Raw genomic sequence first — 288,358 nt, forward strand, 5'->3', positions numbered from 1 at the left:
CATGAAAAATCATAAAAGACAACCTCAGTTACGCTCTTACTATCTGTCAAATGCCATGACACAAAGAGGTATGTCAGTCACTACCCAGCAATATTCCCAGTAAGTGCTACTCTATTTCACTGCATGTAGAAGCTGTCTCCAAGAGGTATAGTTTCTTCCAGCCTGGCACAGTGGCCTCACACTTGTTATCCCAGCTACTTGGGAGATGAAAATAAGATCACAGTGCAAGACCAGCCTGGGCAAAAACAAAAACGTTAAGAAAGGGGCTGGGAGTTTGGCCTAGTGGTAGAGTGCTTGCCTAGCATGCACAAAGACCCCTGTTCGATTCCTCGGTACCCCACATACATAGCAAAAAGCCGGAAGTGGTTCTGAGGCTCAAGTGGTAGAGCTCTAGCCTTGAGAAAATCCAAGGACAGTGCTCAGGCACTGAGCTCAAGCCCAGGACTGGCAAAAAAAAAAAAAAAAAAAAAAAAACACAACAACAAAAACGTTAAGAAAGTCTTAAAGAACAAGCCAGGTATGGTAGTCACATATGTAACCCAAGCTACCCAAGAAGACAGAGGTAGAGGATCACAGTTCCAGGGCAAAAGTATGAGACTTCATCTTAAAATAAAAGGTGCTGGTGAGATGGATTCTCAAATGGCAAGTGTCTACCCAGCATGAGGTCTTGGAATTCTAGTACTGCCAAATAAAAAGGTGCTAAGGACAGCTAAGTACCCACACCAGGAATCCAACCCAGAGCTCACACTTTTGACCCTGAACCCCTACTGCACTGAGTCCAGAGCAGGATAAAGATTACAGCTCAAATCTTCCTCTGGGACTTGTCTTCCTCTGGGACTGGTCCTGCCTTCAAGGCACTGAGCCTTGGTGGGGACCATCCTGTCTCCACCCTAGGGCTGTGGTGTGTACCATGATCACACAGCAGGTTCATCAGGGACAGGGGAAGGGGAGCCGCGGAGAAAACCAAGACAGAAACAAGTCAGTGGGCCTCGGCTTCCTGTGGAAAAACACAAAGGTAGTGGGTGGCGGTCGGAGAGCTGGCTGTGAAAGTCACACTGCAGCCAAATGACTCAGTCAAGACAGAAACATTACTTTGTTTACACTGGCTTGGGCCAACACCTCTGAAAAAAAGGCTCTGCTCAGGACCTGCGTCCCCGCAGATGGAGAATTTCATTCTGCCCCACGGCCTCACCACACCTCCCTTGTTTCTAGCCATTGCCCTACACAGACTTAAGGGAGCTCATCCTTTTCCATCTTTCTATAGGTATACTCAGAAGCTGAGCCACCAGCTACATCCTCTGGGGTCTTGGTCCTTATCCTGCTGAGCAGCAGCTGCAGTCTGGAGAAGCCAGCATCGCAGCCTGCAGAGGAGCTGCACAGGAAAGCTCTTGGCAGGGACCCAGAGAGTCTGGGACGAGGGTCACCATGGCTGGGTTTTAGCAAGCTGGCTTTGATTACTTGGCATTCACTTCAGCAATCTTGGCCCTCCAACCGGAGACTAGCCAGGTCAGCTTGACCTAAGGTTGTCACCCCAGAGGACTGTGAAATAACACTAGCACTTGGCTTGCCAGAGCCTGGAAGCTGGAGTCTCGGTTGCTAAGGCTTTTCTTGGCTTGTTCTGGAGTCCATTCAAAACTTTGCAAATGGGCAGGCTCCCTCCCACCCACTCCCACCCCCCTCCCCCCCGCCAAGGGAGCCACGCTGGTATCCTGGCCCTCAGGTCTTTCAGTCATTCTGTTCTGTAGGATGCTGAAAGATGGGGTGTTGTCATTTATGGATTGGCTCACCCCAACATCAACTGTGGCAGTGATTGGCCAAGGGAAGACTAGGAGACTGGAGTTTAGAAAAAAGAAAGAAACCATGGGGCCAGGAGTTTGGCCTAGTGGTTAAAGTGCTTGCCTAGCATGCACGAAGGCCCAGGTTGGATTCCTCAGTACCACATACATAGAAAAAGCCGGAAGGTGTTGTGGCTCAAGTGGTAGAGCTCTAGCCTTGAGGAAGTCCAAGGACAGTGCTCAGGCCCTGAGCTCAAGCCCAGGACTGGCAAAAAAAAAAGAAAGAAAGAATGAAAGAAAGGAAGAAAGAAAGAAAGAAAGAACGAACCAGAGTATCTCTCATATGTCTCTTGTATCTACCTCTCCACCCCACTTTCTCTCTCTGAAGGATGACTTCATAGGATGGCTCCACATCCATCTTCCAGGTTGCAGGGAAAGCAAGATTTTGACAAATGCCCAAGATGCTCCTCTTCTGGGCAGTGTGTGTTTGTAAGAGGAGGAAGGCACTGGGTGTGGCTAGAGCCCATAAATGTAGCCACCTTTATCCATGTCCACTTCTGTACACAGGTTCAGGATTGGGTGTTGGGCCACCAGCAGCCTCATGGCTCCGTAGATTTTCAGTACTTACCGACGGTAAAGCAAACTAAGAAAGCAAAACCACCAAACACATTTGTAGTGTGATCCCCTCTGTGAAAAGTCCTCCTGTGCATCAACAAACACACAGAAAGCTCTAGAGGCAGCAGCTGCTCACCTGACATCCTAGCTACTCAAGAAGCTGAGATCAGAGGATCACAGTTCGAAGCCAACCGGGAAGGAAAATCTGTGACACTCTCATCTCCAATTAAGCACCAAAAATGCTAGAATTGGAGCTGTGGCTCAAATAATACAGTGCTAGCTTAGATCCACAAAGCTTAGGGACAGCGCCCAGACACTAAGTTCAAGCCCTAGGACTGGCACATACACATGTGTACGCATATGCACATCACACACACACACACACACACACACACACAAAGTTCTGGAAGGATCTGGCCCCTGTTGCTCATGTGATTCTTTCTAGGCAGCGGGGTTGGAAGGAAATGAGAAGGACCTCCTTCTTTAATGTACTGTTTGAAGAAGTTTCAAAATAATAATCATTGATGGCTTTGGTAATTTTAGACAAATCAGAAAAAAATAGAATAATAAACCAGATTGTTTGTCAAAGGGTCTACCAAAAAAACCCAAAAAACACTAAAGCAAAGCAGATTGTGTTGGGGTTTTCTTTTTGTGTGCAGATGCAAATGCGGAAAACTGAGATGTGCTGACTTTTTTTTTTCCTCAGGTTTCAAAGCACCCTCCCCACGCAGGGGACCACCCACCTCCCAGCCACGTGGCTCAGGAGCCCATGGAAGCCCGCATCCCCCAGGGACCATGCACCAGAGCAGAATGGGGGTCACATTTCTCCTGCTTCCCCTGGCTGGATTGAGAGTCCTGTGCGGGTGACAGAGCAGCCCCCGCTCCAAGGGAAGCACCTGGAGGCAGAAAAGAGCAGGGGAGGGAAGGCCACAGAGGCCAAACCATCTGCCCAGCAAACACAACCTGCAAGGGGCTCAGTCCCCCATCGATGGGCCTACAGATGAGACTTAGATGCTATACCACTAGTCAATCAAATCTAGGCACCTGTCTTAGCCAGGATCTTCTTGTTCATTTCTGTAATTTTATTTGTTCACTATTTTATTTGCTCACTATATAGCCCAAGCCTGGCCTCAAACTTTCAAACCTCCTGCCTCAGCCTCTTGGGAGATAGTATAAACAACTGTACCCAGTTGGTTAAAATGGAGTGTCTCCAGCTGTTTTTGTCGGGCTATAGCCACATTTACAGGTATGTACCAACATGACTGACTTATCTAGGACTGGCAACAACAACAAATCAGATATGCCTACAACACATCTTGATCCATTCACCCCATTCCAAGTGAATGATCTTCAAAATCCACATTCCTGCAAGCAGACTGTGGGCAGAAAAGTGAGGCTAACTAACTTCACTGCTTTCCGTCCCAGTCCCCTCCATGCAGGCCAGCTGGTGGCTGCTCCTGCTCTATAAAGGGGCGCTTAGTCTTCTGTGCCTTTTCCATGTCATGGAGACCAGTCAGGTAGAAATCATGCTGCCCCAGAGGTCACCTTAGAACAATGGTTTTCAGGAGCAATTTGACCCCCCAGGGCCTGTGGTAACATCTGGAGTTATTATAGATTACTACAGCTGAGGGAAAACTGTTGACACCAAGGGACCAGAGACCAGAGGGTGCCCTACAGGATTGTCCCACTACACAGAAACCCCATCTTCAAGCCTCACCCCTCCAAGGCCACTGGAGAACCAGCAGCAAAGATGTCCACCCAAGAAGCATGGCAGAAAAACCCAGTCAATGCCAGGAGCAGACAGCAGAGGATGGATGAGCCCATTTCCATCAGCACAGGCTATGGAAGGGCCAGTAAACTCTTTCTGTCCTGGGCCACACATTTAATATTTTAGGTACTGAAGATCAGACTGTCTCTGTTACAATTACTCAACAACCATGACCCAGCTTTGCTCTGTAACCTCAGAGCAATATGCAAATGCTGAATGTGACCAGGTGGATGGACTTGATGATCGTGGGAAAGACGTATTATGGAAGCAAACAGTTATCACAGTGGAGGTCATTTCCTGAGCACACTGCCATGTCTGTCATAGAGTGCCTGAGCGCCATGGAGACACCACATCAGTATCTCTCAGGGAGTCGCCTCTAGCATGATCCATCCCTGCTGGTCCTGGAGGAGAAGACACAGAGCAAGCAGAACACAGCAGCCCACAGGCCAAGCTGAGCATCCGCCTGGATCACCGTCTACTTCGCTCAGGTTTCACTGGTCAAAAGAACTCACATGCTTACTAACAAAGGGGAGAACACCTAGGAAAGAAACAAGTTCCTCAGGATCACCAAGACCCTCCTCCCTCCAAGTCCCAGCCCTAGCCTGTGCCTCATTTATCCCACCTACCACCCCATCAGATGCATGACCAAACAAGCCACATCTTAGGAATGCACCACTTGGTCGTGAATTTGCCTCTGCATCGTGCCTTGTGCAAGGAATAAAGGAACAAGTACACACCCAGCCATCCCATGTCTGCTCCAGTGTAGGCAGTGAGCAATCAATATACTGAGACCTTTCCAATCTCACTGTAGCCCTAGGACATCGCTGTCCTCTGCATCTTACAGAGAAGGATACTAAGGAAGAAAGGTAACATTGCTTGCACAAGACCATGATTTGACAGAGGACACAATTAGTACTGCATTCAGGTCAATCTGATCTCAAAGCTTACATAATTAACAACAATCATGATCCGATGTTTTCTTGTCAGTCATGGGGCTTGAACTCAGTATCTGGGCACTGTGCTTGTGCTCTTTCACTCAACACTAGCGCTATACCCCTGAACCACAGTGCCACTACTGGTTTTCCAGTGGTTAATTAATTAGACATAAGAGTATCATAGACTTTCTTGGGCTGGCTTCAAACCTCAATCCTCAGACCTCAGCCTCCTGAGTAGCTAGGATTACAGGCATTGAGCCACCAGCACCTGTCTGATCAGATGCTTGCTGAAGCATCTCAGCTCCAGGCATTGCACATACTTTAGCTTTTATCCTACAATAACCCTATGATACCCTATTTGACTGACAAGAAGAGCCCAAGAAGTAGAATGTCCAAAAATCCCTCATGCATTGGTAGAACCAAGTTTATTGATGGACCCCAAATACTGTGCTTCTAATAGCTTCAACATTAGGACATTTGCATGCTATCAGAAGTCCCGGGGCCTGTCACTGGAGTCTCTCACTTTAGTGGGCATCAGCTGATTCCCACTCCCAGAAACTCCATCCCTTCTCCTGAGATTTTCTTGGGAACCACTAGTAGCTCTTTCCATGCTCAGAGAAAACCAGAAGAGAACTTAGAAATCACCTACATGAAAACAGCCCTGAGCCCAGCTCTCAGCCAGACACCACTGAAGTGGTGTTTCCTCATCTCCTGGGCCCTTACCCCAGGATTATGTGCTTCCCATTGGTTCCCAGAGCTGTCAGTGAAACTTGACCTTCATTTAAACTTGACCTATAATTTTATATAGCATAGTATGTATAGGCAGTATCAATGGTACATACTAAACAATTAGTCCTAACTCATCTGAAAAGCATTATTTATATAGGAGAGAAAAAGTGTTTTCTGGAATTGTGAATTTTATCAGGCAACCTTATTGCCATCTGCGTACTGGATCACATCTCCACTCTCTTCCACCTCCATCTCCCATGGAAATTTCGGGTTATTTCCTACAAACTCCAAGCTAGAGAGACCTCAAAGATGGAAGGTGACAAAATAAGAAACCTCTCGGCAGAATGAAATGCAGAAAACCTGTCTGCACAGAGAAGAAATTTCACTAATATTGTAAGACCATCTGGATTCCTCAGGAGCCAGGACAATGAGGCCACCGGAAAACGTCCACAACCATTGTTTGCACATCATCCAGGGAGTAGAAAAGTCTTTCCTCTCAGACTGTCACTGTGGCTACAGCCCAAGGCTCACCGTGGGAGGCGTCCTCAGAACACTCAACCATGCAGACATTTGTAGATTTACACAATACCTTTTATCTGTGATCCTCACTACTTGTGTTCTACACCAATAGACCAGGCAAACATTTGGGATTTTCTAGTTCTTAAGTGGACCAGGTCTTAAGGCTACCAAATGGATACCCTGCCCTGCATGTCTCTTATGAATATAGCCTGATTTCTTGCCCTTGTTCAGAGCTGCTGCACCCCTGTGAGAAGCCCACGCTTCTCCCAGAGAGTGAGATCTCTTAGTCCAAACCATCATGGCAACTGCAATGCCTTTGCCATGAAGTGATTTAGAAACACAGCTGAATGCCATGCTAGCCACAGAGCATACTGACAGACATATGGGAACCACTACTTCGCTCACAAAGAAGACATCAGTGGGGAGTGCTGGTGTCCTATTCAGACCCGGTCAGGATGAGCAAAGACACTTGCTCCCCAGCTTGCCTGCCTGCCTGCCTGTGAGTGCCTGACCTGAGGGAATCTCTCAGTGAGTGTTCAATGCACAAACATACAGATCTGACCTCTTGTCTCCTTCCCATAGCTAATTGTCAATAAGAATCTCAGGGCCTGGCACGGTGGCTCATGCCTGTAATCCTAGCAACGCAGGAGGCTGAGATCTGAGGATCACAGTACAAAGCCATCCCTGGCACTAAAGTCCATGAGACTCAACTCCAATGAACCACTAAAAAAGAGGAAGTGAGGCTATAGCTCCAGAGGTAGGGTGTTAGCCTTGAGTTGAATTGCTCAGGGAGAATGCCCAGGCCCAGAGTTCAAAGCTCCATGACCAAAAAAAAAGAATCCCAGGGACTTTTCCTGCTTGACTGGCTTCCACATAATCTTCAAATCTCAGCTTCCTGAATAGCTAGGATTACTGGTGTGAGCCACCAGAATCCAGTGATAAAGTTTTGGATTTACACCTGCAGTTTCAATCACTTTCATGTATACAGCACAGATCAGCAAGAGGCAAAGGGAAGCACCCTAGAATAAGGGGAAGTTTCTTGTCAAATTAGTGTGGGCTCTCAGTGTCTAGCTTGTACAGGGCTACACAGTACATACCCCTAATCCTAGATGCTCCTTCTTTATTTCATTCCACATTGCCCATGAAAGCCAAGAAGCTAAGTGACCTGTGTTTCTTCCTGCAACTGAGAAAGGCGGCCTCTCAACATCACAATCTGATACCTGGTAATTCATAGAGCAGCCAGGCCTCTATTTTACCCGCTCCTCCTAGCCTCATTACTTAGAAAGTAGCAGAGAAACATGTCAGGCCAGGAAAGGCTAAATCATCCCAAAACGATGCCTACCTCATAAATATTATGAAATACTGGAGGATGCTCAAAAAAATATTTATACAGTTTTGCCCCTCTTGTGATGAAATAAGCCACTCGGCTGCATCCTCTGTCTGTGACTGTGACACACTGCAGCAGCTCTGGGGAAAGTGGGAGGGGCAGAGGGGGCGGGACTCAAGCTGTTGTCAGTGAGCATAAGATTAATCTGCCCTCTAAGTGCCAAGTGCTTGTCTTACCCACATCTTCTTTGTTTCCACCAATTATGTGGAAGATCAGAGGTTCTAATCAGGGACTCTGGGATCAAACAAGCCTAGGGCATCCTTGTTTCAGCATCTACAAAATGGGGAAATTAATAGGACCAGCTAGCTTCAGCCAACTTAAGCGACAGTAACAACATCAAAAATCTCACAGGTGGGCAACTACCAAAGTTTATTACTTGCTTACCCACACCTTCCAGCCCTAACCTAAGTCCTGGGATGCAACCTGTATGAACCTTCATACTTTCCTTCCCTCATCTGGAAGATGGCCTCCGAAGGGACACTGAGGCCTGGATTGCCTGGGTCCCAGAACCACTGCTAGGAGCAGATTGTCACTTCCCATTCACTGCGCTAAGTGGTCCTAGCCCAAGATCCAGGGTAAATAAATCGCTGTTATATTAAAGGTCATTGAGGTCATTGGGCCTGGCAGTGATGCTCCTAAGGGAAGGTCCAGTGGGAGCAATGGTGCCCTTGCTGGGAAGTTTGCTGAGAAGAGACTTATGGTAAGCCCAGGAAGAAAGGAAAGTGAGAAGTGCAGTTCACCTGCCCGCACAGGTCTCCAGAGCATGTGAAGCATGACATTTTTATTCCCTCTTTCTCTCTGCAGGGAACAGTGGGAAGATATGTAGTGCATCATATTCTGCCAGCTCCAGTGACAAGTGGATGAAACTCTATCACTCATCCAACAGGAGACCTTAGAAGTGACTAATTTAATCTTCCAAGATCTCTAAGAGGAACTCCTTTTCTCTCCCAGCTTCTCCTCCCTGGGGTCAACCAAGACAGTCAGGAGCTCTACCAACTCGGCAGGCAGCAGACAGGAATGGCTGATTGAAATGAACAGCCATTTACCAGAGTGCTGACCTGCTGCCTTCTGCATTTCGAGGATCTGGTACCATTCCCTGAAAATCTTGTCCAGAACACCACGAGGGAGCCACAAATGTGTGACCCAAGAGAGCAGCAGCGTAATCAAGCTAGAAGGGAATGAAGAGCTTTGGGGGGAAGGAACAAGAGGGGAGGGGAAACCCATCTCTGCCACTGTCCTCAGCTTTTGGATATCCTTGCCACTGTTCCTTAGAGACATTAATATACAGGTGAATACTCAAAAAGGAAACAGCCCAGGGGCCAGGAGTTTGGCCAAGTGGTAGCGTGCTTGCCTAGTATGCACGAAGACTCAGGTTCGATTCCTCGGTACCACATACTTAGAAAAAAGCCGGAAGTGGTGCTCAGGCTCAAGTGGTAGAGCTTTAGCCTTGAGAAAGTCCAAGGACAGTGCTCAGGCCCTGAGCTCAAGCACAGGACTGGCAAAAAAAAAAAAAAAGGAAACAGCCCAGACTTGAAGATCGTGCAGCCCTAAGCAGACTCCTAATCCACCCCTAGTCCAGCACACATTACCAGCTGTGTAACCTAGGGATGTGAAACAACCTCTCTGAGCTCCTGTTTCTGTACCTGGACTATGGGGCCTGACAACAGCTACCTCACAGAATGCTTCAGAAAGGTCCAGAAGTCACACATGAAATTCCTGGCATGCTTGTAGATCCTCAGAGTCTGTGCTCTTTTGAAATCTTTGCAGTGGACATGAGCTAAGCAAATCAGCTTTAGATTTCACAAGATTTGCTACTGTGGACCTTGACGTAGTTGCCACTCAGCGCCTCCCAGCAGACCTGAACTGAACAGAGCCCAAACTCCCCAGACACCAGGTTCATCCAGCCCCAGCACCAAGGAAGGGGAAAACATAAGAAGCAGTCTGGCAGGGTACATGCCTCTCAGACCTACCATGCCTCGTCAGATCACTTCGGATCACAGCTCAGACTGCAACTGGATAGCACGTACAGACTTGGTCTGTGGCAGACATCACTAATTAATCGTGGCTCTCCTTCCCACTGAATCAACACAAGGCAGCAGAAGCTTTTGCCCACATTAGCACTCTACCAGCCAGCACCAATCAAACCCAGATGCCATGCAAGTGCAAATCTACTCACCAATCCAAAGTCTTGCTCTCTGGAGTGGTGGAGCCACAGAGGATGAGTAAGGATGGATAGCTGAGCCTTGAAGCGCTTACAAGAACCTATCATGTAAGCACTAATGAAGTCTGCAATTGGCTTGTGGGATCCAGCTTTGAGGGCTATTTCCAGACCGTGATAGCTGCACTTTCTGTGAACTGCTTGGCAAGCAATTTCTTCCTACTAGCAAGGAGGTTTCCCCAGGAGAAGGAGCAAACACACAGAGGAGGGGTCATTCCACACCATCCCAGGCATCATTAGCCAATCTGCTAACTAAAGTGGGTGAGCAAGGCCAGTTAAGCAGAGCTCACCCCCCCCCCAGTCTGTAGAAGTGTTAACAAGACAGTGACAGAGAACACAGGCATTAAATCTTCTCAGGCAGGGACCCTTGTCTTCTGAGAACGGCCATGAATCAACTAAACAGGATATGCCAGGATGTTTAAGACAGCCATATATTTATTTATGAGTGAATGACCAGTTCCGTATTTCTGCCAGTTACCTTTACGATTTTTATGAGATTTGGATAACGTTTATTTATTGCCCATACAGCTTCCCATTCACAATGGAGCTCTGTTCAACATTTAAAGTCATTTCTAATGTTTTTCGCTGGCCTCTCTGACATGAATAAAAGGGTCTTTTTTCTTTCCCTGAGTTTCTGCACGGAACTCATGCCTCGCTAATTTGGATGATAGAATGATACCATTACAGACATCTTCATGCACCAATTATATTATTTGAACCTTCTCATAGGAAGAGATTAATCATGTGGTTTGCATTATCAACCTTACAATTTTAATAACAAGGTTGGTCAGATGAAGAGCCACAATATGTCTCTGACAGTAGAATATGCTATATCACCCAAGTACCTTGTCTGTGCTGGGCTCTGGTGCTTCTTACCTGCAATCCTACCTACTCAGGAAACTGAGATATGAGGATCATGGTTCAAAACTAGCCCCATCAGGAAGGTCCTTGAGACTCTTATCTCCAGCCAACTACTCAGATAAAGCCAAAAGTGGAACTGTGGCTCAAGTGGTAGAGTACTAGGCTTGAACAAAACCAGCTCAAGGACAGATCCCAAGTTCAAGCAGGGTGTGTGCTGCTTGAACACACACATTAATTATGCACCATGTTAACACTGTTGCAGACAGAGAAGGACCACATATTCCCTACACTTGTATCAGAGGTGTCTTTCAATATACTCTCTTTTATTTCCACCCCAAGATGTCTTTCTCAGAATGCTGTTTCTCACAACTGCCATGGCTAACTTTGGTATGAAGCACTCCCATGAACTGCAATTCCAACAATCCCAGTTGCATTTTCAATCTTTACACAAACCAGGGAAGGGAGTATCAGATGAGGAAACCAAGACTCAGTACTGGCTATCCACATCCACAAACCTTCAGCCAGCACCTAAGAGAGACAGGACTCACGGCTGTGTGTTCTAACCTCAACACGCGTCCCTCTCCTCTTCCGTGCTCCTTCCTCCAAGATTCTCTTCCCCAACTATTCCATCTGGCGAGATCCATATACAATGAGAGAGAGAAAAAGGATCAAGCTGGCTGCCAAGTACCATAGAGACATAACAAAGAGCTAATTGACTGAAACATAATTTCCAGCCTGCTCTGTGGTTTCAGTGGAAAATGATGTGAGCCACAGAAAGAGAGGCTGGCTGAGGGGGTCTGGGGGCCATGCTGTCACTCAAGAGGAGTCAGTACTAGGGCCCACCCACCCCTGCCCCTTCTTCCCAGTGTGTTGGTCTCCCCTTACGATGTTTTCTTGCCTGGCTTCCCACCAGACCCCAGAACCTCACCAGAAGAAACTCAGAAAACCCACATAGGCAGCCACAACCTGTCTCCTGGCACATCTATCTATGTGCCTGCCAGGCAATGCCACACTACACAGCAATCGTGCACCCTCCCTCTCCTTTTGTCTTCCAGCCTCTCTAGGAGTCAGCGGAAAATGTACTTTCTGTACCGGGATGGGTGGTGGGGTTTAAGCTGGATCTGTCCAAAGTCACACAGATGGAGTGGCTTGAAGCCAGGTTTCTGACTCAGCCCAGACTCTGACTTCTCACTGCCAGAGGCTGAGATCTTTTGCTGAAGAGGCATCGGCACACACTTTGACATAAGCCCAAGTTTTTTTTCTAGAGCTCTGTCCTCATATTAGAACTTTCTGAAGCCTGCCACCCAATCCATTCTCCATTCCCATTTGCATCCAGCAAGCAGGCACCATTTCCTCTATACTGATGGGAGAAAAAAATAAAAGATGTCATAGATAACAGAAAAGGAAGTTAGAAACCCATCCTGGTCTGTGTGTTCAGGAACTCCAACTGCACTATCCAAGTTTGACTTCTGGCTCCACTACCAAATATTCTCCACAAACTTATGTACACATCAGGTCCTCGGTTTCCTCATCTGCAAAGTGAGGTAACACTGCTACCACCTTTATAAAATAATTCTGAAGATTAAAAAATAACCTGTGATAAGATTTAATGGGTTTGAAGGCGCTGGAAGTTTAGCCTATTGGTAGAGGGCTTGCCTAGCATGCAGAGGACCTGGGTTCGATTCCTCGGTACCACATACAGAGAAAAAAAAGCCAGAAATGGTGCTGTGGCTCCAGTGGTAGAGCTCTAGCCTTGAGAAAGTCCAAGAGCCCAAGGATAGTGCCCAAGCCCTGAGTTCAAGGCTCGGGACTGGCAAAAAAAAAAGATTTAATGTGTTTGGATACGAAAAATGCCAAGCACCCTTCCTAGACATTTGTAAACTCTCAAAAAATAGATGGGGACAACTATTTTATTTCTCCAAAAAAAATACACGCCCAAGTTGGCAGCTGAGGTCAAATCTGACTTTACAGTCAGGAATTCTGAAAGGAAAGTGGGGAGTGATTTGGGAGGCTGGAGGAGTGAATGCGAATGGGTCTGGTTCTGAATGCTAGGTACATAAAATGCAAGGAATGATAAAACCTTATAACGTGGCACAGACACTTGACAGATAGATTATCTTCCCGACTACAACTCTGTTTTTATGTATCTGTGTTTAACAAACAGCGGTGAGGAAAGCATGTCTCACAGAGGTGAAACTGACTACTTGGCCCTAGCTCATCCAGCGAGGTCACTGAATCAATGATCAATCACAGCCCTCTGGTTCCCTGGCCTGCTCTTTGCTCCTCTGCCAAGGCTGTGGGGTTGCCACAGAGAGTGGCTGAAAGGCAGAGAAGTTCTTGCTGCTATGGGTGGTATTCACAGCAGGACTTTCTCTCGGCACCCACAGTCCATGGACAGACTTCAAAAATGCCTAAGAACTTGGCTGAGAATAAAAGGTCTATCTTCCTTTTCACTGACATTTATCTGAAAGTTAGCATCGCCTTGCATTTCGGAGCAACAAACCATAGCATTCTCAGCATTGCGCACAGGGCCTCCTCATCAATAGATCACTTGGGGGTCTCAATCTGTTTTCTATTGCTGTAGCAAAATGCCCAAGGCTAAGTAATTTATAAAGAAAAGAGGTCTCTTTGGGCTCATGATTCTGGAAGCCTGACACTATGTACAAGCACCTGCTCAGCTGTCGGTGAGGGTCTCATGGTAGAAAGGCGAGCAAGCGTGTGTTCAAAGAGATGGTCACATGACACTGGAAGCAGGAATGGAGCCAAGGAAGCCGAGTGGCTGTGCGACAGCTGCTACCGTGGGAAGTCATCCATTCCCATGATAACTCATAGAGCCCTCGGGGAACAAATCGTAAAAGACATTAATTCTATCCATGACAATGACCTCTTCTGTGCCCTACACCTGCTACACCGGAAGCCAAGCCTTAACATGAGTTTCATGGAGACATTTCCCTCAGATCACGGCCTGTGGCAATGTCTGCCTCCCCCCCGCCCCTCTCTCTCTCTCTTCCATTTGTCCTCCCAGTCAGGACCACTTGAGAAAGACCTACTGTGTAATCTTGGTTGGTGGCTCCTACTGGAATCAAGCTGATACCCTTCCCTAGCTGGTGTGGCCTTCTGAGCTTGAGGGTCTACCAACCCTGGCCCCCAGAAACCAGAATGGAAAAAAAAAAAGTGGGTACCATTTTTAAGTTGATAATTTAGGTATAGTGCAGTTTATAACAGTAATTAGCCAATACACTGCCCGCCCCCAAAATGAAAGAATGGAAAAGGGGAGAGGAAAAGGAAGTGCAGGGAGGGAGGGGGTCCCCCATGCCTCCCTCGAGGCACACTCCGAAACGCCACAAGACCATGCTCTAGTCCTTCCCCCACACCCCCCACTTGTCTTCCCAATGCAGTGACTGCAGCAGAGCTCACCCCAGCTGCTGAACACCTGTGATCTCCATCCTGAGATCTTTTGCGATCTCCATGAATGTCAAGAGAGAACCGAGAGGCAGCTGGCCTCCATCACTGTCAGATGACTGATCAGACACGCCTTTCATGGAGTCTCCACAGCCGTCAACTGCATGCAAACAGCCACATGGACACAGGCAAGCTACTGGGCCCAGCCATAGTGATATCAGTGGAGCCAGGTGGGCCAGGCCCGGTCCCCACCTGCTGGAAGGAATACAACTTGCATTAAGAGACACAGGATGCATGCTGTGTAAAGGGTCTCCCTCCCTCCCTCCTTCCCTCACCCTGCACACACAAAGCTAACAATGCATAGGGCAGTTTTGCATAACTCCATGAACATGCCCCAGTCATGAAAAGCTTAGGCCTTGCTGCGAGTTGAATATTGTTTCTGACCAAATTCACATCCACTCAGGACCTCAAATAGGACCTTATTTGGAAGCAAGGACTCTGCTCAAGCTGTCTTACATAGCATCTCGAATCCCGCTGGGCACCCACTATCATTTGGGGGTAGAGATAACACCGACGAAGTGAGCAGAGAGAAGATGCAGAGCACCTGCTATCTTGTAACAGATGCACAATAAATGCTGCTGTCACTGCTCATGAGAGAGGGAGGGAGAGGGAGAAAAAAAGGAAAGAAGGGAGGAAGGGGGAGGAGAGGAAGGGGAAAAGAAGGCAGGAAGATGCTATGGAGAGCTGACCAATACTGTCTGAAGAACAACAGTGGCCTGCAGGTGCAAAGGTGGGGTCTCACTTCAGCATCCTGTCACCTTGCTTCTCCAGAGCACTTTGGAGGCCTCTACACGAAACCTAGAGAAGAGCTGGAAATGCCTTGAGCACATACACATTTGCTAGGTTCTTTGCTTCCCTGGGCCCCATGGAGCTGGAGAAATCCCTGGGTCCCTCTCGGGTGATCACCTGACAGCATAGCCAGCCAGGAAGCTGAGGGGCTCTGGTCAACGCTCAGGTGAGAGCATGTACCTGAGCCCCTGCTCCCGACAGAGGTGAGGGTCAGGCACTAAAGAGACAAGAGTATATGCATTCTTTCCAATGCAGGACGAAAGCAGAATAGCACATGTGCTATTTTCAAAAAGAGCTCATTCCCTTTTTGGTTTTGGAAGAGAAAATGTTTCCTACACAAAAAAATTTCATTCAAGGTAACAGATCTTCCAGGAATGGCACATGCTTTTCTAAAGGGAAATGTCAAGCTTCCCAACACACAGGCAGTCTATATGTGGGTACAGTACATGGATGGAGTAGATACAAAGTAGAAAACCCTTAACATACTGAAAATCATGAACATAACTGGAAGGACATGTGCACCCCCAACAAAAGCTTAGATCAGTTAAAACCATTTTCTCACGCATAAAAAAGAAGCATGTAGGAACAGAGGCTCCAGTGATCCCATAGTGGGTCTGTCAGGACATCAGATATGCGGGTCCTCAACTTTCTGCTTGGCCAAACACCCAGAATGCTCTTCATCTTGAGACATCTTATGGCTTCTAGAGCCCAAGCCACCACATACGCATTCCCAGCCAGCAGAAGATGAAAGCAAAACAAAAGAGGGTACCTTCTGGATGCATCAACTTTTTCACACAACTCTAAGGAGAACTGGAGTGTTGTCTTTCCGTTGGTGCACTGAGACCTCAAATGAAACTGTGGAACCGATCACGGGTGAGCACTGGTAGCTACTGTCACAACACAGAAAAGCACATAAACTTGATGTCCTCAGTACTAAGGAGGCATTGACTCAGAAGCTGCCATGGGGGAGACATAACAAATTGTGTTTCCTCCTTCTCCTTGCAGTGCCATCAGATATGTACGGGAGTGGGGATGTGAATTTGGAAAGAATCACAGGGCTGGGAAAATGTCTGTCTTCCCAGACTCGACCCCACATGTTTCCTTCAACTTCTGAAACATGGTTCCAGTGATGCTGCTATTTAGTATTATTGCTCCGTGGGAGTGGGAGAAGAGCAGGGTCTGCCAGGAAGGCCCTGTCACAGTGCCACCCCTGTCCTCAGAGCAGCACACGTGAAGTCAGAGCCAACCAGATCTGCAGAGGAATGAATCTGGGACCAGCCTCTGGTCTTTCCTCACTGTGGCCTTGAAGATAGCAGCAGATTTCTGAAGTGCACAGAACAGAGACTGTGCATCCTTCTAAAACCAGAACCTCACAAAGCCTTCCGTAGAGAAAGACTCTCGGGCAAGTTCATTGGGAAAACTCTTCATTCGCACAAATAGCAAAGCCTCTTTCCATCTTTTTTCTTTCTCTCTCTCTTCCTTCCTTCCTTCCTTCCCTTCTTTTTTACAATACTGGGGACTGAACTCAGGGCCACTGAGTTGCTAGACAGGTGTAATATCATTTGAACCACACCCCCAAACCCTTTTGCTTTTGGTTTATTGATGGCACCTCAGGCTCTTGCAGGGCAGACCTTATCCTCAGCAGGGATTACCCCCTGCCTGCCTCAACCTGGACTCAAGCTGATCTCAAACCACATCGACCTATTAGTTCCACCCTGATCTTTCTTTACTATGGCCTGTCCCGTATGCTGCCAAATGCTGAGCTCCAATCTCCACCTCTCCTGGCAGTCTCTCCCCAACCTGGCTATGACAACCAAAAGCCGGTCCACAGGTGGGCCCAACATCAACCTCTAGGGAAAGTTCTGGATCAGGAAAATACAGTGTGGCAAGACAGTGCTGCTCTCAGGGAGGGGGCTGGGTCTGAACACTCATTCCAGATCAAGGTTATTTGATACAACAAGACAGTGTTACTACAGAGGCCTCATTTCAAAGTGGAGATGACCCTAAATGTTGTTTCCATGAGAACAAAATTGAAGTCTCAGTACATGTTCATTAAAGTCATTTTCACACTGTTGGGTGCAGGGCACAGATGGCTCATTCCTGTAAGCCCTGCTACTCAGCCGATACCCCCACCCCACCCCAACTCCCTGCCCCATGGCGCAATGGTCCAAGCATGGAAGACCTTCTGGGTCTCAAAGGACCAACCACATGCATCTGCATACTTCTACATGCACAATGTACTCATTTAGGAAGGCAAACAGAAGCAGCTATGAGCAAGCAACCCCCTGGGAGCTGCAGCTGCAATATTAGAGTTCTTTGCCTTTCTCTAGCAACTATTTGTTTTCTACCTGTGAAATGTATCACTATTAAAAGTTATAAGAAGAAACAGCTCTAGGATGCTCTCCTCTCTATCCCCACCCCCAGTGAACTCCCCTCTGCCCCTTCTGAAATTGTCCATGTCTCCCTGATTCAAGAGGCCTCCAGGCAGTCCCCCTCTGGTTTTGTCTGTTACAAAGCTTGCTTGGATCTGACCCCCAAAACTCAGCCTTGAGACAGATACTTGAACACTCTGAGTGGCTGGCCTGGGGGGAGCACTCTGAGTGGCTGGCCTGGGGGGAGCACTCTGAGTGGCTGGCCTGGGGGGGGAGCAATCTGAGTGGCTGGCCTGGAGGAACACTGTGGGCCTCCATATTTTTAGCTCCCCAGATGTTCGCCACAGAGACTGATGTATCTATGACTCAAAGGAGCTGACTTTAAAATGCCAATTCCCACTCACTGGTCAGGGGAGGGCCAGACTTCTACATGTCCAACTGTGGTCTCTGATGAACAGCCCTCACTCAAACCTAAGGTCCTAACCAAGCAGAGGCTGGGTGCGCTACCCACAGACCATCACCATCTCCAGCCCGGAAACTCCTGAAGGACAGATATGGACATATGCTCTGAGCTCTCAGAGCAGGTGGTCCTTGTGTGCCAGAAATAGTTGTTGGAGGCAAGCCTGGAGAAACCAATGAAAAGTGGCTAATACCGCACTAATCTCCACAAGCCCCTCCCAGCCTCTTGGGATTTTAAACTGGTCATATTTTTGCATTAAAATTGCCCCCATCTGACTGCCAGAAATCAATGGCTTTTGAAACTCAAAGCCACGAGGGTGAGAAGCGTTGGCAAGCTCTCACCCCCATTAACAAGGGCCCTGCAGGTGCCAGTGACGCCAGCGGCCCTGCGTCACCTGCCACCCCTTCTCCCACACTTCTCAAATCATTTTTGCATTAGCATATCTCTAAGTGCATATAATTTTCACATCAAAGAGTGTAATTTTTTTGCAGAAGTGGAGTAGAGAATCATTTCCCCCACTGAAGGAGCTCAAGCAGCCGTCTCGAGAGCATGACACAGAAATTACACAAGAGACAGACACATTGAGAAAAATTTGGTGGTGGAGTTTGTATTATTTCGGTGGATATGGAGAAAATTCACCCATTGAAACAGGAAAAAAAGGAAAAAGAAAAATCCTGCTATTTCTGGATCTAAAAGCAGCTTTCTCCATGGTAAGGAATGGGTTGCCTGAGCCGACTGCTCACTTCCCCACTGGTTGAGCAGGCAAGGGATGGGGAGGAGGGGCCCAGGGGAGCTTCTAGCCAGATGCCTTGGCCTCTCCCACCCTGCTACCCACAGCTCAGGCATTCAGGCTGAAGATCAGCCACCTCTACTCTGTCCCCAATAAAGACCTGCCATATAACCTCGAACTCACCAGAGTCAGCCCTCAGTGCAGAGAGAGGCCTGCCTCTGAACGCACAGCCTCCTCTTTGCTTTTCTAATGCAATTGCTAGGACCCTCACCTACCATTACTGGACCCCCAGCTTGCTCCTCTTCCTCTGCCTGAAACCTTCTCCTGGGAACTTCATTTGGTTCTTCAGTACACACACCTGAAATAGACTTCAACACACCCCTACACACACCTGGAATATACACATATCCACTAAATCCATATACACACTCCTAATTCTCTCACCCAAAACAGACATGCCTAATATATTACCTACCTAACACATCCTCTGCACACCCAATTCACCCACATTCACCCACACACATACACACATGACACATTAATACCTGATACATTCACATATTTAACACACCAGCACACCTATCAGATCCACTTGTACATACATCCTCTGTACTGAAGAGAAAGACAGAGCTTGCTCATAGTTCTGCCCTTAGACAACATATCTGCAGATGTCATGGATTTCTTGCTCATTTACATATATAAAACACTTTCATTGCAAAAGATTTTCAAAGCCCAATTCAGGACACTGTAAGGCAGCTGGGGAATCAGTTTGGCATAGCTTTCCCCAAGGGAAGACCTAGAAACAAAGGCCCTAGGCCCAAGCATGCAAGAGGCAGCGCAGGAAATTCTAGCCGGGAGCCCAGGGGAGGAGACAGAGGCAGATTAAAGCCAATACATTTTATATCCAAACAGTGGGTGTAATGACGCTGAGAATACATGCTCAGCTGGTCTCTGTGTCCATGGGGGTTCCCACATCTGCAACCCAACAAAACAGTGACACCTGCATCTTTCCTGAACCTGCTGTCTGCTTCCATGAGCCGCACAGTGTGGCAACTGTTCACACAACTCAGCCTTGGTGCTATACATCACCTAGGGCGGGTTTACAGTAGATGAGGATGTGTGCAAGTAACGGGAAAACAATATATCACTTGATACCAGGGACTTGTGTGCACTGGGTTTTACGCCCCATAGAAAGCATGCTGGATACTCTCCTACTCAAAAAGAATGGGGGGAGCTGGGAGGTTTCCCACTAAATTCCAACATGCAGTGATTAGGGGCACCATACCCCAGATTCAGAAATCCATAACAGTTGAGATCTGAGGGCCAGGCAGTCAGCCACACATGATAGCACACACCTGCAATCCCAGCTACTTGGAAAATAGAGGCAGGAGGATCAAAAGTTTGAGACCAGCCCAGACAGACAGTGAGACTGTGTTGTAAAATTAAAATGAAGAGGAGGTAGAGGAGGAGAAGGCTGACAGTGTGGTTCAAGTGGCAGAGCACTTTCCTGGATAGATAGATAGATAGATAGATAGATAGATAGATAGATAGATAGATAATTTTTTTTTGCCAGTCCTGGGCTTGAGCTCAGGGTCTGAGCACTGTCCTTGGATTTTCTCAAGGCTAGAGCTCTACCACTTGAGCTTCAGTACCACTTCCGGCTTTCTTCTATGTATGTGGTACTGAGGAATCGAACCTGGGTCTTTGTGCATGCTAGGCATGCACTCTACCACTAGGCCACTGGGTACCACTGGGGCTCCTGGCCCCAGAAGCCCTGGATTTTATCACGAGTAGTGAAACACAAAAAGAAGAGGGTGTTGATGGACTGTTTCTCTTTAGGCCACCAGCCTTGGCTCACCAGTGAGAGCCTTCTCCTCCCGTGTCCTCACATGGCCTTTTCCATGTGTGCACACCATCCATCTCCTTCTCTTCCTAGAGATTCCCAATCAGACTGCTGGCTCCACTCTAACGGCCTCGTTTCAACCTCTCTTCAAATCTACTCACATCTGGGAACCAGGGCTTCACAGACAAACCTGTAGAAGAAACTTCACCTAGCACACCCTGTCCTGGCCTGCAGGGAAGTGCATCCACTCACAGCCAACTCCAGGCTGTCACCCACCCCGGCAGGGGGAGGTGCTTTGGTACACACTGCTGGAGCAGAGGCAGAAGCACACAGATGTGCCTCATGGAGGCATTTCTCCACCTTCTGGCCACTCTGTCCTGTCTCTCCTGGAGTCAGTCAGTCAATCTATCTGTCTGTCTCGTTGTCTCTCTCTCTCTCCCCTGCTCCTTTCCCCTCTTCTCCCATTTTCCTCTTTTTTTTGTCTCCTTTCTCCTTCTCCCTCCCTCCCTTCCCACTTTCTTTCTCCTCCCTCTCTCCCTCTCTCTTTCACCCTCCTCATTCTGGCTCTATTTATTTTGGCTCTCCTCATGGCTCATAGTCTTTTTACACAGATAGAACCTGTAAACCCTCAAAAACTTCCCCTTCAGGTGCTCAATTCAGTGGACTGTGGGCTATTTGCAAGGCTGTGCGATCATCCCTACTAGTTCCAGCACATTCCCACCATCTCAGAAAGAAGTCCAGGCCCTGTCACAACCACTGGCACACAGTATTTCCCTCCTCCACATACTTAGTGACCACAGCCCTGCCACACAAACACAGGTGTGGTGAGAGCAGGCCAGTACGTGGCACGGACTTGAGCCTGCTTCTGTTCACCTACTGAGCCATAAGCATCTTCATGAAGCTCATCTTAGATTTGGACAGTTGGTGAAGGTCCTTGAAGGACAAGTGACTGGTCCTTCCCACCTCTTGTGGGTTCCAGATTGAGGGGTGCTACTCTGGCTCTAACCCAGAATGGAAGGGGGGCCTCTTCTGAGGGTCTGGCTCCCTGTCTATGGTAGACAGTCTTGAGATTTTTGAACCAGCCATTGGAAAGTTTTCTTCACTGTGGGTGATTTTGGCTGTGTCCTGGTGACTTTTAGCACTTCGAAACTTCAGAATGAGTTGGACAGGAGGTGGGGGTTAGCTGAGATAGGAGACAAATAGGACCCCACCCCTTAGCTTGGCCACAGAGGGAGATGTGACGATCCCTTCCTTCCGCTTCAGCGTCTTTGTAAAATGGACTAGGAAGTGGGGGGGAGGGGACAAGCCCTGCCTTGGGCACAGGTGGAGGGAACAGATGAACAAAGCCTCACAGGGCCCTCCCTCTGGCTGTGGGAGCTGGGGGAAGCATGGATACCACACAGGGAAGGCTCCGGCGACAGAGGGCTTGGATGAGTCCATCTCCACAGCCACTACATCCTGGGTATCTGGCCAAGAAAACTAAATGGCATCTGTCCAAAAGAAATATGCTATTGGTATCTGTGAGCCATGCATTCTGCATTAGCTCAGAACCTTTTGGGACTTCAGGGCCCTTCCTTGACACATGGGGACAAGGCACATCGACAAGCAGATTACACCTGTGAGGAACCCAGGATATGGCGAGGACTCCATGGCTGTTATTAGCACTGCGTGGACTCCAACTCCACCTCTCCGTCTACTGTTCTGTGAGTTGTCTAGGGAACGGTGGAAGAGTGCAACTGCGAAACCTCTCTGTTTTCAGATTTGTACAGAATGATTTCCTTGCACTAAAGCTTCTCTTTACCACTCTTCCCTAAGAAGGGAAAACAGAAACACCTTTATCTTCCAAAGTCTTCCATGCTTACATATTTTATTTCCACAAACCTTTTTTTTCTAGTGGAGGTGGGGATTGAACCCAGGACCTTGTGTGTACTAAGCAGAAGCTCTACCTCTGAGCTACATCCCCAGTCATGTTTATATTTTTTAAAAGAGATACGAGTAATCATGTTGTTTTTCAGTAAGGATGATATACTCGAAAGAGGAAAGGAAATGAAAAAGGCCAAATTTGACACTAATTTTAGTAACGACAATGGATTAAAAAAAAAAATCCTTGCTCACAAATTCAAAAACAAAAACTGTCACCCTGGCGTGTCTTTCCAAATTTGGTTGAAACATCTCTCCTGGTTTTGAAGAGGTCTTATCTTGAGCTCCTGCCAAGAACACATTCTTAGGGCCAAGTTGGAGACTTCAAAATGCAAACACAAGATGGGAAGAACCTTCCAGGAACAGCCTGAGTGGCTCTGGGGCCGCCCAGACACCTCTGAGCTCAGAAAACAGCCTATCGGCCAATCACCCTCCCTGGTGAAGCCAGAATCTGTCAGGCTCAGGAGACATTTCAATTGCCAAATGTGAGGAAATGCTACTCGTTTTGTTGCATTGTTCTGATCTCCTTGTCAGGATAATTAATGTGCATCAAAAATAGACACACGGTTTGTCCTCTCCTGGGAACTGAGCGCTCACAGGCTGGGTTCTATTTACAATAACAACTCCTGATCATTGTCAGCTCCGACACGTGAGGCTTGTGCTTAGTGCTTCGAGAACAAGCGAGGCTCACGTGGGACCGCGGCCCGGCAGACAGGCCACCTCTGCCGTTCTGCACTGGTAACAGGTGTCTCGGAAGATGCCGTACCACACGGTGCAGCTGAATGGTGCAATATAAATTATTAAGGAATGTGCAGAACATTACACAGTTCGTGTGCTTAATGATTATAGTTCACAGTCTAGGTCAGATATAATTAGATGTTACATTAAAATAGCAGCACAGAGCCATTTATTCTGATTTAATTACTTAAAATGATAGCATAATGAGCAATGCTTTCAAGGAAAAAAAAAGTACTGTTTTAAACGGACTCATTTTAAGTTAATACAAAGGAAATTAATCATTTCACTAACTAGAGGACCATCTGTCTTAAGTGACATGCCTTCCCTGTCAGAGGTCGCTTCCCTAAGACAACATAGCAAGTGATAGGGAAACAGGAAAAAAAAAATCTCCAGTGGGGATATAAATCTCATTCCAAATCTCACTCTTCCCTGTGAGCCAGGGCCCTGGCCTGGGTGACTTCTCGCAGCTGAACTGAGTCATTCATATCCAACTAAGACCATCTCCATGAACATCATAACATCAGAAACTCGTCATACACAGACTAGGCATGGTGGCATACCCCAGCAATTCAGGAAGCAGAGATCAAAAGAATTGCAAGATTGAGGCCATGATGGGGCTGGGAGTTTGGCCTAGTGGTAGAGTGCTTGCCTAGCATGCACGAAGACCCAGGTTCGATTCCTCGGTACCACATACGTAGCAAAAAGCCAGAAGTGGTGCTGTGGCTCAAGTGGTAGAGCCCCAGCCTTGAGAAAATCCAGGGACAGTGCTCAGGCCCTGAGCCCAAGCCCAGGACTGGGAAAAAAAAAAAAGATTGAGGCCATGAGGACTTTGGTGGGATCCCATCTCACCAAACAAGCTGGGTGTGCCAATGCGTGTCTGTATTCCCAGCTACATGAGAGGCTCAGGCCAGCCACAAGCAGAACAGGAGACCCTATGAGAAAGCAGCAAGATGGCACAGCACCTACCTAGCCTGTGGGACCCTGAGTTTACACTAAAAAAAAAAAAAAGAGAAGGAAGCAAGGAAGCGGGGAAGGGAACAGGAAGTAAAGCAAGGCATATACAGCATCTGCTGGTTAAGCAATTATCTGAATGAGCTCCAGAAACTGCATGGGACAAAGTCAAAGCCCAGCTCTGTCTCTCACACTTGGGAGATTCTGCTAGTTGATGTTCAGCCTGTCTGCCTCTATTTCCCCACCTTGAAGCTGTGGGTACCCACATAGATCTCATAGGTTGGTTTTGAAAAACTGAATGCTCTAACATAGTATGCACACATCAGATGAGGAAAACCAACCACTCCTGTTGCAGTATATGGGAAAAGGCAGTACAATTTCCTGGCTCTCTGTAGGCATCTTCTTTTGTTGGTTTTTACCAGTCCTGGGACTTCCTCAAGGCTAGTGCTCTACCACTTGAGCCACACACAGCACCACTTCTGGCTTTTTCTATGGATGTGGTACCAAGGAAATCAAATTCAGGTCTTCGTGCATGCTAAGGCAAGCACTGTACCACTAGGCCAAACTCCCAACCCTTGCAGGCACCTTTTGAGGTTTTTAGGCCCATCTACTTTTTTGTTCCTTCAGAAGAAATTATAAGTCTTGAAAGGACTGCCTAGGCCTGCCCCCAAGCCAATTGCTTTCTTCTGTTTCTAATAATTATTTATGATAAGAGATTCTCATAGGGTAATCTTTAGAGGCCTATCAATATTGCTCAAAAAAAAAAGAAAAAAGAAATCCTACAAGTCTTAAAAACATATGGCAATGTTTATCTACTATTTTTCTGTCCTGAGTTTGGCTTTGTAGTGAAAATATTCAATGCTGGGCTCAGGGGAAATGGAGGCAAATGTTCAGTGGGGAACCTTCCTGTGAATACTTCCTTAAGGCAGCTGTAATGCCACTCAGGTAAGCCTGTATTTATTTGGATCCTGGGACATTTAGCAAAGGTGATGACAGAGCACACTGGCGCATGGATGCAGGGGGCTGTGACAGCCAAAGCAATGTGTCAAACTTGGCCTCACATAAGTAAGCACTGTCCAAGAGAGAGCTGACCCCATCTCCAAATGTATAATGTTCTGGAGAAGAAAACCAAAAAATCCACAGGGGTTTCTGAGCATGCGCTCCTCTGGGAATTGCCTGTATTCTAAAAGAGATTTACTGACATGGGCTGGAGTCCTGCAAGCTGTGCTGAGTCCAAGGAGAGACAAAGCTGAGGAGATCATGGCCTAAGTTCTCCCCAAAGCTGACCCTAAAGCAAAAAGGCAGGCACAAGTACCGCATTTGAGTTGTGTGATGGTTAGGTGGTTTTATTTTTAATAGTATCAACTTCGGGCAGCAATGCATCAATGAATCCATCAAATATTAATCTAGCTGCAGCTGTGTAGTTGTCACTAAGATCTAAAGTGGTTGACTTTAAAGAGAGGGCACTCTTCATACGCTGGTCAGTTGAATAACAGTAAGGTGAATTGAGAACACACACACACCCAGGAAGAAGAAATCCCATCTGCAGACTCAGGCCACCTCTTGCAGGAGAGTTCTGGCCACCCTTCTTAACACCCCTCCTGCAGTAGGTGGGCCAATCTCCAGTCACATGAACCCATGCCTACCAATAAATCTCAACACATCCAAAAAAACATTTTCAGGAAGTAGAGGTATGGCTCAAGTGGCAGAGCGCTAGCCTTGAGCAAAAGAAGCTAAGGAACAGTACCCAGGCTTTGAGTTCAAGCCCAGGCCCAATACATGCACATATACAAAAACACCCCACAGTTTTATTTCTTTACCTTTTTTAACTATTTTTTAAAGTTATTTCCTTAGTGATTTCCCCTAGGGCTTATTATATATATCCTAACTTACCACAATCAAATGTAAATTCATATTAACTTCCTTCTAGTGAGATATAGAAATGTTACACAAATAATCTATATTCCCTTTGGGGGATTATTTCATAAGTGTTATATCCATAAATACCAACTGTGTGTTTATTACTTTGTATAATTTTATATCCTTTAAAGAAACTTGAAAAGAGAGAGAGAAAGCGCAAGTATATGCTGGTAGTTCTCAGTATTAGCCTTTCTTTTATTATGTCTGGATCCCCCTCTCTGTCTCTGTAGATTCAAGACACAATCTCCACCCTGAATCCTTCAACAGGGCTTTGCAGGGAAAAAAAAAAGCGCATGCTCACTCGCACGCACGCACGCACGCACGCACGCACGCACACACACACACACACACACACATGTATTATTCCATGTGATTGCTTTTTTTTCCTTTTTGCCAGCCCTAGGACTTGAATGCAAGGCCTGGGCACTGTCCTTGGACACTTTTTGCTCATCTAGTGCTATGTCACTTGAGCCACAGCACTACTTTTGGCTTTTTCTGAGTATGTGATTCTGAGGAATGGAACCCAGGGTTTTGTGCATGGTAGGCGAGCACTCTACCACAGCCCTAAGTTAATTGCTTTTCAATCAGTTAAGAAAGAAATAGCACACATACATCCATGTTGTATTTGCTTTTATTATATATACATACATATATATATATATATTCACCTAATTATGTGTCCTGGTACTTTTCTTTAATGGATTCTCAAGTTTTTACCTGGGGTAAAATATTAAAAACTTCCTTCAATATATTTTTTCTACCAGCTGAGTTTCTCAACAAGTTTTTACTTTTTTGTTTAACTGGGACTGTCTTGATTTTGTCTTCATTTTTGAAAGGTAGCTTTGATGGATAAATGAGTCTTGAATAGCCAGATTTTATTTATTTATTTATTTATTTTTGCATACTTTGAGTATCTGGTCCCATTGCCCAGGGCCTCCGTTACTTGTAGTGAAAAGTCAGTTGTTAATCTTACTAGAGTGCCTTTGCAAGCATTTTTCTCTTGCTGCTTTCAAGATTTTCTCTTTGAGTTTTCAGCATTTTTACAAGCATGGGTCTATTTCTGGATCTCTGTGTTTCTCATTTGATGTTTGTTGAGTTTCTTTAATGGATTAGGTTTTCTTTATATTTGGGAAGCTTCAGGCATTACTTTTCAAACTTTCTTTTGCTTAATTTCTCTTTTTCTTTTGGAACTCACATTATACATGTGTTAGTGTTCTTCATGATGTGTCCTACTGCTCTGAAGCTCTGGAGGTTTGGTTTTTTTCCATGCTTATTCTTTTTCTAGTAGTCTTCAATTGCTTCCTCTCTCCACCTAGATGACTCCATTCTTCTTCTGTCAAATTCAATCCATTATTGAACCCTCTTGTGGAGTTTTCATTTCAGTTATTACATTTTTTTCAAGTTTATCATGGTTTTCTGTTTGTAATTTTATCTTCATTTTTTTTCTCTTGGTACTGAGGTTTAAACTCAGGACTTTACAAACTTGCTAGGTAGGTACTTGACAGCTTGAGCCATGTCTTCAGCCCTTTCTGCTATGATTTTTTTTTTTTTTTGCCAGTCCTGGGGCTTAAACTCAGGACCTGAGCGCTGTCCTTAGGCTTTCTCAAGGCTAGAGCTCCACCACTTGAGCCACAGCACCATTTCTGGCTTTTTCTATATATGTGGTACCAAGGAATGGAAACCACATCTTCATGCATGCTAGGCAAGCATTCTACTACTAGGCCAAACTCCCGACCCCTGATTATTTTTTATTGTCTTGCTTTTTTTTTTTTTTTTAACCAGGCCAACCTGGACTACAATTTTCCTGTTTGCAATCCCTGCCAGGCATGCAGCTTTTTCTGTTGTGATGGGACCTGGTGCACTTTTTATTGTCTGGAATAGCCTCACATTACAGTCCTCCTGATTTCAGCTTCCTCAGCAGCAAGGACCACAGGCCTGAGCCACCCGCGCTCTGCTTTGTGAGTGTCGGCTTCATCAGCTTTCCATTTGATTCATTCGTCATGGTTTCCTTTGATTCTCTGACAATGTATACAATGACTAAAGGATTTGTTAAAGCTGGCATCTAGTCAGCTTTTCTTTTTGTCACCATTCCTACCCTCCCTCAAATGTATGAGTCACTGTTTCTATACATATAATTTGTTGGAAACAGCATGTTTTAGAAGCCGAACTCTGGGTACTGACCCACCCTCGCCTGGGGTTTGCAATTATTATCTGCGAGTTTATGTCTTTGGTGGCTGGCTGAGCTGTCTTCGTGAACTCTATTTTTTGCCATATAGGGTGTAGTCTGTGCAGTGGCTCCTGGGGGGGCCAACAGTCACTATTCCCAACAGTGGTCTTGGATTCTCCTTTTTCTCAACAACAGTTAGCTATTAAACCACACCAACTACTTCCCTGTTTTGTACAAAGGGTACACACAGCTTTACAGGTGACTTAATTCTATTTCCTCTGGAAATAATCAGTAACCAAGATCAGTGTTTGGGATCCTTTGTGCCCCCAGCATGGCAGGAGTTATCACCCTCTATCATTCTGGAAAACTTGTTACAGTTTAGCCTATATCTCCAGTGACAGTCTCATCCAACTTGTCTTTTAGCACCATCCTACTGGGTTTTATTTTTTGCAAGGATTCTCAGGTTTGAATTTCTCCCCTTTGGTTGTAATTAAAGTTAAGGTCTTTTCTGAGACTGAAGGAGTTTATTGCTCTGAGACATGCTTCTCTCCCAGGTAAAAGCCCTGAGCTGGGACAATGGTCCTGGGACAATGACAATGTCACACTTTCATCAGAGCTGTACTCTCATCTGAACTGTACTTTCTTTTCAGCAGTTGAGCATCTGATAGTGTGAGAGACAGGACCCCCAAGACACCTTGTCTTCTGTTTCTCAGCACAGAATCCCTTCCTCTGATCCAGAGAAGCAGTGTGGCCCCGCACACTCAGCGACACTGTACCAAGGCAGAGCTGTTAAAGGATGAGCAGGGCTACTCAGAAGGAACCCCCCTCCACTTCCCAGCCTCCCACGTATGGAATCCAGCCTCAGAGACTCCTAGAAAACAAGGGCAGGAAGGAAACACTGCCATGCACTTGTCCCCAGAAGATTCCCTCTCACTGGGAGCTGGAAGAGAGAAATGGTGAAGTTACTATTTCACTGATCTGTGAGAAGGGAAGGAGGGAGCTGTCTTGGTTCAAATATCACACACTCTTACTTTCCTTACTGAATAGATTTTTCTTCAATAAATGTTCCTTCATTTGCTAGATACCCTTGGGACGATTCCAGAGGTTTTTCTTTTAATAGTTCTCGCGAGTTTCACTAGGGACAGGTCGGCGGAGGCCTCAGCATGGTTATGCCAAAAGTGGAAGCCAGCTGAGTGTTTAAATATTAATTTGACTCATAATCCCCCTGGAAGAGCGGCAAGAAAAAGGGAATTTATTTTGAGCCTTCATTTGAAAGTACATTGCATATCCTGTTTCCATTGCATTGCTGGTGCTGTGACTTCAGGCGAATTCTTCTATGAAATCTTTTACTGCTCCCTCATCTATACAATACTGAGCCCGCCACACTGCAAAGAAGTTACAAGGCATGGAAGTTGCATCTCCAAAGTGTGTGGCACCTATTGACCTTGCAGGAAAATGAAGTGGTTGGTAGAATTGTTCATAAAAAGCTTGGTAGATCATTGGCCCACGAGGCAAATGGACAGTAGGAACAGAGTAACAGACAACAGCTGGAAGTCATAATTTCTTTCTGACCATAGAATTGCCCTGTCTGGATGTGCCATGGTTTGGACGTCGTTTGGGTGAGTCTTCATGTATTGAAATTCATAATCAGTTGTGAAGTGGGAAGACTTAATCCAGCTCTGGTATTCAAAGGATGAAGGTCATCCATGAGGAGACTTTGTGATTGGACCCTGGTGGCTTTGTAAAAAGGAGAGGGACAAGGACACTCTAGCCATGTGATTCTCCCTGCCATCGAAGGACTCCACCAGCAAGAAGCCATCTTGAACCTCTAAATCCATGACCAAAGTAAACTTCTATTCTCCATCAATCACCTCCTCTGTGGCCTCAGGTTACTGATAACAGAAAATAGACTAATACAGGATGTTACATCATGCTTCCATTCCCTTACACTTACACACACACACACACACACACACACACACACACACACACACACGAGAATACAATTCATTCAAGGGGAAAGGGAAAAACAGCAGCTGATTTTCCTGTTTTTAAGAAATCTATTTATCAATTTAACATACCCATGGGATATCTTCCCACACTGGAAGGAAACTGTTAAAAAAAAAAAACAAAAAACAGAATGGCAATGAGTCAGTTCTATCCACAGCTTACTAACAGAGAAAAAGAGAGGCCCCGCTACAGGAGAGAGGCTCTGAAACATGAGCAAGGCCTTTCAGCAGGGCTGCCCACCCACCCAGGGCAGAAGGTCTCAGGAGTTCTCTTGAAAGTTTCATCCCCCATCTCCTCCTCGACTTCCCTTGGAGTCCAGGGCTCCAGGTGGCACCTGACATTGACATGATTAACAGCCCCAGGGGGCTGAGGTAGGTCACCTACAACTCTAAGAACTGTCCAAGGCCTCTATGATGCCTTCCAAACATTTGATGAACAATGATTTATGCAAAGATCCATCCTCTGACCCAAGTGCCTGCTGTGGCTCACGCCTGTAATCCTTGGTACAGCCAGGGCAGGAAAGTCCTTAAGACTCCTATCTCCAATTAACCACCAAAAAGTCAGAAGTGGCACTGTGGTCCAAACAACAGAATCCTAGCCAGGAGAAGAAAAGCTCAAGGCCAGCATCAGAGCCCTGAATTCAAGCCCAAACACTGGCACTTGCACACTCACTGACACATGAGTGCACACACAAGACCCATCTTCTGAGTCCTCCCTAAGAAGCCTTGAGGGACCCTTAGCTAACATAACTTTTTGCTCAGCAAAGTCTGAGGGCATGCAGGATGTTTTCTGAGTACTCCTGGCCAAAGCAGTGAGTAGGCCAGTCTGGAACCTGCAGTCCTGACTGCAATGCCTCTTACCCTCCATGCCCCTGAGAGTTGCCATCCTCAATCAACCCTCCTGCTGCATCTGCCCAGCAAGATCAGAAGAGTCAGCTTAGATCAGGAACCAGTAGTTACTGCTGAATGTTCTAGAAAAGCCACCTCAAGGCCTGAGCATTCCGGGCTGTCTCCAGGAAGCATGGACCTTCTCCCATCAGTCTGGAGAAACCAGATGCAAGCTAAAGAGCAGCTAGCAGGACAAGAAGCACGGAGGGCCCTTTCCCGATGCCTAAGCGCCTGGCTAGTTGATAGGAGAATTTGTCCTTTCACAGCAGCTTCAGGTGTTTCAAGGACAATTCACTGCTTGAGGTTACAGAGTCTCATTAATCTACCTAGGTTCAAATCCCAGCTCTGCACTTTTACTCATGTGTACAACAGTATCCAAGCCACCTTCTCCTTTCCTTCTGAGCCTTGGTTTCCATGCCTGCACAATGGGACTAGCTCTGTTTTTGTGGACACTTTTAGGAATTAAGGGGGGAGGGGCAGTAAGCCTGGCACTCGGCTAGGTTAGAAAGTGACCAACGATAATGACCCATGGTCAAATCACATTCACCTAAGGTTGCCAGAGTTAGCAAACATAATATTTGACCTGGCAACCCTACCTGCCAGCCACCTGTTGTGTAAGAGCAGTTTACCTGCTCGTAGCTAGGCTGGCTTACAGATGAACGCCGCCCCCACCCCCACCGCAGCTGCAGAGAACTGTGGACAGTGTGGCTCTCAAGCCTCAGCCTGTTACTAGCTGGCCCTTTCCAGGGAATTTGTGGCCCTAGCACTACAGAGGAGAGTGTTTACAGCAGCAAGTTACAGAGGTGCCAGAGGCGCCTGAGTGTGCATAGCAGGAACTTGGCACCCAGTCTAATGTCCCTGGTTGAAAAACCCTGTCTACTCTGGTGCCTCAGTTTCCTCCTCTCTTAATGCAGGGGAAGGCAGGGGGGCACTCTGATGGTTGGCTGTTCTAGGGATATTCAGCAAACCTAAGGCTCCTCTCCTGGGGCCTTTGGCAAGATACTACAAGCCAACATGTGAAAAGGGAGTGAGTGGCACAGCTCGTGCTGGAACCAAGAGGAGTTCTTAAGAGAACCCCAGCACTGCTGGAAGGACTCACTGAGATGGATGGGGTGGCCATAGTAAATGTCCAATAAATGCTGCTTTTGCTTCCTTATAACAGCCATTTTCCTGGACCAATGCCCATCTGTCCTCAGCAGGATCTTGTACCCTTGCCAGCCGGGGCCCAGAACACAGCCCTAACTACTGGTACCTACCCGCTGGTTTGCTTTCTCCCCAGTGTTGATTGCTCCCTCCTGTACTTTGGTCCTGAACTGCTCTGCTCCATCCACTAGTCCTGTTGTCTTGTACTCTCTGATTGCATCTCTCAGTTCCTCAAAACTTACTGCACTTACAGCAGGGGAGCAGTTATTTCTTCCTGTAGCTTGGCTGCCTTCCTGAGACCTAGCTGAGAACCTGAGCATCTGAGGTCCTGGCAGAACTTTGTAGATTCGTATGCCAACGGTCCCATAAAATTGACACATTCGTGGGGAGGGCTTTATTTCACTTTCCCTCGGCTCCCATCCTGTTAATGAAGTTGGCTCCATTCTAGAAGTCTCAGAAAGAAGACATGCAAACCACAATTTCAAGTCCCAGGCCCTGGTCCCAGTGGGATAACTGCGGGATGAGAGGCAGACAGAGTGGAGGCCCCTGGTCAGAGGACCATGGGCTCTGCAGAAATGAGTCACTCATTCACCAAACACCCCAATCTCCTTCCTAGGGTTGAATGTGTCTGTTAAGAGAAGACATGAGCGCTAAAAGCCTGGCTCAGGGCTGACCCCACCCCTCACCAAGAATAGGTCTTCGGATCTACAGTGATTTGTGTTGGCCAGGTACCAACATGGTACCCCATGACCTTGAGACAAGGTAACAACTTAAGTCTCTGCCAACACAAAGCTCCTGGCAGAGCTCGTTGGTGCTCCCCACCCATCTCCACCCATCGCTTCCTCTATGTTTATCTCCTCCCTTGGACATGGATCCTAAGCTTGGGTATCTAGATGTAGATTTCGACTCTGCCTTCCAGTGGTGGAAACCCCATCTTTCTCTCTGGGCCTGAAATGGGGATGCTGGTGCCACAGAATACAAAGGTTGCTGGAGAATTGCATGTCCTCCCCACAGTATGCATTTAAACAGAGATGGTTCGATACCACAAACAGCATCAACATGGGGGAGCAGGGTGGAAGAAGCAGGATGAGGCTGTGATAAATAGCCATGCCCCCACTTTATGGCTCTTTTTCCCCCCTCTTCTCTATGCTTCAGAATGCTTAACACCCACAAACTGGGAGCTTGTGCTGGGAGCTAGAAGCTGCAGGTTCAGTCCGACAACTTCCGTCCTCATGCTTCCCCACTTCCCATCTGTGTTCTGAATTCTGGCTGGGGCTGGGGGTCCAGGAGACAGCCATATATAACCAGAAATGCCACCTTCCCAACTCGACAACCCAGCTCACACCACTGGCCCTCTACCTTAGGAGGCTCTGAGGAAGCCACGCTGATAAGGTCCAGCATTTTCCTGGCAGCAGGAAAATGGCAACCTAAAACAGACAGCGTCCTCAGTGGAGACCATGATAACCTGGTGGGCCTCGTGCTAGCATGTGCAAGAACACTCTTTACTCCATGGCCGGGCCTAGGTATCTTCAGGGTTGGCCACACTCCACACACACACACATATACACACATTTGCCCCTGGAGTTGGCTGTGGCTGACCTACCTGCCCAAGGCTTCTTTGTGCAGGGAGGACCTGGATGAGGTGGGAATGGGTAGGTGTGTCCTTCGGCTTCCCTGATGGAGGGGTCTGGGCAGGGCTTTCTTCCTCCAACCCAGGTCTGAGCCCAGTTCACACAGCAGTAACCTGTCCACCCATACATCCCACAATGCTGCCTCCTCTCTCACTTCTCCTGAGTCATTTTGCCAGGACCTGTGGGAATGAAATTACAGATATAAATGTCCGTATTAGAAGATCAGAGAGATCGCAAATGATGCACCAAAAGGTCGTCACAGCAACCCAATGCCCCAAATAGTAGAGGACATTAATCATCATCATCATCATCATCATCATCATCATCCTCCTCATCAGAGCTAAAACTAAAATAGAAACTCAAACAACAATATAAAGGATGAAGAGAACAAATAACTAGTTCAATGAAAAGGAAAACAAGGTTGGCAAACCTTTAGACTGTAACACAAGGAAAGAAGGAAAGAAGGAAGGAAGGAAGGAAGGAAGGAAGGAAGGAAGGAAGGAAGGAAATCAGAGGAAGAGATGACTATGATCCATGTATGCTACATGCACGGATTGAATAGTTACTATAGGTCAGTTTAAAAAAAAAAAGCAAGCAGTTTTATATGAATGAATGAATGCATCCAACAATGACAACCAAAGCCAGGGAGAGTAGTCTGTATGGATCAAAGCCCCACAGCCCATATCTGCAGGTGGAAAAGTACCCTAACAGACCCTACAGGCATTGCCTGTAGGGTTTTTACAGCCTGATGACTTCACATGAAGGAATTTTTAAAATCTTAACATGGGGCCCAGCAGGACAGATGGAGAATTCCAGAGCAATGGATAGATTCTTTCAATCCTAGGCTGCATTCTGTTTTCATAATTATTTCTGGCAGAATTGTAAGGAAAAGATGCAAACCAGATGTATGGAGAAATCTTTCCTTGGTCAAGAAAAAAAAAGAGAGAGAGAAATGTCCTGCTTCCATAATGCCATTCCTGACCACAGGCCACATGGCTAGCCTTTACCTGACAGCACGAAGGCCCAGACATACTTCCCCAGCCTCTGTGCTGGGGGGAGGGGGTGTCACTAGGGGCCTGGTGATGAGTGACTGCTGCCTCACTCCCCAGGGTTCTCCAAGCTGGAGATGTGAGTGGAAATGAGATTTCGACTGCTCCTGCGGCTGCATAATGAGCCCAGAGCTTAAGTGAAATAAATAGGAATGCCTGTGCAAGCAGTTTGGACAAGCTGTAGGGAATTCTGCCTCTTTCCCTTGGAGTGTCCCGGAGAGAAATTGTCTCCTTCTGAGATCTAACTGTTTCTCCTCTGGACCCTGGATACAAACTACTGATGGCCCTGACCCAAAAAAGCCAGCATCTGCCAAAAGCAAGCAAGCCTGGCTTACCTATAGCCGTGATGAATCCTGAAAACCACCCATTCCACTTTCTCCTGGCTGATTAGACTTCCCTCTCTGCACCCCATCAAAATGCCTCTACCACGTAGGCCGTGGCCAGGCGTTGGTGAAGCTGTCTGCACAGTTCTGACAAGGGTGCTAATAGGGAGGTTCTGTTTCCTGGGAGCTTCTCCAAGGACAATTCCTGGACCAGCAGCAGCAGCAGCACTGCTTGGGAGCTCGTTAAGGATTGCAGAGTCTCAGGATTTACCTGACCTTTCTCCCAACAAAGGCCTGAAGGTAGCCAAGCCTCTGTGCTGTTTTAACAATCCCTCGGAGGAATTCCCATGCACACCGAGTCTTAAGGACCACAGTTCTATCCATAATCATACCCAGATTCCCCCAATCTCACCCCCTCAGGATCCAGAATGAATGAGGGCTTTCCTCAGCTTCTCAGTTTCCATGAAAAGTCACAGGTCCTTGAGATCCATTCAGGGTGTCTCACAAAAAGGGGAGTTTCACAGGTATAAGTGTTAACAAGGACTTATTTAGCATGACAGCGTTATGGAAGAGAGAAAAAAAACCTCCTGGTCTCCATTCAGGAAATGAGAGTTAAAGATTCAAAAATGGCAGCTGTGACCAGCTGCCTTTATTTTTTCCTGAGCTGGGGAAGTACATATGGTCATATCAGTCTAGTGACTCCTAATCCTTACAAAATGGTTCCAAGTGGCCAGAAAAGGATAGTGCTCAGTATTCTAAAATATCAAGTTGTCTCTGGACCTACCTAAAGCATGAGAAAATAGGTGTATTTATCATTTTATTACATCTCTCTCTCTATATGTGTGTGTATATGTGTATAGATATATGTGTGTAGATATATGTGTGTATATGTGTGTGTGAATATATATACATATATATATATATATATATATTACCATTTCTCAGCCCTTGTAACCCAGCATCTAAATGGAGAAAGGCTTAATTGCTTTTTTTAGTTGCTCCCCAGTTTTATTCTCTGACCATTTTTATATTGATTTTAAAAATACAATTGCTGTCTCTTCATCTACCTTTCCCGCCTCATTTCCTCCTAACACCATGATAATAAGACTCAATTTCCATTCTTCTTCCCGTCTTCTGTCAGCCCTCTCATTCCAATTTCTGACCTCGTGGTGATACAGCACCGTCCTTACATCACCTCAAGATTTTTCTGAAGCTTTTTCAAAAGTGCTGAGTGTCACTCTGACACACACACACACACACACACACACACACACACACACACACACACACACACACACACACACACACACACTGTGGTCAGAGAGATAGGAACACTCTGTAATAGGCTTGGGCCAACTACATGACCCCTGGAGCAGGACTGAAAGCACAGAGACAACAAATGTGTAACAAGTGAACCCCTCCCACTGAATCAGGCCCCTCCCACTGAATCAGGCCCCTCCCACTGAATCAGGCCCCTCCCACTGAATCAGGCCCCTCCCACTGAATCAGGTCTTATTGCCAAACAAGGATGGATGCTGAGAAAGCCCAATTCAAATGAGCCCTGTATGACCTTCCCACTTAAACACAAACACTCATTTCCAAAGATACGCTTCAAGATCCACTAAATCAGATCTAAGCTTCGCTGTAAGGAAATCAGCATGACCACATAAATGCCTACAGAGACCGGAGAGGCTCTCCAGCCACACAAGAGGAAGCAGGAACGATGTAAGGTAGACAGGAGTAGGGTAGAGTGCTGAACAGACGACCCTGGACAAATTACTTAAGTTCTCTGTGCTTCCGTTTCCTTTTCTGTAACTTTTGAAATATTTCCCACTCATAGTAGAAAATACTAATGATGAAGAAAAATGTACAGAGACACTCGGGTGAGTTATGCCCCAGCTCTTTCATACCTGAGCCCCTTCCACCTTCTGCCTCTAGAAAACACTGTGCTCAAATCAGTCCCAAACAACAGGGTCAACTCTCTCCCCAGCCTCTCCAAGGACAATTGTTCCACTATCCCATCAGCAAGAAAGTGCTTCTTGTAGTCTAACCTACAATGCTAGCAGACACAAGTCAACTCCTGTGTCCTCAGCATGGATGCACCCTGCCCTAAGATGGACGATCAGAAACAATATTTGCTCTCAGTTGCCAGGCCTCCTATAAACTAGGCAAACTCCAGGGTATTTACAAAAGTAAATACCAGTATTCAGCCTTGTCTCATACAAAAGCCCTACGGACTTGAGAGTGGAAGGAGAAAGGCTTCCCAGATACTACAAATACACATCTCCAGATTGCATTAGCAGGCAGCCAATCACACTGAGAGGACAGCAGCCAGGACAGTTTTCCTTTGGGTGCACAGGGAAGGGAAATGGTAAGCAAAATGGGCAAGGCTTTTTGCCAGCCACAGGTTTGCTAAAGGTCCATGCTCTATGGGGATGATGAGAAGCACACGGCCAGACAGTAAGCAATGTTCATGCTATAATAGCTCGGGTTGAACTCAAAGCCTAACCTGCTTGCTAGGCAGGCCCTCTACCACTTGAGCCACTCCCCAGCCATGAAGCCTGTTTTTCTGAACCACCAACTTGTGCAGAGTCCTATTAGGACATCTATGAATATTTACGGAAATGCAGTTTGCTGAAGTTGTATGCATCAGGTAACAAACAGTACTCACAAAGGCTCCCCAGGAGTCTGTGGGACACATACCAGAGAACTCTGACTTGGAACATAACGAGATGTGCACTAGAGCTCAGATCATGTCTACATGAGGAGCAACAAAGCAGCAGGGGCAAAGCAGGGTAAAGCGCTGGCTTTCACAGAGCAGCCTTCTGCAGTCCCGTCTTCTCCCAGTGAGAGAGCCCATACAAGGACAGCCTCAAATGCAGCCACCCCCAACAAGGTCTAGGAACCCTCAGGAAGCCAGGAAAAAATACACACCTTATATGTTTTCCCCAGAAGCTTTAGCAATGCCACCATTTTACTCAGTGCCACAGCAGTTCTACAGGTCTGAAGCCTGAGGTGGGTCTTACCTGATTAAAAATCAAGGTGTCCTAGAGACTGCATCCATCCTTTGCTGAAAGCTCCAGGAAAGTGACCTTCCCCTTGTTGTCCTGCTTTCCTGGCTCCCTGAGTCCTTCCTGGGCAAGGCCAGAGAGGACCGCCTCGCTGTGACATCGTCTTCTACCTCCCCCTTCAACCTTGAAGGAGGTTTGCCATTCCACAGGGCCCCTCTGGCCAATCTAAAGGTACGGGAGGTGAGCCAGCTTATTTCCAAGCCTTAATTCTCCTCATCCTGTGAGCAGGTGTATTCAGAGGCTCCAGGGTTAGGACCAGGGGTCTTTGCGGGGCTATTTTCTAATGAGCCTCCAGGCCCCACCATGTACCACCCTCCCACAGGACAGGACTCATCTGGGTGTTGTGACAGCTAGGTGTTGTGGGGCAGGCCCACATTCATGTGGATACTCAGGGGCCACTCAGCTGGGACAAACATCTAGGGCCACACCCAAGGCAAAACCACACCCAGGACCCCCAGGTGAGCGCATTTAATTGAGCATGAGCCATCCGTCCTGCGCTCCAGGTTCCTCGATGTGGCTGCTACAGCTGCAAATGTTTCTCCTCAAGTGTGAGGCCCACGCTTCACAGAGAAGGGGGCACCTTGCATCCAGAAACTTGGAGGCAGTTCCTTAAAGATGGCCTGGGGATTCTGAAATGCTGCTTCTCCCCTGGATCCATGAAAACTTGCACTTCCTGGGGCGGAGCAGAATGGCCCCCTTCCACAGGTCTTAGGGTGAGGAAGGCTGATCCTGGGAAAAGGTCAGCAAAACCTGTGACACCTGGGACTCCCCACAGCTAATGAGAGTCATGGACAACCCTCCCTCCCCCCCAGATCTGGTGGGGAGGGAAGTTTTACAGGTGAGGCACCTGGGGCATGGACTGGCTCAGGATCACACAGCTTGTGTGTGGAAAGGGTCAAATAGGAAGTCGGGTGGGTCACACCACAGGCCACACTGGTGTGAGGGGGCCAGCTCTGTGTGAGGAGGTTGCGGAGTAAAGGCCACCCACAACAGAGCTGGGCCTGGGTGTTGTGAAGGAAAGATGATCTAACAACTGCCTGGATATATACGGTCGTCTCTGGCTAGTGTCCAGGAAGCCAGCCAAACCTGGAATTTCCCAAGCAGCAAGTTCTTCCCAGAAGCCCTGGAGGCATCACTGTCTGTGCCCCCAACTCCCAGACCCCTGAGTGGGGTAGCACACCCCCTCTGAGGCACTGCTGGCCCAGAGCACTCCCCTTTCCTGCAGTAGACCCACCATTTTCCACCATGCAGCCGGCTCGGAGTGCACTGTGCAACTCTGACAGGTACTAGCATGGAGACTGCTCCGAGCTGCCCACTTCTAGGCCCAGCCCTCCCTTTGCATGTCCCGGAACACACCCCCCCCCTCCAAGGAGCTGACATTTGGAAGCTTCCTCCAGACCCCAGTAATGCTCAGCTTCCCTTTTCTGCTGAAAAACATCTGGCTGGCTTGGCACCTAAGCTGGGTAAAAATAGCATGCCATCTTGTGAGTGGGCACCACGCCACCATGGCAGATGGAGCCTAGCTGGAGCCTAGCACTGGCAGCCAAGAGACTGCTGAACACTATCAAATGTACTTGCAAAGGGCAGTCCTCACAGCTGGAATGGGTCACGGGGCTGAAAAGCGGGACCTGGAGAGAAGGGCAGGGTGTACAATGAGATGGCCAGAGAGAGGCAGGGCGCCTTTGTCTTTCACAAGTGGGAAGGGGCAGAGGAGAAGAGAAACACACATAGCTGCCAGGAGGCTGCAGGGTACCGGGGAGAAGTCCTGATTTCCAAGCGGGATGGATCTGTGTTTAAATCCTACCTGTGCCTTTATTAGCTATGTGCCCTCAACAAGATTGCTTATCCTCTGACAAGGTGGATCTTGTAGGGTTCGGTTGAGGATAGACAAGCATAATCAAAACTCTTCCACTCATAAGCATTTTATTGAGTGTCTACTCTGAACCAGGTACTGTGTTAAGTGAAGGATATAATGATAAGCATATGTAAGTTTTCTTTTAGTATAGGATAGACATTAATGAGAAAGAGAAAGAAAAAGGATAAGAAAGAAAGAGAAAGAAGGAAGGAAGGAAGGAAGGAAGGAAGGAAGGAAGGAAGGAAGGAAGGAGGGAAGGAAGGAAGGAAGGAAGGAAGGAAGGGGAAAGGAAAGGAAAGGAAAGAGGGAGGGAGAGAGGGAGGGAGGGAGGGAAGGAAGGAAGGAAGGAAGGAAGGAAGGAAGGAAGGAAGGAAGGAAGGAAAGAAGGAAGGACGGAAGGAAGGAAGGAGAAGGGAAAGGAAAGGAAAGAGGGAGGGAGAGAGGGAGGGAGGGAGGGAGGGAAGGAAGGAAGGAAGGAAGGAAGGAAGGAAGGAAGGAAGGAGAAAGGAAAGGAAAGGAAAGAGGGAGGGAGGGAGGGAAGGAAGGAAGGAAGGAAGAAAGGAAGGAAGGAAGGGAAGGAAGGAAGGAAAGAAGGAAGGAAGGAAGGAAGGGAGGGAGGGAAGCACAAAAGTGTCAACTCAGATAAGTGCTTCAAAGGGAAGGTTTGTAGTACAATGAGAGCATAAAGTGGCATAGAGGTAGGGCTGGGAGTTTGGCCTAGAGTACTTGCCTAGCATGCACAGAGATCCAGGTTCGATTCCTCGGTACCACATATATAGAAAAAAGCCAGAAGTGGTGCTGAGGCTCAAGTGGTAGAGCTCTAGCCTTGAGAAAGTCCAACTGAGCTCAAGCCCAGGACTGGCAAAAAAAAAAAAAAGTGGCATAGGTGACCAGGAACATTTCCCCAAGGAAGGGACAAGGAAGACCTGCAGATTGAGGGGAATTAAATGAAGAGCCATGAGGGATGGCACACTAAGCCCTTAGCAGAGAGCCTGGGACCTGATAAATATTGTCAGATGACATTATTAATAAATAGCTGCTGGAAATAAAACTACACCAATAAAACCTCTTTCGTCAAGGGGTTGGGAATGGGGCCTGGGGACTGTGTACAATCATTCCACAGAATCTAACCTTGGGTGGCCACTCAGGAGAGCCAGAGGCAATGGAGGGTAAATGTAAAAACCAGCACCATCATTGTTGTCTCCAGCGAGACGGGCCTCAGATGGGGCAGAGTTCAAGGATCCCACGTGATGCTCTGTTCCAGAAAGCTTTGGGCAGCTTGCAAGCCACACCACGTTCACATGTGAGTGTAGTCTCCTCTCCAGAGACCTGAATGACAGTGAGAAGACTCCTGCTCACATCTCTCCTAGCTATCCAGAGCACCTGCAGGCCCTGAGTGCCAGCCTTGAACTTGCAGCAGAGCTGGAGTGGATCCAGCAGGATGCTGACACAACAAATGTTGCTTCTGACACTTGGAAAGATGTCGATAAAGACACTAAGAAAATGGCCTCTCCAATAAGCCAACAACCATCAAACTGTGTGGGCTTCTGGGCTCACACAGAGTCAAGACACCCCTCGCACCCATCTAAACCACACTGCCCAGACCTCGCCCATGAGTCCCTCAAAGACGGCAGAGGAGAGTGACAAGGGGGCTGCGACTCCACTGCCTCAGGTCACCAGTCCCCGCTCCTCCGCTAAGAGGATCACCCTCAGCCTCTCTAAGCTGCCATAATGGAGGGTAGCACAATCCTGCACCCTGCTTTGCTCTTCCTGCATTCCTGTCCTGTGTCCCCACAGGAAGCTACCTGCACACCAGCCTTTGTTATTTACCTGTTTCACCAGGGAAGCCAAGACAACACAGGTGTCTCCCTGTGCCCTTCCGGCCTGCCACCCACAGCAGTGGCTTCCCACTGGCACATGGGGTGGGTCTCCTGCCTGCTCCGGTGTGAATAGCTGAGCCAGTCATCCTGTGGGTGTCGTGCAGGACAGCCCTTATGCCAACATCTTCCAAACGTGTCAGCTGTGGAACTTGTCTGCAAACAAGATCACAGGCAGGGTACAAACTTGTTGTCTGAGTCCTCTGTTCTAGAAAACTGATCTGCTTCTTAGAAAATACCTTGTATCTCTTTCCCGAGGTCTTGGCTGGAAGGACTTGGCCACTTGATCAAAAAACCAAAGGCCAAGGGATGGGCTAGACGTGATCTCCACGCTGGCTTCCAATTCAGCCTTGCAGGTCTCTTGGTGTCTTCTCCTCACCTAGCCTGAGCCTTCAGCTTCTCCTTGACTCCTTGGATAACTGTCCCTGCTTCAAAGCATCAGTTGAACAAAGGCCCTTTCTCTTTGGCTAGGAAAGTCTGTTTCTGTGAACTTCAGATCAGTTTTGCGGAGACTCTGGAATCCCAGTATCTAAAACAGATACAAGAGGAGGTTGCCGTGCTGCCATTGGGAAGGCTGGAATGGCCCCTGACGATGGCTTCCTCCACACTTCACACCTCCCTTTACCTGTGAGGAGAACAAGGCAAGAGGAGGTCTCTAACAGGCCAGGTTCATAGTGCCGCTTCATGCAACCTGCAATACAGACCCCCGACTCCCTGGTCACAGCCCTTCTCCATAGCAGAGTGGCTGCTCCTGCCATCTTCAAGTCACATGACTCGAACACAGTAAAGGGCTCTGCCAGCCTTTGCCAAGGCTATATAAGAGAACACAGTCCATGATCAGATCTCCCATGTTCCAGATCCCAGGATGCACATCCTCACTTTGTCACTGAGTTGGTGATAAATGGGAGGCTGTGTTCAGAAGTAGTTAGGTGCACGTCTGTCTGGGTTGGATTATTACCTCTGTCCCTCAGCAGCTGTGTGACCCTGAGCAAGTCACTCCATCCTTCTGGGCCTCAGCTATCCCCCCCTCCAACACCAGGAGCTAAGCAAAAGCACCAAAGGTGTTAGCTCCAGTTCTGCAAGAAGCAGGTTGTTGAGATGAAATTAGTTTACAAGAGACTCACTGGGGGTCAAACTGAGACTATGGGAACTGCTGGAAAACCACTATGTAGACCTCATTCCCATGCAAAACAAAGGGAAGGAAGAAAGGCTGGGTAGAAAAGATCTGGCAGCTGTGAAACCTTAAGATGGCTTGGTCAAAGTGTTGAGGAGCTCTTGAATCAATGTCACCATCGCCATGATGCTTGTCTCCTCAGTAGCCCAGATTACCAGGTCAAAGGCTGGAGCAGCCTGAGGGTGGGAAGGGAGGGAGGGGGGAGGCCAAGGTGGAGGTAAACTCAGAGTGCAGCCACTGGGCCTATGGTCAAGGACACACCCACAGATTTAAGAAGAGCATTTGATTTGCATGAGAAGTCTAAACCTGGTACCTGGCACACAGCAAGCACTCTGCATACATGTTATGCTTAGAATATCACAGACAAGGCTATGAAATCAGGTTGCTTCTTCGAATCCCTGTGTCCAATCTGCTGGGGTCATGGTCCCTCTGTGGTTTGAATGATGAGATTCTGTTGGTAAACTACGTATAGTCTCACAGGGAGCTCATCTTGCAATAGAGGCCCTGAGAGTGGAACACACAGCAAACTGTCTAGGTCTTGAAGACTTACAGCAACAGTGTGGTAAATGTTCTGATAAGTCCTGCAAAAAAGTCCAGAATAACCTGTGCATAGGAGGATAGGAGAGGATGAGGAAGAAGGAATATTGCCTGCTCGGCCAGCCACGCCACCTGGCCCCACAACTGCCCTGGACACAAACAAGAAAACCCAGCCTAGACCCTTCACTGAGGTCAGCCAGCAAACCTTGCCTCAAAAGAACCTAACTTCTCTGTCCCATCTCCTAGTGAGGCAGAGGAGAAACATCTGGCCACCATGACCAGAGGCTGGATGCCAGGAACAAATTCAACAAGAAAATTTCCCCACATTCCACATTTACCACATGAGTTAACGTGTGCCTTGTGCCAGGCACCACGCTCAGAGTTGGATTCAGAGATGAAGTCATTCTGTGCACTTCCCTGGCTCTAACAAGCCCCCCTTTTGTCCTTTCCAAGACTAAAGCACCCAGAAAGTGGGGGAGGGCCTTCCCTTCAGGGCACATAATAGCTCCTGCTTTTTTTTTTTTTTCAAGGAATTTCTGCCAAAGAGAGCATAGCTCTGTCTCCAGCTTGGCCACTGGCTGCCAGCAGGCTCCCTTGCAGCAGCCTTGCTAATGTGTGATCAATATGCCCATTCCCGTGACCTGAGCAGAGCTTGCTCAGGAGTGTCCACACAGTTCCACAGAGGGGCCCGGGCCCAGCTGGACTCTCCAGCTTCTGGCTTGCCCTCTGCTGCCTCTGTAGCTCTTTCCCTTCCCTTCACATCCTTCCAAGAGTCTCCTCTTTAAACTAAAGTTACCCACACACCAGCCTTGGCCTCTGAAGCCAAAATAAGAACTCCATTTTTTTTTTTGTCAACAAGTTGTTTTGCATGTATAGCAATGAAGCTGCCATATGTGTCTTTATTTGTTTGGACATCAGAGTAGCTGGGATAAGTAAGTCAGACACTGACCTTAGCAAGGTCACACTGCTAGAGAAAATCAACAATCAGCCGTTCCACCTCTTGGCTGCAACTTCTGTCCCTGCACATGTTAGCTTGGGGCCTGAGAGTCTCTACACAACATCAGAGTACATGGGCTTCAACAGCATTTGGTGGATGTTTGTAAATGAGTCAAGTGAAGAATGGGGTGGAAAGAGCTCCAGTGGTATTAGTACCTGCCTAGGAGGCAGGAAGACCTGAGTGCAGTCATACTGAACTCAGTACGGGCAGGGGGTGTTGAGGGAAGAATTGCTGACAGAGGGATCTGAAGAGGAGTCAGCAGTGACGGAGCTCCAGGGGGGAAACTGTTGAACAGAACATCTGTAAAATGGGAGATGTAATACGGCAGAAACATAGGGCCTTACAAAACCCCCCACACAAGCATGTGGATGCAGCCCTGCAAACAACCTTACAGTACCAAGACACTGTGGATAGCACTGTCAGAAGACGGCCTCCGCCGCAGAAAAGAATTTGCCTAGTGACCCAAGCCAACAGGGCTGTCTTCAGAGACTTACCACCTGGTTCTCAGGGACAGTTGCTTTTCCTGGGGCTGTGAACACCATTCCTGAGCTGAGCCACCATGCTACCACTTTTTGATAGTTTTTCTTTAAAGCTCTTTTTCCTCCCCCTCTTGGGAAGACATGCATTTGAATTTCTAATGAGTTAGAAATGAAGGTCAAGGAAGAACTAGAAAGAAAGGTGACACACTTAGATGCCCTCCGAATCAGCCAGTAAAAAGATGCCCCCAACTCAGCAAAGGCCATGACTAAATGCCACCAGAGGACATGACTATTTTAGGCATACAGAAGGATATTTTAGTGCAAGGCGAGGTGATACCCACCTGTAATCTCAAGAGGATGGAGATATCAAGACCCGCCTGAGCTGCAACTGTACTTGCACACACTGGTACACAACAGAGAGACAGACACAAATATACAGACATGCACACAACTATACACACAGGCATACCCTAGCAGAAACCAGTCTCTCACCAGCAGGTTCCACTTGCTTGCAGAAACCACTGTGAGCTTGCTAAAGAGATTGGATATCATAGATCAAGAACCTTAGCAGATGCAGTTATAAAAAAAATGAAACCACACACATCTAAATACATGTGTGTGTGTGTGTGTGTGTGTGTGTGTGTGTGTGTGTGTGTGTGTAGCATATACACACACAAAGAGAAAATGATTCTATGGGACTATATAGGAGGATGACTAGAAGGAAGAGGAAAAAAGACAGTATGAATAATTTCAAAACACAATGTAACTATGCATGAAGACAGCATAGGGAGCCTCATAATAATAGCTGATAATCATAAGGGCTTGAAGGGTGATGGAAGAGAAAGCAAGAGAGAGTTATTCTAAAAAAAATTCAGTGTATGCACATCTGAAATGCAATAATGAAATCCTTTGTGGTAATTAATACACAGTAACAAAAGAAGGGAGAATAGTAGGAAAGCAAAACAGGCTCAGATACAGGGGTGGCACCAGCAGGAGAAGGGAGGGCTGATAACGAGGGTGAATGAGAATGAATATGGTCCATGCAGTTAATTTGCACACATGAAAACAGAACAGTGGAACTTGTTGAAGTTGTTTTAAGAAGGGGCGGGTGGAAGAAGGGGGAGGGGAGCAAATGAAGGTGAATATGGTGGAAAAATTAATTTGCATGTATGAAAACTGAACAATGCAACCTGTTGAAGTTGCTTTAAGAAGGGAGAGTTGGATGGGAGTAGAATGACAGGAATGAGGCTGATTGGGGTACAATGTACACATGTGTGGGAATGACACAATGAAAGCCTCCTTGTACAATTGAGGTATACTGTAGCAGCCTTATATCTTGTTGTTGTTTCCCATCTAGAAGCAGAGACCAAAGAAAGAGACACCCACACAGATTGCTGGCTCCAGCCTCATTCACGTTAAGAGGAAGAAGTGGACCCCAGGATTCAACAAGGAGGGCCGGAGTCCATGACAGTATGTCCACTCAGTGACAAACAACGCAGCCATTGCACAAATCCAAGTAGATGGACTGTCAAAGCAGCCCCCTCTTCTTATTCTCTGAAACCAGTTTCCAGCAACTCCTATCAGGGTACATGTCTAGAATCCTAGTAATCAGGAGGTGGAGACAGAAGGATTAGGAGCTCAAGGCCAATCCAGGCTATGTAGCAAGACACTGGCGTTTTGCATTCCTGGTCATGTGACATGCATTTGCCAATACATTATCAAAAGAGGAATGGAATGCTTGTTCTTAGCTGTTGTGCATACTTGTGTGCTCTCTTTTTACCTCTACCTCTGTCTCCTAGAATCTTGCAACTTATTGCTACAAGCTCCAGCCAAGGGTGACAGCAGAGGCAGAGTACCCCAGCTGTCTCAGCGGAGGCCATCCTACACTTTCTCTACCAGCTGACTTTAGTCACTGCCTAGTGCAGCCCAGGCACAACCACTACCTGCTGTGCGAACCCAGGGGAGGCCTGGAAGGCCAGCCAGCTGACCACTCATTTTATTTCAGTTAGCAGTCCTCCAAGTATGATTTGGGGGCAACTAAGACGGGGTGATCACTAGAACTCAGAGAGGTCTATGCTGGAAAGATGTTATCCTTCTTGTGCACTGTTGTTATTTCATGAATGTACAGGGGAGTTTCCCAGAAGTTGTGTGATGTATGAGGAACTTTGGTGCTTTGATAGCTAATAGAATATGTGCTTGTGTATGCGTCATTTAAAATTTTGCTTAGTTTTCATTTCAAACAGTTCAATAGCTAGCCAGATACACAGATAGATATGGTTGATAAAACAAATACTCTTTGAAATCCTTAATGATTTGCTAAACATAGAAGAATCCTGAAACCACAACTGTCATTTGAACTACTCAGGAGGCAGAGTGCTAAAGAGGATCAATGCTGGCCCTGGTCGAAATTCCATCTCAACCAATAAAAAGAAGGGCCTGGTGGCACTTGCCTGTCATCCTATCTGTGCAGGAAGTGTAAGCAGGTAGACTGCAGTCCAGACCAGCCAGGGAAAAAAGCAAGATCTTATTTTTAAAATAGCTGAAGCAAATTCGCTCACATAGTAGAACACTCCCCTAGCAAGTACAAGGCCCTGAATTCAACAACCCCTGGCACCACAAAAAAAAAAAAAAGAAAGAAAAAAAAAGCCTGAGACCAACACAGAGTACAGTTACATTAAACTGTGGGTTTGGGGATGACTTGTTACATAGCAATAAATATCTGATATATGAATTTATAGGAATGACATGAGAAAAAAGGTACACCAGAATATGTTACGAAGCTTTTTCAAGATACTTTACTTTTGTTTGATAATTTTTATACTAATATAGTCACATAACCAAAATATTAGTAGTAACCATCTCTGAGTAATAGATAAACCTGTGGGCAACAGTGGCTCGCACCTGTAATCCTAGCTACTCAAAAGGTTATGAGCTCAGGCAGAAAAGACTCAGCCCCAATTAATCACCAAACAAGCTAGAAGTGGAGCTGTGGCTCAAATGTCCCTTGAGCAGAAAAGCTCAGGGACAATGCCCAAACCCTGAGTTCAGGCTCCAGGACTAGTACAAAAATAAGATAAAATATTACAGCATGTCCCTTGGTTATCTCATATTGTTACAGTATCTCACTTTGTTACCGGATATATCGGATATATTTGTATTTGGTTATTTGAAATTGGATAGGGAAGGGGGGAAAACAAGATGAGGGGTGGGGGTGGGGGGAAGGAATTGAGGACCAAGATATGTGAAAGGGTATCAATGTATGTGAATTAATGCACCATCTATCTGGCAAATATCGTGTAACCCTTCTATTAATTACAATAAAAAATATATGAAAAAAATACTACCGCATATTAATTTTTTTTTCAGTTGTAGAGCTTAAACTCTAGGCCTGGACTCTGTCCCTGAGTTCTCCATATCAAGGCTACCCACCCTACCCCCGGAGCCCCAGCACCACTTCTATTTTTCTGGTTGTTAATTGGTAATAAGAGTCTCACGGACTTTCCTGCCCCGGCTGACTTTGAACCAAGATCCTCAGATCTCAGCCTCCTGAGTAGCTAGGATTACAGGCGTGAGCCACTGCACCTGGCTTGCATATTAATAATTTTGCAGGCTGTTTCTTGCTTATATAAGCAAAAATGGCCTTAAAACAAAAGCAAGTTATTTGCATATATAATTTTTAGAGACTAAAAAGGGAATGCCCTCTCTCTCTGCTCCCATGCCTTGCTGTGGGAAGGAGATAAGTGTGTATATATACCTTTCCTGCTCCCATCCAGAGAGATTCAGTCAGGGGACCCTGAGTCTTCACCAGTCTCTGGCTAGGGCACTCTAATCTCTCTGGATCTTTTCAAATAAAAGCTGAGAATTGAAGCCCTGTGTTAGTACCCCAGCAGAGAAGCCCCCAAGCAGAAGTAAGCAGAGCCATTTTCTATCTGGGCTGTTCAGACCTCTAGACTCAGGCCGAGGTTACCTAGGGAACACTGGGGACAGAAAGGAGCCATGAGGACACACTAAATAAGTTTCCCAATTACTTACATGTGGCAGATTTCACCAGGGGCAGGGCCCAGCCTGGCTCCCTGTGGAAAAAACACAGGACCCCAAAAGGAAGGGGAACCCACAAAGTACCAGGGGAGGAGGCCATCGAGCCAGAAGTGGGATCCTTGACTGTGCTGGATCTCCCTCTCTCCCTCTCTCTCTCTCTCTCTCTTCCCCCCCCCCCAACCCCAGGCCAGGGATCAGTAATGATGAATTCCAGAAGGGGTCTTCAGGGCCTTGTGGAAAACCCAGAGTCTGTTCCCAAATCTGGCCCCTCCCAGATTCCCTACAGCGAGGGCCCCCTCCACCCTGTCCCCTGTAAGGCAGGTAAGATGGGCTGTGAGGCCCCGGGCCTTGCTGAGGTGGCTAATTAGGATCCTGTTTACCTGGCAGGTGAAAAGCGAGGAGCAGTCAGCTCTGCCAGGCTGGCTCTCCTCTCATCTGTCTGCTCTCATTAGGACTGAGCCAGTCCCCGCCGAGCCCCAAGAGGAGGAGAGGCAAATGAGCCAAGCCGTCCCCTGCGGCCTGCCAGGCAGAGCTGCTGAGCTTGATTCTGTGCGGCTCCTTAGTGACTTCTCTATGAGTCTGGGCTTCCTGCTCTCTGGGTGGGATAGAAGGGGCCATGGCCCAGCCTGGCTTTACTCATTACCCCCTTCAAAACATTCTGGTCAGATCCAATTATACCTAAAGTGATTGGTTCCTTTAGCGCCCCCCCTCCTCTTTTGTTTCCAGCCCTCATCTCTTTCCACTTGGCCCACATCTGGAGATAGTGTTGGAACACAGCCAATGTAAACAAAAACAACCCAAACCGTGCCACGGTGAGATGCACCTCCTATCTGCCCGGCCAATGCAGACATCGGCACTGCCTTGCTGGTCCCCAAGTGTTGGTGTGTGGAAAGCTGCTCCATAACTATGTGCCAAGTGCACAGCCTCTGTGACCCTCCTAGGCAACAGGGTCATTTCCTCAGTGACACATGGTGGCTGCCATCACTCTTCTTCCAAATGATGCCCGGTCTAAATGGCTTCAACTTCTCCCTCATACCAGGCAGACTGTTTTTTGTTGTTGTTTTAGAAATCAGAACATGAAGAGCTGCCAGAAGCAAAAGAGAGAACAGGCATGCCAAAGATTGCTGGTGAGGATGGTGACTGGGCCGGGGCTCTAAGACCTCTTGTGCTGGCCCATGAAAGATCCCCAGGAAAGGATGCTGGGAAGTCTGCGGTTTGCAGCTCTTCTCTGCTGTTGCTGGCAAAGCTAGTCGATCTTTCCTTCAAATCTCTGCTGGCATCAGTTTCGGGTGGCCAACAGTGCCCATGTGACCTGAGAGAAATGGATGGCATGCTCTCTGGGTTAGAATCACTTAGGCAGCCGGGCGTGGTAGCTCACGCCTATAATCCTGGCTACTCAAAGGCTGAGATCTGAGGATTGCAATTAACCACTAGAAAACCAGGAAGTATGTGGAATGCTTTGGTGAAACTTCTTGGTACAATCAAATAATTGACAAAGATAGAAAAGTCACAACACAGGGATCTCAGAAGCTGCAGAGAGATACTCAAAAATGGAGTCTCCTCTAATTCTGCTCATCTGGCCTTTCACACGCTTATGCCTACCCAGCCAAGACATCATCCCACAGCCTGGAGAATGAGTGGGTTATATATATGAATACAACAATGATATATGTGTACCTTTGGTTTTAAACTGATTTTCTCTCCTTGGCATCTTACTTTGCACCACTTACTTTGTTTTCTTTCAAGTGATCTTTGAATTTATTACTCTGTGAGAGTATAAAAGTTTTTGTAAAAAAAAAAAATATTTAGGGCTGGAAATGTAGCTAAGTGGTAGACTGCTTGCTTAGCACACATGAAGCCCTGAGCTCCATTCCTCAGTACCACATAAACAGAAAATGCCAGAGTTGGGCCGGGAGTTTGGCCTAGTGGTAGAGTGCTTGCCTAGCATGCACGAATACCTGGCTTCGATTCCTCAGTACCACATACATAGAAAAAGCTGGAAGTGGTGCTGAGGCTCAAGTGGTAGAGTGCTAGCTTTGAGAAAGTCCAAAGACAGTGCTCAGGCCTTGAGCCCAAGTCCAAGACTGGCAAAAAAAAAAAAAAAGAAAAAAGAAAAAGAAAATGCCAGAGTAGTGCTGTGGCTCAAGTGGCAGAGCTCTAGCTTGGAGCACAGAGAGACTCAGGGACAGAACCAAGGCCCTGAATTCAAGCCCCAGGACTGGCAAAAAAAATTATTTAAAGTCAAATTTAGGCTGTGCACAGTGGCTCCCACCTGTGATCCCAGCTAATTGGGAGGCAAAGATAGGAGAATTGCAGTTCAAGGCCAACCAGTCAAAGTTAGCAAAATACTATCTCAAGAAATAAGACCAGAATTGTGGTCCACACCTGTAATCTGAGGTATGCAGGACACTGTAGAAAGAATGACAATGGTCTGAGGCCAGACACAAGCAAAAAAAGCTGAAAAAATAGCTAAAGCAAATAAGGGCTGGAGTCATGGCTTATATGGTAGAGCATCTGCCTACTAGTATAAGGTCCTGATTTCAAAAGCCTACAATCTCCAAAAGAAAAAAAAAATTCTACTCTGTTCCATTCCCTTTGCAATGTCAGGAGACAGGATCTGTTTTTCTACTCCATGATTCTTGGCTGGCATTGCACTTGTTCAGACCACTTGCACACAGCAAATTTGACAAGAGGACAGCTTCGAGGCAAGGCCCAAAAGGCCTTGGGCTTTTCTTTCTTAGACTCCAGAGAACTGCTGGGTTATAACAGACCATGTATAACAGAGGTAAACTGCCTCAGCCAGGCCCGTTGAGGCCAGCCATTCCCCAGGCTGTGTGAAACTTGGATTCAACTGAAGAACCATCCAGCTGAACCCAGCCCAAACCACTGCTTCTTGAGGACTGCAAGCTGACTAAATGATTTGCTGATTTCTTTTCCTGAGGATTCCATGAGCATCAGGCTTAGGGGCACAGATTTCTGGGGTGCCAAGTTTAGGAGTCAGAATGCATCAGCTCAAGGAAACCACCTCACAGACAGGTTGTAACAGACTCAGAACTTGGATGCAAGGGCTATGCCAGCTAGATTTCTTTTCTGCACTTCTTCCTGAATGGCAGGTTCTTGGGGAAACGTCTGTTTATCTGGAAATCCCTCCTTACAAAGCCTGCTGCATATTCTTGACATTTGCTGCCACCCAGCCATTCACCCCCTGCCTGCAGCCCTCAGTGGGCAGCAAACCCACATCCTGACAGCCCAGAAGCCTCTAACAACAAAGCACTTCTCGTCTGCAGGACTGTAGTAGCCTCCATATGGCCTCCTGCCTGCCCTGTGTGCCTCCCTGTGCACACAGCCAGAGCCATGGCCCCATAACATTTCTTTCAGCTCTGCAGAAAGCAATCAGTGGGTGGGCCTGTCCACTTGTTGGCATCAGTTGGAGATCAAAGAAAGCACAAGAAGAAACAGACCCAAAAGGAAAGAGCCCCCCTCCCCCCCGACTCGAAACACTCCAAACCTAGCCAGGGACGCTAGGGGGTAGATGTGGAAATCATCACACTGAAGAGTCAGGGGAGAAAAGATAGGGAGGAAATGGAAATGAAGATGGGGAGGGGACGCAGAAGAAGTCTCACAGGAAGGAGGGGGACAAGAGGAAGCAGGTCCCCCCATACACACTCTTGAAACCCCAGAAAGGGCCTTCCTAGGTCTCGGGGCCTACAGGGAAGGCGGGAGGGCAGAAGGACTAAGGGGGAGGCAGCTGTATGGAGACACGGGCTCCAGCCACCAGCTAGCGGGAGGTCAGGCAATCCTGGCTACAGAAGGGAGAGGACTGCTTGGTGCCTTTACCTTTTCTCTAAAGAACTGGAGAAGACAGAGCCCGGGCCCATAAACCTGGCCAGATCTGGTTTCCTCCCACAAAGCAGATTCTTGCCTATGATTGGGAAACACACTTGGGCTAGAATTCCCATACCACAGGCCTGGCCCACTGCATTCACTTTTTGCTCAGTGATGGTCCCTAAAGGAAATAAAGCAAGGGGCTTAAAGCAAAACACTCCAGTGTCAGCAACCATGGAAGGGAGACAGATAGCAAGCATCAAATAGCTGCTGAATTTGCCCTGACCCAGTAGTAGTCACAGCAATGGTGGCAATAATGGAGGTAATGATGGCCACAGTTTAGGTGCACAGTACTGTTTCCCTGCCCTTCGCAACAGGCCCATAGGAAGATAACAGAGACAGACATCATGCCCGCCTACCTCTCCATACGCCCCTGTGCAGTCTGGCCTGGCACCAACAACAGAGTCTGCATCTCTCTGTACACAAGGCTGTCTTGCTGGAGCTGGCTTTCCACCCTTACCTGGCAGGCCTGAAGAGCCTAGGAATGAAGCTATGAGAAGAGCCTTCAGCATGGAATGACCCAGCCCTTCGCAGGCCAGGAGTACTTTTCATTCCCCTCTGTCTGCTGTGTCCTGGAGTCTGCCCTCCATCATGGTAAGAATGGTGCGGTGGAGTAGCTCACAGCATGGAGGACAGGAAGCAGAACAGAGCAGTACCAGGAAGGGGCCAAGGCAAGAGATAGCCCCCAGGACACACCACCTCTTCCCTCCAACACACACACCATGACCCACTTCTTCCAACCAAGACCCTCCTTCCCAGGCCTACCACCAGCCAGTAGTCTATCCAAGTTTCCAATCAGTGGCTCAAAACTGGATTCATTCATTTGGTCAGGCCCCTCAGGATCTGACGTCTCTGGAAACGTCCTCAGAGACCCACCAGAGGCACACTTCACTAGGCTAGTAGGTGCCGCTTAGTCAAATCGAACTATCAGGCTAAAGCACCATAACACACTCGTATAAAAGGGATCATAAATGATCCCTTGATTGCACTCTCCTTAACTATTTTCAGATACCATGGGTCCCCTGCTGAGACACAACTTCACTCCCAAACTCGAGCAGAATGCAAAGTGTGTCACTGCTGCCACTCATCCTGGATGGAGTGGAGAGAGCATGCTGATCATGAAACCATCACCCTGAGAAGCTCACTATCTCCATGCCAAGCTGCACGGGTCATGAGGCACATCTGCCAAAAGGCCTTTAGTTACAGAGATCTGGATTCTCATCAGCTTAAACAGAGGAGGAGACACAGAGTGTGTGAGGCAGATTTTATCACATAACAGAAGGTCTGGAGGAGGTAGGAAGTCACTGACACTGATTTTAATGACTATTTAGGGTTGACCTCTGTTGTCTCTTATAGACACAAGGGCTGCTTCTACTCTTGACATCTCCTCCATGCTGAGGTCAGGAAGCAGTTGGCCTAGGAGAACATCACTCACTTCAGTGAAGGAAGAAGAAAGATTTCCAAGAGCCCTCCCCCAGCAGACTCTGACTTCCAAGCCAGACCTGTGCCATCCAGTCACCTTAGCTGCAAGGGAAATTTGGCTAGTGTTTTATAGCTTTCTATGCTCCATTCCAAAGGAGGCATCAGGTGAAAAGGAGTCTGGAATTTGTTTGATGCAAACTCTTCAACTGGGCTTTCCATGTTTGCCCTCAAATTAACATGAGTACAATTTTCAATGACCCCAAAATGGGCACAAATGAGGGTAAAGACAGCCTCCTCTGCCTCCCGTTTCCTGAGTTTATTGACAAGTGAGATGTCTGCTAGTCATGGCAATAAATAATTCTATTCAGCAACTTTGTCTCTTTATGCTGCCCCAAATGCCAATATTTTGAAGGTCTGATGGGCCCACAAACAAAGTTAAGCAGTTCATGAATCCTGCTGCTTATAGCCAAGCTCAGGCTCACCCCAGAGTTGTAAGACACAGAGGTTTGGAGCAAAGGGCAGAAAGCTTGGAACAACCACTGTGAGAGGTTCAAACAGGATACAAATCAGGAGATGATGCCTCCTCCCTCCTAGCTTATCGTCCCCACCTCAGACTATTCAAGTGTCTTCTCAGCCCCCAGTCTACCTTGCATTGTAAGCACAATGGTTCTTGTAAACAATTCCCCCCTGCTCTGTTCAAATACCTGGGCATTCAGTGGTCATTTGACTGTCCTATCACTGTAAAACAACACTAGACCAGTTGTTATTTTCTTCCCTTGCTCATCTGTCTCTTCTCATTTTCTTGACAATGAACATGGTATGGTACATAATCAAGTTTTTTTTTCCTTTACTATTTTTTTCTTAGTTAAATGACACCAGGCATCTGTCATAAGGGAAAGGAAAATACTAGCTAGCCTATTGCACCTTTGCATCTATTTTGCCCCTCCATGCAGAACAAAAACAAATCTACCCTCAAATGGGCATAAGCAGCTGCCAATCCATCAGCTGTCAGACTTAAGAAACTCTCAAATGACTGATTCCATATGGTGGCCTTCCCTTCACCTCTTGAGTCTTTTGCATGGTCTAGAGAGAAAAAGGTTAATGCCACACTGTGTTGGAGGTTTATCAAACATATCAAACTTTCCTTCAACAGTTTTGGGGAATGACCAAGCATTAGAATGAGCCCACAAAGCACTTTCCTACTTAATTCTAAGGCCCATGTGTATTTTGATGGAAATATAATCCAAAAGTTTGTTTTGTTTATACATATTCCTGCACAGAGTTCTAAGAACTCACTGACTGATGTTCAAAGGTCCCTCAGAGACTTTATGAAGAATTTTTTTTTCTCAACAAAAAAGGAAGTGGCCTTGGCTGGCACCAGTAAGAGCTTGCTTGCCAAATGTCAGGAGAGAGGTAAAACATAGAGACCGAGGGCCTGGATCTGTCATCCTTGGAAAGAAGGTGCAAGGATGCTTTGTATAGCCAGTCATAATTAAGCACTTACTATTTACAGGCTGCAGTGTGGTGGGTAGAGAGCAGGCAAGCTACAAAAATAACCTCACCTGAGGTCTGTCATCACAAACTTACCTGTGGCTTCTTTTGGAGCTAACAACTTTTCTATAAAAGTCCAATCAAGGACTTAGTTTTCTAGATCTGGCCTTGCTGGTATCCCCTGCATAAAGGCAGCCATAGATAACATAGTGACAGAAAGAGTGTCTGTGATTCAATCCAATTTGATTCACAAAATCGAAGGGCAAGGCAGACTCAGCCCTCAGGCCATAGAATGGAGTCATGCAACACAATTGACATTTGACAGTTCCTGACCTTCGTCAACAGCAGTTTGGTATGGGTCCCCCAAATATTTGGGGATAGTAAGTAAATACAGGCCTCTCTCATAATAAGAGTGTACACAAAGCATTCCTCAAGAAGATGGCTGTGTTTCACGGATGGTTCGGAAGTAGAACCGTGAACATTTCCAGCAGACCTTGCGCTCTTCTCTCCTCACTATCCTATCGTCTGCCCTGAGTCAACCACATTTACTTCATTTCCAAAGTGAACTAAACACACAGCTTGAGTGAGCTACTGCTAGGATGATGAGAAGCCAGAAGGTCAGAGTTGCCTCATGGAGGAGTGATGTGTTAATAATATCCATTATTAAGGGGAGCAAAGACTGGCATCATCTTGAATGCACTAAGAGCTCCCTGCCCCATTGAGGAAGGCCAACAATGGTAAAGTAGCCCAGCCTTCTTTGCCCTTCTAGGGAGGGGTGACCTTCCCCCCACCCCCCATGAGGCAGGCTATCCGCTTGGTTTGGGGGGTGGGGAGTCCTGCTTTGTGTGGAGATCACCCAAATTCGTATGCCACTTCCAACTAAGGTGATAGGTTAATTCAAACACTAGGCTGTAACCCTATTGGCTACCTGTGTGTGGCTGGAGCTGGCTATGGTCCCTCTGTGTGTGTAACAATCCCACACCTCTGTGCAGCCAAGTTCGACCGCATGGGTTTTTCCCTTAAAACCCCAGCGTGAGAGCCACTTGGGGTCACAGTGTCAGCTCTCAAGTCTGCACTGTGTCCCTAGCAGGTCAGTTCACCATCTACTTCCCCAGTAAATTCACCTTTTTATATGAGACTGTCTGTGTGGTGGACTCTGGTGGGACGTATTATCCCCACCCCCTGACCCCATAACACCATCAGGCTGGCTCTCCTGCTCTCAATAATGCCTCTGATAGGATAACAGGCTCCCTGGACCTCTCTAGATAGGGATAGAACAATCTAGACAATCAGCAAAACACATCCCTCTAAACCATGGTCCTGGCAGTACTCTATGGGAAATACCAAGCTGTGTGCCTCTCAACAGCCAGTCCCACTGAGAGCAGATTTCATTCTTAGGCTGCGTGACTCTCTTGGGACTCTAGTGACAAGACTGGAGTAGAAGGAAGTAGCTAGGGCCAAGATGCTGTCAGAAGCCTGACATCTGTTGTGGGCCCATGGAGGAAGTTTAGTTTCACTGGTTCCTGATTAGATAACTGTCACTTCCCATTTCCTGCTTTAAGGGATGTAATTTGACACCCAGACTTGAACCTTTCTGGGAGAATTCTTGTAATGACATTATGACATCTTGTGGTCACTTAGAAGAACCCACTCTCTCCCCATTAGGTTTCCATCATGAAGGGGAGAGGCCCCCACTGAAAGACCACCAGAAGAGCCCTGAGAGACCGCTGTCCTTCTCCCGCTCGTCTCTGGGTACACTTCTTTCAAGTCAGCCTCTTGCTATTCTACATGTGGTCTTTCAACCAGCAGCACCAGAAGCCTCAGGACCAAGGCAAAGTCTTCACTGCCTGCAGATGGGATTTGTCCAGGTGACTGGCATGCACAATACAGTCTGAAGCATTTTCCTCTCATCTACCTCTGTGGTTGGAGGAGAAGGTGAGTCTACACCACACACAGATCTCCAGTGGTTTCCAAGAGCCCTTAGATAATACGTCAAAGTAACCCAGCCGATCCCTTGTTCTGGTGCTTCTAGCCTCTAGAATTCTGAGAAATGAGTTCCGCTGTTTGGATCATCCAGTCTGTAGCTTTTTCTTATGACAAGTCTATGGGACAAATGGGGCTTGAACATTCCCCAAAGGACACACGTGATTGGAGGCTTGGTCCCTACGGAAGTGCCATTGTTAGCGGCTTCCAAACCTTGAAAAGATGGGAAGATGCTTAGGACATGACAATGTGGTCTCAGAAATACTAATCCACAGTGGCTTGAGCCTGGCCCCTCAGCTCTCTTGAGCTTAGCAGCAGAGAGAATGGCCTGATTGCTTCTGCTTGAGCTCCACACCAGCACCATCTAAGGTCAAGCAGCCAGGGGTGGCCCTAGTCATTGAGTCTGCCCTACACAGATGGCACTGGGGAGCCCCAAGACTGTGAACTAAACAGATCTCTTCTTAAGTAGCTGTGTCAGTTATTTCATCAGAGTGACACAAATTGGCAAGTGCATGGTCCCGGCAAACTAAAACAAAGGACTGTATTGTGCAAGGAAGAACTCATTTTCTTGTTCCAGGAGCCAAGAAAAAGCCAAACAGGAAACAGCCTTGAAATTGAAAGAGTAAATCTTCTTCCAGAGAACAAAACTCTCTAGGCATAAATAAGACAACCTTTCCTGTCTCCTCTGAGTCTCAGTTCCTGAGGACCAATAAGGTCCAAAGAGAGAAAAAACCCTTTTGCCAAAGAAGAGGAGGGGACTGTACAGCAACCCCACCGTGATACCATGGGACCCAGAAGCCTCAGGCAAGCCAAAGTTCTCCCTACCCAGCATGCTCATCCTTGCTAATCCTCAAGCCCTTTTCCATCTGGAAGCCTATTTTCTGGAAACTTCTGGAGCCAGAAACAGCTAACCTAAGCAGCTAAGAAGGTTCATACTTCATATATGTGTGTATATATATATATATGAATATATATATATATGCTTCCCAAATAAATAACAAGAAGCTAGAACATGTGTTGTTGGGAAGGAGGGTCCAAGGGAAGGGGAACAGACAAATGGAGAGAGGAAGGATAGACAAATACAGAGGTAGAACTTTCTAGACCTCACAACTATTGTCCACCAATGGAATAGAACAGGGCCTTTGGAGCAGGCAAGCTTGGTAGAAGGCAACTATGGCTTTCTTTGCATGTACAGAGAAGCCTGTGACTGTTTCCTAGGAGGACACACAGACTTCTCTGGGTTGGATCTTGAGGTAGCAATATGAACATGAAGTAGATGCATCAAACAAACTTCTCGATAGAGCATGGCGGTGCCTCCTTGTAATCCCCACTACTTGGGAGGATCATAAGACAGGAGGATTGGGCCAGGAGTTTGGCCTAGTGGTAGAGTGCTCACCTAGCATGTATGAAGACCCAGGTTCAATTCCTCAGTACCACATACATAGGAAAAAAGCTAGAAGTGGTGCTGTGGCTCAAGTAGTAGAGCTCTAGCCCTGAGAAAGTCCAAGGACAGTGCTCAGGCCCTGAGTTCAAGTCCCAGGACAGGAAAAAAAAAAGACAGAAGGACCATAAAAATCAAGATAGTTTTGGCAATTTATCAGCAAGATGATTCCATCTCAGCATAAAGAAAAATGGGCTACAAGTATAACTCAGAGGTTGAGTCCTTGCCTGCATGCAGAAGACTGAATTTAATCCCCAGCACTGAGAGGGAAAAAAAAAAAAAACTCTCAAATTAAACTTTCTTGAATTCTAGTTACCTTGATTCAAGAAGGCAAGCCTTTTAACTCTCCTCAGTTTGTTATAATGTAAATTCAGGATAGAAAGCCAGAAAGAGCTAGAGACTCTGGATCCCTGCTCACTCAGACAGCTCAGGTCACTGGAAAATACACACTCAGAGCTGGAAAGAAACAGCCGTGAACATCCTGGGTTCCTACCTAGACCTCTTGAATTTCCAACCCCGCCTGCTGAACACCTGGCTTGGCTTCTTGGATTCCTAACTCCTGGCATTAATGACAGTCTCCACTCAGTGCCATTTATATCAAACAACTGTGCTTTAGAAAACATAGAAGCAACACAGAAGAATAGTCACTGGATAGGTGAACTAGTGTTGATATTTTGATATGTGACACTTCAGATGTTTGTATGCACATATTTGATGTTTTGTTTGTGTTCTTCAAACGTGAAGTCATCCTCTGCCTAACATTTAGAACCAGCTTGTTTCATGTTCCTGTCTGTCCCCAACCACCTCACCCCATCCCCCCCACCACTGAATTCCCTGTAATCTTGGATTTACATAGATTAGATAGATAGACAGACAGATAGACAGATAGATAGATAGATAGATAGATAGATAGATAGATAGATAGATAGATAGATAATAGATGGATGGATGGATAAATAGATAGATAGAATCCTGGGTCCCTGTCTATTCTCCCCAAAAGTCCTGCTTAGAGACATGACAGGATAAGTGGCCAGTGCTACTTAGGTACATGCACTGTCTCTGTAGTTTTCTGCCCTAATGCAGAGCAACAGGTCCCAATTACATCAGAACTCAAGACTAGATAAGCTAGCTCACTTCTATAATCCCAGCTACTTACGAGGCAGAAATGGGAGGATTTTTTGCCCAATCTGAGCAAAATCTCAAGCAAGACTCCATCTCAAAGAGAACACTGGAGGTGCCAGGAGTTTAGCCTAGTGGTAGAGTGCTTGCCTAGCATGCATGAAGACCCAGGTTCGATTCCTCAGTACCACATACATAGAAAGAAGCCAGAAGTGGTGCTAAGGCTCAAGTGGTAGAGCTCTAGCCTTGAGAATACCCAAGGACAGTGCTCAGGCCCTGAGCTCAAACACCTGCCTAGCATAAACAAGGCCCTAAGTTCAAAATGAAGGAGGAGGAGGAGGAAGAGGAGGAGAAGATTGAATGCTCAGATATCAGGGTAAGTGGGTGAGCCTCTGCAGAAATGAATTGTTGAGGCTGGTGAGGAAAGGAGACAGTGCATTCATTCCCTGCAGAGAGGGAAGGAAAGAAAAAAGTTGCTGCAGGGCTGTGTCTGGCTCAGTTGGAAGGACCAGAGCCTGCTTCTTGGGGTTAGAAGAGGCCAGTATGCTTGTTCACCATCACTCAGCTCTCAGAGGCCAAGCCAAGAGAAACCCAAGCCTTCCTGACTCTGTGCCCACCTCACACACAGAGGAAACATGACTTCCTGCAAAGCATGGCAGATGAAACATGTTTTTCTCTGTTCCTTCCTAACAGGGGCTCAAAGAAATAAAACAACAAGTCATAAACAAGATTACAGGGAAAGGGGAGGGAAATGCAAAAGCAGGTGTGTGTGTGTGTGTGTGTGTGTGTGTGTGTGTGTGTGTGTGTGTGTTCCTGAGGCTAAGAAGCTCGTATGAGAGCTTTGTATGAACCATAGCTATTCCCAGCCCAAGAAACAGTAAGAAGCTAAGAGACATGCACCCCTACTGCCCCAGACATAGAGCCAGAGGCCCAGCAGACCCTGAAAGCAGGTGCTGAAAACAAGAGCGTGAGTTTAAAAAAAATCCTTAAAAGAGTGCAGATTCACAGATTTCCTCCCTTCTCCTGGTAGGGAGGTAATGAACCTTCCTCCAGTTCTCTAGAACTGGACAGCTATCTCCATGCAACGAGGCTCTGGACTTGGGCCCAAGAAGAAAGGAAGGAGAAGATTTAATCAGAGAATTCTAAAACATATGATTAGGCAAAATACAGCATAACACATAACAAAATACCTCTCAACTCCAAAAACAGGCCATGACCAGGCTGCCAGGCCATTCCAGAAGCCAGGAGGGTAGGTACCAAGGCTGAAAGCAGGAAGGTCACAGGAAATTCAGTCCTTTCCATCCCGCTGAGATCAGGGACTCCTTTCTGGGGTAGAGATCACCCAGGTTAAAAAAAAAAACAAGACCTGTAAGGCCAGGCAGCAGTTAACTCATGCCTATAACCCTAGTTACTCAGGATCATGGTTCAAAGCCAACCCAGGCAGACAAGTCCATAAGATTCTTATCTTCAAAAAACCAGAAGTGTAGCTATAGCTCAAGTGAGAGAATGATAGTCTGTAGCCAGAAAGCTCAGGGACAGCACTCGGGCACTGACTTCAAGTCCTAGGACTAGCATGCACAAATACATGAATGGACAGCTTATGGCTTTATCCATACAATGGAATATTTTTCAGGGAGAAAAAGAATGAAATACTACTTCTCCAACAAAAGTAAAACTTGAAAGCATTACACTAAAGGAAAGAAGCCTGATAGGAAAGGTCATATATTGTGTGATTTTTTTTTTCATGTAATCTCCACAATTGGTAAATGGAATCAGTGGTACCCAGAGTCTCAGGGTACGGGTGGAGGGTGAAGACTGATAGCTTAGTGGTGTTGACTTTAGAGGTGACAGAAATGTTCTGGAACCAAAGGTGATGGGGTTACAATATTATAAACACACTATGTGCTGTTGAATTATACATTTTTTAAAGATGGTTAATTAGAGTCAAGCACTATGACTCACACCTGTAATTACTCAGGAGGCTGAGATCTGAGGATCGTGGTTTGAAGCCAGCTCAGTCAGGAAAGTCTGTGAGACTCTTATCACCAATTAACTACCAAAAAAAGCCGAAAGTAGAACTGTAGCTCAGTGGTTGTTCACTAATCTTGGGCACAAAAGCTAAGGGACAACACCAGGATCCTAAGATTGGTACCAAAAATAAAAAGTTAAATAGAGACAGACATGGTAGCCTATGCCTGTAATGTTACTGGGGAGGCTAAGCAGAGGATCACAAGTCTCTGGAGGATAAAAGGCAATTATCTACTACATGAATTGAACATATCTTAATTTTTAAAATCACTCAGATAACCATGATCCAATCCAACAGGATCATCATCTAAGCCATGCAGCTCCCCCCCACCCATGTGTCTGAGCTGCTCACCTACCCTAAGGGGAAGGGGGAAAGATTCAGAAAGCTCAGAAGAGGACCCCAGGCACAAGACAGGCTTTGGTCCAGAGAGGCAGAGGGGCTGAGCAGAGCCCTGATTCTCTCCCCAATCCAGAACTGCAAGGGGAGGGGCTCAACTATTCTCATCCCAGCAAAACAAAATTTAAAACAAGTAAGGACGTCCAGAAATAAATAAAGAAACCATACCCAGAGCTCGGAGCAGTTTCTTCTCTCTACCTCTGTTCCCAGCAGCCCCCAGGGTTCTACACACTACCCTCCCAACACACAAAGACCTACTAGCTTCCAGAATATTCTTGGGGAGAAATTAGAGGCCACAGACCACACCAATGTACCACTGCGTGGAGGTGTGTTTAAGCAATACAATCAAGAAGGGAAAACACTCCGGCTCCCTTGTTAAGAGCTCTGGGAATAACTGGCATTCAGGTTAGGTCTCTAGAGGCCACTTGTCCCTCCGAAGGGACATAAATATACTGCATTCCAGCCAGCCACACACAGACCAGGGGCCTGTCACCACCCACCGCAGGAATGCACAGCCCCTAACAGCCCCAGTGCCAGCAGCCAGGCCCCTCCACTTTCTTTCTTTCTTTTCTAGGAATTTTACATCCAGAGACACAAAATGTTAAGGCAGGAAGGTTTATCATTGAAGCGTCTCTGGTTGAAAAGGCACGAAGAAGAGACCCTGTCTTATTTCCTGAGGGACTCCAAGAGCTGTTCATTAATTCCTCGTCACCTCGCGTGTCTTTGCCTCACACATCAAGGAAGACTCACCCACACTGAGAACACGTGCATGTGTCACACAGATTTCTTTGCTCCCCAATGGCCAGGAGGGACAGCCAGCCCTGAGTGCTAAGACAAAGCCAAGGAGTCAGAGGACTGAAGCAAGGCTACAGGGATTCTGCGAAGTCAGACACGAAGATGACCAATGTCCTCAGGTCAACAAGGTCGTATTTTTCGAGGTATCTTTTATACGTGACAAAAAAAAATCATTTTCATGACTACTGGACCAAAAACAATTTGCACCTTATCAATCTTCCAAAAATTAGCATCTCATGTTCCAGAGTCTGGGTGTAACCCACCGTAAGCAGTAAATCAAGTAGTAATGTGTCACCCGGAGTTGGGTCACCAACGTGCTCCAAGAACAGGCAGACAGTAAATAATCAGCAACATGAAGGGCTGCACGGTCTCCGTGATACCCCTCAACTCAGTCGTGGCTGTCGCTGAAAGCCAGAAATAGGGCACAAATAGGCGTGCCTATGATCCCACCAAACTTTATTTAGAAAACAGGCAGTGGCTACACGTGTCCTGTGCCCCAGAGATGTGGACACCACCGGACAGTCCTGCCAGGAAGGATATCAAGAGCTACACAGTCAATCTTCTGTCCACATGCAGATGTGGGAAACCAACATGGCTGAGGGGACACAGCCAAGCCAAGGCTTCAACCCACACACATTCTATCTCCTGGCTCTGTGGCTGCTCTAAGGCAGAGGTTGTCACAGAAATAGCTCCTCTCACTTCCTCCCTGGGACATCACAGAACCTCCAAAGGAGGCCTGAGACTTCATGCAGAATCTCTGCTCTCATTACTCACAGCTAATGTTCCCAGCAGACCAACACAGGCCATTCTCAGGTCAGTCAGGACCATAACGCCACCCTTGTAGTCTCAGCCACACTGACAGCCATTTCCACCAGAGCAAGCTAGGGTTTCACATGTGACATCTGAGTCTGGGAAGTAGTTTTTTCAGTCATTGGTTCCCTTTTCTTTTCACAGAGCTGTTCCCAAACCTACTGATTCCTCTCCCAGAATATAGCCAATCAGAGCTGGTTAATGGGGTGCTGTCACTGTAAGTGGCAGGGCTCCTTAAGCAAGCTGCTTGGGAAAGGTGCTTAGCAAAGGAGATACAAGGAGGAAGATCCTTAGCTCCGTTTCACATCCAAGACATACTATGTGCTGGCATGGTTTGCACAATGCTCTATCTCTTGTTGCTGTCTGTGACATCAGACACTTGGGTACAGGGACAAAGCAATGTTACTGTTCAGGGCTCCATGCTTTCTGTGAATCAGGTGTTATTCTGAGCACCTAACATTCATCACCTCCTGCTACCCTTGCAGTTGCCTGGGGAGACGCCTAATTTACAGAAAAGAAGATGAAAGCAGAGGAGGTTAGGTAGACTGTGAATAGCCCACAACTAGCAAGTAGCAGCACAAGGGGTCAAACCCCAGGCTACAGTGCTCTAGAGGTTTCTCATTTAACCATTAGATCCTCCTACCTCTGAAAGTTTCGAGGCCAACACATGCTGGGCAGGAAAACAAAAGTGGCAGGTTGGACATCTGTGATGCACAAGAAGTCCCAAGCAAGGCCAATCAGAGCCTTCCCTGAGACTTTCGGTGAACTTTTTATGTCATAGTATAGTCTTTTGGCTAAGGCAATGCCCCTCCTTTACAGAAACCTGGTGTTCAAGTCTCTATCGTCTTCTCAGAGACAGAACTAGAGCTCCAAGATGAGAGAATCTGTCAAATTTGTCTACAGTCCTCCCACTGTCACCATATCCTCACCTGGGATCAATCTATGCCACAGGGAAGTCTGCTGATCAACAACAACAGGTTATCAGAATGAAAGGCACAGGAAGAGCCTCGTCTTTCCTTCTACCAGCTGTTATCACATCTTCCTACACTTCCTGTAGCTAAGGCAATGGTTAGGTGACCAAGAAGAGAAAAAAGCCAAGATGCTGATAACCTATACAGAACACTAGGCATTCACACACAAACAGGATATCCTTAAGGGAGGAATCCAAAGGTATAAGTCCTTGACCATTCAAAATACTATTTATCAAAACAAACTGCAGGAAATGGAAACCTGAGCTTTTGTTGTCATCACTGGTGGTGGTGGTGACCCTTGTTTATACTTTGGATTTTTTTTTTCTTGGAGGGGGTAAAGGGAGGGACACAAAAGGAGAGGAAAGATGAGTGAACAAAAGCAATCATGCTATTCAGTATACATTTACGTGGAAATGACCTGTATAACTGAGCAGGGACTGGAAGGGGAAACTGGGGGAAAGCAAAGAAAGGGGTAACATTGTTCAAAGAAAGAAAGAAGGGAGGGAAGGAAGGAGGCAGGAAGGAAGGAAGGAAGGAAGGAATTATCTGACTTTGAGCTGGTAACTCTTTTGCACAACACCTTAACAATAAAACTATTAGGAAGGAGGGAAAGAAAGAGGGAAGGGAGGTAGGGGGAGGGAAAAAGTATGGGTGAATGAATGGATATGTGGATGATTGAATGGGTGTGTAGAAAGGGCAGTTAGGTGGGTGGGTGTGTGGATGAATGTTGTAGAGACATTGAGTGGGAGGAAGACAGGGGGACATGCCTTGGCTGGGATCACCAATAAAGGTAACAGTGTAGGCAGGGAGCAATGATTACCTGACCAAGGTTAAAGCCAAGCTCTGCAATTTCCTTGACTCTGACTTAAGCACCCTGTGCCTCAGCTTCCTCATGTGTAAAGTGGGCATACAAATACCACCTACTTCACAGGGCTCTGAATCAGCTTACAAATAATGGATTCAGGGCATTCAGCACAATGCATGTTACATGTTTATCAGAGTTTTGTTATTTTTACAATGAAAGGGAAGAAAGCAAACTGAAAGGTAAGCTAGCTGATCTGAAACCAAGTAAGTAGAGAAAGGAAAGGAGGCAAAGGAGAGAGGAGGGGAGGCAAGGGGAGGGAGGGAAAAAAGAGGGCAGAGGACGGGAGGAAGGAAGGAAAGAAAGCTAGCTGGGGTGGAAATCAAGGTCAGCACAGACCTTGTCTATAAAAATCAGATAATAAATAAAAAACTTGGGCTGGAGATGCTACATTGTGAGGGGAAGAGAACGGAGGGGAGGGAAGGGGAGGATTAGATCCCCCGCACAGAAAAATAGAAGCAAGAGAAGGAAAGAGGGTAGGAAGGGGAGGGGGGAGAGAGTATGAGAGGCAGAGATTAGAAGACAGAATGGTCTCACTGCCGCAGGCTCACCCCTGTGGAGGTGCTGGAAGCAAAGACACAGCCATAACCTACTCAGTCACCCCATGTGAACGGTGGGACCAGGTCACAGCCGCTCCTGCCGACTGTTCTGCATGGCGCACACACACATACACTCATACACACATGCTCTTCTCCAGCATCCTGCTCTTTTCACCCCCCAATTCCTCCCAGGCCCACCTCTACAGGGAGAGAAGAAAAATGGGGGTGGAGGTAGAATGCAGAGAAAAAAAGCTGGGGGAAAGGAGGCAGGGAAGATTAGAAAAAGATGCCCAAAGAAAGGCCAGCAGAGCCTGAGGCTGCGCCACACATGGCATGCTGGAGGCTGGGATGGGGGCAGAGAACATCCCAGCATCTTTTCTACCCTTCAGCCCTTCTGTGAGCTGCATCTCCAGATGGTAAATTGGAGTTTTCCCATAGTGAAGCATCCTTCATACACAGAGACCACTGGCAGAGGTGACACCAGGACAAAGAGTGGCTCTGAACTCTGAGGGAGCCTGAGAGTCTCTTCCCCCACCCCCACCCACTTAATTCCCACCAGCCTGATGCCTGCCAGGACACCCTGGCCTGCCAGAAGAGGCTGAGGCAGACAGCCAGGCTGCACTCAAGAAAGTGGACCTCTGCCCCCCACACACAGTGCAATCCTGCCCTCGGTCCTCCCCCTCCCCACCCCCGCTGGGGCTCCCTGCATGTGATCAGCTCCTCTAGGTACTCAGCCCAGTACCTCGTCCAGCTGGATGAGACTTAAGAGTGCCACTAGATTTTCCATAGCCACTGGGCCTGAAGGGCCAGGCTGGGCTTGTGCTCAGCTAGTAAAGCCCACTGGGGAAAAGGCAGCCTGCCTGCTTCCCTTTCTGCCCTTGCAGAACCACAGATACTGTCCACACCCACAGCTTCTCAGGCAGCTGCATATGGCCACAGGCTGTGTGGCCTGGGGGTACAGAGGGAAGCGAAAGGTGCCACTCAGGCCTGGCCTCACAAAGAAGCAGCTCCCTTCCCCTCCCTTCCTGCCAACCCAGGAGGGTGGTGATAAACCAGCTGGGCAGGAGTAACTGTGGGGGAGGAGGCAGGGTAGTGCAGCCGAGTTGTGGGGCGGGGCTAACTCTGGGGGAGGAGCTGTAGGAAAGGAATGAACCAGGTTGGCAGGGCCAGCTATGGTGGAGGGACTGGTACAGGGCAAGAGGGGAGGTAGGGGCGCTCTTGTATAGCAATATAAGGAGATGTTTTCTCAGGGTCTCAGAGTAGGAGAGGAACGTACCTCACTCAACCTGTCCTAGACACGACAGCACCCCAGGAACGGGGGATCACCTGAGGGCGTCTGTGAACACAACCCCAACGAAATCACCTCCAGCTCAGCCATGGCAGGAGGTTAGGGGCAAGGCTCAGCACTGTGGGGAGAGCAGAGAGGGCAGTGCCTGACCATTAGATAAACTTGGTCTCCACAGGGCTGACCCTGTTCCCTCCAAATACATCTCCAATACGGCCGGACCAATCCTCCTTCCCAAAGCAAGATTTGGTCCCCTGTTCTCAGGATGACTTCCAGAGGGACACAAAATCCCTCCCCAGCCCCAGGCCCTATCTCAGGACCCAGTCTGGTCCTTCCTCTAAGCCTTCCCTCACTCCACAGGGTCTTGGAAACCTTCATTGTGGCCTGGAAAACACCCACCTACTCTCAAATCCCAGCTCCTGTCCCTTTCTCAGGCATCAACTGACCTGACCTTGTGACAGGTCAGCTCCAATCTTCAGCCTGCCCCGGGGCTGCTGTGGACTCATCATAACTGCTCCAGGCTGTAGCTTGTCCTGGGGCCATCAAGTCCTGTGAGTCTCCCCTGTAGACTGTGGGGACACCATGGTCATCTTTGTTGCAATCACCTCCAGGCCTGGCACCACACTGGGCATGTGGTGAGAACAAGAAGTAATTGAAGCCGTCAATCAAAAAGGTTCTGGGATTGTGCAGAAACCTGGGCACAGTGATTTGTTCAGTGCAACAAAGGCAAATGGTCAAGGCTGAACTACCAAGAAAGGGATCCTCTGACCTCTGGCTCAGCTCTTACACACTTGCTCCCAAGGGAATCCAAGGAGTGCCCAGTCTGTGGCTTGTTACCCACCTGTCTGTTATGGGCAAATCATATCAGTGCTCTGAGCCTCCATTTTACCATCTGCAATGTGGGAAAATTCATGGAATCTGCCAGAATGACATTTTTAAGGATTGTCGTGATTCTGGAAATCTGAAATGGCCAATGTCATACATTACAATTCTTCGTCATTTCCCCCCACTGGGAGGAAAAAAAAGGCTCTATGTTCTTCATCTCTGAATCTGAGCTGGGCCTGTGACTGCTTTAATCAATGAAACTCAAAAAGAAGTGACTGCTTACAGGTTATGCAAATTCCAGGCCTAGCTTTTTAAAAAGCAGCAGGGTCCATTCCCTGCAGCAGCTATGTGGAGGGCCCCAGAGCGCTGTGGCCTTCAAGAAAGACTTCAGCCTGCAGCTGTCAGCCAGCCCCAATTTGCCTGTGCTGGGAGCCAGCTGTCATGGAAATCAGGCCAGCAGAGACTACATAGTAAGATTCCTAAGACAAAAATTTGAGTGGGAATGTAGCTCAGTGGTAGACTTGCATAGTATATGCAAGTCTCTGGATTCAATCTCTAGTACCATGATAAGAAAGAAAGAAATGGGGGAAGGGGGAAGGAGAGAGGGAGGGAGGGCAGGGAAGAAGAGGAAAAGAAGGGAGGGAAGGAAAGAGGGAAGGAGGGACAGGAGAAGGAAGGGGCAACCATTAATTAACTTGACTGTAATAAATGACCAAATTTCAGGGAGGAGAAAGGGGGAGAAAAGGAGATAGCAACAGATAACCAAACCACATTCACTAGACTCATATTTATAATTGTTTTGTTTTATTCGGGAAGTCAGGTCATGTTATTTAGCTCAGTGTGGCCTCAAACTGGTAATCCTCGTGCCTTAGCCTCCTGAGTGCTGGATTATAGGTGTGTACCATGCCTATCTTAGAAGAGTTGTTCATATTTGCATGTCTTTCTAACTCAGGACAGCATGACGATGGTTGGAATACAAAGGTGCATGTTTTTGTGTGTCACAACGCCTGGGTTTGGGAGCATAATCTTATACTACTAGTGTTCAACATCCATGGAGACAGGAAGACTCACTGCCTTCCAGTGTTTGGGACAGCCACCCACAGTGACCCACGGTATACAACACGATTCCTGCACATTGGTGCTTTACACACAGTGATTCCTCCCATAGAAAATGAGATCAAATGTCCCCATGTTAAGCCTGAGTGAAGAAAACTATTTAAAGATAGCCATGAAATACAAATAAGAGGATTTGATTTTAGAATAAGGATTTCCTTATTCTGAGGAAAGAAAATTAGGGGTTATTTCAAAGCCAATTTTAATCTCATGGAGCGTGATTTTCAGCCATCTGGAGGGAGCAGTGAAAGGTTGTATTGAGACTGCACGGAGGGGAAAGGGACTGAGACATGTAGAATCAGCCTGGAAAGGGTGCTGTGATCAACCAGTGATGTCTGTCACTGGCAAAATATGGGAGCCCAGTGGTCTTGAAATAGGATGATCAGTTCAACACCCACACTAGAATGGTGTGAGGAGCAAAAGGGACACTACTGATGGACGTAGTGGAACAACTGGCATAAAGAACTGTCCCCGAAAAGCTAGAACACTAGGTCACCAATCTTCCACACCAAGAGTGGTGTACCTAATACAGTCCATTTTAGTGGAGCACAAAGATAGTCAAAAATAGGGACTGCCTAGACCTTCAAGCCCCCGAGATCCCACATGTTAATCTTTCTTTTAAGTACTGTTTCAGTATGTGGTTAGGTATGAAGAATTGTTCTAAGGAACACATTAAAAATTAATTAAAAGAGTTTCCTCTAATATTTAATCTTAGCAGCCATGTATTCTGAGTGATATATTCCCAGGCAGCATGTCAGATCCTGAATAATTAAAAGAGAAGCAGGGTGTGACTTGGCCCCTAGATGAGACTTGGGGGAGTTGTAGAATCAGCCCAGAACCTCTTACAGCATCAGGTAAGGAAAAGCTCTGCACTAGCTGGCAGGTATGTCTCCATCCTGCTTCCACTCCCAACACTGGTGTTGGCTGCTAAGGACTGGTGTGTCCCAAGCCAATGGCATAGCCCGTGGATCATAAGGCCATTATCTTATCCTTCTTCCTATCTCCCAGGAGGGATGGGAGCGGTGAATTATGGAGGCCTTCCCAGGACTCCTGAAAGGTTCAGAGCACCCATATTTCCTCACCACACGACACGCGCATCTTCACTGTGTAACATTCCGGAAATGAAGACGCGAGTTAAAATCAATGGGAGGTTTTAAAGAGGTGACACAGAATCATGGCTAAGAGGACACACAGTGACAGCCCACTCCCTGGCTCTGCCACATCCTAAGCCTGTGGCTCCTGACCATCTCTGCAAATTCAGGCTAAAATAGCACTCAATGGAGAGCAGTAATGAAGAGCCCAAGCCCCGTGCCTGGCAGGTAGTAGGCACGTGCGGTAGACCCACTGCATGATGTTTCTGAATGCAGCCACAGTGCTGTCAGCCTGGGGGGAGATCAGAATCACTCAGTGCAGGGGGAGCAGTGGTGGAGTTGTGGTCTGTGGAGGGTATACATTAGGGAAATTCTGATTTCATGGCCTATTTGGGGTATACTGTAGGGAGACTGCAATTTGACAATGTATTTAGGTTGAACTGTAGGGGGATTCCTATTTGACAGCCTATTTAGGGTGTACTATGGGGATATTGTGATTTGACAGCATATTTGGGGTGTACGCTAGGGAGATTCCAATTTGACAGACTATTTAGAGTGTGCTATGGGGAGATGACAATATGATAGTCAATTTAGGGTATCTTGTAGGGAGATTGTGATTTAACAGCCTATTTGGGGTATACTATGGGGTGATTCCAATTTGACAGCCTATTTAGAGTGTACTGTGGGGGGATTCCGACTTGACAGCCCATTGAGAATATACCATAGGGAGACTGACCTGATAGTCTATTTAAGGTGAATTATAGGGAGGATCCAGTCTGACAGCATGGATTCGTGTGGTATCAGTTCTATTCAGCTAAATGTAGGAAAGACGACAGTTCTCTTCCCAACTTCTAATATTCCTCCTTTCCATTATTCCATGTACTAAGCAAGGACATGGGCATTCTTTTCTTTTTCAGACTGTATTGAGGGTGTCAACTCTTGACCTCAAATTTGCCAGGCAAGCATTCTGCCACTTGAGTTATATCCCCCAAAGCCTTTTGCTTTTTAGTTTGCTTTTCAAATAGCATCTTATACTTCTGCCTCACCCTCTAGTCTCAAACCATGATTTTCTACCTCTGCCTCCCAAGAATCTGGACTACTGGCATACAAAACCAAGCCCAGCCCCTCTATTCTGTTAGCTCTAGATGTTTAATAGTAGGACAGAGGAAGGGGAAAGGAGGAGTATATGTTCCCTGGGACTCTTGAACATAAAATAAGACAGGCACTGCCAGCCACCACAGCCAACAGGAAGCTTTGTGCACCAAGGTTTCCAAGGGAAAGTGAGATACATAGCTTTGGGCCCCAAACCTCCTGAGGGGCCTCTTGGTTCCCTTGGGCTTCCACTGTATCTGGATGTTTGTGAGGATGAGCAGCTGCATGGTAAACACTCTGTAAATGCTGACTGCTGGTGAGAATCGAGAGACTTGAGCCCTTATCAGACAAGGTTGGCAGAGACAAGTACCAGAATCAGCACAGGCAGAGAAGAATCTGCTAGAGGAGATCTCATGGCTCCCAGGACTCCTAGGAAGGCTACAGATGGCAGTCAGAAATCTCTCTCACAGGGTACTAGGATTACTATAATCCTAGCTACTCAGGATACTAAGATCTGAGGGTCACAGTTCAAAGCCAGCTCAGGCAAGAAAGTCTGTGAGACTTTTTTTTTTTCTTTTGTCAGTTGTGGGGCTTATTGGACTCTGGGGCTAGGTGTTGTCCCTGAGCTCTTCAGCTCAAGGCTATCACTCTACCACTTGAGCCACAGCACCATTTCTGGTTTTCTAGTGGTTAATTGGAGATAAGAGTCGGAAGGTCTTTGGTGCCAGGGTTGGTTTTGAACCTCAATCCTTAGATCTCAGCTTCCTGAGTAGCCAGGATTACAGGCGTGAGCCACCATGCTCAGTCTCTGTGAGACTCTTTTTTTTTTTTTTGCCAGTCCTGGGCTTGAGCTCAGGGCCTGAGCACTGTCCTTGGACTTTCTCAAGGCTAGAGCTCTACCACTTGAGCCTCAGCACCACTTCTGGCTTTTTTCTATGTATGTGGTACCGAGGAATCGAACCCGGGTCTTCATGCATGCTAGGCAAGCACTTTAACCACTAGGCCAAACTCCCGGCCTCTGTGAGACTCTTTATCTCCAATTAACCACCAGAAAACTGGAACTGGAGCAGTAGCTCAGGACAGGACCCAGGCCCAGAGTTCAAGCTCCACGTCTGACAAAAAATAATCTCTCTGCAGCTAGCCATAGGACCAAGAAGGTAGGGATTTTCACACACACACACACACTGATCTCAGGAATCTCCTCAGATACACAGAGCCAATGGAAGGAACCCACCCCGCTGCCTCAGAGGACAGAATTCCTCCATCCACAGCTTGCCAGGGCATGCAGTACCTCTATGCAGTCACTTGTTTGTGGCACTCACATCTGAATCCTGGGCTCCCAGGTATATCAGATCCTCAGGCGAGAATGCCAGGGAGTACAGCCACATGTATCTCCCTTCAGCCTCAGTAAGACAGAACAGCTGCCCACATAACCCAGGTCTGCTCCATGTGACTCAGCTCTGAGGGATATGGATAACCTTGGCCTGGATCCTTCACTCCACCTAAGTGACACCAGGCTTCTTCTCACAGTCTTGCCCAGTTTCCTTCCTACTTCACCCCTGAGCCTGCCAGGCCAGCCCAGGGTGGACTGTGCATAGACCCACCCTGACCCTTTCACACATTTCTTCTTTCTTCTTTCCCTACAGCACCTGGGTTTGAATTCTGGGACTCACACTTCCCGGGTGAGGGCTCTGTTGCTTGAGCCACATCCCATAGTTCTTCTTGTTTTAGTTATGTTTCGGGTAAGGTTGCTTTTTGTCTGGCCAACTTCAGACCACAATCCTCAGTCCTCCTGTTTCTACCTCTTGAGTAGCTAGCATTACAGACATGTACTGCAGTTCCCAGTTTGTTGAGATATGGTTTCACTTGGTTTGAACTGCCCTCAAACCATAGTTTTTCTCCCAGTCTCCGTCTCTTGAATGGCTGGGATTATAGCATAAGCCACCATACGCAGCCACATCACTCATTTTGCAGAAGCATCTTGCCACCAATGTGAACTGCTTGGCTTAGCCCAAGCCTGGTGACTGAGGAAGGATCTCCCATCCTCAGCTCTGCCCCTACCATCTCTCCCCTACATGGACTGCCTTGTAAGAGCCCATGGTACCTGCAACAACGCCTGCCTCAAGCAGTCCATAAGGAGTATCAGTGTGCCCAGATGGGCAGTCTTCTCGGGGGTGGTTTTCAAGAATCCTGACAAATTGGGTGGAGGCAGTGGTTTACATCTATAACCCCAGCAACTTGATGAAGAGCTGAAGTTCGGGGCCCGTCTGAGCTACATAGTGAGACTCTGTCTCAAAGGGAAAAAGTCATCATCACTCATCCTCTCCCTGTCTTAATCTGCAATCTTGGGGTCATCAGAGATGCTGGCCCCGGCGATGAGAACTTTGAGTGTTCAAAGTTCAAGGATGCCAGCAGATGACCGGAGTCATGTACGGATAGAGCAGCAGGTGTGCTCCGGCTCAGTTATCACTCCTAGGTCTCTCTTTCTGCTAAGGGGCAGCAGGGATGGGAGATGGGGTGTGTTAATGAGTGCTCTGCCTAAGGGCTGCTGAGCAGAGTCCCACTAAATACCAGCTAAGAGACTTCAGATCACAGTTCAGGATGCCTGGCATCCAACCACCCCCCCTCCTCCCCTCACTGACCAAGGGACATTCATTCTTGGCTCTGCCACCTGCTGTCCCAGCTGATCTTGCCTGGCTCTTCTGTCAGGAGAAACTCCAGGCAGCAGCCAGGAACCTTGCTGTGCAAGTCAAGCCACAGGAGACATCCAGGAAGTCTGGGAAGAGGGTAAGAAATGCCAGCATCCATTACTACCAGGCACCATATTCAATTCCTAGGAGTGTTAAAATCCAGATGGCTTCAAGCAAAACAGTGATGTACAGTACAGATGTAGAGAGAGACCTGGGCTGTACTTGACAGCTCGTGCAGGCCCTGGGAAATAAGTCTGCAGGACTTCTCCCAGCTTTGAGCAGGTCTCAACAACATGGGTTCCTCGGCATATGCCAGCACATCCAGGTGTGTCTAAATCCTGCTACTTAGGACCCCAAGTCATACTTGATCAGGGCTCACCTACTCCAGAGACCACAACTAATTACAGACGCAAGACTCCATTTGGAGCCAAGCACTGGTAGCTCATGCCTATAATTCTAGCTACTCAAGAGGCTAAAAATTTAAGGATTACAGTTCAAAGCCAGTCCCAGGCAGGAAAGTCCATGAGATGTGTATCTTCACTAAACTATTAAACAAACAACAACAACAATAACAAAAAGTTGGAAATGGAGCCACTGTGACTCAAGTGGTAGAGCCCTACCCCTGAGCAAAAGTAGTTCAGGAATAGTGCCCAAGCCGTGAGTTCAAGCCCTAAGACCAGCACACACACACACACACACACACACACACACACACACACACACACACCAAAAACAAACAAACAAAAACACCGCTATTTGGAAATAAGATCTAAGGGACAGAGAGGAGTTCATGTGTTGATTTGGGGGGGAGCACAATTCAACCCCCAAGAGGCACATTATCCATAGTATGTTCCCTGTCCTGACAGCAACCATGAAAACAGGGGGTTTCCCAGAATTAAAATTTGTATGGGGGGGGCTCCGAAGTGGGGCTGGGCACTGGGACCTCCAGCTAAGAAGACACAGTTGTGTGCCCAGCACTGCTGCAGGCCAGGGACAGATCTCCAGCATTTTTCTAAACTGCCCTGTCTGCCATGGCCCACATTGGCTTAAGGAAGAACTGGCAAAAGCATGAGCTCTCAAATCAGAGACTCAAGTTCAAATCCTACCTCCACTGCTGGCTGCGGGGGAGGCATTGCTCCTCTTTGACCTCTGGCATGACTCAATGGAAAATGGGATGGAAGAATGCCTCTACCATACTTCCTTTGAAGATGACCAGGATGATATGTAAGGACTACTCAGCAAACCAGGGGGAGGTGGCCTGTAATCCTCCTAGCTACTCAGGACGCTGAAATCCAAGGACTGCAGCTTGAAGTCAGCCTAGGGAGGACTCTTGAGGCTTTTATGTCCAATGAACCTCCAAAAAGACAGAAGTGCAGCTGTGGATTCAAAGGAATAAAATACCAGCCTTAAAGGACAGTGTCCAGACCCTGAGTTCAAACCCAGTACCAGCACACGCACACACACAATACTGAACAAGTATACACTGAATGTTGTCAATGCTCTCTCAATAATACTTAGCAGTCCTACACTTTGAACACCAACCAAGAGCCATCACCAAGCTCCTGCCAATTTCCAAGACATAGCCAGGGCCACTTTGATCACTTTCTCCTTGTCATAGCTGCTCACAACTAAGTCCAGTTGGTACCTTGAGGCGCCACTAGGCTGGAGAGGGGGAGGGGCCAGACTTTCACCCCCAATCCTGCATCGCCTGCAGCCCCACCCCCGCAGCCCCCAGCTTGCTAAAGCCCTTGTTACAAGAGACTGAAAGCACTTACAAGAGCAGTGCCTAATCTCCAGACCACCACGCACAGGCACGTGGCTTTATCTCCTTCTCCCTGGACTCCAGAGGAGATGGACAGATACAAGCAAAGTTTCCGACCTACCCTCTCACCTCTGGAAAGCAGCGGCTGCCAGGAGATTTCCTCCAGGCCCAGCAGCTGCCCAAGGAATGTGCGGCCTCCCTGGCATGGCAGCCGTTCAAGTGAACCCACAAAAGCTCTGGCAGGAAACCCTCTGAAACCCGCGCTGGGAAGGCAGCCTTTCTTTCGCAGCTGGGATTGCACATTTCAAGATCAGGAGCTTGCAAGCAACCCTGTGCATGTGAACACACACTCAGAACGGATTCATCTCACCTATTTCAGCAGCCAAGTGGGGAGGTGGGGCGGAATCTCGGGTCTGAACAGGTTGTTATTTCTCTGCCTGGGGCTCAGCCTGGCAGAGAACCAACACATCAAAAGTGGAAGCTGAAGGGCAGAAAAGCATTGTTCAGGCTCTTGCTCCATCCAGCCAGGCACCCACCAACTCTGCATTCCTGGGTAACTCGGAGTAGCTTCTCCAACCTTCTCCACCTGCTTTTTGTGTGGACTTTTCATTCTTACTTTTAGCTGACAAAAGCTAAACATGGAGCTGAATAGTATCTTAGCTTGCATCCTTACTAGCCCTCAGCCTCAGGAAGGATTTGGTGAGTTGAGAACACCAGCCCCTAGGAAATGGTTGAAAAAGATGCTCCCTTCTCACCTGCTGCTGCAGGTGGGGGTGGGGGGCGCAGAGACAGGTAGAAGAGAATAGAGAAGTGCATACCTGGCTTAGTGCAAAGGACAGAGATAGAAACCTTAGTTCAGCCTGGCAGAGCCACAGAGGCTCTCTGGACATCCAGGAGGAAATGAGAACAATGAACAGGAGTTAGCAGGTGGAATAAAATGCAAAGACCCTATAGCCAAAACTAGCTTGATATGTTCTGGAATATTCTAGAACATGAGGGATTGATGGGAGCTGGGAGGTGGGGAGGGGAGGGGGGTTGGAAAGATCTGCATTAAAGAAGCAGGGCTGGGGCCGGTACCAGCAGCTCATGACTGCCATCCCAACTACCCAAGAGGCTGAGAACTGAGATCATGGTTCAAAGTCAGGCGAGGTAGAAAAGTCTGTGTGATTCTTATTTCAATTAATTACCAAAAAGCTGAAAGTGGAGCTTGGCTCAAGTGGCAGGTAACATGTTAGCCTTGAGCAAAAAAAAAGCTCAGGGACAGTGCCTAGCTCTTGAGTTCAAATCCCAGCATCTGCACACACACACACACACACACACACACACCAAAAAAAGGAAGGAGGAAGAGGAATGAAGTAGTAGTAAAAGGAAGATGAAGGAGGAGGGATAGGAGAAAAGAGAGATAAAGAGGGAGAAGGGGGGAAGAAGGAAGAAGGAAAAAAGTATGAAACAGCAGCACCACCATGGCTGAGAACGTCCCAACAGAGCACCTGGGAAGAAAGAAGAAGAAGAAGAAGAAGAAGAAGAAGAAGAAGAAGAAGAAGAAGAAGAAGAAGAAGAAGAAGAAGAAGAAGAGGAGGAGGAGGAGGAGGAGGAGGAGGAGGAGGAGGAGGAGGAGGAGGAGGAGGAGGAGGAGGAGGAGGAGGAGGTGGCAGGGGGGAAGAAGGGGGGAAAGGAGGGTGAGGAGGGGGAAGAGAAAAAACATTTAGGCAGTAACAAATTCACAGAATTAACTGAGGATTTTGGTATCTGAAGAGACAGTCACTAAAAACCACTGAAGGAAATTTAACCTGATAGAAAATGTGTAGGATCAAGTACAATGGCTCACACCTATAATCCCACCTGCTCAGGAGGCTGAGGTCAGAAGGATTGTGGTTTGAGGCCAGCCCGGAGGAAAGTATTGTGAGACCCTCTACCATCTCAACAAAAAAGCTGGGCAGAGTGGCACATTCCCATCATCCTATCTCCAGCTAAAGCAGCATCAGTAGGCAAACAAGGTCCAGACAAACCAGCAAAGAAAAGAAAAAGAGAGACCCTCCCTACCTGAAAAACAAAACTAAATATATGTGGGGTGTGACTCTAGTGACAGAGGAGCTGCAAGGTGCTTGCAAGGTCCTGAGTACTGCCAAAAAAATTGTCCGTCTTTCATTATTCATGAGGTAAGTATTCCTTCACTATCATCTATGCAAGCTATTGTGACTACAGGTTATCAAGAGGCATTCTTAGTGTCTGTGCAGAGCTCACCATCTACTGATGACAAGAACAGGACTTAAGGAGGATGGGTGCTCCTCCAGAAATCACAGGGCCACGAGCTGCACACTAGCCACCCCTCTGAGAGGTGAGAATGGACTTCTAGATCACTCAGTGTCCTGTGCCCAATGGGTGGGTGTGAGACTGAGTGGGGGAAAGGAAGAGGCAGAAACCAAGGCTCAGAGGAACAAAGATGGAGTCGGAAAAAGAGAGAGGAAGATGGAAGGCATTAGTCAGCACCAATAGGACAGAGGAAAGACATGCATGGATAGAGGGCAGAAGGAAGAGCAGGGGGTAGAAACAGGTAAATGCAGAGAGGGAGATAGCCAGAGAGACTGGGAGACAGAAATGGCAGCAATAGAAACAGGACAGAAGAGAAGGAACCAGGCCTTCGCTGATGGTGACAGAACAAAAGCTAGATCCCCACCTGAGTTCTTTCCAAAGAAAATGAAACCAAGCATGGCCAGTGTCCAGGTAGGTGTCCCAAAGGCTCACTGGAGTCCGAGCTGGCATGCTGGGAGAAGTCAGGGCGCCAGCAGGCCACAGGGAGCCAAACCCTAGTGGAAGGTGCAGTGAAATGGCTCCTCCTTCACCTGGCCAGCCCCCCGCCACGCCCCAAGACAGTTATAGAGTCTGTGAAGTGAAGTGTGACTGTCTAGAGCCCAAGGTCTCTGAGGCATCAGGCTAGAGGCATAGCGCATAAGGCAGTCTCCCATCCAGGCCCTCATGCAAGCCACCGCTGAGGGACTGCCACATCTGTGGTGCCTCACACCAAATCAGGCTTTCATGGAAAGTGAAACCCAGAAAAGTCAGGGATTCCACTAATTAGTCCACTGATAGGATGCTCCGTGTCTGTTATTCATTATTACAGAAACCCTTGACGTAAGGAAGAAAAGGAAAAAGAGGTCCTAAGAAGTTAGGCAACAGGGTCCCACCCCGATCCACAGAGTAGTCCACCAAGTCTCTAGACAAAACGCAGACGGGCAACTTCAGTGGAGAAAAGTAGCACCATGATTCTCATAAGCCTGTAACCAAAACCCAGCATATGAGCCAGGAACTGGGGGTGGCTCCCATCTATGAGCTATAGTGATCTCTAGAAGGCTGGAACCTGGAGGATTACAGTGTGAAGCTAGCCCTCACAGAAATGTCTGTGAAAGAAAGACTGGACCAGAGGCATGGCTCAACTGGTAGAGCGTCACCTGTGAGCAAGACGCTAACCAAGAGTTTAAGACTATTGAAACCCCAATACTGGCGTGTGTGTGTGTGTGTGTGTGTGTGTGTGTGTGTGTACATACACACATCCTGCATTCACCTTTACTGCAAATATAAGTTACATATTACAGTAAGATTAGCAGAAGTCATACGTACTGTTATTTGTGAAAGGGGTATAGATATCTCAGCATGCTAAGGACTCAAAGTTCTGGAACTATCAGGCTCATGTCTAGATAGTACTAGCCAATGTTTTAATAAAGTACATCTTAATAAATGCAGTTCAAAACTATTTCTCTCCTTAGTCTTCTTAGGTAAATAAAAACTTTATTGGCCGGGAGTTTGGCCTAGTGGTAGAATGCTTGCCTAGCATGCACGAAGACCTGGGTTTGATTCCTCGGTACCACATACTTAGAAAAAGCCAGAAGTGGTGATAAGGCTCAAGTGGTAGAGCTCTAGCCTTGAGAAAAATCCAAGGACAGTGCTCAGGCCCTGAGCTTAAGCCCAGGACCAGCAAAAACAAACAAAAAAACAAAAAAACCCTCTTTATTTAATGAAAAATACTCAAGACTGCCCTAGCGTCCAGGACTTATATGAGATTTCAAATTTCTTGCCTGCTTAGCATGTAAAAGGCCCTGGGTTCTAATCCTAAAATAAGAAAAAAAATCTTATCCATTTCCTTCTTACTCAGTGCCATATGTGAAGTACAGAGTTATAAGGATCTCTGAGAGTTTATGCTTATGCCTTAATCCTAGCTAACAAGGGGACTGAGTTCTGAGGACTCAGGTTCAAAGCTAACCTGTGCAGAAAAGTCTAAGAGAGTCTAGCTCCAATTAACCAGCAAAAAACAGCTGGACTAGAGCTGTGGCTCAAATAGTAGAACACCAGCCATGAGAAAAAAGTCAATGGAGAATGCAACCAGTAAGGGCGCAGAAAAGAAAGACAAGAAAAAGAAAGGAAGGGAGGGAGGGAGGATTGTGGAAATTGTCACTGCCCACTCCCCGCCACACACACACACTGCCCCGAAATCAATGCCTTGAGTCCACACCAAGGGGTCCCTGGCTCAAAAGCTGAAGCTCAGCCACCTGGTGAAGCTTATCAGCACACTTTCCTCTCCCACGCAAAGTGGCATCACAACATGTGCTTGGGAAGATGAGAGACCTCGCCCTACAAGAGCCTATAGCAGACACTCCAACACAGAGCCTGTTCTAGCTGAATGAATTCAAAAGGCCGCAAAGGTGGTGTGGCCTTTGTTCTTACCTGGAACACTCCTGAGAAGCTTTACAAAGTACTGATCCTTGGTCTCCTCTGAGCTGTTCAGATGGAGAATCCAATGAAGACATCAAGATGCCTTCAGCTTCCTGGGGAATTTGAACTTGCAGTCAGAGCTGAGCACAGAAAAGGCCACCCCCAGGCACTAAGTTCCATTTCTATGTCTTTGGCAGATGGAATCTTTCCTGGGTCAGCTTCTCCATTCAGAAGGGAGCTGTGCCTATCAAGTACCCTCATATGCCAGGTAGTCCATAAACATATTTCTAGCTCACGTTTGTGACAGTGGTGGCATTGCCTCGGGCTCAATGTCACCCAGCTAGTAAGGAATGGAACCAGAGCTGAAACCCATATGTCTGCCCATACTATGAGCCCAATGCCAACATGGCTTTGCTGACTCAACCCCGTACTGTTAACCCAATGCCATTGGACTTCTCTGTTCCTCAATTTTGGTACCTATCAATCAGAAGCAGGAGTGCCTATTCTAGCAGCCATGAATATCAAAAGTTTACATATATGCAGTAAGTAGTAGTAAGCGGGGAGGAAGGAAGCCTGGGGACTGTCCTATAGCTTTTGCACTCGAAGCTGGCACTCTACTATGTGAGCTATATCTCTACTTTTAGTTTTGGAGTGGTTAATTGGAAATAAGAGTCTCACAGACTTTCCTTCCCAACTGGCTTTGAACCATGATCCTCACATCTCAGCCTTATGAGTAGACTGAATTACAGGAGTCATTGTTATTATCAAAACTAATTAGTAGTCTCTGTTTGGCATCACCTTATTCTAGCTATTGGGGGAAAAAAAGAGAGAAGAAATTTTTTTTCTTTTTTTTTTAATATTCTGATTTTTATTTTATTTATTTATTTTTTTGCCAGTCCTGGGCTTGAGCTCAGGGCCTGAGCACTGTCCTTGGACTTTCTCAAGACTAGAGCTCTACCACTTGAGCCTCAGCACCACTTCCAGCTTTTTTCTATGTATGTGGTACCAAGGAATCGAACCTGGGTCTTTGTGCATGCTAGGCAAGCACTCTACCACTAGGCCAAACTCCCAGCCCGAGAGAGAAAAAATTAAAAAAAAAAAAAAGTGAGTGGAGGCAAATGAATCTAATGAGGAAGGGGCACCTCCAACATTATGAAAAACACTGAAAAGGGAGGGAATGACCTCTCAGTAGACAAACCTGATGACAAACCTGTCTTGTCTGGGAGAGCACAGCCTGCAAGGGACAGAATCAATTTGGTCATAACACACTCAGACCTTGGCTCTGTCGAATGGAAGCCACGTTCTGCCTCTCTGGATATGTGATGGTCCGATTGGCTCAGCCTTCCTAATTGTGTTGTATTGACAAATACATTTGTTTGGAACAAGCAAATATATTGCAGGCAGGAAACAGACCAACTCCAAGAGTTTATTTTTGCTTTTTTGGCACCGCAGCAGCAAGCTTAGCATTCATTATGCACCCATGTAAAACAGCCTCCGAGAACGCTGGCCTGAGTTATCTTTTTAATTATATTTATTTTTTCAGCTGCATTTCAGATCATGAACAGACTTGCTGGGACTCCACAGACCTTGTTGGGTAAAACCTCCTGTCTCCCTCCCTTGAAATCATGTCAACTGGATTAAATGTTCAGCAACATCAGACAGACATGGTGCGGAGAAGGGCCTTTATCCCTAATGGTTGAGAGATGGGGGTTAAGTCACTCAAATCCCTGCTCAGAGGCCAGAAAAGTCCACACAAACTAAATCCCAGCCACCAGATTGAAACTGAAATTAGATTTAAGCGGAGAGCGATGGAGAGGTGAATGGACGGAATTTGGAATAGACTTTTGGGGATCATTCAGACCCACTTGAATAGAAACCCCTACCATCCCTCAGAGGAACAGCGCCTGGCAGCCATATTGAATGTGGCCCTGATCTCTCTCATTGGATGAGGAGTGAGCACATGACCCCAGAAGGGTCAACCAGAGTCCCCACTGGGGCTATGAGAGACCTAACAGACAGACAGAGCCACCAACATCATGGCAGATTTGTGCAGGAAAATTGGAAGTGGGGACAGCCATGTTGAATGTCACGTGGACAGAGGAACAGTGAAAATCAGGGAAAGAAAACAAAGCATTCTCCGGGAGATGAGGATGGAGATAACGGGAAAAGATCCCTCTGTAGTTTCTCAGCTTCCCAGGATCCCTGGCTCCCAGCTGTGGGGGCACTTGGTGCACTTAGACCAAACCCCTGCCTTGATTCCTGAGAACTCAAGCTGCTCTCTGCCTTATAGCCATACAAGGGAAAACTATGCGGCCAGCCAAGCAATGTTGTAGAAGAATATTTATTAACACGAAAAATGTACACAAGGACATTGTCCAGTATGAAAGGCACATTTCTTTCCTTTCTTATACAGATACTGACCGGGCACTTACGATGCCCCCAGGCAGGAAGTCATGGCCCCTAATCCTGTCCATTTTACAAATGGCAAAATGACAAGTATGATCCCATTTTAGTACAAAGAGCCATATAACCAGCATGGAGTGGGTTTCACATATTTTTGTTGGTAGTGAAGTGTTTTTGTTGTTGTTTATTTATCTACTTTTGGTCGGTTGTAGGACTTGAACTCTGGGCCTGGCCATTGTCCCTGAGCTCTTCAGCTCAAGGCTACCACCCTACCCCTGGAGGCACAGTACCACTTCCTGTTGGTTCATTTTTGAGACAGGGGCTAGTTGTTTAGCCCAGGCTGGCTTTGAATTCACAGTGCCTCAGTCTCCAGAGGCAGTAGGTCTGCAGGCATGCACTACCAAGCCTAGATGAGTTAATGAAATGCCCTTACAACATTCAAAACCAATGTTGCTCAAATATGCTCTACCGACTGGGAGCTTGTGAGCAGATGGCCCTGAAATCTGTGTTTTTAACAAGCCTACCAGGCTAGTCAAATGTGAGGCTCAAAGCTCTACCTTCTAGATGAGCAAAAATTGCCTCTTCACTCCAAGGTTCCCACTCGTAAATGCTACTTTTTCAAGATCACCTAGGGATGGGTGTGTATGTTCACCAATAATAATACAGACTGTTTTACAATATTCACTTAATCCTTACAACTCTCTAAAGTAAGTGTCATTTCTCTCACTTTACAGATGAGAAAACCAAGGTACAGAGAGGTAAAATCATTTGCTCAGTCACACAGGTAATAAACAAAGCCATGGTTGTGCATGCCTGCAACCCCAGTGATTGCAGTCTGGATCCCAATTTTGTGTTGGTTTGTGCATGTGCTTCCTTGGGGGGCAGGGGTGGGACTCAGGGTCTTGCTCAGGATAGGAAAGTGCTTCCTCACTGAGCTACACCTCCATCCCATAAAATCTGGGCTTTGGACCACCAGAGGTAACAGCCTGTCAAAAAGTCCTAAGCAATATCTGGACTGAGAAAGGGAGAGTTCTTCCATCCTGGGGCTGAAGGTTTTACTCACACTCTGCCCTAATTATGATGTGTAATGTCTGCAAGCCTTACCCAGACTCTACTTCTAGGGAACCTCTGTCCTTCAGGTCATAGGGCCCAGCTCCTGCCCAGCCCTAAAGGGTTCACGCCTTTCTATGCTGCAGCACACCCTTTCCCACAGGACTGCACTCAGCCAGGAAGATTCTCAATGGCTCAGCCTCCCCTCCTGCGCTGTGGCCTGGATCCCAAGTCCCTGATAGCGTAAGCTCTCCCTCTCCTGAGAACAAGCTTGACTGTCTTGGACTGTCTTGGACTGAAGCCAGCCCAGCTCCAAGGTCAGGTCACTTTTACCCTTCCCTCATTCCAGACTCTTTTCTCGCAGGAAGCACCCCCAACAAGCCCTGTGCCAGTTTTCAGAGAGGATGAAGGAACCTTCCAGGGGCAATAGTGCCCCAAATGCAAACAGGAATGTCCCAGAAAAGGCCAGCACTGCTGAGCCAGGACTATGTCCAGCCAATATGGCTGTGGACTCCCGCTATATCCTCACCAGAATGGAGATACCACTAACTGACAACCAGCCTGAAAGCACCAATCCAACTGCTTAAAAACAACTATTCTCAGCCTAGTGCCTGAGGCTCACACCTATAATCTTAGCTACTCAGAAGATTGAGATCTAAGGATCACAGTTCAAAGCCAGCCTAGACAGGAATGTCCATGCGACTCTTACCTCCAATTAACCACCAAAAAGGCAGAAGTGGTGCTCATGTGGTGCCAGCTTTGAGAACAGGAGCTCAGGGAGAATGCCCAGGCTCTCAGTTCAAGTCCCAGGGCCAGCACAAAAACAAGCACACAAGCAAAAGATGATTCCCAACCTGATTGGTAAATATCACCACCTACGATCTGTTTCTGCTAGCCTTGTGGGGGCTCCACCCACCCCATAGTTGTCATTTCTGTCCACTAAGGGGAACAATGCAAGCTGCTGAAGCCTGGAGAGTAGCCAAACTTGCTGAGACTGCCTTTCTCCTTATTTTCTTCTTTTGTTGACCAGGGTTTCCACTGCTGCCCAATAAGATTACTTTCTCAAGATGGCCACCATAATGGCAGGTTTATCATTTCTTTTCTCGCCTCTGCCTTCATGCTGGCAGATCCCATGGAAATACAGCCAGCAGGCCCAAGGATGCTGCACACAGCCCCCTATCCTGCACATGGCCACAGATGTCCTTAGAAATGAACTCCACACCCTAGGGTCTCAGCAAAGAAGCATTGTGTTCCCCTGGCCATGAGCCCACCTGCTGCCCCTGGTCTGCATGACTAACCCTCCAATTCTGGAGAAATGGGAACTCATTGAATGATCTGGCTTCCTCCAGGGAGCAGCCCATTCATTTCCTGAAGTGACTGGTCCACTGGGAAATGGGCCAGGATGGACCTTTGAAGTACTCGACAATAAAAAGAGGAGAAAAAAGAGAAAGCACACCACAGAGGCTGGCAGCTATGAAGGAGATGGAATTCATGTCCTTGTTAACAGCATAGATGAGATCAAAGTTACCAGATACATAACTGGTACACTACCACTACTGATCTGCAGACCAGGGCAGACATTGCCAATGGATTCCAGCCCTTTCATCTTGGCTAGTGGGACCTAGCTGTAGAGTCCTTTTCAGTATAGCCCCAGCAAATCTGCCACCATTTCCAAGCATAATCAGAACCAAATATCCTTTGTCCTCTTGGAGGATGTGGAGTAAGCCCAGAACTTCTGGGTTTTCCCTAGATCTTGAGCCTGCACCAAACATGGAGGATCTGTACCTACGGATTCCCTCTGACTCATGGCGACACCACCCTTCCTAGCTTCAAAAAAACTCTCAGCGAGGTGTCCCTCCCTCTTGCCAGATGTCGCATGGGAGGTCATTCTCTCAGCAGACTCTTCCCAGCCATGGAACCCGTTCTTCCAAAGCCATTCAAAGACCAGATTCCAAAATAAATCACATGAAATAAACTTGATGAAGGAGTTGACAGTACTGAGTTGTAGCCACTCAACAGCATGCCCCAGCCACTGCCTCTGAAAGACTTCCTTGAGAATCCCAGGAACTCTGGGGAGCAGAGGGAGTTTGCTGTTAAATACTAGGTGGGAAAATGAAGATGCAAATGTCAAAACTCACACAGCCTGCAGAGGGCAGAGACAGGGACTAGGCAAGAACTGACTGGTGAGGCAAACACACCCACCTCAGGGTCAAATGTTCAGTCTTTACTGCCTCCTAGAGTGTAGCCTCCTCCCTAAGCAACTGCCTCCACTCCTGTCCTCTGCCACTTCCATATCTAGTTCAGGTCTTCTAGACCTTGCCACTGTGAGATTCCACTACGATCTCCAATCATTATTTAGCCTGAACATCCACCTTTCTTCCTTTCAAATGTTCTATGACAGCCCATCAGCCTGTGTAGTTGCTCAAAGCAAGAAGCTAGGGTCCAGCTGGGTGCTGGTATACCTGTAATTCTAGCTAATCAGGGGGCTGAGATCTGAGAACTGACATTTCAAAGCCAGCCCGAGCAAGAAAGTCCATGAGATTTATCTCCAATTAACCACCAGAAAACCAGAAGTGGTGTTGTGGCTCAAAGTGGTAGAGTGCTAGCCTTGAGCCCAAAAGCTCAGAACAGTGACTGGTCCCTGAGATCAAGCCCCATGACTGACAGAAGAGAAAGAGAAGAGGAGAAAGGAGGAAGAGGAGGAGGAAGAGGCAAAGGAAGTAGACGAGGAAGAAGAGGGGGAGGAGGAGGAAGAAGAAGAGGAGGAGGAAGAAGAGAAGGATGAGGAAGAAGAGGAGGAAGAGGAGGAAGAAGGGGCCGGGAGTTTGGCCTAGTGGTTAAAGTGCTTGCCTAGCATGCATGGAGACCCGGGTTCGATTCCTCGGTACCACTTACACAGAAAAAAGCCGGAAGTGGTGCTGAGGCTCAAGTGGTAGAGCTCTAGCCTTGAGAAAGAGTCCAAGGACAGCGCTCAGGCCCTGAGATCAAGCCCAGGACTGGCAAAAAAAAAAGAGGAGGAAGAAGAAGAGGAGGAGGAAGAAGAAGAGGAGGAGGAGGAAGAAGAGGAGGAGGAGGAAGAGGAGGAGGAAGAACAGGAAGAAGAGAAAGAGGAGGAGGAGGAGGCAGAAGCAACAGCACAATAGCTGGTGTCTATCCTCTCTCAGTAACTACACTCTATAACCTTTCACCTTGCTCTTGACCTGGACCTCCATCCATTTCTCTTTCATACCATCATTTCCTTACTTCAGGAAACTACCAATTTCCCCTAGATTATAACAACAGCCTCACGCCCTGGCCTATAGCCCTGACTGATAGCCGCTCCCACCCAGGCCAGTGGGCAGGTAGTATGCCCTAGACAAAGCTGTGGGGCTGTCACACCATACAGAAAAGGAGCCTCTATGCCTTTAACCTACAACAACATCCCCCAGCTACCTTGTCTCTGCCTCCTTCCTCCTCCCAGCACCCAGCACCACCACCTATGTTCACTTGAGGTACCAGGTGGTGATGTGAGGGCTCAGCAGACAGCCTGGATTCAGATCTCTCTGCTGCCTCAGCCTAGCTGGAATGACTTTGGGCAAGCTTTTTTACTTTCTCTGTGCTCCCATGATAGACAAGGGCGTCTATTCCCCATCCCCCCTGCCCCCTGGGAAGATACTTACTGTTAAAAGGCATTGGCTAGTCAGGCACCAGTGTCTCACGCCAGTAATACTAGCTACTCAAGAGGCTGGGATCTGAGAATGTTTGAAGCCAGCCTGGTCAAGAAAGTTCATGAGACTCTTACCTCCAATTAACTACCCATAAAACCAGAAGTAGATCTGTGACTCAAGTGGTAGAGTGCTAGCCTTGAACACAAAAGGATGGTGTCCAGGCCAGAGGATCAGGACAGAGAAACAAAACAAAACCAAACAACCCTGACTCTTATTTCTTTTTTGTTTTGATTGTATTGTTGGGGTGATGCATAGAGGGATTACAGGTAGTAGGGACATTACTTCTTGAACACTGATACCCCCTTCTCATACTTTCCTTCCCCGCCCAATCATCTTGTTTTCCCCTTCCCTTCCCTATTTCAAATAAACATATATACAATATAGCAGGTAACAAATTCAGATACAGTAACAATATGAGATTAACCAAATGGCAAAAAAAGAGAAGAGAAATAACTTCACATAGTACATTAAGAACAATCACAAAGATAAACAAACCTCTTGTTTCTGTATCATAGAGTTCATTTTGCTTAGCCTCATCCTCTATGGCCATATGTACATAGCTTTCGAGCTATTGAGATCCTCTGCTAGGAGAATCCTAGTTGTGTACTAATTATTACAAATGAGGGAAATCATGGGGCCTATATTCTTTTGAGTCTGGCTTACTTCATTTAATATGATTTTTTCATGTCTTTCCATTTCCTTACAAATGGGGCGATGTCATTCTTTCTGATGGCAGCATAGAATTCCATTGTGTATAAGTACCACATTTTCTCAATCCATTCATCTGCTGAGGGGCATCTGGGTTGGTTCCATATCTTAGCTATGGTAAATAATGCTGCAATGAACAGTGTTGTGCTAGTAGCTTTAGTAGCGCTTTGTTTCTGGACATTTGGGTAAAAGCCCAAGAGTGGGATTGCTGGGTCGTAGGGGAGCTCTTTTGAGGAATCGCCATACTGCTTTCCAGAGTGGTCCTGATGCTTATTTCTGTCACTAGAATTATTATGTGATTCTAGAACAACCCATAGGGAAACTTACTTTTCCAACTAGACGAACTTGATGAAATCTAAGTGCAAATCAAGGGTCCCATGGAAAGTTCATATTCAAGTTGAAATCTCTGGTAAAAGCGTAAAACACACACCCAATTAGGAAGGCTTGATATGCACTAAAGAATGCAAGCTGTCTTGCTAAGCTTATTCTATGTTGAAAAGGATCTTATTTGGGATGTTAAATCAAGTGCGCTATTACCCAGCTCGCTCATTCACTGCTGTGACCCCATCCGACAGCGCTGGGCCTGGCTGGCCAGGATGGGGGTGGAGACCGACAGGTCCCTCTCAGCTCTCAGCGGCGAGGGGCAGGGGAAGTGGAGCTACTTGGGAGGCCCAACCTGCTCCCAGTCCTGCCCTGCCCTCTGACACCTCCTGAGGCCGGCGGGAAGCAGCTCAGGGATTAGTGCTAATTCTCTCCCCGGAGGCAGACGGAGAAGGTTAAGTGCCTGCGGAGTGAAGGCAGCTGCCCAATTAAGCCCTGGGAGAGGGACTAGGGCAGAGAATGTTCTTAGGGATTCCTGGGGAGACCGGAAGGAGGAGGGCCTGACCTCCTTATCTCATTTCCCCCTTCACAGCAGGTTCCCCCACAGGCTCAGCGGGGTGCGCCCACCCTCCCAGGACCACACAATGGGCTCAACCGGGCCCCAGCCCCCATTCTTCCAGTCCCTATTCTGTCTCTCTCTGGGCAGCTGACCCAGGCCCCAGAAGCAAAAGCACTTACCAAAGCTTTGCACTGGCTCTGGGGAGACGTTGGAGCCAGGAAAATCGAAGGCCTGAGGGGGGCCAGCCCTGAGGCTGAGACCCCCAGAGTCCCCAATCAGGGCTCTCTACTTGTACTGTTATCATCACCCCACGTACAGATGAGGTCTAGCACAACAGAGTCCAGGGATCATGAAGGCAGGAAACCAACCAGAGGATTTGAATACCTAGATACCTTGTTCAAAATGAACTCCACACGTAACCACCGTCCTTCACCTGCCCAGGACCGAATGGCCCGGCCAGGAGGGAGGCCATTCTGCCTGAGGCTTGCTCTGGCACACTGAAGCTAGAAATGGCAGAGAGAACCCCCCTCCCCCACGGGTGCTGCCGCCTATTGCTTCCAGCCTAGATGTCACTTCCTCTGAAAAGCCTTCCCTGATCCTTCCCACTTTCCCTTCCAGACTACTTACCAGCCCCTTTTCATTCCTCTGTTCTCTGAGGGCTAGTATCTTCCAAAACAGCCAACAGGGTATGCATGCTGTTTCCCTCTGCCCTGCAACATCCAGTAAAGAAGGTATTACTCCACTCATCATTTGAGAACATGAAGGCAAAGAAAATAAAACTGGCAGCCAGTGATCACAGAGCCCACAGGTATGGCTGTCAGTCTAGATCTTTCCTAGCAAATAGGCACCCTGAAAGAGACACACCACCATCATGGATTCCTAGCGCAGCCTAATGGATCACTGTTCCCCTCACCTGACTCTCAGGCCAGGGAATGAGAGGACCGCCGAGGTGGAGATGCTGCGTGCGATGCCACGTGAGGAGTGCAGGGTTGCACTTAGAAGCGCCTACTGCAGGTCAGCAGGGCCCTGTCTCATTCACTGACTCACTCACCACCTGCTGACAGAGCCACTGAGGGTCTGGCTGTGAATCCGGCCAAGGCAGTCTTGACCCCCAACAGAGACTCCATGTGGAAAGAAAAAAGAGGAAAGAGAAACCCAGGGCTCAAATAAATAGATCAAGTAATTTCCTGTAAAGAAAAGGTCAAGATAGGAAACTAAGGTAGAATGGGCGAATGACTAGCCAAGGAGTCAGGAGGTTTGGTGGACAGAGATGGGAAGGGTAGGGCCAGATGGTGGAAGACCTGGAGGAAAGTCTCACCAGGAGAGGGAAAAGAAGGGCAAAGGCTCTGAGAGGGGAGCAAGGTCAGTGTCAGGAAAACAAGGGCTGGGATGAATAAGGATGAATAAGGTCCAGTAGTTTATTTGCATATATGAAAGTAGAACAATGAAAACTATTAAAATCATTTCCTTCTGGGGGCTGAAGTTTAGGGAGAGTGATCCTAATTCATTGTACGTACGTATGGAAATGCCATCGTGAAACCTGCCTCGTGCGATTAATGTATGTGATTTAGTTTTGTTTCCATTGGTTTTTATTTTGTCTGTGGAAGCCTTAAATCTGGTGGTTTAGGGGACCATGGGTATGTGGGGTAACCTATGATCATAAGCCTCCATTCAACACCAGGTGAGCTGTTCTGGTGATGAAATCACAGCAAGTGAGAGAATCTCACGGGCCCTCAGCTTCCTGGTGCTAGAATAACATCTCTCTCACATGAAGGGAGGCCTAAATAGGTGAATATTCATGGGTGCTTACAACAGTGGCACACAAGTGTGCTATCTTCCATAAATAAGGTGAGCTGGGCAGGCCACGGGCTGCTTGCTGTTCTGCTCAGCGCTGTCCCTGCCCAGCTCAGTCCAATAAGTAATTGCTCAGAGACCTCACTCCAAATGGGCAGTAAATCAGAGACCAGAGGCTCCTATTACTGGAGGCTGGTGGGGAAGCTCTCTCAAAGGTAATGGGAAGCAGATGTTCCAGGCCCCATCAGGTCTCCAGAGAACTGTGTACCTGGGCTGCTTGAGGCATAGCAGTTGGGGCAAGAATTCCATAAGCTTTTAAATCAAAGGTTACCCAAGGAACAGCCTGCTAGGGCTGCCAGATGTCTGGCAGCTTGTTTGAAACCAGAGGTGGGCAGCTAAGGGGGTCTTTAGAGGCCTGAGAGAGAAAGGGACAGGTCATAGATAGCATGGGGTTTCTTGTGAGGGGCCATCCAGGCATGCAAGCTAGGAAGAAGCCAGCATGGGCTCTGTGATCTGTTTCTCCCTTTCTCAGAGCAGATGCTCAAGGTCATGTGCATTTTTAAAGCCCTCAGTCTTCTTGTGTGTGAGATGGGTATGACACTGCCCACTTCAGTGGATGGTGGAAAGTTATTTAAGTTCAGGGAGGCCTCTATGTGTAGTTGACTGTAGGTACAGTCCATTCAGGACTCATACAGTGTCACCATTCCCCCTAGCTTCCTCTACTACGCTGCCTGATACAGCAATAACAGCACAGGATGTCAATTACATTTGAATTTCTGATAAACACATACTTTTAGAATAACCCACTAAATACTTGGGACATGCTTATGTTACAGAAAGTATTCCTGTGGGCTTCCTGTGTTTTATCTGGCAGTCCCTTGGGCATCTCCCTGAGGCCAAGTCTTCTGGGAGTAGCCACAGATCTCAGGTTGGGTCACGTAACTGCCCCAAGTCAATCACGATGACCAGGAAATTGGCACACATTTCCCCATTTGTCCACAAAGTAAAACTCAAGTGCTGCAGACGGAGTAGGTTCAGGACAAGAAAATCCGGACCCTCTGCAAAGAGAGAGTAGCTTAAGCTAGAAGAAGGAATGTGGGTACCCTTCAATTGGCAGAGTGCCAAGAGATGAAAGTAGAATCCCTGAGGAGGCAGGACTTGGATCCCTCAAGTCCTGGCTTGTATCTCCTCTCCACACCTGGCTCCCTCATCCTCCTCAGCCTCTCAGGCTTGTGAATTGTGCTTGTCACAAACTGAGGCCTGTCCATTAGGTATCCAGTTACTGTGCATGTCATGGTCACAGGCTCAGTAGGTAACTTTACTTCCTAAGGGTAGGTAGTTTTACAAACCAGGGTTCTAGTCTAGTAATTCATTTCATTCCTTGCACATATCCAAATAAATGATAAGACTGGGGCTGGGAAAGTGGTTCAATGGTAGAGTGCTTGCCTAGCATGCCCTGGGTTCGATTCCTCAGTACCACATACACAGAAAAAGCCGGAAATGACACTGTGGCTCAAGTGGTAGAACTAGCTTTGAGCAAAAGAAGCTCAGGGCAATGCCCAGGCCCTGAGTTCAAGCACCAGGACTGAGGGGAAAAAATGAATGATAATGGCTTGCCAGGGCACTCTCCTGATGGGGTAGGATGGGGTGGCTGGAGAATTACTTCTCGATGACGGCACCTACCCCACCAGCATCCCCAGACCCCAGTCACAAAAACAGCAGTCTTCCTCTAGTCATGACACCAAAAAATGACTTTTAGTCCTTACCAAATATCCTCGGGAGGGAGGGGAGTAAGGTCACTGCCTCCACTGAGAATCACCATCAGAACAGAGGACAGCACAAATATATATGACCCAATATACATATCAAGGTCTTGTACCATGTGTATTGGAGCCCAGACTGTACATGTGCCTTTGGGGAAGTTTATATCTGTGGACTCAGCAACCGAGGTCCCTTAAAATAAAGTCCATGTATGTTGAAAATGTAGGCACACACCCCTTCAGGAAGGAAGGGAGCTCAAATAGCTTCCTGACCCTTGTGGATTTCAAGCTGCACTGAGAATGAGAATCATGTCTTCAAAGACATTTGGCAGACAAGCTCACAGGCTGGAGAAGGCGGGATGGGCGGTGCCCAGTTGGCTCTGTTGCCAATGAGCATTCGTGTTATCTCCTTGTCTTAAAGTCCTGTTTTGCTTTTTACTGTTCAAGTCATAAAAGTAAGGCTCTCAACCAGACTATGGTGGGAGGAAAGGAGGAGAAGGGGAGACAGCACATTCACAATTGAGGCCTTGAATTGGAACCTGTGTTTGCCTCTCTCAGCTTCTTGGCTCTGCACTCTGGGAAGTCAAGAGGGAGTGAAGCTCATTCATGGAGCTTAAAGTCCTGCTGTTACCTTCTTCGAATGCTTTTTCTTTCATTCATTCATCATTCATTCATTCATTCAGGCAGGCAGGCAGGCAGTAGTGGTCCTTGCACATAATAGGGTGTTACCATATCCTGGCCCTTCTGTTTTGGTTAGGTTTTTGCTTTTAAGACAGGGACTCACTGTGAGCTTTCCCTGAGCTAGCTTTGAACTCCCAATCCTTCTGCTTCCACCGCCAAGAAGCTACAGTACCAAGCATGAGCTACCACACCCATCCTAAACACATTTTTTTTTTTTTAAATTATGGAACTGGCTCTATAAACCACGGGGCCAATGCTCGATTTTCCCACGACCAGGCTACTATGAGAGTGCAAACAAATTCTTACACTCAAACAACTCCAACTGCATGAGCTGGGCACAGTGGCTCACACCTGTAATCCTAGCTACTCAGGAGGCTGAGATCTGAGGATTGAGGTTCAAAGCCAGCCCAGGCACTAAATAAAGTCCATGAGACTCTTATCTCCAATTAACCACCAGAAAACTAAAAGTGGCACTGTGGCTCAAGAAGTGGGGCAGTAGCCTTGAGCTAAAGAGCTCAGGGACAACGGTAGGCCCAGAGTTAAGTCACATGACCACCACCCACAACAAAAAACCAACCGCAGAGGCTGCAGAGACAGAAGGAAGTCCTGAACAACAGGCCTAAGAGCAGGACCCCAAAGCTTCCAGAACTTTTGAAACCTCCCTGTTCATTGTTTGTGCCTCTCCTATCTGTCTCCTGGAGCAATGAATCCTTTCAAAGCCTTGGGCTTGGCTACACAATAGATACACACTCTCGCTGGTTCCAGGGTTCCAGAACCTCTGGACTGACTGATATCTGGACAGGTGTCCTTAGGCACTCATGTGGGATAAGGAGAAGGTCCCAAGACCTTGGCACCTCAGCCATCACAGGAAGCACAAATTCCAAAGAGTTCCTGGATGAGGACTTGCAGCACAGACAGCTCCTAGGGCACCACTGAGGGAGGAAACCTAGAACCTCCCTCCCATTCCTGCCCCCTTCTCCCATCTGGGAAAGATTCTTCCCATATCCAGGCCAGAAGCTGTCCTCCTCCATCTATTATTTACACTGTCCATTTTCCCCACGCCTCCCTGCCCCTTACCCCCACCCTACCACACACAGCCAAGACATTTGAACCCTCAAAACCAAGAATGGACTCTGGGCCGTCATAGCGGCTCCTGCATCATCATCTCCCAGAGGCAGTGAGTACAGAATGCACAGCTGGCAGAAGGGAGGAGGGGACAAGGGTTGGAACAAAACACATTCGTTGTACTTTTACAAGTCACGCCCCGCCACATGTCCCCAAAGAGTTATGTCAACACTTAGGAGAAGGATGGCCTCACAGAAGTCTGACGCATGTCTGTGGGAATGGGTCACCACGGGAAAATGATCTCAAGTGACAAAGACGCCAGAGAAGAAAGTACTCCCTGACTTGTGCCATGATCTCCTTAAGGCTCCCATGCTGAAGGTTTCTCCAGCCTGGTACAATTGGAAGTGGTGGAATCTTTTAAGAGTTGGGGCCTAAGCCAGATGCAGTGGTTCACACCTGTTTTCCTAGCTACTCAAATGGCTGAGGATTGTAGTTCAATGCCAGCCCTGGCCAGGAAAGTCCAAGAGACTCTTATCTCCAATTAACTACAAAAGGCTGAAAACGGAGCTGTGGCTCAAGTGGTAGAGTGCTAGCCTTGAGTACAAAACAGCTTAGAGACGGTGCCCACACCCAGAGTTCAAACCACAGGATCAAAAAAATAAAATTATACCCACGCACACACAACACACACACACACACACACACACACACACACACATATTTATCTGTGGCTCCAAATATCCACAACATTGATTGCCTCAAGTATTTTGTGACAGTAACACAAAACTGACTTACACAGGCCCCAGGACACCAAAGGAAGTGTTGGTGCCAGTTTCTTCTTTTTGAGGAGGTTGGGGGAGTAAAATTACTCCAAGTTTCAACTCAGGACCTCAAACTTAGTGGGCTGGTATTCTACCACTTGAGGCACACCTCCAGGCCTGCTTTTTGCTGATAATTTTGGAGATAAAAGTCTAGAAAACATTCCTACCCAGGTTTACTTTATGCTCAGATCCTCTGATCTCAGCCTCTTGAAGAACTAGGATTTCAAGTATAAGCCATCTGGTGGTACTAGTTTCTGGACAAACAGTTCTGGCCTCTACCCTATTTCCTTCTGAAGTGACTTTTTTTTGGGAGTGGGGGGATGGTCAGTTGTGAGGCTTGAACTCTGGGCCTGGGTGCTGTCCCTGAGCGCTTCAGCTCAAGGCTAGTGCTCTACCACTTTGAACCACAGTGCCACATTCAGTTTTCTGGTGGTTAATTGGAGATAGGAGTCTCACAGACATTCCTGCCTGGGATGGCTTTGAACTGCGATCCTCAGATCTCAGCCTTCTGAGTATCTAGGGTTAGAGGCATGAGCCACCAGCGCCTGGTCTCGACATGACTCTCTAGGGCCCTTCACTACTTGGAAAGGAACTTTGTGGGCCCTGGGTAGCCAGGGTGTGAAAGGAAGTAGGGAGAGTGTAGCTGTGCTCAGACTCTGCTTGTAAGGAAATGAAATGTGCTTTGGGTCTGAGCTGCTTTGAACGGGAGCATTCAGTGCTTCCAAATGTAGTGGCAGAGCCAATACAATTTCAATACCTCTACCGACGTGAAAATATTCTGGAAACCTCTTCTCCCATAGTGGGAAGGCTGAGGCCAGACTCTGAGGTGAGCTCATTTCTTCCTCTCTGGACATGCATAGGCACAGGCAGAGCTGCTGTATTACCAATCTCCAGCTCTGAAGGGTAACCCCCGCCAAGTTCTGATGAGGAAGTTGCTTGCTCATGGACTGGCTTGGAAACACAATGCCTCATCCTAACCAAGACAATCCCAGGCTGCAGCATTTCTGGACTGTGCCCTCGGTACCTCTATTAGCCACGTCAGACTTCTTCAACAGGGGCCTGAAGGACAGGGGATGCTGGCTGAACAAGGGGAGGTCAAGTTTGGAACCCTTGCCTCAGAGCCTGAGCCTCCTGCCAAAGCTTGATCCCGAGTATAAGACTGCTTCTTAGATTTTCCCCGCTGAATTTACCTCCAAGTAAGTAATAATTCTAAGTCACACACACACACACACACACACACACACACACACACACACACACACTCCCGCCTGGGGCTGCTGGGAGAGATCCAGTCACAAACCAGTCAGCTGACATCTCACCGTCAGGGACATTTCACAGGCCCTGGAATCCCTATCTCTAGCCACAAAATAGAAACCTCAGTATCCCCCCTCTCTTTAACATGAGCCCCTCCTATCACATGCATGAACCATCTATAGACCAGGATTTAATCCTTACAACAACTTGGCTCTCCCATTTATACCAAGGTACACCTTCTCAATCTTTAATACTGGATTCTGCTCATTTGCTCTTTCTTTTCTCCCCTTTCCCAGCCCTTCTTCCTGAGACAGAGAAGAAGGGGGGAGGGGAAGAGGAGGAGGAGGAAGAGAAGAAAGAGGAGGAGGAGGAAGAGAAGAAAGAGGAGGAGGAGGAAGAGAAGAAAGAGGAGGAGGAGGAAGAGAAGAAAGAGGAGGAGGAGGAGGAAGAGGAGGAGGAGGAGGAAGGCTACAACCACAACTGCCTGATACAGAAAGTCACTTCACAAATGCAAATTGTATCAAGAGCATCTACAGCTCCCTATCCACCTCCAGGATTGTTGCCATTTATTCACTAGACAAAGATTTCAAGTCTCCTCTGCACAACATTGGTCTAAATATAGAGACCTAGCAAAACCCGTGCTATTGAGCAGGGACCCAGGCCACGCTGTGAGAGGCCCTGTCAGTACAGGATGCTCACCACACAGCCTAGATTTTACTCACGCTCAACCATTTTTCTGCTGTTGTTGTTGTTTGGGTGGTACTAAGTCTTCAGCATTTTTGATGCAGTGAACAAAGACTGGGTTACCCTGCAAATAACAGGAAATTCAAATATCAATGGCTGCCTTTGACTATTGAGAGAGAAGGGGGAATTTTTCTCATACGACACATGCCCAGAAGTAACTTGTTCAAGCCCTCCAGGTCTGAACAGAGGGCCCTGGTGGGTCTCTCGTCCTTTGTCTTGGGAACATAAGAATCTAGGTGGCCACAACACCTGCTATGAGATGTGTTCTAGGGAGCGGAAGCTGAGAAGGTCACCAGCAGAGATTGCATCCTTCACACTTCCATTCCCACAGGAGAGGCGCTGGCTCCTGCCTCGCCAACATCTCCTTTACCCTCTACCTTCAGACACCCCAGCATCTTCCTTTTACAAACACCTTTCTCTGGCTTCATGGTTTGCACAGAACAGGACATATAGAAAAGGCCAGAAGTATGGAGGAAGCCCTTGGGAAAGCAGCAGGATGAATGTAGAACCATCCACCCCCAGCTCTCTAGCCTCCACGTGGGAAACTAAGGGCCCTTCCAGGGAACCCCTTCAGGGGTTTCAGGGGGAGCAAGACGGTCACTGACACTCACCTCCCACTGAGCGTTTTCAGCTCACTTCCCCCTCCCCCCCCCTTGGAATGAGCTCCAGAGGGCTCCCTCCTCAGCTTGGCATTCCCCAGTCAATCACTGGGGAAGCAAATATACTTAAGGGGCGGGGGAGGAGAGGCGTGACCTAAGTACTGAATACATATGGATTCATTGCCTTTGTTGTTATCCCCTAAACTTTCATACAGTAAGACGATCTATACATGGTCTTTCCAGAGTACTGAGTCTTTATGTAATCTGGAGATGATGAAGTACACAGGAAGAGAGAGAGGGACAGAGGATGAACAAATGTGGCAGTGGTACTCACTCACTCGATACTATGTTGAAAATGAACCATACAGGTTGCAGGTGGGGATGGGAGGGGAAAACTGGGAGAGAGCCAGGGAAGGGGTGACATTGTTCAAAAGAAGTGTACTCTTTACCTGACTTATGTAACTGCAACCCCTCTGTAAGTCACCTTTATAATAATAAGTAGTTTTTAAGTACTCTGGATGATGGAGGAGGTTCTATGTAGACATTTGCTCACTTTATCTACGTCACAATCTAACTTGCGGCAGTCTTGAATCCACAGTGCCCCAAGGGTATTTCTGATAACTGCTTATCCTTGTTATTCGATCTTTGGACTTCTGAAACTCAACCTAGGACCACCTGGTTGGTGAGAAGCAGCCCTGGCTGCCAGACAGGAGACAGTTGGGCAAGTGTCCAGCCATGGCTGCATGCCTGACAATACCAGGCACTGGTCTAAAGTGGCCTTGAAGGCATATAGCTTGGAGGGCAAGCAGACAGCCAACCAGCACATTTCAAGGCAGGTGGGTGGGGTAGGGAGGAAGCTGGCTGTGCATTCCATACCAGGCTCTGTCCTGAGACCCCCCAACCCTATGTTTAGAGTCCTCCCCCTGGCTCCCATGGCCACCTCTGTTTTTTCTGTTTCCATTCTATCCATGCAGACACTGAGAGTTAGGACAGGGAGAGAAGCTGTGCAAGAATACCAGGCTACTCCATTCCTGACTGGCTGACCCCAAAAGGAAGCGATACCTATGATTAGGAAGGTGAAGAAGTTAAGAGATTCAGGCAGAGGGCACAGAAGGCTCAAAGCCCAGAGGTGCTGTGAAAGGAAGTTGCCCAGCCCGCTCCCTCTTTCTCCTTTGGTCAAAGGAGCTGCTGTGCCTGCTGTGCGAGTCTTAGCATTCATCTGAGGGCTCTCTTATGTACCCTTACCCACTCTCCCCTCTGCACTGTAATGGAGCCCTCTCCCTCACAGGGTCCCTACTCCAAGGCACCACTTGCTTGAGCCCCACTCACACTGGCTCTGCTCCTCAAGATCAAGCCTCCAACTTCCCACATTTGTATAAAGGCCTCCCCAAGCATCACGTCCTGAAGTTGATAGTCATGGGTTCAAATCCCAACTTGAGGTTAGCCACAAACAGGTCACAGTGGCAGTCTCTGTTTTTCCACCTATAAATGGGGACTCAAATATCTACTGCATGTCAGGTACTGGCTAGCTCAGGCCCCATAATCCTACCTGCACAAGTGGCTAAGATCTGAGGATCATGGTTCAAAGCCATTCCAGGCAGGAAATCCACCACCAAATGCATGTAAGTGGAATTATGACAAGTAGTAGAGCGCTAGCCTTGAACAAAAAGAAAGTGCAGAGACAGTACACAGACCCTGAGATCAAGCCCCAGGACCAGGACACACACACACACACACACACACACACACACACACACACACACACACTCTTGTAGGAAGGATAGAATGAACAAAGTAGCAGAAGAGCATAGTGCTTGGCAAGCATTCATCATTGTTCCTATTACTAGAACTGATCTCAGAATCTACATCCTTACCAGATTTGATGATGCATGTCTGTAATCATTCAGGAGGCCAAGGATTATGAGTTCGAGACCAGCCTAGGCTACATAACAAGACATTATCTCAAAAAAGAGAGAGAGAGAGAGAGAGAGAGAGAGAGAGAGAGAGAGAGAGAGAGAGAGAGAGAGAGAGAGAAAGAAAGAAAGAAAGAAAGAAAGAAAGAAAGAAAGAAAGAAAGAAAGAAAGAAAGAAAGAGAAAGAAAGAAAGGCAGGCAAACAGGGAGGCAGACAGGGAGGCAGAGAGGGAGGCAGGGAGGCAGGGAAGGAAGGATTGCTGGGAATGTCACTAGTGGTGCCATGGCAGGCCAGCGGCAGGCCAGCTGCAGCCCAGGCCTCAGCCAGGGCCAGCACAACTGCAGTCTTGCAAACAATTCCAGCACAACACCATTTGCCAAGACCCAGCTTCACTGACCTAACCAGCTCCAGAACAGAGAGGAGGGGGACAGGAAAAGGTGGCATATTATACAATGGAGAACAGGAGCTGAAAGCCGACAGAGGCCTTGAGTCAGGGCATTCCAGGGTTCTGGAATCCAGCAAATCTCCCGCCTGTGGGGAGATGGCCAAGATGGAGGAGGCGGAAGGGGCTGGCAGCAGGCTCTGGCTGCCTGGAGCTGGAGGCACACGTGTGAGCAGGCCTCGGTTTTGGCCTTGGCAGAGGAAAGAGAGCAGCTAACTCTCTGGGTTGAGTACAGAGAGCCATGCAGTCCCCAAGCATGCGTTGCATATGGCTCCTTGGGTGGTTTTTTGTTGCTGTTGTTTTTAGAAAAAGAATGTGCTGCCAACATTTAGAAAGTGGAAGACTTCAAATAAAAACCTGTAGATCGTAGAGTGCCAGGTGCCAGAGACTCATGTCTATAATCCTAGCTACTCAGAAGGCTAAGATCTGAGGATGACGGTTCAAAGCCAGTCTGGGAGACTCTTATCTCCAATTAGCCACCAGAAAATCAGGAGTGGCGCTGTGATGTAAATGGTAGAGTGCTAGCCTTGAGCTGAAGAGCTCAGGCCCCAGAGTTCAAGTCCCATGACTAAACCAAACCAAACAACAACAAAAGCATGATGGAGAGAAACAGAATACAAATGCATGAGGAGAGGTAATATCCTAGCAGAGTATAAATGCAAGAAATGATTGTGATTATTATGAGATTTGTTGGCTTGATTTTCTTTTCTCTATTCAAGGCCACAGGCCCCTTGTTTTGTTTGCCATGCCACCTCCTGAGCTCTCACTCAGCCCACACAAGCTGTGCCCCCACACTCCACTCCTCCACAGCCTCCCTGTGCCCAGGAGAGCCACAGGCCTGGAAGCAGCAGCGAGAGCTGCAGCCTTGCCTTTAAATGTAAATATTAGTGTTGGCCCAGCCTCTAGCACTGGATACAGAAGAGCCAGAGGGCTGCAGCCTCAAGCAACTCAGCGGCCAGGAGCTGCCAGGCAGGGGGACGCCAGCTTGGCCACCACTACCCCCCCCTCAGGCCCCACCTGAACCCCCCAGGGCCTGGGGGGCTGGGATTGCAGCAAAGCCAGAACCCAGACCCCGAAGTTCACGTTGTGGCCTTGACAACCACCAGCATAGCCGGTGGTTCTGCCGAGCCACAAGTGCGGGAGGGAGGTGGTGGCTTTTCCAGCTCCAGCCGGCTATAATTATCTGGTTATTTCAAGCACAAGCAAAACCCCCAAAAGCCAAAGGCTCTGGATGGAGCTTCAGGAGTTCAGCCCTCTGTCAGGAACAGCACGCAGATCACAACAGCAGCCGGGTGTGGACAGGGACCAGTTATTATCCCTGTTGGGACTCTTAAGAAGCTGAGGCAGGCCTGGGTGCTGGGTTCCTCTCTTTTCTATCAACAGTCTGACTTCAGCAGGACTGGCCCTAGAGAGCCAGCAGCTCTCCCCACCCTCCTCCAGGGAGGCATGAGCCACCGGGGTCAGTCAGGCCTGACTTTGCATCCAGCTTTGCCCCTTACCAGCCGTGTATCTCAGGAAATTATGTTCACCTCTTGGGACCTAGCCTTGTCACCCCTTGTCACCCGTGGTTGTTTTGGGAGGAAAACACTGACAACACCCCTCTCCCTGCTCCCTGAGGCAGGGTGAGGTGGTCTCGAGGTGAGGAGCCTTGTAAACTGCTGTGTGATCTACAGATGATGTGATATGCCATGATGGCTCCTGCAGTGGCCACTGCTCCATCGTCATGGAAGGCATACCATATGAATGCGAGGAAATACTATGCAGTGGTTAAAAAGGAACAAGTTACAGCCTGATGCAGAAGGGTTCCTCAGAGGCTGGGATGGAGCAGCAGCTCATGACTGGCTGGCGAACACTCCAGCGTGGCAGATACAGTTTCTCAGCTCCCTGTAGGTGATGCACAGATGCCTTGAATCTTAGCCAGGCATGAAGACACCCCCCAACACACACACACACACACACACACACACACACACACACACACACAGTGAGTCTAACCTCTATGCACAATCCCAACCCCAACCCTAACAGCAACATCCATGGCAGCTGTCTGTGTTGTCTATGGGCATAGTAAATTTCCACCGGGGGGGAAAGCATTCTCAGCTCAATTCTCTGCCAAAGCTGGCAAGTACTTGGATCCTACAGAAGCATCGAGGCTGAGCTAACAGTGACAGATGACTCGGGAGGCGAGCAGGGACAGAAGCAAACAGATCTATTCCCCACGCCTAGATTCTATCTAGGCTTCCCCAACACAAAAGACAGATTTCTCCACAGAGGTGTCACAGGAGCATGCATCACAGCCCAGCCCTATGAGCATGGCTGAAGAGAGGGCCTAGAAATCCAGGCCACATGGTGTCATCCATGTGAGTCCATGTAAGTGGCTGCTAGAGAACCAAGCACAAGAAAGAAGGATCTGCGAAATGTGTTTCTTTGGTGGAGAAGGATTGGCTGTAAGTGGAAAATTGCCACCTTCAAAGCAATAGGCACATCTTTTATCTGACTAGTTTCTTCACTAGGCTAAGGCCCTTGGCAACCTTCTGGGGAGAATGCAACTGTTCCCATGAGAGAACACGGAGAAGCTAGGAAAAGCTCCCCAAACTAGGAGACCAGAAGAAATCTCCCTATCTCCTGAGGCACAGAATCCAATGGAGAGAGGAAGACAGGAAAGATAAGGAAGGAAAAATTAAGTATGTTAGAGAATTGTTGTGGAGGGAAATGTGAAGGGAAAGGGGACAGAGAACAGGGAAGAAAGAGTCCTTTCAAATAGGCTATTAGAGGTAGGGGATAAGTGATAGAGCACCTGCCTAGCTTGAGTTCACACTGAAGTATCACCACAAAAGCGGGGAAGTGATCTGAGCCATGGCCTGAAAGAGGTGAAGAACTAAAGCATGCAAAGATCAACAGAAGAAACAACTCAGGCTGAGGAACTGCAGGTGAAAAGCCCAGAGGCAGAGTTTAGTGGCCTGTATATTCTGGGACTATCAGGAATAAATGGAGCCAGGGGATGAAGGGATGGGGGGAAAGGCTGACATTCAGCTGTTGTATTGAGAAGGGAGTGGGAAGACTGAAGGTGAGAAACCCATGAGAATATGACAGAGTTGCAAACAGATACTGGTCAGCCCTGACCAGGAAAGAGGAAGAGAGATGGGGAAGGTCCGACTTGCTGGAATCACAAGGAAATAGTGGCAAACAGACCTGTGGCACATTAGCTGTGGGACGGGAGGAAGGGAGAAATTCTAAGGCACATGCTAAGGTTTACAGATGAAGTTGCCAGTTAAGTAAGATGTCTTGGCCAGGACTTTGGCCTAGTGGTAGAGTGCTTGCCTAGCATGCACGAAGACCCGGGTTCAATTCCTCGGTACCACATACATAGAAAAAAAGCCAGGAGTGGTGCTGAGGCTCAAGTGGTAGAGCTCTAGCCTTGAGAAAGTCCAAGGACAGTGCTCAGGCCCTGAGCTCAAGCCCAGGACTGGCAAAATCAACAAAAAACAAACAAACAAACAAAAAACCCAGGATGTCTTGATCCATTCTCCACTGGTCTAACTGGGGTTGAGCAATTAATAAAGAAACTGACTTCTTACCATTGAGGAAAAAAGAAATCCAAGCTCAAGGCCTCTCCATGGTAGGAGCAGAAGGGCAAGAGAAGAGCTGCAGAGACTCTGCTGTCTTGGGAACTGAGTTTCATGAACAGGGGAGCACAGCAAACCAGAGGCAGGCAGAGCTCTCTGTGTCCTAGGCACTGAACTCAAATTCTGCCCTTGGCTTAAAGGACTCTCCTCCAGATCCACAGAGCTGGGTCAAGTGTGGGTGCTTGTCCCCACAATGCAATGTACGTATGAGATCTGCAAGGGGGCAAAGGCAGGGCTGCCCACCTCCCTGGCTCAGCTCAGGGCTCAGTGAATCTTGGTGGTGTGATCAAGGCAGCTGACTGAACCATTGTTCCAATGATGGATGCAAAACAAAGCACCCCACACTTAGTGAGATCCAGTAAGTATTATTATCGCTGGTGCTTCTGGGGCAGCCTGGGTTTAGCTGGGTCCTTCTTGCTCAGTCATGCAGTGTCTGGAGCTCAGGCTCTTGCTCTGTGCTAGAGGTCTGCCCGCATGATGCTCAAGACAGCCCAACCTATTTCTTAGAGGTGTGGGGTCATGCCTCAAATGAGAAAGAGCTAGTGTAACCTGCATCATCTCTACCTGCTCTAATAACTTGGAATGGAACTGGCAGGCAAGTTTATAGTCTCTCCCATAATTTGACTTTTTTTTTGGGGGGGTGGGTAGCAGGGTAGGTCCTGTGACTTGAACTCTGGACCTAGTCACTGTCCCTGAACTTTTTCATTTAAGGCTAGCTACTCTACCACTTGAAGCCATCACTTTACTTCTGGTTTTCTGGTGGCTCATAGTATCCGGAACTTTTCTTCTCTGGCTGACTTCAAACTGCCATCCTCAGCTCTCAGCACCCTGAGTAGCTAGGATTACAGGTGTGAGGCACCAGGGCCTGGCTTCTCTTGTACCTTCTGTCCCTTGGTGTCCTCCTCTGTAGGATGGGAGGTGATGACACAAGCGGTCACCTCAAAAGCCCATTGTGAGAATGACAAATAGCTCCCATGAAGCATCACTATAATGTCCCAGGCAGAACCAGTCCTTAAAACACTGGCTAAGCAATCCGTGTAGATGAAAATCAAATAACCTCTAAGCCAGCAACCTGCCTTTACCCCCAGTATTCTGACATCCTCCTGAGGGTTGGCTTAATTGTTCTGCAATCTTTGCAGGTGCCAACCAGCCCTGGCGGAGCTCCCAGTGAGCAGCACCTGGCTGGGCCTGGGATTTGGGCCTGCAGGTTTCACTGCACACCTGGCAGGCCAGGGTTAATTCATTTCTTGCTTGTTAGTGAATTCAGTTGCAAAACACAGGGCTCAGGCTTCCAGCCAAGCCTCCCTATTCCCCTCCACGGAGCCATGTCAGGAGAGGGAAGATAATTAATCATTAAAATTGGTGCTTCTGGGGCATGACAAACGTCAAGCCCTAGTCTCACAGCTGGGCGAAGTCCTGACATTTAAAGCAGGGCCCCACCCCTCCTGATGCGCATGAGAGGGCATCCATATGGTTTGCCAGGTCAGAGCTGGTAGCCTGGAGCCCTCAGGCTGTCCTCTGGCTGCAGACTCCACATGCTCTGGAGTCTGGAAAAATTAATCTGGTAGAAGTGACATCACAGAGACTGCCACGTGCTAATAGTGACAAAGTCATGAGTTTAATTTCCAGCTACCCAACCACCAACCCACTTTATCTATTTATCTATCTATCTATCTATCTATCTATCTATCTATCTATCTTGTAGCCCATTCATTGCCTCTGTACCATCCATCTATATAGCAGCCACCCACCAAACCACCCATCTATCTCTCCATCTATTCACTCATCCAGCAATAATTACAACTCCTTCTTCTGCCTGTTCACCCATCCATCTATGCAGGCACCTATCCATATACACTCCACTCTGCCACCCTTCCCTCCATCTACTCCCACACCCACTCATCCATACACCAACCTAGCCTTCTGCCTACCCCATCTATTATCTTTTCACCCATCATCTATCAACCTGCACATCTATCTACCAGCCTGGCAATCAACACCTAATAAGCACCCACTATTCATTAATTAATATTTGCCCAGAAAACACTTATTAGTGGCTACAATTTCTTCACTCCCTCAAGCAGCCAGCATGGAGAATTTATTCATCTACTCGACAATGAGCACCTTCTGTTTATATACACACTTAATAGTGATCAGGTAACATCTATTTAATCATTCAACAAATATTGGAGCAGTCTGTATTTAGTCAGGCAGAAAGCTAGGGTTTCCTGAGCACCTACTACTACAAAAAGTTGCACTGGACACTCAAGATGTTGTGATGACTGTGACAAAGTTCATACCTCTAAGCAAGACAACATGCCTGTCCACAGGCAGCTATTATGTAAGAGCATTGGTGCATGGAGAAAGGCACATACACACAGGGTATGAGAGGTGTATGAAATCCACAGGTTGGAGGTATGGTTCAGTTGGTAACTCAAAACCAGTGAGCAAAGTGTCAAGTACTGATTTTGAGTCCCAGTCTCACAACAACCACCAAAAGAAAAAGAAAAGAGAAGAAAAGGAATATGAAATCCATTTTGGAAGCTTTGCAAGAAGGCTTCCTGAATGAGGCAACAGGTAAGCTGTGAATTTGAAATTCAGTTCCAACTCTTGTTTTGTGGCTCTGCTTGAGACTTGGGTTGTGATTTCCCGTCTAAGAGTCAGTTTTGTCAATGAGGCATGCAGGGAGTAACTGGGTGTACCACAGAGAACTGAAAATGTGGGGTACCTACATAAGAGATCAACAAATGTAGCAGTAAGCAAGCAGGAAGTAGGATGGAGAATGCTCTAGGCAACAAGAGCCCGATCAAGCCCAGAGGCCAGGAACTCTCAAGCAAGTGTCAGTACTCTCCAGAAGTTATTGAGAGTGGCTACAGCAAATGCTAAATGAGATAGGGCAAAGGAGAAGCTGGCAGGCCGCAAGGACAGCAGGTCTCTAAGTTTCTTCTCGAGGGCATGGCAGCAGCAACTCTCAAGGGTAAGCTGGAAGTGTGTGTGTGTGTATGTGTACTTGTGCTCATCTTGGGGCTTGAACTCAGGTCCTGGACACTGTCTCTGAACTCTTCTGCTCAAGGCTAGCACTCTACCACTTGGAGCCACAGCACCACTTCCGGTGGTTAATTGGAGATAAGAGTCTCATGGGGGACCGGGAGTTTGGCCTCGTGGTAGAATACTTGCCCAGCACACACGAAGATCCGGATTCGATTCTTCAGTACCACATACATAGAAAATGGTGCTGTGGCTCAAGTGGTAGAGCTCTATCCTTGAGAAAGTCCAAGGACAGTGTTCACACCTGGGTTCAAACCCCAGGACTGGAAAAAACAACAACAACAACAAAAAAACCCTCTCAGGGCTTGGTGCTTGCTAGATCAGGGCACTGTCTCCTGAGCCACATCTCTAAGCCTAGTTTTTACTGTCTACTTTGAAAATGGAGTCTAAGCTGGGCATGGTGGCTCATACCTGTAATCCTAGCTACTCAGGAGACCAAGATCTGAGGATCATTGTTCAAAGCCAGCCCAGGCACTAAAATCCATGAAACTCTGATCTCCAATTACCCACCAGAAAACCAGAAGTGGTACTGTGGCCCAAGGAGTAGGGTGATAGCCTTGAACTGAAGAGCTTAGGGACAGTGCCCAGGTCCAAACTTCAAGTTCCACGACTGAAAAAAAGAAAGAAGGAAGGAAGGAAGGAGGAGTCTGGCAAATTTTTCTGCCTAGGCTGACCTCAGTCTACAATGCTTGCATCTCAGCCTCTTGAGTAGCTAGAATTACAAGTGTGAGCCACCAGTGTCAGGAGGGTTCTCAGTGTCACCTAATGCAGCAGGGACCGGGGCAAGGGGAGTTCAGGAAGGTTCCAACAGAATGGATTTGCCAGCTGATTTACCTTCATCCTCAACTCACAAAAACGTCTCTGGTTGCAAGGAGCCTGAGAGGAGAAGGGCTGGGGACAGAAGATCCAGGTACAGTGATGTAGCTGTCCCATGTGGGTCTCCTTACTCCTGAAGATCTGGGGCAGTACCTGGCCCACACCCCCAAGGCACTAGACCATGGATCTCCCCGTTCTGGGCATGTGGCTGCCCCCCTCCACCCTCCCTGGTGGCACACAGGGATGTGGCGGGAAACAATGTTCCTGTGCAAGCACCAAGGCTGCGTTGGCGGCAGCCTGGCGGCAGGCATCACAATGACTCTCATTTCCTAGGAAACAGGGAGTCGCACTTGTACCTTTGCTGGGAGCCTCCGCATTTGGAGCTGTCACGTGACTCGGGAGCTATTTTTAGCCTTCCCCTGCCCTGTGTTGTAGGAAGAATGATTTGATGAAAACACTAAACTCATTAAAAGCCTGGGGGAGGGGACGGGAAGAGGTGACTCTGTGGAGCCAGGAGGCTATAGCCTCAGAAATACCCCACTCAGGCTGAAGAGTACAGAGATGCCCTGGCTGGGACCTAGCCTTTGGGGGGGGGGGGGTCTACACAAGGAATTGGTGTGCATGAAGCTAATGACTGTCCTAGCTACTGTTGCTGGACTGTGAGTCATGGTCACTACATTGAACACTCTCCTGAATATGTCCACTCCACTGTGCACAGGGGGAAACTAAGGCTCTCTCGTGGGACTAAGGAAGTCACACAAGGGCATTGCTAGCAAGCTGGATGAATTCAGGGTCCACCCCTGGGCTGCCAGATCTGAGAAACTGGCCCTTGCCCCTACAATTACAGGGATTCCTGCGTGTCAATTGGCTGTTCAAAACCAGGAACTGTGTGCCATCAGAAAGTAGGCACCATGCGGTGGTGACCTAGAAGACAAGAGAGGCTGCCCAGACCCCATGTGTGGAAAGCTCTGGCCATCCAGAAACCCCATCGTTTATTAGGCAGGATCCCCACACTGTCGCCTCACATGGCATCCTGTCCCTCACCTGTCCTGGCAAGATACTTCTGACCTTTGGCCAGCCCCTCTGGTCCACACACTCTCTGCTAACTCCATCTAGTATTCCAGCTTTCCCCCCACCCACACACACACACCACCTGGGTCAAGGAAGATCTTCTCTTTACCATGTTCACCATGAGATCTACATTCTAGAATTGTCCAGACTCCTGATCCCGGCTCCTCTGCCTGTGAGCTGTGAGTTCCCAGGAGTTGTCTTCTCCCTAAGCTTTGGTTTTCTCATCTGTAAAGTGAAGCGAGGTCCTGCCTCCCTTCCCACCAACCAGTCTGAAATATGACTGTAACAAGCAAACACTTAACAGGGGCCAAGCACAAAGCAGACACTCAATCTACGCTAACCGGCAAAGATAAAGACAGACGGAGAATACTTTGGAACTCCACCCCACTGCAAGCACCACTTAGTATCTTTCATTCTCTGGACATGCTGGGAACATCTGGAAGGTCCCTCCCACCAGCTTTTGAACCTGTGTGTCCCTCACATGGCTTCCTCTCCTCTAAAGCCCTCCCATCAACCTGTGCTCCACCTCCCAAGGCTAAGATGAAGACTAGTAACATTGCAAACTCCCCAAATTCTCCAAGGACACACCTAAGTTGGACCCAGGAACCACTTTCTGCCTCAACTCTGTCATGTATCCAACACAGCCACAGCTATATCACGTCAGCCCTAAAAGGTGGCTGTTAAGAATTGCGTCCATTTTATACAGGCAGAAGAATGAACTCAGACACTCATCCAAGATCATAGTCAGAAAGGACTCAACCAAAATTAGAATGTGAACCCAAGTGCAAGGTCAGTTGTAAATGTCAGGTTCTAACCCAGGCTGGGCAGGCAGTTTGCCCCTCATCCTAGGAGGCCCAGGAATTAGCATTAGAATCTTCCAGCAATTCCACACTGGGAGTAATGTCTGGCTACCAGCCGGCAGGAACCTGGGAGCCAGAAGGAACACTCCTCACATATGGTCTATCTCCATATGTCCACTGCCTGCCTTTCACTCCATCCTTACTGTATTTGTGATGCTGCCTATAGATAGGGCAGAGACAGAATTCTTTTGCCAGTTATGATCAAAACTGTAAATCTATTCACCATTCCATTTCTGTATATACAACATCATTTTTTTTTTCTTTTATCGGTCCAAGTCCAGAATTCAAACTCAATACCTGCTACTCTGGCTCATTGGCTAGTGCTCTTCCAACTAAGCCATGCCTCCAACCTCCATCTTTCTCTTAATCCAGATAAGTGTCTGGACTCAGAGTTAGGCTCCATGGCCAGGCACTCCTGTAACAATCCTACAGAAAAAGATGGCTTTTGTCTCATCTGCGCCTCTTCCTCCAAACTATGGTCCCAGCTCTCTAGCCGCTACACAGCCCTGTGTAGCAGCCTTTCCCCACCCTTGCCAACAAACCAGCTCTTCCTGCTTGCTTGCTGTGAAGACCAGAGCCCAGAGGGAAAGACAAGGCCCTGCAGGGTACAGCAGGCTGAGAGGCACAGCTCACTGTCAGAATCACCATCTTCCCTGGAAGATCAGGAATCAGGAAGCCCTTGGGCCCCACATGGAGTCACTAGATACCTTACCTGTATCTCCCCAACCTTGGCTGCTCTGACGCTCTGAGTCAAACTTGGTATAACCTTCACCCAACTGAAGATGTTCTCTGGCACTGGAGCAAGTCTGGACTTCATGGGCACAGTGGAGGAAATGGTCCCCAGAGGCAGCCTCCAGCAAAGATACCTGGGAGACAGAGGTTTAAAAGGTAAAGCCAAGCTGAGTGTTGATAACCCACGGCTGTAATCTTAGCTACTCTCAAGGCTGAGATCTGAGGATCACAGTTCAAACCCAGGCTGGACATAAAAGTCTGTGAGATGCTTATCTCTAATTAACCACCAGAAATCTGGAAGTAGTGCTGTGGCTCAAAGTAGTAGAGCACTGGCTGGGAGTTTGACCTAGTGTTAGAGTGTTTGCCTACCATGCATAAAAACCCAGGTCCGACTCCTCAGTACCACATGCGTGGGGGTGGGGAGGAACGGGACTGTAAGTGATGTTGTGACTCAAGTGGCAGACCACTGGCCTTCTCAGGCCCTGAGTTCAAGCTCCAGGACTAGCAAAAAAAAAAAAAGTGGTAGAACTCTAGCTTAGAGCTGAAGAGCTCAGGGACAGTGCCTAGCCCCATGGCAACAAAAAAAGAAGGGTAAATGCCAGCTAGATTCTGGTTCCCCCACACCCCCATACAGTCACCTGACTTTCCCCACACCCTACCTGTGCTTCCTAGAGCTTCCACAGGAATAAATGTTCTCAAATCTCTGCCTAGAATGTGCTTCAGGGGGATTCCAGCCTTACTTGGCCGAGATTGATGGCTCTGTGGGTTCATTCATGCTGAGGGGCCTCCCTGCATGCCTGCCCTCATAGGAGCAAAGGTGTCAGGTCCCAAGCCCAGCAAAGAGAACTGTCCTCTGTAAACAAACAGGTATGGAGCTATACCATAGGACACCATACCTCAGACACAAGCTCCATCTCTGTGTGTGACATGCAGCCGAGGTGACTGACAACACATCTGTACCCTGGGGATCGCACAAATCAGACCCTGTGCCAAGCTGATCACACACACACTCCCCTCCCAGACACTCCAGGAGCCGGTGGTGTCATTAAACACGCAAGAAGTGGTGTGTCTTCTTAAAGATAACAACAACAACAAACCATAACTAGTAATCAGCAAAGCCAAAAATCCCAAGTAAGGTCTCTGGGCACCCTGAATGTCCTCAATCCTGACCTATCAGCAAGCACATGCACATTTCCTCCCTATATTTCTACCCTAGCAAAGTTATTGGTAAAGACGGATTCTGGGCCAGGAGGGTGGGCTAGCAGTAGAGTGTTTACCTAGCATGCACAAAGCCCTGGGTTTGATTCCTTGGTACCACATATTACAACAAAAGCATGCAGTGGTACTGTAGATCAAGTGGTAGAGCTCTAGCCTTGAGAAAGCTCAAGGACAGTGCCAGGCCCTGAGTTCAAGTACCAGGACTGGCAAAGAGGAAGAGGAGGAAGGAGGAGGAAGGAAGAAGAAGGAGGAGGAGGAAAAGGAGGAGGGGGGAGGAGAGGAGGAGGAAGAATCATCATCATCATCTAATTACATTTGCATAAGTTCCCAAGCTAGAAACGTATGTACATGCCTACGAGCCCAGCACTGAGGAGCTCCAAAGTGCAAAAGGAGATCACGAGTGCAAGAGACCTTGTCTCATAGTAGACCCAAAAGCAAAACATCCCCAGAAGTTTCAAGATGGATCTTGGGTGCTTTTTCCTATGGAAACACAGTCTGTGTCCACAAAGTTCTCTCATCCTCACCTTGTTTTAAAAATGAAGAGACTGATTCAGAGAGGCTAAAGGACTGTCTGAGGCCACACGGGCTGGCCAGTGAAACCCAGCCTTGAAGAAAGTCCACAGTTAGGGCAATTTTTCTCCCTCTCATAATCTTCCCATAACACATGAGGAAAGCAGGGTTCAGAGAAGCTAATAAAGGCATTTAAGGGTCACAGGGCAAGTGAAGGGACTAAACTGTCTCCTCCCCCAAAAGGTATGAAGAAGACCTAACCCCCAGCACCTTAGAATAGCTCCTCATGCAGAGATCAAAGTCTTTACAGAGACAATCAAGTTTACTTTAGGCACCAACCCACTATGGCAGATGAACTTGTTAAAAGTGGACATTTGGACAGAGACACACACACAGAGGCAAGACGAGGGAAAACCCTCGGAGAACATTTAACAGCCAAAGAGGCCTGAGGCTACCCAGGCAGAGAAAACAATCCCTCAGCCTCAGAAAGAAGCAAACTTTCCTTCAGACATCTTAAGGTGTGGGTCCAGCCTCCAGGACTGTGAGATGTTTGTGATAGTTTGTTGTGGAAGTCCTCGGGAAGGAAGCCAGCTACCAGTGGAATTCTAGCCCAAGTGTGTCTCAGGCATTCTGGGAAAACTTGCTGGAGTCCTAAAGGATGCAAGGCAGTTAGCTCAGAAGAGACGGATGAGGCGTGCTCTCCACAGAGGGGTGGCTTGGGGTGCCAGATCTCCTCAAGAACTGAAGAACTGAATCAGAATGGCTTCAGGGGTGAGGGCAGGGCCTGGGGCAGTGCCCAGAGGCGGGGTGAGAGGAGGGTAGCTTCCGGCAGGCAGAACTCTGGGTGTCATCCTGGAGCAGTGGGGAGGGGGGTGGTCATCTGCCTTTTTCTAGTCACCCCAGCAGGAGTGCCTTCCTTCTTGGAATAGAAAGGGAGGAAATGGTGGGTTTGTGCTCAGCAGGGAAGAAACCATCTTTGCAAAGCCTCCCCTCCACCCAGGACCTGGGAACTGAGGAGCTTCAGCTGCAGCCCCTCCAAAAAGTGCTATCACTGCCAAGTGAATCTGCAAAAAAGATAAGCCTCTGGGAGCTGCCCAGGGCTGGGGCTGCAGGGCCCCTCCACCAGTTTATAGCTGGGTTCTCTCCCTGACCACAGGGCTCAAGGCTACAAGAGTTGCCCTAAGGACCTGGGTTGTCTAGCAAGGCTGCCTGGACTGGGGAGGGGAGAGCAGGGGTTGGGGGCTTTCGGCTTGCCTCCTCTGCTTCCTCCTCCCTACAGGGCTTGTTGGTGCCTTGTCTTTCCTACATTCCTTTCTGATCCCAATTCTGCAACCACTCTGGTTTCTCATTGGTGCCCGGGGCTTCTCCAGGCCCAAGCATCTACTGTCAGCCGATGGTACCCGCCCAAATCAACAAATGTCAACAGACTTCTGTAGGAGGAGAAGGAGGAGGAGGAGAAATCCTTCCCCTTCCTTGTCCATTCCCTCCCCTCTCCTGCTCTGCCATTTCTTCCTCTCTCCTGCCCAACCCTAGGCTAGCTTTTCCAAGCCTTAAGCTGTCTTTACAACCCTAAGAGCAGGGCCCCAGAAACCTGACTGAAGCAGCCCTGGCCTGCTTGGGACCCTGTGTGGCTTGCTGGTTCCACCCAGGACATGATACACAAAGTTTCCAAGAGATCAAGGATAAGAAAAGTATGGAACGCAGGAGAGACAACCTCCCCGCTGAGATTCTTTCATACATGTTTGTTTTGCTCAGGCTGCTGGAGAGAAAGGACAGGGAGAATAAGCTATTTGTGGCTTGCTCAAGGTAGACTCCAGGGGGTAGCCAGGCCCTCTAGGGTTCCTGCAGGCCTTCCAGATTGACTCTCTAGGGCTATGGTGCCCCCATGAGAAAAGTCGGGTAAAACCTGAAGAGGCCTGGGGCACCCCAGGGAGACGGCCTGGCCTTGGGTGGGGAAAGCAACAGCCAGGCCATGCCATGCTAGGGAGGATGGGTCCCAAAAAGCAGTGCTTGCTAGGCTTGGCTTGGCAGCCCTGGTAGACTTGGAAGGATGGGTGGCTGTCCTCTGAGGCTTCCATCTAAGAAACAGCTTGCGGGCCTAATCTACCTTGGAAGCCGACAGGCAAGATGCCAGGGATAGAAGACTCACCAGTACCATAGCTAGAGCAGAGTTAGCACACGGGATGATTGTACACATGCATGCACACACAGCAGCTCTGGAAAACCTGAGTTTAGGGCAGCAGCAGTGACGGGGACTGGAAAGAAGGTAACAAGAGAAACAGAGCCGGGTTGTAGGAGGGGGAAGAGCTGGAGGGAGAGAAAAGGCAGGCCAAACTGCAGAGGACGAAGGAAGGGAAGGTGGGGAGAGGTACCAGGAGAGGGTAATGTGGTTGTGCTGGGGGAAAGAAAGGAAGGGGGGCTGCAGGGGAAGGGGACAGAACTGGGAGGAGGGGAGAGCAGAGCAGAAAAGGCAGAGAGGCATGGAAGGAGGAAGGAGAAAGGGAACCAGGGAGAGGAAGAAAGCTGACCACGAACATTCTCAGGCTCCAGGACAACTCAGGCCACACAGCGTGCCTGGCAAATGTCCCAGATAGTCCTGCCTTCAACTGCTCAAGGCCACAGATCAGCACAGTCAGCAAAGCCTAAGAGCTGAGACCCCGTCCCCTTGAGTGCTAAGACCCTATCACCCAGTACCCTGAGAGCCTAGACCCTGTATAGCCCAGCACAAGGATTGGCTTTGTACAGGGAAAGGGGCTTAAGTGTAGACAAAGGCCCCCTTCCAAGCAGCAGTCCTGAGCCTCTGGGGCCAAATCTCTGCACCAGGCTTCATTCTCCAATTGACCCCAACCTGCCTTCTACTGGTCCACCAAACCAAGCCCCCAATGGCAGAGATGTTCAGGGGAGATGGTTTCTTTTAACACCAACAGCAGCTATAATTCCACATCCTACTCAAGGAATGCCAAGTCCTCTCTGCCCCAGGAATCACATATCTCTTCATAATGGGAAAGTGCCATTTCTAAAGAAGGAAGAAGAAATGGTAAAAGCTGGACAGATATGGAGCAGAGTCCCAAAGAGCCAAGAAGAGCATGTGATGGGAGTGAGGCAGAGAGAGAAGCTAGGGGGTTGGAGACGCCCCCCTCCACTCCCTATCCTGAGAGGTAAAGCATGGACTACACACCACACAAGGCTTTCAGTACAGGCAGGCACGACGTGTCACCTTCTGGCCTTAAGAAGCATCCCATCCTGGTTCTGCCCTCACTTCCTGCAACTTTGGCAAATGCCCGGAGTTCCTGGAGCACCTCTCTTCCCGGAAGAGCTTGCTTCCATGGGGGTTCTGGAGAGAGTGTGTCATCAGCACCCAGTAGGGTGTGTGGCACTCAGGAACCCTGGAAACTGGAACCAAGCAAGGAGTCACAGAATCAGACTGAGGGAAGGAGTATGGGAAGAGTTTCTAGGGGCCCCCCAGGTCACTAAGTACCCAGATGTCATAAAACAGCCCCATTCGCAGAAGCCATCAGCCACTGTCAAAGCCCTTTCTGTGTGTCCTCTATCATGTGTCCATGAGCAGCTCGGGCTCAGGCCTGTTTAATGTGGCCAGGTGGTCTCCAGGCCATCTGCAGTACCCCAGAGCCAGAAAGGGGTGCAGAGAGTCCCCTGGAAGGCCTGTGCCCTAATTCAGCAAAGTGCATTCTGGGGCTCAGAGATGAACAGCCCTTCCCCCAGGCTGAGAAACCCTGGCTTTTTCTCAGGCTGGACTCCAGCCAGCACTCTGGGGACGTGAGCTGTGGGGAGCCTCGGGGCCCTGGTGCGGGAAGCAAAGTGAGCCTTCACCAGCATCCTCTGCTCATGAGGAGCTCAAGGAGGATGGATAATAGGACCAACCAGTGCATGTGCAGGGCAGAGAGCACGCCAGGCATGAGAGGGCCAGTGCGCAGGCAGAAGCACTGGAGCAGTGGGAGGACCCGTGGCTTCTCCCAGGCCATAAGGAACAGGATGTTCTGGAATGAGGCAGTCAAGAAGCAGAGCAGCCTGCACGTCCCGTGTGTTTGGAGTGTGTGTGTGTGTGTGTGTGTGTGTGTGTGTGCGTGCGTGTGTGTATGTGTAGAATTCAGTAGGGGAAGTCAGAATGGAAGCTAGGCAAAGGGGTTGAGCTTCCATCTAGATAGGAAACAGGAATGGAAGAAGAGGAAGAAAGGGGTCAGATGAGGGGAAAAAACAGAGGCCAGGGATTAAAGAGGCACCTCACACCCACTGTTGTCACTTTTGGCAGGCCTCAGGAGCACGCAGGTGGTGTGGTACAAAACTAGCCCCAAACAGCCCATTACCTGTGCCATCCCTGTGGCCACCTGTCCATGTTCTCCCAGGCGGACAAGCGGCTCCTGAACACAGGTGTGCACAAATCCGCCTCACCTGCCCAGCTTGTCAGATGAATCAGGAGCAGGTGGTCCAGCGGGGCTCTGGATAGGTTGAAGACAAGTTTCCAGCTTGATTCCAAGTTTCTGTCAGTGGCTTACTGACACCTCATTTCATACTGTAAGGAGTCAGGCTGTCCTGGCAGTGACAGGTGAGAGGACTGACCGGCTGATGGTCACAGCCTGGCCAGCTGTAATTGGGACTGGCCAGATCGCTGGTGGAGGTGGGGAAAGCCTGTTGAAACGATGAGAGACTAGGTGTAGCAGCCCATGACTGCAACCCAGCATTCTAAGGAGGTGGAGGCAGGAGCTACCCTGAGTTCAAGACCAGCATGGGCTACACAGCAAGCCCATAGGTCATTTTTAAAAAAGAAACAGAGGGAGAGAGGGGAAGATGGAGGCAGGGAAGGGAATGTGAGCAGCCTCTTTTGCTTCTTTTTACTTACTTGCTGTCACCAAGTGCTACCACCCTTTGGCTTTTTGGTAGAGAATGCCCTGACGTGCCTCAGTTGTTCTTCTGGAACCTGGAAGTGGCTCCAGCCAGGGGAAACCACCCCATCCTTCATCCAGAAATGCCAGAGTCTGGCCGCACCTTGCATGTATCAGAATCCGGGAATGCGACTGTGCATGCGCAGACCACCGCCTATGTCCCTCCTCTCACCTTCCGGTCTCAGCCCACCTTTTCCTTTTTTTTTCTTCCATTTCTTCCTTTTCTTTCTTTCCTTCTTTCTTTTCCCTTCTGCCATCTCCTCCCTTCTTTCCTTTCCCTTTGCTTTCTTTCCTTTTCCTTCCTTCTTTCCTAGGGTGATGCTAGTGTGTGAACTTAGGGCCTCGTACTCACTGCCCAGGTGCTGCACTGCTTTAGCCACACCTCCAGCTCTCCAGCACTCTTGGCTTCAGTTATGTTTTGCAGAGTCTCCCATTTATGCACTTACCTGGGTGATGATACACCTAGTTATGCTTCTTTGTAGCCAAGATGTCAAAGGTGTGTTGCCATGCCTGGATTTTTTGACATGAGAATCTTGTGGATTTTTTTTTTTCCTGTGCTGGCCTCAAACCAATGATCCTCTCTTCATCCTCCTATCTCTACCCCCAGTGTGGCTAGGATTACAGGTGAGAGCCACTTAGTCCAGGGACCAACCCCCATCTCCCCCCCTGGGCCCCATCCCATGCTGCTTTATCCTATAACATTCCCTAACCCAGTCTTAAAGAAGCAGGTGTTTCTCTTGTCCTCCTCATACCAGGCCACCAGGTAGATAAATGTTCTTCTTCTGTATAACTTGCCCTGTCCATGCTTGGTACATACTCTGAGGGAAAACAGGCTGGGTGCAGCACCTCTGTGACTGACCACGAGTGCCTGGGTGACCGCAGCAGAGCTGGTACTTGGATAGCTGGAGCACAGGTGGACCAGGAGACTGGCGATGGCGTGGGCCTGATGGATGGTTATTTGGTTGCTTAACAAATTCAAACTGTGTAACTGGATCACTGGCCGTGACTATTTTGGCTGTCTGATGGCTGTCACTGACTCTGAGTTGGGGTGACTGGCTGGCTGTTGCAGATTGGATGATTAGGTGGCTGGCCTCCTGGGAACTGAAGATCTGTTGGGTGATCCAGCTGACTGGCAGCTGGTGGAGGGATGGCTGCCTCTTCAGACTAGAAGGCTGCGTGAGTGCATACTTGACGATGAGAAATTTATGGGTTGGGTTTTGTTTTTTTGTTTTTGTGGCTGTGGCTGCCTGTGACTAACCATGACTGACTCTTCAACTGACAAACTGACTGACCACTCGCCTTTATTGCTGAGAATTCGCTGCTGTCCTTCCTGCCTCAGAACTGGCTGGCTAGAAGGCTGCCAGGTGCCTCACGGTGTGAGCAACTGTGACTGGATGGCTGCGACAATGAACTTGAGTCTGGCTGTGACACTGTAGCCCACGGACCCATGAATTTGTCGACTGCCTAGCTGTTGGAAATGATTGACTGACTCTGCCTTTATTGACATTGACTGGTGGACAGATGGAGCTTGATCAGGCAGAGGAGACCTATTGGCAACCCAAGCTAACCATAAGAGAGTGACTAACAAACTAAGCCACTTTGACTGACCAGCCATGACTGTGACAGTCAAAGGCAACAGCTATGACGGGAGGCCCTGACTAGGGTAGTAGCACCTGCCTGCAGGATGCCAGCTATCTATCTGCCTGACTGGCTGGGTGTGTTAACCAGCTAACTGGTTGAGGTTAGCCAAGTGATTTGTGGACCATGACCATGACTTGTGGTGTTTAGTTGCCTGTCTTGTGGGGATCTGGCTGTGTCTTGGAGTCTGTCAGTCAGTGGCAGACTGACTGACTTTCCTGGCTGACTGCCTACAGGTCAGTCTGGAAACACAGTCCCTACCCTTTCCAGACCCCTCAGAGAACAGAGTGGGGGACCAGTCCCGCCTAAGGGGACAGAGCAACTTCTGTGGAGCAGTGGGGCAGGAAGAGGGAGGTGGGACCTTCCAGAGAAAGGCAGGAACAGGCCCTGCCCAGGGATGGACCCACGTGGAAAGTTCTCACAGGGGCTGGGTCCTTGGCACACCTTCTCAGAGCTGTTTTTTTGGTTCCAGTCTTATGGAGCCTTGGTTTGGGGGCCAAGTTGAGAGGGCAATGGGGAAAACATACAAAAAAAACTCTTTAGGCCCATTCTTCACTGACAGGACTCCAGGCCGGGCAAGGGGAGGGAGGGAAGCTGGGTGAGGGTGGGGCACGTGGCTGATGGCTGTTTATGGGGCTTGGAGTGGGGCCAAACTCTGCCCTAGAAAATCCAGGCCTTGTCATGCAGAGCAGGGGAAACAGGAAGGCACAGTGTGCCTGACTGTTATACCTCTGTCCCCGCTGCCATTTTATAGCAGAAGAAACAGGAGCCTGGCCCTTCAGGGCCAGAATGCTTCCCCCACCAGGACTCCTGGCACCACACCAGAGCCCAGATAGTCAGTGGGCTCCAGCCCTGTCTCACTCCCCCACGGCACTGGCCATGGGCTTCAGGAGCAGCCAGCGACCTGCGGTAGTCACTCAGTTTCTCTAAGCCTGCTTCCTCACCCACACAGCGGAGGAGATGTCGAAGCATTTCTTCCCTGTGCTTCTGAGAAAGAAATAAAACCCAACGCAGCCTTCAGCTCAATCCTATCTTCCCAGGAGACTGAAGATGGAGGTTGGAAGCCAACGTCAGCAGACACAGCTGAGAGACTCCTGTCTTCAATTAGTCAGCAAAAAGTTGGACATAGAGGTATGGCTCAAGTTGTCGCACAGGAGCAGAGAGGGAAAATCCAACCGAGGGCAAGAAGCGCTGCATTCAAGCCCCAGGATCATTCAGTGACACAGAAAAAGATTTCAGCTTAGTGCCTGGCACCGCAAACGAGCAGCAGGCATTTCCATGATAGTTAACACTCAGGCCTTGGCAGTGCCATTTGACTTCATCCAGATCTTTGATGCGAACATCCAAGGAAGCCCTGATGCTCAGTCCCGCAGGGATGGCATCAGCTATGCAGCCTGGCAACAGTCCACCAGCCATGCCAGCTGGGCCCTCGCCAGCCACCCCAAAATGCCACCTGCTGTCCTCCACCCTCAAAGAACCCTATGGACGCTCTGGGGACACCAGCTGCTCCTGACACCAGAGCCATCAGCCTGGTCCCCAGGGACGGGAAGGGCAAACAGGAAGACTGCCCAGAACACATGCTCAGGAGAGGACCTCAGTCTCTTCCAGCAAGATCCTCAGTCACCCATCCCGTGGGAGGAGAAGGAAAGTCCAGGGGGCAGGATTCTAGCTGCAAGCCTAGAATCTGGGCTTGGGGTAGTACAGTCCCCAGCCAGCTCTGTTCAACACTATGTCAGTGAACTGCCAGGGAGGGGAGACCACGTGACCCTCCTGGCCACTGCCAGCAAACTGCAGGTCACAACAAACCAGCTCACCTCCAAGCCCCTCCCTCTCTCTACCAGAAATTTCTCCCAGTGAAGGGGCTGGGCTGCGGGCTGGGGCTGTGTGGTCTGCAGACCAGCAAGGAAGAATTAGCTCTGCAGAACTGGGCAGTCACAAGTGTGCCCCTCGGCTGATGACCCTCTAAAGAGTCCCTCATCGGGACTGCCATCTGGCCCAGCTCTGTGGCCCCTTATTCACACAGCCACCAGCAAAGCATTGCCAGGACCTGGCACACAGTAGGCCTCTGGGAATAAAAGATACTTGTCTTATTCTTCAAGAGAAAGCAAATCCCAAGGTAGGAACCCAGAAACAGGGGTACACAGGGAAAGACAAGATCAGAGGTCCCAGGGCCTGGACAGGCACAGACCAAGCCAGGTGGAGGCTCACGGTGGAAAATCTGACAAGAGATGGGGGCATGCAGGGGTGCATCAAGTCTGCTGGAGGGGTGGGAGCCAGCAGGAAGATGAGACCAGCAAAGATGCCGGGGCCTGTAGCTAGTATAAAGATGGCAAAGCTAAGGCCCTCTTGTCCCCGACTCCCAGGTACACACACACACACACCCCAGAAATGCGCTTCTCAGCCTTGATGAGATCCTTTGCTAAGCCAGCTCTTAAACCATTTGCCATTTTTATACAGCCTGCGTTCTTATTTCCTGCCTCCCCACTCAGAAGGATCCTTGGTTACTTGGCTCCCCCTGGATAATCTTTGCATCTCTAGACCCCTTAGCACAGCTGCATCAGGACCTTTGCACTTGCTGTGGGTCTGTCTACAAGGTTTTCCTCCCACAAATCCTCTCTTCATCTCCATCATGATGTTGCTCAAACTAAATTCCTCCATCCCTTCCTGGTGCTCTTCATTCCCCTGGTACTGCTTTCTCTTCGGTGCTACTCACCACTCACGGCTGTATTTGAGGGTCATGTTTACTTGTTTATTTCTTCAAGTAGTAAAAGTGTCTATTTTCTTCACCTTCAGCATTTAGAATAATATGTTGTACTTAACAGGAGCACAAAATTCATAACAAATAAATCAAGGGTTCTGGGTGCTGGTGGCTCACGCCTGTAATCCTAGCTACTCAAGAGGCTGAGATCTAAGGATTGCAGTTCAAAGCCAGCCCCGGCACAAAAGTCTGTGAGTATCATCTCCAATTAATCATCAGAAAACCAGAAGTGGTGCTGTGGCTCAAGTGGTAGAATGCTAGCCTTGAGCTGAAGAGCTCAGGAACAGCGTCCAGGCACAGAGTTCAAGCCCCAAGACCAACAAAAATAAATAAATAAATAAATGTAAATCAAGGGTGACAACTGAAGCTCAGAGTGGCAAAATGACTTGCCCAAGGCCACACAATAAGGGTCAGAACTCAGGATTTGAATTCAGATATACCCACTTCTGATTTGACTCAATGGAGCCTGTCAGTCTCTTTAAAATCCCTTATATAGACACAGGCCTTCATGCTGCCTCTACTTTCTGGCAGATGATGAGCTGACTGGGAATCAGATAAGTTTCTGTTGGCCCAGGGCGTGAGATTTCACAACAGGCTTGCATGCACTGGAGCACAGGTGATGAACTCTGCTCTCTGTGCACTATAAGTATTCAGGGCTGGACAAATGGTGCCTAGTTGTTGCCTATAAAATCTTCGTTGAGGGCCAGGAGTTTGGCCTAATGGTTGAGTGCTTGCCTAGCATGCATGAAGACCTGGGTATGATTCCTCAGTACCACATACATAGAAAAAGACAGAAGTGGTGCTGTGGCTCAAGTGGTAGAGCTCTAGCCTTGAAAAAAAGCCCAAAGATAGTGCTCAGACCCTGGGCTCAAACCTGGGACTGGCCAAAAAAATCTTCTTTTATAAATGAAACTTCTCAGCCAAGTGCTGGTGACTCATGCATATCATCCTAGCTACTCAAGAGGCTGAGATCTGAGGATCATGGTTCAAAGTCCTTGTGAGACTTATTTCCAATAAACTACTCAGAAAAAGCCAGACATAACCCTGCGGATCAAGTGGTTGAGCACACAAAAGCAGCTTAGGAACAGAACACAGGCCCTGAATTAAAGTCCCAGGGAGGGAGGGAGGGAGGGAGGGAGGGAGGGAGGGAGGAAGAAAGGAAATTCTCATTTACTTACATAAGGAAGACTGTTCTCTGTCTCTCTTTCTCCTCTCTCCATACACACATGCATCCATATACGCCTCTATCATCTATCCAACAACATACTCACTTACGTCTGTATTTCTCTTAGTGTGCTTGTTTTCAAGCAGCTCCAGGATGGATAATAATATTAGCCAGATCTTGGGACATTCAGCTGGAGGAAGAGAGAATTCTGGGTGCTCCCCTCACCCCACCCCTCTTCTCACGATGTCCCATGGGGTTTGGACTCCAGGAGAGGAGGCTTAGGAGAAGTAAGTTCTGAGGGGCCCCTAGGCCCTGACTAGGTTGTCGGCTGCCTCGTGCTCCAGCTTAGTGAGGAGCACATCCTATCTGACGCTCCCGCCTTCAGAGGTCAGGCCCACGAGCATGACCCCGTCTGTGGGAGAGGCGGAACAGCCCGGGTGGCCTCCTCATACCTCTCTGCCCAAAATGGGCCTTGAAGGTGGGCCAGAGGCATAGACTCTCGAGACTACCAAATACCTCTTTCTAAAGTTTCTCTTCTGTTTTCTTCCCTGTTTTCCCTTCTATTCCTCTTCCTTCTTCTTTCTTGCCATACTCGGGTTTGAACTCAGGACCTTGAGTTGACTAGGCAGGTGTTCTACTGTCAAGCCACTGTCCGTGAGTTTGTTCACGCAAGGCCAGCACCCTATCACTTGAACCACAGCTCCACTTCTGACTGTTTGGAAATAAGAGTCTCATGGACTTCTCAGCCTGGCTTGGCTTTAAACTGTGATCCTCAGATCTCCGCCTCCTGAGTAACTAGGGTTATAAGCGCGAGCCACTGGTGCCAGCTCTCCCCATCTCCCCATGAAACTCAGCCTGGCTTCCAGAGACAATGAAGCTAACATAAGGTCACTAAGGGTAACTCCAATTCCAGTTTGACTGATGTCATTTGGACAGGAGGAAGACAATGTGAAGACACAGAGACACAAGACAAGGACAGAGTCCTCAGGTTGAACCAGCTCTACCCCCCCACCCCCATGATCGCAAGCTAGCACCCCAGAAACAAGCCGTTCCCACTGCCCAAGCCACCTGTCTCCATGGTAGCCTGGACAGAGAAATGTAGCATCTGCAGGCATTCCTGTGCTGAATCCCTTTTGCACCCTTACAAGGGCCAAGTGAGCTTCCCTGGAGCTACTTTTCTTTTCACCAGAATGGGGATGAGAGGCAACTCCAGTGGCCCTGTAAGCTCTGAGCTCACTTTGTCCACCAGGCTGTGGCTCCGCAGGAAGCAGAGGTCACCAGGGTCAACTGCAAACTCAATTATGACATGGTGACCAGCGTGTGAGGTCAGAGATGAAGTGAGGGCAGGGACTGCAGCCAGGACCTCGTTGTGATATGCAGGCCCAGCTGGCAGGTCACATCAGGGAGAAGAGGGGAAATGACAGAGAGAGAGGGAGGCACATGGGCTCTGTTAGCCACGGCTCCCACAAAAGCTCAGTCCCCGCCTCCTCTCCATCCTGAGACTCACGTGTCCCAACAGCCCTCATTTATAGAGCCAAACCTCTGAACTTACTGTGCCCTCCAGCCAAAGCCTGTGAATGTTTGTGGTTAGACTGGTGATAAGTAAGCAAAGAGAAGTAATGATTAACTGCAGGAAAATGAAAAAGTTGTACAAGGAAAGAACAGTAATTGTACCATAAAACTCCACTGAGATGTTCACATGGAAAGCAATAGAAACACCCAGGATTTATCTAAGCAAATACGGTATCTTGATAATGGAAAGTTGGGAGGGATAAAAGGAGTGTGTCTGTTCACATGGCAGAGGAGAGTCAGTGTGTCCCTTACATAATAAAAGTGAGGGAGCCAGGTGCGGGCCTCATATCTGTACTCCTGGTTACTCAGGTACCTGAGAGCTGAGGACTGCAGTTTGAAGCCAACACAGGCAGAAACATCCATGAGACTCTCATCCCTGAGACCTTCAAATAACCACCAGAAAACCAGAAGTGAAGCTGTGGCTCAAAGTGGTAGAGCACTAGACTTGAGTGGAAAAAGTTCAGGGACAGTGTTCAGGCCCAAAGTTCAAGCCCCACAACTGACCAAAATTAAAAAAAAAAAAAAAAAAAAAAGGTGAGAGAACACAAGGGATGGAGCACCAGACTGGATTCTTCAGAGATAAAGGAAAATGTAAGGGAACAACGATACAGAATGAAGGTTTCTCTGAGGAAAGGGAAAGAATAAGAGGGCTACTTTGCTCCTGATGTATTGGCTTTCTAGGGTTGCTGAAAAAAAAAAAATGGCACCCTTTGGGTGGGGTAAGCTACATAAATTTGTCCTGGAATCTGAAGTAGGTCTGGCTTCAGGCCGGTAGGTTCCTACTGGGGCCTGTCTCTGGCTGGAAGGTAGCTGCCTCTAGCTGTCTCTTCACACTGCCAGATCTGTAAGTTAAGGCCCCTTGGGCCCTGAGACCTCAATCACCTCTCCTAATCCTATCTCCAAGTTCAGTCCTAATACAGGTTAGAGATTTAACATATATGAATTCCGTGACAAGAGAAGGATGGGGGAGGGAGGAGGAAGCAAGCTCTGATCAATTTCTATTGGTGCCTTACTTACAGAGTGAGCTTGTGTGTGTGTGTGTGTGTGTGTGTGTCTGTGTGTGTGTGTGTGTGTGTGTGTGTGTGTGTGTGTATGATGGGTGTGCATGTATGCCAATTCTGAGGCTTGAACTCAGGGCCCAGATGCCATCTCTGAACTCTTTTTCTCAAGGCTAGGGCTTTACCACTACCAAAGTCCCACTTTCAGAATTTCCTGCCGAGCTGGCTCAGATCTCAGCCGCATGGGTGGCTAGGATTATAGGCTTGAGCCACTGGAGCCCTGCTGAGTATTTTTGCATGCTGAGCGGGGCGGTTCTGGTAGCAGCAGAGGGTGAGACTCAAGTCTTCATGGACTATGCTTCTAGAGCAGAGATTAAACGTCTACTTAACAATTAAATGTCTTCCATAACATGGATCCTGAGCTGTCCTTTTGAGCCTCCAGAGTTCTGTGGTCAAGACCTGGAGCAGGGGGTCAGGTCAGACTCTGCTCTCCAGGAGGGAACCTTTTGGGCAAAGACTCAGGGGTGACAGAAATGAGGTATCACATGACTTAGGAGGAGACAAGCAAAGGGAGATGTACACACAGCCAGAGGAAGAAAAAATATTCAGCCTTTCAAAACACAGCCGCCTCCACCTTGGCTCCTCCCCAGGGCCCTGGCTGCCTCTTGGTTGCAAAGGCCCAGAGGGAGGGGTAGCGAAGTTCTCTGAGAAAATTATTAGGTAGGGCGGGCTTCTTGCTTGGGAGGAGCAGGAGAGCAGGTGGGGGGACTGGGGGTGGTTCCTGCTTGGGAACTGTGTTCTCTGAATATCAAACAGCAGCAGACTCAAGGTGGGTATTCCTGAGGGGGGCGGGGAGGACTAGCTTTTTGGGGGAGGCAAGCTAGGGAAAGAAGAGTTGATCTGCCCACTTTCTGAGGGTTCATGTCAGGCTCTAGGAAGGCCCTCAGGAGTGGGTGTCAGAGGGCTTCGTGCTCTATCTGCCAACTGCCAGAAACGAATAAATGCACAGGGTGTGGCCTGGAAGCTCAGTGCTGGCGCCCAGAAGCCAACACCCACTGTCTGGGGCTTTAACTGCTGAGTTCTGAGCTACAGAACTGGGGTCTTTCTGTGCCCTCTTCCCCTACCCACGGGTCCAGACTGCTTAGGATGCCTTGTTGGCTGAGAGCCTCCCCCAAGGTCTCAAGAAGGGCTTTCCCTGAAATTCCCTTATCTGCTGAAGACTGGTGGGGAAGAGCCTCAAAGTCCACCCCACAGACTATAGAACAGCTTCCATCCCCCAGAGAGACTGCATCAGCATAACAAGGCCCTCGTTGTCACCTCCCCTCTCCCCTCACAGCAGCATCCCAGCTCCCCCAGGCCCTTGGTCCTGATCACCCCAGGGCTGGTCCAGTTGATTTGAATCAGCCCTCGGCCTGGGACCCTCCCATGCACACGCATGCGCATGGTTTCAAACTGTGGATCCTTCCACTGAATCCAGCTACCCAGTCGATTTCTCCTCTCCAGGATGAAGAAGGGGAGGAGAGGAAGTTTGGAGAGGAAGTGTTCCACACCCCCCCTTCCTCCAGTCTTGGCGAAAGTGTATTTCCTTCCTCCCCTCCCCCATTTCCCAAGCCAGGTGCCAGGCGGACAGGACCGGGAGGAAAGCTGCAGGCTTCTTAAGCCTTCTGAGTCAGGCACCACGAGGCAGAAGCTACTGTGAGGCAGAGGCCTTGGGATGTGGACTGTCTTCTGTGGCTCTATGGTACATACCACATGGCCTGCCACTTTGGTGGGGAGGAGGGGCAGAGCTGGGCTCATGAAAGTCTGGCAGCTGAGTCTATGAAGTAGTTTTCAGACATCAACGCAACCATGGATTTTTGCAGATAAAGAAGTGGACAGTCCTGGCTGGCCAGCCTCTCGCCTGTTGTCAGGAAGAAAGGCCTCGGATGTCTAGGGAGTCCGGCAGGACTCGCTTAAGCAGGAGCGGGACTGGAGGGAGAATGTCTGCAATGACAGCCAGCTGTTATGCTGTTAGATTTCCGCAGGAAAATGACAGACAGAGCCCACAGGATCGGGGGTGGGTGGGTACATGCCTGGTTTGCCTTCCTTTCCCAACCTGCACTCACGAGGCATGGCCTCCCCTTCCATAGAGGAGCCTTGGAGTGTCTTACTGCAAAGCACTTGAACATGAAATGAGCATTCTGCAGGCGAGTGGATCTCAATGTGATCCCGATAGTGGGAAATGGCCGGTTGCAAGACACCTGTTACTCAGAGAACCAACATAGGAATTCAACAACTCAAGAAGATTTACATTGTCAGGTGCCTGTGGCTCACACCTATATTCCCAGCTACTCAGGAGATTAAGATCTGAGGATGGAGGTTCAAAGCTACCCCTGGCAGGAAAGTCTATGAGACTATCTCCAAATAACTACCAAGCTAAGGAACAGTGGTCCAGGTCCTGAGTTCAAGCCCTATGACCCATCAAAAAAAAAACAAAAAAAAAAACAAACAAAAAAAAAACATACTTTTAATGAAGAAAAGCAAAGTCAAACTCATTTTTAACACTGTAGACAGAGAGACATCAAGCAACTGTCAAAAGAATCACTGAGCTTTTTTTTACATACAACTGCTCCTGACTATGGGCCAAGAAAAATTAGTATGAGATTACTGGGTGTTGGTGGCTCATACCTGTCATTTTAGCTATTCTAGAGGCTGAAAGTGAAAGAATCAACCAAGGTTCTAGGCTAGCAACGACAAAAAGAACACAGGCTAGAGGCATAACTCAAGTGGTAGAGTGCCAGCCTAGGACGTCACAGGGCCTGGGCACTATCCTTGAGCTGTTTCTGCTCAAGGCTAGAGCTCTACCATTTGAGCCACAACTCCACTTCCTGAAAGGGACTTACCCAAAAACCCATCCCTATAGGCATCTCCCATCTTCATGACAAAGGAGGACTTGACCCAAGGCAGGGGCTGTAAAATCCCTGGTAACAGCTCAGATTACAAGAGCAGTTAAACCAGCTGGAGTTATCAGAATTCCTCCCCCCCCCCCTTGGCCTGCCAGGAAACTCCCTCCCTTTCCTTTGTTGTCAGAGCAGTGCGCCAGAAGCCCTCCAAAATGATAGGTCCATTCAAACAGCAAAGGTGTCAGTGGTTGCCCCAGCCATCAATCAACTATGTTGAATTCCATTGGCCACCTGGTCAAGCCCAGCCACATGGCTGGGGCCTATAAAAGTAGCCTGTAAGATTAGGCGGGGTCGCTCTCTCACTCCCATCTTAGAGACTACCCTGACGGGCCAGTATGATTCTCAATGCTAGGGGCGGGATAACTGTTTAACTTCCGCTTTTGTGTCAGACTCGTTCCTTTGATCACGGACCCTAATATTGGGGGACTGGACCCTAACACTTCCAACTTTGAGGGGTTTACTAAAGACAAGCATCTCATGGACTTTCCTGCCTGTGCTGGTTTCAACTGCAATCCTCAGATCTCAGCTTCCTGAATAGCTAAGATTACAGGCAGAGACATTGATACCAGCCCCCCCACCAAAAAAAAATTTAAAGCATGCTTTTAAATCATGGTGGTGACTAGGCAATCATGAAACAATTGTTCCCATTTTTTTTTTTTTTTTTTACTAATGAATTAATTTATTAGTGCTATTATTGGGGCTTGAACTCAGGGCCTCACTCTCACTCTCCCCTCCTTCCCCCCTCCCCCCCAGCTCTTCTGCTTGAGCCATACTTTTGCCTTTTTGTTGGTTCATTGGAGATTGTCTTCTGGGCTGGCATCAGAACCCAAATCCTCAGATGTCAAAGCCTTGTGAGAGTTTGCTCCTGTAATTAAAAACACATCCACTTTCTAGGGCATCGTTCCACTCTTGGAGGGGAGTCTAAAAGGGCTCCTGGTCTATCCAGGGGATAAGAGCCTAGGTGGCTGACCTGACCAACATGACCAGGCCAGTGAAGACAAAGGTGTCACCCAACTCAATTCCCAAGTTCTAAGTTGTTGCTTCCAGATCCCATAGTTGTACGGTGTTCTGTTACTTGCAACTGGTCCACTCCACAGGCGGTCAGGTCACCCTTTCTAGGAGGTAACTGGAAGTCTGGGGATGTAATAATCCTCTTTTCTACAGGAAGCTGAGCTCTTTGGAGGGAGGGCTTAGATATTTCTTCCCGTCTGACTTCTCCAAGTTGGCTGGCCTTCTCCGATCCCAAGGTGCCCTGGGAGTTCATGAAGCATTGCTTTGGGTAGATTCTGTCCTGGGCAGGAATGGCAAGTTTGACAAGGAAGCATGGGCTAATCATGGCTGTGCACGGGATAGGTCAAAAGCTTCTGAGAGGAATGGGCCAGGCAAGTCTGTTCTTCCCTCCACATTCGTGGCTTGTTTTTAGGAGAGCCCCGGACGCATAATTGGGGAGAACTGCACACTTATGGCCTGCATGTCTTACAGAGTCCTCATCCAGCCTGTGATTAAGCCCCAAGTGAGGATTAATGCCAGGCCAACAGAATACCCCCATGTCTACTTCCATGCCAGGGTCTGTCCAGACTAGAGGCTCTTCCCATGTCCATATTGTGATAGGTTCTCTCTGGAACACTTGTGTCATTGCAGCATTCAGGAATCAATTTCCATCGAGTCTGGCTCTGGCTTCTTGCAGGGATTAGCAAATCGGACCTCAGGATGTCTTGGAACTTGATTTTCAGGGTCAGGGATCTAGAGCTGCTGAGGTCAAGGAAGAATGACCCAGAGGGTGGGGGAATTGCTTCTGTTCTCTGCCTTGTCCCCGGGAAGAGCTGCTAGGTTTCCATACTCAGGCCATTTGCCTGTACCTCTTAGCATGCTCTTCAGCAAACCGTCTGCACGCTTGGCATGCAGGACAGAATTCAGCAGATTAAGCAACAGCCTTCACCTCCCTTCCAGCCTGTACAACTGGAAGTTGTGGCCCTTTCTAAGACATCCTTGCACACCCACACCTTGTGAGAGCTTAAATACCAGACTCATCACTAGCCACGGGCACCCCACAATGATCCTCCGGTGGCCAAACCGGCAGGGATGGAGTTACAGGCAGTCTGCAGGAAACACCAGCAAAACTGCTGAAACCCTGCTCTTCTACTCTAGCGCTAGGCTAGCAACGCTGTACTGAAAACATCCTTTCAGCAGGACAGAGTCACAGGTTAAGTGCACAATCTCCTCCCTTCAGAGCTGAGAAAAGGATGGGGGCTGAATCAGAGTGGGGTGGCAAGTGCCAGGTGTTAGAACCCTCGCAGGGGGCACTGTCCTTTGGCACCTCCTAGTCCTGGCTAGAAACCAAGAATTCCTCCGAACACCACCAAAAGGCACATATCGCCATTTCCTTTCCTCTCATCGCTGCACACCAGGGACTGTCACACTTCAGGGACTGTCACATAGTCTGCTATGACTCTGAGGCCCATCCTAAGACATCCAGAGCAAACTGCAGCTTCCGATAAGCAACTCAAGCTGTCAAAAAGAAAATGGGCTTCTTATCCACATTGGAAATACTCCATAAATGAAAAAGCCAGGTTCAGAAAAGAACTTTTCCTGAAGACTAGGATCTACACAACACGAAAATACAGATTTCCAATGTAAATTTTACTATTTTATTTGTGAAAAAACTACAAGCAGAATTCATAAATAGACATTTCTATTTAAAGCAGGAAAATGATAAAGTGGCTTCTAATAACATAGTCGTGCACATGCCAGTAACAGGAATATATTAACATCTTTTATTTGCTAGACAAAGAGCAGTGTCCAATATAAATTTCCCCCAAACATTTAAGACCTGTGAATTTCTGACCAGTTCACAAAACCACCAACTGACACTTTAGCATGAAGAGAAAACAAACCTAACAGACTGTCAGCTCTAAAGACATTACGGAGCAGAAACTTCCAAAAGCGTTATACAAGCTGTCTTTCTGGGCAAATGGAAAATAGAGCTCGTATAATACATGAACGAAAATTCACAAGATAAGATTATGTTTTGACATACTTAACAAGCATTCTCTATTTGTCTCCAACAAACAAAGCTAAGGAAATAATGTAACCATCTTTACACAGTAAATTAAGGTTACGAGTCTTACACAAGAACAGAACTGCTTGCGCATTAAAACTGTTCAGCTCCATTGTCATACTCTAAATGTTGGCTCTTAAACCATTTCCGGTTACATACAAGCAAAGGTTATTATATATTCAGCAATTAATAAATTTTCAATAATTTAAGATACGGTAGCTTAAAAAAGTAGACTGAGTATGGTCTTGATAAGGCAGGTGAAACGTCTTAGAGGAACTAAACTCACAGAAGCTTCTGCCAATGTTTTTAAATATCCAGATTGAAACGGAAAGGTTTGGATTAAAATATTTTGTGGGTGTTAAGATGTCTTTATTTTCCCCAACTGCATGACTTAAGCAGAGCAAGCTAGGTAAGCTCTGTGTGTGCGCACACAAGTGTGAAAGATCACATGTGTACAAATTAAAACATGGAAAATTGAGCGTAACACTGTGCTTTTTTTTAAAAAATTGTGTTATTTCTTTTAAAACCTGCTTTCTGTGCCACTGAATACCAAGTAATTCTGGTCCTCTTTTCGTATTTATCATAATCTACACTAGTGTTTTTAACGCACTGCCTAATAGTAGAGCTAACTGCAAATGTAGGAAGTTAAAATTCCATTTCCAGAATACATGCCTGAGGGATGTCCTCAATTGCAGAAATTAAAAAGCCTGAAGTTCCTATCACCTTTCCACCCAACACACGAGGCCAGCTGAAGGGCCGACCCTGTAACCACCTGATACTCAGATTCCCCCAAGTCAGCTACAACTTCTACCCAAACGGCGAATTCACCCACACGTCTGAAGAAGAGACCCTCCCTTGCTCTCCCCTCTCCCCATTCTTTTAATTTTTTCACGGAGGCAAACTGAAAACCCAAGACACTGGCAATGAATTAATTAGCAGCCTATGAGTAGCTGGTTAATCAGCTTTTTCCACTAGTCTAGGGGGTCCAATCACTTTACATGAAACTAAATTTTGAAAAAGTACACAGTGTTTCTGAACAAAGTGCATTACCAACACTTATTGGTTCAAATAGCAGTGCAACCCACGAGTTTGGTGGCATTTAAAAAATTTTTTAAAAGTTAAATTTAAAAACTTAGCAATTCCTTACACCTCTGGAAAATAAATATGGCTGACTAATTTACCCTCCCTGAGACCCTTAATAAAAGGAATATTAAAACTTTAGAAGGAATGTCTTTGCAATATCACACTAATATTAAAATGTGGATTTAAAATTCATAGTCAAATCACTATGTATTATATATTCGGATGCTTACAGAAAGCACCTGATTTCCTTTGGTTCATTAAATACTTTAAAAAGGTATTTAAAAAGATAAGCACAGCTTGCATCCCAGATACAAGCATTATTTTAAAAAGAAGGGAACATTGTCCATGCATTTGGGAATAGGATCACAGCAACAAATGGCACTGCTTTATAATCTATACCTTTGAGCACAGAATTTAAGTTATGGTACATTAGTGACTACAGAATAGTTTTAATGTAAATGTGAAAGGAACCTTTCCTTGTTGGCTACTCAATTCAAGCTGTTAATTTTTACATGTTGCCTCCACAGTCAAGAAATCAGTTATTAATAAGCAATTCAGGTTCTTAACACCAAATGTGGTGTTCTGTTACATTATCTGCCCTCCCGTGAGTCCTTAAAAGTATGATAAAGGACAGTTAACATCAAGTTCTCATGCTGGAAATGACCATGATACACTTACTACAAATTCAGTGGAAGTGAAGAGTCAAATACAAGAAAGACCCCCCAAATACAAATAAAAGCAAAGCAAAAGAAAACAGGTTTTTTGTTTTTTAAGGAAGAAGGGTGGAATTGTGTAAGTGGTGTGATTTTTTTTTCCGGCAAGATAGTAGAAGATAAACTTCACAGAGCGTTTACTCAAGTGTGTCTGTCGAGGAAGACAAAGATCCCCTGTAAGCAAGCTTTTCCTGCAGTGCAGGCGTGTCATCACTCCTGCAGTCCTTTCCCACAGCAAGGACCGAAAAAGGGCTCCAAACACTGAAGAGCTCCTTGTCTGGACTGGATACGTGGTCCACAATCTCTGTTTAGAAAAGGGAGCCACAGCAGACATTAAGAAGGAAAAAGAATTGTCACAACTGCCTTGGTGGGGAAGGGTCTGAAGGATGCAAAGCCAACCCATGCCAACTTTTTATACAGACACCACCACCCCTATGGCATGTGGGTGGAAACCAGGGACTGCTTCCGTGGACAGCAGCACAGACCAAAATGCAGTTTCAGACTGTTTCAATCCTAAAACAATTACTAGATCTACCTCAGACATGAGTAGTGGTCTGGAAACTGGATTCAAGTTACAGAACACTGTATTTTCATGAGTACTTATGTAGGAACAGCAATGGTAACATGTAACCGTAATTTACATGAATACTTGGCATTCTGGAGCTGAGTTACTTCTCAATGATCAAAGCCCTCCCCAATTAAACCACTTGTGATTTGTCAGTTATCCATTGCAAATGCAGGCTATCTGGAGCAGTCTTTCAATTTGAGATCACATTGTTTTAAAAATATATATTTTATATCGTCCAGTACTCTTTAGACAGATGAGAGTCAAGTTCCCATGTGGGCTGGAACCTCCTCATGTAAGACTGACTTGGATTCAGCATCAGCACTTTCACAGAAGGCATCGGCCCAGTTCTAACTGTTCAATGTTGTATTCACTTCACAGTGTATCAAGCACCAGCGTTGCCATGGATTGGTTTCAAATAACCTTTTATATATATAATTTTATATTTATATATAGTTATATCAAAACTGATAGTACATAGTATAACTTGAAGAAAGAACTAAACTTAAGAGGATATGCTGAAAGGATGGAGTTTGTGAACACAATAAATAAAAGTTCCCTCCCCCCCGCAATGCCCCTCAACAAAACACAAACAAAAACCAGTTGTAATGTACATGGAAAATTGTGCACAGCAGATTTTTTTTTATATAAAAGTAGATTCAGGAGCACATCCAATTATAAATGATTGTTAGGAAAATCATATAAAACAATGGAATACATAAAAGTGTCAAGAGTAATCGTCAGGGTGTGAAATTCCTTGGTGGCCAGATGCCCAAGGCCAGCCGAAATCATCCTGGCAGCATCACCAAAGTCGATGTCCACAGAAGACTCCAGGGCAGCGAGCAGCATGGGCAGGTGGAGGATTCGAATTTCATACCCTGATTCATAGTTTTCACAATTCCATGTGCAATTTCAGAACGATTCATCATTCACTGCTGACATGTCGCCCTTTGGCGTGGAGGAACGAGAAGAGCCCTTGTCTGTGCTCTCTGACCCCGAGCTGCTCTGGTTCTGCTGTTCTGACCCTGCACTGGAGGTCACTGTGGATGAGGATGTGGAGGAGGAGCGAGTCTTTTCCTTAAAGTCTGTGATAATGACGGTGACGTTGCCCACCGTTACTGCCAACTGCTGTGCGGTGCTCCTGTCCACGTTTTTCAGCCGGGGCCTGAAACACCAAGGGGGACAAGTCAAGTTGATCATCAGTACAAGGAAGACTTCATGACACTGTGGCTGCCAGTGAAAACTCTTTAACTGCCTCCCACATGCAGAAAGGCTGCCTACATGACTATAAAAGTGTGCTGACTTCAGCAAACATAGAAATGACCATCAGCCAGCTAAAACTTTGGACTACTGCAGAATTAGTAATGTAGTCATGTTTTGTTTTAGTCACATAGTGAAAAGGCCAACTCACCCACTCACAGTTGAAAATCTCCCTCAGCCTCAGACCCACAGGTGTGAGGCCTCCCTGATTATAAATGAGAAAATTCAGAATAGCCTTTAGTATTTCATTCCCATTCCAAGGTACCTTGAGGTGTGATTCGTTTCACTGGTCTTTGTTGTAGCATTTGCAGACTGTATACTGTTAGCTTCACTGGGAGGATCTTTCAGAATATCAGACTTTGGCCTACAACAAGGGGAACCAGAAAAAAAGGCCACTTAATATTTGATTCACATGCAAAGTGACTGTACTATATTTAGTAACACAGGAACTTACTTTGTTTTTTTGTTGGTATTTTTCTTGGTAACACTAGGACTGATTTCCTTGTCTTTCTCAGGTTTCTCTCGATCTTGCTTTTCCACTTTCTCTTTCTTCTCCTTCTTTGGAGGTGGTGGTGTGGCATACTGTTGTGCCACTTGTTGTGCCACCAGCTGAGAATTGATCCGAGGTTTCCTACAGTATGGAAACACAAGATAGTTTTGTCAGTTATTATTTAATTTTTTAATTTTTTTTTTTTTGCCAGTCCTGGGCTTGAGCTCAGGGCCTGAGCACTGTCCTTGGACTTTCTCAAGCCAAGAGCTCTACCACTTGAGCCTCAGCACCACTTCCGGCTTTTTTTTCTATGTATGTGGTACCGAGGAATCGAACCCGGGTCTTCATGCATGCTAGGCAAGCACTTTAACCACTAGGCCAAACTCCCGGCCCTAATTTTTAAATTTTTTTACAGTTATATTTGCCAGACAGAGGATGCATTATTTCTTACACATTGATATCCCTTCTTATGTTTTTTTTTGTCCCCATTTCCCTATTATTATTTTTAAACTCAAACTTTTTTTGTGAGCACTGGTGGTTCATGCTTATAATCTCAGCTACTCAGGAGGCTGAGATCTGAGGATAGAAATTTGAAACTACTCATCTTCAAATAAACTCCAAGAACAAGAAGCAGAGCTGTATTTCAAGCAATACAGGACTAGCTTTTGGCCAAAAAGCCGATTAAGAGTGTGAGATCCTGAGTTCAAGCACGGATACTGACAACGGGGAAAAAATATTTTTGAACTTGTTTATGTGATCTCTAACTTCTTAGGCATTATTCTATAGTATCTGGCAACTCCTTTTTGGGGGGAAGGAGGAAGGACAAGGAGAAAATGGAGGTGGGGACAGAATTCAGAGTCTTGTACACACAAGGGGAGCACTCTACTTTGAGCTACAATTAGAGACTCTAAAAGCAAATTACACAGCATTATTTCACCATTATTTCAACAGTAAGGACCAGTTCACAGAAGCTTTCTTTTTTCACTAGTGCCAGCACAAACTCAACCTGCCCTGTATGGTCAGCCAACAAGACAGTTGGTGGGCGTGCTGAGAACACTTCTTTTGAACTGTTAAGATTATACTGTCTGACTGACAGCTTTCAAATACTTCTGCTGCAGAGGGTTAATCTCATTTTATTAAATGGACACCAGTAATCCCTTGAAAAGAAAATGAAATTAGAAGTGTGACATTCACTCCTCAATCTAATTATTCCAACTAGGTCTGCTCCCTGCAGCTCTGTGATTGGCACAGACAGCATACAGCAATAAAAGTTAACTGTGGTTCACACTAGTTCCCAAGGGGTGAAGACTTAAGAGTCACTATGGGAAGAAAAAAAAAAAAAAACTTAAGACAAATGGTACATTGAATATGCCACCAATAATTATGTCAGTACCAATCTCCAACTGATACTGGCTCTCAGCACTATTGTGTACAGATTCTAAGTGGTGCTGAACACTTGTACAAGGCAGGGACATTCACAGACCCAACTGAGAAGGAAGACAGAGACGCCTATGTGCCACTTGTATGTGGCAGCCCCTCCTCATCTGTGCTTCAAAGACCACCAGCCATTATCTGGAATCAAAGATTATGTGAAACTGAAGGACTGCCATACAGGGTCAGATTTGGCAACTGAGATGGCTCCTAAATGTTTACAGGTCCAATGGCTTACAGTACAGAGAAATGCTGGACAAAGGGTTAGTTTGTGTCTGGGTCAGGACACAGTGGGACCAGAAAACATCTTCATACTTCTCAGCCAGGTGCACAATTTGAAACTTGTAAACTGAAGTTTTCTACTTAATACATGTATAATGGGACATACTATTCCAAGTACAAAATGGGAAACTACCACTTTTCCAGCTGCAAAGGTGTCTACCACAGTTGCACAGACATTGAGAAGCAATGGGGAAATTTTACCTCACCCAAGAAACCAAGAAGTGGAGATACAAATCCTTTGCATATGCCACAGAAAAGGCTAATTTTGCTAATAGCAACAGTAGCATGAAGGAGTCTTATTCACACAGAGGGCACCTTTCCTGCATCATTTCTAGAAAGGATTTTTTTTTTTTTTTTTTAAAGAATACTGGACTAAGGTTGTGGTTCAAGTGTTAAGAGTTTCTGCTTCGGAAGCATGCGACTCCGAGTTCTTTCAAAAGCCTAGAACTGCAAAACAAATCCTTCTTGCAAGAAGAAGGTGCCTTCAGGGAGGGCCCAAAGCTATTATTATATAATAAAACACAGGACTTCAATCTCATCAGATTCAAGTGTGTCCAGCAGAACAAGCACCTCCAACTTTTATTCATGGCAGAATCACGATCAACTTTTGGGTTGAAACTGTTATTATGAACATTCAAAGATCTCTTACCTTCTGAAAACATGGATGTGTGAGCATCAGAAAATGAAAGCACTTAAAAATGTATATTCAAAAAATAAAAGGAGCTACAGGAGCTACAAGTGCTTTATAAATTTGGCAACCACAGCCAAGTTTATTAGTCCAAGGGTTCTTAAAATATTAGTTTGGAGACTCCTTCTCAGCAAGGTCTAAATGGTAAAATGTCCCATAATAATTCAGTGGAACTTTCCAGACATGCAACATCACTGCGAACAACTTGCATGTGTGCAAGGCTCATTTGTAAACTTTCCTTCCTTCCTCCTTTTCTTTACCAGTCCTAGGGCTTGAAGTCAGGGCCTGGGCACTGTTCCTTGAGCTTTTATTGCTCAAGGTTATTGCTCTACCACTTGAGGCACAGCACCACTTCCAGCCTTTTCTGTATATGTGGTACGAAGGAACTGAACCCTAAGGCTTCATGCACGCCAGGTAAGCATTCTACCACTGCCACACTCCTGGCCCCAATATTATTTCTGATATGGAAAATTTCAATAGATACAGCCAAAACAGACACATGATCCTTTGAGTTAATAATCTTTACGAGCCCAGGGGATACTTGAAAAAACACAAGAAAGAAAGGAAACAGGAAGAATGCAATGTGTATGCTGTCCCAGACATTGAATTTCGTCCGCAAAGCTTTAAAACAAAACAAAAAGAAGTGCAAAGTATCATTACTTCCAACTGCAGCAGGCTAAAGAAACACTTTGAAAACACTCTAACCCTAACCAAACACCAGCACTGCTTTCCAAAACTGAGCTTACCCTCTCTTTATCCTTTTTTTTTTCCTTGCCAGTCCCAGGCCTTGAACTCAGGGCCTGGACACTGTCATTGAGCTTTCTCAAGGCTAGAGCTCTACCACTTGAGCCACAGCATCATTTCTGGCTTTTTTCTATGTATGTGGTACCGAGGAATCGAACCCGGGTCTTTGTGCGTGCTAGGCAAGCACTCTACCACTAGGCTAAACTGCCAACCGTTTTCTCTTCCATTCTTAAGGACCAAAATGAATGATGTTTAAGAGCAATAGTTCTACATAAAAAGTTAATTGTGTTTCCCATTTGTAATTCTCTTGCTTAGCCAAGAAAATAAATGATATTAAATTTATGTTTTAGAATAGGTACTTTACTTTCTTATCTCCATGTAAGAAAAATGAAGACCTCAGATTAAGATTTAAATGTATCTATCCTGTCTTCATTGTTTTTCCATCCTAGTCCAGGATTTAAACATCTTCTTCAAGGGACTGAGCCCAGGGCATTGTGTAGGTTAGGTAGATGAAGGCTAGGAAATAAACTGTCCTAAAAGGAAAATGCAATTGACTGATTCTTTGCTTACTATCTTTGCCAAGAGCTGCTGCTTGCAGGATGAAATTCTAACTCCCTACCATGCATGACACATCAATCAGACTCTTCAGTTTTGTTCCAGTAACTCTTGGTGCTGGCAGCTTCAGGCTGCTTGTACATAGTAACTCAAGCACCAACTAACTTAGGGTTTTTCAGAAGGTACTTTCTGCCACCTGCTGTGTTTGCTAATGCATTATCCCTTAAGTTTCTGAAATGCCCCTTTACCTGCCAAATCTATACCTGGAAGACCCAGTTCAATGTCACTTCTTTCCTAATGTCTTTTGTTAAGTAACAATCTTTGGCCAGTGTTACCAGTTTCCAAACCAATCTCCCTACTAGATTATGAATACCCCTGAGGCAGCACTGACCTGTTCAATGTTATATTATACTCAGAAATTCAAAAATACTGTTTCCTGATGGTAGCTAGGTTAGTGCTGGCTCTAGGAATATACGGCCCCTGTATAATGAGGAGCACACAGCAGATGCTGCATCAGCATGCAGTACAACTATGATGCTATACTTAGCTATGTCTGGACCCGAGAAGAGAATTTTTTAGGGACTTTTATTGATACTGCCATTCAATAGCAAACAACAACAAACGGACATAGTAGATTCTCAGTAGACACAAAAGTCTATAGCAGAGATAAAGAAAATTAACAGGAAATTGAGTGCTTCTTGCTGAGCTACTGTGCATTGTTGAATACACACATCAGTCCTCACTGTTTTGAGGTCATTACAGGACCGAAAAGGCAAAGATCCCACTGATAAACACAGAACAAGACTAGTGTAAGTAGAGCTGAGTCCAAGTATATGCTCTTTCTACTAAACCACACTGCCTGCCCAATGAATCCTAAGAAGGGAAAGGAACAGAAACCAGTGGGGGAGAAGAAAGCAAATGAACACAGTATCATGGAGGTATCCTGAATTGTTCCTCACCCAAATCCTTCATTAGAAGACACACATAACCCTTGGCCCCTCTACTGTTCTCTCCTGCCTCAAATACTCCAGCCACTCGGAACACATTCCACCCACATCTACTCCAAACATAGGCTGCTGGGCACCTAAGCTTTCCCCCTGGAAATTATTCATCCTAGCTACTCTGGAGGCTGAGATCACAGTTCAAAGCCAGCTTGGACAGAAAAGTCTGTGAGATTATCTCCAATTAACCACTCAAAGACCACAAGTGACACTGTGACTCAAGTGGTGGAGCAGCAGCCTTGAGCACAAGAGGGTTCAGGGACAGCACCCAGGCCCTGATCTCAAGCCTCACGACTGACAAAAACAACAAGAAACCCATAGGCATGAACAATGCAGACAACTAGTTCCTACAAATGAAAACTGCAATGTGTTCAAGTATCTAGGACCAAAGAAGTACAACAAAATTCTTAGGAAGTCTAAGTCCTTCGAGAATGCTCTTGTTCATTTCTACTTATTGAAGTAAAGAAAGATCAACAAGCATAGCAAAAAAGGAATCTCCAAAGCATGGCAAAATTAATAAGCCTATTAACCTTGGAGAAACCACATTATCACAAAAATGGGATTCCTATACCACCAGCAAGAGCTTCTGTTTCACAGATTATCTAAACCTTTATCTTACAAAGGGGTATTTGAATAAACTGGGATGATCTTATATTGCATACATGAAAGTATCTTCACGTGTGTAATCATCCAGTCTCAAGAACTTCTCAATTCAATGTTCACTTCAAATTAGAAGCTGCCTTTGGAATCAAAATAACCTAATTACACTTGCTTGTAAAAGTGTCTAACAAGCCCAGGATTCCATATAAAAGATTTTTTTTCTTTCTACCTCTTAAACTGTTGCCAGTATACTTTCTGCAAAATTTTGCTGAAAATTTAATCCATAAATTTGCAGACAATATTTTTCATAAATGCTTTAAGTAGAAATTTTAATTTTAGAGAGCATCTTATATAACAACAACACATCCCTTAAAACCAGAACATTTTAATGGCTGTACAAATACTCACTGTGCTACAGATCCTATAGCTTACTGGTCTTAAAATACTATGTATAGATGCCTTATTATACATAAATTATATAGCGAGAGGGCCTATTATAATCTCATTGGTTTTCTTACTCCAGTCTGTTTCTAGGACCTGTTTTCATCTGCTCCTCTGATCTGTGATAGCTTCTCTTTCAAGACCGTGGCACTTTTATTTATCTATATTTTGGTTAGTCAAGGGGCTTGAACTCAGGGCCTGGGTGTTGTCCTTAAGCTCTTTTGCTGGTACTAGGCTAGTACTCAACCACTTTTGAGTCACAGCACCACTTCTGGTTTTCTGGTGGTTAATTGGAGGTAAGTGTCTCAAGACTTTCCTGCCCATAATGGCTTTGAGCTTTGATCCTCAACTCTTAGCTTCCCGAGTAGCTACAATTACATTACAGGCATGAGTAATTGGCGCTTCGCTTTTTTTTTTTTTTTCTGCCAGTCCTGGGGCTTGAACTCAGGGCCTAAGCACTGTCCGTGGGCTTTTTCCTCAAGGCTAGCACTCTGTCACTTGAGCCACATCAACCATTTCTGGCTTTTTCTATGTAAGTGGTACAGAGGAACTGAACCTGGGTTTTTATGCATGCTAGGCAAGCACTCTACCACTAGGTCAAACTCCTGGCCTGCATGTTTTCTTTTTTTGGCCTTGGTATTTTTTGACAAGTGTTGACCAGTTATAGTATAGAAATGCTCCCTCGTGTGGGCCTGGGGCTCCTCAGTCAGAATGAGGTCAGACTTGTGGTCAGTCCAATAGCAGTAACACTGTGCTCTAACTCAGAGACTGACTCAGAGGTCTGTCACGCTGTCGTGTCCTATATATTTAAAGTTTGCACCTTTCAAAATCTAAAATGATGTTGGACTTAAATATACTTTCTTCACAAAGTTCTAGACACTTAACGTCTGTCCAAAAGTGGATACTGCACAAAATCCTTGGTCAGGATGGAATTCAGAGCCTCAAACTTGCTAGCAGGCTTTTTACCATTTGAGCCATACCGTGAGCTTTTTTGGTTGGTTAGTTTGAAGTGTCCTACCTCCTCTTTCCAGGCTAGAAAGACTGTGATCCTCCTTTTTGTGCATTCCTACATCTCTCCCTACTGTTCTGCACCCAGCCACTGAACAAGAAATTACTGCCTTATTTATTTTGGCCAGGGCTGGCCTTGAACCACAGTATTACAGTACTCTGATCTCTACGTCCCAAGTAGCTACAATAACAGGCTTGAGGGCTAAGACTGACTGGTTTTCTTGTTCCCTTTTCTTTTCTCCCAGACAGGGCCTCATTATGAAGCCTAAGCTGTACTTGAACTCACAATTTGGAATTACTGGAGTTGTGCTGCTATGTGTAGCTTCTTTTACATCTATCATCTGAATTTCATTAAAAGGCATTTCCCCCCCATATAATCATTTATCCAATTCTGCCAATATGAACATGTGGATATTTATTCTAACACCTTAGTTAAAATCCCATGCAATCATTATCAATTTTTCTTCTTTTAATTGTGCCAACTTTAGCCACACGGAACTTTTCAGGCTGACCCTTACTGTTCTCTTGACAAAGCCTTAATCCTTCAAGTATTTGGAAGTCTACAATATTTTAGTGCCAAAATGATCTTAGGATTGCACTGTACTTTAAAGCACTGCATTCAAGTCCTGTGTAAATAATTGGTGGAATATAATAAACCATCACACATTGTGTCAATGAGCTTTACATACTGGACAGCAGAACTACCTGGTATCTACTTTATATGGGCTCAAGATTTTTGAGTTTTAAATACATTTATATTAAAGAAGTACTTGATCATAAAACATAGTTGAAAGTTTAAAAAAGAAAATTAAGGCTCAATTCCAACTGTTTAGATGAACCAACTGCTCTCTATAGTTTCTGAAATTTTAGTGACAGCACAAGACTTCAGGCTCAGGAAGAACTGGAGCTATTTCATCCAGGAATAAAGCTGTAAGAGCCAAGGCTGAATGCTTACTTCCAAGGAGAATGAACAGCCTGTTGGGAAGAACAGCAAGGATTCCCTGCTTGCTTACTATGAGCCTCTCCAGAGCTCTAGAAGGACTGAACACAAGTAGGAAGTCCTGAGATTAGTCTCTCCTGGCTCATAGGGGCATCTAAACACTTGCCACTTTTACCAACTAACTAAAAAGTGGAGTTTGGGAAGGTGTGCACAAGAGTGCATGCACACTAAGAAGAAAAGCAGTTTGCTCATTTGGTCAATTTCTGCCTGTGACAAATTTTAATGAGACAATTCTGTGCAATAAAAGAAATTTCATTTCTTTTTAAAGGGTGTGTGTGGGGATCTCCCTAGGTTGCTCATACCGACCTCAGCCTCAGTAGCTGGGACTACTGACATGTACTACCATGCTCAGCTTCCCCTCCTAAGTAAGGTACAAGATAACCACCATCTCCAATTGTTTTTGTATGTCTTTTTAAACAAAACCCACTTCCTACTCCAAGAGGTTACTAATCTTTCTATCAATAGATCTGACTTGTTTTTTCCTTTAGCTTCACATGTAGAATTACGTTCTACATATTGCATTTTTTCATGTATGGCTGTTCTCACTCTTTTAGCACTGCTGAGATGAATCTCATGGTGTTTATTTTCTTTATCCATTCTCCTGTTGATTGCCATTTAGGCTTTCCCCCAGTTTTCAAGCTAGCATGCTAATGTAGAGATGAACATTCAAGTATAAATGTTTGCATGGACATATGTTTTCTCTCGATCTATGGCAAGTCTATATTTAACTTTATAAGACATTGCCAAACTCTTTTTCAAGGGGATTATGCCATTTCACATTCCCTCTAGGGAAGGGATGAACATTCCAAAGGCTTTCCATCTTCAACAACAGTGGGTAGACCAGTGTTTTTAATGTGCACTACTCAAGTGGGTATGCACCAGCATTTCAATGTGTTTTTTCATTTCTGTCATGACAATGATGATGTCTTTTAGCCTAGGAATCACTTTTAGAATAGATGGCTTCAGTAACCTGGTATAGCGTTTATGAATATTGGGACTGTTATTTCTACTTTTGTGTCTCAATTAAGTCAAGCTTTAAAAGAGAAAAAACAACAAAAGCTTTATAAGTTATAAGCCAAGATTATTTTAGTGTCTTCGTTGTTGACTCAGTTGAAGTCCCAGGACTCAGAAAGAGAATGGGGTAAAAACACCAAAAACATTTAAGCAATCAATTCTTAAATATCCAGCTAGAAACTGGTATCTTATCCCTATAATCCTAGCTGCTCAGGAGGCTGAGATGTAAAGATTGCACTTAGAAGCCAACCTAACTAGGAACGTTCACGAGTCTCATCTCCAATAAACTACTCAGAAAAAGCCAGAAGTGCCACTACTGCTGTTTTGTTGTGGCTCCAGTAGCAGTGGCTAGCCTTGAGCAAAAGAAGCTCAGGGACAGTGTCCAGGCCTTGAAGGGGGTGGGGGGGGGGGCAGGGGGGAGAGAGAAAAACCAATCAGCTGACCCAGAAGAGTAAAGGTTGTATATAACCTATAGTGAATTGGATGTAGATATCATACACAAGTGACAAACACTAGGAAGGATGGCTGGAGGGAGCTATTAATTTGAATACAATTAAAATCTGCAAGGCTTCAGTATTTGGAATAGTAGATTTGAGATTGTCATGACAGGATGGCAATACTTATTTTGCAGACAAATGCCTGCTATATGCCAGTTCTTTCTCTTTTACAGACAGGATCTCACAGTGAAGCTCAGGGTGTTTTGAACTGACAGTCTTCCTGCCCCTAACCTGCTAAGTGCTCCAATTACAGCCATGGGTCCATAACCTCACAGCTAGCTTGTTTGTGACTTGTCTAATGGACTTAATTTATACAGGTTAAGAAACCATAGTTGCTCATACCTATAATCTTAACTACTCAGGAGATGGAGATGTGGGGACAAATTCAGTACAGGTGCCAAAAAATGAAAGACAAACAAAAACCCCAAACCCATACATTTCATGTAGTCCTAGTCTTTCATCAATCTCTAGATGAGTTATAATAAGGAAGCACATTTTGATTCCAGTTTGCTCCACTTTATTTTTTGGGAAACTAGGGTTGAACTTCTACTTTCCTTCTATCTCTTGTTGCTTCTGGCTTTTCAGACAGAGCCACAGACTTTTGCCTGGGACTTGCCTTAAGACTGCAATACTCCTGCTTATGCTGTGTAGAATTTTCCCAGAGCTGACCTCAAACCAGAGTCCTTTCAATCTGCTTTTCACGGAATTGGCACTAGAGCTGTGAGCCACCATGCTAGCTTCACTTTTATAGGGAGAAAACTGATCAGATCAGTCCCATATTAATCTAACAATATGATTAAAATGTTATGCTAATATAACAGGTGAGAAAACTTAATAGTTGTTTCTCAAATATTTTTGCACATAAATTAATAAATCAACACCAAAATTTACTTCATTTTATTCTGTGCTAATACTGGAGCTTGAATTGAGGGCCTAACTGTTGTTCTGCCTTTTTTTTGGGGGGGGGGGAGGTCATGGGGCTTGAACTCTGCCTGAATGCTGTCCCTGAACTCTTCAGCTCAAGGCTATTGGCCCTACCCTTGAGCCAAGCCCCACTTCTCGTTTTCTAGAGGTTAACTGGAGATAAGAGTTTCAGGTCCTTTTGTGCCTGGGCTGGCTTTGAAGCTTGATCCTCAGATCTCAGCCTCCTGAGTAGTTACGATTACAACGCCCGGCTCAACTTTATTTTTATTTTTGCCAGTCTTGGGGTTTGAACTCAGGGCCTGAGCACTGGCATTAGGCTTCTTCAAGGCTAGAGCTCTACCACTTGAGTCAGCACCACTTCTGGCTTTTTCTATGTATGTGGTACCGAGGAATTGAACTCGGGTCTTCATGTATGCTGGGCAGGAACTCTTAACACAAGGCCAAACTACCAGCCCTGCTGCTCAGCTTTTTGTTTGTGTGCCAATTGTGGGGCTTGAAGGCAATATGATACTATCTTTGAGCTTTTAATTCATGGCTTAGCTGTACCACTTGAACCACAGCTCCACCTTCAGCCTTTTTTTTCTTTATTGTATTTTTATTGTTGGGATAAAGTATAGAGGGGTTACAGTTACATTTGTCAGGTGGTGGATACATTTTTTCTCAAACCTTGATATCCCTTCTCATGGTACCACATACATAGAAAAACCTGGAAGTGGTACTGTGGCTTAAGTGGTAGAGCAACTAGCCCTGAGAAAGCCCAAGGAGAGTACTCAGGTTCTGAGTTCAAGCCCCAGGACTGCCCCCCACCCACAAAAAATGTTTTTAAACCTTTGGTTTTAGTAAAACCAAGTGACTCCCCCAGGTTTTAGACCAATGTCTCTGGGTTGATGCTACATAAGAAATATTCTAATAGGAGAAAAGACAAGTGTTAGCTGCCATACTACCTTTTCTAACCACCTGTAAGTCTACTAAAATGGAATTCAGTATTTCTTATATTACTAAACACTACATAGAAAATTGTCTCAGCCAGGCACCGGTGCTTCACGCTTGTAATCCTAGCTACTCAGGAGGCTGAGATCTGAGTTTCCTGGTTCAAACCCAGCCCTGGCACTAAAGACTGTGAGACTCTTATCTCCAATGAACCACTAGAAAATGGGGAAGTGTTGCTATGGCTCAAGGGGTAAGGCAGCAGCTGACCTGAAGAGCTCAGGGAAAGCACCCATGCCCAGAGTTCACGCCCTCCCACGACAAAAAAAAAAGTCCCTCTTTCTGACTACTTTGGGCTACCATTACAGCAAGGTTTCTGGAGAAGTGGAGAGTATTCTTAATACAATCTATACCACCACTGCTTCCCATGGGACACAGCAAAAACTATACCCATTTGTATGCCACACCTTTGTTACACCAATGACTATCCAAAAGAAGATTTTAAAAGCAGACCACAATTATGAGCTCCATTTTGATCACTAATTTAGCATCTCCAGTCTTTTTAAAAAGCCCTCTCCTCTCAAATAAGTCACATCTTTGGCTGATGACACACCCTCTGCAGAAATAAACTTGGCTTATTCCTACTCAAGCCCCTCACAAACTGAGCCATTTCTAACAACAAATTAAAAATTCAACCTTTTGGTTTGAATAACAGAATAAACTTTATTCAGTACTCTCAGTATTAAAGAACACGACAAATCCTTGCTGACAAGGTTCTAGCAAAGTTAAACATACTATCCAGTAGACTCAGAATAAACACAAATATAGTTAGTAACAGAAATGAGAATAAAATGGGAATACAGTAATTCTGCCCCTCGTTACCATTTTCCTCATTGCAATAACTATACTATGTATGTGGGTCGTGATAATGAAATTTCTCATGTAAATCTAGATCCTAAAAAGCTGATCTCTTGTTCAACTATATACCATTTGATGTTCCATTTTTAATTGTGCATAGTGGCACTGCTAAGAGAAAAAACCAAAGCAGTCCTCAGTTCTATGATCTTATGAGATTCACCACTGTATATTTAACTTATTGCTGATCAAAATGTTATTCATTATGAAGCACCTAAGTGTATAGCTTACTAATCTAGCTCTGACCCCATAGTCCAAACTTCAAATGCATTTTGTCAATAATAAATAACAGGAAACCTTCTGTAAAGGGCAGGCATAACTCCTTTGCCTTGGAAGCCAAGAACCAAAAAAATCAACATTAATTACATAACAAGTACTTTAAAATGCTTTAAAAAAAAAATCCAGTTGGGGCATGGTGGCTCACCCCTGTAATCCTAGCTACTCAGGAGGCTGAGATCTGAGGCTGTTGGTTTAAAGTCACTAAAAATCTCTAGACCCTCATCTCCAATAAACCACCAGAAAATGGGAAGTGGTACTGTGGCTCAAGCAGTGGGGTGGTAGCCTTGACCTGAGGAGCTCAGGGACAGCGCCCAGGCCCAGAGTCCAATCCCCACAACCAACCAAAAACAAAAAACAACCTCCTAGGCCTTGTAGGCTGTAGTTTGCCTACTAGATTCTACAGTGTAACAAAAATGCATTCTTTCACATTAAAGCAAACCCCATGGTATTTTATTCACAAGTTCAGTGCTTGTATTTCAAAGGACTTAACCACAAGTTTGCAAAGTAAAACTTTAGGAGAAACACACTAAAACTTTCAAGCATCAGAGTTGCTGTTCTTATCCCTATGCAATACCCCAACATCCCAAGTCTTCTTTAGCACATTAGTTCTCACTCCCTGAAACAACCATTATTACTCTTCCCATTTCTACCTCTAATTCAAAGCCAGCCTTAGCTGCTCCTCCTGTCCATGCTAACACTTACATTACTACTGTATATTAGGTGCTATTTATTTGGTTCTATAAACACAAGGAATTTCTGTCTGATACCTTGTACTTCAAAATCATTCATTAACTGTATATCAAGAACAGTGTAGTGTCAGAAATGCAATGGTAGACAAAAATCTGCAAGCCCCTGCTCTTTAGGACCTTGGTGTAATAAAGACAGCAAGACATAAAACATTGCTGGGCGCAGTGGCTCAGTCTGTAATCCTAACTACTCAAGAGGCTGAAAGCTGAGGATAGCGGTTCAAAGCCAGTCTAGGCATTTAAGTCCGTGAGACCCTTATCTCCAATTAACCACCAGAAAATTGGAAGTGGTGCGGTGGCTCAAGGGGTAGAGTAGTAGTAAGCGGAAAAGCTCAGGGTCAATGCCAGGCCCAGAGTTCCAAGTCCCACAACTGACAAAAAGAAGGAAGAAAGGAAGGGAAGGAGGGAGGGAGGACTATACAAGCAAACAGAAAACTGAGATGGAGGGCACTATTATGGACAGAAATACAAGAGTATATTAATAGAAATGATAACCAAGTGCCAAGGATGGGTGGACCCAAACAGAAGAAACGCAGGAACATGGCCATGTTAGGAAGGCAAATCATACTTATTTGATATACATTGCTATTTAGCCGGGTTGCAGAGACTAGGCACACTGGACCAGTCAGAAATGGTCCCAGAGAAAGTGTAAGAGCACTGTTATTCAAGTACCATGAATTCCCCATGCTGTCTACCACACTTGTCAGAAACTTAAAAATTCCCTTTCTGAATAAGCTAAATGCTCCAATATCAATAGGCATCTTTCAAGATTAAACAAGACAAACACAAGTTATCAAAAAAGTAAGCAGCTTGTTAGGCAATCCTACCAGGTCATAGGAAGTGATTTCTTGACCATGCTTGCTTACACTGAGAAATCAGTGGTCTGCAAATCTGACTGCTAAGCTGGTAAATTTAAAAAGAACAATGACAAAGAGGGCTGCAGGTGGCTCATGCCTTGAACCCTAGCTACTCAAAAAGCTGAGATCTGAAGAATCCCACTCCATTCAAAGCCAGCTAGGGCAGGAAAGTCAGACTCATCTCCAACTAACCACCAAATAGGCTGGAGGTGCAACTGTGCCTCAAGACATCACCTTGTGCAAAAAAAAAAAAGCAAAACTCAAGGATAGCATCCAGTCTTTATGTTCAAGTCCCATGGCACCCATACAAAATTTAGTTCAAAACATAATGGCTTTAAACACACACACACACACACACACACACACACACACACACACACACACACACACACACACACACACCCCTCCCTCCCTCTCTCTCTCTCTTGACCAACAGAAAGAGATACACTGATTACACTGAGATTAAGACCACAAATGAAAGGATATTTTACGTAATGGCTAGGGGATGAGGGAAGAGACAAGAAAGAACTCTGACAAGAAATACCTTTAGAGAATCATGTCTTACAAATAGAGCTTCTCAGAAAGTCCTCTCAAAGCTCTTCCTCAGGTGACATTGACCAAACATGACTTAATTAAATTCACCAGGAAAGCCAGCAGATCACTGCTGGACACTATTAGTTCAAATTCTTAGTGGACAAATTCTACAAAGTGGCAGACCAAGTGAGAATAGTGCTTTTGTCCAATGAAGAAGCTTCTTACCACCCCCAACATTATCTAAAATGGAAAAAGAACAGAGAAAGGAAATTACTGAATTCATGGTTGCTCGTTGTGTCCCAGGCAAAAGGCTTTTGAGTATCTGACAAAACAAGTCACAAGATGGGAGCTGGCGGCTCACACCTATAATGCTACCCAGGAGACTGAGATCTGAGAAAGTTCAAGGCCAGGCAGGAACGTCCATGAGACTCTTACCTCAAATGAACTACTGAACTACTCATAAACAGCCAGAAGCAGTGCTGTGGCTCAAGTGGTAGAGCCCTAACCTTGAGCAAAAAGAGGCTCAGGGCCAGCGCTCAGGCCATGAGTTCAAGCCCCATGACTGGCCCTAAAAAAAAGAAAAAGGCACAGAAAATCAAAATTGCTCTAAGTTGTAGGCAGAACTCAAGTCAAATACAAAACTGTCCAAATTTAAAGACTTGGTTCACTAGTTTGTACTTCACTATGTAAAAAGAAAAATGCTAGCAGATATTGCTTGAAATAACTGGACTCTACCTTTAGTAATGTTGGGGCTGGGAGTTTGGCCTAGTGGTAGAGTGCTGGCATAGCAGGCACAAAGGCCTTGTATTTGATTCCTCAGTACCATGTACACAGAAAAAGCCAGAAGTGGTGCTGTGGCTCAAGTGGCAGAGCACTAGCCTTGAGCAAAAGGTGTCCAAGTCACTGAGTTCAAGCCCTAGGACTGGCCAAAAAAAAAAAAAAAAGTGAAGTACAGAGATACAAGAATCCCAAATTTGTGGGGAGCCCGGCCCCTCCCGCGCGGTGGCGGGACCTGGAGGCTGCGTGACTCAGGGATATCCGCCGCATGACCGGATGAAGGCCGGCATCCATTTTGGGGAGTGCTGCCATTGTTAGCGGAAGCCTGGTCTCTGCGTGGCCGGATGCATGAAGGGTGCATGACTGGAGCGTGTGAAGCCGTGATTGGAGGGCCTGAGCAAGCTGGCATGAGTTGATTGGCCCACTGCCTGTATATAGCAGCCTGGAGAGAGGAAGGAGGAGGGGAGGAGAAGAACAAAGGATCCTGCTTAAGCTAGCATTGTGTCGTGTGTCTTCCTTGTGGGACAGGGATAGCGCGTGATACTAATTAAATGTACTTTATGAATAATTCTCAACTTCAGTAAGTTCACTTGCTTGTTCACTATCAGGTTGTGTATTTCTTGGTAACAGATATTTAATTTAACCAGTAAGTGAATCAATGCTATTGGAAAAAAAAAACTGTCAGGTGCCAGTCGTTCATGCCTGTAACTTCAAGCTGAAATTTAGAGGAGCAAGATTAAAAGAACAGCATCCCTGTGTAGCAAAGTCTGAGAAACAAATATTTCTAAAAATAACCAGCAAAAAGCCAGGTAGTAAATAGAGTGCCAGCTAAGTTAAGTAAGTTTGAGGCCCTGAGTTTGAATTCTGATAGCAGCTTCCTCCTCTCCCCCGCCCCGCAAAGATTACAATAGGGACAGGCAGTCATTTCAACCTGCGATAAAGTCAGCTTCAGTTTCCACCAAATGTGTAAAAGGCAAAGCTTAAGGGGTCCACTGTTCCAGACAAGTCTTCCCATGAGGACAATTACCTAACTAACACGTATCTGACTTCCTCTGCAAGTTAGGTTACTACTTTTTTGGGGAGGCGGGGGTGGGGAGAGTTGCTTGTGGAGCTTGAACTCAGGGGCTGAAGGTTGTCTAGCATAGCATGTTTTGAACCACAGCAACCACTTCCAGTTTTTTGGTGGTTAACCGGAAATAAAAGTCTCATGGTCTTTTCTCCCATGACTTCAAACAGCCATCCTCAGATCTCTAAGCCACCTCCCGGGTAGCTAGGATTATAGACAGGTGTGAGCCACTGGTGCCTGGCTCAATCCTCATCATTTATGTATGTGGTAGGAATGGGACTAGAACCCAGGACCATGTACTTGCTAAGCAGCCACTGTACTGATGAACCATTTCTCCAGCCTCAATCCTCACCTTTTAAGGGGAGATTATAGCAAAGTGTTTTCATAGTTGCTGCAAAGGAAAGACATCATCCACAAATCACCTTGTACTCTTGGTCGGGCCTTTAATGGCAGCTCAATAAATGCTTATCATCCCACTTGCTGCTGAAAATCCAAGTACAGCTCACCTAAGTTTAGTTTTTCACAACAAGTGTCAAAGGTCATTCTTTCACTAACACTTTCTCAAAGGGAAGGGCCCCACAATGCACTGCTAATTGCATCTTTTCCAGAAGTATCCTTTGCTTATAGTCTTCTCTCGGGACCACAATTCAACCTACTGTGCCATCTATGTCCCATTAAATCCTTAAATCTCATTTCAGTGACTCAACACTAGATATATCCGCTATGTACCAGGTTTTTGTTTCTTTCTGATTGGCAAGATTATTAAGAGTACATACACACTCCTCCTCATTAACTCCAACTTAGAATGTGTTAGGCTTCTCTATATTTCATTAGTCCATGTTGCTTTGGACACTTTCAGCACTCTTATTCAAGAAATTCTGTCAAAAACATTTCACAGATGAGAAAATGGTACTATGGGCCCAGAGATGGTAGTGACTTTGCAGGCAATCTCACTTAAGATTTCCTGAGTTTAGTATCTCTTTATTTTTCAAACACCATGTTGGCCCATTCTCTACTACTGATTACATACCTCTTACTTATTATCTAGAGTATTCTGATCATGTTTGAATGCTTCTGTTAGTGATGGATTCAGCTGTTTTGAATGTGGTGTAATGAAGCCAAGAATGCATTTTTCTATGTAGAACGAGAGGTTCTGCTCTTTGGCCTGGATACAGTGTTATTATGATAGCAAACCTTAGCGCAGATTGCTGACTAGTAACTACAGACCAGACTGAATCATTCAATATGCAGCCAACATCTAAGAATCTCTGTCTTTTTTCGATGGACAGGCGAAGTGGTGAAACAATTCTGTTTGTCCCTGTTCCCTGTCCCCCCTGCCAGTACAGGAGCTTGAACTTAGTGCATGGGGGCTATCCCTGAGCTTTGGTGCTCAAGGCCACTGCTGTATCACTTCAGCCACAGCTCCACTTTCAGCTTTTTTGGTGGCTAATTGGAGATGAGAGTCTCAGCCTCTTGGGTAGAAATATAGGTACAAGCCACCAGCAATAACCAGAGGAACAAAGAGGAGGCCCATAACAGTAAGATAGAGCAACACTGACACAGTGCAAATACCTAAGTGTGGAATGATTCCAATAATTTAGGCAACCAAATCATATTATTATCAATGAAAGAAAGGGTTGGAGATTGGGGTGTGTGTGTGTATGTGCATGCACACGCATGTGTAAGAAAGTGGGTTGGGCTAATGAAGGTGAATGAGAATGCATATGGCCAAATAGATGATTGCTAGGTATAAAAATAGAACGTAGAAACCTGTTGAAGCTGTATTAGGAGGGAGGGAAGAGAGTAAAGGAGAGTAATAACAAAATAATGATTGGACTACATTGTCTACATGCATGGATGGAACTGTGACAATGAAATTCCTCCTTTGTATAGTTAATGTATGCTATTTTTTTTCAAAGGACAGGTGTTCACTATGCAGGTTAGTGGAAAAAAATTAAAAATCAAAACTACATTAAAGTATGCCAGGTGGTGATGTCAAATACAAAGAGTGTGTTTATAGCCAGTTTTGGTTTGCCCTTTTAACTATATCAAAGTATGCTCTTCTAGGGCCATAATCTTTTCATTCAGAACTACAGAACACACACACACACACACACACACACACACACACACACACACACGAAAGACAAATAATTGTTTTTGAGAAAAAGGTAATTACAAGAAGTAGGGCTCAGTTCTCATAGAACAAGCTATGGAAGGCTGTGGAATGAGAATACTCTGTACTTTCAGCTGAATACTGAACCTATTTGTACATGTTTGAGGTTTAGAGCTCAAGATCTCAAAACTAATAAAGTAACTTTCATTGCCGATATTCTTTCCTTTTAGACAGGAAAGGGGAAAAACAATGAAATATGTTATACAGCGGAAAAACAATGAAATGTTATACAGCGTAATCTGCAAAATATTTGTAGCCAAATTAGTTAGTAAATAACATATCATACATTATACAGTTAATCCTTAGATATCCATGAGAAGTTACCCTCATATCAAAATCCACAGATAGTCAAGTATTCCCATAAAACCTATGTATATCTTCCTACATATTTTAAGTCTTCTCTAGGTTGCTTATAATACAATGGAAATGATACATGCATAATGAAATGAAAATGCTACAATGCATAATGGCATAAAAAAGGCTCTATAGATATGATTTATAAAAAAATGTTCCGGGAGTTTGGCCTAGTGGTAGACTGCTTGCCTAGCATGCAAAGCCCTGGGTTTGATTCCTTGGTACCACATACACAAAAAGGGCCCAAAGTGGTTGCTGTGGCTCAAGTGATAGAACTCTTGCCTTGAAAAAGCCCAAGGGCAGTGCCTGGAGTCCTGAGTTTAAGCCCTAAGATTGGGGGGGAGGGGTTTACCAAGGAGTCGCGCACTAGTGGCTCACGCCTATAATTTTAGCTACCCAGAAGGCTGAGATCTAAGGATCAAGTTTCAAAGTCTGCGTGCCTATTTCCAATTAATCACCAAAACAAGCAGAAGTGGTGCTGTGACTGAAGTAGTACAGCACTAGCCTTGAGCAAAAAGTATCCAAAGGCCTTGAGTTCAAGCCCCAGGACGGGCATGCAGGCACACAGGGCAGAGCAGAGCACACAGGAAAGCACACAGAATATGTGTGCTCACTAGCCTGTGTCCTAATCTAGTAGTATTCTTAATCCGAATATGTGTGCTCACTAGCCTGTGTCCTAATCTAGTAGTATTCTTAATCCGACGTACCCACCACCCTCACACAACAGAGATCTTCTTTGATCAATCATCAGCAAGAGCAATAACCAAGAACACAAGGCAACACTGTTTCAGTGTCAAACTTCTCAGTCTGCATATGCTTTCAAATTCGTTTACTGTATTACACACTTTGTTCTAATCAAGAAAGTTTACTTAACATCAGAGGAAGTAGTCTCTAATGCACCAAGAACACAACTTATAAACATCTAATTCTGTAATTTTAAAGAATCAAAGCTAAATGAAGTATAACTTCTATCCTTAAGGCTTTATATACTACAACACTTCATAAATTCAACTTTAATACCAATCTCATTTACAGCTTCACTTTAGCAAAGGGAATAAGCAAGTTTGAATTTGTATAGATTTCAACAAAGAAAAAGGTACTCTTGTTTTCATTATGCCACAGATTTTAAATGTTTTTCATTTCTCTTTCATTGTGAGCTATTTAGAAACTTGAAGTATATTCTAAATCATACACACATCTCAGAAAACAAAGCTATGTATATTTCATATACAGGGAGATAAGCAATCAACTGCACAGCACAAAGGACAAATTCTCAACCAACAAATAGAAAAGATTAATCAATTTTTAGTTTATTGGTAGGAAACTACCTCAATGTTTACCAGGGAAAAGAACAGAACAGAAAGAACACCAAGAATCCCTTTCATAGGTGACCATGACTATAGATGTACCACCACCTTAGCGGAAACCTTAAGGGATCAAGATCTGTAAGAGAGGTAGAGGAAAGTAAGGCAGGCTAGCCTATCATTCCCACAAGTTTCAGAAGAGATCTACCAACAGTACAAACTGAAAAATAAACCAAACTCTTATCTTCTATTTCTTCCCCCAGTCCTGGAGCTTTACCTCTGAGCCTAGGTATTGTCCCTGAGCTCTACCACTTGAGACACACGCAGCTCCACTTTCAGCTCTTTTGGTAGTTGGAAATAAGAGTCTCACCAGGTGCTAGTGGCTCACGTCTGTAATTCTAGCTACTCAGGAGGCTGAGATCTGAGGATCAAGGTTCAAAGCCAGCCTGGGCTGGGCTGGGCTGAGCTGGCCAGTCTGTGAAACTCTTCTCTCCAATTAACCACCAGAAAACTAGAAGTGGCACTGTGGTTCAAAGTGGTAGAGCACTTGCCTTTGAGCTGAAGAGCTCAGGGACTCAGAGCCTGGGTGCTGTCTCTGAGCTTTTTTACTAAAGATTAGTGCTCTGTCATTTGAGTCACTGCTTCATTCCCAGTTTTTGGTTATTTCCTTCCTGACCAGACTAACTTCAAATCACCATCCTCAGATTTCAGCCTCCTGAGGAGCTACTATTACAGGCATGAGTCATCAGTGCCCTGTAAAGTTTCTTTACAAAGTTAAAATATACTACTATTATGCGCTCTAGTCTTCTACACAAGTGTCCACACTTTTCTACACAGTTATATATAAAAGCAGAATTTACAACAGTAATAAACTGAGAATAATCCATCTATTAAGGAATACCAAAAATGTGATTTACTCAGGCAACAGAATACTACATAGCAATAGAAAAGAAATGAAGCATTGATAGATAATGCAACAAAAACCAACAAGCTTCCAGAACAGTATGCTAAGGGAAAGAAGCCAGACGCAAATTGCACGAACTTTCTACGGAAGCTAAAAAAGCACGTCAGTAGCTGTCTCCTGAGAGAAGACTAACTACAAAGCCAGACTTGTTAAAGGACTATTATAATGGGTCATAACTATATAAGATCACTAAAAATCATTTTTCTGCTCAATGGACAGTTTGTATGGAATGTAAACTGTACTTCAATGAAATTGTTAAATGTACTCTAGACTTATATGAGGAAAGGGATTTAAAACCAAAGCCATAAGGCCCAGTGACAGTTGCTATAAAAGAGTAGCAGGACAGATTCTTCATAGAGCACAATCACATGTGATGACATCTCATAGACACACATGCATGGTGAGTAAAAAGAAAATCCATGAAAAGCAGAGAAAAGCATATGGATAGTATCACATCAAATTTCTGGATATACTATACTACAGCTGTGTAAATTATTGCCATTGAGAAAGATCGGGTAAGCAATATGAAACATTTTTGTGGTGTTCCTTACATATTTCTTAAAACTACATGTGGCTCTACAAAGATTCAAAGTCCAGGACACTTTCTTCAATCAAGCAGCAAAAGGCCAGGACTGAAGTCATGACTCAAGTGGTAGAGTACCAGCTATATTAAAAAAAGGGGGGGTGTGTGGGTAGGGGTAGAGAAATGAGGACAAAAACATGATAAGGGGTATCAATGTGTGAGAAGTAATGCACCTACTATCTGGTGAATATAACTGTAACTCCTACATACATTACAATTTTAAAAAAGCTGGGCGCAATGGCTCATTTAAAAAAAAAAACCAAAAACAAAAAACTAGGTACAGTGCTCTCACTTATAATCCTAGCTACTCAGGAGGCTGAGATCTGAGTAAAACATCTTGTTGTTCCAGCAAGTTAATAAATTTCAACGTTCAAATAGGTAATATTTCCAAAATAACAATTAAAAATTCCTAAGTTTAACCACACTGTTGAAAAGTATATACTAAAACAAGGAAATATCTCCTGTTTTTCGATTCTCACATAAATCTGATGCACCAAATGCTGCTGGTTTACATATTATGAAGTACAAATTGACAGTTTTTAATATGGAAGCCCATACCCTGCAATCTAGCAATAACTCTTAATAACATAGGGCACTCTGATGCCTGCAATCTTAGCTACTGAGACCAACATCTGGAAGATCTCAGTTCAAAGCCAGCCCCAGGCAGAGAAGTCCCAACTTTCCTGCCCCAGCCTCCTATAAGCTCGTGACTACAGTCACGTTAAACCAACCATACCTGGGGTTTAAGAAACTTTTGGAATACCAATGGAAAGTGCAAATTTCACACTTGTCCTACACTAAGACAGAGTTGGAAGGCAGATACTTCACAAATACTGTAATAAAATTAACTTCAGACTATATATATATATGAAAAGTTGAACTTGGGTTCTATTCCCCTCATTATGAAAATGAAAATAACCCCTAGTATCACAATTTTCAGAACTCCAAAAGGCTTCTGGTTCCAAGCTTCTTAGATAAAGGTTACTCAACCATGCACATAACATGTATCAAAAACAGAGTACATAAGTTGGGTGCTGGTGGCTCATACCTATAATCCTAGCTATTTAGGAGACCAACAAATGAGGACTAGTTCAAAGCCCGTCCAGGCAGGAAAGTCTGTGAGACTTCTAAAAAAATGGAAGTGGCACTGTGGCAAAAGTGACAAAAGTGCTAGCTTTGTTTTTTAAATAATTTTTTATTATAATTAATAAAAGGGTTACATGATATTTGCCAGATAGAAGGTGCATTAATTCACATACATTGATACCCTTTCACATGTCTTGGTACCCATCACCCTCCCCCCACCCCCCCACCCCCTCCCCCCGTCTTGGTTTTCCCCCCTTTCCTATCAAATTTCAAATAACCAAATACAAATAAATTCAATATATCAGATAACAAAGTAAGATACTGTAACAATATAAGATACCCAAGAGACAGCAGAGGAGATGAAAGATAACATAGTACATTAAGGACAACAATCATTCATTAACTTTGAGCAAAAGAAGCTTGGGGGGACAGGGCCTTGGATCAGAGTTCAAGGCCCTAGAAAGGTGGGGTGGGGAGGTAGAGATAACACAGGGCTTACAACATGATAGTTTAAAGAATGAAAAAAAAAAAAGTCAACGTAACTCATCATGTCAGAAGTTAAAGGAAAACTAAATGAATTGAACACATTAATAAAAAAAAAAGTTTTTAAAGCTCACCAAATTAAGACTTCCACTCAACATTGTCTTGTAGTCTCAGTATGCAGTGAGCTATGAATTATCATCACTACAGTGGCTTTTAAGGAATACGAAGTACTGAAGACCCAGAGAAGCTGAATTCATATACTGTTGAAATTGCAAACAAAACTTTCTAGAAGAGTAAAAACATTTTTTCTTGAATGAAGTTGTAAGATTTAATATGATCAAAATCCAAAGACCTGCACACAAAATAGGGTTCATCTTACTATAACTCAAGAAATCTAACATTTTTCAAAATTAAAGTTTTCCTAGCTGGGCACTGGTAGTGTTTGCTGCTGGCTCAAGCTCGTAATCCTAGCTACTCAGGGGGCTGATATCTGAGGATTACAGTTCAAAGCCATCCTGGGCAGGAAAGTCCTTGAGACTCTTATTTCCAATCAACTACTCAGAAAAAGCTAGAAGTGGCACATAGGCTCAAGTAGTAGAGCACTAACCTTGAAACAAAGCCCAGACAGAATTCAAGCTCCAGGGTCGGCCAAAAAATAGAAAAAAAAATTCTATCATGTTTCCTTCCATAAGGTTGAACACCAAATACAGGTTATCTTACTATATAAATACTTCCAGAAGTATTTATTTATTTATTCATTCATTCATTTATTTATTTATTTACTTATTTGCCAGTCCTGGGCTTGAGCTCAGGGCATGAGCCCTGTCCTTGGACTTTCTCAAGGCTAGAGCTCTACCACTTGAGCCTCAGCACCACTTCCGGCTTTTTTCTACGTATGTGGTACCGAGGAATCGAACCCGGGTCTTCATGCATGCATGCATGTAGGCAAGCACTCTACCACTAGGCCAAACTCCCGGCCCAGAAGCCCAACATTTTTAAAAATTAAAAAATTTCCTATTATGTATACTCCATAAAATAAGGTAATATGGTTCCACATTAACAGACAATCTGTTTATATTTGGGAAGAATATTTGAGCTCAGGACAACAAACTTGCTAATAGAATTTTGCCGGGGTGCGATGGCTCCTGCCTGTAATACTAGCTACTTAGGAGTCTGGGAACTGAGGATCAAGGTTCAAAGCCAGCCCGGGCAAAAAAAGGACTTGACACTCTTAATCTCCAATTAACCTCTAGAAAACAGAAATGAGTCTTGTCTCAAGGGTAGGGTGGTAACATGGAGCTGCTGGAAGAGCTCAGGGACAGCGCCCAGCCCTTGAATTCAAGCTCCATGACTGACAAAAAAGGAGGAAAAAAAAAAAAAAAAAAAACCCAGAAAGAAAGAGGGGGGAGAGAAGTGGATAGGGAATAAAGCTAATCACAGCAATAATATTAGGTATGAATAGTTGAAAAGCATCATAATTAGAAAAGTAAAACTCAACCATCACTCCCCATTAAGAAATTCATTTCCAAATACAAAGACACAAATATAAGATGTGTCAGCTAACATTACTGAAGGGAAAGCAGTAATACCAACAATATTCATGGACAAGGTATTTCAGAGCAAATAATACCAGAGATAGAGAACTATTTTGTAACAAACCAATCAACCTAACAAGACATAATAGTTCTAAATGATTATGTTCCTGATAATAAAAACAAAACTAATTCAAAAACCAGGTGTTGGTAGCTCATGCCTGAAATCCTAGGTAACTCATGCTGAAATCCCAGCTACTGAGGAGGCTGAAATCTAAGGATCACATTTTGAAGCCAGCCCAAGCAGGAAACTCTAAGACACTTATCTCCAACAAAACTACTCAAAAAAGCCTTACGTGGTGCTGTGGCTCAAGTGCTAGAGCACTCGCCTTGAGTAAAAGAAGCTCAGAGAAAGCACCCAGGCTTAGAGTTCAAGTCCCAGGACTGGCAAAATAAATAATAATAGTTCAAATTAAAAAGTAAGAAGGATATCTGGAAAACCTTCACCTATCGGGAAATTAAGAACACATTCCTCTAAAATAACTCAGCCCCACTGCTCCCAGGAAAAGAAAAAGGTATAAAAATTAAAATGAAAGTACTCTGAACTGAAAGAAAATGAAATGGTATCAAAACAAAACATATGAGTGTAACACACTAAAAAGAAAAGCTGCTCTCTGTTTGGGGGTAAAGGGGTGGACACAAGCAGGAGATGGAAGGACCAGTGAAGAGTTATGGATGACGAGGAATACGGTCTGGGAAGTTCTATGAACACGAAAACAGAACTATGAAACATGTTGAAAGACGGGGTAAGGTTGATCAGAATACATTGTATTCAAGTGTGAAAATATACCAATGGAATGCCACCCCCTTGTTAGTGTATGGTTAAAAACATTGTATGTATTTCAACTATAACAATACTTTATTTTTGGTGGTACTGGAGGACTTTGAAATCAGGCCTTTCTATTTGTTGAGCAGGCACTTTCCACCTGAGCCATAACCCTACCTCTTTTTTAATTTTTATTTTTCAGATGGAGTCTTTTGCTTTATATAGGACCAGGCTCTTGGCCTTGATCCTCCAATCTCTGCCTCCAAATTAGGCAAGACCACAAGTGTGAATTAATAGACCTGGCCTATAGAACCATTACTTACAAGGGACATTTATAACACCAAATACTTAGATTGAAGAAAAAAAAAATTCAGTCAAGGACATCTGCAGATAGGTAGCACTACAGATAGTGCTAGTGCTATAGATACCTATAGCACTCAGAAAGCCAAGGTAGGAAATAACTTAAGCTCAAGACAAGCCTGAGCAACACAAGCTAGATCTTGGGACCAAAGATGAAGAAGGAAGAAAGGGAGCGAGGGAGCAGGTACAGTGGAGGAAAGAGGAAGGAAAGCACAAATTTCAGTTGGTATCTTAAGAAATTAGAAACAGCCAAGTGCTGGTGGCTCACACCTGTTATCCTGCTACTCAGGAGAGGCTGAAGTCAGAACTGCAGTTAAAAGCCAGCTAAGTAACCACACAAAAGGGGGGAAAGGGGCTATAAGTGGAGCTATGACACTAGTGGCAGAGCACTAACCTTGAGCAAAGCAGCTTAGGGTCAAGCACCCAGGGCTGGCGCATGCACACACACACACACGCGTGCAAACACACAAAGTTAGGAGCACTCCTAAAGTTTAACTGATATCAATTAAAATCCTAATGAGCAGGTTAGCCGCGGCTTATAGTCCTAGTGACTCAAGAGTAAGATCTCTGAAACATCAAGGTTCAAAGCTAGCCTATTAGGAGGAAAATACATAAATTATGTGAAAATGAACCTATCTTCAAATAACCAGCAAAAAAAAGCCACTGAAAATGGGGATCAACTGGTAGAATGTCAGCAGTCATGAACCGCCCCCCCCCCAAAAAAACGGTGAAGTGAAAGTACAAGAACCAGAGTTCAAAGTTCAAATCCTAATACTAGCACACAAAAAATAATAAAATCTTAGCTGGGCTCGGTGGCTCATGCCTGTAATCCTAGCTACTTATGAGGCTGAGATCTCAGGATCAGAGATCAAAGCCAGCCCAGGCACTAAAGACCAGGAGGCTCTTTATCTCCAATTAACCACTAGAAAACCGGAAGTTGGCGCTGTGGCTCAAGGGGTAGGGAGATAGCCTTGAGCTGAAGAGCTCAGGGTCAACGCCCAGACCCAGAGTTCAAGTCCCATGACTGACAAAAAATAAATAAAAAATAAAATAAAATCTTGATGAGTCACAAATCCACAGAAGATACAAATTGTCCATGAAAAATGATGGAATATATTCATATTCTACAAACTAGAAATTCAAATTTTAAACAATGACACTATCAAAATACACACAATAAACTTGACAAAAGATAAGCCTGTGGAAGACTAAGCCATAAACACTGCTTGATAAGATCTAAAATAAATGGCTATTCCAATACCATGTTTATGGATTTGATAAAGTCCTAAAACCAGTGTTTTGAATTGAACATTTTCCTCAGAGTCAAAGCATCACAATGAAAATCCTTGCATGCTGTTTCTAAAATTTCATAGGACATAGAATTGCCAAAATAACTGCAAAAGAACAAAGCTGGGTTACATTTCTTCATTTCAAGACTAGTTATAAAGCTACATTAAGGGGAAAATGTGTCAAGAATTCAATGTACACCCTACAAAATTCAAGAGAGGGAGGGAAGGATTAGGAAGGGGAGGGAAAGGTGAGAATGCTGACACTGATCAAAATGCACTGACTTCATAAACTGCTTTGTTTAATGGCGACTTCTCTGTACAACTTCTACATTAAGACCACAGAAGTGGATGTAAGATCTCAAGGTAATTCAGTAACAAATACTTTTTTCAATAAGTAGTACTGGACTGAATAAGCCACATGTAAAAATAGAACCAAATATCTTCAATACAAGAGGTGAAGCTATAAACTTACAAAAGAAAAGTGGGAAGAAAATCTCTATATTCTTGGGTTTTGCAAATATTTCATAAATACTTAAAAGTAAAATGTAGTAAAAATTGGACTTCTTCAAAATTAACAAGCTTGTTCCATAAACACTCTTAAAAAGTATATACATCCAAATAAAGAATCCTCACAATTCACCAAGTCAGACAACTATTTGTAAAAATGTGTAAATGATATGAACAGACACTTAAAGAAAACACACAGATGGCAAACAAACATGTTCATTCACTTATAGTGAACCAAATATAAAGAACCTGTTAAACTGAAGGTAAAATTAAATCCTCAAATGTAAAACTGTAGAAGTCTTAGATGGCACTCAAAAGAAAAACGAATGGCAAATACATCAAGAAATGTCCAACATCCTTAGCCATAATGGGTAGGGTAGGCAAAATGACAGGAAAGTCCAGTCAGCATGCCTACCCACTATCAAAGAAACAAATGCTGTCAAGGATGGAGATAGATGAGTAGATAGATGAGTAGAAGAAACGGACACACACTGTTGGTGGAAATGCAAATAGGTACATAGGTTCCTCCAATAATTATATATAGGTAATGTACAAACACATACCCACTGATACAAATAAGTACCTGATGAGCCATTGTATCAAGAGGATACAAATTATCAGTGAAAAGTAAAGTAACATCTTCAGATTCTACAAACTAGAAATTAAAATTTTAAATGACACATACCATCAAAATAATTAAAAAACACAATAAACCAACAAGACAAGCTACATCTTCATATGTATCTATATATGTCTGTATACAGATTCTACATATCTTGAACCAAGTGCCTCTGCACTGTCCCTGAGTGTTTTTGCTCAAGGCTAACACTCTACCACTTGAGCCACAGCTTCACCGCTGGCTTTTTAGTGATTAATTGAAGATGAGAATCTCATGGACTTTCCTGCCTGGGCTAGCTTCAAACCATGATCCTCAGATCTCATCCTCACAAGTAGCAAGAGCTACAGGTACAATCTAAGGATACCGGCTTGAATATAAACCTCTTAAAAATGTTACGTAAGGGCTGGGAGTTTGGCCTATTGGTTAAAGTGCTTGCCAACCATGCACAAAGACCCGGGTTCGATTCCTTGGTACCACATACATACAAAAAAAAAAAGGCGGAAGTGGTGCTGAGGCTCAAGTGGTAGAGCTCTAGCCTTGAGAAAGTCCAAGGACAGTGCTTGGGCCCTGAACTCAAGCCCAGAACTGGCAAAAAAAAAAAAAGTTACTTAAAAAAAGGGGGGGGGGGAGGGAAATGGGGACCAAGACATGAGAAAGGGTATCAATGTATGTGAAAATTAATGCACCTTCTATCTGGCAAATATAATGTAACCCTTCTATTAATTATAGTAAAAAAATAGATGAAAAAAAGGGGGGAGGGAGAGGGAAAAATATTATATGCCAGGTGTGGTCTCACACCTGTAATCCTAGATACTTCAGGAGACTGAGATCTAAGGACTGAAGTTCAAAGCCAGCCAGGGAACTAAAGACTCTGACTCTTATCTCCAATTAACCACCAGAAAACCGAAAGTGGTACTGCGCCTCAAGTAGTGGAGTGTTAGCTTTCAACAAAAAGGTTCAAGGTCAGCACTCAGGACCTGACTTCAAGCCCCACAACAGACCAAAAAATAAAAATAAACATTAAAAATACACTTCTGGGGAATACAGCATTGGCTCAAATGGTAAAATGCTAGCCTTGAGCAAAAGAAGCTCAGGAAGAGCACCCAAGCTCTGACTACAAACCCTTGACGTAACACAAAACAAAAAAAGTTTTAAGTAATGGAAGATGTGGGTGAGAATGCTGAAAGGGCTGACATTGATCAAGAAGCACTATATTCATAAACTACTTTGGTGAATGGCAACTCCTTTGTACAACTACTTAAATAAAAATATTGAAAACACAAATGAACACTTCAGACTCCTAATGGTATTAATCATACATGGCTATAAATATATGTTCTAACTATTCAAATTACACAAATATCTACTGAAAAACTACCTTCATAGTTCAGCACAGCTTTACTTTCTTTGATTATTCTAAAAGTTAAGTGCTCAACAATTAAATGCTGATGACATATCTACTATCTTAATTTAAAATGCAATAAATTCAAATGGGGACCAAGACATGTGAAAGGGTATCAATGTATGGGAATTAATGCACCATCTATCTGGCAATTATCATGTAACCCTTCTATTAATCACAATAAAAAATATATGAAAAAAATGCAATAAATTCTTCTTTTTCTTTTTGCTGTTCCTGGGGCTTGAACTCAGGGCCTGGACACTGTCACTGAGCTTTCTCAAGGCTAGATAGAGCTCTACCACTTGAGCCACAGTACCACATCCAGCTTTTTCTGTGTATGTGGTACTGAAGAATCAAATCTAGCGTTTCATGCATGCTAGGCAAGCACTCTAAATATGTATACATTCTTGGGGAATGTATACAGTATTACCAATTATTTTCTACTTATTTCCTAGAGAAGTATGAAGCGTCAACTTACTATAAACTGCCAAAACTACTGGGCACCAGTGTGGCAGACAACTGTATTCCTAGCTATTCAGGAAGCGAGACAATGGTTTAAAAAGCTGGCCCAAGGAGAAAAGTCCAGATGACTCTATCTCCATTCAGCTAGCAAAATGCCAGCCTAGAGGTCCGACTCAATTAGTAAAGAGCCAGCCAAGGAAGCAAAGAGAGCGTGTTAGGTTGCATTCATAAACCTGGTTGGTTAGTTGGTTGGTAGGTAGATAAGTGGACAGATAGCCCAAATCAACAAATCATTATTATTTAAAGTTGGTGTAAACACAGAAATCAAACTAGTTCTAAGAAATTTTAATTTTAATTCCCGCCTAGGGTTATAAATCCCACAGTAGGCTGTATCTCTATTCACATATAAAATTGTTTTAAAAGTTTTCACAACATAAATAAGAAACTGTAAACAGTTCAACGTCTAAGAAATCCTAGGCTTTGAGATAACTTACAAAACTGAAACCTTTCAATCAAGTTTCATCTCAAGAGTCAATCAAGAGTTCAATGTAACACACACATACATGCATGCACACATGCACAGACCGGGGCCGAATTTCATGGCTGCTAAGATTCCATAAGATCAGCCAGGAGTGGCTGACGCCTGTAATTCTAGCTACTCAGGGAGCTGAGATCTGAGGATGACCATTTAAGGCCACCTTAAACAGGAAAGTCCCTGTGAGACACATCTCCAATTAACTGCCAGAAAACCAGAAGTGACATTGTGACTCAAAGTGCTAGATGTTAGAGCATAATCTTTGAGCAAAAAGGGCTCAGGGATGATACACGGGCCCTGAGTTCAAGCCCCCCAACAGACTCCCATACACACCAAAGAAAAAAAATATTCAACAAGATTAGAAATATGTTCCTTGCATAGGCTATGATGGATGTTAAGATTTACAGGCCTTGATCTCTACAAATGGCTGAAAATGAGAGCCTTGCCAAAATGAGATGATAATGTACTGTTCATGCATTTTGTCAAATAGCACTAAAGGACAATCTGGATGTCCCAATGTCTTCTTCAATATTTTAACTGTAATCAAATAAAGCCAGTGCATACAGTTAAAACAGAACCTGCACGTTAGACTACAGAGCCTGAACAGTCTAATGATATATGCTCTATCTGACTTTGCCCAAGAGACTCGTGCTTTCCACTGCACCACTGCCTCTGGAGAGTCAATCATTCACAAACTCACTGCCTCTCCACGGTGATTCTAATAGCAGCATGCAATGTTCTTTCCAAGAATTGTGTAATTTTCTGAATAAGTCAAGTGATGAGCTGTACTTCAAAGAACCTGGTTTTAAGGCAGTATGCTAATACTGAATTTTCTTGGCCCATTTTTACAAGTTTATTTCTCAAAAAGACAGGAAAAGAAGCTCTCAAGTTTATAGAGAGAACATAGCAACAAACAGAATCAATCACTTCATTTATATGAGCTTACATTAATGTTTTACATTATAGGTATCTGATTAAGCTCATGTGCTCAGGATAATTCGGAGCAAGGTAACAATTGAACTGATATTTTATTATTATCCCTCTCCAATTTAAATGGCCCTGAAATAGGGTGAGACATTCCTCCTTGAAATGAGGAACTTGGAAGGGAAACAAAGCAGTTAAAACACACTGGTACTAAGCAAACTTTAATTTGTCCACTTAATTAAAACCTTTTTTTTGGTCAGTCATGAGGCTTCAACTCTGGGTCTGGGCTCTGTCTCTGAGCTCCTCAACTCAAGTCTAGCGCTCTACCACTGCAGCCACAGTGTCACTCCCAGTTTTCTGGTGATTAAATGGAGTTAAGAGTCTACCAGGCTTTAGTGCCCAGGTTGTCTTTGAAACACAATCCTCAGATCTCGGCCTCCCAAATAGCCAGGATTACAGGCATGAGCCACCAGCTCCTGGCTAAAAACTTTCTTTTCTATTGTGTACAAAATCCAGAAAGTTACTTTTCTGGGCATAAGTTTCTTTAGTTGTAAAAGTCAAATAACCATGTCTCAGGTCTCCTTTGATTACATTGGAAAAAAAGACATATAAAACAAAGTTCTGATGTAAATACATAAATATTCTAAGACTGACAGTCAAATGTTCAAGGCCTAGTATTGTATTTGTACTTTCAGTTAAGTAACAGTTTAAGTATTAATTCTGAAAAAATAGGATTATATGTGTGTGTACATAAAACACATTTGTAGAATGACTAAATCTACAATATACTAGAATAACTAAATACCAAATATACATTGTTTACAATATGCATCCTCTGATAGGACCTGTACTCAGCATACTACATAATAAATTCACTCATTTAAACTGTACAACACCTTCAGTGAAGTAGTATTTCATTTTATAAAGCACAGACCGAAGTAATCTGCCAAAGATCACAAGCTTAGTTTGAGCTGTTACTTCAAACTTAAATCTGACACTCAAGTCCTCCATTCCATCTATGCATTTCCAACATAGCCTGTATTGGCCTAATATGGCCGTTACACTTGAAATGTGCCTAATATGACCTAAGTGTTCTAATTATCAAATGCATACCATAGTTTGAAGACTGAAAAACACTTCAAACTCTTATAATGGACACAATGTAGAAACTTTAACATTTTCACCATAATCAACTAAACAGAGTCGAAGAAATTCCACTAAGTACTTTTAAATTTCATTTAATTCATTTTCTTCCAATATGGCTACTAGAAAATTTCAAAATACGAATACCACATACAATGTATTTTGAACAGCACTTAGAACATCAGGTGGGTTATTCTGTAATGCAATGAACAAAAATAATTATTTTACAAAAGAGTAAACAAAAAGATGTTGTTGCTCCAGGACTGGCTGGGGTTTGAACTTAAGAGCCCCTTGCTCTACCACTTGAGCCACACTGCCACTTCCTGGTTTCTGTTGGTTAACTGGAAATGAGTCTCAGATTTATCTGTCCTGTGGTTAGGTATCTCAATTCTCAGACCTCTGCCTCCTCAACAGGAAGGATTCACTGAACACATAAGTACCCACGAAAAACTATTTTAAATTAACAAAACAACATGCTTCAGAAAATGTATTCAGATAACTTTCCAATTCTTAACAGCTCTTTTCAATCTTAGTGTAACCAATAAAAACAAAATCAAGTCAATGTAAAAGTATGGTTCCACTATAATTTTCTTTTTTTTTTCTTTTTTGCCAGTCCTGGGCTTGAGCTCAGGGCCTGAGCACTGTCCTTGGACTTTCTCAAGGCTAGAGCTCTACCACTTGAGCCTCAGCACCACTTCCGGCTTTTTTCTATGTATGTGGTGCCGAGGAATCGAACCCGGGTCTTCATGCATGCTAGGCAAGCACTTTAACCACTAGGCCAAACTCCCGGCCCTCCACTATAATTTTCCTAAAATCATGTCATGGCAACATATATTATAGAGATTACAGAAAAGTCCAGAAAAATATCCCTCACTTCTCAATTAGTAAATTTTGACATTCAAGTATGTATATTAGTTTGGAAAATATGCAATGAAGTAGCTCAATGCTTTTGCAACTTACTCTTATTAATATATTACGCATTTTCCTCCATCATTACATAGTGAACATTTTCTTAACTTACTCTGAAGTAATTACAGACTCAAAAATACGGAAGAACAGTATATGGTTCCTTGCAAGATGTACCGTCTCAACTATAGTACAATGTAAAGGCTAGAAAACCGACATTGGAATAATGTACATAATTTTTTTTTGCCAGTTTTTGTGCTCTATTTTTATTTAGCTTTTTTGGGGGTCATTCATAGGGCTTGAATTCTGGGCCTGGCTGCTATCCCTGAACTCTTCAGCTCAAGGCTAGTTAGTGCTCTACCATTTGAGCCACAGAGCCACTTCCAGTTTTCTAGTGATTGGAAGTTAAGAATCTTAAAAGACTTTCCTGCCTGGGCTAGCTCTGAACTATGAGCCTCATATCTCAGTTGCCTGAGTTGTGTAGTTACAGGCATAAGCCACTGTTACCCAACACTGTGCACTATAATTTTAAGAATTTATTTTTTGTTGTTTTTTTGCCAGTCCTGGAGCACTGTCCCTGGACACTTTTTGCTCAAGGCTAGAGCCCTGCCACTTGAGCCACTTCCAGCTTATTCCCAGCCTTAAGAATTATTTTTACACTTTATTTTTTTTAATAATAATGTTTATGAAGTACTCTAATGACTTGATATTTGTTTGCAATGTGTAAAGATCAACTCTAGTTGTCCAATCACTCAAGTATTTCTTTGTGATAGTTGAAGAAACTAAAATACTTGAAAAGATTCATGTAATGTGTGTTGTGTGTATGTGCTGATTCTGGGGTTTGAATTCAGGGCCTAGGCACTGTCCTTGAGCTTTTGTGCTCAAGGCTGGTTCACTTCTACCTTGTGGCACAGTGACATTTCCAGGTGGGTTTTCTGGTAGTTAATTGGAATAAGAGTCTCACAGACTTTCTTGCCTAAGCTGGCTTTGAACCATGATCCTCAGAGCTCAGCCTCCTGAGTAGCTAGGATGACAGAAATGAACCTTCAGCACCTGGTCCTGGAATTTACTTCTCCTAACTTTATTTTGGTACTTGTTTTTCGACCTCAATGCCCCCACACCATTTCATCACACATGTAGACTCTTGAATCTATAGTCATAATCAAGATATAGATCTACTTCATTACCACAAAGATCTGTCTTTCTACCCTTTATATTCAAATCCATCTTTCTCTCTCCACTTGTCTAACCCTTGGCAACCACCTATTCTCTATTTCTATAATTTTTATTTCAAGAATGTTAATGGTGGCCATGAGCGTGGCCTAGTGGTAGGGTGCTTGCCTAGCATGCACGTAGACCTGGGTTCGATTCCTCAGTACCACATACATAGAAAAAGCCAAAAGTGGTGCTGTGACTCAAATAGTAGAACTCTAGCCCTTGAGAAAGCCCAAGGATATTGCTTAGGCCCCGAGTTCAAGGCTCCAGGATTGGCTGAAAAAGAAAAAGAATGTTAATGGTATCCTACAGTACAGTTATCAAAAGATTGGCTTTTTGCTCAGCACGTCTTAAATCCATTCAAGTTATTAGAAGTATCAATACTTTGTTCCCTTTTATAGCTCATTAATATTCTATCATGTGGGTGTTATCATTTGGGTTGTTTCCAGTGTGGAGTCAAAACAAAACTGTGGACAGCTTTTGTGAAAGAATAAGTTTTCAATTCTTTGGGATTAAATACATATCCAGGAATACATCTGCTAGGTCATAAAACATGTATATGCTTCAAAAAACCTTATACTCTACCACACACTACAGATCAGCTTTTTTTGGTAGTTAAATGGACGATAAGAGTCTCATAGACTATCTTGCACAGGCTGGTTCGGAACCGTGATCCTCGGATGTTAGCTTCCTGGGTAGCTAGGATTACAGGGATGAGCCACCAGCACTTTGCAGAAATGTAGTTTCATATCCTCACCAACAATGTATAGCTTCTTTTCCTGTTATCCATGAAATCACAGGCAGGTACCACCAACCACTTCATCCAGCTCCCCCATAGTGAAGATGGGAGTTTCTCACTTTTTTCTGCCCAGGCTTGACAGGCACCTTAATCCTCCTACTGCCAGCCTCTCAGGTAGCTTGATGACAGGTATGTATGTGTATGGGTTGCCAGGTCTCCAGGGATTTGAGGCATGAAGTAGCCTCCAACCTCAATCCTCTCATGCTCAGCCTCCCAAACTGATCAAGTATTTTTAACAGCTGAAATCTGGAGAATGGTCCTTACAATTCTCCCATTGATTCCCTTAATCTAAAGCTATCCTTCTCTTTATTGTATGAGCCAGTAAGTTATTTTTAAGGAAGCTCAAGTTGGATTCTTGCTTCTCCACATTTACCGTTCTTGTAGCATTTCTAAGTATCAAACAATGTTTTGGTTTCATAAAAGAATTAAAAGATAGCATTTATGATATAGGAACTATTCTTAGAAAACATCAAATTTGTTTTCCCCATGACTAATCAACCATTCACTGTGTTATAAGACCAAATACGTAACGAAACCAGCATTTCACATCATTCTTAATTTCCTGCCCTTTCCAAAGACTATCAAAGTTTCTTATGAATTTGTATTGCTAGTACTCTTTTAAACTGTAGAGAAAGATACTTTGGATAAGTTTTAAGTCAAACGTACTTTTACATAACCCTTCTATTAAGTTTTCTCAATTTAAACAGATTTTCTAAACTGGCAAAGGGAGGAAAGGAGAGGAAAAAGAAAAGTAATATCTACTCCTCCTTAAAAACATAAATTTTACTTGATTCACCTTGTGATTTCAACCATTCATGATCTGAGTAACAGTATAGTCATATTTGCTTTACCTGCAAATTCATTTGGTAGCATGTATCAGTCACTTCAAGGGAATGAAAATAGAGATGAATGAAGTTAATTAGTAAGACTTAACCTAATAGTCATTCCAAAGAAAAGTAATATACAGTATACAAAATGCAACCATCAAGTGTATAAAGTGCCAACTACCAAGTTAGAGATAAGTTAATTTGGCAGTACAGACCACCTAACATTTCCAACAAAACTCAATGTTTTCTAACTGCTGATAAGCTGCCTTAGGTGCCAGTTTACAAACATACAACTCCAGACTCTAGGTCATTATCACAGTTCATTTTTGACTCTCCTATGTACCATATGAGCAGCCCCTTGTGTCAGCAATACACATCTGGAAGCACCAAGTGGACAACCGAAAAAGATATGTTCATGTTATTAGGGTAAGTATGCCAAACCTCTGAAGCCCAAAAGCACTCTGGAACTATGTCAGTCCTGGAGTTTGAAATCAGGGGCTAGATACTGTCCCTTACCCTTACTCAAGGCTGGCACTTGACTTCTTGAACCACAGTTCCACTTATAGCTTTTTGGAGATAACTCCTTTTTTGCCCAAGCAGGTTTGAACAGCAACCCTCAAATCTCAGCCGCCTGAACAGCTAGAATTACAGGTGTGAGCCACCAACACCGGGATTCAGGAACTATTTTAAATGTATTGCTTACAGAATCAAAGGCTGTTTAAGTTCAAAACAAACAAACAAACAAAAAAAACAAAAAAAAAACCAGGCCCAGGAGTTTGGCCTGGTGGTAAAGTGCTTGCCTAGCATGCACTAAGACCTGGGTTTGATTCCTCCATACCACATACATAGAAAAAGCCAGAAGTGGTGCTATGGCTCAAGTGCTAGAGCGCTAGCCTTGAGGAAAGCCTCAGATAGTGCTCAGACCCTGAGATCAAGCCTAGAACTAGCAAAAACAAAAAAACAAAAAAACCCAACAACAACAAAGCCCACAGGAATACTACTTTTAAGGGTATACTTCATAAAAGACAATTTTGGCCTAATCTAGAAACAGTAACCACGTAGAATGAAAACTTTTCGTATGTGAAAGGAATTTTATTCCACCAAAAAAAAAAAAATGGAGTTAAGATACAACACAGTAGTAATAATGCTGGCCTAGCATACATGACACCTTGAGTACAACCTCCAGAACTCTTAACTGGAATACCTTCTGGTTTTCACCAAGTTTGTATAATTATACCTAATGAACTCCTACCAAGTACCAGACTGTAATAGACAAAGGAAAATGAAGCTATAAAAACACCCTACCTTTCCTCAAAGAAAGGAACAATGTAACAAATATAGATTGGAAATCAAACTCAAGTTCAGCTTAAGCCAAGGGTTAGTGCTCAAACATGTAAATATAGCTACCCAGGAGGCTGTGATGTTAGGATTGCAGTTCAAAGCCAGTCAAGGCAGGGAAGTCCGTAAGAATCTTAACTATCAAAAAGCCAGAAGTAGAGCTGTGGCTCAAGTGGAAGAGGATTAGCCCCGGGCAAAAAGAACTCAGGTACAATTAAAAAAAAAATAAGAGACAAACCCTCAGGGACAGCTCCCAGGCCCTCAGTTCAAATCCTAGGACTAGCAACAAAAAAAGCATAGCTTAAGTATTAGGATAGTTACTTGTGACTATAGGGGACAGAAGACTTCCTAACATCTGGGAGGACAAATGGAAAACAATCAGGATACAAAAACGAAAAAGCATTCAAAAGAGAACACAGAGGAAGAGCTTGTGTAGGTATGGAAGTGAAACGTCATAAACATCAGGTACTTTGGTGTAAATCACATTATGTTTAGAGGGCTCAGTATTAACAGGATGCTTCTATAGAAAGAATAAAGAATGATATAGGAAAAGTCTAAATCACAAACTCCTTGCCATGCTCGGCATTAAGATTTCATCCTAAAGGCAATGAGAGCTAGGGAAAAACTTTTACCAGGAATAGAAGTGATGTTTGGCATGTTTAGAAAACATTCTCACAGATGAATTCAGCTTTTCAACCTATGGGACTTGAACTGCCTTTAAGCTATCCAGGTAGAAAGCCCCAGAAGCAGATGAATTTGTTTGTCCTGTGCAACCATGCATGGGAGATGATGATGGGAGAAGAAAGAGTGTGAGTGGTGTATCTGGGATATACCTCAGTAGTAGAACACTTCCCAAGTCTGAATGAGGCCCCCTGAGGGGGGGGGGGGGTAAAAAAAAGAGCAACGAAAAAAAAAGAGCAAGCAGTGAACATCACTTGAAGACAAGGAACAGTTTAAATAGGGAAGGAGTCCAGCATGGTAGCAGGGACCTATAATCCCAGAAGCAGGAGGATTGTAGAGGATAACCTCTTTGTAAATTAGCCTCAGACCCTATCTCAAAAACAAGGGCAGGCTCAGTAAGGAAGTAAGAGCATCACCAACTTACATCCAAAAATCATAAAGACAAAGTTTATGTCAGATTCAGTCATGGCTTCCTTTATGAAGACCAAGAGACTAACCTCAACCTCCTTCACAATGCAGTAACAGTCCCTCTGCCCTTATTCTATGCTCACTATAACCTTCCCATCAGCAGGTACCTTTATAAACTGGTCTTATCAAAAAGTTAGGTAAATTCCTCAAAAGCAGAAGTTTCCCATGTATTTAAACAATGCATTGAATTAAAAACAACTAATCAACACTATGGATAAGAGGCAAATATTAGATGTCTAGATAGTTTCACATACAGGTTTCATTCTTCTCACATAGTGATTGTGGACTAGTTGTGTATGGGGAGGAGAAAGGAGGGATCAGGAGACAGGCAGGTTGGGGGGACATCATAGTCCAACGAAAAACTGCATTAGTTATCTCCCTCATCTTTTCTTTTTTCTTGTCCTTTCCTTTCCCTCCCTCCCCCTCCCGTCCATAGCACCACTTCCTCCAGCTTTTTCTATTATGTGATACTAAGCCATATTCCCAGCACCTGAATTAGTTTTGGTAAGTGTTTTGACAAACTACAACACATACTTGAGGAATGTATCTAAATCCTGGAATGCCGACATAAAAACACAATAAAAGGGGCAGGGAGTTTGGCCTAGTGGTAGAGTGCTTTGCCTAGCATGCACGAAAACCTGGGTTCAATTCCTCGGTACCACATACATAGAAAAAAGCTGGAAGTGGTGCTGTGGCTCTAGTGGTAGAGCGCTAGCCTTGAGGAAAAAAGCTCAGCCCTGAGTTCAAGCACCAGGACTGGCAAAAACAAAAACACAATAAAAGTATGCTGTGTGAATACTACAGAAATGAAGCCATTCAAGACCTCCCTTAAATTAACTAGAATACACAAGAAAGTCAAATGGACTGAGATTAGTTTACAATACACAACCAAGAAAAGTTTAGTATCTTGTCTATTAAGGCCACACTTTAAAAACTGCCATAACTAAACAAGAAAATAAACCTACAGAAGTAATTATCTCCTGGCTTAAAAGCAAGCAGCATTACTGTCTTCTGAGAAGGCAAATGCACATCTCAAGCACTGACTATAAAGCAGTCTGTTCCTGTAACTTTTCATTAGCTGAAATTCTCTAGGTTTTTTCCTTAAGTTTTTCTTCTTCTGCATGGCATTTCAAACTCCATGAGAACAGGTTCTTGCCTGTCTTTACATGGTTGCACACCCAGAGCCTAGATGCTGCTGTATGGACACTCAAGGCCTACAGCAATGTGCTTAATAAAATTAGAAGTAAGTCAAATTTACATGAAGTCACCAAATATATGTGAGACTGTCAGTACTAATAAATCAGTAAATCAAATGCAACAGAAAAATCAATCAATCTACCTACCTACCTATGCTCTGTGCCAGTACTGGGGCTTGAACTCAAGGCCTAGGGCTTGGCTTTTTGGCTCAGGGCTTGTGCTCCATGTGGATCACTTAAACCACGCCTCCACTTCCAGCTTTATGCAGGATAAATAGAGTTAAGTCTCAGACTTTTCTGCCCAGGCTAACTTCAAATCACGATCCAGCGATCCTCAGATGTCAGCCTCCTGAGAAGCGAGGATTATGAGTGCAAGCTCCTGGCATACAGCCAAAATAAATTATTATTCCATCCCTAGGTTAAGAATAATATTTAAAACTGTGCCGGCCTTTATACCAGCTTTGAGGCTTTAAGATTTGATAAAGGTTTAATGATTTGGAAGACAGTGGTAATTTTCTGATATATTTTATGAAAGACAAACGCAAACAAAAGCAATGTGTGACTCAAAGCACAAAACCACAGTGGTTATGTTCCCAGGAAACACAGGCAGTAGAGCTGGCTCTGTTCCAGTATAGGCACCTTGTTGTCTTTCTGGCAGTTTTCCTATCTAAAAAGGATCACCAGCAAAGATCACAACTACGTTCTATTTTTTCCACAAAACTTCTACAGTACTTCATATGACTTTTCAAGGGATTCTGAGTTGTCCAAGTATCAACTTAAGGGGACTGTCCAAAATGGTAACTGCAAACAATTGGGGACTTTTCCATCAAAGAACATGTTTTACACATAAAGCAGCTGCTTCTTTAACTCCTCCAACTCAGTATCCTGTGCACCAAAACTTTTGTACATCTAGCTATTTTTACACAATTGTAATAAACATCAATGTTCTACTTGTGTATAAAAGCCCAAAAGACAGCATTTTTCAGAAGGAAAATAGTCAAACAATCAGGGTTAAAATAAAAAACAATATATCACCCAGGCATCAGTGGCTAATGCTTATGATCCTAGCTACTAGGAAGATAACATCCAGAGGCTCTTGGTTCAAAGCCAGACCAGGTAGAAAAGTCCTTAAGACTCTTATTTACAATTAGCCAGCAAAAAGCCTGACTAGGCATTGGAGGCATGGCTCAAGTGATAGTAAAACACACCCTGAACAAGAAAGTTAAGCCAAAGCACAAGGCCCTGAGTTCAAGCTTCAGTATCAAAGCTGGCTTTCTACCACTTGAGTCACACCCGCACTTCCAGCTTTTTTTTGCTAGTTAAGGGGACTTTCCTACCCAGGATAGCTTTGAACTGAGATCCTCAGATCAATCCAAGTAGCTAGGATTACAGGAGGGAGCTACCAGTGTCCAGAGGTAAATTTCTGTGTGTGTGTGTGTGTGTGTGTGTGTGTGTGAGCTCGCAGGCGCACTGGTCCTGGTCCTGAAGCTTTTTGCTCAAGGCTAGTACTACACAGCTCTACTTCTGGTTTACTGTTGGTTAATGAGAAATAAAGTCTTATGGACTTCCCTGCTAGGGCTGGCTTCGAACCATGATCTTCATATCTCAGCCTCCTGAGTAGCTAGGATTAGAGATATGAGTAAACGACACCCAGTTAAATTTTTTTTCCCACCAGTCCTGGGCCTTGAGCTCAGGGCCTGAGCACTGTCCTTGGGCTTTCTCAAGGCTGGAACTCTACCACTTGAGCCACAACACCACATCTGGCTTTTTTCTATGTATGTGGTACCAAGCAATCGAACCTGGGTCTTTGTGAATGCTAGGCAAACAATCTACCACTAGGCCAAACTCCTGGCCCAGACCCAGTTAATTTTTATAACACAGCACTCAGGAATAATAATAAGCACAGAAGTAAAATATATTTATTACCAGACCTATGAAGTTACTCTACTCAATACTTGAGAAATTCAGCAAAAGTGTTAGGTAAATTCCTGCAATTTGTGGGGCCCCACACCTGCTTTTTTTTTGGGGGGGGAGCGGGCCCAGTCCTGGGGCCTGAGCACTGTCCTTGGGCTTTCTCAAGACAGAAAGCTCTGCTACTTGAGCTACAGCACTTCTTCCAGCTTTTTCTGTGTATGTGGTACTGAGGAATCGAACCTAGGTCATGTATGCTAGGCATGCACTCTACCACTAGGCCAAACTCCAGGCCCTACTTCTTTTAAAAGTGAATACCTGGGGCTGGGAGTTTGGCCTAGTGGTAGAGTGCTTGCCTAGCATGCACAAAGACCCAGGTTCGATTCCTTGGTACCACATACTTAGAAAAAGCCAGAAGTGGTGCTGAGGCTCAAGTGGTAGAGCTCTAGCCTTGAGAAAAATCCAAGGACAGTGCTCAGGCCCTGAGCTTAAGCCCAGGACTGGCAAAAAAAAAAAAAAAAAAAAGTGAATACCCTCTTCTTGAGACTGACAGAATAGAATGAGAAATACTACTTTAGCTGTCACCGGATGCACCCCCCTCATGTGCCATCATACACACACCACACACCTCCAGAAGTTCCTCATCTTCCACCTTGCAAGGATTAGTATCTCAGAGCAGTGAAAAGCATCTTTCCCAGTTGTCCACAGATACTCCACATAAAGACTTTACAATACCATCGAAGAATGGGAATAAAAAAATCTACTGAGACTGGGAGCGTAGCCTAGTGGTAGAGTGCTTGCCTAGCATGCACAAAGACCCAGGTTCGATTCCTTGGTACCACATACGTAAAAAAAAAAAAAACAGAAGCAGTGCCGTGGCTCAAGTGGCAGAGCACTAGCCCCAAGCAAAAAGTGTTCAAGGACATTGCTCAGGCCCAAGTTCAAGACCCAGGACTGGCAAAAAAAACCCCAAACAAACAAAAAAACTACTGCCAGGACAACAATGTTCTAAAACTGGATTATGGTAATAGATGTAACAATAAATAAACCACATTTAAAATAATAACTACCAAGGGCTAAAAATTGGTATAGTATTAAAAAAAAATACAAAAGGAAAAAAAATCACAGGGGAAGAACCAGAGAAAGCCAGGTATGGTGTTACATGTCTCTTAATTGTTACACTGGGGAGGGAGGTGGATTTAAGGCCAGGCTGGAATATATAGAGGAAGGTTTTGTTTCCAGTCTTCCCCTCAAGGCAAACCAGAAACTCATCCAACACCCATTTCATTTCAGCATTACATCTAAAATGTAGATCTCTAGTGGCCCCCCGACTTACAAGTAGGCTATTAAGTATCCCCTTCTTTTCCCTTTAACATACTTCCTTGCTTTCTGACCTCCCTTTTCTGCTCTCTGTTGCTTCAAAAAGAAATGAAGTTCTCATCCAAAACCACCTACGTTCCACTTGCAGAATTTAAAATACCACGCATGTCAATAGTGTTAAAGAAAAAAAAGCTGCTGATTTCAAAGAAATCAATTTTCCTTATCAGATGAAATGAAAGGAGGGACTCCTGATAGTGTCCCTGAAGTGTCAAACTGCTGGATCTTACTTTATATTACATTGCCTCTGTGAAGGGCTTTACAACTTGGTTACTACAGTCACTTAACAGCTGTTCTGTTTTTGTGCCAGTCCTGGTACCTGAACTCAGCAGCACCTTTACATTCATTGTTTCGCTGAAGGCTGTCGCTCTACTACTGAGCTACATCATCACTTCCCACTGTTTGGTAGTTAATTGAAGATGAGTATTTTCTGCCGGGGATGGCCAAGAACAGTGATCCTCAGATCTCAGCTGCCTGAGTAGATACAGAATTACAGACAAGAGCCATTGGCATCCAGAGAGGAGTGCCCCTCTCTCCTCCCCTGGCCCAATGACTTATAGTCTAGGAAAGCAACACATCCTCTGCCCATGGATAGCAAACCATCAACAAAGGGCAAATACCAGTATATGTGTCCTACTGGACCACCACTACATTTCAAAGCTCTTTTCCTGTGTTGCTGATTGATGATATAACAATAAACTGAACAATAATCATTGGCTAACAAAATAAGCTGAGGTTGTTAAAATATGAAACCCCCAACTCAGAAGCAGCAAAATGCCCACTGCAAGGATATCAAGTCAATGCACTGTTCCAGAGTCAGTATTTTTTGCTTATTATTGTCCAGCACCCAAATGGCAACAACCAGTTTGGAGTTGTAGCTTAGTGGCAGAATTCTTGCTTAGCACACCTATGGATTAATGCCCAACCTCAAAGTCTTTTACTGCTACCAATACCAAGTTTGATTAATACTAGAAAAGAAAGTGTTACACTGATAGATCTAAGAAAAAAAAGAAAAATATTCAAGAAAAAGTCTAATAAAAAAATATTGCAGTAGCAACAACTACAGAGAAATCAAACCAAGCTGTTAAATCAGATAGGATGAAAACCAGTCAAATTTATCTCTCCACCTGAAACCCCATCCATAAAGAAGCCCAAATGTCCTTTGTATCCCAATGTATGAAAAGCTCTATAATACTAAAATACCATCAATAATCAAAATAAAACAATCTTTGTCCAGGTAGGACTATCAACAATAAGTTTAAGTCCCAGTCCGTGTGAAATTTGTGTGCCAATACTTTCATGACGTTTTAAAAAAGCGCACGCACGCGCGCACGCACACACGCACACGCACACACACACGCACGCACACAGAGGCACCTTAGAGGATAGGTACTCTACCATCCTTTTGCTGAACAGATTCTAAAGTATTTTAACTCAATTAACTGAATTTTACTGTTAACTGCAACTCTGAAAAAAACTTTAAACTTAAGTCAAACTTGCCATGTGCTTCCAAAAAGTTGATGAGTCAGTTTTTTTAAATGCATGTAGAAACTAAAAAGCATTTCACTATGAAGTAACTATTCCCAGCAATAAATCAGATGTAAACTTTTGAATTTGGTTTAAGTTTCTTTTCAGCAGTAAGGTTCTCAAGTTCTTAGGAGTTTCCTAGTCATTTACTTGAACATCATCTACAGTAACACTCAAAGCAAAACCACAATAAAGAGGTTTGGCCTCTGAGGGATTCTACATGTAAAAAAACATTACTCATAAATAATACACAATAACTATTGATTTAAGTAACACATTTCTAAACTTTCATTCCATTCGATGGAATCCCCTATTTTAGACAGCAAAACAAAAATTGTGAAATCACCAAAGTGGGGTTTTTATTTTAACTAAATCCACCAAAAGTTTACACCAATTCAAAAAAACAAAAACTACAAGTGGGGCGCTGGTGACTCACGTCTGTAACCCTAGCTACTCAGGATCATAGTTTGAAGGCAGCACAGGCAGGAAAGTTCATGAGAAGTGGCACTATGATTCAAGTGCTACAGCGTTTGCCTTGAGCAGAGAGCAGCTAAGGGACAGGGACAAGGCTCAGAGTTCAAGCCCCAAGAGCAGAGCAAAAAAAAAAAAAAAAAAACACCAAAAAACAAAAAAACACAACTACTAGGTGGGGAGATTGAGGCCAGCTTGGACAGCATGTGGAGACAGTGTCAAGAGAAATCAAAAAAACAAAAGTGCTCTGAGGAAATATTTTTAGTTCTTGAGCATTTTTTTTGTCAAAGGCATTATCCTCTAAAAGTTACTGGACTCCACATAACAATTCTATCAGCAATTAGGCTGATCCAATTTAAACTCAGGTATAAACAAAGCAATGAAGCCTAGACATTCACTCAGAGTGTCATCCAGTTGAAACTGTAGATTAGTGCTACACCATACACTGCCAAGTCAACATAAACACCTGACGAAATGAGGTTCTGGGCAGTCAACGTTAAGTCTTCAGGTATCCAATAAGAACTCACTAGGGCTGGCTTTCACAATTGCTCCACTGCCAGGTCACTAAATGACACCATGAACATTCTCAGCTTAAATTTCAAATAAAACTTAAAAGATGACCGGAAGACTATAAAATCAGCCTTGACATTTCATCCAACTTATCTAAATGTTAAATCTAGAGTAGTTACGCTCCTTTTGAAGCTACAAGTGGTTTCCCACCTTCCTCTAAATGAAAAGGAATTCTTCCAACGTTCTTTTCATCATAAAGAACTTTTAGACACACACTTCGAAACACTCTATTCACCATTTTTGCACAATCGTCCTGCACCTCTAAGTTAACAAAAAAGAAAACCTGACCTATCAGCTTTTCCTCCCCCTCCCCAAAATGCTTTAAAATGCCCACATATTTCCAAGTACAAGGAAGTAACAGAAATTCCCAGCTCAAGACAGGAAAAGCACAACCAGCTTTACTGTAACACCACCATTAAATTTCTCCAAGAGAAAAATAACTCAGGAAAGCCAAATTAAAACCATTCAGCACCCAGGCAAACATATAAAGGTCTAATGTCCTACAATAATCCATAGCAACAGCCTCATTTCCTCTTTCGGGAGTCGGTGCCAATAAGCCCAAAGGATACAAGTGTCAAATAAATCCAGCGTGTGCTTGAAAGGAAGACCAAGACCTGGGAAAATTCCCTTCCATAAATCATTTCGTGATCGGGGAGAGGGGGGCACTGCACCCTGGAAAAGGCACAACCCCCGAAACACATCACCCACCCCCAAATGCAGAAAGCAGCAATCAACAAGTTGGAAAGAGGACAGAAAGTAAGGCTCGCTCTACCCTCCCCCCGCCTTTGCCCACCTTGAGAGAACCACCACCGAGGGCTTTCACCAAGATTAAGCGATCTCCAGTACCTGGTGGAGGTGCCTTTCCTCACGTCGCAGATGCTGCATTTGAAGGCTTCCGCGCTGTTCCTGAAGGTGCAGACACTACAATCCCAAAAGCCCTCGTCTGCGGTAGGCTTCGCTTGTCTCTTCGGCCTTCGGGGGGAGTGGGGAACGGAGGGAAGGGAAGGGAAAGGGTGGCAGGGGAAGAAAAAAAAAAAGGGGGGGTGGCGTGGGGGAGAGAGACAAGCAAAACACAGGGCTTGGTGAGCCGTCGTCCTTTCGCAGGAATCCAGCCAGCGCTGGAAACTTCGCTCTCGGGCGACCACCCACCCTTTTCGGGGGACTGGGGGGGGGAGAGGGAAGCGGGGAGCGACCCGGGCCCGCGGGGCCTCGCGCCCCGGGCGGCGGTGGCGGCTGCGCCCCGGGAAGGGCCGCGCCGGGCGCAGGAAGCGGGCGGACTTGTGGACTTGAGCGTGGGGGGGGGGGGCGGCGAGGGAGCCGCGGGCCGGATCTGGAGGGGGGGCGCGCAGGGGCGGCCCCAGGCCGGCGGCGGGGAGTGGGCCGGCTCCTTCCCTCTCCCCTCCCCTGCTCGCGCCCTCCCTCCCTCCCTCCCCACCTGGTTAAATCTCCCTTTGTCTGGGAGGAGTGGCGGCGGCGGCGGCGGCGGCAGCGGCGGCGGCGGCGGAGGGCGGCTGAGGAGGAGCCGCCATGGCTGCGGCGCGCACGGCCGCCGGCCCCGATCGGGAGCGACACCGCCTCCTCCTCCCGCCGCCGCCGCCGCCGCCGCCGCCCGCCGCCTCCCCCCGCCCCCGGATCTCCATCTTAGCAGCGCCTCCCCCACCCCCGCCCCGGGTGGCTCCGGGGCCTAGTCCTCGCCGGCCCCCGCCCGCCCCCAGCCGCCCTCCCCTTCCGCCCCCTCGGCTCGGAGCAGGTACCTGGTTGGGCTCTTCTTGTCGCCCATGGTCATGGATGGGCTGTACCCCAGCCCCCCCCCCGAGCCGAAACCGGCGCCGCTCGGAGAACCGCCGTCCGGGAGTCGTCACGGACCGGCCCCCCCCTCCCACCCCCGCGCCCGCCCGCCCTCCCTCCGCCGCTGGGGCTCAAGCTCCGGCCGCCGCCGCCGACGACGCCGCCGCCGCCGCTGCCAGTCTCCGGACGAGACTAGTCCCCGCCAGCGCCGCCTCCGCCGAGTGACTGACGAGGGGCGGGGCCCGGCGCCGCGCGTCACGCGCCGTGCAGCCAATGGGAGGGCGGCGGCCGGCGCCGCGAGGGCGGGGGCGGGGCGCGGGGGAGGGCGGGGCGGGGCGGACGTGGGCCAGGCCGTCGGTGTGCGTGCCCGGGAGTGTGTGTGCGCGCTGGGGGCGCGCGTGCCTGCCGGTGGCCCCGCGGCCCGGCGCGGCGGAGCGTGCGAGCCTGGCGGGGCGCACGTGGCCGCGCCCGAGAGCTGGCAACCGACTCGGCCGGTACGGCCGCCTCCGTGGAGCCGCGGCCCGGACCCTGGCTCCGAAGCCACCCCGGAGAAGTAGTTCCGTGCAGTTTGCGCGCGCCGTGGGGGCTGGCAACAGCCGCGACGCCTCGAGGCTTGCAATTCCCCGGGAGCCGACAGGGCCTCCTTTGGCCCGCATCCTCCCCCCGTGCACTTGTGCTTCCCTGCCACGCGGAGCTTTGTACGTGCCTCCCCTGAGGTCCCCGCTTCCCGGACGGACGCCCGCCCCCAGCCCCTTCCCCGCCCCCCCCCCCAGGCTGGAGGGAACTCCGCCGAAAGGGCGTGGCGCAGTTGAACGCCCCCCAGGCCGAACCCCGGGCCCCGGTGCCCTCACCCGGGCTCCGACTCCCCGAGAACCTAAATAGGGCGTTTCCCCAGAGAAGTTGCCATTCAGATCCTGCGACCGCATGCCAGCCTTCTAACCCGGTGCTCCTGCTCCCTCCTCTCCAAAAGGAGGCTGGTTGTCCTCCTCCTACGGTTGTGGTGAAAATCCAGACACACGCAGAGGGGGCCTGGCACTTAGGAAGTGCCTGGGCCTGGCTGGAACACCAGTGCTGGCCCCAGGTCAGCCAAGCCTTGCATAGGTGGAGGATAAGGCGTCCTGCTCGGTTTCCGTCCAGCAGTGGCCAAACCAGACTTGAACGTGACTCCGACCCTGGGCCTGCAGGCACGGAGGGGACGCTGCTCCAAATCAAAGGATCCGGCGCCGCCGCCGAGGAGCAGAAACCCCAGGTGGAGGAGGAAGGGATGGGCCCCAGGGTGATGCTGGAATGGGGGTAGGGGGGCAGGGAAGTTAGACTGCACTTAGGCCCAGTTAACGTGCCAGTGCTAAGTAGGTTGTTATCACTGCCTCCTGGGATGGAAGCCTACCCAGGACTGCAGAGGAACGTGGAGGCTGGAAACCCCGGGAGCAGGAAGTCCTGGAATCAGTTCCCCCGCCTCTCCCCACCCAACCCCCCTCCATCCCCAACCTAAGGACAGAATAAAAGGGAGACAATGTGACAGTGATAAGCCTGATCTGCACATTTTGTCCTCTCCAAGGCAATCACACAGAGGAGGGCCAGGCGATGCGGTTTAGCCAGAATCAGCAACCTTCCACGCCTCACCCACGAAAACCTCGGAAAGGAGGCTTCATGACAGGGAAGGAGGGGAGAGAAGCCTAAGATAGCCAAGGAATTCACACTTCAGCCTTGGCTCCGTGCCAGCAGTCTTGGTCTCTGGGGTCTGCCTGGCATCACTCCCAAGACACTGCCCCTGATGTGAAGGTACTGGAAGAAAGGAGTTTTGAAGGAACTCACCCCCAGTGGAGGATCTGTACAGGTCAGGGATGGAGTGCTGGCCTAGCATGTAAGAAGCGCTGGGTTAGAGCCCTAGCACTGGACCTAATTTTTTTAAAAATCCTACTGAGAGAGAGGCCTGGGGATGGCAGGAAACCTTCAATAGTGGAAAGGAAACTGACATTAGAAGGATTATTACTATACAGTAAAATATGAGATTGTTTTGCCACTCTGTGCACATCCACCATTTAGATACAAGAATAGAACATTGTCTCCTTTTTCTTTTTCCCCTGTTGGTACTAGGGCTTGAACTTATGGTCTAGGTGCTGTCCCTGAGCTTTTAAATTCAAGGTGGGAGCTCTGTTATTTGAGCTACAGCTCCACTTACTTCTGGCTTCCTAACTAGATTGGAATATTGAAAGGGGTGGCACACACGTCAAGACGCACTGTATTCATAAACTGCTTTGTTGGGTGGCAACTCGTTTATACAATTACTATACTTTTTTAATAGAGACTCATGGAATTTTCTACCAGAGCTGCCTTTGAATCATGATCATCAGGTCTCAGCCTCTTGAGTGGCTCTGCTTAAGCATAAGCCACAGTACCTGGGTAGTAGATAACATTTTCTTCACCTTAACACTAACGGCCCCCACCCCAGGTAAGCACCATTCCAACTTCTATCAGCCCAGAGTAGTTGTGCCTGCTCATGAACACCATATCCACAGGTCATATCATATCTCTTGTCTGGCTGGCACTTTTTACTCAACCTAGTATTTGTGTTATGTCCACAATGATTGCTTACTTGTTCATTTTTCTTTGTTTGCTTGGTGAGGTATGTAGAATCCCACTATAATTTCCATCATACTTTATGTCATTTTGTGTCTTTGCTCAGTGTTATCTTAAAACAAAACAACAAAAAAAAAAAGGTTTGTAATTTTTTTTTTTAAGCTACTGAGGAGGCTGAACTCTGAGGATCACGATTTGAAGTGGTCCAGGGCAGAAAAGTCAGTGAGACTTTAATCTCCAACTAACCCCAAAAAGCTGGAAGTGGAGCTGCTGTGTCTCAATTGATGGTGTCCACCTTGAGCAAAAAGAAAAAAGCTCAGGGACAGAGCCCAGGACTTGAGTTCAAGCTCCAGTACCAACACAGACACACACACACACACACACACACACACACAAATGATTTTAAGGGAAGAGAACAAAGAGCTAATTTTTAAGAACTCACTAGGAGTTCCACAGATCATTCTGTGGTTGCATGTGCAGACGCTCTTAATTTTGTTCAAGTATTGAAGGTAAATATAGAAAATCTCCTCCAAGTTATAGGAACAGGGAAAACTCCTGTACTGTGTGCTCAAGGGTTTGTTGGCTCTAGACAGGGCATCTGACTACAGTGAGGTATTTCAACCCAAGCATGGTGGCAAATAGTGTAGGTCATTTGCTTTGAAAGCTAGTTCTCCTGCTTAAAACTTATTTGGAACTCATGCTTTCAGTGTAGATGCCAGGTAGAAGCCACGCCTCAGGAAATTCTTGTATAAATGATTTCATCAGAATAGAGGACAGATTTAAAACCATTTTGATTCCTTCCCTCTATTTAGTCCACTGTACCTCTACTGGCATCTTTACTCTTCCTTGTAATAATTCAGGGCCTCAGGGCCTTTGCACTAGCTTCTGTCCCATGTTCTTTCCCCATATTGTCAGCTGTCTCACTCCCTTCAGCTCTTAACTCAAAAGTCACGATCTTCTCATTGAGGTTGTCTTGGTGACTGAGTCTAAAAACTTCATAATAAGAATTGGATGCCTCAAGGATCCCTTTTTATTTTACTTTTTTTTGGTTCCTTTGATACTTACCACTGTCAGCATGCCTGAAGTTCTCCTCCCTTGTTTAGCAGATCATCAAACCTGTAAAATATAACATCCGTAGTGTCAAGAGATTGGTGATGGTTTTCTCTCTCCCTCTATTACCTATCAAGTGCCTGGAACAGTGGCAGGAGTTGAAGACAATATTTGACATTTAGCAATAATATCTGTGGGGGGGGCAGTGTGCGCGCACGTGCATGTGCCAGTGTGTGGATTTGAACTCAAGGCTTCTTGCTATCCCTCGGCTTTCCCTCTGGTTTTTTGTTGCTTATTTGCAGGTAAGAGTCTGGCCAGGGCTGATTCTGAACTTTGGTCCTCATTACTACCTGAGTAGCTAGGATTATAGGCTATGCCCATTTCTGGGACTAGAAGATTGAAAAGACAACACAGACCTAATTCCCAATCTTTCAGAGTATACATTTAGTTGAGGCACCAGACCTTACACAAATGATTGATTACAATCATTGATTATTGCTACTAAGACAAAGCACAGGGTTTGAGGTAATAGGGTACTACAGAAGGTATTGATGCAGCTGGGGGTGGGGGGGATAGGCAAAGCTCCCTGAAAAAGTGAAAGTGGTGGAGGAGGAAGACAAGATAGAAAGGATCAGAACAGGTCTGAAGACGTAGATAAAGCAGGCTGTGGCCAGATCTTGCACTGTAGGCCAGGGTGATGTGTGGGAGGGCTTTATTCTGAATGCCATGAGAACCACTGCTTGATTCATGGAAAATCTGCACATCTAGAACAGTCTGGGGTTCTGCCTTGGTGAATGAAGCGCTTGGAGAGGCAGACCCCTTGAGAGAAGGTAGGCAGTGGGAGAATTCGCCACATGGCTCTGGGGGGTTGGTCTGAGAGAGGCAACCTGAGGAGCTTTCTTCCCTTTCATTGAAAAGAAGTGAAAGCCACTGGTCAGCCTCAAGGGGAAGTTCTAAAAAGTTATCAGCTCCCTTGTCTTTAAGTTTGCAACTGCTACTCCCAAGCAGGAACCCCAAACACAGGCTAGGACTTTGACCCTTAGGAATAGCACTGGAAGCTACTATAGACAGGGAGAGGGAGAAGCCTCATCTGCTACCCTTGCCACACATTATTCTTGATGATAGGAGCCCCAACACATGGGCTTTGCCCCTACCTGCAGTGTATTGAGGACAATACAGGGGACACCTACAGCTACTTTTCTATGCCTAAAGAGACAGTAGTTAATTCTCAGGAAAAAGGACTTTTTTGGGGCGTGGGGGGAGTTAGTCCTGGGTCTTGAATTCAGGTCCTGGGCACTGGCCCTGAGCTGCTTTTGCTCAAGGCTAGCATTCTACCACTTGAGCCACAGTGCCACTTCTGGATTCTTTTGAGTAGTTTGCTAGAGATAAGAGTCTCACAGACTTCCTTGTCCTGGCTGGCTTTGAACCCTGAACCCCAGATCTCAGTCTCCTGAGTAGCTAGAATTACAGGCATGAGCCACCAGCTCCCAGTTGGCTTTTCTTTTCCTTTCTTTTTTCTTTTCAGCTGAAACCAGGACTTGAACTTGGCACTTGACACTTTCGTTCATTGCTTAGTGCTTTACTAACTGAGGCATGTCCCTAACCCAAGAATGACTTCTGTGTGTGTGTGTGTGTGTGTGTGTGTGTGTGTGTGCTGAACTGGGGCCTTGACCTCAGGACATGGGCAGTGTCCCTGAGCTTCTTTTCGCTCAAAGCTAGCACTCTACCACTTGAATGAACCACAACTCCACTTCCAGCTTTCTCGACTTCCCTGCTTGGGCTGGGAACTTAGTCTTCTGATGATTTACAGGCATGAGCCACCAGTGCTTCACTATGATAACTTTTTTTTTCTTTTTTCTATTTTTTTTTTTGTAGATCTTGGTATTTTATTTTTCCCCTCGTCTGAGAGGCTTGGGTGATTTCAATGTCCCTTCTTTAAGCGACTGATGGCAATAATAGATGGTAGTTACCTTTCAGAAAATATCAGGTGGTCAAATAACCAAGCTGACAAAACAGTGCTGGCTCCCAAAACCTCAATGGCTTCAGTGAAACTTCAGGAGGGAAGAAGGAGGAAACAGTGCCACAGGCAACTGGAAAGGTCACTCAAGGAGGGCAGAGGCTCAGCAAGCTAAGATCTTGATCCTAATTGCTAACAACTTATGCCTCTCTTTTCACAGAGCAGACAGTTCCTTCCAAGTGCTTTGAGAGAGAAAATTATTTCTCCAAGCAACGAAGCACCTTGAGTGTTTTAGGAACAGGGGAAGAATGTAGCTCAGTGTCCTTAAGGACTCACTCTGGGAAGGTGCTGCTTATCAGGGAGGATTTCTGAAGCAGGCCAATAGGTGATAGGATCAACTTCTAAAGAATCAACCAAGTCAAGTGGAGCTCACTGACCCACAGTGTTGAACCTTACCCAGATTTTGCAAGCAGTCACAATGTTGCCTGTACACATGCTTTTTTTTTTCAATTTGAGTTTCTACACAGTAGGAGAAAAGAAAAGAAAAAAAGTACAAGGGATGAAAATGTGGCTTACTGGTACAGTACTTGCCTTGTATTCATCAAGTCCTGGGTTCAATTCCTCAGTACCACATAAACAGAAAAAGCCAGCGGTGGTACTGTGGCTCAAGTGGTAGAATGCTATCCTTGAGCAAAAGAAGCTCAGGGACAAGTGCCCTGGCCCTGAGTTCAAGCCCCAAGTCTGGAAAAAAAATAAATAAACGTCAATATTTGTCTGTCTTATATCTCACAGCATTTACAACAATAAAACTAGATCATAGACGTAACAGTAGAACTTGAAACTGCAAGAAATGGGAGAACAGCTTTGTGGCAATGGACTTCTTCAAGATTATATAAAAGAACAGTCTATAAAACAAAAAGTGAACCAGGTGCCAGTGACTCACACCTGTAATCCTAGCTATCCTGGAGGCCGAGATCTGAAGATCACATTTTGAAGCCAAGCAGGGCAGGAAACTTTAAGAGACCTCATCTCCAATTAACAAGAAAAAGAAAAAGCACAAAGCTGAGATGAAGGTGTGGCTCAAATGGTATAGCATCATCAGCCTTGAGTTGAAAAAGCCAAGTGAAAGTGAGAGGTCCTGACTTCAAGCCCCAATACCAACACACACACACACACACACACACACACACACACACACACACACACACACCATTCACACCATTCACACCATTCTCAAAGATCCAGGAGTCTGAGATCAGAGGATCTAGGTTCAAAGCCAGACTGGGCAAGAAAGTCCCTGAGACTCTTAGTTCCAATTAACTTCCAGAAAACCAGAAGTGGAACTGTAGCTCAAAGTACTAGAGTGGTAGCCTTGAGCAAAAAACACTCTGGGACAATGCCCAGGACCTGAGTTTAAGTCCTGTGACTATTTTTTTTTAATGTATATAACATACAGTTATCAAAATGGGCCATGTGAGAGAGGACACAGAGAAGGATGCCACCTACAACTAAAGGAAGAGGGCCTCTGGAGAAGTCATGGGTCCACACCTCAATTCACAACTTCCAACCCCAGAACTGTAAGGAAATACAGTGCATTTAAGTACAGAGCTGTGGTATTCTGTTAGGGCAGTCCAGACAAACCAATGTACACATCATGAATTTGTGGGTAGCTAAAGAGAGGCTGCCCTGCGATAATAATAACCCACACTGGTATAGGGTTTACTTGGGCAAGTGCTAAGCATGTTAAGTGTTTTACATTTTTTTCTTTCCTTTTTTTCTTTCTGTCCATTGTGGGCCTTGAACTCAGGGCCTAGGCACTGTCCTTGAGCAATTTTGCTCAAGGCTACTGCTTGCCACTTTGAGCCACAGCTCTATTTCTGATTTTTTTTATTTTTTTTGGTTGGTTGTGGGGCTTGAACTCTGGGCCTGCGCGCTGTCCCTAAGCTCTTCAGCTCAGGGTTATCACCCCACCCCTTTAGCCACAGCGCCACATCTGGTTTTCTAGTGGTTAATTGGAGATAAAAGAGTCTCACAGTCTTTAGTGCCCAGGCTGGCTTTGAACCTGGATCCTCAGATCTCAAGCTCCTGAGTAGCTAGGATTACAGGCATGAGCCACCTCCCCTGGCTTATTTCTGGTTTTTGAATGGTTAATTGGAGATGAGAATCTCCCAGGGACTTTTCTGCCCCAAGTTGTGATCATCAGATCTCAGCCTCCTGAGTAGTTAGGATTACAGGTGTGAGCTACTGGTGCCCAGCTTTTTTTTTTTTTTTTTGAGACTGTCAAAACTGATTTTGAACTCATGATACTCCTGCTTCAGCTTCCCAAGAGCCCACATGATAGGAATGAACCACCACACCCGACATACCTCATGTGTTTCAATTCAAGGGCTATGAACAATACAACCCTACCAGACAAACTCAGTGATTGTGCTCTTGTATAAATGAGGAAATAAAGGAAAACAAACAGGGAAAACGCGCATACACACAGGAGTTAAGTAACTTCTGAGTCACACGTTCAGACAAAGACTGGGCTGAGATTTCAGCGCTAAGTCACCTGGGCTGAGGACCTCACGTGGTGAAGGATCTAGTCAGTTTGCTATCTTCATTCCTACCATAGCTCAGATGTGGAAGCTGAGATTCAAAGTGCTTGTCCCACAGTCCCACAACAGAGAAGGGGGAGGGGGAAAGGGAGAGAGTGGAGGGCACGGGAGGGGTAGTAAAGGGGTTGAGGGGGGCAGAACCAGAATGTCAGGTATTTATATATCATCACCCACTGAAATCCGAGTGCTTGAGGATCCTGAAAAGTGCTCATATGAGGAAGGAGAGAGACCCACCTGGAGGAGAGCAGAGTTCCCCAGGAACATGGTTAGCTGTGGGAGGGGCACCTGGCATATGAGTGTGAGCCACGTTAATGAGAAGAGATGGCAAAACTAAGCCAGACTAAGGGAAGGCCCAGGATAGGAAAAGTGCCAATGACAGGGCTCTGTTGAGTACCCCGCACCTCTTCCCTCCCCTGTACCTCCTCCCTCCCCTGCACCTCCTCCCTCCCCTCCCCCTTCTCCAAAGTTCACAGTTATATAAGCATGTGGTGAGATTCACCCAGGTTTTCTGACTCCAAACTCATCTCCTTTTGTCCTTCTAGTCTCAGTTTTGACAGATCACGACTAAGTTTGAGATCCCCATTAAGTATGTGGACATATGGAAGACACAAGACTTGCAGGCCTGGAATGGAATGGCCTGCATCTGGAATGCAGGCGGGGAATGGGGCCTGTGAGGAGATAAGGAAAGCTGGAGTGGGCCAAGTGGCCAGGTAAGGGTTTGCTTCTGGTTCTTTTCTCTCCTGGTTTTTGGTGTATGTTTTTGTTGTTGTTGTTGTTGCTTTATCCTCCTCAGCATGCTGTTTAGGTCTCTAGAGGAAGAAACGTGAGAGAGTAGAAGCAAAAATAAACCTGCAAGTCTCTGCCTCTCATGTTCCATAATTCTAAACTTCCAGTGTTCCCTCGGGGAAGGGAAAGAAGGTGGGGCTAGACTGGACAGAAGCTAGGGAGAAGGAAATGAAGGAGTGTTTTTCCCAGGTGTTGGGAGGTGAGGAGGGAAGGTGCAGAACTCATAAGGCAGATGACTGGAGGTGCCTACCCATAAATAGGACCCTGGGAAGGGGAAAGACCCCCAAAGCAGGAGCAGTGCCCTGAGTAGCTGGGCAGATGATGCTAAAAGCCATCTTTTTTTTTTTTTTGTAATTAGTAAAAGGGTTACATGATATTTGCCAGATAGAAGGTGCATTAATTCACATACATTGATACCCTTTCACATGTGTTGGTACCCATTTCCCTCCAACCCCACACCCCCCACCCGTCTTGGTTTTCCCCCCTTCCCTATCAAATTTCAAATAACCAAATACAAATAAACTCAATATATCAGATAACAAAGTGAGATACTATAACAATATGAGATAACCAAGGGACAGCAAAGGAGATGAGAGACAACATAGTACATTAAGGACAACAATCGCTAAAAGCCATCTTTTAGCATGGATACTCCATGAGGAAAACCAGGGGCATCTCTTTGCAACTTATGACAGACAGATGCTCAAAGCCTGCCACAACCCCTCACATTAATTACAAAGGGTGAATCAGGACCAGAGTTCAAAACAAAAATCCAGGGGAGATAGAATATGTAATCTTTGGATCACCTGAAAATCTTCTATGCTCTGTTGAACGGAAGTACACAAGAATGTGGGGATTAGTAGAATCATCCCACAGGCAAGTGAGAGATGTCGGGAGAAACAGGGAAGATTACCTGCAATAGTCCAAACACAGCAACACCATCAGGGTGCTGGAACTTGCCTGGTGCAGAGAGGAAACATCTTACAAACCACACTAGTGGATTCTAGCATGTAAAGAACAGTGAGCTATTCATTCACTTATTCTGTCAGGAAAGTTGCAGGGTTCATCTTGGATGTTTTTTTTTAATGGTAGTGGCTTGGAATTAGTCTGACAAAGGAGACAGAAGACCAGTTAAAAGGGCATAGATTTGGAAAGGACAGGGAAGGAAAGAGATTTTTCAATAGTCAAATCTCCTGGACTTAATTCAAGATTGAAATTTAGTGTGAGACAGAGGGGAAGAGTCAGGAAGCTTCTCTGGTGGTGACTGAGCCCATCACCGTGGTATTAACCGAGATTGAATCAGGAGGAGAGACTGCATAGAGGAGGGGATAATGAGTTGAGTTCTCCAGATGATAAATTTGATTAAGGAGATCTGGTTGATGGTCAGCGCTAGTGTGTTTGCCTAACATGATGAAATACATACACACTAAGTTATGAGTTTCACTTAGGATGCAAGGAAAATAGTAATACTAATAACAAAGTGAATTTTTAAAAACATAAACTATACTAACAATAAGGAAATGTATTATGTAGCATAAATGAAGTCCCAGGTCTCTGATAAGGTAGTGATTAAGAATTCAAGTTCCAGACAGGCATAGTGCCACACTTTCGTAGTCCCTGCACTCAGTAGGCAGAGGTAGGAGGATCCTGAGTTCCAGGCTAGCCTGGGCTAATAGCAAGGCAATGCCTCAATAGCACAAGTGCTGAGAATGCAGCTCTCTGGTAGAGCATTCACCTAGCACAACTGAGGCTCCTCGCACTGCAAACAAACCAACCAAGGTCAGGTTTTCTTCTAGTTTGGTGGGTATATACCAAAGGCTGTTTCTCGTCACAGTGCTGATAGCTGCCACTACCCCAATATTACAACACATGCCTCTAAAGGAAAAAGCATTTTTCATGTGTCTTTGAGGAGGAAAAGAAACTTTCACTAGATGTCCTCAGAAACCTCCTCTTCTGTGTCTTATAGGCAGAAGTGGGTCCTTCAGTGATCACGGGTGGGCCGACTCTCAAGGAAGAAGTAGACGTCTGGGGGTCTGTTCTCTTGCCTCTCCAACTAACTTCGGCATGTGCAAATTGAGATGTCAGAAACAGGTGGGAACAAGGATGAGTGGGCAGATGTGGGGAGATACAGAGATGGGAGGGGAGGGAAGACAAAGGAGCCAAACATGAAACCCTTGTATTTAAGGGAAGGGTTCCCCTAGAACTACCTGAGGACTTGATGCCCTGCTGCTTCATAGCCATGTGATGTGGGGACAATCACTCCATCCTTGGCTTCCTTCCTTACCTGTAAAATGGAAGCACCAAGTAGCCATATCAGGGTGGCCACGAAGAGTGGCTAAATTCCAGAAGATCCTCACCCATCCTTTACCTCAGAGCAGAGTTCTTGAGGAAAAGAACTGACCACCAGTGCAGGAAGAAAGAAGTTCAAGGAGGTGAATGTGTGTCATTCTGTCACCTGCTAAATAGAGGTCAGGAGAGAAGAGGACTGAGTAGCTACCCTATGGGTTTAGCGATTTGCTCTCCTGGACCAGAACCCTGCAGGGCTGAGGGTTGCAGCACAGGCCCCAGGAAGCAGAGGACTCAAGTCAGGGCTCAAATCCAAAGTTTCTGGCTGCTAGCAACAGCAGGGCGCTTTCCTTACCAGAACAGCTTCATTCCAAAAATTCCCATTTAAATCCTGCCTCAGTAACACACTCACTTAGAGAGCAGTTAACAGTAGGATTCCATAAGCTGTGAAGGAAATGGCCTCTCTTCCGTGTGTGTGTGTGTGTATGTGTGTGTGTGTGTGTGTGTGTGTACCTAAAGCCAAGGTGCTTATTCCTTTTCCTTAAAAATATAGTACAGCTTTGGAAGGTTTCTATTTACACTAGCATTTTGTCACTAAGTGGAAATATACCTATATCATGTTTTGCAAAAAGTGAAAAAAAATGCCAACAACATGAGGGCTTGGCATTTAACTCCTTGCTCCATGTGAATATCAGAGGCCAAGTTAGAGTAGGAAAAGTCTAGAAGATCCTTGCAATCTAGTGAATCTTCCTTTTATAAATGGTAGCAGTTGCTATATGAGATTGGTTTGGTCATATGGATCATGTTTGTCAAGGCTGTCATTAAAAGGCTAATATTTTCCCCCTTGCAGAACGTCTCTGGGTAAAGCAAATGTGGGCAGAGTCGAAGCGAGGTCAATTTCATGATCTCCTTCCTACCTCCCTCCCAATGCTCTCAACTCCCCAGTGCATGATCCTTCATCCTTAGCAACAACTGCAGCTGCTACTGTTTCTTGACTCTGGCGAAGAAAGTGGGCTTGGGGCCAGGTCTACTGTCCAGAGCTCCCTGTGGAAGATACCAGAAGACAGCAGTGTACATTCTCTCACTGTCAGTGACCCAAGTTCATCACCTTTGCTGAACATCTGGATTGCAGCATGCAGAGTTCAGAGGTCTAGGATGTGTGTCTGCATCTGGCCTGGCTATTTAAAAGGGAGTTGATCTCAAACCAAACACTGGGTCCCTGTGCTGGTTTTTATGCAGAGGGTTAGATGCCATGTATAATCGTTAACTTCAGCATCTTCTCTGCCAGGTTGCTGTGACTAAGGGATGCCTGTTAAGTGCTTCCTGTGGATAAAGTGACCCGGCTCTTCTGTGAGCACTGGACTCCTCTCACAGGAAGGTGGATTTCCTTGTTTCAGTGTTTGTGGACTTGAATGCTCTTCCAGCAAGTAGGCTCTTGCATTGCAGCTCATCGGGCTGTACTGGAGATGTCTCTAATCTCTGGAAGTGGGGCAGCAAGGGGCAGCTTGGTGCTTAATACTTCTTCTGTTCTGTTCCCTTGGTGGGCGACATAGGCAAAAACAGCAAAATGATGTCCTGAAATAGAAGTGACTTCAGCAGCTCTGACTGCTAACTTCTGTGTGTGTGTGTGTGTGTGTGTGTGTGTGTGTGTGTGTGTAGCAGTATAGAGATAAATTAGACCATGAAATTCCAGAATACAGAGCTGGACCTAATTCTTTTCATAATAGGGGAGAGGGGGGAAGCACCTTAAAATGCAAAGAGCATGATTTTTCTCCCGTGTTTATTAACATATTGACTAACATTGATATACCAAGTGCTAGAGGAACAGAGTCATAGTCATGTATGCATTGTTATGAAGTATGATATATACAAACCCTAACAAGGATAATAAAAAAAAGTTACCAAAGCCAGGAGCGGTGGCTCACGATTGTAACCCTAGCTACTCAGGAAGCTGAGATCTGAGGTTCGTGGTTCAAAGCCAGCCTGGGCACCAAAATGTGTGAGACTCTTACCTCCAGTTAACCACTAGAAAACTGGAAGTGGCACTATGACTCCAGGGGTAAGGCGGAAGCCATGAGCTGAAGAGCTGAGAGACAGCACCCAGGCTCAGAGTTCAAGCACCACGACTGACAAAAAGAAAAGTTACCAAAAGAAAGAAGTATTTTAATGGGAGTATTTGATGATTTTGTTCATTGTGTATTACTGAGCGCCATGCACTGTGCTGGGTACTAGAAATGACAGCCAAGGTCACTCCCCACTCAGAGCCCACTCGTGTGTGTGTGTGTGTGTGTGTGTGTGTGTGTGTGTGTGTGTGTGTGTGCGCGCGCCTGGGGTACTATCCCTTAGCATCATGCCCAAGGCTGTCATCCTACCACTTGAGCTATTGCTCCATTTCCAGCTTTGTGGTGGTTAATTAGAGATATGAATCTCATGGACTTGTTGCTTGGGCTGTCTCTAAACCATGATCCTCAGGTCTCAGCCTCCTGAGTAGCTATGATTACATGCTTATGTCACTGGCAACCCTGCGTGAAGCCCTCTTGTGTGAAGCTAGACTGGATGTTATTGGGCACCTGGCCCTGGGAGATGCCCTGTTGTCTGTCGAGGCAGAAAAGGTGATCTGAGTTGCCACTTCTAAAATGGGCTCCAAGTATTATGGCCAAGGATGGAAAGGGGATTCAGTCTAGTTCAGTAGTTCTCAATGAGAAGCCATTCTGCTCACCCTGAGACATTTGGCAACAGAGACACTTTTGGCTGTCTCAAGTGGAGGAGGCAGGCGAGATGTAGGCAAAGACTAGAGATGATAATTATCTATCTGCCAGATACAGGTCAACCTCCAGAGCTATGAACTACGTAGCCCTAAAGATCAGCAACTTCTAGCTTAAGAAACTCAGGTCTCAATGAGCATCAGGAAATACTTCAGGAAAGCAACACTGTTTGATGAGACCTGGAGGATGCTAGGGGTCAGCCTGCTGGGATGTGACACCTGCCTGGCATCTGATCCTGAGCCCTGGATCAGACCCAGAGGGCATTCCCACACCCATCCTCTTACACAACAGCATGGACATTTTAAGAGGCAATGATATGGTTCCTTTTTAGTTTAGAAGATGCACTCTTAACAACAATGCAGGTTGAAAAGAAGAGAGGCTACAAGCAAGTGAAAGCTTTGGTGTTGGAGAAATGATCAACGGAGGCCACAGAACATGGGGAAGCACTAACAGACTCTCATAGACTAGAGACTCTGTGTGTATGTGTGTGTTGGTACTGGGGCTTGACCTCAGCACCTAGGCCCTCTGCCCCTTAGAGTTTTTGCTCAAGGCTCTTGCCCCTTGAGCCACAGCTCTACTTTCAGCTTTTCAGTGGTTAACTGGAGATAAGTCTTATGGTCTGTTGTATCAGGGCTGGCTTTGAAATGTATTCCTCAGATCTCAGCCTCCCGAGAGGCCAGAATTATATGTATGAGCCAGCAGTGCCGGGTGAGAATAGGGATGTTTTTGAATTGGTGCTTAACTGAATGCTGGGAGAGAAGGAGTTACTCTGAAAGACCGTGGGCCTCTGGCTGCAGGCTAACAGGAATGGCAAGTATGAAGCAAACAAGAAACAAATGAATAATAGCTCATATCATACATTAAAATACAACCAATGCAGTGAAAGGGGAAAGTTAAGAGGATGGTGTTTTAGTTAGTTAGTTAGTTAGTTAGTTAGTTAGTTAGTTAGTTAGTTGCTATTTTATCTGAAAGAGAAATCGTTCAGCTTGGGGATTATCATGTTGAGGGTTCTGTGGGAGAGCTAACCACTATGTCCTGAACATAGAAACATGGAGCTGGAACTGGAGAAGTTTGTCTCAGAATTATGGGTGGGGAAAGAGTCACAAGCACCCACAGAAAGCTCCCCAAGTCTTAGACATGACAACAGCAACAGAGATGTCAAGATCACAGCTAGCCTAGGAAAAGTCATGAAATGCTTATCTCCAGTTAAGCACCAGAAAATCAGAAGTGAATCTGTGGCTCGAAGTGCTAGCTAGGGCTCTAGCCTTAAGTGTAAAAGCTCAGGGACAGCACCCAGGTTCAACTTGAACCTGATTTCAAGCCCTGTTAAGTCTGCAGTGGACTCCTTCAGTGACATTCAGAAGTATATACCAATTAAAGGCCTCTAGAATACAGGAAGACACATTTTCTTAATAACCAGGGGACCAGCCAAATAACCCCACTGCGCAAAATGCAAGTGGATGAACTGGAGACTAGTATGCCTTGTAACTCCCTATAATTGTTTCTGAAGCATTGTAGCTGATTTTGAATGTCATGCCTGTTTCCATGATGGGTTGAGTTGTGTTATTTTTTTTTGCAGTATTTTACTTTTTTCCATATATTTTTAATTGTAATTAATAGAAGGGTTACATGATATTTGCCAGATAGATAGTGCATTAATTCCCATACATTGATACCCTTTCACATGTCTTGGTCCCCATTTCCCTCCCCCGCACCCCCGAGTTGTGTTATTTTTAACACCAAATGAAACACATATTTATGATTTGTTTCCTCCCCTTAAATGATCTTATCCTGTCCAATAAATAAATGAGTGTCTGGCTCTGGAAAAACAAACAAACAAACAACAACAACAACAATGAAAACATGGGACCCAGGTTCTCTGATGCACTCGTATAATACTCGTATAATTCCCAGCCACTCAGGAGACAGAGGCTTCGAGGTCAGTCCAGACAACCTAGGGCTCTGTGGTAGTAGGCAAGCACTGAAAGGTAGAGGGCTTGCTCAAGATCCAAGGTTCAGTCTGAGCATCACAGGCAGAAATAAAGAAGATAAACCAGGTGCCATAGGCTCACTCCTGCAATCCTAGCTGTTCAGGATGCTAAGATCTAAGGATCACAGTTTGAAGCTAGCCTGGGTCAGGAAAGTCTGTGAGACTCTTATCTCCAATTAAAAACACCAAAAAGCTGGAAGTATGGCTGTGGCTCAAGTGATAGAGTGCAGTTTTGAGCACAAAAGATCAGGAATATCACCCAGGCTCTGAGTTCAATATCAGGATTCCAGGATTGGCACACACACACACACACACATACACACACACACACACACACACACAGAAGATGAAGAGGAGGGGGAGGGGGAAGAGGGAAGAAGGGTAGTTGTTCAAGCTGTCCAGCAGAGCAAAGGGTAACCCAGATGCAAAATTCGATAAAGCTGTCAGACATGTCAATCAAGAGGCCATCGGTGACCTTTTCAAAAGCAGTTTCACTACAATGGTGAGGGTGGAATTTATTTAAAGACACTTGATTACCCAAATGTACAGGAGGAAAATGGGAACAGAATGTCTTTATAACTAGGCAGAATTTGAATAGCAGTCATTTTCCAGGCTTGGCAAACAGAAAATGAGTATACCAATTAAGTAGCAGAAAAGCAGATTAACAATAGCCCAAAGCATAAGGATAGTTATGGTACACTAAACAGAAAGTCTGGAGAGAAGCAGCCTCAGAGGTGATTTGGTGGTTTTGGAATATCTTGACAAATTTGGGCATTTTCTTCATTTTCTGTTTTGCCATCTTAAGAATACTTGCCTTTTTTTGTCCTCATAGTGATTCTCATGATCACAAAATAGCAGCTGTAGCTCCAAGCATCACAACCTTCCATGCATGTTCAGTACTTGAAGCAGGAAGGAAAAGTGCAAATACCAAAATGAGGTCTATGTCATGTTCTTCCCTCTTTTATATTGTGACATTTCCTCTCATGTCACATTGGCCAGAACTCATTCCCATGTCCTCCCTAGACCAATTAGGGTAAATTGAAATGAGATCAGCCTAAATGGCTTGTACAAATCATGGGTGAACCCTGGGCTAGGCACATGGCTAGCAGAACAAAACTGATATTCTATGCACTAGAAAAAAGGGGGTGTGAGCCATTGGAATGGCCACCCACAGTGTCTGCGGGGTAGGGGCACGGGACTAGGGAATGACTGTCCTTTCATGAGGTGAGTACAGACGGCAGAGGTCCTACTGAATGACAGAGCCCTCACAGAGCTGTGAAAAGAACACTTGGCGTCTACAGTTTCTATTCAGATGAGAGACGTAAGAGGTTGTAAAGCCACTATGGGCAGTGGGCTAACCATTAAGATTCTATGTCTTAATAGTCAGTTATGCCAAGAGATGAGCAGGAATTAGGGTGAGCCTGCTGAAGTGCCTACTGTGTGTCAGGCACTTTCTATTTATCCTAAGTAGATTACCCTAAAACCCCAAGGCTGATACTTCGGTTTGATAAAGGAGAAAATTGAGCTTCCATAACTTTCTCAAAGTCTCCTAGTCATTAGCATTCGCATCCTCCCCTCACTACCCTCTCCCCCGCCAGGCTACTCCAGCAGTGTGGGTGTGTACACTGGCTACAACTGCCCATTTAAATAAAAAGAGGGCTGAGTGTCTGTCTGGTGCCTCACATCTGTAATCTCGGCTACTCAGGAGGGTAAGAACTGAGATGGAGATTCCAAGCCAGCCCAAGCTAGGCCAGAAAGTCTGTGAGAAAATAGAAAATGCAGAAGTGGAGCTGTGGGTCCAGTGGGGGGAGAGTGCTAGCCTTGAACAATAAAGCTCAGAGACAGTGCCCAGGCTGAGTTCAAGCCCCAGGACCAGCACACACAATTAAAATGAATTAAATAATGAAACGAGGTCCCTGCCGTGTGTTTTGCTGTGGAGGGAGAAACAGTTGTATGTAGGAATGAAAAAGTGGCTGCCCTGCACATACACTCCTCATCCGTGCCCTGTGTTGCCAGCTTTTCAGCTTCTCATATGAATTTGCAATTAACGCAAATGCAATAGTCCATATTAGCAGCTCTGCACGCTTGTTTAAACAAGCTCACTAGTCCTGCACTGGGGTCCTGGGACTGGAAACAAGAATGTGCTGTGTGCTCACATGATACATGCATGCCGTGAGAACTCAGGTTGCAACAGCTGAGTGGACAAGGTCTGGGGATAATGAACAAATCTGAGGGGTTCATATTGAGGACAGAGGAGACCTGCAACCAAAGATGACAAGGGTTACCCTGGATGTTCAGTACACGCCCCATCAAGATTGAGTTCACCCCTTGGGAAGCTGTAGGGAGAGGGCACTTCTGGGTGCAAGTGATGCTCCATGCATTCCGTGCATTACGCGGGCATTAGTTCACTCAGCCTCCCAAGGGGTCCTGAAGAACCTTTATTACCCCATTCACACACAAGGAAAATGAAATCTACAGTGCATGAGCAGTTTGCTGAAGGTGAGCAAATAACCAGCCAATGTCAGAGGTGAGACCTGAGTTAACCTCAGACCTGTCCCTTCAGAATGATTGGCTCTCTTCTTTTTGCTCAGGCAAGCCTTGAACTCATCATCATTCTGCCTTAGCCCTTGAGTGCTAGGATTACAGGGAATACTACCATATCTGGCTCAGAATCACTGCCTAAGTAGGCCCTACAAACAACACAGGGACTGGGAGTTTGGCCTAGTGGTAGAGTGCTTGCCTAGCATGCATAAAGACTCAGGCTTGATTCCTCAGTACCACATACAAAGAAAAGGCTGAACATGGTGCTGTGACTCAAGTGTAGAGTTCTAGCCTTGAGAAAGCCCAAGGACAGTGCTCAGGTTCTGAGTTCAAGCCCCAAGACTGGCAAAAAACAAACAAATAAATGTAAGTATCGATATACTGGATATCCACTCAACACTTGGCCATAGAGGCAAGAAAAAAAAATTGGAAACTTGGGCTAGAGGTGTGGCTTAAGTGGCAGAGTACCAGCCTTCAGTTAAAAAAAAAAATCAAGCCTGGCTTGGTAGCTCATGCCTATAATCCTAGCTACTCAGGAGGCTGAGATCTGAGGGTCTTGGTCCAAAGCCAGCCTGGGTACTAAAGAATGTGAGACTCTTATCTCCAATTAATCACTAGAAAAGGGGAAATGGGGCTATAGTTCAAGGGTAGGGCCGCAGCCTTGAGATGAAGAGCTCAGGGACAACGCCTAGGCTCAGAGCTCAAGCCCTATGACGCACAAAAAAAAAGAAAAAAAAAAAATCTAAGGATGAGTGCAAGGCTATGAATTCAAACGCTGGTGTTAGAAAAAAAAGTTTGGAAACTCACAATTTTTCTCTTCAAATTGTAATTCTGTTCCAAGTATATTCCAAAGTATATATTTCAAATACCTCGAATATATTTCATGCATACATAATTAAAATCACAGCAGCATGCTGGAAAAACATTTTAATTATAACTAGAAATGAAAAAGGCCAAAAATACTCCATAACCCCTTTGCTGTACCTATATGGATTTGTTGTGATGGATGGAGGACTTTGTTTAATTAGAAAAGGTCTAGAAGACAAACCAGCCTTTGTTGGGGTTACCATTGACCTCCCCAGACTGTGTGTCCATTGAGTGAGCCATCCTCCCTACTCTCCCACCACTTCCCTGTAGTGGGTAAGGAAACATGGAAACCCAGTTCTAGAGATCAACAGCAGGCCTTCTCCCCTGGCAATGACTTGCACTTGGATTCCTCTGGCCAAAACAGAGATGAGGACTGTTACCCAGAAATAGATTTCTCATAAGTCATACAGGATAGCATATATAAACAGACAACGATGCTATATCCAGCCTGAGCTGCCCCTACCCACAAGGTACCACACGACATCCATGAAAATGTAGCACCTCTTTCCATGTTTTGTCCAGCCTTGTGTCAGGGGATGTGACCTGGTGAGTGGAGGTTCCAGTGACATTGACTGTCACCATGAAGATGCAACAGAAAATGGTATCCCTGACCTCGGTCTACTTGAAGATGTCCAGGATATTTTCCAGTGAGTCAAGGCAGAAATCTGGGGATGCGCTTTCACCCAGCTAAAAGGGAAATTCTGAGAACTGTTTTATTGCTGAAATGCTTAAATCATGCATCTCAGCCTGGAAAGATTCAATTTGGAGGAGTTGTAGGCAAACCTCGGAACCATGAAAGGCCCAAGGCCACATTCAAAAGGCTTTCAAAAACTGTTAGCACGGAACAATTTTGTTTAGTTCCACAAAATTGACACTGACCTTGCCAATACCTCTTCTCTTCTGCTTGTGGTCTCATCTTTGAGCCTCATTCACAGCTTCTTGTATTGCTGGAGTAAGAACAGACAAGCTGCCTCTGCTTTATGCCAGGGGAGCTATGATTCTGGTTTAGAATCAGTAACAGTACTTTAGAACTCTGAGTCCTTTGCTAAGTTACTGCACTTCTCTGAGCCCAGTTTTCTCATAGGATTACATATAAACATAGAAAAATTGCACATTGGTTTAAAAAAAAAGCATCAGAGACAATGTTCTGGACATATCTATCATTTCCTTCCTTTTCATCCACCTGAAAAAGCTATCCTACCCTGCCCTCATGTTGGACATGTGACCCTGGGACTCATGTTGGACATGTGACCATACCAAACCAATCCAATTCTTTCTCAGGAATTTTAAATTGTGTTGATTTGAGTTCAGGCTGAGGAAGAAGTGGAGTCAGTGCACAGAGCTGGAGAGGATGGAGATTCAGGGCTGATGGAGTTTGCTGCCTTGAATATGCAGAGAATGCCAATGGCAAACAGCAATGAGAAGCTACCTAGCTGTAGAGATAGGAGGGAAAGAGATAGAGGGGGAGCGTTCCTCAGTTCCTCGAGGATTTCCCTTTGTCTGGAGATTCTGCTGTGCTTTCTGCAATGGGTTTCATATATCAATCTTCTTCTAGACCCACTTTTGCTGATTTTATAGAAGGGTGAGCGTGTGGATCACACTGACTAGATCTAAAAAGCTACCAAAGGCCATTCAGATAGGATTCCCCCTTATCAAAGTAACTACCCCCCTGAAAGCCTAATTAACCATTTGGTTTGAATCCAAACAGCTGCTTGGCAATGGAATCTATTTGAACACATCCAGGGAAACAGAGGTTTCAGCGCTGTGTTCTGGGAACACAGTAATGTTATGGTAACTATTATGAAAACATCCCTGGAAAACACACACTCTGGGGAAATAGAATTCCAGAAGTTGTGGATGAAAGAGAAATACAGTGGAGGTTCTTTTAAATCTGTCTTTTCATCTGTAAGGGTCAATCTACTTGTTTTTAGGTCGTTAGCCTTTTTCTGACTGGCTTATGGGACATTTTGCAGCAGTACCACTGAGTTGTATAGGCACATTCGCTCAACATTCCACATGCAGAGTCCTTCCGAAAGATCCTTTTAAAAAAACATAATCCCCATCACGTTAATCCAGGCATCCTTTCCAAACCTCCTGGCATGCTACAACATAAGCATCATTGTTTTGCGATTGCCAATGCTTCTAAAATTAAATTCAGGGAAGTCCATGAAAGAAGCATTGTGTCCGTGGGATATGTATATTGCCTGTACATCAATTGGCATCTTGGGACAGCTCTAGGGCAGAGAGGTCAAAGTTTACTGATGCATGGAGTTGTTGTCCTAATGGTAAGTATTGATTAGTGCCTTGGAAGCAACTAGCAGGCACTCAGTCTTTCTCTAGCCAGATGCCAGTTTCCCGAAGAAGGAGTAGCTTTCTCAAAGAGCCTCAAAAATAATGCAGGCAACACCGAAGCCTGAAGTGTACAGAGGCTCAAAGATAGTGAGTGATTGTTTTGGCAGGGTAAGTGGAAAGTGATAAATAGCATCACAAAACACCTGCACAGCAATGCTGCTCAGTAGGAAAGTATTGAAAAAAAACAACCAACCGCCAATAAATATCATAAATATACATATATAATATTAGTTTTCTATTGCTGCCATAACAAATTACCCCAGACTTAGTGACTGAAAAATAACACACAGTTTATGCATCCCATACCTCTGTAGTTCCAGGTAGCTTGTTTTTGTTGTTGTTTTGTGTTTCACAAAACCAAGATGCAGGTGCCGGTGGCTCACTCCTATAATCCTAGCTACTCAGGAGACTGAGTTCTAATGATCTGTGATCCAAAGCTAGCTGGGGTAGAAAAGTCCACACGAGACTCTTATCTCCAATAAACTACAGGAAAACCAGAAGCGGAGCTGTACTGAGCTACAGAATGAAAAGGCTAAGGGGCATGCCTAGGCTCTCAGTTCAAATTCTACTGCTAATACCAAAACAAACAAAAACAACAACAAAACCTTGATCAACTCTAAGTCCCAAGAGCTCAGAATTCAAGGCTAGGGGCCAGGTTCATGTAGCTCAAGCTTTTTAATGATTCTGATGGATAGCATTCTAGTACCTTCACAGGTCTCTTCTATAAGACTATTTGGAAAACTTTAAATTTCCTATCATATTCTCAAGAAACCTTTTGACCCACATTTTGAGGGCTCCTGAAGGAAATCACTCTCTGATTCTGCAGCCTAGGAATATATGTGACATTTGTGTACCACTTAATAATTTCTAAGTGCTTTCCCATACATCTCACCACTCAGTGATGGTTATTTATCGAGCGTCTGTTGTATCTTCTCTGTTGAAGTTCATCATACTGGATTCCTCTGCCCAGTCTAAAAATAAGCCTATTAATAAGCCTTCTCTTTGAAGAATTTTAAATTCAAAAAAAGGAAAAACTGTCAGAAAATGAGACAGAAATCTATCCTCTCAGAACACTACAGGTATTAATAACTAGGACTCCATGAACCTTATATGTTAAGAGTAGGCTCTGCTTAGCCCAGGGGATTCATAGATCCTTGAGGCTGGATTAATGACAAAAAAGGAACCAGGGGAAAGAAGAGTTCTCAAATCTAGAAGTGCATAGGAATGAAATAGGGTTCAGAAATTCACATCCAACTCCCCAGAGCTATCAGTAATGCTGGTCTACACATAGGTAACACTGACTTGGAAGCTTCTGGAATCAGAGACAGGTCATAGGAAAGATAACACAGAGACACATAATCTGCACCAATCATTATGAGAGCTTGGATTGGTCACACCACCAGAGATATCAAATCCCTAATTCTTGGATGCCAGAAACCCAGAAGAAAGGATAGAGGTAAGTCCTACAGTCTGCCAGAAAATGAAAGCATTCTGGGTAATTGTAAATGATCACAAAGTGAATCTGACTGAAAGAGCATTAGGTTTGGAAATTGGACACCCTCGATGTGCTGGGCTTCTAATAAGAAAGATGCCAGCAAAGCAAGGAGAAAAGTTGTAGGCTAGGAAGTGGCACTGTGGCTCAAGTGGTAGGGCACTAGCCTTGAGGTGAAGAACTCAGGGAGAGCATCCAGGCCCAGAATTCAAGCCCCATGACGGACAAAAAGAGAAAAAAAAAAACGTTGTAGGCAAGGTGGAGTTTGGCAGAGGAGCCACGGGGGACAAATTTTACTCATTTTGTATCACCTGGGTCCTTGGATTAATTATCATCTGAGTCCCTGGCCTTCCAATAATTTCAGCATTGTCCCCTCCCCCACCCCGCCCTCATTCTTCCTAGAGACAGTCCCTCTGCCCAACCCACACTGAAGAATGAGGTCCCTAGAGCAGAATGCACATCATCCTTCAGGACCCAGGTATTCTGTTCTGCCCTGACATGCTGGAGGTAGGTCCCTGGGTGTCCCTTCCCACAGGGCCACAGGCCTCACAACTGCCTGGAGTTGTATCTAGCCCATTCCAGCCTCACAGTGGCTCTGTGTCACTGAATAGAGAGGCTGCTCAATGAGAGCCATCCTTGGGCAGAAGTGACAAGGCCCTGCACACCTACAGAGTCAGGGTAAAGGTAGACATTCCCATGACGCAGTAGCATGTGTGTTGAGGGGCATTTTCATTTTCATCACCTGGCAAATTGTGTATTCCCATTAGACAAATCAAGGATCTGAGGTTTAGAGGGAACACTAAAACTCTTCCAGGTCACACCGCTGGAGTGTTGATTCTCAGTTCATCCACGATGTATAATCCTACCTCCGGGTCTTCTAGACACCTTGAAGCCAGAATGGAGGGAGAATAATGAAACCCCATGAATTTACTTCCATCTCCATTCTTCAAGACAGAACAGGTGCTTACCACATTACAATAGTTCTTGTATTTCTTGGGAGAATTTTTTTAAAAAAATGTGAATCTGTCCTTAATGTACTATGTTATCGCTCATCTCTTTTGCCGTCCCTTGGTTATCTCATATTGTTACAATTTTTCACCTTGTTATCTGATATATTTTATATGTGCTTAATTGGTTATTTGAAATTGGATAGGGAAGGGGGGGAAATCAAGATAAGCAGGGGGAGGGTGGGAGGGAAATGGGGACCAAGTCATAAGAAAGGGTATCAATGTATGTGAAGTTATGCACTCTCTATCTGGTGAATATAATGTAACCCTTCTATTAATCACAATAAAAAATGTGAATCTGGCCCTTTTGTCTCCAAGTGGTGGCAGCCTGACTTTGGAGGTCCTGAGTTACAAATGCATAACAGAGAAGGTACTTTTGGATCCTGCCTACCACCCTGAAGCAGAGCCTGGCTCCTTCTAGATAAAAACAGTTGAGTGCTCTTAGCACTGATCTTGTGGATAGGTGCAGTTCATTCCACTTTGTTTTGAGCACTCCAACCTGCCAGGCACAGGGTAAGTGCTAAGCAGTGGACTCCAGAAAGAAAGCAGATGAACCTCTTCTCTGGCTGGTCTCAGATCGGAGGAGTGGCAGGGTTGCTTGTGACAAAGAAGTCAATTTGTGAACAAGGAATATATATATATATAAATATATATATACACATATATTTATCATGAAAGAAGGCTTTGGGGAGCTCTGGGAGCACAGTGAGAGCATACTGCCAAGCTCAGCAGGCAGTTTATAAGGTCAAATGGATTGAATTCAACATAATCAACCTTCCTCCACCCAGAGGAACTTGAACTGAACCAGAGGGCAAGCCATTTCTGTCACCCAGAGCTGTAACGCCCTGCCTCTCGCTTGGAAAAATACTCTTTACTGAAGTTATCATAAATTCCCTGCCAAGCTAGCTAACTGCTAGTGTGCCAAGCCTCTCTCCATCTGGAGAAGCCCTGGTGGAAGTGTGCACACACGTACATGTGCACACATGTATACTCTCACACAGACACAGCCTGGGGCCCACACGAGGTCCTGTTTCATAGCCTTCCTCCCGGCAGGGGAAGCTGAGTGGATGGGCTTTCCTCTCAGAGCTTGCCCTGGAGATGCTGGAAATGTAATGCATTTTAAATCCATTTCCTTTGTTCTTAGGGGAATACGGTAGGATATTAACAGAGGTAGATCTGGGTGGTAGAATTATAAGGGATCTTTCTTTCTTTCTTTCTTTCTTTCTTTCTTTCTTTCTTCCTCTTTCTTTCTTTTTCTTTCTTTCTTTCTTTCCTCCTCCTTAATTATTTCTATTGTGTAGTCTTTCCATAATGAACAATAGATCAAGCGCACAATAAAAAAATTTCAAGTTTTTTTTTAAAAATGCTAAGATTTCCCTTGCTATACACTCCAGCAGCCTTTAATTTACATTTGCTCTGGAAGATAAGAGGCACAGGATTTCTCTGAGATTTGAGGGCAGTGAACCACACATGGGTTTAGTTCCTAGCTCTAGCCTTACAGGACACACTCTCTCTCTCTCTCTCTCTCTCTCTCTCTCTCTCTCTCTCTCTCTCTCTCTCTCTCTCTCTCTCTCTCTTCATTCTATCTGTGTGGGACTTGAACTCAGGCCTAGGAGCTGTCTCTGAGTTTTTGTGCTAAGACTAGTACTCTATCGATTTAAGTCACAAATCTACTTCCAGTTTTCTGGTGGGTAAGAGTTTCATGGACCTTCCTGCCCGAGCTGGTTTCAAACTGTGATTTTTAGATCTCAGGCTCCTGAGTAGCTAGGATTACAGTGTGAGCCTCCAGTGACCAGCTGACTTTCTTATGTTGGGATATTGGGCGAGTCACTGAAACTTTCTGAGCTTTCATGATTTCATCCACAGCATAGGTCAGTAGTAGATCCCAGGAGATGACATTGATGCACAAATGTCAAATACGATTTTATAACTGACAGGTAATGTTTTCCTGAGGGAGAAAGAAGAAACAATGGTCTGTAGCACAACTGAAAAGATGCTTTTGCCAGGCCCTAGGAATTAATAAAATGTCCTCCAACTTTGAATCTGTACCCTTTGACCAGAGCTGTTCTAGTGCTGGTCAACTTTGCAATCACCATGGATTCTGAGAAAGACCAGGTTCACAGATAAGCAATCTTGTGTGGAAGGCAAATTGCCCCTCAAACAAGCAATGCCTCCTATTCATCATCTTCAAGCAAACAGCCAAAAACTTAGGAGGCCACTTAGCTCCTGTTCTGATCCAGGAATAAAGTGATAACATCTCCAGAACTCCTCTAAGGACAAAGGTCACAGGCTGTACTTTTGACTTGGGACCATTTTAACTATGCAAACTTTTCTCGCCTCCTGCTCTCAGTTCTCCTCATTTATCCTGAAGCCAATGTCTATACCTCTAAAGATGGCTGAAGATAGACTGAAAAGCTGTCTTCCCGTGACTGCCATGGAATAAGACTTTGTCAGCCCTTCACCATGTCTTTTTATTTCCCACGTAGGGGCAAGTGGCCAGATCTAACTTAGAAGGACTTTGGACCTGGAATCTAAACATTCAGTTTCATAGCTAGTATCTGGAGGGGATGGCCCTCTAGAGATGGCCTCAAATTCATCCCACCTTCAAGGTTATTCAAGCCCTTGGATAATCATCTCCCATAGTGACCAAGGCTGGCGTAAGACTTAGCATATTGCTGGAATGACAGTGTGTGACTCCTAAGACCAGATCATCCAATGCATTTCTCTGCCTGCCTCTGTCTCTTGGATCACTCATTCCAGAAGGGTGTGGTGGTAGAGCCAGATGCTATGTTATGAAGAGGTCCTTAGAGTCAGGAACCAAGGATTCTTGCCAACTTGCCAGCCTTGTGAATGAGCTATCTTAGAAGCATATTCAACTTGCCACCCCTTCATGCAACTCTCTATTTCCTGACTTGCAGAAAGGGTGGCGTCCCTTAAATTTGGAAATGATCTATTTTGCAGTAATAATCAGCCCTTCCGTTTTGGAACCATCTAGCAAAGGCTCAGGGACTGGCCTGGCTTTAGGAGGAGCAATTTATTCTAAGCCAATTTAATTTGCTCTCATGATGAAGTGGCCTGGCCTGTGGAAAAGGGAGCAGTAAGTATCTCCTTGCCTCATGAGGGCTTTTAATTTGACACCACATGCCTCTCTCATCAACATGCAGGGGTCTGAGCAGCAGCTCATTGATTTGGTTCTGGGAGAGCTGACTTGAAGGAAGGAAAAGGATATGGACAATGCAACTGACTGTGTGTCACCTCTCAAATCCATGCTTTGATCATTGAATCCCTAATGCAAGTGTTGAAAAGTAGGGCTTTGGGGAAGATTTTCAAAAGGTGATGGAGGCTCTGCCCTTATAATTGAATTACTGTCATTGTAAATGTTTTGTTTTTCTTTCCATCCATGCTAACATTGAAGATGCCATCTTGGCATGAAGACACAGCATTTAAGGCTCTATGTTAGAAGTAGGTTTCAAGTGTTCATCAAATTCTTGAACCTGCCCATGCTTTGATATTGGACTTTCTAGCTCCAAGAAGTACAAGAAATAAATTTCTATCATTTATAAAACACCCAGTTTGTGGTATTTTGTTATAGCAGTACAAACGGACTAAGACAGATACCAATACAATATCAACATCAAGGCAAACTATTATATCCTTCTCAAACACTCCCATTAACCAAGCCAGTTCTCCTCTCCTTTGGAGAACCTTGACATCTCTGAATTCAGCATGCTCTTTCCTTTAATAAACAAAGAAAACCCCATAGCAGCTTGTCAACACATCTCCTTCAAAAACTCCAGACTTACAGAAAGTTGTACTTTTCCCCTGGTCATTATGGGAGCTACAGCCTTGGTCACCTGGCCCTCGGCCACTGTCCTCTGCTCTTCTATCTCTCCAACTGCTAGGCCTGGATCATCTTGCATCAGCTATATCCCAAAACACCAGGAGCACAAAGGTTGTTCTGGAAAGTTCTAGGGATAATGGAAGGGGGATTATAGTCCTGCAGAGCAGACCCATTTTAGACAGAACACACCATTCTAATTTCAGTTCTTCAGCTTGTTGCTGTACCTAGGGCCTCGCCCACTTAGCTGCTGGCAGACCTCTGTCCTGAGCTACCTCTCCTTTTTCCCCGAGCCCTTCCCATCTCTCAGCCCAGGCTTTCTCTCCTCACAAATACATTACCCTTAACTCTAAATTCCTGTCATGTTTTGTAGATGAACCACCTCTGGCTTGCCTTTCCCAACAGGGTGGTATGGATAACCTTAAATATGTGGGCTCTGTTCCCATGTCCCCTTCATTTTGTGATGGTCTCTGGGCTTGAACTTATGGTCTGGTCTGGGCACTGACCCTGAGGAGTTGTTTTGTTTTGTTTTGCTGTTGTGGTTATTATTGTTTTTTGCTAGCACTTTCCCACATGAACCACAGCTCTACTCTGGTTTTTGGTAGTTAATTGGAGATAAAAGTCTCACAGACTTTCCTGCCTGGACTGGCTTTGAACTGCATTTCTCAAATCTCAGCCTTCAGAATAACTAGGATTATAGGCATGAGCCACTAGAGCCCAGCCTTGGTACTCACCTTTTAAGTTTCAGCCCTGTGTCATTTCTTCCTATTTTTCCTCTCTCTGTTTCACAATTGTCAAAACTGACTTCTATGAGGCAGTCAGTTTTGATCAAGGACCCAGGGCAAGAATCAAAGATCTGGTACAATTCTCAGGCCTCTTCCAGGCAGAAGGAGAATCAGGTTGGAGATCACTGGGTAGGGAATTTGCAAACACTAAATCAAGTCTTCCTGCCCTTTAGGAAGAAGTAGATGTGAATTGAACTCCTAGAGGGCTTATAAATAGGAATATTGCTCATCAGTCTTGAAAAGTCACAGGGTAATCTTCTGGAGGAGTAGGGAAGGGTCACATAACCTCCTGAGGTAAGGGCTAGCTTGGTGATTCACCAAAGTCCCAGTATGGGGTCAGCTCCCACTGCACTCCCAGGGTACCTTCATGTTGCATTATGATCTGTCCCTGGAACTGCTGGCAACCCAAATTGATGTCATTCCTTTCCCAAACAGCTCTTGACCAGAAAATAATCTATTTTACCATCTAACTGGGACTTTTTTTTCTTCTCATCCAGTTCATGCAAAGTCATGTCACAGTTTGCTTTAACTTCATTTTTCCCCCCAAAGATAGCATTTGCCCAGGCTTATCTTCTATCAAAAAAGTAATATGCATGCTCATTGAAGAAGAAACTAGAAATAGTGTTGAAAAACAAAATGCCATTCCCCTGCCCCATAGACAAACTGTGCAGATGGTAGTGTTTTCTGGCTTTTCTCTGTGTACAACTTTTGATCCTAATTAGATCAAATGCTTTCTAAAACTCCTCTGTTTTAAGAGTCGGAGGGAGGAATGGTGCATTCAGGACAATGTGTGTTTTGTGGCTCACACTCTCCTGTACTGTAAATGTTTGGGATAGTACCTTTCTAAATACGTGCTGGTAGGATGTTAGCCATTCATCTGCCTTGGTTCATGGGATTCTCACAGCTTCTCACTGGCGGCCGAACGGACACCATTCACATTCACAGATTCAGCTCAAGAACAGTTGAATAGGATGGATTTTCTGAACTAAGACTTTCTGATCTCAACAGTTTGGGTTATTATCTTTGCATCTTTGTATCTGTTAGGATGATTTGATTATAAACAACAGAATTTGATTCTGACCTATCTAGGCAAAAAAGGAATTCTGGGGAATACTAAAGGGAAGACTGAAGAGTTAAATTGTAAGCTGTGAGGGGCCCAGAAACTCTAGAAGCATTTTTTTTTCCCCTCTCTCTCAAGGCTGGTGCTCTAGCACTTTGTTACCACAGCTCCACTTTCAGTTTTATGCTGGTTAATTGGAGCTTTGCTGGTTAATTGGAGCTAAGATTCCCATGGACTTTCCTGCCTAGGCTGGCTTCAAATGTCAATCCTTAGACCTCAGACTCCTGAGCAGCTAGTATTATAGGTGTGAGTTACAGTGCCCAGCTTCTAGAAGTTTCTTAGAACCAGAAAATGCTCAATAGTCTCACTCAGCTGTTGTAGAAAAGAGGACATTCCAGGTGCTTTCTGAGCTCAAGTAAATCCATGATTCAGAGTGCTTTCCTTAGGATAAATGCCCTAACTGGAAATGTCACAAAACCTTAAGTAGGTTGGCTTTGTTGTTTTGGTTTGTTTTTGCTTTTCCTTAAAGGTGAGGTTTTGCTGTGTGGCCCAGGCTGGTTTTGAACTCCTGAGCTTCAGTGATCCCTGTATCTCAGCCTCCTGTGTAGTTATGACTAATGTCATGAACCAATGTGCCCAGATAAAGCAGGGCTCTGTTAATCAAACCAGAATACACTTCCAGAAGAAAAAGCAAGCCCCTGCTGACCTTCTGCAACATTTTGCTTTTTAAACATATAGGGGAAAAGAAAATCAGAGAAAAGGTCAGAAGTGTATTCATGAGTTGCTACTACAAGCTTACCTATAAGCTGTTGGTATTTTCTGCTTAAAGGTCATTGAACGTGTCCCTGAGTAGGGGAGCAGCTGACAGATGCTGGGCCAGTATACATGCTGTGATTGTTCATCCTTTCTGTCCCCATTACTTGAGCCTCTCAAGCGCTTTGCTCAACAGGGACTCCAGCTCTTCCAAGCCAAGCATCCATGAGGTCAGCTTTAGAGTGGCAAAGTGGTGTCGTGATTCTCAGAGAGGGAGAACAAGAAAGTAGATCAAAATGTTTTACTGGCTATTTCTGTTCGGGTGATTTGATTATAAGCAACAGAATTGGATTTTGACCCATCTAGGCAAGAAAGGAATTCTTGGAAGGATGATGGGGAGTAACAGAGTAAAGGGAAAGCTGAAGATTTAAGCTGAAAGCCATGAGCCCAGAAACTCTAGAAAATTCTTGGAAGCAGAAAATGCTCAACAGTCTCACTCAGCTGCTGTCGATGGAAAGAGAACAGTCAAGCTGCTTTCTGGGCTCAAGCCCACGATTCAAGTCCATGGTTCAGACTTCAGGAGAAAGCTCTCACTGGCTTTGTGACCACAGTGTGCTCAGGAGCCAGACTCACCTGGCTCACATTTCACCAGGCCATGCTCGAGGGCATCCGGCGGAAAAGACTGGCAGCAGGCCAGCAGCGAAGATCCTTGCATTTCTATTTCATATTCTTTCCTTTTTTTTCTTTCTCTCTTTCTTGTTTTGGTTGAACTAGGGTTGAACTCAGGGGCCTTGAACTCGCTGAGTAGGCATTCAAACACTTGGTATATACTCCCAGGCCTGTTGTAATTTATTTTTCAGATAAGGTTTTACATTTTGCTTGGGATGATGATCCTCCTAGCTACACCTCCCGTGAAGAGGAGATTGCAGGCATGAGCGCCATATTTGACCCTTATATAGTCTTACATTTTGGGGGAATGATGAGAGTCAATGCTAAGATTTTTTTTTTGTTTGCCAGTCAGGGTCTGGGCATTGTCCTTGGATACTCTTGCTCAAGGTTAGCACTCTGCCATTTGAGCCACAGTGCCACTTCCCACTTTTTCTGTGTATGTGGTACTGAGGAATCAAATCCAGGGTTTCATGCATGCTGTGTGAGCACTGTACCATTAGTTATACTCGCAGCACAATGCTAAGGTTTTGAGGGCACCTCTGTCTCTGTCTCTCTCTGTCTCTCCCCCCCCCCCAACCCCTTATTCCCTTTTCTTCTTTCTTTTTATGTGCTAGTACTGGGGCTTGAACTCAGGGTCTGGGCATAATCCCTATGCTTTTCTTTTTGTTCTATCATATGGGCCAATTCCACTTCCAGTGTTTTGGTGGCCAATTGGAGATAAGACCTCAGGGACTTTCTGGCCCAGGCTGGCTTCCAAAAGTGATCCTTACACCTCAGCTACCTGAGAAAACAGGATTACACACTAACACCTGACAACTTTTAAAAGCTCTCTTTTCTCTTTGGTCCAATTTCTCTCATATGCTGAAACTGTTTCCCATCATTGCTCTCCATATTTTGATGCAAACTCCTCTTCCCCACCATAACCAAATCCTTTAAATGGTTTCTGTTCAGAAAGTGGTCAATGTATATCACCTGGACACTAGGCAGAAAGGCAGACCTTCTGGCTGGGCCTTAGACCTAACAATCTGTACTTCAAAGAGATCTGTCATAGTTTGGGTGCACTGGAAGTTTATAAGTCACTCAGCAGTGATATATGTCTCCTCCTCCCCCAGTTTGTTTACTATTAAACAGATGGAGGCAATCTCTCACCAGCCTGGAGGAATTGTTCCTCCCCAGCCAGAGGGGAGGAAGTGGGATTGTCTGTGACAAGGTTGCCTCAGGTGGGGTGACAGAAGAAACAAGAACATTCCAGACTAATGATTTTTGCTTGGTAAACAAGGAAGACACAGATTCTGGGCTGGTCTGCCTTCTTCTCAAAGCAAACAAGTGAGCTATCCCTGGGGATCACACTGGAGCTATGGAAATGGAAAAATGTTGAAGAGTTTGAGAGCTTTTGGCTCCAGATACCAACCTGTTACCTCTCCACCAGATCAGCCTCTGTGATATCTAGACAAAACCAGCAGCAGATTTCTTCCCAAGTTAGCAGTCTCTCTCCCGTGCCCCTCCCCACCCCCTGCTCTGTGACTCATTTCTCTGGCACTCAGTGGCAGCCCCTTGGCCAAAGGCAGCTGTGAGAAGGAATGTCCACGTGGGGTGGCCACAGCCAGGGGTGTATCTGTGTGGGTGTGACTGTTGCTTGCTACAAGGGCAGTGACACAGAGGGAGGGAAGCGACTTCTCCTGGGGGCGCTGAGGTAGGTAGGAATTAAGCAAGTCAGAACACTGTTAAATATGGTTAATGGTAATGACAGGCCTTTATTGTAAGCATCTTTCAGTGTTTACTTTTCCATTAACCACGCTAAAATGTTGGGGGTGGGCAATTAGCCTCTCTAACCCACAGTCCTAGAACCCTTCGCTGGAGCCCCTGCCTTGCGTGGGACTGTCAGCCTCGCCGGCAACCAGTTGACATGAACACTCCTGGACATCTTGAGAAAGCCACCTGGAAACCACAGCCACTGGGTGCAGCAACACTACTGCAAAAGGCACTAGTCCAGCCATGCCTGCCTTACATGGTTTGTGTTGGACTTGGCAAACCTAGGAGAACTCTGGATGATGCTGCAGCCATTTCTACCCAAGCCATAGGAAAAGCATTTGCCTCTGGTGGCCCAGCAGAAGACCTGTGGTTTTCCAAACATAATTTTTCATTTGCATGAAGAACTGCTCTGATTGGTGTATACACACTCCATACAGAGCGTTGGTTTTTGTTTTTTTGGTTTTTTTTGAACCAGACAAGACACCTCCCCCCTCCCCCATACTACCCCCTAGTGTTGCAATACCCATCCAGTAAGAGGCCTCTGTGGAGAGGTCTTCTCTTGCCTACTTTTGATCTTTATCCTCAGAAGCGTGGGCTGGACTGGGTTACACAGCATAGGTGGTGGATGTGGAAGGGAAGGTGGCAGCAGAGGTCACAGACACAGATGACCAGTGAACAGTCCAGAGAGTGGCTGCCGCAGAAATGATGGGAACCCGGCGTGGGGATGGGAGAAAACTAGGGACAGCAGATGTAAAGAGAAGGTAGAAGAGAAGGCGCATGAGGATGGAGAACTGAGGCTGAGGAAACACAGAAGGCTGTGGAGAACCAGGCTACCACAGGGCTACCAAGCCTTAAGAGCCAAGAGTCTCAGACATCCCAGGCCCAAGAACTGTACAGCCACTGACAAGGGCCAAACATCCCAGTGCCAGAGGCCTTTAGCACTAGCAGGCAATACCTGCTGCTTTCTGCTGATACTGTCCACGGCTGCTGGAAGCCTGACATTACCATAGCTGTCAAGTGCTAGCAGCTAAAGCTCAGAGCAACGAATCTCTAATCTGAGAGCTCCCACGGACTGCCTGAAGCAATAAGCCGCTAGCTCTTGGGGTATGGAGCTGTATGTCTCTGAATGGGCACTGGTTGCTGCAGGTGCCAGCGCTGGAAGAGCTTCTCCTCAATTACTCATGATTACATCGCTGTAGTGAGGAGGCAAAGGCAGGGCCATAGTGTGCCATCCCCACAGCAGTAACAGATAGAGGAGCCATCCAGGGGGGTCATCATGGTGACCACACAGCAGCATTCTAGGAAGTGTGTTCCGAGTTACCCAAGGTACACAGAACCAGGGAAGAGGAGTCAGCCACACATCTTGAGGTTTTCTGTTGCTGCTGGTGGCAGAGAAACCTGGCACATGAACTGCTTCCAAAACTGCATGCAGGTTTTGGAGACCATACTGAGTTCCACTGCCAGTGTCCGTGATGTGAAAATCCCTTCCTACCTCTTCTGGGTATATCTCATGTCCCCATCGATCACATCTTTCCCAATTTATGAAAGGACCACAGGTACAGGCAGCACTTCATTATCTCCTGCAATTTTAATGTCCTTGGACTTCCAGTTCACACAATAATCTCCTTCCTTCCACCAATCAGAAACAAGTAAAACTCCCCTGTATACTAGTCGTGTTGACCACACAGCCCCGCCCTTCCACACAGCAAAACATAGAACTCCACTGCAGTTCTGTTGAACAAATTGGTTGGTGATCAATGAGTTAATAGTTGCAAAAGCTTCGGAGACAAATTCTTTCACCTGCAGGAAGAGGATGTTTTAACATTTCTTTGATTTTCTCTAGTTTCAAAAACCAATTGTAAATGCCAGTACTTCTACAGTTTATTTCTAAGTTTTAGTTCTGTCATTTGCACCTGCAGATAGAGGTTATTTTCATTAAAAAAAAAAAAAGTCTTGGGCTGGCAGTTTGGCCTAGTGGTAGAGTGCTTGCCTAGCATGCATGAAGACCTGGGTTTGATTCCTCAGTACCATGTACATAGTAAAAGCCGGATGTGGTGCTGCGGCTCAGGTGGTAGAGCCTTAGCCTTGAGAAAGCCCAAGGACAGTGCTCAGGCCCTGGGTTCAAGCCCCAGGACTGGCAAAAAAAAGTCTTTTGTTTTTGTGCCAGCATTCAGGCATGAACTGAGGGATCAGCTGTCTTTTAGCATTTTTGCTCAAGACTAATATTCTACTCCTTGAGTACTTGAGCCACAGCTTCACTTCTAGCCTTTTGCCTATTAATTGGAGATGAGTCTCACAGACTTTCCTCCCCTTTGATCTTCCAATCTCAGTCTCCTGAGTAGTTAGGATTACAGATATGACCCACTAACAACTGGTTTTAAAAAAGGGGAAGGGCAGGAGTTTGGCCTAGTGGTAGAGTACTTGCTTACAATGCACAAGACCCAGGTTTGATTCCTCAGTACCACATACATAGAAAAAAAGCCAAAAGTGGTGATGTGGCTCAAGTGGCAGAGCACTAGCCTTGAGCAAAGAGAAAAAAGTGTCTAAGACTGGCAAAAAAAAAAAAAAGTGGGGGGAGGAGAAGAGGGGGATTTTAAAACCAAGAAACTTCAAGAGGGAAAACCTTGGATGAAAAGGGAAACAAGTAACAATAAAGAGAATAATAAACTAAAGATGAAATAAATTAAAGAAACCAACTAGTGTGTAAAGCCCCAGTCACAAGTCTATACTGTTCCTCATAAACACTGAGGGCTGTGGTTTACTGTCCCCGTGCTCAGGGACAGGGACTCTTGCAAGCACTGTACATATATCATCTTAGACAATCTACAGAAACTCCTGCACTGTGGGGGAGGGGTCATTTTGTTTTCTATCCAGAGACACTTGTGCCAGCCTTTCAAGTGTGAGGCCCTATGTTCAAACTCCAATACTGCCAAAGACAAAAAAGAAGAGTCAGATATGGCAATGAAAAAGAATAAAATAAGAAGCTGTTGCTACCTCTAGCAACTTGTCTGAATGTGCCAGACATAATGCTATACAAGAGGATAGCCTGTATTACTGGATTTATCTGAAGTCCCAGAACAGGAAAAGGTAATTGAGATGAGTACTGATGAGGAGGGAGCACAGAAGCCTTCTGGCTGGCCAGTAACCTCTCTGCTTCATGTCAGAGACACTAGTGGGCTCCATATTTGCATAAGCCATTCAGCAAAACAGAAGCCCTCCAGGTAACTGGAACTTGCCTTTGAAGATGAACAGTGCAGTCACAATTTAGGTGCCTCTACCTTAAGATCTCCCCACCTTCCACGACAGAGGAAGTTGCTTTGTTCCAATCACAGAGGGTAAAGAGAACCCATTCACCACTCAGCCCTGCCTGTGAGCTTTGACCTTCCACTGTAAGTTGTACTTCCGGGTCACTTCCCAGCTCTAGGGCTGAGCCAGAGAAAGGAGAAAGTACCCAGAATAAATAGACCATTGATGAGTATGAAAGTTGACAGGCTGCCATTCTTGACCTCTGTAGAAGGGTCATGGCCTTGAAAGCAAGGCTTTGTGGCAGGAAAGGGATTTAACAGCCTACTTCCCTCTTGCCAAGCCAGGTGGAAATTGCTGAGAAGGTCTTCCCAATTCCCTGAAGAGATTTGTCCTCTCTGCCCTCACAACAGCCTGGAAGTATGTGGACAGACACTGGCACAACTGCTCTGGGGTTCCAGAAACCCCTCCAGACCAGCTAGCCATCATATAGGCATTATTTTGAAAAGGAAATTGGGGGGAGGTGCCCCTCATCATCACTGAGTTTTGGCAATATCCCAGACATGCTCATATTTTCTTGGGAAGAAGGTGGAAAGAAGGAAAAAATCCTCATGGCTGCTCCTAAGGTCTGATGGCTCTAAGCAGCAGGAGATTTAGCAACAAGGAAAAGATGGGGGAAGTTTGAGAGCATCAACCAACTCCCACAAGTCTGAGCAAGTCCGCCCACCTCCAGGGGCCCTGGCTTCTGACTTGGCACCGTGCCTCTGTAGGCCAAATGCAATGGCATGCAGGTTGGTAGGAGGACTGTGGCTAAGATACCCAGGATTTCCTATGAGCCTGGTATGAGATCCCTAAGGTGCCAAAAGACCTCTGGCTTGTGATCAGGACCAACAGGCTGCCACAGGCAAATAACCTGGAATCTGGGGAATGGCCAGGGCCTACACCAGCCCATGAGATGTCTAGGGGCAAGTCAGAAAAAGGTTTGCTCTCCTGACTCACACACAGGGTCCCAAGGGCTCATAGCTTGACTGGCAAAGTATTGGCTATCTTTCAGCCCCTTAAAGAAAGTCCTGTACAAGCATAATCCTCACCCCTATGAGAGACAGCCTTAATTACAGAACATCACTGCAGAAAAGGAAGATGTACTAGCAGCCCCTTAATGGCTCCCAGTCCCAGGAACTGTTCAGACCAGCCATTCTCAGAGGAGACCATCAGGATCTTGCTTTCTTCTCCATTTCTTCATCCCCTCTCCAATCCTGACAACCCAGAAGCCTCAAGAGGATGGAAGGGGATGACATAGGGATGTGGGCCTCAGAACTCTTGAGTTCTGAGCTCAGCTACATGATGACTCAGTGATTGTCTAAATGATAGACTAGCGACAGATATTATTTCCCCCTTTATTCTCAGCTGACTGGAGATCTGTGCTAAGAAAATAAAGAAGCTTCATTTGTTGTGTACATCCAATCAGCGAGCACACAGCAAGCAAGTCTGCTAAGCCATCTCCTCCCTATGCTCCCTTCCTGGGCAGGCACTGGCCCCACTTCCAGATGGGAACTGTCCTGGATCTGGCTGATTCCCAGGATTGCTATCAACAGCACCTCCTTCCACTCTCAGATACAAATCAGTAAGGATGGTGAATTACATGGTCAGTTATTAATAGAGACACCATAGATGTCAGTCTGGCTGAGTTGTCCTTCCTTTGGGCTCTGGTTAATGACCATGGAGTTCAGAGGAAAGGTAGAGCCTGTTAAATCCCTGCGAACAGCACACTGAAGGAGGCATTGAATTGAGTCATGCAGACAAGGGAATTATAGAGGGAACAAGTAAGGCTTCTTAGACAAGGGAGTGTATGTATTCATTATCTATTGTGCAGAACAGATTAACCTCAAAACTTAGCACTGGCCAGGTGCCAGTGGCTCACACCTGTAATCCTAGCTACTCAGAAGTCTGAGATCTAAGGATTGTGGTTCAAAGCCAGTCTAAGCTAGAAAGACCATGAGACTCTTGTCTCCAATTAACCACCAGGAAACCGGAAGTAGCACTATGACTCAACGTGATAGAGCATTAGCCTCGAGCACAAAAGCACAATGACAGTGTCAGGCCCCGAGATTAAGCCCCATGACTTATCAAAAACCAAAAGCAAAACAAAACTTAGCACTGAGAACAAAACTCGACACCATTTGGGAGACAGGAATCTGAATGTGGCTGGGGTAAGGGTCTCTCAGAAACCTGTGCTCAGGCTGCGGGCTGAGGTCTGATTGGGGAGGGACCTATTTTAAGGCTCACTGACAAGGCTGATCCTTTCCCCTGTGGTTTTGGGCATCTGGCCTCCCCAGAGGAAGGAAGAAAGGGATCTCAGCTACAGCACAGTAGACTTGTCACACCTTGCATGACTCCATTGTTTCCATTCTACTGCTGTCCCTAAGCTCTTCAGCTCAAAGCTAGTGCTCTACCACTTGAGCCACACCACCACTTCCAGTTTTCTGGGGCTTAATTGGAGAGAAGAGTCTCACAGACTTTTGTGCCCGGTCTGGCTTTGAACTTCAGCCCTCAGATCTCAGCCTTCTGAGTAGCTAGCATTATAGATGTGAGCCACTGGCACCTGTTTTTTGTTTGTTTTTCTTTCTTATCTTTTAACTCAGCTCTAAATAAGGGTACAAGAAGTGAGGGTCTCTAGGAGCTATTGTTAAGACTGGCTCCCACAGGTGGGGGTATGCTAGACACCTCACATGTGGGAGCAGAACAAGGGAATATATGCAGGAACTCAATGGCTGAGAAGTTTATCTGGAATGTCCTTTGTGTTCCTTCCATACTCCAGCCACACAGTCTTCTCCAGCTAATGTCAGCTACCCAGTACTGGAGAATAGTGATCACAGCACTCATTCAAAGAAATGGGCCTTGACAGCCCTTTCCTTAGCTGAACCTAAGCCAGGGTTTATGTTTTTCTAGCATGGGAAATGTGTTACATATAAATCACATTATTTCCTAACAGGACATTAACATGTCTGTGCACAGGAATGTGTCCTGGCCCTGGGGCTTAAACTCAAGTCTTCCTGCTCTCCCTTAACATTTTCACTCAAGGCTGGTGCTTACCACTTGAGCCACAGCTCCACTTCTGGCATTTTAGTGATTCATTGGAGATAGGAGTCTCACGGACGTTTCCTACCCAACCTGACTTCATGCGATAACCCTCAGATCTCAGCCTCCTGAGAAGCTAGGTATTTTTCTTTTCTGGTCCAAGACTGGGACTCAAACTCAGTACCTGATACGTTCACTCACTGGCTAGTGTTCTACCAACTGCCTCCAATCCCAGGAGTAGCTAGGATTACAGGTATGAACCACAGGCACCCAGTTAAAGATGACTACTTTTTAAAGGCCTATTTCTGGAAAGATAAACCACCATTAAAAATTATTTTCTGGGCTGGGATGTAACTTAGTGGCAAAGCACTTGCCTAGCAAGTGCAATGTCCTGGGATCAATCCTCAGTACCCCCCCCCCAAAAAAAAATGATTTTGGAGGCCAGGAGTTTGGCCTAGTGGTAGAGTGCTTGACTAGTATGCACAAAGACCCAGGTTTGATTCCTTGGTACCATATACATAGCAAAAGCCGAAAGTGGCTCAAGTGGTAGATCTCTAGCCTTGAGAAAGTCCAAAGACAGTGCTCAGGTCCTGAGTTCAAGCCCCAGGACTGCTGAGAGTCGCTGTCCAAGTCATAATCCCTGGCACTTCTGGAATGATGAGCAGAGCCGAGTTTCTGGGAACAGGGCATTACACAGCCCTGGGGGGGGGTGCCAACCATTTGGGTTTTATACCCTGTTTTTTAAAATACTGTGATCTTGAGAATATTAGTCTTTTGCAGAGTTTTCTAGATCCTTCTTGGTCCTACCTAATGTGTTCTCAATGCCTTAATATCCTTGTTGTAAAGGTTACTGTGCTGCCACTTGAAACTGGCCTGGATGCCTTTTTGGAGAACACAGCAGGCTTATTTACTTAACCATTTGGTAAATAAACCCCTAGAGATCCTGTGCCCTATCATAAGTCTCTTGGGCTGCTTTCAGAGTTCATGGAGGGGAGATTGTATCTGTAAGCCTAGCTACTTGGGAGATGGAAATTGGGAGGATTGTGGTACCTTGTGCAAAAAAGTTTAAGAGACTCCAACATCAATGAACGTTAGAGCATGGTGGTATGTGCCTATAATTTCAGCTATGCAAGAGAATGAAAATGGGGTGGGAGGTGGGTAGGGAGGGGTAGGGTTCTTAGTCTCCAGGCTGGCCTTGGCAAACAGTGAGACCCTATCTCAAAAATCAACAGAGCAACAAGGAGCTAGAGGCGTGGCTCAAGTACACCTGCTTTCAGTAAATGACAGAAATGGGATTCAAATCCTCATGAATCCCAAACTCCTCACCACCACCGTGTTGGAGCGGGCTGTGGCTCTGGCTTTTACTCGCCTATGGAGTGTATTTTGACATTACCAGCACTGAAATGTAGCTGTAGCTCCTATGAACTGAAACGACAGGCTGAAAAAGAGGAAAGGAAACAGCTTGAAACCTGTTTCAGGCCCTGCGTGAGGCAAAGAAGGAAGTCAGCAGAAATGAGAAGCCAGCTGGATCCAGCAAGAACCCAGGGAAGAGGGGAGAGGAGAGCCAACGTAATTGGATGATTATTTCAATTATCTAATTAAGAAAGATTACGGCTGAACAAAGACCAAGAGGGCCTCTAAGGTGATTCAAAAAAATAAAAACAAACTAAAAAGTTGATTAGCAGGGTTTGCCCATGGTGAAATTGGGAGGTTGAAGGGAGTCCCCACTGGAAGATCTGGCCTCAGGCCTCCTCTGCCTCCTCTGTTGAAATGGTCAGTCTGCTACCTTAGATACTGCTCTACACTCAAAGGTCCCGTAGCCAGCCTCCCTCCCTTCCTTCCTCCCTTCCTTCCTCCCTTCCTTCCTCCCTCCCTCCCTCCCTCCCTCCCTCCTTCCCTCCCTCCCTCCCTCCCTCCCTCCCTTCTTTCCTTCCTTCCTTCCTTCCTTCCTTCCTTCCTTCCTTCCTTCCTTCCTTCCTTCCTTCCTTCCTTCCTCTCTCCCTTTTTTCCTTGGTGGCATGAAGTTTGAACTGAGGGCTTGTGTGTGCTAGACAAGCAGTCTACCACTGGAGCTATGCCTCCAAGTCCTTTTGCTTCTTTTATTTTCTCAGATAGGGTCTCCTGTTGATGGGCCAGCCTTAGATTGCCATCTTCCTACTTAGGCCTCCAGTGTAGCTGGGATGGCAAATGTGTATCGCCTTATCCATATTACTGATAGAGATAGAGGGGTCTAATGAACTTTGCTGCAACTGGCCTTGAACCACAGGGCTCCCAATCTCCCCACTCTCTGTCCAGAAGCTGGGATGACAGGCAAGAGCCAGGGCATCTGGAAGATCTCTTGGGGTTTTAAGGCTGCAGTGATAGTGCACACAGCTTGTGTGTTGGATTTCAGTGATCTTAGTTGTCAAGAGCAGAGTTTCTGGTGAGAAGCTACAAATTCCTAACACCCTCAGTGGAGATTCTACTTCTGCTGCCAAGGGCAGGCTGTGTCCCGCCCTCCATTTTAGCAACAGCATGCTGCCACCGCCCCCCTCACTGCTTCCCTTGGTAAAACTGATGTTTCCATCACCCTTCCCAAAGAATGAGTCTTAATTTCATGGCTAGGGTTGGGGATTGGGAGAAACAGTATTCAGATATTTAGTCAACAATCCTTCTAGATTTTTCTGTGTGGATTGCATGAGATAAACATTGGAGTAAAGCAAATGCCTTTCCTGAAGTTGGTGGGCCACATCTAATCAGGCCTAAATAGCTCCAAGATGGCTCGCCTCTGAGAAACAGAATTCTGCTGTCAGATTGCCTTTGGTCTTGAACTACAACCTTGGTTCTTTTCAGATCTTCACATTTGTGTAAGCCAATTCCTTAAAATGATCTGTCTAGACATGTATACATCCCAGGGTATGCATCCTCAATACATTGTTTGTAGCATGTGCCTTTGGAGATCTCAGGGAATTCTACTGAAATTTAAGTCTTTGCTTTACAGACATGGTCGTCTGGGTCCTGTATATGCCTTCTTCATTAAATCGTGTACAATGGTAAATAATGAATGACATGTTCCTCAAGAGATTTTTATAGCCTTATCTCTTTTTTTTTTTTTTTTTTTTTTTTTTTTTTGCCAGTCCTGGGCTTGAGCTCAGGGCCTGAGCACTGTCCTTGGACTTTCTCAAGGCTAGAGCTCTACCACTTGAGCCTCAGCACCACTTCCGGCTTCTTTCTATGTATGTAGTACCGAGGAATCAAACCCGGGTCTTCATGCATGCTAGGCAAGCACTTTAACCACTAGGCCAAACTCCCGGCCCCTATAGCCTTATCTCTTGATCCAAATTAAATCTGGACCACTGATTCCTTCTCTAGGTAGTGATATTGTGTGCATGTAACTGAAGTCGTGAGAATTACAATCCCGTGGGAGGTGGAGGGAGCTTTTCTTAGCTGGAAAAAGTCTTACAAACTAGCTAGGTGTTGGTGGCTCACACTTGGAATCCTAGCTACTCAAGAGGCTGAAATCTGAGGATCATGGTTCAAAGCCAACCTGAACAGGAAAGTCCATAAGACTTTACCTCCAGTTAACCAAACAGAAAATCAGAAGTAGTGCTGTGGCTCAAGGGGTAGAGTGGTAGCCTTGAACTGAAGAGCTCAGGGACAACGTTCAGGCCCTTACAAGCTCTCATTAACTAATATTCCTTAAAATACAAAGTTTACTTTTCATGTTCTCTGGGAAAAGCCATTCAATTAGAAAGTCCTGCTGCAAGAAGAATATTTGAGTAGCCACAGCTCCCGAAGGCCTGGCATACATTTATTGGAGTCCAAATGGATAGAGAGAAGAATTTTTTTTCTCTAGATTGAAAGAAGCAAAGACCACGGTTATCTCTAGGGTAGAATCATTCATAATTTTCTGATGAAATGACCACACCATCTGTTCTCTGCTTTAAACAGCAGCAAAACTGGAATGCACTTGAAGATTTTTGAAGAAACAGCGTCTAAGAGTTGGGTGTGGTAGCCCCTGCGAGTAATCTCTGTTACTTAAGAGGTGGAGGTAGGAAAATTGCAGCTGACGGCTAGTCCTGACAAAATTCGCATGAAACCTTGTCTGAAAACCAAAAAGGCAAAAAGACTGAGGAGCGTGGCATCACTGAAGGAGAGAGACTCACAAAATGATCCCAGAGAAAGATGTCAAAATGATTGCCAGAGTTGTCTTCTAAACAACAAAAACCTTCTAAATGATTCTTTTTTTAAACATAGAGCAAGCAAAACGCTGACACAGTAAATGTCATTAAGAGTTCCATGAATACTTTAGGGTCAGAATAAAATGCTGTAGCAATTCAAGCCAACTTGCTAGCTCCGACAGGATGAATGGGTTCTGTGGTAAAGAAATGGATCCCCTTAGACCTGGGGACAGCTGAGGGGGTTCAGCACAGAAATACTGGCTGCTCTGGCCTTGCTTCTTGGCCCTGGTGATTCACATGAAATAACCATCTTCCTGAGTCCTTCCATGTAAAAGATGGGAACGCCTTGAAGCTCGGAGAGCAAAGGGGTCTCCCATCATATGTTTCCTGGATTGATCCAAGACAGCTCATGCCCATCCTGTGGCCCAAGCACATTCGAAGGGGCTCTCAGCTTTGTAACTAGAGGAAGAGCCTGGAGCTTCACACACATGGGAGTGTGAAAGCCCAGTTGACCTCTTAGACAGGAGAAGGTGATCATTCGAGGGTGGTAAAGGCAAATGGGGCAGGGTGGTGTAATTACTGGGACCTTAATTACAGCTAGAGAGGGGAGCAGGAAAAAAACCCCACCAGTACAGAAGAGTCAAATATGTACAGATAGAAAGATAAGTGAGGGGCTGGGAGTTTGGCCTAGTGGTAGAGTGCTTGCCTAGCAGGCACAAAGACCTGGGTTCAATTCCTCGTTACCACATACATAGAAAAAGCCGGAAATGGTGCTGTGGCTCAAGTGTTAGAGCTCTAGCCTTGAGAAAGTCCAAGGACAGTGCTCAGGCCCTGAGTTCAAGTCCAGGACTGACAAAAAAAAAAAAGAAAGATAAGTGATTTCTCAGGGTCTGCAGGCTGGGACTGGGCCGGGGGTGGGGAAAGAAATGGGGGACAACACTGAGGGCCTCTGGTTTATGTTTTAAAGTTTTAAAATCAGTTGTCACAATGGTCGCACAACTCTGAACCTACTAAAAATCTTGGATTGTATACTTTAAATGAGTGAATTGTAGAACAAAGGAATTACCTCCAATAAGGCTGATTTTCTGGGGATGGGCGGTGTCACTGGGTTGGTATTGGTACTGGTACAGAGCTTTTCACTTGCTTAGCAAACTCTACCACTTGAGCCATAGCCCTGCAAGTGCGCTCTCTCTCTCTTGCTCTCTCTCTCTCTCTCTTGCTTTAGCTGTTTTTCCAGTTAGGGTCTTTAATTTTGTTTTTTTCTTTTAACCTGGGTCACAAGTGGATGTACATGCTCCTACCTCTGCCTAACACATAGCTAGGATGACAAGTGTGTGTGCCACCACACCTGGCTTTTGATTTTTTTATTGTAATGTATAGTAGGATTGCAGTTATATTCACCAGATAGTAGGTGCATTGCTTCTCACACATTGATACCCCTTCTCGTGTTTTTGTCCCCATTTCCCTCCCCTCACCCTTGATTTTTTTTTAATTGGGTGTCATTGGGACCGGGAGTGGAGAATAAAGGCAAAGTGCTTATCTAGCATGTACAAAGCCCTGGGTTTGATTCCTCAGTACTACCTACACAGAAAAAGCTGGAAGTGGTGCTGTGGTTTAAGTGGCATAATGCTAGCCTTGAGCAAATAGTGTCCAAGGACAGTGACCAGGCCCTGAGTTCAAGCCTCAGGACTGGCAACAAATAAAAAAAATAAAAAAGATATGATCTCACTGATATTTTGCCTGGGCTGTCCTTAAACTATAATCCTCTTAATACCCACTTCTTGAGCAAGAGGTATAAGCCTCCAAGCTTGGTCCATGTTTGCTTTTGTACAGAAACATTACAGAAGCTAACAAAAAGTAAGACTCCCTTTCAGGGCTATTTTGTAATCCCAGGGTAATAGGATTATAAAAATATACTATCACGTTCTTTCCCTCCTTCCTTCCTTCCTTCCTTCCTTCCTTCCTTCCTTCCTTCCTTCCTTCCTTCCTTCCTCTCTCTTTCTCTCACCCACTCCCTCCCTCCCTACCCCCTTTTCCTTCTTTCTTTTCTTTCTTTCTTTCTTTCCTTGCTTCCTTCCTTCCTTCCATTCATTCTTTCTTTCTTCCTTTCTTTCTTTCCTTTCTCTTTTGCTAGTCCTGGGGTTTGAACTCAGGACTCTGGGTCTGGGTGCTATCCTTGAGTGCTTTAGTTCAAGGATAGTGCTCTACCACTTTGAGCCACAATACCACTTTGAGCTTTCTGGTAGTAAATTGAAGATAAGAGTCTTAGGGACTTTTCTGCAAATAGTCCTAGCTATTTCAGAGGCTAAGATTTAAGGATCCAGGTTCAAAGCCAGCATGGGAAGACAAATTCTGAAGACTCATCACTAATTAACCAGCAAAAAGCTACAAGTGAAGGTATGGATCAAGTGGTAGAGCACTAGTCTTGAATGAAAACGAGATGTGAGAATCTGAAACACTAAATTCAAGGCCCAGGTTTCCCCTATCCCACAGGTGTGCACACACATGCATGCACACACATGTAGCTTGTCTACCTAGCACTCACCAGCTGGAGCCACGGAAGGGCCCGCCAGCTCTGGAGAGGCGCCATGTTTAATGAAACTTTCCCTTCAGATTTGTCACTTCTGCTCACATGGCACTGGCCCAAACCAGTCACGTGTTTGTGCTTGTCTTCAAGTAGCTGGGAGTCTGTGATCCTCCTGAGCCCAGAGGAAAGGGAGCTGACATTGGTGAACGACCCCTGGGGTAACAGAGCCTACTCTTTGTCTTCATCCACCTGCTTTTGTATAAACCTACACAGGGAAAGCTATACCCAGTGTCCCCATGAAAGGGCAGGGTGCTTTCTCCCTAGACCTGAGTATGCATAGTAAGGCTACAGCGTCTTTGCATCATCATCATCACTATCTGTGTGCCAGTACTGAGGACTGAACTTAGGGTCTGGGCATTGCCTTAAGTTTGTTGGTTTGTTTCGTTTTGTTTTTTTCTTCAAGGCTGGTATTCTACCATTTGAGCAGCCGCTCCACTCCCAGCCTTTTGCTGGCTAATTAGAGCTAAGAAGCTTGCTGATAATTCTTAGATGTTAGCCTCCTTGAGTAGTTAAGATTAAGGCTTTTCCTTACAGCAAAAGCAGCCTCCTCTCTGAACATTTCCACCCTGGACTCCTGTCTCCTCTCAGCCATCGGGGTCATTTGCTGACCTTCTCAGTTGCCTCGCAGTTCTCTTCAGTAAATACGCTGAAATTAGTCAGTACAGTTAGAACCTCCCTCAAGCCCCCGGTGGCTAATTGTGCACCTTCCTGAATGAGGTGCTTTGACAATAGCTGTCTGCCCACTTGCATGTTCTCTCAGCACCCTCTGCCCCTCGCTGTGCCCCGACAAGACATTTTCCACATCCCCTGAATGCCCCCCCTAGCACTCATCCTGTTTTTGCTGTACCAGAGCTCGAAGATGTTTCTTCCAGGTTGTTCACAGTAAGGCATCAGCTGGTCTGCTGTGTGAACACATCAGCCAACCACGTGCGCATGGGCGGACACACACATATGCTTTTTTTAAAAAACAAAAACAAAAAACCCAGTCCTGGGATTGAGCTCAGGGCCTGAGCACTGTCCTTGGGCTTTCTCAAGGCTAGAGCTCTACGACTTGAGCCTCAGCACCACTTCTGGCTTTTTTCTATGTATGTGGAATCAAACCCGGTCTTTGTGCATGCTAGGTAAGCACTCTACCATTAGGCCAAACTCCCGGCCTCAACACACACACACACACACACACACACACACACACACACACACACACACATCTTTTTTTAAACTGGATTCATTGAGCTCTAGAGTCCTAAATGTACTAATGGTGGAGAAAATGTAATGCTGACAATTGGATAGCACGCTGCTTCTTCTAGCTGTCACGTGGTTTACTTCAGGTAGTCAATTAGAGTTTACATATGAGACCTCACATATGGGAACTGTTGTAGATATTAAAACATTTCTGGGCTACTCTATCTGAAGGCTGTGAAGATCCTGCAATCCTATATACTTGGAAGGCTGAGAACAGGAGGACCACAGTTCAAGGCCATCACAGGCAGAGACCCCTTCTCAACCCATAGTTGGTAGCAGCCATGTGCACCTGTCCTCCCAATCCACAAGGCAGGTTGAGGAACTGGAGGATCTAGGTGCCAGGCCAGTCTGGGCAGAAAACCCATGAGACTTGATCAGTATGGAGGGCAGGTTAGGGTAGACTCCTGAAATCCCAGTGGAAAATGGCTGTAGGAGTGGTGTTAAGTGTATAGCGCCAGCCTAGGAAGAGTGAGGCCCCAAATTCATACCTCAGTAACACACACACACACACACACACACACACACAGATTGTGTATATGAACAACCTGCATGTCCTTCCAAAGTAGAGCAGGTGTACAAATTGTGGCATTATCAGACCATGGCGTGCCACCTTGATGGGGGAAGTGGACTGGTATGAGCCTGAGACTTGGTGTTGAGTGAAGAATACCAGGAAAAATCAGTGGCACACACTGTGAAGTTCATAAGCAGGGCTCCAGGGGCTGTCTCCCTAACTACTCAAGGAGGCAGAGACTGAGGATCGTGGTTCAAAGCCAGCTCAGGCAGGAAAGTCCATGAAATTCTTATCCCCAATTAACCACCAAAAGATCAAAAGTAGAGCTGTAGCTCTAAGTGGTAGAACTCTAGCCTTGAGCAAAAGAGCTCAGGGACAGCACCCAGGCCCTGAGTTCAAGCCCAAAGACTGACAAAACAAACAAACAAACAAAGCTGACCTGGTCTGCTAGTGGATTTGGGTGATGGGCACAGAGGTGTAGACATTCAAGAAATGGTATACTTAGGGGTTGTTTGCTGCAGATCTGGTTGATCTCAGCGTAACAATATCTACATAACCATGCACGTACCAACCACACCCTTCACTTATGGTGTTGGGGACGAAGTCACTCACGGGTGGAAAGTCACTGGCCTCTCTCTTTGTGGACCAATCATTTTCACTTGTAATCATAGCTATGTATGGGGCTGAGATTGAAGGTTTGCTATTTGAAACCATACTACCCAAATTATCAGTAAGGTGAGTGTGGTTGGAATAAATGGGGAAAGGAAGGAAACAGAAGGGGTAACACTGTTAAAGATTCATTGCATTTGTAAATTGATGTATTGAATTGAAAGCTCTTTGTACAACTATTTAAAGGTAATAAAAAAACATAAATGGGGCCCAGAAATATAAACAAACAAGCACAAACAAAAAAGCATGCTGCAGGCCTATCTCAACTTGTGATATCAGCCATCAATAGGCAGGATAAACTAGAGTATGACAAGCTGAGATCCGAACCTGAAAAATAAAATACTACCGAAAATAAATAGAGCTATTATAGGAGGTAAGTGTAAAGCAAACACAGGAAAGGCCAAGCCTAGTTCTTATCCACTAAGAGATAACAATTAGTGTTATCACTAAAAGTTTAATATACTAGCAGTACAATTCCTCAATCTCTGTACCCACAATCTGAGTAGGAAAGTTTGGTAAACCACCCTATGTTTTCCAAAACTGGGTTTAACAAACCAATTTTCTCCAAAGTAGTTATGTATCAGTAACCAAACATATCCAGTCTGTGTCACAAATGAGTGTGAATGTGTGTGCATTGTACCTGGCCTGGTATCCACATTTCTATATTCTGAAGTGAAGACAGCAATCATTTCTATGTAAGCACATGTTGTAAGGAGCCTTATATAAAGAAGAATGTGCCATAAGTATGTTCTTAGCATGCTCTTCTATTCCTAGGCCTCCATTCTTTTTTTTCTTTCTTTTTGGTCATGGGCCTTGAACTCAGGGCCTGGACACTGTCCTGAACAATTTGTTCAAGACTAGCACTCTACCACTTTGAGCCACAGATCCCCTTCCAGTGTTCTGGTGGTTAACTGAAGGTAAGAGTCTTATGAACTTTCCTGCCCAGGCTGGTTTTGAACTGTGATCCTCAGATCTCAGCTCTGGAGTAGCTAGGATTATGGATGTGTGCCACCAGCACCCAGCATGGATCCTCATTCCTGACAGCTTCTTTATCTCATTTAGCTTCTGCTTCCTGGCTTGATTTCATTTCAGGTGCTGCAAGCAGCACTGCAAGCAAACAAGGAGGGACTGACTTTGAGATCACTGCCAAGGGTATGATCTGCAGGAAGCCATAGAAGCTGGAAATCAGTCTCTTCACCAGTAAGGAAGGTGGTGAGGTTGAGAGGGGGACACTAGTGTGACTTTGCAGGGTTATTGGGTTGAGTGACTAAGTTTGTGGTTAAAAAGCCAATCCCGAATGACTAAACACAACTCTGGGATTTTCCTGCAGACAGGACCTGTGTGGGAGGGGCCATGGACTTTATGTGGGTTCAAGTACAAGAAAACCCAAGCAACTCCAAAAGCCCTTTCTGTAGAAGGGAAAGAAGAGGCTTCTGAAAGATGCCAGGTGTGAGGTGGCCCAAGGAAGAGGGGAAGTGAAGCCAGGAGCTGGCAGAATCCCAGTAGTTTCTTCCCGCCTGTGGCCCATGACAGATCAGCAGACTAAGGGGTGCATGGAAAGGATGCTGCACTCAGCAGAACTGGGTATCCTAGGTGCATGAACTTGCTGATTTCAACCTGAAAATGGCTCAAGTGGCTCAGAAACTTCTTTCACACACAGATATCTTATGCCTCTTGGGGTTTGGGAACTTTGAAAAGACTTTCTTAACAGGTTTTCTTCTTTCAACACTGTTTATGTCCTAGGTGCCATCTTGGAGCTGAAATGCCTCAGTGAATGGGTGAAGCTAAGTCTCTGCTTTCTGGAGAGGACCAGGGAGACACTGACTGTGAGGTGGCTCACTGGCAGGATAGGAGAGTGAGAGCAGCAGGTCAATGAGGGAATCAGAAGGCTGAGGAGTGGCATTTGAGGAGGATTTGAATAAAGGGAAGGAGGGAGCCAGGCCACAGTGAACAATAGCGCAGGCCATCAGATCATGACTCTCATTCTATGAGGGCAAACACTAACATGATAGAATGAAATGACTTACCCACGCCACACATCAGATAAAAGAAAGGTCGTAAGCTGAGTAACTATGGCTCATATCTGTAATCCTAGCTACTTAGGAAGTTGAGATCTGAAGACCACAGTTCAAAGCCAGCCTGAGCAGATAAATCCAAGAGGCTCTTATTCCTTGTTAATCAGCAAAAGACTGGAAGCAGAGGGAAGGCTCGACTGGTAGAACACCAGGCTTGAGTGAGAAAGTTAATAGAGAGCATGAGTTCTTGAATTTTAAGTTCCAGCATGGTTTCTGTCTCTCTGTCTCTGTCTCTCTCTCACGTACACACACACACACACACACACACACACACACACACACACACACGCGCGCACACACACACACACGCGCACACACACACACACACACAGAGTGGATGTGTGTGTACCAGTCCTAAAGCTTGAATTTAGGGTGTGGTCCCTGAACTTCTGTTTGTCAAGGCTAGTGCTTAGTGCTCTACTACTTGAGCCACTGCTCTGCTTCTGTTTTTTTGTTTGTTTGTTTGTTTGTTTGTTTTGGTTTTTTTTTGCCAGTTCTGGGCTTAAGCTCAGGGCCTGAGCACTGTCCTTGGATTTTTCTCAAGGCTAGACCTCTACCACTTGAGCCTCAGCACCACTTCCGGCTTTTTGTATGTATCTGGTACCAAGGAATTGAACCCGGGTCTTTGTGCATGCTAGGCAAGCACTTTAACCACTAGGCCAAACTCCTGGCCCTCTGCTTCTGTTTTTGTCTTTTTTTTTCTGAGTAGTTGACTGGAAATAAGAGTCTCACAGATGGGCCAGGAGTTTGGCCTAGTGGTTAAAGTGCTTGCCTAGCGTGCACGAAGACCCGGGTTCGATTCCTCGGTACCACATATATAGAAAAAAGCCAGAAGTGGTGCTGAGGCTCAAGTGGTAGAGCTCTAGCCTTGAGAAAGTCCAAGGACAGTGCTCAGGCCCTGAGCTCAAGCCCAGGACTGGCAAAAAAAAAAAAAAAAAAAAAAAGAGTCTCACAGACTTTTCTGTCCAGATAACTTCAAATCACGATGCTGAGATCCCAGCCTCTTGAGTACCTAGGATTATATGTGTGAGCCACTGATTTCTGTCTTGAATATCAGTATTTATAGCAGCTTTACTTGGAAAGTAAAGTTTCCAAAGCTTAGAAGCAAGCGAGACAAATGGCTAAATGCCTAAATGCAGAGTATGGAATAGTATTCACCACTAAAAAAAAAAAAGTTTAGCAGTCATATAGTGAAAAGGTCTAGAAAAAGCAGTGAAAGACATATTAATAAATAGAAGAGGTCAATCTGACAAGACTGTGTCTGAGTCCAGCTACATAACACTGTAGAAAAGGTCCGACTATGGTAGAGATAGTAGAAAGATCCATGAGTGACAGCTGTTGAAAGGTGGGAGGGATGAAGAGGCACCGCAGAGTGAGGGAGACAGTGTATTAGTGTGGTGGTTAGAGATGGAGGGTATTAATCTTCTGATGTCACCTTCTTATGAATCAATGTCCAATCTTAGCTGCTACCTTATGAAAATAGCCAACCAATCTGGGAATTCTTATTGCAGGGCAATGTTTCTGGCATTTACCATTTTGGTGAGCTGGAGATTAGTAGGTAGGTTCCCGCCCCCTCCCCCCTCCCACTTCTCATAGGAATGACTGACTGCAGCTTGCTCAGTCTTCTACCATGCAGTGGTCTCACTGTGCCTTGCACTGAGGTGATGGCTAAACACATAGATACCGCAGTCCCTTTTCAACGCTTCTGCACTATGCCAAGTGGCAGCCAGAAGCCACATGGGCTCCTAACTACATTTTAACTTAGTTTAAGACTAAGAGACAAAATTGTTTCCTCACTTGCACTTGCCCAGTCCTAAACTCTATGGCAACCTGGACCTCATGCCACCATGTTGGATGGCTTGGTTTTGGGCCACACCTTTCAGAGAGTTCTATTGGATGGTGCTATTTAGAAACATCCTTGTTCAATAATTCCACCTGTACATTGAATTGAAATCATCTTTGCAATGCTTGAACTTTGCTTTTAGCTTGAAAAGAATTATGAGGTTTTGTTTTTGTTTTTGTTTTTTTTGTCAGTTGTGGGGCTTGAACTCTGGGCCTGAGCGTTGTCCCTGAGCTCTTTAGCTCAAGGCTACTGCTCTACCCCTTGAGTCACAGCACCACTTCCGGTTTCCTAGTGGTTAATTGGAGATGATTCTCATGGACTTTAGTGCCTGGATTGGCTTTGAACTGCGGTTCTCAGATCTCAGTCTCCTGAGTAGCTAGGATTACAGGCATGAGCCACTGCGCCTGGCTAAGAAGTAAGTTTCTTAAAGTCTGGATGAATTGTCCAGAATATGCTATGAAAATGCCATTTACTACAAAGAGAAAACAGGTTTTGTAGAGAAATGGCTCAGTCTAAAATAAGCAGTGATGAGAGAAGCCCATAGGATGAGTCAGATCCAACAGCGGGGAATCTAGCAAGGACTACTTGGGTCAAAGCAAAAAGATAGGAACCCAGTTAAATGAGGCATTTACTTCAGGAACAATTGCCTCAGCGGGGTGATGGTGGCTCTTGACTGTAATCCTAGCTACTGGGGAAGTAAAGAGCTAGAAGCTGAAGGCTTAGGCCAGCTTAGTCAAAAAGTTGCCAATAACCTCATCTCAGCTAGTAAAACTTTTGGCATAGTGGTACATGTCTGCCGTTCCACTCTCCCAGGAGAAGTATAACTAGGAGAATCTCAGTTCAGCCTGGCTGTAGCAATGGCTGTCATTATTTGAAAAAAAAAAACTGAAAAAGGGCTGGAGATGTGGCTCAAGTGGTAGAGTATCTGGGTTCAAATCCCGGTACTGCCAAAAAAAAAAAAGAATCACTAGAAGAATAAATTTATATTGCATATGTAAAATTCATAATGACAATGAAACAACAAGCAACAATAACAACAAAAAACCCTCTGAATTCCAAGTTACCGGGAAAATAATTTGTTTTTGTAAAACTAATAAGAGCCTACTATTTGTCCCATTATTCCTATATGAATTATTTCTCAGGGGTGTCACTCACTTGCAGAGGAGGGTAACACTTCTGTCTGCAGAAGTATCCTGGCTAAGTCAATAACAAAGGAAGAAAACAATTAGAACATAACTTGAGCAAACCCTTGCTGAAACGCTCACATTGGCTAAGGACTTCTGTGTCCTCTGACATCAGTGGCCTGCTACAGAAACACACAGCTGCGAAGCCAGATCTAACTTGGAAGAGATGGAGTCTTAGGGCCAGGAACTGTAGTGGATGAAGGGACAGAAAACAGCACCATTTCATCAAAGTTAGCCAATCTCTAAACCTTGAGAAATTTGGTGGCGTATGGGGGGAAAAATAAAGAAAAAGGAGATGTGTATCAGTAGCTCATGCCTGTAATCCTCGCTACTCAGGAGGCTGAGATCTGAGGATTGAAGTTCAAAGCCAGCTCATTCTTTAAAGTCTGTGAGATTTTTATCTCCAATTAACTACCAAAAAGCCCAGAAGTAGAGTGCTAGTCTTGCACACACACACACACACAAAAAACTCAATGACAGTGTCTAGGCCATGTTCAAGCCCCTGGATGAGTACAAAGAAAAAGAAAAAGAAAAAAGGAAACTAAGCAAATTAACAAGTAGACTTTGCTGGAATCACACTTGATTATGTAGCAAGTCAACTATGAGAGAGAGAGAGAGAGAGAGAGAGAGAGAGAGAGAGAGAGAGAGAGAGAGAGAAAGAGAAAGAGAGAGAAAGAGAGAGAGAGAGAGAGAAGGAAGGGAGGTAGGGAAGGGGAGGGAAAATTGGAGAAATGTAAACACTGGATATTTTATTATATCAAGAGTTAGTATTGATTATTCACAGAAGTTACACCTTCTATAAACGAGCTCTTATCTTTTAGATACACATGCTGAAACACATACTGATGGATGATAAGATCCTGGGGTTTCCTCACAATTACCAGGGAAAGCAGAAGCAGGCAGGCACGAATAAAATGAGACGGGTTTGGCTATGGACTTAGGCATATGTGCACAAATTCCATGATAAAAAGTTCAGTTTACTGATAAAAATGTCACTATCTTTTCCAGCTCAATTGTATGTTTTATTTTTAAAAAATAATTTCTCCAGGGCTGGGAGTTTGGCTTAGTGGTTAAAGTGCTTGCCTAGCATGCATGAAGACCCGGGTTCGATTCCTTGGTACCACATACATAGAAAAAAGCCAGAAGTGGTGCTGAGGCTCAAGTGGTAGAGCTCTAGCCTTGAGAAAGTCCAAGGACAGTGCTCAGGCCCTGAGCTCAAGCCCAGGACTGGCAAAAAATAATAATAATAATAATAATAATAATAATAATTTCTCCAGATTGGCATTTTTTGGACTAATTTTGACAAGTGAATGGCTTTGTGCACAAATATTCTGAGGGAAGATATTTAAAACAACAACAACAACCACAAAAGCCCCACTCTGGGTGCTGATGGCTCAGGTCTGTAATCCTAGCTACTCAGGAGGCTGAGATCAATGTGTGAGAAGTAATGCACTTACTACCTGACAAATGCAACTCTAACCCCTCTACACATTACTCCGACAAAAAACGCTGAGTAGCAGGTTTTTTCCTAAATGGAAACCAGATTATAAAGCCTTACTTTCTGAAGCGGTTTTTCTCTCTTTTATCCTCAGGATATTTGAATCCCTTCAACGAACAGGGAGATCACTACTCCAGAAATTCCAAGGTCAGCGAGACACCTTTGAGGTATAAAGGTGAAATAAGGAGACTGGCTCTATGTTTCCCCTCCATAATTAGCCCTGATTTCCCCAATTGCTTCTCTAGATGGTTTGCTTTTCTGTTAGGTTTATGTGTTTTCATCTGGTTTGCTTTGCTCATGTAGAACATTTTTGTTGGGATTGATTCCACTCATCTTGTGTGGCCTTGGCCCATGTAAACTTTGTGCTAGCTGCATTCAGGGCCTCTGGTCTTTGAGACATGAGTCCACCAACAGCCAACAGTTCTCTGGTTCTCCAATAAATATTCATAATTTGGCTTTTTTTTTTTTGGGTCAGTCATGGGGCTTGAACTCTGGGCCTGGGCTGTTCCTGAACAACTCTTCAGCTCGGGGCTACCACCCTATCCCTTGAACCACAGCTCAAGGAGATAAGAGTCTCAAGGACTTGGGCCGAGAGTTTGGCCTAGTGGTAGAGTGCTTGCCTCGCATGCATGAAGTCCTGGGTTCAATTCCTTGGTACCACATACATACATAGAAAAAAAGCCAGAAGCGGAGGTATGGCTCAAGCAGTAGAACTCTAGCCTTGAGAGAGCCCAAGGACAGTGGTCAAGCCCTGAGATCAAGGCCCAGAACTGGCAAAAAAATAAATAAATAAAAAAATTTCAAGGACTTTTGTGTTTGGGGCTGGCTTTGAACCATGATCCTCAGATCACAGCCTCCTGGGTAGGTAGGTTTACAGCCTGAGCCAGCACGCCCAGCATAATTTGGCTTTTTAGTGGTGGCTTCTCTGTTTCTCTGAGTTTCCTTATAAGAGGAAGTGTCTAGGCCTCCCCCTCCCTCCCCCTCTCTCTTCTTTTCTCCCTGTTGCTTCCTCTCCTTCCCCTTTCTCTGCCCCGCCCTCTAATGACATGAAGCGGACCACCTCTTTCCTGAACACTGCTAAGTGCTGCCTGCTGCCTGCACTTTTGGCTCTTTCCTCATCACATCCCAAAGATAAGTCAGAACCAGTATGGTGAGGCTCTAGCTTCCTGCTTGGAGAAGGCCAGGCTTCTGGACACAGGTGAACACTGATTTCTATGAGACCGGCCTCCCTCCACTCTTCCCTCCAGGAAGGCCAGCCTCTAAGATTCCTATTCAGTGCAGTGTCACTTGTGGACCCAAAGTGGGTCCACTCATGGTTGCAATCCTGTGTGTTCATATCCTCTAAGGCCTTTCAGTGACACATCTGCAGGCCGTCTCCTGGGATCTCTCAATGATGCGGAGGCACACCACTGGCCCCTCTCCCTGTCCTCCTGCTTTTACCATCACCACCCCTCTATCCTTTCTGTGCCCAGGGAAGACTACATTTCCCAGTTCCCCTTGAAGTTGAGTATAGCCGTTATACAAAGTTAGCTGGTGGGCTGAAGAATATTGCTGGAACCATTTCTCTATCTTACCTAAGATAAAAATCCCAATGTGTGTGTGGGAGAGAGTCCTTGGTCTCTTCCCCCTTCCTGCTGGCTGGAGGAATGATAAGAAATGGACTCATGGGCAGAAGATCCAAGGTGAGGACAGAGTGGTCCTTTCAACCTTGAAATGCTAGGTCTCATCTGTGATATGAGACATTACTTTATCACAGCTCTACTTCCAGCTTTTCTCTGGTTAGTAGGCTATAAGAATCTCATGAACTTTTCTGCCCAGATTGGCTTTAAACCATAATCCTTAGTATTTCCTCCTGAATAGCTAGGATTATAGGCATGAATCACCAGCGCCTCGTTTACCTTGCATCTCAACTAACTGATGGTTAACTACAAGCCCTAGTTATAAGTTTTTCTCAGGCAATTTATTGACTTATTTTTTTTGCTGGTTGTGGAGCTTGAACTCAGATCCTGAGCTTTTCTCCTCAAATCTAAGTGCTCTATTACTTTGAGCCTTACCTCCACTTCTGGTTTTCTGGTAGTTAATTGGAAATGAGAGTCTCATGGACTTTCCTGCCCAAGCTGGCTTTGAACCGCAATCCTCAAATGTCACCCTCCTGAGTAACTAGTATTACGGTGTGAGCTACCAGTTTCTAGCTCTACTCAGGTCCAATTCTAAACTCATTTTATTACTATGTACCACATGGTGCCCTTTCTATCACCATTTTGTCCCAACTTAGGAATTTGAACATGCAAGGAGTTACTCGGATGATGTCTATGAATCTATGGCTCTAAATACAAGGTTCTATTTGTGTGGAAAAAAAAATCTCCCAATGGGCTGGGAAAAAGGAAAGGAAGAGGTGGCATTATCCAAAAAGAAATGTACTCATTACCTGACTTATGAAACGATAACCTCTCTGTACATTACCTTTAATGATAACAATAGAAGTATTTAATTAAAAAAAAAACTTCCAGTTTAGCATTCCATCCAACTCCTTAGAAGTCAAAAAGAACAAGGTGGGTTTGCAACACCTGAGAATGCTGGGCTCTGTTCCCATTTTCTAAGTCCCTAGAGTTTGTCTTTATGATTCTTCTCTGGAAAGATCATTTCCCACCAAGAGCCAATAGACTGGCCAGCCCAGGCAGAAGTATTCCATTACAACTAATAATGGGACTCAAGTACTTTAGAAGCTTTTACTAATTGAGCTGCTGAATATCCCTGTGAAGTAGGTAACTATTATCGTCCCCAATTACTGTCAAGAAGCTGAGCTGCAAAGACATTAAGTGGCTTGCTAGGATGAGGCTGCAGAACTGTGGGCAGAGAAACTGAAGGATGAATTTCAGCCCTAATCAAAGTGACCAGAATTAGCCTGAAAGTCAGAATACCTGTGTGTGGTAGTGGTAGTTCCATGGAGGAGGTCGCTTCCACATTTGGTGCCTGTGGGATGTGTGTGTGTGTGTGTGTGTGTGTGTGTGTGTGTGTGTGTGTGTACATACTCACAGGTGTCTGTGTGTCATCTGAACAATCAGTCTTCCCTGTGGGTTTTCCCACTGAGGTTAGATTTGACGATTCCCTGGAGAAAAGCCCCCCCCCCCCCGCACTGATCCTCCTGGGAAGAAGTTAATCCTGAGATTTAAAGGAGAGAACATTTGACCTTTACTGGGTCCAGGCTCCAGGGAGAAGAAGGGACTGGCCTGAGTCCTTTCTGCATGGCTGTGTGTGGGGACTGGCCCAATTGTGGTCACCAGGATGTCTGAGGAGGTGGGAACAGCCTAGGGTCCTGGGGAAGGAGGGTAGGAGGTTCATGGCAGGAAGCCTGATGGGATGGGACAGGGTCAACAGTGCCCAGAGGGAAGGCGGTAGGGACTGTGTTGGAAGCGCGCCTCTCTGTGTCCTTTACAACATTCTGAATCCATGGGAATGAACCCATGGGAATCAGTCACAGCCTCTTGGGGACCAAAGAAAGTTATAAGTAGCAAAAATCCAGTGTCTCCAGAGTGATTTAGGGAACATCTCGCAGAGCAGCCAGAGTTGAGCCAGGCTGGATATTCTGCCCCGGCCTCTGGAGATGTCTGACCCAGGCAGAGGTCTTACTCCAGTTGCAGCCCACGCTGGCCCTGTGGTATGGCCTTTTCCTAGCCCTACGTCTAAGATGGCTGGTTAAGGTCTGGGCTTGGGGCAGAGCAAGGCTGCTTGGAGTGGGTGGGAAGAGAATGGTTAGATCTTTGAAAAGAGCTGTGGTCTTTTTCTTTGGTTCTCAACTTCGACTTCTGAAGTTAGTCTAATTCATTCTGGTGTGCAATCTGCTGCATTTTGAAAAATTACTAACCTCACCCTTGATCAGGACTCTTCATGTCACATCCCCCAGCCACACCTCCTTTTAGTGAATCCCCTTCCCATTCAACAAGCACCAGCGGGTGCTTTTTTTTTTTCTCCCAGTAATTCAACTTTGTCTGTTCTAGAATTCACTACAAACAGGGCCATCCTGAATGTACTAAGTCCATTTTAATGTGCAAATGGAGTTTTTTAAATTATTTGCCATGAGTAAATGCCCCACACTGAGATGACACACTCTCTGGCCTAGTGGCCAGACATTTTCTGCATCAAGAACTAGATGTGCAAAAGTGAGCCTGCAAAGTCCAAATACAGGAAAGACAGCTCTCTCCCTTCCCCCATGCTGTAGAGCTCCAACCTCAGGGCTCACCCCCCCCCGCCCCATCCCCATCCCACTTTCCAATCCCAGCACACTGCAATCACCATAACCCAAGGGGTCAGGTATTCTAAAAGCTGCTATTTGGGCTGGAATTATAACCAGCAAGGCAGGCGGAGAGCTATTATAGCTCAATAGCTAATAATAATATTAAGCTACCATTTATGGAAGGCTCTGTTCAAGACACCATGCTTAATGTGTCTGCGTGAATTATCTCACGTCATTTCCACAGCCTCCCACTGAGGCATTATGTCCATTAACAAACAAGGTAACCGAGGCTCAGAGAAATGGAACTTTTAAACTTCAGGAGAGTGGCACTAGGATTGAAACTAAGGGTTTTGTGCTACACTCCTTCCCTTCCCTTCCCTTCCCTTCCCTTCCCTTCCCTTCCCTTCCCTTCCCTTCCCTTCCCTTCCCTTCCCTTCCCTCCTCTCCCCTCCCCTCCCCTCCCCTCCCTTCCCCTTCCCTTCCCTTCCCTTCCCTTCCCTTCCCTTCCCTCCTCTCCCCTCCCCTTCCCTTCCCTCCTCTCCTCTTCTCTACCTTCCCCTCCCTCCCCTCCCCTTCCTTCCCCTCCTTCTTCCCCTTTCAATTCCTTTCCTTTTGAGATAGGGTCTCACTTTTGTCTGGCTGGCCTGGATGGAGATCCCATGAGCTTCCTATTTACCATGGCAGCTTAGCTAGATCTGCACAGATATGCACCAGTACACCCAGCTTTTGGTGTTGAGATGAGCCTTATGAACTTGTTGCCCAGGATTGCTTTAATCGTCTTGGATGGATCCTCCCAATCTCCACTTCTTGAGTAGGTTGGCTTACAGGTGTGAACTACTGTACCAGGTGTGTCTAAATGTCTAGAGGAAAATAATAGACTTGGGCATCCTAAACAGATCCCTAGCGGAAGGCCTGGGGCTGGTTGAGCTTCTGCATCCGAAGCTGGTGCTTCCCCACCCCAGAATGGGGAGGCCTCTACCCTGCACTGCCAGTTTCAAGGTGCCAGCTTTGCTGTGCTGAGCGATCCCCACTGCCTAGATCCTTCAGCCAAGTCATTAACACACATAGCCTGGATTTGGTGAAAGGAGAGGTTGGAGTTTACAGCTCTGCCCTGCCCCATCTCCTCAAGATATGTGGGGGACTAAAAACAAATTTAATAAATTACAGTTTCTCTTTCATTTGTTTGTTCTTTTTAGTACTGGGATTTAATCTCAAAGCCTTCTAGGCAGGTGCTGTGCCACTTGGGCCATACTTTAAGCTCTCTTTGGACTTGTTTTTTAAATAGGGGCTCGAATTTTAAAGTTATTTCCTGAGTCAGACAGGAACTGAGAGACAGAACAAAAGAAAATAACTGACTAGTTAGCACCAATTACTTAGGTTAATTTCTAAAGATTAAAGCAGAGGCAGCTTTATTATGGAGTGAACTGGCCTATTGGGAAATTTGAGTTTCCCCCCTCCTCTCTAGTGTGTGTCTCTGTCTGTCTTTGTGTTTGACACTATGTGTCCCTATCTCTTTCTCTGTGTCTCTATGTCTTTGTGTCTCTCCCTGCCTCCCTCCCTCCTTCCCTCCTTCCCTGAGTCTCAAGCTGTTTCAAACTCAACCCCCTCAGCATACTCAGCAGTTATCTCTTCAATCCTCTTTTCCTAGGTCACATAAACACCTTAGATTTGGCTTGGTGAACTTTAGGGCGAATGACTCCAATTTGATTTTTAGCCTGGACTCAGTAGGAATGTAATACAAAACAATGGACTCCTGTCATTTTAACAGAGCTTCCCATTGTACCTGAGCTAAGGAGTTCAAGCTCATCTTCTTTACAAGAATGTTATGGAGCTGGGTGCCAGTGGCTCACGTCTGTAATCCTAGCTATTCAGGAGATTGAGTTCCAAGGACTGTGGTTCAATGCCAGGTCAGGCAGGAAAGTCTGAGAGATTCTCATTGTCAATTAGCCATCAAAAATCCAGCAGTCCACACAAGTCCCTGTGCTCTATCACATGCTCGGAGCGCTGTCCTGACCCTGCTTTAGACCACAGTGCTTGGGGGAGAGGCAGGGCCAGGGAATGGCAATATGGAATATATTGTGTTTTTGCCACCCAGCTATTGTCCTTTGAGTCACAGGACCCCAACTTTACTTTGGGGACTATCTCTATTCCCCTCTTCCCTGGAGTAGCCAAGTCTCAGTTACCATGAGCTGCTGGGGAAATTCAATCCACAGAGTCAGTCCCTGGCCCTCAGAATCCACCAAATATCCCATATCACCCCGAGGGTCTGACATATTCAGGCTGCTGGGCTGACACAAGACCCCTATGCATGAAGTCTGAATCGGGGTGAAGAATGTCCCTAACAAATCGTCTTTCCTATCAGCCGGGAACCAACTCCGCAAACACAGCAAGAGATGGTAGCTCCAAGAGAAGAATCATATTCTATCTGTCCAACTTGGGGTAACATGGGGGCTCTTCTAGGGTTTGTCATGGCAGGTAGCGGGAGGTCGTGTCAAGTCTCTTTTCGCAGGTGTGAGTAGAGAGCACTGTTGGAGCCCAGACTTCCAGACCAGGGTCCTGCATGTGCTGGCTGAGACTGGCTGCTACACCTGTTGCCTAGGCAACACACTCTGGCTCATGAGAGGCGGCGAGAGAACAAGAGAGGGCCAGGGGAGAATATGAAAACGAGTAAAGCAAGGAGCTGGTGACAAGTGCTCTCACGTTTGTATGCTGATACACGCCCCAGCCAATAGACCCTGGACGCCATTATATATTCCATAGTCGTTCAACCCGGACTGTGAGAAAGGAACCCATATAAGAGTTCTGGGGGTTTATTAGGATTTTCATTTTCCCTTCCTTCCTTCCTTCCTTCCTTCCTTCCTTCCTTCCTTCCTTCCTTCTTTCCTTCCTTCCTTCCTTCCTTCCTTCCTTCCTTCCTTCCCTCCCTCCCTCCTTCCTTCCTTCCTCCCTTCCTTCCTTCCTTTCTCCCTCCTTTCCTTCCTGTCTTCTTGCCTTTCTTGTTGCTAATTGGGAATTGAATTTAGGACCTTGTGTTTGCTAGGGAGGTGTTCTACCCCCTAAGCAGGCCTCCAGCCCTTGTGCTTTTGTTTGTTTGTTTTGTTTGTTTAAACTAGGGTCTTGCTTTTGGGCTAGGTTGGCTGGGACCTTGATCCTCCTACCTCTGGGATGACAGGTGCACACAACCACACCCAGCTTTTTATTGGCTAAGATGGGAGTCTCATGAACTTTATTCTTGGGCTGGCCTTGAAACATGATCCTCTTGATCATGATCTCCTACAGGGCTAAGATTACAGGTGTGAGCCACCAGTAACACATTTCTCCTCCCCTTCCTCTACCCCTTGTCCTCCTCCTCCACCGGTGTCTTTGTGTCAGGGGTGCCAGCACAGCCTGCATGTCATCAGTCTGCAGGGGCTGTGGTCTCCCCCGGGCTTAGCAGGGAAGGGAGGCTTCAGGGCCTCTTAGGCTGTTGGCAGAACTGAGTTCCTTGTGGTTCAGGACTGAGGGTTTCAGCCTGTTGCTGACTGTTGGCCAGCTGCCACCCGAGGCCCCACAGGAGCACCAGGTGTCCTCGGCACGGACATGTGCTAGACATGTGCTTCCTCAAAGGCCACAGCAGCATCCTGTGCGGTGTGAGTGGGCTCAGGTCACCACGCTCTGCCATCTTCGCTGAACTCTAAATTCTACCCATGAGCCCCAGGGGGGCTCCAGACGAGGACCACAGCAAATCATGTCGGCGGCGGCATAATGCTGCATTTGATTGTACCTAGCAAATACGGCACCTTTCTTTCATATCTGTCATGGAGATGAATTGTATATAGAGCTTTGATGTTTTTCTATCTGATATTTTATGACTCTCTCTTATACTCTGTCTGCCAAACTATATATATAAATATTTTTCCAGTTAAGCATATGCCCTCCCAACAGGAGAGAGAAGAATTGTACATGCACACAGTTTGATGACCATTCACAGTGATTCACACCATGATCCTCACCTATATCAGGAACCTACACATTCCTGAACCCCTAGAGAATCATGTCATGGTCCCTAGCAGTTGCTAGGCACAAACCCTGTTCTTCCAAACCCCACCAAGCGCAACCCATTATTCTGAAGAGCTACTGTCTTTGGCTTTTTTTCTCCTCCTCCTCTCTTGCTCCTGGTCCAATTGCTTTGTGCCTGTCAAACTCACAAGGTTTTCTTGGAATAAGGATGGAAGGCTTAGAACAAAACCTACCCAGCCAGGCAGGACCACTGGAAACTTTCATCGCATCTCTGCTGCTGACAGGATCACACTTTGGCTGACACAGAACTGAATTCCTAGAATTTAGAGGTTGGTTTTGTCCTGTAGCACAGAGATGGGAAAAGAAAAGAAAAAAAAAAAAAACTGTACTAAAGAGAATTAGAGATAGAGAGAAGTACAGCTGTTCTCAAGGGCTCCTCTTTCTCTTGAAATAAGTCCCAAGTCCACACACAAGTAGATTGCTCTCCAGAGAGAAGACAATGGGTCTTAACTAAGACCCAGAAATACCATGCGATACCATCTTACACAACTAAAAAATAAAAATGGTCTTTAAAATGTTATTTCATAACATTCCAATGGTTATTTAAATAAATTTAATTGCAATCATATTCAACAGCTAAAATATTATTATTTTAGTAGTAATCAATATAAAATGATGAATGAAGAATTAAGGTGTTTTTTGTTGTTGTTGTTGTTGTTGTTTGTTTTGTTTTATTTTGTCGGTTGTGGGGCTTGAACTCTAGGCCTGGGTGCTGTCCCTGAGCTCTTCATCTCAAGGCTAGTGCTCTATCACTTTGAGTTACACTTCCCCAAAGCCTCATTTGGTCTTTCTAGTCCTGGCTGGCCAATCAGGTCTCATTCTTAAATCCTCAAGGACAAGGGGTCACAGCCATGAAGAGATTTCAGGATATGAACAAAAAAATTAAAATCCCCAGAAGTGGCTCTGCGACTCAAGTGATAGAGTGCTAGTCTTGAGCTGAAGAGCTCAAGGACAATGCCCAGGCCCAGAGTTTAAGCTCCATGACCTGAAAAAAAAAATTAACATCCCCATTTCAAGATGTTTCCAGAGTGGGTTACAATAATGTCCAAGTGACAAATGCATATTCACATTCATATATCAGCATGTGTTGCCTGCAGAGGCTACCCCCCACCCCCTCCCCAGGCCCTCCTACTCTAGCAAAGGAAATAGCCTTGTCTCCATCTTAACAGCTGGAGGCAAATCCAGGGCTAGGGAAAAGTGAGAGAGAGCAGAGAAACCACCAGCCCAGGACTCTGCTATTACCATCTATTACCACTGGCTAGGGTGCCTGAAAATCTCATCAGGTAGTGAATTCTGGGTCACAAAAACAGTCTAGTTTAAAATGCAAATACCTCCTCAGGGCTGGAAAGCATGCTCATGTGGATGCACTGCATTTTCCATCCCAGATTATCTGTGCTGTTTAGCAGAAAACAAAGCTTTGCAGGTAGGGGAAAGGACTTAAGACTCAAGGCTCAAATGTGAAGTCCTCAGGACAGCAAGGCATCTAAGAGGAGGCCTAGTCCAAGGAAGTACTGAAAGTGAAGGTTGGAATGTCAGGAAAGGAACAGGGTTTGCTCCTGCAGGGAAAATGCAGGCCAGGGCAATGTCTCTATCTCAACACAGGAAGGATCCAAGTTTCTCCAAGTGACCTTTGACCTCCTATCAAAGGCAACAGAGTCAATGCCTGTACTGTGAAATTCTTGTGGCTCTGGGCCAACTTAGTCATTTGCACTTTCTTACACGCAACATGATTATCTATCCTTCTTTCATTCCTTCCTCCTCCTCTTCTTCCTCCTCTTCCTTCTTTTTTGGCAGTAGTAGGGTTTGAACTCAGGGCCTCATGCTTGCTAGTCAAGCTCTCTACCACTAGAGCCATGCCCCTAGCCTGATCATATATCCTTAATACAGAATAACTGGAGGCTTCTCTTTCCATAAAGCGTGATAAAGTGTGGCTAAAATAACCTACAGCAAACATGATGTAGGTGAGACATAAAACTCTTTTCATTAGATGCAGCTGAGATTTAAGTGAGTTTTTGTTACTGTAGCCTAACTAAGCAAACATTGACTAATGTGCTTAGCGAGTCAAAGTTTTAGGGAGATGATGGGATCTACATTTTTCTCCCCCATAGTAACCTCATTTTTGTCTTTCTTGTCTTTTTCCTTCTTTTGGTGATACTAGGATTTGAACTCAGAGCTCAGGCAGGCTCTCAGTCACTTGAGCCACAACACCTCTAGCCCCAAACTCATTCTCTTTAAGAATATCCAAACAAAGGAATAGGATGTTACTGAGCCTCTGTATCTACAAGTTCCACACCCATGGATTCAACCAATGTCAGATATTCAGAATGAAAACTGTCTGTACTGAACCCATACTGAATTTTTGCATGTTATTACTCCCTAAATAATATAGTATGAGGGGCTGAGAGTTTGGCCTAGTGGTTAAAGTGCTTGCCTAGCATGCATGAAGACCCAGGTTCGATTCCTTGGTACCACATACATAGAAAAAAGCTGGAAGTGGTGCTGAGGCTCAAGTGGTAGAGCTCTAGCCTTGAGAAAGTCCAAGGACAGTGCTCAGGCCCTGAGCCCAAGCCCAGGACTGGCAGAAAAAAAAAATAATAATAATAATAGAGTATGACATGTATTTGCACAGTATGTAAGTTATGCTGGGTAATATGTTTAAAGCACAAGGCAGGATGTGAGTAGGTTATGTGAAGTATGACACCACTTACTTTAGGCACTTGAGCATCTGTAGATTGTGGTACCCGTTGGGGGTTTCAGTGCTGATACTCCATGGATAACGAGTGACAACTAAATGTCCCCTTTGAGAAGTGAGTCTTTCTTCAGCCACAAAGTTGAACGCTGGCCACAAATCAAATAAGACACTTAAGCATCTCCTGCTTCAAGAGTGCAGAGTGTTCTGTGTAAATACAAGTGTTTGTTCTTCTGGCCACCAACAGCCCTAGAAATGAAGGATACAAAAAGCTAGATGGTGGTGGCTTTGGTAGCTCGTCCACAAGGACTGTTGGAGTTCCTCTTCCTTGTAAGGCACCAGGCCAGGTCGAGCAGGGGAGTTCTGGACCACAAAACCTGACACTCGGTCCCTCTGGTGCTTGTCATCCACAGTTCCCTGATGACCAGAATGTTTGTGTTAGAGAGCTGGGCAGGGCTGTAGTCTCAGTACGTCTTTCAAAACTCATGGTAAAACAGGTGCTGATGGCACATGCCTAGCTACTCATGATGCTAAGATCTGAGAATTGCGGTTCAAAGCCAGCCCCAGCAGGAAAGTACCTCTGAGACTCTCATCTCCAGTTAACCACACAAAAACTGGAAGTGGTGCTGTGGCTCAAAGAGGTAGAGTGCAAACTTTGAGTTAAAGAGCTTAAGGACAGCGCCCAAGCCCTGAGTTCAAGCCCCATGACTGACAACAGACAAACGAACAAAGGAATATCCCAGAGTATTTGTGTGACACATACAACTTGAGGCTCTCCATGTGACTCAGTGAAAACACACTGCCCCAACTCTATAGGAGCTGGTTCACAAAAACTGAAGCTGAACCCTGTAGAGTCCCTAGAACTAGTCACAAGCTTACTGTAAGCAGAGGGCCTTGTGCAAATGCACTGTATGCTCACAGTTCAGTCAATAAGGTAGAAGCAGGTTCTACAAGACAGATGACCTAAGTTTTCTTTTACAATAAATGAATGGCATAAAAAAGAAAACCCATGGTGCTATGATTTGGGTGTTTTTGTCCTCTCCAAAGATTTATGCCCCACAAATGGGATTTGTACTTATAGAAAAGGACTAAAATAAAAATATGATTTTGTGATGGGGAGAGGCAAGAATTGAACAGAACTTGATATTAGATGATAACAGAAGATGGTTTAGTTTGGGGGGGGGGTTATAATAAGGGCACACAATTGTTACGAAATCCTAGCTAGTATCTCTCCTGACATAACCACTGAAATGATAAAGTATGGAAAAAAATTGTTCTAGGACCTTGTATGTAGCTTCATCTCAGCCAATGAGAAGTTGGCTGACTCAGCATTCCTCCAGGGCTTCCATTCATAAAATGTGGGGGTCCCCCCTCCCATCCCTATCACCTTGAGCATTTCAATTCCAAGGTCATCTCTACCTTCTTCAGGCTGAACCCTATTCTCAAATCTGATGGGTCGAAATGACGGGTGACTGTGCTTCTATTTATGTATCCTGGTAACTTTGTTGTTTTCAGAGACATTATCGATTTCCATTGAGTTTGTGGACCATTCTGAGATTCTTATTTTTCCCTTACAGGATAAATCCCATCTCTTCTCAGCCCCAGTCCAGAGAATGGTGGTCCCCTCTACCAAATACCTTTCTTCATTCTCATCTCTCCACTTTTTCGCTCTGTCACCGATAACTTAGCTACGAAGCCTCATTTATTATTTATCATTCCAATAGCTGTGGTGATTCTAACCATGATAGGTAGACCTTGATTGTCTCTGGTAGCCACAGACTCACAACAATGAAACTGCTTTCCAATTTCATAGCCTTTGAAAAGCACTTTGACCCACACATTAGCCTATTATGCTCATACTCACTCTAGATTGACAATCAGGGCATTCTAATTCCCGGTAGCTCAATAGAGTCACCAACCTAGCTTCCTCGTCTGGTTCTACCACAATTACCACTGTGACCTTGAGCCTGACCATCTGAGGAACCTCATGAGCACCCACCACAGAGGGCCGTGCTGCTAACCTCTAGATGCTAACCTCGAGAGGATGGGATCACCACGTCACGGGGTCTAGAAAGAGGCTCCAGGGCCCTTTCCCACACTCACCTAAAAACAGCACCCAGAGCTGCACACCTGAGGAAGTACCTAAGAGGCCACTCTCCCAGCCACACAAAGGCCCCGGGGCTTCTGACAGGGCCATAGGACCCACTCACTTGTGTGAAGAAGCACTTACTCCATCCTGGACACCACGCTGGTCTCTCCACTTAGAATTCCCCACTGGCCATCACTTCACTGAGTCAAAACCAAGGGCTTTGCGGGAGGGGGGAAGGGGTGACAACCTGCTAGCCTCCTTCCTCGGTAGCCGCCTCTCCTGTTCTTCCCCCCTGCACACCACCACAGCCAGGCAGGCTCCTCAACCATACCAGCACAGTTCCATCTCTGGACCTTGGCTGCCAATGCTCCTTTCCAAGTCTCTGTAAGGCAGCCCTCCAGTCTCCTTCAAGCTGGGTTGTTAATTATGTACGTCTTAATAAAGGCCACTCTAGGAATTGTTTAAAATTTGCAGCCGAGTCCTTCCTTACCAGGTAGGTCCTTCCCCTCCTCCCCATCCTCCTTGCTCTGATTGACCTTGCACAGTCACACTGACCTTCACAATCACATGACACTCCACTTCCTTCTTCCTTGTATGCACTGGGGACCTATCTCTCCTTGGTAACATGGAAGCTTTACTAGACAGAGACTTCACTCCTTCTCCAGCCCGGTGATCGGTTCAATCAGTCCTCCACCTTCTTGGTACCAAAGAGGCCCTCAGTGAAAATTCAGAGAATGAATAAATGAAATGAACAAGCACCTTTACACAGCTCCTGGGGATAGGTGAAATCATAACGCTGATCTTCCAGATGAAAAAATTGAAGAAGGTCACGCCAGCCTCAGAGCCAGTCACTGGGTGGGTCAAAGAATCCCAGTATGAGCAAAGTGTGGATGCTTTGGGGAGAGGACAAGAACAGAAATCAAGATTTGTTTTGTTCTTAAGGGGGAAGAAAAGGCTAGAAGGAATAGAGATGAGGAATAGAAGACTTTGGGTATAATGCTGTTCTTTAAGCACAGGTTTGGGAGGCGGGTGGTATGTTAGAGAAAACAAAAGTGAGTCTTGAGGTATCAGCATGTGTGTTGATGGGGTCAGCTGAGGTGAGCTACCAAGAAAGATACCAAAGAAGCCATCTTATCCAGGGTCTGAGACACAACTTTTATCATTGTCCTTGAGTCTATCAAACTAGATGTGTCCATTGACCTGGCCCAACCCTGGCTAATGTCCCCTGGGCCCAGTCAGTGATGGTTGCCTGAGGCTAGCTGGCCTAGGATGCCTGGCTGACAGCCCTGGCTGGCGTGATGAAGGGGAGCCTGTCTCTTTATACCCAGCATACTGTGCTAGCTTGGGCTTGTTCACCTGGAAGCAGTGCTGTTCTAAGAGAGGGAGCAGAACTGTGCAAGGCTGCCCACGCTGACAAAAAGCCAGCCAACCTCAGCCAGCCAGCCAGCCAGGAAGGGGTGGGAAGGAGAGCCCATTGCTTGACAGGAAAGGCTACATTGTGAGCATCTTTGATAATCTCTAGATTGTCTTATGGAAACGGAAATGGATTAATAAAAACAATAGCAGTGGAATCATGAGAGTTAGGGAGAAGAGTAGGGGCAGGATAAGATTTCTGTGCCATAAAAATAGTGCACAGATTTCTTCATTCTTTTTTTTGTCTACATGTGTGTGTGTGTGTGTGTGTGTGTGTGTGTGTGTGTGTGTGTGAGTGTGTGTGTGTGTGTGTGAGAGAGAGAGAGAGAGAGAGAGAGAGAGAGAGAGAGAGAGAGAGTCGTTGTATGAGGGGCTTCAATTCTATGTTAGGTTTTGAGTAAAAATGCATCTTGTTCAATTTCACTTCTTCCATTGGTCTCTCTCATCTTCATTCTTCTAACAAGCCTCCAGTGAGCATCCAGTGGGTGGACCAGGCATGGAGCTGGGCCTGTGGGACTTGTGCTTTAGAGGAGGAGAAAGACAAAGAAGCCTGTCTTTCCGTTTCCTATAGCAAGTAGTGCCTTGTTAGGGGACTTTGGGCAATGTGGGAACTCAGAGTAAGGACAACCACCCAGTCTGGGAAAGGTGCAGGAACAGGTATGGCTCCTGTGAGTAAACTGAAGCTAGACCCACAGGAGTAGCCTTGCTAGAGAGGTGCTGGAGAAGAGAGGTCACTCAGTCCTAGAGAAGAGCCCTAGAGCAGAGACAGTAGAACTTGGTGATGGAATATGGTTCAAGCAAAGACTTGGAAGATAGGAGTTAAAAGAGGCAGACAGAAACTTCCGGAAGAGAAGCTAAGTTGTGGAGACGTCACAGGGAGAGAAATTTAACTTGCCAAGTGGAATTGGTAGATTAGAAGGATGACTGGCTGTAGTGGGGTGGAATTTTTTGTGGGGAAGAGGGGTCATGGGTAAGATTTTAGAAGCCATTGTGAACAACCTAATGAAGATTCATTCAACTGCCAGGGGAATTATAGGACTACAGATTGGTGAAGAGACTGGAAAAAGGTTCAGAAGGAAAAAGCACCAAGATTGACTAATGGAGGGAAGACTAGTTTCTGGGAGTTTCATGAAGGGATCTGTGAATAAACTGTGCTCTGTGCTCTTGGGTTTGTGAAATTCACAGGGAAGAGATTCATGATTGGTGAGTATCTTGTGTGGGATCCCTACCTGGGCAGATAAAGAGAACCCACTGAAAGCTTCTTTCTACCTGCATCTGCTCTCCCCCAAGAATCACCAGTCCAAACTACTTGGCACATCAATGTATCACAGTTAAGGTAGCATTTCTTGAATGCTTTGGTTATTGCTGTGAGGAGACAGAATATTCTAGAACATTGTTTCTGGCTTTAGCAGGATAAACAGTAGTACTGCTTGAAAGAGCTAGAAAACCTTGGTTAAAGGAAATCACCTTGATTGACCACAAGTTTTAATCTAAGCGTCCCCTGCAGTGAAAAATTATCTCCTCTCACAACTTCTTCCAAAGGCTTCCAAGGAGGATTTATGGAGAGATTCTCCAGAGAAGAAAGGACTTTGAGCCACATAACAGAACATCTTCCCCAGGAGTTTCATAAAAGATGCAGAAATGTTCTGGGCAGGCCAGCTCTGGGTATTTCAACCTCTGCCTAGAGCCAAGAGCGAGACATTAAATCACAGCTCTTTGTGTAAGAAAGTCAGTGTAATTGCTCCTGGGTACCTCACTTGTGAAAGAGCTCCGAGCTCCCAGCATCAGGAAAAGGGAGGATGGGGCCAAAAGGGAAGGAATTTATACTAATTAATACATTTTATATACTTGAAAGGAAGAGTCCAAGACCTTAGTGTACAAATTAGTGCCCAAAGACAACATTAAAGAAAAAAAAACAAAAAGAAAGCTGAAATTCCATCAAATACCATCAATAATACAATCAAACAGTATAGAACTTCACTTAAAAATGTTGAGACAATTAGAATCTATGTGGGATTTGACTATTTCCTCATTGTAAAGTAATATGTGAATATAGCTTTATCATTTTCCTAGGCCTTATGGGGCTTGAACTCAGGGCCTGAGCACCATTCCTGAGCTTCTATGCTCAAGGCTAGTGCTCTACCACTTTGAGCCACAGCTCCACTTCTATTTTTGCTTTTTGTTTGTTTATTTATTTTTTGGTAGTTAATTGGAGATAAGGGTTTTGACTTTCCTGCTGGCTTTGAACCATGACTCTACCTAAGTAGATAGGATGACAGGCATGAACTACCAGCTCCTGGAAAGTAAATATTTTTCTCTTTAAAAACAATTGAGGCAGGGCCAGGAATTTAGCCTAGTGGTAGAGTGCTTGCCTAGCATGCACAAAGACTCTGGTTTGATTCCTCGGTACCACATACATAGAAAAAAGCCAGAAATGGTGCTGTGGCTCAAGTGGTAGAGCTCTAGCCTTGAGAAAGCCCAAGGACAGTGCCCAGGCCCTGAGCCCAAGCCCAAGACTGGCAAAAAAAAAAAAAAAATTGAGGCAATGCCGGGAGCTCAGAGACAACATTCAAGCTCAGACTTCAAGCTCCAGGACCAGCAAAAACAAAATAAAATTAAGGTAAGCTGGGCATCAGTGGCTCACGCCTGTGATCCTAGCTACTCAAGAGGCTGAGATTTGAGGATTGTGGTTCGAAGTCAGTCTGGACAGAAAAATCCATGAGACTCTTATCTCCAATATCCTACTCAGAAAAAACTGGAAGTGATACTGTGGCTCAAGTGGTAAAGTGCTAGCCTTAAGCAAAAGAAGCTCAGAGATAGTACTCAAGCCCAGAGTTCAAGCCCTAGAACTGGTGTTTGTTTTTTTTTTAAAGGAATTTGGCCAGGCATAGTAGTGTATACTTATAATCCTGGCACTCAGAGCAGGAGGGTAGAGAGTTAAAAGCTAGCCTGGCTTACCTTGCAGACTCTGTCTAAAAGCAAAAACTGGATTTGGTGCTCTAATGACCTCTCTGGACTCCACGTTGGCCTTGTGGTTTCTGTGATCAACAGAAGTGGCAGGCATGAGCATACCAGTTCTGAGCCCAAGGCATAGCACTTGTTCCTTTCCAGAGTAAGCAAGCCTGGGCTGGCTTGTTGGATGATAAGAACTCATGTAAAGGAGAGCCCCACTGATTTCAGCTACCCATTACTACCTTGCAGCTCCAGCTGACCGTGGGGGGACACAACTGAGACAGACAAGTCCAGCACAGACCAGAAGGACTGAAATGGATGACTTAGAAAATTGAAAGGCCAATAAATAGTACTTGTTCTATATTGGGATAGTTTGTTCCTTGGCAAAACTGACTGATAAAAATCACTGAGCATATCTCAATAGACTTATGCCTGGGACTGTGTATAAGAAATCAACAGGTCATAACAAGTAAACCACACAAGCAGGTATTATATCTTTTTTGGCTACCATGGTAGTCTATGTCTGGCCTGATGGTACCTAAATGACAGTGATAACATTTAATGAACATTTACTATGTTCTCAGAGCAACACTGTGTGCTTTTATATTGATCATGTTATTTTGAAGTAAATGGAATAATGTACGTCTCTCACAACAGAATGCCCAGAACCTTCAAATCTTTGTATCTAATACTGCCAAGAGAACTTAAAAAATGTAATTTAAGGTTCTTAAAATTATCTGGCTAGATATTGGTGGATCCTAGCTACTCAAGAGAAGAGATCTGAAGATTGTGGTTTGAAGGCAGCCTAGCAGGAAAATCTCTGAGACACTGATGTCCAAGTAACCACCAAAAAGCCAGAAATACAGGTGCACATATCCACATTTTGTACATATATGTATAAATTAGGATTCCTTAACTCTGGCAATTTGACATTTTGTTGGGGAGTCCTTTATCGTGTGGACTTTGTAGAGTGTTTAACACATCCTGGTCTCTACCCACTAGATACTAGTGACACTGAAGCAGCCTCCTTCAGGACAACCAAATGTGTCCCTAGATGTTGTCAGACATGTTCTCACAAAATATTCTTAATTTAAGAATCACTCGTGCGTGCACATGCGTGCACACATACACACATACACACAATTTACCATGCTATGAACTCTTTCATGACAAGCATTCAGGATTGACCCTTGTGTGTGAGAGGCTGTGGAGCTATAAGTATCTGCAATCACCAGTTCCTGTGGTTGGATACTGTGTGTGAAGCTGGAATATGAAACATGCTGCATTTATAAGCTGTTGTGGTTTTTTTTGACAGTCGTAGGGCCTGAGCTCAGGGCCTGAGCACTGTCCTTGGACTTTTTCTCAAGGATAGAGCTCTACCACTTGAGCCACAGCACCACTTCCAGCTTTTTTTTATGTATGTGGTACCAAGGAATCGAGCCCAGGTCTTTGTGCATGCTAGGCGAGCACTTTACCACTGGGCAAATTCCTGGTCCCTATAAGCTGCTTTTTTACATTTCATTTCTCAGGGCTGGGATTGTGGTGCTTGCCTAGTGAACACAAGGGCGGTTCAAGCCCCAGTACTGCCCACGTGTGTGTGTGTGTGTGTGTGTGTGTGTGTGTGTGTGTGTGTGTGTGTGTGATTTAATATGTCATGAATATAAACCTCCATTTCCCCATCTGTAGAGGGGGGCCACACTGGGAGAATTAATTACCACCACGAGGTCATGTGACCTTTAGCCCAGTGCTGGACACAGAGAGCAGTAGTTAATGTCTTTGTTATGAATCACGGCAGTCAGTTTTTAATGCATGTAATGGCACTCTGTCATAGGCTGGCACCAGACATAATTAGTCTGTATTATTGGACTTCTAGGTGGTTTCCCAATTCCCACCATCATCAATCACTCTGCCATTAATACAATCACATATCATCCCACCAATATCATGGGAACTAGTGGAAGGGAAGCTAACCCATCCAGTCTAACCTGGGCCTTGTGAAGCAAAAGAATAATCATGTTTCCCAGTGCCTGGCTTTAGAAACATTTGAAACCTCTTTTTCCCTTGCTCAACACACCTTCCCCACACCCACAGGAGCTGCTGTGCCTGGTTTATCTGTCCTGTGCTCATGGCAGGAAGGATTTCTAACCCCAGTTGTTTGTATTTTGCTTTTTTTTTTTTCTGTTCCTATATCAAGCCTGAGCCCCTTTCTTTCTGCTTTCTGCCCACTTATGGGAATAGTTAAACACCTGCAAGATTCCCTTTCTAGTATATTTACTTTTAAGTGATGCAGAAATTGATGTATACAATAGACGTGTGTGTGTGTGTGTGTGTGTGTGTGTGTGAGAGAGAGAGAGAGAGAGAGAGAGAGAGAGAGAGAGAGAGAGAGAGAGAGAGAGAGAGAGAGAGAGAGAGAACTGGTATGGCAGTCTCTCAAAAAAGAAGAGTCCCCTAGGAACTGCAGAGTCAGTCAGATTGTACCCTGAGTTCCTCCCCACTCCTGGGTGTTAGCACCTTAGTTAACTGAAAGCTTCTGCTTTCTTAGCTTTGGAAGACTGGTCCATGGATTAACGGGATGCTTTGCTTGATCAACCCTGAATCCTTGCCTGGCTAAAGCATGGGGCAACTGCCCTCATTATGCCACAGGGTGTCTGGACAGGAAACTCTGACTGGGGCTCTTACCTGGCCCTGCCAGTCCTCGGCATGGCCAAGGCAAGGCAAACCTTGGGCTTGGAAATGGTAGGAAGCGAAGAGGAAGACTCAGTAGAGAAGCTCAAGCTCTTTTCCAGTCCAAGCCCTTGCGAATTCTAATTCCTAAGCTGAGGAAAATGGGTTTGTGATGAAGCAAAAACTTAATACAAGGCTGCTTAAACAGTGCCTTAGCTGAATCCTAGAAACAGCATCAGGACTGGCCTAAGATCAGAGGGCCAGAGGTACCTGGCTAATGATCATGGTTTAAGTGCTCTCCCTAGGGAGCCTGGGTACATACCCGCATGGGATCATTTCATTCAGCTCTACAGACAACCTTAGCAGACAGGTTCACCCACTGTGCAGAGGCTCGGCAAGGCCACATAGCCCAGAGCCAAAACAAGGCTTCTCCAACGCTACTGTGCATCCCATCATACCACATTGGGGGTCACAACAGATCTGAGAAATGCAGATTTGCTATTCTGCAAGAGTGGGGATGCGGTCTGAGAATGTGCAACGCAGATGCATGATGGCAGTCTCTTCTCCACACTCCGAGAAGCCAGGCTAAGCCGCTGTATCCTCTGCAAGCCACGCGAGGAAGGGACTCCAGGTATTCAGAGGCCTTGGTTTGTGTGAACATACGCTGTGTGGCTATTTTTATTCCATCCCAGGAAAAGAAAAATCAGGACACTGCACAACTTGCCCCACATGGCTGCTTCTGGGTCACATGCACAAAAAGGAAAAGGTTTCCTGTGGACAGGAAGAAGTTTCTAGTTTCTTCCTCTGGCAATGCTTACTGAGGAGATTTCTCCATTCAGGTTTTGTCGTGGCTTCACAATGCCAGGATGATAGTGGAAGAAGCCACAGCATCAAGGGTGGCCTCGCACTGCTATCCGTAGAGCAGCTTATGTTCAACACTGTGCTGGGCACAAAGCCTCTTTGTGCTCTCTTGTGCCATGATCCACCTCTGGAACCTGTGCAGGATATGCCCCTGAGATCTCTCAGGGGCCCCAACCTCAGAAAGCTGGCCCTGTTTTCTCAGGTTTAGGTGTTCTCTGTATTCCAGTCCTCAGCTTTACCTCTGCTTGCCTCCAACTCTGCCCCACTGTATCTCTTCCCTCTACCTGTCAGGACTTATCCCTTTCAGCCCCTCACCCTCTCCTTCTCTCTCTTTTCTGTCCACTCCCTCCAACTGTTTCTCCTTCCTGGACTTATTAGGTAAGTGACTCCCCCAAAGCCCGCCCCTCTACCACCTCTGTCACTGCTGTCAGGGTGGGCTCTTTAGTGTTCTTTTGAATCATCAGTGTCACAGAGATCCTGGTATAGAACACTGGGTTTGATGGATGTGTGAAGGATGAGTGAATGGGTGGGTGAATGGATGTATAACTAACAGGAGGATAAATGGGTAGATGGATGAAGGATAAATAGATGAATAGATGAGTGGGTAGGGGATAAATGGATGGATCAATGCAGGATAGATGGATGGGTGGAGGATAAATGGATGGATGGATGAAGAATAAGTAGGTGGATGGATGCATGGATGGATGGATGGATGGATGGATGGATGATTATATGGATGGATGGACAGATGGACAAATGGATGTCTGTCATAAACACAGTGCAGCTCTACATGTGCTGTACCTGGGGTCCATCAACCAGAGCTGCTTGTTCACCACACATCTAGAAAATGAAACAGCTGACTATTTTCATGTCTGCCAAATCCAAAGACAAAAATAATGTTCTTATATATCATTAGTTTTTCCCTCCTTATTTATGAAAGTTTGGTTCTAATGGATTAGAATTCTACAAACAAACAAATAACCTGGCCCATTAGCCCAAATAACTTGAGAATATCTTCTATATTAGGACCACAATACAAAAGTGTGTGGCGGGAGGGTATTTGTGAAATGGGGAGGGGGGACAAAGTTGCAGAAAGAATGAACAAGTCAAAGGCGCGAGTGGTGGCTCACACCTGTAATCCTAGCTACTCAGGAGGCTGAGATCTAAGGATCACGGTTCAAAGCCAGCCCAGGCACAAAGGGACCTGAGACTCTCACCTCCAATTAACCTCTAGAAGATGGGAAGTGGGGCTTGGCTCAAGAGTAGGGCGGTAGCTTTGAGCTGAAGAGCTCAGGGAAAGTGCCCAGGCTGAGTTCAAGCCCTATGACCCCCCCACACTTAAAAAATGAACAAGTCAACCCTAATGAATCTGTTTATGGAATGCTTCCATATACCACTATTGAAGATTTTCCTCAGAATTCAACAAGTCAGAGTAAAGAGTTCCAGGAAAGAATAGTTTTTCAGAATCTCCAGGCACTGGCCGGGCCGGGCACTGATGGCTCACGCCTGTAATCCTAGCTACTTGGAAGGCTGAGATCTGAGAATCATGGTTTGAAGTCAGAAAAGTCTGGAGGCTCTCAGCTCCAGTTAATCACCCAAAAACCAGAAGCGGCACTGTGGCCCAAATTGGTAGAGCATTAGCCCTCAGAAAAAGAGCTCAGGGACAGTGCCCAGGCCCTGAGTCCAAGCACTAAGACCTACCAAAAAAAAAAAAAAAAGAAAAGAAAAGAAAGAAAGAAAGATCCCCAGGACCAAAGGGAGGATACACAGAAGCTATTCAGGTCATCCTAACTGAGCCAGACAGTCCCATGTACAGTGACTTGGGCCTTTAAAATGTGTCCATCTCAGCTGGGTGTCTGTGGCTCATGCCAGTAATTCTAGCTACTGGGAAGGCTGACATCTACAGGTCTTAGTTCACAGCGAGCCCAAGCAAGAAAGTTGGTAAGATTCTTCTTTTTTTTTTTTTTTCTGCTAGTCCTGGGGCTTGAACTCAGGGCCTGAACACTATCCTTGGACTTTCTCAATGTGATAGCTCTACCATTTGAGCCATAGCACCACTTTAGACTTTTTCTATGTATGTGGTATCGAGGAATCGAACCTGGGTCTACGTGCATGCTAGGCAAGCACTCTACTACTAGGCCAAATTCCTGGCCCAAGTTGGTGAGATTCTTATCTCTGATTAATCACCAGAATCCCAAAGTGGAGCTGTGGTTCAAGTGGCAGATTATTAGCCCTGAACAAAAAAGCTCAGGTACAGAATCCCAGGCCCTGAGTTCAAGTCTTAGGACCGACTCGCACAACACAAAAGCAACAACAACAACAACAAAAAGTGTCTCTTCCACAGAGGAGATAGGACTTTTAAACCTGCTTCTTAACTTGCATTCAAATCTGGCTTTTATTAGGGAACTATTCCTCAACTAACCTCTGTGGCCTCTGGAGGAAGTACTGAAGACTGACATCCTTACTTTCTGCCCTTTTCAACACGCATATGCATCTACAAGGAAGCCCAGGCTTTCAGGCAGTTCTGTACGAGGGCTAGAAGCCAGGGCCTCCTTGCACATGTCAGCCTAGCGGGCTGTACCACTGAGTTATACCCCTAGGTCTTTCCACAAAATTTTCCAAATGAAACACACTCCTTTTCTCTCCAGGTGATCTCTCTAGTGGTCCTGAAGCAATATTTAATTATGCTAAGAACCTGCGTAGTGCACCACTTTCTGAGTGCTGAGCAAGTAGGAAAAATGCCCCCATCTATGGAACCAACAGAGGATGCAGTGGAGACGAAAAGAGCAGCTGAGCTTTACCTGCATGTGAACTTTATCCTGAGTTATTATTCTCCATACTTGTTCAGGAAAAGGTCAACACAGACTGCACTCAGCACCCCTAAAATGGTTTTCCAAGCCATGGCCTCCAGAACTGGACATGTTGGGTTATTTTGTCAAAGACAGAGCTAAACATATATTGGTAGAAAAGGTCAGAGTCCAAAAGCACCATTTTAGAAACTATGAACTGAATGTCTATCTCGGGCATTCAGGTAAGTTCATGGACTTAGAATCAGAAGCAATTCTTTCCTGCACAGACTGTCCACATACAACCGTAGACTTCTTCCTAAATCAGTTCCCTTCCATGCCAACTCTGGGCTTGAACACAGAGCTAGACTTGGTCATTAAGATGATAGTAAATGTAGACTAAGCGGAGATTTGAAGAGTATTTATCTCTGGGTTCATGGCCTTGTCTGCATTCCTTAGAGCCTAGATTATACTGTTTGAGCAGGCCTTAGCTAGCCTACAGGGGATGAGAGGCCATGTGGGGCAGAGGTGAGCCATCTCAGCTGAGGCCCTCCAGAGCCAACCAGCCGGTTCAATGCCAGAGACCAGAGGGAGGTTGCGCAAGAGGCTGAGTCCCTGCTGAGCCATAATCTGACCACAAAGCTCGTACAGTCAAGACAACTCGGCCAAGCCACAAGATCATGAATGATAGGGACTGCCTGGGTCCTGGTGGTTTGTGCCTACCATCTTAGCTACTTAGGAGGCTGAGATTTAGAGGATTGAGACTCAAAGCCAATCCTGGCAGAATAGTTATGGAGACTCCATCTTCAAAACAACCAACAAAAACAAACAAACAAAAAACAGTGCAGGACGTGTGGTTCAAAATGGTAGAGAACCAGCCAAACCAAATTGAGCAAGTTAGATTCTGAGTTCAGATTCCAGTACTGTCAAAAGTTAATAAAAATAATAGCTGTTCAAACTAATATTCATTCATTCATTTAAATAAAAATTAGAGGAGCCATAGTTTTGTAATAAGTTCTTACATTAGCCTGTGGTATTAGTATACACAAGCTAAAACTCAAATTTGGAGTCATTTACACTAAAGCTCCAGGTCACCACCTTGAAGCAAAAGTTCTGAGGTGACTTTATGGGAAAACAGGATTAGAGAGGCAATAGCCAAATTTTCCAAGTAGCCCAGTTTCAATAGGCATGATAATGAAATTCCTTCTGCCTTAATCCTTACACAAAAAGCTAACCTGGAGTAGCCCTGTGGTTACCCAATTCTTTTTATGTTTTTCTCTTGTCTTTCTCTCTGTCCTTATCTCATAAGGAAATTCACTTTGAAAGGACCAATCTGCTTGCTCTTTGCTTGTGTTTTCTTTGGATCTTTTCTATCTATACAATCAATCTCCCCTGCCCAGTTCTGTTGTTCTGTTTTATAGAATGTTCTACAACAGAAAGTAGACCCAATTAGTGAAATTATTATAATGTTGTCCTATGACAATTCATTCATTCAGTTCTTCATTGAATGCATATTTATTGAACTTGCCACATGCTCACTGTGTTGCGATTGAAAAAAAGATCATGAGTTCCCTAAAGGCAAGGATACAGCTTCTATCTGCATCCCCAAACCTCCCAACCTCTGGAGAGTACATCTAATCAACATATAAACTAGAATAAACCCTCAGGGGGCAATTCTGGCTCTCTGGCTTTGAAAGTGGGGACTATTTGACTCAGCAATTCCGCTCTGAGAGTTTAATCTGAGGAAATATTTTCAGACTCTGTGCAAAAACATTTAATGACAAGCATGTCCCGTGGATGCCAGATTTACGGTGTCGTTGCTGGATGCAGCTAGGAGTACATTGGTTGTGACAGCAGTCTGTTGTCGAAAATTTGGATGAGAAGAATACTGCCAACCATAGAGACCAGTAATCTCGGTCTTCTATGGGATAGTTGAAGGACTGAGTCCTGCTTATTCCCCAGTCAAGCAAAGCACCAGACCCACATGAACAGGCTTGACCACATGCCTGTGCAGAGGCAGGTGATTCCAATCTGGGCCAATACCATCCTTGGCCACCAGACGATAATAGCCCCTCAAATCAAGTGGACTGGGCCAAGGATGTCACCCTGGACCCCCAAGAGACCAACCTATTTTCTATTTTCTGCTTCCTTGTTAAGTCCTATATAAGCCTATCCCAAAATCCAGTCCTTGACACAACTTCCAATCCTCAGGGAAGGTCTGTGCTCCCAGCTGCTCCTCAATAAACACCAGCAGTCCTTGGTTGTTGATGATCAATTCCAGCCTGTTCCTTTTCTGTTCGCCTCTATTTTCCTAACAATAGTGGTGTGTGTGTGTTGTCCGTGTGGTGCTAGAACTCAGGGCCTGGGCACTATGCTTGAGCTTCTCTGTGCTCAAGGCTAGCACAATGAGTCACAACGCCACTTTCACGTTTGTGCATCTTTAGACACAAAATAACGATTTTCAGAAATCTTGGGATTGCACTTGTTCAGGTCTTAACATTCCTACATACCTTTCAGTCAGTTGAGCATGCTCTAGAAGTTGTATGTGTTTGAAAAGGGAATTAGTTAACGGGTTGTACAAGTCTAGGGTGAAAACTCTCATTATATATCATATGGATCAATAAGGTAGATATATGTGCTTGGTTTGAATTAAAAGATGATCATAGAGGCCATACCTATAATCCCAGACCTCAAAGAGGTAGAGGCTCCTATCCAAAAAATAGTCACCGAAAAAAGAGCTGGGCTGTGGCTTGAATGGTCTTTGAACAAGCATGAGGTCCTGAGTTCAAACCCCATAGTACTAACAGGAAAAAAAAAAGATAATCATTTGATTACCTAGGGTACTCCACAAAAGCGTGTGTGGGCTGACACTAGGACGTGAACCTAGGTCTTGAACACAATCACTTAGCTTTTTCACCCAAATCTGGTACTGTTGTACGGTAAATCAGATACAAATCCAGTCTTGGGAAAACAGAGAAGCCACATTTTGAGAGGTCAAATTTGGAATCATTATTAAAAGGCCGGCTGCAGATGGACTCTGTCAAAGGTCTGCTGCCAGCAAATATACTTAATACTGTTAGGAAACTGAGCCATGAGGGCTGGGAAAGGAAAGAACAAAAACAATACCCACAAACCAATTCAGCTGCAATGGAGAACTGAAGTGGGACAACATGGTGAGAAGAGAAGAGACAGGAGACAGGAGACACATGGCATGGTGTAATGGCACCTGAGCTCATCTCGGCTTAAATCGTGTGAGGGGTAGGGAGCTGGGTCACAGGAAACTGGAATCCCAGGCACTGAACTGACAGGATGATAGGTTGAGTGACCTATCATCCAAGTCCCTGCCCCTGCCTCCAGGGATTCAGGCATGCCTGTTCACCTGGGAGGTGGGGGCGCTACCTTCTCTCACCATGAAGACAAGATGTCAGACCATCATGTAGCCAAATGGCACTGGCCAGACCTAATTTCCCCACTTCAGTACTTTACTACATATGCCACAATTCCACTTCTACCTTTTTGCTGGTTAATTGGAAATAAAGAGTTTCACAGACTTTCCTGCTGTGGCTGGCTTTGAACTTCAATTCTCAGAGCTCAGCCTCCTGAGTAGCTAGGATTACAGGCATAAGAAAGTGGCACCTACTTAACTTTTTTTTTTTTTAAGCAGTTGGCTCACATGATGTGTGAAGAGAGCCAATTCTAAAATTTGTGAGGAAGGCTGGAGATTCAGATTGGAATCAATATGATAGTTTTGAGTCTGAAATTTGTAGGACAGCTGTGAGGCTGAAATGGAGAAAGATTTCTATATGACAGTGGGTCCACGGTATCCGGGGGCCTGTTGGTTCCCAGGAGGGCACCACTGGAGGACAATAACCAATGTTCGGGTTTTGTGTCAGTATCACAGAACAGATGCGTAATTCACTTTCCCCATAAACACACCCAACTTCCAACTAAAGACAAATCTCAGATCTTCACTTTAGCGTTTTAATTTTGCACATTATGTGCTCCTTTTTATGGTTGGGAAGATACCATAACTTCTGCCTGGCACTGGGCACCATTTGCCTTTTTGGAGGCTGATATGGAAACCCTTAACAGATGACACAAAGCTTTAAACTCAACTAACAGCAATGTGGCACCAGATGAGAGCTGCTTCTCCACGTCCACTGAGCTGAGTAATGCATATGCGGGACTATCAAATGGTGCTTTTGAAATGTCTTGTCATTTAAAAAAAATGTTATAGTTTTGATCATGTTAGAGCAAACCTGTGCACAATAAATCTGCTTACAAGTTTTATGTTTTTTCTCTTTTGGAGGGGGCAGGTTTTGGGGGGGGTTCCCCAGAAAACCTTCTAAGGCCTTCAGTTGATTAGATAAGGCCCGCCCAGACAATCCAGCATCATCGACTCTGATTAAAGTCAACTGGTTATAACTTCCAAACACATGTATAAAGTACCACTAAAAATCCAACCGATCACAAAAATTAGAGAAACAGTAACAGAACAAATGATCCAATAAATAAATTGGCAAGCAAATTGAACAGTCCTCAGCGCAAGTACAAACAATTAATAGATGCATGAAAAAATGTTCAACAACCTTAGCTGTAAAGGAGATAAAAATCAAAACTGCACAAAGATTCCCTCTCACCCTAGTTACAATGGCATGCCCCATTTTATTGCTGCACTGTTCATAGTAGCCATCGGTGTGTAATTGGCTGAGCTGTCCAACCACAGATGAATGGATAAAGAAGATGTGGTTCACATGGAGTGTGATAACATTGAAATACAACATACCTAAATATAATGATGACAGGAAAAAAAATCCCAATGAGAGCTACTGCTAGGGAATGAGGGTGTTGAGGGAAGACAAAGCAATAGAGATAATTCTGATTAAAAATGGCGGGGAGTTTGGCCTACTGGTAGAGTGCTTGCCTAGCATGCACCAAGACTGGGGTTCAATTCCTCAGTACCACATACATAGAAAAAGCCAGAAGTGGTATGTGGCTCAAGTGGTGGAGCTCTAGCCTTGAGAAAACGCAAGGACAGTGCTCAGGCCCTGAGCTCAAGCCCAGGACTGGTAAAAAAAAAAAAAACAAACCTATGAAATATGCACATCTGAGATGCCAAAATCAACCCTCTGGTTGAGGAAAAACACACTAAAATTAATGGAAGGCAGGGAAGTAAAACAAGTCTTCTGGGATAAGTGGGTGCCAAGAGGCCTAACAAAGAGGGTGAATAGAGATGAATGATCCATGGGGTTTATTTTCATGAATGAAAATAAAAGAGAATCTTTTTTATTCTCAGTAGCAGATTCTCTTCCTGTTTATTACACCACGTTCTCCTGAAACTTTTTATTGAAAAAAAATTGAACCAAGATGAATTTTTCAATCAGCAGTGCATACATCGTGAATCTGGAATGCTCTCTACAAGATGTGAATAATAAACACTAGGATTGGACACATTTTGTAAGAGATGATTGCTTAAGGTCCTTCTTTGTTCACACAATCCCAAACATGTCATAACTGATTAAAGATACGGAGACACTGAAAAGTATGTGTATGTGTGTGGGGGGGTGGTTTAAAAACATAAATCTAACTGATGATCTTACTGAAAGATGCATAAATAAGTAGAAATCATTCCATACAAAAGTTCACCTTGGAATATTAAAAATTAACTCTTCGAATGCGCTTAGTTACTAAAGTTTCTTGTTTCTTTTGCACTGGTCCTGGGGCTTGAACTCGGGGCTTAGGTGCTATCACTGAGCTTTCCTGATCAAAGCTAGTACTCTACTACATGAGCCACAGCTCTACTTCTGTCTTTTGGGTGGTTAGAGATAAGTGTCTCATAGGCATTCCTGTCTGGGCTGGCTTTGATCTTCAGATTTCAGCCTCTTGGATAGCTAGATCACAGGCATGAGTCATTGTCACCTGGCCTGAAAAGTTCTGTTATCAATGAATTCAATGATGCAAACACACTGACAACTTAATTTGCTTCTGACTAAAGTGCTAGGCCACCAAATTGTCTGCTATGTAAATAGAACTATAAATTACTGAAGGTTACCTGGATAGGGTCACCAGACAGAGCTAAACAAGCAGTGGGCATCACCACAATGACTTGTATGCATTCAACCAAAGCAACATCATTACAATCCCACCTCGGCATGCAGGACCCATCCAGTCTGCCCTGAGACTCCTTTGCACAAATCTTTTCCCACTCCATTCACAAGAACCTTAGCCTAGCTTGCGCCAACAGCTTCCAGACTAGCTGGATGCAGCTGCCTGCCTGGCCTGGCTCTCTCCACTATTGCACGTCCTTAGCCACTGGTTCTTTTATTGTTCAGAGTCTGGGATGTTGTGCGGAACTGAGATGACATGTTCTACAGAGCCCTGCGGCATCTCGCGCTCTAACAAGAGGAGCATCATTCAGATGTGTCAAATGGCAATTTCATTCTACCTTGGTGCTAGGAGAGAACTCTACGGTTCCTGCTGAGGTCTACTAGATGATGTCCATCAGAAAAGTGGATGTGCTGTGAGCCAGCCACCCTTCTGAGGCTGCTCATGGCAATAGAGGCCAGGTTCCTCACGGGTGCATTATATAATAAGCACTTCACCTTTGGGTTCCCTTCTGTGAACATGTGGAGTGTACTCTGTCTAGGTCATCCAGTCCTCCGAGACTCTGTTTCTTTACTGTAAGGCAGTCTCTCTCAGGGAGTTAGTATCTGACCACAAAAACTGTCACGGACTTGAGCTTACCTGTACCACGCACTCACGATGAAACAGTGCTCGGCCATGGCAGCAACATCACCGAAGTCCCTTTCTTCTCATGCTCCCAGTGTCCTAGACCCCTCAGGAGCTGGTCCTAGACAGAGAAAGGAATGACAGGCATTTGTTATAATGAAAGGAGCTGAGGGAAAGGAGCAGGTAGTTAACAAAAACATATCGTTAGGAATTGAACCCAGAATCCAGTTCTCTGGGCATGGAAAACATCACGGAGTCCTATACCCAAGAGAGTTGGGGTACTGACGCATCAATTGCACTGGATGTTGGCTTGAGGTCTGTGTAAATGACATTAATGCCAGACACGGTTGTCACCAGATGGCAAAAGAATGCCAACATTAGGGTGCACTGCCATGGTAAGGACAGAGGATCTACAAATTCCTGTTTGGCAGATAAGGAAACTGAGGGCAGAGTAAAGATGACCTAGCCATAAAATACCTCCATGGAAACATCACTTTTTTCCCTTCAGAGACCCTCATAGCACAGAGGAGACCTCCTGTCTGCTTTCCACAGACAGATGAAGAACAAAGTTTATCCCCAGAACAAGCTGCTCCCTATCTGTTTGCTTTGTCCAGGCTCAATCAACTACATTTCCCAGGGCAGCTGCATCAGCAGAATTAACCCCTCCCCTTCCCCTGCCCCACCTACCTGAAATCCCACCAGGATAGGTGGGCAGAGAGTGGGTAGGAGTGTCCACCTATCCTCCTAACCCATCTAACCTCCCACCATTAGCCCGATCTACCTGGATGGGCACAGACACCATCTCTCCCTCACCTGTGGGCAAGATGGCCCCCTAATAAACTTGATTATAATTCTCCTGCTGGCCTGCCTCTGTATGGTCCTGTGCCATGGTTTGCTTACAGCCTCAAGGGCCGGAGTCACCTGCTTCTCGAATCCCCTGTCACCCAACCTCCCCTTGAACAATGCCATTTGAAAACTGAGAAACTGAGGCACACAATTGCTGATGACTTCTTGACAGACTGAGGCCAGAACTGAAGTCAACTACTCTGGGGCTTCCAACAAACCACAAATGCCATCCTAGCCTTTCTTTTTCCTCCATGAAATTCCCCTAACTTGATTAAAGGAGAAAAAAAAATCAATCAATTTATCTGGTAACAGGAAAAGACAGGGCCGGGCCTGAAACGCTCTGCCTCTGAGCCAGAGGGCACGGCCTACAAGGCCTACAAGCTTTAAGAGCACAGCTCAAGGCCCGGGGGATTTGTTTTTCTTTTCCTGACCCCAGGACTCTGATCTCTCACTTAACCTCTGACCTCTTCAATTCAGATAACCAGGGAAGTGGCAGCTGGGGCTGAGGGTGGCTCTGAATGCAGCCTGCTGCTAGCCTGGGCTGTCCAGCCACGTGAAGGAACAATGGAGGCACAGGGTCCTAGAAGCAGAGTAGAGTCAGGAGCAGCACTCAGCTCAGAGGCAGTGGCTGGCAGAGGCCCGTCCTGCTGGAGACTCTGCTCTTAACTCGTTTCTCCTGAGGCTCCCGGGGTGGGGAGCTGCCTCATTACACTTAATGTGGTTCAGAAGCTCCTCCCCTGGGCAGGGGGAGAAATTAAATCTACAATATTTTGAATGAATGCCATTCAAACTCTACCACTGGCCTGGGCTTCACCAGAGACCCGTGACCCCCTTAATGCCCACTGGCCCCCACAACTGGCCCAGCAGGCCATTCTTCCCCCATCCCCCATCTTAGGCCTCATTCTCAACAGGCCTGGTGCCTGGATTTCCACACCAGCGACCCAGAGGTGTGTATGAACCACTTGTTTGAAATTGAATCAGCCATTGTTATTAAACCATATATTTTCATTCTTGCCAAGGAAGCTGGGAGAGGATTTTTACTGGGTCCCTGTTGAAATCTCCAACACATTCTCACTGAGAGGAGGGTGGAGATACAGACCCTGCACCCCACAATGACCCTTCTAGCCTCACACCTCTGGACAAACCCAGAAAAAGGAATTTGAAAGAGACCTCCCTGCCAAATTTCATTTCTACAGCAGCTACCCAGAGGCGTGTATGAGCCATTTGTTTGAAGGATCTCAATGATAGGGCTTCCCCATCCCCCAGATTTCTAGCTCCCTAGCTGTTACCAGGGGTGACACTCAGTAGTGGCCCTCCCTCCCCTTCCAGGGCTGGAGGCTTAGCTCTGCTAGTTGGGGCTTTGGAACAATCAAGCATCTCAAGAGACAAACATTTCTTTGGAGCCTCTAATTCCTAAATGTATGCCACTGGGGCTTCTATCATGCATTCATTCACTTACAATCTCATTCATCTGCTTGTGTCTTCATCCATACTGACACAGAAAGTCAGCATGTCAGCGGCTGTCACTCATTCTCAGAGCAAGCATCTAAACCATTCCAAGACTTCCTACAAATTCAGCCACACGCTGCTCAAACACCAGCATCGACACCTGCCTTCAGCAGAGCATAGACTTCTACCCCACCTGCATGCAGTCACCAGGGGTCCGGCAGGAAGCACCTGCGCCAGGGCTGGGGTTGGGACTCAGCAGCAGAGTACTCCCTCGGCAGACCTGGTTCCAGCTTCAGCTCAAGAAAGGAAGGGAGGGAGGAGAGAGAAAGCCAATGCTGGGCCCCATCCATAGAGATTCAGATGCAATAGGCCAGTGGCAGGCCTGGGCATCTGCATTTTGTAAAGGCACCAAAGTTTTTAGGGAGCATCCAGGGCCAAGAGCTACAGCTCTAGAAAGAAGAGCAACTGGGAGTTTGGCCTAGTGGTAGAGTGCTTGCCTAGCACTTGCATGAAGACCCAGATTCAATTCCTTGGTACCACATACATAGAAAAAGCCGGAAGTGGTACTGTGGATCAAGTGGTAGAGCTCTAACCCTGAGAAAGTCCAAAGACAGTGCTCAGGGCCTGAGCAAAAAGAAAAAAAAAGGAGGAACATTTGAGAAAAGCACTCTACCTCTAGTGAGAAGGAGATCAGAGGGCTCTGGGTTCAAGGAGCATAGAGTCTAACATTTGTGATTGGGGCCAGGGAGGAGAAAAGAAGAGAAAAATCCAGAAGATGGGAACGGCCGAGGAGAAGTCCTGGCTTTGAGGTCAGTCTTATGAGAGCAGTGCATGGCTGAGGCTGAGAGCATCTTGGGAAGGCCCTGCAGCGGTAGGATGGAGCAGAGAGAGGCCTGACCAGATCCCAGGGACCATGTCCTGACTTATTTACAAGAGAGTATGGAACCAAGCAAACTGTTCCACTAAGGAATTAAGAAAGAAAGGTAGAGTCTAACTCCCTGAGGATTCTCCTGGAGTCTTCCTGGCAGCCTGCTCTGCCCACACCGCCCCAAACTCCCTGTTCCTAGCTTAAGCCAGACAGACACAGAAGGGGACAGCAGGAAGCCAGTGTGCCTCTGGGGACAGAGCTCCATCTTTATCCTGTGGGGAGCACTGAAGGGTACCAGGGGAAAGAGGAGGCAGGGAGAACTAACTACCAAATAACAGACAGCATGTGCAATTAAAAGTGCACCCTTTAATGCCCAGGCTAAGAACAGCACAAACAACCATATGCTGGCAGCAGCAATGTTGTGAGTGTCCTTGAGGGCCCCAGATCCTGGGACACACTCATCTGAGCTGCCCTGTCCCTGGGGTACCAGCAGAGGAATGTGTTTGTTCAAGTAGCAGGCCTGGCTCTAAGCACTTGAAAAGACCTAACAGGCTTTACTTCTGGGTGGTCTCCTACCCCACACCTTGTGTTCCTTCCTCTCCTCTCTTCTCCCAATATGCAATTGCTCCCTTTCCTTTCCTTGGCCCTAGCCAGCCAGCCAGCTGCTGGGGTGGGGGTGGGGGGTTGTGAATGATTTGGGGGCAAAGAAGAGAGATGGCCATTTAAAATCCAAGGCCAGTGTACTGAAAATTCAAGCAAGTCCAGAAGTTTCTTAGAAGGACACACAGCTGGGGAAAGTACTGAAGAGAGGATGAAATGTAGCCAGTTCCAGAAAGAGACACCTTGAAGCGCTGGATATAGAATAAAAAATGTCCTATTCATTTTTATTTTCTAGAGTGACCAGGCATGTATGGATTCTTAATTTGAAACCAGTATTAGTAATAGGGTCTCAGGAAATAATAATTTGGGCTGGGAGCATAGCCTACTGGTAGAGTACTTGCCTAGCACGCACAAAGCCCTGGGTTCAATTCCTCAGTACCACATATACGTAAAAGCTAGAAGGCTCAAGGGTAGAGCACTAGCCTTGAGAAAGCCCAAGGGCAGTGCCCAGGTCCTGAGTTCAAGCCCCAGAACTGGTAAAAAGAAAAAAATAGAAGAAAGAAAAAAGAAATAATGGTAAGTATTGATGTCTCAGGTCAAGCTGACTTCAGGGAGAAAAAAAAAAAGCAGTGACTGGCTCAAGTAATGAAAAATTCAGCCTAAACATCAGGCACAGGTGGATTCAGGGACTTCTAAAACCATTTCTCTGGGACTTCTGACTTTCAATCCTATTTTGTTCTGTGCTGTTTTCATTCTGAGGCAAGAATTTTAGGATACTTAGGATCTACAAGAGATCCACTAGTTTAGCACATGTAGAGCAGTGTGGCAGACACGGGGGAGGATTTTCCCCAAAGGGTAAAAAGGAAGCATGAATATGAGCAGGCAAATACCAACAGCCAATTCTCCCCACCCCGCTGCCTCCAGGCTCTAAACAAAGTGCCTTTCCCCCTCCCCCGAGCATGACACAGGAGCCCATACCTTCCTGGAGCCCTCTTGTCAATTCTCTGGCAGCCAGGAGACCTCCACCTCTGCTTGATGGCTGGGTATTGGCACCAGGATGGACCACTGGCAGTAGAGGTGCTGGTAAAATCATTGCTTGCCCTTTTCTGAGCCAGTCCTGGAGCTTGAACTCAGGGCCTAAGTGCTATCCCTGAGCTTTTATACTCAAGGCTAGCAACTCTAATGTTTGAGCCACAGCTTCACTTCTAGCTTCCTCTTGGTGGATAATTGGAAATAAGAGTCTCGTGGACTTTCCTGCTTGGACCGGCTTTGAACCATGATCCTCAAATCTTATCCTCCTGAGTAGCTAGGATTACTGTACGAGCCACTGGTCGTTACTATCTTTTTAAACACTACACTACTTCCATTATCTCTTGCTAAGCATCACACAAGCCCAGGTCTGGTCTCTCTTACCCTAGCCCTCTGGTTCTGCTGAACTCAGGATGCCTGCCGAAGTCTAGTCACCACAGAGTTAATGCTTAGCATAGGAGGGACTTCTAATTGGTCTAATGCTCATAACCTCCTGCTGCCTTGCTGATCTAGTGCTGGTACTTAGATTATTTATTTATTTATTGTGAGTATGTGTGTGTATCCAGTACTGGGGCTTGAACTTAGGGCCTGGGCACAGATTTTTCTTCCTGGACTGGTTTCAAATCATTACCCTCAGATCTCAGCCTCTAAAAAGGATTATGGACATGAGCCACTGATGCCCAGCTAGTACTGAGATAATCTGGATGTCCTACCATGGAGCTGGGAGCTTCCTGTTGGAGACTCCTCCCTGTCCTCACCCGCACAGCAGGGAGTCGGGTCTCTGTAGCCTCCATCTGCCCTTTCATATCACCTCCCTCCCTCCAGCAAGCAGCAAGGCTAACCGTGGCCTTTGCAGGCCCCAGGCTATGCCTGGTGACGTGGTCCCCTGGGAAATGGCTGGCTGAATGCCTGCTTCAGCCTGCTCTTCCCTCCGCCCCGCCCCACCCCAATGGCCTGTTTTTCTAGTGTACACACCTCTTTTGGCTTCCCTGTCCTTGCCTAACCTTTCCTTATTCTTTATCCAAATGCACGTGGAAGCCTACTATATGCTATACTGGCTAGGAGGAAGAGATTGCACTGGGGACACAGAGAAGACACAAACAGAGGCAGGCTGTGAAATGTTTCTGATCAAAAGACAACCCTAGCTGAGGAGACAGCTCACTGGGCTCCAGGAAGATTCCTTCCTTGAATGAAGGGGCCAGGCCATGATCTGTAGGAGGCAACCCTGCCACGCTGTGATCCCAGGACTCAGACAATCCGCTCTATGTGCCCCACGACTGAGCACTTGCTTATTTGCTGAGCGCTTCCTGTGTGTGGGACACCCCTGTGAGCGCCATCTCCCTCCTACCCCCACCCTGGCAGCCACTGATGCAGAAACAGGAGCTGGGGGAGGCAGTTCACAGCTTGTAAGCAGCAGAGATTAGTGCTCTTCCCTCTGCTCAGCTTCTCATTGTCCTACTCTGCTGCCACCTTCACACCTGCCCTGAGGGGCAAGCTATAGCCTCAGAGGAATTACCTAGTGTATCCCACAACTTTCTGGAGCCACGTGACAATCTTGGGACCAGGACAGGGTTGCAAGCCTTGCCCTGGTCTACTGCAGACTGTGTGACACTCGTAGTCAGGTGACTCACCGCCACTCCGGTAACCCCAGCTACTGGAGAGGACTAGAAGGATGGTGGTTTCATCTTTCAGATTTGGATATGGGGGCATGCACCTGTCATCTCAACTACAGAAGCATAAATAGGAGGATCACAGTCTAGGCTAGCCTAGGCATTAATGTGAGACATTATTTGAAAACTAACCAAAGCAAAAAGCGCAGGAGTTATGGCTCAAATGGTAGATTGGGTTTAATCCTAGCACTGACAGAGAAGAGGAGAAGAGGGGAGAGGAGAGGAGGGGAAAGGAAAAGGAGGGGAGGGGAGAAAAGGGACCGTTAGCACTACTGGACTACAGCAGGCACATGGGCAAACCTACAAATGATACGGGCCACTACTTCCTTTCAGATGTGGCAGAGACACATCTGGATTGGTCCATCTGCTGTGTGACTTGCGTTCATTTAACTTCTTTGGACTTCAACATAAAGATAATAATGAGGCCTTGTATTCATTCATTCATTCATTCAGCAGGCTGTATGCAGCATCTACAATCTGCCAGACCTGGTGTTGAAATAAGGTGGCCTTGCCTAAGTAAGGAAACTGGGTCACATCCATCCCAGCACCAACCCCTGTGCAGAGGGCTGGGGGCATCACAGCCATCCTGCCTCCTCTTGCTGGGGGAGAGAATTCACTCAGTGCTGGAAAGCCTAGTGATGAGAAAAGGCGATTCATTAAATGCAGATGCCTACCCTCAAGGTGAGCTTCAAAGGCTTCAAAGCCTTACATAGGCAGATTTAGGGTCTGGCTCTAGTCCTCCTGGTGGGAGAAGGTAAAGGCCCCCTCCCCCAGGTGGTGGGTGGTCCCTCCATTCCTGGAGACAGGGGTGGGCACTTGGTAGGTTACTAGGCCTGTCAGTTCAGTACCTGGGACTGAGAGCTTCTTGTGACCCTGCCCTCGGCCCTAAGTCTAGTTAAGTCTGAACCAGCATAGGTGCTAGGACACCATGGTACATATCTCCATGTTAGGGCGTGTTTCTGTCTCCTGGCTGTTCTTTCATCACCGTAGCATCCCAATTCAGCTCTCCTTAAGAGATGAACTGGCTTCTTGGTACTGTATCTGTTTCTGTCATCTGGCCTGTTTCCTGACTGTATTGAGTGAGTTTTCTGACTGCTGGCCTTTGAGACTCGAGTGTGCTATGCAGTCACTTGGCCTTTTAATAAAGACTCCCAGATTTGAACTGGCAGAGTGGCGTCTGTATATTCTGTAAATTCTCTCCTTACAACAGTATTAGGAGCTGTGAATATAGGCAATGAAGTTTTATATTCCAGTGGGAAAATGCAGTTCAGAGCTCACACATGCTCATAATCAGACTCAAATATTGATAAACACTGGCAAGAAAATACAACAGGACAGTGACAGGGAGTGGGGAGGGGACATATTGGCAACAAGGTGTCTAACCATCTGGGATGTATGTAATCTGGGATGCAATGATCAATGGGGCAGAGTTCAGCACCAGGAGAGCTTTCCCAGTCTACAGGAAGAGCAAGGAGGCCAGATAGGTCTTCAGGCCTCTTAGGTACCAAAAGGACACTGGAGGAGCTGCTGTGTGCTGACTGAGGGTGGGAGAATGCAGGGACCATTCAAGATGGAGACCCTGGTGGGGGGATGGGTGGGGGCCAAACACATCTCTACCTCATCCCCAGAGCTCAGTGAACATCAGCTACCCTTTTGCAGAGACCACTGGCTGGCTTGCCCTAGGGAATCATGGGCCAACCCAAGACTGCTGCATATACACAGGTAAATACGGTAACTTTTCCCCCAGCAGCAGCAGCGGTGTTGGCAGCGGCAGCCTGTGTATGAATTGATTGTCAGAAGCTGTTTAAGGGCCTGTGATTGAGGAGATGATCTGAGATAAGCTGCTCCTGTGAGATAAAGGCCAACAGCTGCCTGGTTCCACGTCAGGCCTGCGCTTTTCTAAGAGGCAGCTTTGTGGCTCAGCCCCCTCTCCCACCCCAGCGTGGGAGGGAGAGGGGGAGGGGGGAGTTTCCTCTGCACTCTGAAGGAGGGAGGGCTCTCAGTGACAGAGATGCTGGGGATTCAACCTGAAGGTGCTGAAAAGTGCAACAGCTGGGGTGAATATGTCAGTCTCCCATTCTTCCCCGATCTCAGTAGGAATAAGGATTTTCTGGGGGAGAAGGATTAGAGGAGGGGCACTCAATCCCATTCCAAGTGAAAGTGGAATTGCTGAGCTTTTTGTGAAGGATTTTTGACAGAACTGGTTTCTTTCATTCAAGGTATTCTTCCATCCATCCATCCATCCATCCATCCACTTATTCTCTCATCCACCAAATACAAATCTGTCAGCTAGCTGACAGATGATTCAATAAAGGTGGTCACTTGTTAGCTATGTGACCTCGGGCAATTCAACACCCCTGTTGAGCCTCTGCTTCCTAATACTTGCCTCTGGAGGCTATTTGAGGATTAATAATAAAATGTACTGAGCCCTGCATGGCCAAGTTTCTATGAGCATTTATTTGATGTACCAGGGAGCAGAAGAGGTGCTACAAGGTTCAGAAAAGCTTACCATCCAGGACATACTCTTCCTACCAGAGCTTCTTTACCTGTTTCAAGAGGCCTTGGAAAAGCCACTAGAAAGACATTTGTTCTGACTACAAAATGAGGGAGATTGGAGAGACTGGGAGTGACATTTAAACTGAGCTTTAAAGGATGGGAACAAAGACATACTTCTAGATCTTTTTCAGGCAAAGTGTGGCTCACTGACAAGCACTACTGAGTCACCTGGAAGCTTATTCAAAAGGCAGATTCTCAGGCCCACACCTCACTCACTGAAACTGCACCTGTACTGGAATTTAACTGGAAGTTCATGTGCCAAGTTTGAGGCACTCAGGGCAGAGGATCCCTGATCTCTGAAAAATGCCTTTCTGTAAAGTAAGGACAAAAGGACGGATGGCTTTTCAGCCTGTTGGGTTTGATTGATGACAAGGGTCTGTCAATGTACCCAAATTGGGACCTTGGGTAGGGGTGTCTCAACACCAGAGATCCTAGATGGGTGGGGAACAGAGAGCCAGAGATGAAGCCACAGTAAGTGAGACACATGGGAGGATGCTACTGCAAGGTAAATGGTCCCATTAAATGGGCCACACTGGAGCCCATGGACTCAGGGGACAGAGATTCAGTTCTGACCACCTTCTATTCAACTCCCTCATCAATGGGTATTGCAGAGGTGCTGAGCATTCACCTGTGGGCCAGACTCCACCACGAGTTCTGCCCCTAGCAGTGTCATGATCTCTCAGAGATGCCACTATCTTTCTGGGCCCTCAGTTTCTCCATGTGTTCAGTCTGGGTCAGCATGCACTATACCTAGTAGCCCTTTCTCATGGCTCTTCTTCCTCCCTTGCCAGCTTCTTTCCTTTCTCTTCTCCTGTCCCCACTGTTCTTCAACCCTGAAACATGGAAAAGTCCTAAGACCTCTGGGTCTCACTTTGGTTTCCAGGATTTGGGTCCTAGGGACAAAGAGGCATGGACAGAGCCCCTTTGGTTCCATCCTGCAGGGAAGTGTGGGGTCTGGTGTTCAAGCCTCAGAGCTGTCATCATTCTACCAAGCTGGGGGGAAGTAGAGGAAATTTCCCAGGCACCTGCCATTCTCTACTTCCCAGGTAAGCCAGAAGATGGCCCTGACAGAGGCCTGGGGGCAAGCAGTGCTAGCACAGAAAGCAGTAAAGCTGCTTGGAGAAGAATGCACTGTTGACCATGTGTTCCACGCTCCCCATTAACCGCAGGCTAGGTGGGACTGAGGCTCAGGAGACAGGTGTCTACTCTGCACCAAGCTCTTCCCTCATAAATCCACTGTTGGGATCTCATTTCTTCTCCAAGATGGCTCTGATGGCTTTTGGCTTTCCTAGCTCACACCCCATCCTCAGCCCCTGCAACACCACTATTTCTATGATCTTACCAATCACAAATACAGTAATTACTCACAGGTGTGATGGATATGGAAGTTAGGAAATCCAAGTGGAGAAAAGTTCTCAAGTGACTTAGCTCCTCCTCACTCCACCACCATTCACTGCCAGGCTAAGGGTATTAAAGGCACTGCATTGGGCTTCCTAGACTCCTGTCTTCAGACTTCCCCCTGACTCTTTACAGGATCTGGAAACTTCAGTCACCTAAACTGAATTTTATGGTGATTTAAAGCTTTTCTTCAAGAGTATTTGGGGCTGAATGTGATTTCTAGCTAACTTTAGAATTGAACCCTATTGGCTGGGAATTTGGCCTAGTGGTAGAGTACTCACCTAGCATGCATGAAGCCCTGGGTTTGATTCCTGGTATCACATACATAGAAAAAGTGGCAGAGTGCTAGCCTTGAGCAAAATAAAGTTCAAGGACAGTACCCAGACTCTGAGTTCAAGCCCCAGGACAGAGAGAGAAAGAGAGAGAGAGAAAGAGAGAGAGAGAGAGAGAGAGAGAGAGAGAGAGAGAGAGAGAGAGAGAGAGAGAGAGAGAGAGAGAGAGAGAAAATTGAATCCTATTAAAGAGTGTGCAGAAGGCTCAGTGCCAGGACACACAGAGTAGAGGACACAGGCACAGAATGGAACCAAACCTGCTTGCAGTCACACAGCACTAGGGCAGGTCATGGTGAAAAGGCCTGCGCTGGAAGAGGGAGTGCTTGCTATCTTCTGGAAACTATGAGAGACGTGGTCATTCTGAGGACAGGGCTGTAGCAGCCCTTCCTTGGCTCCAGAGAATGGAAATAATCCTCATCCATCTTCTACCCCAACCTGGTGTGGTCTCGTTGACAGTGGCAGCCTACCACTGCTTCTGAAAGATGCTTAAGATGCTGCCAGCCTAGTGTTTAATGCGTGCAAAGCCTTTTCCAAAGAAGTCACAGATTCCACAGGACAGAACAGCTCTTCCTGAGGGCCCCCCCACCTCCCCCATCTTGGGGGAGTCTTTGCATCTGGCCTGGAGCTCAGAAAAGAAAGCAGCCAAGTGAGCAGCCTGAAGAAAAAGGGAGCCTTCAGCGGGGAGGGTGTTGGTTCCTTCCACCACGTCCTGCAGTCTAACTCGTAGGGGCCAGCACTGTGCTGGCCCTGACCTGCCTGGGAAAGCCTCTGACTTGGAGCACACCTTCCACCAGGAACTTTCTGAACTCCCTCCTTTCTATCTGGAGGGAAGGTGCAAAAACAGTGAGGGAAGTGAAGAGAGAAGGGTAAGAGGAAGGGAAGAAACAAGCGAAGGCTCATCATGATGGCTCTGGTGGCAAGCTCAGCAATGGAGGGTGGGAGGAGCTGAGGTCACTAAGGACCCAGATGTCTTCTCTCTTGGGCCAGAAAGGTGGAGAGCACCAATGGGTGCCAGGAAACAGAGCAGAAGCTGAAGCAGAAAGGAAGCTGAATCTAGTCTTGTAGCTGCATCCCTCTAGGCCTCTCGACTGCTCAGATTTTTTAAAAATATGGAATGGTGAACAATCTTTCTCATTGACAGTACAGAGGTCATCAAACTACAGCACAAGGGATGAGGCCCACTGATTGCCTGATTCTGTTAATAAAGTTTTATTGGAACACAACCACACTTACTGCTGTATTGCTCGTGGCTGCTTTCATACCACAATGGCAGAATTGATTAGCTGTGACAGTGACTCTATGTGGTCTACAAAACCCAAAATGTTTACTAGCTGGTTGTTTGCTGATAGTTCGCCAACCCATGGGTGTTATTTCTGGCTCTCAAGGCTTCAGAGTTCTAAAACTGCTTATTGATTCTTCAGCACTTGCTTTGAATCCACTCATTCAATATTTACAGGAGACTACTATATTCAAATAATCTCTTTTGGTTTCAAGCGATGGGAAGCTCAGCTCAAGTGGGCTTAAACTATAAATGAGGGAGATGGTTATTGTCGCGGGTAACTGAAAAGTAGAGGGATTGAATGAGCCAGAAGCTCAGACCAGAGCCATATGACAGGTTGGTTAGAAGCAACTTGCTTCTGGCCAATAGAACATGGCAGAGATTATAGGATTGCACATCCCAGATTAGGTTACAAGACACTGTTGTGCTAGCTGATTCTCAGTTTCCTCTCTGCTTGCTTGGTACTTTATTGAGTCAAGCTTCCATGCTGGAGGGGCCTACATGACCAACAACTGAGAGCAGACTCTGGTGAACAGCCAGCAAGGATCTGAGATCCTCAATCAAACAGCCTTCCAAACACCAAATTTAGCCCACCACCCCATGAGGCTAAAGGTAAAGCTTCCCCCAATCGAAACATCCACTGGGATCCCAGCTAGGGCTGACATCTTCATTGCAATCTGATGGAAGATCCTGAAGCAGAGGATCCAACTGGATGGTGCCCAGGTTGCCACTGAAATATGAGATGACAAATGACTTAAGTAAGGCTGGGAATGCAGTTTAATGATAGAGTACTTGCCTAACATACCGGAAGCCCTGGGTTTGACACCTTAGTACCACCTAAATAGAAAAAGCACAAGTGGTAGAGTGCTAGCCTTAAGCAAAAGAAGCTCAGGGACAGTGCCCAGGCCCTGAGTTCTAGCCCCAGAACTAGCCAAAAAAAAAAAAAGACTTAACAAAACAACAAACAAATGGCTTAAGCAGACATGCGTGTCCTGATTTGTTATGAAAAGTAAATATACTAATATATTCTTCAAACTCTAAGAAGAGCCAGGAAGGTAGCTGCAGCTTGATACAGTGATAACTACCAAGCCAGTTGGGGTTTTCTTTTCTTTCTTTTCCCTTTTTCTTTCTGACAGACCTTGGGCTTGAACTCAGGACCTGAACACTGTCCTTGGGCTTTCTCAAGGTTAGAGCTCTGTCACTTGAACCACGGCACCACTTCTGGCTTTTTCTATGTATGTGATACCAAGGAATTGAACCTGGGTCTTTGTGCATGCTAAGCAAGCACTGTTACCATTGGGCCATACTCATGATTCATGGGGGTTTTCTTTACAAAGGAAGAGGCAGATGGGTATAGTCAGAAAGTTGCAGTTGTCTTCTAGAAACCACTGAGGTATTCTGAGAGGAGCTGGTATCCTGATTCATTGGATGGTAGTTGTTAGACTCCTGGTTCCTCAAGTAGCAACAGCCTTCTTGCTTTTTGCACTCAATAACAATTGCTCATTGCCAACCTGCAAAATCTGTCTAACCTATCTCATCATACATGTGCTGGATCCCACACAGAAATCCATACAGAGGCTCAAGGAAAATCAGCCTCGTCATGGCCACTCTGGGCCATGATTTTCCCCTTTGAGCCTATTGACCTTATTTCTGGTAGGCTCAGATGCCACAGTAAAGCAAAATATTTTCTTGAGAATGTGATTCCAGATGCAGAAATAAAATGTATTCTTTAAAGTATCAGCATGGGGGAGGGGGTGTGAAAAAACTCAGATCACTTTCTAAGTGTCTCAAATATCAACAGCACAGGCCTGAAGGTCTCGATATGAACTTCAGGATTAAAGCCCCGGCTAGCCTAACCCTTTCAAGTCTTCACAAGGGGAGTTTGGAAAAATACATACCCTGAGAGGAGGCTGAATTTATGAGCATTGTAGTTATAGCAACACACAGGGAGTCAGGTCTGCATGGCTCTTACGTAACAGTCAACTTCCCAGTGGTAAGAAATAGTGGGAACACTGGGGTTGCTGAAAAATCTGTAATAGGATCCAAAGAAAAGGGAAATGGAGGGCCAGAAGAGAAAAAAAGAAATGCAGGCCGAAAAGGCTTTTTCAAAGAAGAACTTGATGAATCTTTTTGTGAAGGGGCTGCAGCTTCATCTAGAAGACTCACTGCTGCCAGCTCAGGCTTGCAGAAAGAAACTCATCAGACAAAAGAGCAAACAAAAATATGGATGCAGAGCTCCGGAGCCTGCCAAACCAAGGATTAGGAAGCAACAGAAAACACGTGGCTGGTGGAGAGAGGCACTGCCTGCAAAGGGAAGAGGAGATGGGAGGAAGTCTGCTACTCCCTCCCATCTCATGGAGGAAGTCCACTCACTATTCATGTCCCTAAAACTCCAGAAATCTTGCTCCTTCTTTATAAGCACAGCCTCCAACTTGTGGTGGTATTACCAAGGGGTAATGCCACCCTGGCCTCCTTTGGCCTTCCTCCACTTTTGGGCCTCCCCACAGAGGCCATGGGGCCAAGGGGGAATGCATCCACCCCTCACCATGTGTTCTCCCCTGCTGGGACTCTTATCCTGCTGGCCTGTTCCCAGCATGTGTGACTAGAGTCTGGGAGTTGACTAAATGGGCCATCATACACAGGAAGGCGAGAAAGGAGCATGCATAGGCAAGCAGATCTGACCCTGGGTGTGTGAAGGGGGTGAGGGGAGAGGGCAGGGGGCAGGGGGCAGAAGCTTTTCTCCCTGCCTACTACATTCCACTCTGGAACATTAGTGAGTCAATCCAACCCTGGGACTGCAGGGCATTAGGTCAAGGATACAGGATAGAACTTTCTTTCAGTAACGTTCTGTTAATGGGATTAACCATATTCTAAAGTTTAAGAATTTAGAATAAGACCGTGAGTTCAAGTCCCAGTACTTCAAAAAGAAAGTTAAACACTTAGGCCCAGCTTATGCAGATAACATTGGCACTCTTGCTCTAGGCTCTAGGATATTAGGACCTGGCCTGACCAAGGATCTTGCAGATCTGCTCTTCTGGGCTCCCCTCATGCTAGCAGGAAGAGAAAAGGCAGGCAGAAGTCCCCAACTTACTCCTCCTGTGAAGTATAGCACTAGAAGTTACTTTTGCAAAGTAAAGAAACCAACCCTCCTTTCTAGATCCTTCGCTGGAATGCAGCAGGGATGCCTCTTCACAGACATCCCTCACTGTCTGAAGTATCCTGCTCTTGATAGGTGCCCTCTCCCCCCCCCACCTCAGGCAGGGGCCCAGGGTCCTGAAGAGCAGTCCTCACCCATCCCCCCTTCTCCCCCAGAACTGGCCCACATAGCTGGAACAAAAAGCTGCCTCTAGTCTCAGCCTCAAACCTTGGCAAGAAAAAAAAAATCAATAGCAATTTGGGCCCTGGCCAGCCTCATGTCACTCTAGGGAAGCCAGTGTTATTTGCCATCCCCCAGATGAAGCCAGGGCGCCACTGCCTCCAGACAGAAAGAAACTGGAATCCTCCTCCTGGGATGATCCTGGCTTGGCTTGATTTACAACCTCCGGGATCAGCTCCAGGGCAGGTCACTTAGCCAGGGGTCCTAAGCCTAGGGAATAGATGAACCTCTCATTCAGTGATGAGTCTTCTGTCAGGGTCTCAGCTGAAGCCCCAGGTCCATTATGGGTGTGACTAGTAACGGTGTGGGATGGGCTTCAAAAAGTCTATTTGCATATGGACTCATAGGGCCTCTGGGAAATGACCCATCTTAAGGGAAAAGCGACCTGGAGCCTTAAAGCTGGCCAGGAGCATTGCTTTGAGGGGCAAAGTGTGGGCTTACCTCATTAGAGTTCTTTTTCATGTTTTCTGTTCCAATCTAGCTTTCTAGTTACTAGACAAAAGGAGAGGTCAAAACTAGAGGACAAACTAAGGTCCCATTAAAACTGTGAGGCCATGGGCCATGAGTTTGGCCTAGTGGTTAAAGTGCTTGCCTAGCATGCACGAAGATCTGGGTTTGAATCCTCGGTACCACATATAGGAAAAAAGCCGGAAGTGGTGCTGAGGCTCAAGTGGTAGAGCTCTAGCCTTGAGAAAGTCCAAGGACAGTGCTCAGGCCCTGAGCTCAAGCCCAGGACTGGCAAAAAAACAAAAACAAAAAAAACTGTGAGGCTTTTGGGAAGGAATATGGTTGTTTTGTGTTCTTGGTGGAGTTGGGTTCTTTTCTTATATTGAAGTAGTTATATATATTTTTTTGTCAGTCCTGGCCTTGATCTCAGGGCCTGGGTACTGTCCTTGGGCTTTCTCAAGGTTAGAGCTCTGCCACTTGAGCCACAGAACCATTTCTGGCTTTTTTCTATGTATGTGGTACTGAGGAATTGAACCCAGCTCTTTGTGCATGCTAGGCAAGCATTCTTACCACTAGGCTAAACTGCTGGCCCAAAGCAGTTATAATTTGAAATTAGGATGTTGTGATGTACACGGCTAGCAACGGTAGGCTTCCTATACTTTCCTTCTGCCTTTCTGAGGAAGGTAGTATCTACTAAGGACTAATACCAACGTTTAGTCAGTGCTCATATTGTGCCAAGCACTGAGCTGTGAACATAGTTCATTTCTCTCCTACTACAACATCATAAAATAACACTTTTTGTCAACTATGTTGTATGATGCAGAGCTGAACCCAGGGTGTCCATTGAGTCACAGCCTGTGGCTCTTCACTAATGAGGCTCCTTCCAATCCATCACTCCAGAGTGGATTTCCATGCACTCACACATCATGACACCATTATAATTCCTGTCTCCTGCCCCTATGTGCAGAAAAATAGATCTCAGAAAAGCAGGTGCCCACAGGAGAGGAAGAAGGAAAAGAAGTCAGACTCACCACTTGCTTTGTTTTCAAATCTCCAGTTGTAGAGGATTGAAAAACGTCTTCCCATCTGTGTCCATTTGGAAGTGGAGAATGTGACTTTATTTGGAAAGAGCATCTTGGCAGATGCACTTATGATTGACATGTGCGCCTGTAAGGATGCCACACTCTCATCGACTTTACCAGGTTCTTCACACCCTCAGAAAGGCCAGCCCACTTACAGTGGGAGATGACAGCTAAACTCCCCACTGTTACTCAGCTCACTGAGGACTCCTGAAAATGCAGTAACTCTGAGTCTCTGGGGAGCACCAACCAAGCAGATTTGGGGTGAGAGCGTTGTGTATCAAGCACAACTGTACCCAGAGGAAGCAGTAATGGGGTTCATAGATGAATAAGGAGAGAGCAGAACAGAGGGGACATAAAGCAGCTTATGACATGCATGTCAACTGATCTAGGGTACTTCTATAAAGATGACTTAGAGGAGGATACTACCAGAGGTGAAGGTCTTGTCTCATAAATGAGGGACAACAGCTGATGACACTGCAGGATGTGTTGCCAGAATGGGTCTGGCACGTTGAGGCAAACTGGAACATTAGAAATCTCTGGCAATGTCATTTCTCAGAAGTTAAAGAAAACCCGTTCCCTGCAGGTCATTCCCTATGAGTAGAGAAGTACCTGACTTTACACACAGTGATACGGTTGATATTCCCAGCAAGCCTGTGGGCTAAGGACGATAGACAGGTAAAGAGCCTCAGCACTAAGAGGTAGGCTGAGACATTAATTTCAAGAGTACATAAATAAAAATCAGTGCACACACACACACACACACACACACACACACACACTATACAGACCTCAGTTCAAATTCCCACTGTTTTCCTTTAATTTCTCAGTCTCAGTTTTCCCGTCTATAGAAAAAGGAAACTATTACCTATTCTGTTAGATGGTTGCAAAGGTTTTGTGTTTTTTTTTAAGCTGTACCTAAACAGTAGTAAATGTCTGATACATAGAAAAGACTCAAATGTTGCTAACTGCTGTAATTTTTTTCTTAGTATTTTTGTAATCTTATTAATAATATTTTTTATAATCTTATTATTCTCTAAAGAGAAACCTTGTAACATTAAGAAAGAATGACTTGTCTTTTGCTTAATTTTAAAGCAGCAGTGCCTATTAAACAAGATAAATTTTTTTTGGTACCAGTCCTGGGGCTTGAATTTGGGGCCTGGATGCTGTCCTTGAGCTTTTTGATCAAGGCTAATGCTCTATCACTTGAGCCACAGCTCCACTTCCAGCATTGGAGTAAGAGTCTCACAGATATTCCTGCCCAGGCTGGCTTTGGACTAGACTCCTCAGACCTCAGCCTCCTGAGTAGCTAAGATTTCAGAGGTGAGCCATAAACACCTGGCTGGAACAAGCTTTTAATCTTCAGAATCGATAAAGATAAGGATAAAACATCCATGCCTGGAACACAGGAGTATTTTTTAACAGTGGCCACATAGCCCC

At 45.9% G+C, this 288,358-nt stretch overlaps 1 protein-coding gene and 1 long non-coding RNA gene across 6 annotated transcripts; both read right to left on the reverse strand.

The window, feature by feature from the left end:
* Positions 1-29,232: 29,232 nt before the first annotated feature.
* Positions 29,233-124,902, reverse strand: LOC150066686 (uncharacterized). 5 transcript variants are annotated; one of them, XR_016533562.1, is made up of 7 exons: positions 124,772-124,902; positions 111,494-111,647; positions 98,384-98,469; positions 90,914-90,996; positions 89,734-89,812; positions 33,803-34,009; positions 29,233-30,051 (listed from the first exon to the last, which is right to left on the reverse strand). It is a non-coding gene; the product is annotated as an uncharacterized LOC150066686 (long non-coding RNA). The 5 variants fall into 5 exon arrangements; XR_016533563.1 differs by lacking the exons at positions 111,494-111,647; positions 124,772-124,902 and adding an exon at positions 108,869-109,090 and having other exon boundaries at positions 29,233-29,544; XR_016533560.1 differs by lacking the exons at positions 111,494-111,647; positions 124,772-124,902 and adding an exon at positions 108,869-109,090.
* A 10,335-nt stretch (positions 124,903-135,237) lies between these two features.
* Positions 135,238-184,369, reverse strand: Rybp (RING1 and YY1 binding protein). The gene is made up of 5 exons (XM_090324061.1): positions 184,260-184,369; positions 183,352-183,477; positions 136,349-136,525; positions 136,160-136,258; positions 135,238-135,799 (listed from the first exon to the last, which is right to left on the reverse strand). The coding sequence occupies exons 1-5, from the start codon at positions 184,289-184,291 to the stop codon at positions 135,547-135,549; spliced, it is 687 nt and encodes a 228-aa protein (XP_090180187.1). The 5' UTR covers positions 184,292-184,369; the 3' UTR covers positions 135,238-135,546.
* Positions 184,370-288,358: the final 103,989 nt, after the last annotated feature.

This window comes from Megascapheus bottae, chromosome 2, assembly GCF_031878675.1.
Source record: "Megascapheus bottae isolate mThoBot1 chromosome 2, mThoBot2.hap1, whole genome shotgun sequence".
NCBI classification, from domain to species: Eukaryota; Metazoa; Chordata; class Mammalia; order Rodentia; family Geomyidae; genus Megascapheus; species Megascapheus bottae.

Bases quoted from the DNA above. Each gene is read 5' to 3' on its own strand.
- Rybp (XM_090324061.1), bottom strand. From the start codon at position 184,291: ATGACCATGGGCGACAAGAAGAGCCCAACCAG. The intron at 183,478-184,259 runs GTACCTGCTCCG...CTCCCCCCGAAG, and splicing joins GACAAGAAGAGCCCAACCAG to GCCGAAGAGACAAGCGAAGC. The intron at 135,800-136,159 runs GTACCTTGGAAT...TTGGTGTTTCAG, and splicing joins GAAACGAATCACACCTCAAG to GCCCCGGCTGAAAAACGTGG.